This window comes from Anguilla rostrata, chromosome 12, assembly GCF_018555375.3.
Source record: "Anguilla rostrata isolate EN2019 chromosome 12, ASM1855537v3, whole genome shotgun sequence".
Taxonomy (NCBI): domain Eukaryota; kingdom Metazoa; phylum Chordata; class Actinopteri; order Anguilliformes; family Anguillidae; genus Anguilla; species Anguilla rostrata.
The window spans coordinates 17,224,458-17,439,540 of NC_057944.1; the positions used below are offsets into that span (position 1 = coordinate 17,224,458).

General features: G+C 42.2%; 3 protein-coding genes across 18 annotated transcripts; all 3 read left to right on the top strand.

Annotated features, from left to right (window-relative positions):
- The first annotated feature begins 37,385 nt into the window (after positions 1–37,385).
- LOC135236728 (muscleblind-like protein 1) lies at positions 37,386–109,449 on the top strand. Of its 16 annotated transcripts, none has more exons than XM_064303225.1 (12): positions 37,390–37,879; positions 57,507–58,382; positions 88,871–89,041; positions 90,311–90,334; positions 92,436–92,642; positions 97,283–97,522; positions 98,863–98,916; positions 100,011–100,164; positions 102,207–102,242; positions 102,919–103,010; positions 105,342–105,415; positions 105,724–109,449. In XM_064303225.1, exons 2-11 carry the CDS (start codon positions 58,209–58,211, stop codon positions 105,396–105,398), a joined length of 1,209 nt encoding a protein of 402 aa, XP_064159295.1. In that variant the 5' UTR covers positions 37,390–37,879; positions 57,507–58,208; the 3' UTR covers positions 105,399–105,415; positions 105,724–109,449. The 16 variants fall into 16 exon arrangements, with proteins under 16 accessions (XP_064159309.1, XP_064159295.1, XP_064159306.1 ...); XM_064303224.1 differs by lacking the exon at positions 37,390–37,879 and adding an exon at positions 46,723–46,950; XM_064303226.1 differs by lacking the exon at positions 37,390–37,879 and adding an exon at positions 47,182–47,334.
- Positions 109,450–134,206: 24,757 nt separating this feature from the next.
- p2ry1 (purinergic receptor P2Y1) lies at positions 134,207–137,434 on the top strand. The gene is made up of 2 exons (XM_064302551.1): positions 134,207–134,535; positions 134,789–137,434. Exons 1-2 carry the CDS (start codon positions 134,533–134,535, stop codon positions 135,875–135,877), a joined length of 1,092 nt encoding a protein of 363 aa, XP_064158621.1. The 5' UTR covers positions 134,207–134,532; the 3' UTR covers positions 135,878–137,434.
- A 19,765-nt stretch (positions 137,435–157,199) lies between these two features.
- LOC135235895 (ras-related protein Rap-2b) lies at positions 157,200–159,473 on the top strand. The gene is made up of 2 exons (XM_064301894.1): positions 157,200–158,135; positions 158,497–159,473. The coding sequence occupies exon 1, from the start codon at positions 157,534–157,536 to the stop codon at positions 158,083–158,085; it is 552 nt and encodes a 183-aa protein (XP_064157964.1). The 5' UTR covers positions 157,200–157,533; the 3' UTR covers positions 158,086–158,135; positions 158,497–159,473.
- The last annotated feature ends 55,610 nt before the right edge of the window (positions 159,474–215,083 follow it).

Genomic DNA, 215,083 nt, shown 5'->3' on the forward strand with positions numbered 1-215,083 from the left:
AGGGAGATGAGCTAATGGGCCACTTTTCGCTAAAAACATTCTGGCTTGAAGTCAGGGTTGTTCGGGAAGTCTGTCTAGAGCTGTTTCACCTCCAGACCCACTGAGATGTTCTATGTACCAGACATGTGACCAGAAGAAAAATGCATGTGTTTCTCAGAAAACACAACCCTGCATAATCCCCTTCATTCAGCGCTTGAATGAACACGAGCCCATCTGACTGCGGAGATCTTGCATAAAAGCCTCAGACACGCATGCATTCCTCATTTCTCACACCATAAGGTACGCTTTGTCTGCGGAAAGCTGGACAACCCCCAACCAGAAACTTCTGGAAATTAAAATAACATTTGAAAGGCCTTATGAAACACAATACATTGTTTTGCACTGGAGTTTTTTTCTTTTCACATCCCTCTGTAGCAGGATACCGATACTTTTCTTTTTCCACATTATAATCCTGTTTTTCAGTTTTTCATTAGATAACAAATAAGCCACATTGTAATCTCTTACATTTCTTGTAAATGTCTTAACATTCACTTGGGTCAAGTAGTCATTAGTCTTCATGCATGTGTATGTGTTCACTGTATTTACATTACAAGGAAGTATTTACAAATATCCCACCAGAACTTTTGACCGAATGTACCCGAACATCTGTGTTTTGACAGGAACAAAAAAAAAAAAAAAGACACAGTAGGTTTTTACTTCCTGGAGAAAATAGCTGGTGTTAAGAAAAATGAGAAGGTTATAAATACACTTCTATTGTTTCATATAAAACTGAGACAGTTACAAAAATAAAGACCTCCATTAAGATATCATCCTTCATTTCCTGTGTTCAGACAGCAGTGTATACAGTCCAACAGTCAAATGACATTAGTCCCAGAACAGAGATAAGAGTGTGGATATACTATATTTCAGACCAGCTGTGGTAAAAAGAAGTTTATCATTTCAGAGTATATCTGGGAGCTAATCAGCCAACTCGAAAAAGTTTTGGGAGTGATCTGAAACCTCTAGCCATAATCAACATCATGTCATTTTCTGACATTCAAGTACATTTTTTTGCAAGTATTTTCATGTTACTACACAATGACATCGTTTTAAGACTTGTGAATAACCCAGGCATGTATTCACTATGATTTAAAGCTTTGCCCTATTCTCTGGGGCTGGAAACCCATAGTGGTGGAACAAAACCGGCTTTGTGGGCACGGCTAAGTTGGCATTTATCTCACAATATTACGCTCCCAGAAGCCATCACTGAGATAATCCTCTGCAATCAGTACTAGTTCTTCTGTTAAACTGTGTCAATGTCATACATCCGCTGAAAGTCTTTGTGCACTTCATCTGCACTGCGGCTTGCATTGGATGTCACTTTTGATTATTACAATTTTGGGAGTAAAAGTAAAAAAAACATGGTTTGTGGGGAGAAGACTGCAGCCGTTTTAACTCAATGCTCAAATGTTCAAAGCCCTCAGGCCCCAGTCAGGTGCCCTAATCCCTACTACATGCTCACTGAGAATGCTTTATTCGAGGAGGATTTTATCTCCACTTCGCTGATAGCATGGGTCCCGAGATAGGCAACACCATGCTAACACAGAAGGCAACTGAAAGGAGCTTCTCAGACAATGGTTCAGAAGCTTGGATGTCACAAAATGATAAAGCAATGAAATTGCAATGGATACCATGGCTAGCCCTCCAGCCATCCTCCTTTCCTGAATACTATGAATTGAATGTACGTATGTATCCATATGATAAAGTTTGTGTATGCGTTTGTCACACGCCAGCGTGACACCCCTGGGAGGGAGATGCGGCAGTGTCGGGGAACACTGTTGGTTGCCACATGGAGAGAGAGAGAGCGCACCCACACAAACATGAAATCAGATAAACGAACACCTCTTCACCCTTCCCCCTCATGGATTCCGGGCAAAAACCATAAACTAAAACAACAAGCTAAAATAACAAAGCCAAAAGAAAGTAAAATGGTGTGAACACTTTCCCGTGCGCTGCCTGTCGCTGGCCTACCTTCCAGCTCCTCTAACATCCAAATTGAGGATTACTTTCTTTTTCTTTCTCGAACAAATCCCCAAAAATAAAATAAACCAACACAAAAAATCATAACCGCACTCTCGGTGTTAGCTCCCGGTCTCGGCCCCGAACTATGGAGAGCAGCACACCTTTAAGCACCTGGGCTGATTAGCTAATGCAACCAGGTGCGTGTGCTCTCTCCACCAGCCGGCTCAGCCGAGACCAATCCAGTTCATCGCCGGACTGAATGCCACAGCGTTATTTAAGTTAGACAGTTGTCCTGATATTTCACTCATCACATCTTGAAGGATATTGCTCAAGACATACCGATATTCTTTAAAACAGTTACCACTGGATGAGGATGTAATGCATCAGCTGTTATGTCTGAGAAAGCTGTAGAATTTCTCTACATCACAACATTGTGTTTGCGTTTCCAAGCGCTGATATCTATGTTGTGAGCAGAGGTGGAAAATCAAGGCATCAGAAATGAAGAGTCTTGCCTTGTTCTTCTTCCACCCACAAACTCAGCCAGCTGATTCACTAATTAGTTCTTCTTCCTGGCTGAGGAATTGAGCTAATTAGTAAATCCAGGTGATGGAAACAAGTCCTGGGGATGACTTTTGCTTACTGAACCTGGATTTTCCAGCTCTGTTTGTTAGACTCTGTTCACGTACAGTACAGCCAAGCCAGCACCGGAGAATGAATGTAATATAGATGTGCGATAGACAGGCAGCTCTCTTATGCAGTGCAGTGCCCCAAAAGTGAGGGCCTTAAGGACTATTTTCACCCAGACATTAGAGAAAGCCTTAACATACGTACTAGTTCTTAACGATAGCAGATAATCTTTTAAGGAAAATTCAGTGAGTCACTGCTGTCCTGTGAGACATTGGGCCCTGCACAAGGTCCCTTGCTAAGGCACAGACACACAGATACACAGCCAGGAATGTGATTCATCAAAGGACAAATAAGGTAGAATTTAAGGTTGAGAAAAGTCAGTACTGAGCAACAGAAAAGCACTTTCACACTTCCACCACAAGATCAGTGTGTCCTGTCAACACTGCCTCCTTAGCACCGTTTTTTCACACACAGTTTTATTTCTGCAATCGCCATGCAACCAACCTAGCACTTCCCAAGATCGCTGTGAGAACTCTGCAAAGTGATTAAACTCAAATTATGTAGACAGTTCCCCCACACTGACTCTGTCTCTTTGATTGTGGTTCATGCGATTTGCAGTCATTGCATGCTGTATGCATCCCAGCTCCTTCCCACTCCCAGTAAATCTATATGAGCCAGAAGATCAAGAGGTATTCCACCAGAGGTTGACATGTGTGTAATGACATCGTGAGAAATACATCATGACTTCACAATAGTGATTTCTAGCACCAAATGAAGGTCTCTGTAGAGTTGGCCACAGTGATCCTTATGGTTCCTGTTCCAGGTTACATGTATTGTTTGGGTTAATCTGTATAAATGTGGAAAGTGAGCTTGTTGGAAGAGATTACATTAGGGGACATTCATCCAGTCATTAAATACATTTTTAGGAAAATAGTAAATAAATAGCATTACATAATAACCATGAGAATTCATTCACAATTTTAGTCACACTGACCATGCAGTTTACCAGCAGATGAAGCAATGACTCTTAATTTGATTTTGGGAGTTAAACATTTTCCTACATTGAAAAAAAGAGAGACAAATGTAAGATTATTTTGCATCTGGAAGATTTTTAGAGAGATATGTGATATAGTTATAGTGATTGTCTACATCTCTGTCTATCATTATACACATTTAATATCAATATGTTATGCATAAATAGTGTATATGGCAATAGTGTTAAATGTATTTGTTTATAGCATTTTATCAGCTACTAGTGATAGACAATTAAACAAAAACAAGAAAGATTAATGATGTCATAAAATCATAATCATAAGATCTTAAGAATACTTGGTTTTGCAGTTTCCATGAAAAGTAGACAAATTGCATTTCATTCAAGTTCCACCTTCAACTTTAGTTCACTGTACAAGAGAGTGTGAAGGAAATAGGCACACAAGAAAAGCTTATTAATCCAAAGGTAGTCCATGAACCTGATTCAGCAAAGGATTTAATTTTTCAGTTTCATCTGTCCCCCCTCCCCAATTAAAACAAATAGGATTTCAAAAATGTATGAAACAGCACTTTCAAGGTAAAGTGCTTTTTAAGAGAAAAACTTGTTTGCAAGTGCAAGGTTGTGAGTTCTAGCCGACCAATTTGAACAAGGCAGTTTACTTATTTTTGCTAATACTACTCAATTAATGTGCATTTCTTCTAATAAATACCTAGTTGACTGGCTAAATAGGTATCACGTAACGTCAGCTGCATTGATACACTTGTGCGAAAATGTGGCTTGCTGTGTAACTAACAACAATCCTCAAGATACGGGTATCTGCCCAGCACATGAGTAATTGAATAGCCTATTTAATAAAAAACTTTTGAATAGGCTAGACATTGCTCAGCCCTGGCACTTATTTTGTTGCAGTAAGACTTCCACTGCGTCTTTCCACTGCATAGGCCTACTCGTAAACATACTTTTTTGTTTGCCTCTTAGTTGTAAAAGCCATTTTGAAGGTTTATCTTTTTCCCTTTAACCCAGACACACTCAGCTCCTCCAATAGACGGTTTGCTAAAGTGTTTCCGGAAGAACTGAAGAGGGTTGCTATTGCTGTTGATATAATGGCAACGTGCACTAAACTCAAGCCCGCCAATGCCACCATGCTGTAGTATTCTCACAGATCTACATTTCAGTATTTAAATATCTCGAATTTTGCATGGGAAAAAAATCTGGGCATGAAACAGGTTGTGGGGATGACTTTTAGATGTAAAGACTTAACACATTTTGGAAGTGACAGATGGCAATGATGCAATTGAGTCTGACTCAGTCTGGTGTTTGAACAAATCTTAGGACTTGACTGAAACATCAAGAGGCTTTAAATCATGCAGAAAACAGCTTTGCAGAAACAACAGTAACCGCGACCTCCTGTGCGAGTCTTTAGACTGATTTGATGCTCACCACCTTCCCTCAACAAATTTAAAGGCAGACTATGCAGGCAGACTATTTTTACTTGAAAATATTATAAAATAGCAATGCTGAGGCATATCTATCATGCACTGGCAATCTATGTCTTTACTTAGTTTCACACTTAGTTTCACCAAATTCATATACCTTTTACCTGCATTTGTCATTCTAAAATGTTTTCAGGACGTTTCTGGGTGTGGCATTCTGTTCTGTGTGGGGAGGAGTGGGTGTGGCTATAGAGCCTGTGGTTTGGGATCAGGTTCCAGAAGTGTTTGTTGCTTGTAAGCTACTGCAATGATAAATGCTAAGAAGCCTAGATACAGCGAAGCAAAAATACAAGCCGACAGGGCTCGTTCAATAACTGCACTCAACCTTGGAATTGCTTTTCCTCGGGCGCGTATATATATATATGGAATCATTCATGTTGCAAAAAATGCTGTTTTCAATACCACCTCACCTCTTCGCTTGATATTTTGATTTCTGTGCTCCAGCTTGTGTCCTCAATGGAGGTTTGGGTGGGGCTGAGGACGGATGACGAGACTCCTTTGACTACAAACAGAGTCTAGAAGGTTAAAAAAAACCTTAATTGTATGCCTTTAAATAAACCACTTCACTTTCTCATTTCCAGAGCCATGCTGCAAAGGGAAATTGAAAGGAAGTGGGAGGAGAGATGCTGCCAGCTAACCCACCGACAGGTGACAGTACTCCTCCCTATCTCAGTCCACGCTGTGTGGAAGCCCAACCTTCTGGGGGGTGCTGTTCTGAGTGAGACAAATTGAAACACTCATACATACATGCAAACGAGACATCATGCAAACAAAACAGAGTACAGCTGTAATCTGTTGATGAGAGTGTTGATCAGTGTTTTAGCCACTGTGACCTTCCACTGGCCTGCAGTTCAGGGTTGGCAGGCCAGCCCAGGTCCTGGAGCGCTGCAGGGTCTGCCGGGTTTTCTTTTTTCTCTGTGCTTAATTGATCTGTTAAAGCAGTTGATTACTCAGTTAACTCACCTCACCTGGTTTTCTTTGGCCTAATTGGTTGCATTTAAGGTGAAAACAAAAACCAGCAGACCCTGCAGGGCACCAGGACCAGGGTTGGCCACCCCTGTCCTAGCTTAAACTGCAAACAAAAATAATCTGTTTCATATTCAGGGTGGGAGAAATCAAGTTGTGTTTTTGTTCCAGGATAAACTCTTGAACAGCCTATTAATGTGAAGGTGAAAAACTTCATGTCGATAGCTATTTGTCATCAGGGCCACATGTTATCTGTTGGAAAAACATGATGTATTGACATTGGAAGTCATCATCGATGAAGACATGAACAATAACATCATTGATTAACACTTATGTTGAGCTTTATTTAACTATTATTTATTACTTATTTTTTGGAATTCCAGTGTTAAATTAATTTTGTGAGGATATATGATTGACCCAGTACAGCAGGCCTATTCATCACAGCCAGCTTTAACAGAGAAATACTCCTGGCCCTTTGATCATTGGAATGACAAATATGTATGTTCAGAATTGTGGATGTGTCCAGATCTACATCTGCAGTGTCAGAATACCTCTTGTTAGTGACAGTATTATAAATAATTGCTCTTCATATTTTAAAAAGGCATACGCTTTGTTTAAACATGTGCAATTCATCTTATGTATACAGTATTTTAATAAATAGTATGTGGAAAATTCCAGATGGTCTGTGTCCCCAGTGACACAACTATATTATGTTAATCAGTATGCATTTTACACTTCCACGCTGCCAATCTGCCACCTCCATACTCCGATGTGCTTGTCACTTGAAGAGAATGAGAAAAAAACTTTTAGTTTATTAATGAACAAATGATAACGCTACTGTGAAGCAGGTTGTTCCTACACCTCTCTTGCTCAGAATTAATCATAAAATGAAATCATTGAGGAATCATTTATAGGTTTAGTATTTTTAAATTAACATACGAAAAAAAACAAAAAACATCATCAATGAGTGAACAACATCAAATTGGATCCTAGCCGACTTGATCTATACAGTGAACTGAACAACATGTGTCATCTTCACTGAAGATCAGCAATATTATTAGCTGCAGAGTCCCAAATTAATTTTTCTTGTCTGCATGTGTTCCCACTGCTGAGGTCAATGGTCATATTCTTGGAAAGCCACATCCATCCTTTTCCATTGACTTATACATACTCTTCATTAACTCCATTGCGTTGTTTGTTTCGCAAAGCTGAAGTAGTAGTCCATTCAATTTCTTTATCATGGGTGACTTTTGCCCATATTTCTTACTGTTTAACCAGAACCAGGCTGAAAACATTGGGTAGCATTGCTTTGGAATGAATGGAGAAAAACACAAAATCACCCAAGTTGGGGTCCTTTTGTGGAAGGGTGAGGTTGTATGGAGCAACATACCTGCCACCCGAATAACATTTGTCTGTGTTTGTTAGTGAAGCGAAAGTTTGAGAACTCCATTAACTTTTCTCCTGTTTCTTGGCTTATCTCAGCATGTATCATTCCCACTGTTCAAATATATATGATGTAGTACAGCATGGTCACTAAAATTGAGAGCTAGCTCAAAGCCAGCCAACCTCGGATCCAGAATAGCTTGGTTCAGCATGATTCTGTCAGTAGATATGGGGTATTACTTTGCTGGCATGTATCACTGCACGACATAGCAAACTTATTTGCGCCAAAGCAAATCAGTGTAAGTGGGTTACCAGTGGGTGCAACTACATTTCTGCTTTTTATACATGCAAGATGCTTATAAAGCAGTCTGCTTTTCTTCTTTAATCCATCTTATGTCAGTTGTTAAAACTTATTTAATGTACTCTTTTGTTCATAGATTTTCTGCCACTGTGCTGAATGTATTTAAAAACTGAAAATCTTGACATAAATTTGTAATATAATTGCATTTACTATTCCAGGAGTGTCTAAGTTGACCTCACAAAACCTAAATTAGATTTCTTCCATTTTGGTGAAAAGGGGTGTCTCACCATACTCTGTGCTTCTGCTGTCACCTAGTGGTGAAAAGAGATGTTCCGGAATCCAGTGTGAAATTCATATTTATAAAATCCTTCCTTTTGTGAAGGTTTCAAATATGCTTTTATAAAACTCATGCTGGTTTTTAAAATAAACTATACATAGCTTAGATTAAAATAAATAAATAAATACAGACAGACAAATATGAATAATCTGAGTGAACCTTTTTAATGTACAGGTACAGCTGCTTATAATGCACTGTATAACTTTATTTATTTATTTATTTATTTAACATCTGCATACCAAAATATGATCATCAATTGTAATGTAATCACATTTGAAATGATATGCAAAGTTGAACAGAGGTTAATATTTCTGCAGATAAATGTAGTTGAGAGTTAAGGTTATTAATTTCAATACTTTACTCACAATGACAGTGCCCTGCTGAAGATTAAAACCCTAGACCTCAGATCCACAGCACTGTGTTCTTTATAAATGTGAGAAACTCTGTTTCCTAAAATTGGTGTTTAAAAAAGCAACTGCCACCATGTTTAAAATGTCTATGTGAGTGTTGTGCAGTGTTGGGTTGCAGTGAAAGTAACCCAGCATTGGCCCCTTGGTAGAGCTCACTGACTCAGAGGGTGGGAACCTGACACAGACACAGGAGGCCGCGGTGTCTCAGTTACGGTCACAGAGTTTCTGTGCATGCTAATGGCTTAGCATTGCCACACACACAGTTACTGCTGATGATTAGTGATGTTCTGCATGCACAGGTTCACACTCACACTGATACCAACTCAGGCTTCCTGGCCACTGGTTTACTACATATGCTGTATGCACATTGTTACATGCTACCAAACTCCCTCAGGGATTTATTCTCCTTTTCACCCTTACAGAAATGAAATTTACTGTGATGGATTGCAATTCACGTTACTTGTACAGTTTTACTGCAAATGCTGTATGTATATAGCTGCTGCACATAACACACCCACTACATCCACATATTTATTTTACGTGGTTATTCTTTATGCTCCATGTGCATAATGTGTTGCTGCACACAGACCTGCTGTTCATTGCACATGAAGGACAGGCCATCTTATGATGTACTGCATTTAAAAAGAACAAACCTCTCAACTGTCCTTTTTTTTTTGGGAGAAGCTGAAACTGAAGTTGAAATGTGTAACTACACCTGTCAACCAATAGATGGCAGTGTGAGACGTTGTAATTTACTGTGGCTCTTGCTTACTGTGTACCGTTTTTGTTTTTCAAGACAGAAAGCCAGTGAACCCAGAGTCAGACACAAGAGATCTGGGTCAGGGGTAACAAATCTTGATATTGTTTTTCTTCCAGAAATTCTTCTCTGTGGAAAATGAGGGAGAGAGAGATAGAGAGAGAGAAAGAGAGAGAGAGAAAGAGAGGGGGGGTGGGGGTGAGAGAAGGAGAGAGAGAGAGAGAACAGTCTTCTAGCAGAGAAATAGAGAAATGAGAGTGCACAGTCATACTTCTGACCTTTCTAGAGGTATGCTAAAGGCCCATGGTTGACTAGATTTCATGCAGGGTGGTCATCTGCTGAAAAGACATAGACATATGTGGTAACACATTCTGATCCTGAGCTGATGCCAGGGTACCCGGTCTTGCCACATTGACCCTGTCCTAGAGCACCATCTTGCCTTTTTAGTGTATGTCTGTATTGCAGTCTAATCCACTCAATCTTGCACTCATTCCCTTGTCTCTGCATGTGTAAGGTGTGGTACATGTCACGTCAGTACAAACGCTGTTGCATACAGATAGGAGGGGTGAAGAGTGTGATTCATTTGGGATGTGCAATGGCCCACCCACTGTTCCCGGAGTTTCACCTGCCGTACATGGTAAAGGGGAGTGGGCTATGTGTGGCAGATGGGACTACAGAAACAGTGGGCGGGTCTTTGGAAGCAGTGGGCGAGGCCTTGGAAATAATGGGGAACAGCAGGCTGGGATTCATTATAGCAGAGGAATTTGAAGGCAGACAAGGGATGCGCTCAGAGGTGCAAAGTCCACGGGTCGGAAAGTGAAAGTTCTGTCCTGTTTCTTCCACTAATTAACTCAGCTAGCAGATATCACAAATTAGTTCTACCTCCTGGCAGAAGAATTGTGCTAATTAGCTAATTCAGGGAATTGTAACAACATAGGGGATAACTTTTACTTTCCGAACCTGTATTTTCCAGCTCGGGATGCACTGTATATTTTCTACATGGTTAATGTATATCCTCTTAAGGCCAGGCAATTATTTTTTATTCCCAGTAATGGACACACGTTTCTGGTCTTAATCTTAAGAACCATGTATTCCACTATGTTAAAACTTACGCTGCAAGGCTCATTCAATTAAAATAAAATAATATATTTGGAAACATTTTCTTTGCCATGTGTTCTTGTCATCCAAGACACTTATAGAGACATTATGGACACATCAAAACTCCTTTTTTAATACTTATACTTTTTTTCTGCCGAGTCTCCAAAGGATATATGGCTAGGCTACATACTTTAGATACTGTATGAAGGTATAGTAGGGGCTTATAGTGGAAGTGTGGGAAAGTAATGTAATAAGTTCCACTGCCTTCTCTGTGTGAAACTCTGGGTCACAGGTGATAGTGTGGGCTACAGGACCCTGGTGATTTACTCCTGGACCTTTTGACCTGTTTAGTCTTAATTTCCACCAAAGGCACCTGGAGGTTGTCCTGTTCCTCCTGGATCTCACAGCAACCAGAATAAGGAAAGCCAATCAGAAGCCAACATGAGAGTGCTCCAGCTTGACCACCGTTTTGAAACCCAACCCTTTTCCTATTTTGGTCGGAGTGCAACCCTGTTTACAACCCAGATGTGGTGGAGAGGAACTTGCCCTCTTACATGACCAGTATCATGGGCTCATTTCAACCCCAAAAGAAGAAGTTAAAGTAACTGATACATCCTTCAGCTGCCTTTATACTGGAGAAATGAAGAAAAAAGTGTGCTTCCAAGAAGCATTTTCTACAAGATCCATGTTTCATAAAATGTCAGCATTAGTCAAACAGGTTCACAGCATAGTGTTTTTGTGTTTGCTGAGTCATTACTGCTCGCTTCACCACCTCTCATTGGCTGTGCGTAACATCAAGCATCTTAGGGGGTAGCCAATGATCAGGGTAATTGAGGGACTTCCCCTCATCTACTGAGCACATAATCCGTCCAAAGTTGTGTCCAAACTGTCTGTCCAAACTGTTTATCTTATTTACTCAAGAAATATTAGGGTAGAATTTGAGTAGATAAAATATGTAAATATGTATATATTTATAAATATATAAATATGTGGAAAATAGTCCTGTTTTATCAGTTATTAATTAACCATTGCTCTTGCTAAAGAAGGGAAATCCTGTCTAAGCAGGTGATAGAGAACTTATATAATTGCTTGTGGTGGACTGTGCTTGTAGAAGCGTCCACCACAAGCAATTCATTCCTGTTTGTGTATGTTGATATGTTGAAATGTTATAAGTCTACCTGCAGTACCTACTTGTCCATTCATGTTTTGGAATGTAATGGAATTGAAATTAGCCTGTATTATATGACATATAAATATGACAATTATAACAATCTGAGCAGCAAAATGTCTAAATTCATACAGAAAAATAAAGCCTAATCAATTAGGTTTTAAAATCATTGAAATTGTTGGCTACATCATACAGGGATTTAATTATGTCTTAAATTGCATTTAACATTTTCAGCATTTTGCAGATGCTCTTATCCAGACAGAATTACACAGCTTGCGGTCCATTTACACAGCTGGACATTTTAACTGATGTAATTCAGGCTAAGTACCTTGCAGAAGGGTACAAACAACAGTGTCCCGGCTGGGAATTGGGCCTACATCCTGAGATTAATGTCAAATGGCAATGCTGTTAACTGAGACCCAGTGTTACATGCATTATAACGTTAAATTGGAGATGCCATTTTTCTCACTGGATTGCTCATTCCATCTCAGAAAAGGTTGGCCTAAATAGATTTCTCAATTATAGCTTAAGAAGAGAAGAAATCCTGTACCTCAACCTTCCTATTAATTCACCATTTACAAACATTTGTGACAGCCGTATTGACAGTTATGTGTTCTAGTTGACCAATCCAAGAGAAGAGAAGTGTATTCCACTGGCAACTATAAAGTAGAAAAGACAGTCTATTAAAGCCTGCCAGTAGACAATTTGCTTCGCTGCATGTCAGTAGCCCGTAAATCACTGAAAGATAATTATATGATTAAGGCCACTCAGAAAGATGTTAGCCATTCTGTATGACAGGACATCCATTGGGTTAGTACTAGGGGGCTACCTTGCTCAATTCCAATGCATCTTTCCACCTAGTGGCGTACCTTTTTCCCCAAGTAGACTGTAAGTGTTCTCACATAGATTTGTTTCTCACACATAAAGAGTGCTTCCAGAATCAGGTTGGGGGGGAGGGGGGGGGGGGGGGGCGGCAAGGACAACCTGGCTTGCCGCACTGATGCGCCAGCACCCAGACAATGAGGACCAGAGGCATATCCTCCAGCAGGGAAGCCTTGCCTTGGAGTGTCATTGATGTTTCTGACTTTTGGTCCATTTGAAACCTTAACAGCATACTTAATTATTCATTAAGATAAACCAATGTAGGTGCTCAAGGCACTCTGTCTGTCACCATTTCACCACTGAGAGGTGAGGAAGGGAGATTAAGATTAGTTACCGAACTGAAAGGTGAAGGGGAGGTGGTATGAATGAAGAGCTCAGTTTCCCCTTCATGGTCCCATGACTGTGACAAGTTCTTCATACCCTTGTATGTAAGCCACAGGAGAGCTTCAGATATTACAGCCCTTTTCTCATTGGCATGGTTATAGCAGCCTGGACACTACTAAAGAAAAATCCCAAAACAGTTCAAGATAACAGATGATTTGGAGAGGGTGAGACAGAGACACAGTGAGTGCTAGACCTCTCCAGCTGGAGTGAGATGCGTTGCCTCATCGCACGGACAAGCTGACTACAAACAAGAGGGCAAGCGCCGTGCTCACGGGGTCATATTTATCTGCACTGACATCATTTTAGATGAATTCTGTTTACTCGCCACCTGTGACTCGTTATTGCTGGTGCGTACGTGAGAAAATAAGCTGAAGTCTGTGTGTTTTATTTACTCGTCTAATTCAGCTTTTCAGCTGGTCTGCTTCCACGTCTTATATGTACTCATCAAATGGCTGTTTTCTGTCTGCTCTTTTTCCAAGCCTAACAGCCTGGTCCTTTGTGAAGTTTCTGATTTGAATGCGTACAGCCCATATGAGGCCCTTCTCCAAACAAATAATAGCTGATATGAATGGGCGTGGCCTAACACCATTGTCCACACCCTTAGTGGCTGATGTGAATAGGTGTGGCCTAACACCATTGTCCACACCCTTAGTGGCTGATGTGAATGGGTGTGGCCTAACACCATTGTCCACACCCTTAGTGGCTGATGTAATGGGCGTGGCTTAACAGCCTTATCAGTATTGTCGCTGACTAATGTCATTGGGCATGGCTCGCATGTGATTGATTGCTTCGACCAAATTGCAGTTCAGCGCTTGCTATCTCAAGCCCTCCTCAGAACATTTGAAATTTAATTTAAGATTGCTTACAGTATATCTAATAATAGAAGCAAGCTGCATCCAAAGTGCGTCTACTTTGGGACTGGAAATCGGACACGTCCTCCTGGGCAAAGTGCGGCCATAATAAGTGAGAAAAACTCTTTTATTGATGACTTTGCAGTGCATGCTACTGAGTGTTACATATTTACAAATTATAAATAAAGTTTATATACTGATTGCTGGTGGGAAATGGGTCCATACCGGGGTCACAAGAGTTTTATAGTGTTTTCTGATGTTTGTTTTGTGTTGTATTTCTGAGGTTTACTTGCTTGGAGGGCTCTCAGTCCTGCTCTGCCTAATCATTCAAATTGATTGTACCGCCGAATACTTTCAAGGATGATCATTAAGTGTGCTCTTAAGAGTACTGTTCCATGCTTTGCTGTTGAAAAAGCAGCAAGTCAGTCACAAAATAATCAATCCTAAAACTACTCTTAAAACATACATAACATTTTTAAAAATTATTCTTGCAATAGAAATGCATATTATATGATATTATCCTAATTAATGGGACGCATTGATTTTATTTTCACAGACCAATTTGTGGAAAACTTATGAAGGCGGTTTGGTTAAAGTATTTCATTAATTGCACAGAATCTGCTAATTGTTAAGCATGAAAACAAAATGTGAGCTCTTTCCCAAATAATTTATATAGGTCCAATGCAGTTGCGAAATCTGAAATCACCCGTTAGCCTGTTGGGGGCATCATTGAACCTACATAGAATTATGCATTAAAGGGGTCCTTTTAACCTACATTCTGAACACTTTTACATTATTCCCTGACCCCTTCTTCAATGTGTTTCTGTAATTTTCTTCAGTCAATTCATAAATATTTTAATAAATTATTTTCTGCTACTTCACCTGGCTCTTCACTCACACAAGCCATTTTGCCTTGCTCGTTTAAATATATAATGACCTGTAGCTGCGATTGGCTCCCAATTTTGGCTCACCCCACCCACAAACAGAAGGCTTGAGGAGCGCAGCATGACGGCACCATGGAGTGTTATCACGTCTCACACGTACGGGCCGGGGTCAGATCCAGAATGTGAGGACAGAGTGGGCCTACCCAGATCCCCTCAAGATGTACCCGAATTATAATTTCATTTATTTTCTACTTTGTCTTAAGTATTTTTTAAGGTACGTAGGCAGTAGGTCAAAGTTCAACTAACGCTAGCTATAATCACAATAACAGAGCAGAGATGAGTATAGTGACTACTGTGACTACAGACTACCGTACAAGGTCTACTACCTGAGGCTAAACAAAACAATAAAGCACGGGAGCTTGTATGAGGTTGTGTGCGATGTATGTATGTGTGTCTGCATAAGTGCATGCATGTCTCTATATGTGTGTGTTTGTGTGCATGTGCTTGTATGTGTTTGTATGTTCGTTTATGCCCTAAAATGTCAAGTGATTCAGTTTGAAGTAAAATTTAAGGAATATGTTTGTCTGAGTTGAGAACAACAAAATGAATGAATTATCTAGTCTTCACACAAATGGACTGTTACTGGGGAGCTCATTAGGGCACAGTTCCAGAGAGTGGCATCTTAGCCGTGTCCCCTGATCTAGAAGAGTCTTAATTGGCCCTGCTGAGCCATTGGGGTTTCTTAAGCCGCGTTTCCACCAAAATTACCCGGAACTTTCAGTCCCAGGAACTACTTTACCAGGAACTAAAAGGTTCCTTCAGCCAATGGTTGTCTGCGTTTCCACCGGGGTCTAAAGTACCGCGAAGATTAGGCAAATTAGCCCACTGACGTTGTCGTCGGTCCATCTGTCATATGATTTCTTCTGTAACCCCATACTACCACCGACGTAGCCTACATTATTTTCTAATAACCGGGACAGCCCGGAGGGGTTTATTCCACTTATATACAACGGGTTACCAACAATGACTATATATGGTTACTTTTGTATTTAGCCTATTGGTTTTCATATATCCTCTCAAACACATTCATTAACAGCAGAAAACATGCACACGTTGTAAACAATTTGCTGTTTTATTAATTTCTCGTCGTCAATTCCATATAGGCTAATCGCAAAATGACAAGAATAGAACGAAAACTCGGACTTGCGTGAAAATGTAAATTAGTAGTGGTACAGCCGCCGTTTGCTTTCCTTCGAAGTTACTGCTAGCCGAGCAGCGAAGTGTGCCCTCCAGATGCGAGCCATGCACCATAAATTAGTCCATAGTCTTCCTGGTCTTTTCGTGGAATTGAAAAAATGGCAGTAAAATTGAGTAAAATTACGGCAGTCTGAAAAAGCTAAAGGGAAGATTACTAGAATTAACCTGTTATTTTACCCGGATAAAAAGTGCGGAAGGTGATTTCCAGTTTGCTTGTACTGTATCACCAATGTTAATTATGCAGAACTACCGCATACCTCACATAACTGAATCAAACGTTTTGAGTCAATTACAACGGGCTAACAAAGAAAATCCGGAAGAAAATATTCAGCAACCGAATTAATCCGTTTGAATGTTTTGGTAGCCTACGTAATATGCTGTCCAAGAACGAATGCCTAGCATTTTATAAAACGAATACTAAAGCAAGAAAAGAACAAAAGAGCACACGTTATAATTCCAAGACGTTGACAGGCTATAACCAAAAGTAGGCTACTGCGCCGCATAATATACAAGTTTGATTTGAAGTTATTATGAAAATAAATTGGTTTGCCGCTGAATATTTTCAAACATGGCGGGTAATGGCGGAAAATAAATACAACACAAATGCTACGAGTACTCGACCAATCAGAAATGTTCAGCGCTGCAAGCTCCACCCAAAAGGTTCCTGTACTTTCGGAAAGTACTACCCCCCGAGCAGGAACGTTTTGGGGGGTAAAACAAAGCCCCCAGAACTAAATTTAGACCCTAGTTCCTGCGGTGGAAACGCACTGAGTTCCTCAAAAGGTTCCTAGTTCCGGGGTATAGTTCCTGCGGTGGAAACGCGGCTTTATTCTACAGGAGTAAAAGCTGCATTCACCAAAGGGTAAATACTTCTGTGTGTCTGTGGGAGTGTAGCATAATGGGTTTGGGGGGTGGGGGGATGTGGGGGGGTGGTGTGGAGTATGACACAGTCCCACAAAGCACCACGGCAAAACAAAACAATCCAGAGGACCATGCTTAGACTGTCAAAGAAAAACAAAACCCTCCCTGCTGTAGGAACGCTTAGGTTGCGTAGGCACATTTGCCGGTTTTCTGACTGTCAAGCAGTTGTTTCAATGAGCCAGTTAGTCATTTAATTAATGCAACTTCAATCAATCAGTCATTTCATCACCATTAGATGATACGTAGCCTTGCATAAACATTGCCTGCCTTCCAAAGAACACAAGTATTGTAGAAATGAGTTGTGTATTATGTTACAGGTCTGATTAAAATATGCAGCACTGATGTTGTGTCCTTAAGCATCTCAGTAGATAAGTATTCATGCAATTGTTTAGGTAAAGGGTGTTTGCCAAGAATTGCATTTTTCATAAGAAATTCCAGCAGCTATGATCCTGCCTATGCCAATTAGAAAGCAGCTTTCCTCTGAGAAACGGAGAAACACTGATGCTCACTTCCTGCCTCTCAGTCACTCATTCACTCGCAGACACACACAAGTCACTGTCGGTGGAGATTGAGCGCTGACGCGGTCTGTCTGGTCCGTGACTCACCTGGCTGGGGTTGATGCACTTCCTCTGCCTCGGGCGCAGCCGAACCTGGCTGTTTAGCACTGTCCCGGTCGCTGCCGTTCATCATCGCTTTCAGACCCAGGCCAATTATTCAGCCCCGCTGCGGACTCTCTTCCGGGTTGACGAGGTACCCGAGCCGAAACGCTGACTCACCGCACGGCGACCGTGGGCCACTCGAGGTTCGCCCGCTTTCAGCGCCCTGCCACTCTGCATTTTTCATTCAAATGACATCAAAGGGATCGCAGTGGAAAGGTTTAGTCACTTTGGAGAGCCTCATGGTAATCATAAAGAAAAAGGCCAGCGGTGCATGCACTGTAATAGCCATCATCTGTCTGTATGTGTGTACCTCCTGGGCACCTAAGGTGTGGAGGACTGTCAGTGCCTTACGGAAACTCAATAGAGTACTGTCCTTATTGTAAACGATGCTACTGTAGTTTTTTTTTGATAAGGTAATGGCATACTGCTAGGACAGGGCTTCCAATTCCATGATCAATCACAGCTATTGAAACCATGCATCAAATCAAGTCAGGGTATCAGATCTTATCCAAGCAGGACTGGTGTAGGTTGCAAGCTTTCTAGCACAGCACTAAAACCTGGTCTTCAGTAAAGAACGCATTGAATCGGGTGTTTTAGTTGTGGGTTACAGCAATAGACTGTCATGCTGGTTGCTTTCATATGCTTCCATTATTCGGGCTTAAAACCGATTTTTAAACAGGTTTGTATCATTATGCTTTCGTTTGTCTCTAACATCTGCCTTCCACAGCGGGTGTTCTGTTTCATTAACCAAAGGTGCACATGTTCAATGGTGTGTTTCAACCTGTCTGTCAATCAGTTTTTAAATCAGTGAATTAATCTAATTGAATTTCTTTTTTATAGCCATTTCTACGGGACATTTTACAGAGAATAGATCTGTTAGCATCTTGATAACTGCTCTGATTGACTACAATCTTTTGATAAATGTGAACTATGTATTCCTCATGGACCATATATCTTTTTATAGCAGGCGGTGTCCTCATAGAAAAGATCATTGCAAATGGCTAATTCCCAGTGGAGTCAATTAATAGCTCATTACCCTGGGGTAATTGACATTTCAGTTTGAGTGACACGCGGTGCTCCCAGGGGATCCCCAGGACCCAGTTAGGGAGGCTCTGCTATAGGGCAGCATTGTGTTGTAAAAAGCTTAAAATATCCTCTGTGTCTCCTGGTAAATCTGTAGTATAACCCATTTACAGGGCTGGCTTTGAACTGGAGGTGAAGCAGCATGTCGAGGGGCTCAAGGTATAAAAGCACCAAGATGCCAAGATACACATTCCTTAGAGGGATCCATTCTATAGTAAGGTTGCAGATAGTTCCTGTTTTCTTTTGTCCGTTTCAACAAATGACCTTCTGGGACAAAATAAACCAAATTTATTTGTGTGGATGATGTGAACAGGTTTCTAACAAACAAATGGCGGTGGCCAGAAGCACAGAGTTTTTAATGCTCTGTTATAATTATAATTCCATTTTTTTCCCCCAGTCATGTATACCCCATTGGTTAGGGGGAGTCTACAATAGTGTGCATTGTGCCAGCCTCTGCTGTATTCCACTGGAATCCACCAGCATGGCCGCACGCACATTGCGTTAGAGGACTGCATGCTCAGTCAGCACGTGCAGACTACGCAGTACCCGATAACCTGCTGCGGATTATCACCTCACCGGCCTGCCTGCCATGGCTGGCGCTGGCACAGCTGGGATTCCATTCTCACTGCAGCATGGGTTCACTCGCAAACCAGAGGTGACAGGGAACCATGGGATCAAATCCGGCACGCCACGTTCTATCAGCAGTTCTACAAGACAGGCTCAGAGTGAGCACACTACAAATAAATGACAGTAAGCTGTAGCACGTTTCGACTAGTGCAGGAACAGGAGCAGCAATGTGTTAAAACTGAGGATGAAGGGAGTAGTGAGTCCAACTGCAGACATCTGGTTCATTCAAGAACCAGGCAGAGGCAGCTGGGCCTGGTGGCTGTTGAACTTTGCTTATTGTTCCTCTTTCTCCAAATGAGGCTGTTGTTCAAAAGGAGGAACCGGCAACCAGAAAATCTGACAGGGGAACCGGCTCTCTCCTGCATCCTCCGCTTCATTGGGCTATTCAAATCCTCACTTCCCTTGGGTTTTCACACATGACTACACACACCCGCCCAGCCACGTGCGCACGCGCATGCACATACTCCTTTGCCCTTTTTCTTTGTCTCTCCACAAACACTGCGCTGCATATTGCCTCAGTAACACACACTGTCTTTCACACAGACACAGGAACATGCATTCTCACACACCGACTGCCCCAGCATATGTCCAGAGTAATGTGGACATAATTTTTTTTCTTTTTCAAATTCTGTCAGTATAATGCAGAAGTGCATGGTCAGGGAGAAGTTTGCGTTGTTGCTGCTGTTTCATTTTTAGCTGAGATCTCCACTTCCATGACCTCAGGCATATTATATACATGCTTGGAAAGCTATGTTGTTGCCATCGGCAATATTGGTATAAAACTTACTCCTCTAGGGAGACGTGAATAAATATCTGGTTTGGCACCATCAGATGCTGTCATGGTCGGCTCCTCTTTTTTAAACGGTTGGCTGGGTTGACGTGGCATTCTTACATCTCTGCTGTGATGATTTATCTTGAATGACATTATCTTGAATTTAAAAGTAAATTTTAAGTTACTGTCCGCTCCATTTAAGAAATGAATTGCGTGTTTATATCTGTATTTTCAATGGAAAGAATTTGGGAAACAATGGAACAATGCAATTGATTTATTATACTCACAGCACCATGCCAATTTATATTTAGCACTTTTTAATTTTAGCAGGAAGATATAATGATATGGGTGCCTGTAATGAAATGATTATACAGATGAAGTTGCTTTCATCTCATGTAACTTACAATATAGGATCATCATGGGAAGATACCATAGATTACATTAAAACAACTAGACCAAGGCTATATATGGACATAATAGCTAAACAGTGGCCATCATACCATACTGTTCAGACACTACAAACTTCTGTAAAAAGGTTTCGCTTGTGATGGGTTTCTTCCATAGAACCATACAGTAGGACTGTGGTCCTCTGTATAACTGCATCCGCCACAGGTGTGGGGATTTGACCTGTCAGGATGTAGGCATAGGGTACATGCAGGACGGAGTGTGATCAGGCTGATTTTGAGTGGAATCCCAGCTAACACCACAGCGTTACTGGAATGCTTTGTCTGTGTTATACCATTGCCAATACATGGCAGCAACATTGTGAGAATGTTTGTCTTAGCTAGGATAATGTGAGTGATTCTGATAGTCTGGGTGCTGCAGGTTGCACATTCCACCACTAGGGGGGCCAGTAGGGAAACGAGGAAAGCTGGGTCTTCATGGCTTCGGCTGGAGGAGGAGGTAAATATATACAGAAAAATTGCAGGAAGATAAACATGTGATGAGCTCCATCTGTCCAATGCTTCCAGTCCTTTGTTGTGTTGGGCCTCGGCTTGTGTGCACCACAGCAGATACGCTCATATGCAGTGATTCCTGAGGGAAAACCTCTTTGTTCGATAGAAAACCCAGGACTGACCTTGTGCCTGTGCCATAGCATCACATGCATCACCCGCAGCTTGGAGAAAGGTAGCACACTGGTACGGATGCTAATAGGAAGCCTCATCCCCAGGCACAGAGAGATGTCCTGATGGGGTTTATAAAAGGAGATTATTGCAGATAGTCCACTACTCTGACCTGCTGATGTACCAGAAAAAGACACATCATTGCACAAATCTCACTGCACTGGCTTGGTCAGGATGGTGAAGCCACTCCCCCAGTACCCGAATGAATTGAGTCGGGCCTGTAATGCACCTGTAATGGACCAGAAATGGCCGGTGGCCCATGACTCCGCTATGCTCTGAGGTGGCAGCACACATATTTACGCTCGTTGCCTGGAGACTTAAACTGTCAGTCTCCTGCAGATAATATTCCAATTATATAATCAGATAATATTCCAGCCTCCTTAAAATTCCCATACTGAAACTCGCTTCATCAATAAAAAATAATATTGCGGTGGTATGTATTTAATACCGAGCTGAAGTGCCCTGTAGAAACAATTTTTTTTTTTTTTAAATCTGTATTTTCAACTCAAGGGTATTACTGTGGTGTACCATTACCTCGTAACATTGTTCGCTCTTGGATTGTTGGCTTCCTTCTACAAGGTCAGTAACTTCGTGTTTTGAGCCTTGCAGATAAGCATTGCAGTTTTTTTCTTGACTGCACCATATCAACAGTAGCTATATCTTTACATTATGTGAAAATCTGACTATGGCTTTCTAGTATTCTCAAATTCTTTCTGCTCTCTCTAAATGTTCTAAAAGCTTTTTAAACAATACTCAATCTATTACTTAAACAAAAAAATTATGAGAGCGACAATGAGGGGTGTTTTAAAAATCATTTTAATTTGATAAATATAACTTTGACAATATAATTATAATTATATTTAGGCTAACAAGTATAGAAAGCCATAGTACCTTATTGGACTTGTGTTGTTCCCATGACCTTCAGTATGTACTTATTGTACGTCGCTTTGGATAAAAGCATCTGCCAAATAAATGTAATGTAATGTGTTTAATTGAATTTTATGTAAAAAACCTAATGCAATTTTAAAAAGCTGAAAATGTGATTGGCATTGCTTTATGTAGTGGAAATGAGTAATGCCGGAGTGTAGTACCTGATTCAAGGACACATCAGCAGGAATCCCACTCAGGCTTCTACCCCTTACTACCATTAGAGGCCAGCTCTCTAACCATGGACCCACACGTATCTCGAGGATGGAGCAAACCAAGGAATAAAAGTCAAACCGTTCCCTGTGCCTCGCTCCCTCCAGACCTGCAAAAATCACTGAAATATACAAACATGCACACACTTTGATTGACACCCAAATCAGACTGCCTTAGGAGGAGAGAGGGGGGATTCGCACAGGTTTCCTCCAGACAAAAAGCCAGCCCCCGTGTCATTCTGCTCTCGAGCCCAAATTGGCTATTTTTTTTTCTTTTCGATGAGCAGGCAGGGGCTGTCATTCCGTCTTGACACGACTATCCGAAATTGTGTTTGACATCCTCCTCCTTTATTGCTTTGTAAAATGGTTGTTCTCTCTCTCTCTCTATCTTTGCTTCTTCTGGGACTTGTGGGTGTCTCATCTCTCTTTTACACTCCACTCTTTTATTGCTGTTGCAGCTGGAACTGACTGAACAGAGTCACTATTGGCAGCCTGTCTGTTTCAGCTGTTGACACGGGGCTTAGTGTTGAATCATTTCTGCAGTTTGCTTCAGCAAATAAATGATGAAAGAATGGGGGAAAAAAATTCACAACAAGACAATCAGCAGGAATTGGACTAACTGGCGGCTGCCACTTTGGCAGTAGAGAGGATTTCCCTTCAGATCATTAAAAAAAAAAACAGGGTTTAAGCAAATTTCACGTTTGAAGCACCAGCATCTGCTCTTTAGAAAAGTACAACTGCTGGGATATAGCTCATGTTGGAGATTTGGAAAGAGCAAGTCAATGATCTGTTATGGTGCTTGGAGAGATTCATTGTGCTGCTTATAATAATAATAATAATAACTAAATTATTTGAGTTACTAGTGATCAAAGATACATTTTCTCTTAAACCACTGAGCACAATGAAAGTTGTCTTCCCCATATACAAATAGTAAAAAAACGATGCAGTTGAGTAGATAGGAACCATCTGTCATAAGGAAGTATGTAACATGTCCGTGTGCGCGTGCGTGTGTGTGTGCGTGTGTGTAATTTTGGAGGGGAGGCAGGGTGTCGTAAATAGCTTTGATGAGACCCATCTGTCTTGGTGAGCTATGTGACACATTCCTCTTTAATTGCACAGTTGGATTTTACCCACTGACACTGCCGACGCAACTGAAGCAGTGGGGTAATAAGACCTGGCCAAAACGCCCTCCCAAAGTGGGGTGTGGGGGAGTGTAGAGTCGGGTCATTTTTTTCAGTTTAGAAAAACAATTTTATTTGTTGGAAGCCATGCACTACTGTTTTGTCTTTTGTCTGGAGGTCTTTGGTTTACAATGAGGGGTAATAATGCCAGAACACCACCTCACTCTGTACTCTAAGGTCAAAACAGGAAAAATGAACTGATGAATTGAGTGTGAGTAACAGCGTGTTTGAATATGTGCCACTTTTGTGGGAGGTCAGACAAGTGGCAGTCATGATGGCTAAAGGAAGGGGGAGGGTGAGGAGGAAGAGATACGCTTAACTTCCTGTCTGAAACACAAGCACTTCAGCCACCCCAGAAAAAAATGGAGGAAGCAGATGTGGGCTTTTTCCAAGGCCACAGCTGCTACAGGTTGGATTTAAATAACAAAAAACTAAAACTTTCATTTGCTTTTTTCAAGTTTTCCCACACCCAGTGTAAAAGGGTTCATCACACCCTTGGCAAAGAAATCAAAGGCTGGCAAAAGGGAAGTTTGAAGTATATTGTGTAATTTATGATTGCCATATAGTAAACATCCCATGGCTGTGTGTGTATATCAGTGAAGGAGAGAGTGAAAGACAGTGATGTGATGTACTGAAAACCATTGTGGTCAGAGTAGAGGAAGTCTCCCATCTGTCTTTCAATAAGGTTATATTTTTAATCTTAGGTGCAATACCCTGCCCACATATGTATACCTTATTTTTTGTTCCTATGGCTACCAAATTTAATTTGGGTGTGTCCTCCATCCCTCAGTTCCTCTGTTTCTTAGACCTCCAGCATTGATGGGTTAACAGTGGTCCCTGTCAGTGTGTTATTATACTGCACCATACTCTTTATGATAGCTTAAGAGCTCTCTCTCTCTCTCCCTCTCTCTCTCTCTCTCAGGCATTATTTAGGGTCTTCATCCCTTCCCATTAGATTCACCTTCTCTTCCCTCTGTTGAACTTCCTCTCCAGCTCTCCATCTTCCTGTTACTCTTTGGCCTCCTTCAGACCTGAGTTTCTGGCCAGCAAAACAGGACTAATGAATGAATAGAATTACGAAAGTAACATTTTCTTCTGCCTCCAGCTTTTCCTGATACCAACCATCTCCTTAACCTTCCACCACATCTTCTATATTGCCATTCACAATGGGATTCTTGTGTGCAAGTGCCTGATAACATAATAGAAGAGGATGAAAAAAATGCAATCTGTTGGAGCGAAATCAATGATAAAGACAGTTCTGAACTTATGATCAGAATTACCCAAGGGGCCAACAGATAAAGAATGCTATGGAATGGACCTGGTCTGGTCTGTTGATATAAAAAGAGTGATGCAAGGTGAAAGTTATCAGAACAGAAGTGTAACGCTAAATTTAAAGGATTAATGAATAAGAATATGCTCTGCTTAACAGAACAAAACAGAGCAAACAGAATAGTACAATCAGCAGGAGTGACCGTATGAATTCAGAAAAAATGAATAACAACAAATTAGGAAAGACTGCTATTTATTCTTCACATTAGTCGTTCTCCACATGCTTCCAAGAACACATTCATCTGTTTTCACTTTGGGTTGTTGCTCTAGGGGCCCTCATTCATTGTGTCATTACCCATAAGCCCTGTGGTGCGCTGCCCAGGGTTCCACTGACCACAGCGTGGTTACTGCTTTACATTCCAGCTCAGGTCACCATGACATCATTATTTTGTCAAACGGTGATCATGTTTGGTGTGTCTTCTATGGTTCTGGAAGAGTGGCACATGCCACCCTGTACCCTGTGCTGTGATTGAGCTTGATGGTTCTGGTGCAGGTGTTCTGGCACAGGATAGCAGGACGTAGGGGCTGTTTCCCTCTGCATCAACTCCCTGCCCTGTGACTACTGGTGCTGATCACTCCCACAGAGAAGTATGAGTCACCGTGGGCTGGTATGCTCACATGCAGGGCACTAATGCACCACACCACAGCACTCTGCTCCATGCCCATTTCTATTCATTCTCTAAGCCCAGTGATTCCATAATACCTTGTAGCCCTCATGAGCACTCCTCAGAACATAATGACACTCCCTACAACCCTATGACTACTCCTGAAGAACCAGTGACTCTCTCCCAAACCTTCCTTTAAACCATCATATAAACTGCCTGTGTCTCTCACATTGTTCATTATTGCAGACAATGCCTCCCAATGCTATGTGATTTAGAATCTCTCAAATGCACATTTGACATTTGGGGGGCATCATATTTTGTTTCACTGGACCAAGAGTTACACTCCTCCGATATCCCTAGTATGCAGCCACACATACCCCCTCTACAGAATTTAATCCTGGATATGAGTGTTTGCATGTGTGTTTGTTTGCATGTGTTAATGTGTGTGTGTGTGTGTGTGTGTATGCATGCCTACTGGTGAAATGTGAGAGACTGCCAACACTGTTTTTCATTAGACAGAAATGTCTCCAGTGATCCAGAAGCAATGCAAATGCAAAACATGAATAATATTCTTCTGTCTCTGTCTTCTGTAAACAACTTGATTCTTCTGTAAATAACTGTCATAAATGAAAGATTTTTTTTTTCTAATGAGTGGACTGTACTGCATTGAACTCCACTTACAGATATTGGCAGTTTTCTCCTAAATTACTACTGTTAATTGGTGGCGCTCACCAAATGGAGGACACCCAAACATATTTCATAGAGAACACCACTACACATGGCTGCCTCAGTTGTTGCTACAATGATATATTGTTTGTATCAGAAATTACAAATATGGATGGAGAGAGTAGAAAACTCTCCCTCTTCGAGATGTCTCCAAGAGGTTAATAGAGATAACATTATCAAGAACCCATGGACTCTTACAGTAAACAATATTGCACTATTCCCCTTCTTCAACACACACATTAACCCACAAAAATAATTTTGAAGAGAAGCCGAATTTTATTGTTTCACTGTTTTATTAGTGCTTATTCAATGTTGCATTAGCCCTGTCAGCTAAATGCAAGTAAATTAGTAAATACTAATATTACAGATACTCAGTTACATAAAATATGATATGGGACAGCACAATTTAGGCACACATACAACAGGGAATTGTGTCCATACTTCATGCTCTTGTTCCTGGAATATGGTCCATCTAAATTTACAGCAAAGCCCATATCTTGCCGGCAGATTTTTATACTCTGATGCCCATTGTTCTGAAAACAATAGGGTGTTATATACACATGAGTGACACAAGTCTTTAATAATATTAATAGTATTTAAACTGATTTTATTTGTACATAATCGCTTGTAATTCCCGACTAAGTGAAAGACTTGTGCAAGTACACCCCCCCCACACACACACCCACACTCGACACACTCATGTCTTGGAACATGAAAATGCATTTAAACAGAACATTGAGCCTACATAGTGCTTTGAAGCCTTGGTTAAGGAGGAAGGACAAACACTAATTTTAATCTACAGTTAAAATGGAAGAAGAGGAAAGTTCATTTATATAAACAATGGCTGCCACAAGCTGTCGCCTTCTGAACGACAACCGAGAGTGAAAATGCAGCCACTGCACTGAAGGCTTTTCGTCTAGGTTTGATACGAGCAAATGTCTGTGGGCCATAAAGTGAGTTTGGAATAGGCAGTTGTTACAGGCCGGAAAAATGATGCACACAGATGCTCTGAATTAGCTTAGTCACTATAAGTGTCTGCCTTGAACCATGAACAAAGGCTGGGACCTAAAAACTGTGCTATGGGCTATGTCATTAGCTGACTATGACATGGAGTTTGTAGAAGTGGTGTGTGACAGAGCAGGCCATTGCCTTACCACACAGAATGATTTTAAAAAACAACAACTGGAATATAGAGTATTACAAAAAGCTATTAATTAAAAAAACAAATACAAAGGGAAATCAGCATGTTTTCACAGAAGAGACCTCAACCCTGCTTTTTACAAAATGGCTTCCCTTCTGCACCTCACACACCAGCTTTTAAATCATGTCAACTGCAATCACCAGCAGGTGTGAAACTGCCTTAATCCGTCACTGATTCTGAGACTATTAGCAGTCTAAGGTAGACTGGAATTGACCGTGTTAAGGAGTGTCCAATCTTGTCTAAATTCGGCTGATGCAGGTTCAGGTTTTAGCCCAGCCCTATGACAACTGATTCAACTAACTAACTAATAGTAGTCTTCAAATAAGACCTTGATAAGTAGAATCATATGTCCTAGTGCTGAGCTAAAAAAAAAAAACCTGGACCCACACCGGCCCTCTTCAGATAAGATTGGACACCCCTGTGTTAAAAAGAATAAATGTTCTCTCATGACATTTAAAAACATTTCAAACATGAATGAAATGTTTCATGAAGCGGTCTTCATATTGAAGAGTCCTTCATCTTCACATGGTGCAAAATTATTTTAGCCCCACCAGGAGTCGAATGAGTTTAAGCCAGCTATGGTGCCCCAGCGTACCGCAGCATGGGGTGTCAGCTGTCATCAGTAAGTAAAGTGCGTTTTCTCTGATCGGTGCTAACGCTCCTGCTGTACTCCGCGGCCTGTGGTGGGGAAATGTGCAGCGGAGGAGCGCGCACGTGTCAAGCAGCAGTGCTCCTCGGGGCGGAGGAAAAAAGAAGGAATCCATGAATGATGCAGCTGTAATGTGAGCATGGTTTAAATCCCTTGGTCTCAGCTCTCCTGTGTTACTATGAAAAGGCTTCGCTGTCCTCGCAAGCGTTTTTGTTCAGCACATTTTAATTGGCCTTCAAGCTCAATACATCACTCAGCAGCATTCCCGATTGCAGCTCGCAGCCACAGCCCTATTGGCAATGTTTCCGTGCTCAGAACAGTGTGTCATAAAAGCACTTTTCTCCTTTTATTTTTGCCACTGTACTCTTCTATCATCCCACACACCAAATCCCTCTCTGCATCCACTTCATCCCCTCCACTACTTTCATGCATCCTCCCCTCCCTTACACCTCCGAACCTCTCCACCATTCCACCTCCTCCATTCTACTCCACTTATCATCATCACCTCTCGCCCTGCCACTTCTCTACTCCTTTGCTGTTCTGTCCATTACTGCTCTTAGTCCACCCTTCTGGCTACTGCTACAGCCTTGGACCACTGTCCTATGGTCTCGTTTCCACTTCTCCAACCTTTCACCCCAGTTCATTGCTGTGCGGGTGGTGTGCTCAGGTATCTCTGCCTCTGAAGTGTAAATACACTTTATGTAGCAACATTCACATGTGATATGCTTCAGTGAAATAGTGAACGGTAGATGCTGTAGACAGACTAGTGTGTCTGTGATTATGCTTGTAAACTGATAGTCACTGTGCAATAGCCTACCACAGGTCGAAGATTTGACACTGTTAGCCATTACATTCTCCTCTTCCGTTTACACTCCACTCTTGAGCTCATCAGTGCTGGTCTTACCTGGTTTCCTACCTCACAGAAAGACAGAACTTCATCACCATAGCCTATCACAAATCCTCCACTGCCCCCATCACACAGGGTGTTCCTCAAGGATGAGTACTTGGGCCCCTTCTATTCACCATCGTCATGCTTCCCCTTGGACAAATCATTCACTGACGTGGTCTCAATTTTCACTGGTGTGCTGATGATGCATTTTTATGTGAGCAGCAAGAACCTCACAGTCCTATCACCCCATTAACTCATAGCCTGCACTCATAATATAAAACATCGGATGGCTACAAATTTCCTGAAATTAAACTGTGACAAAAGTGAAATAATCTTAATTCGACCCAAAGCCATGACTTTGCCATCTTTCTTGTATCTTTGTCTTTATTATGTCGTTTCTGTTTGTAATTTTATTAAAATGATTGAAATCTTTTTGTTTTCAGCCTTCTGTTAACTAGCATTTCTTACACTTTCTTTCTAGGGGGAGGCCTCCATACAAGCCCAATTGTTTTTTTTTAACCAATCCTGCACATTGTGTCTTTTTGTTCGGTACGTTTTTGTCATCTGTATATCAAATGCATTATATTGTCTGGAACAATTAATGATGTAGCTAGGTTTATTCAATGGGCAATTAGCTTGGTGTATTGGCCTATCCTGGTTCAAGTTATTCATTAACCCTGCAAACAGCCCTGCAGTATTTGAATGCCTGTGTGTGAATACTCCACACTTTTGCAGTAACTGATTTTTAACAAATTGTAGATGGTTTACTGATGCAAATATTGCTGATGGGACTAAAGCATAGGTAGGGGGAACGCCGTGGTGTGGGGAGAGCTGGGGGGTAGGGCGGGGGGAGTCGTAATGTGATTGATGAATATGGTTCTCATTTGGCCCTAACCCCACAGTACAGTGTGAACAGGGTTCACTGACATCCAGGGACTGCTCATCGGTCTCATTGGCTTTCAAGCTCACAGGATTCAGTTCCTCATATGAGAACTTAGACTTAGGCTAATGCTAGAAGGCTACTTTTATTTTTACAATTTCAAAAAAAGCTAATTTCTGAATTACACTTCAGAAGGTCAAGTCAAATACCACTAACCAAGCAGTGCGAGAATCATAATTAGAAAATGCAGAAGAAGACAAACTTTGAGAAACTAGACAGTGTTTCACCATTTTTTAAAAAAAACATGTATACACTTCTGAGATTTTGGAAAAGAAAACGAGGGAGAAAGATTATCAAGGAAGCTGAATTTGAATTCATCATTATCCTTGTTTGATATCACAAAGCACTGTACTGAACATATTTCAATAATTATTTTTTTTTCGGACTACAACAGCTTAAAAAATTGAGCTGTTGCTTTGCTGTTTATTATTTTGGGACATACTTTGGGGACTGCATAAATTAACTTAAAGCATTCCTGAGATTCTCTGGATACCTCAGAAAGCTCTGTTTCCTCCCACGTCTTCCAGAACACTCCACCATAGAGACTTAAGTGTTTTATCGGCTGTCTGGCTGCTGTGAGTCATTACAGCTGTGTTGGCTTTGTAATTTACGCATACCTTTTTGTGTAAAGCAAGGCTGAATGCATCATATTTGTTTGGCAGAATGGGAAAATGGCCCCCTGATGCATTTCTCCTTCCCAGTAGCTCCTTCCTGGCCTTCCATGGAATGGAGTTCTCATCATAATGGTTCAGTAATTCTAAGAAACTTACCATGTGAATGAAGAGCTTATAATGGGTATCTCAAGCTCCAGTCCTGGAGGGCCATTCAGTCTGAATATTTTGGTGGTTTCTAATTGATCAGAAGTCCATTTAGGACTTGGAAACAAGGTTCAGTCTGTCAGTGACTTAAATTAAGAATTTAAGTGTTAAAGCATTAAAAACAGCACACCAAGTGGCCCTCCAGGTCCCCTGTTTGAGATTACTGGTTTATAGCATAGTATTAAGTCCTTTTCATGCTGTCGCCTCCCTGTTTCTTCAACAGAACTAAAGGGGAAGATTTCACAAGTGACCCAGCCCTGGGTTCTAGTTAAATGAAGAATAATTATCTTTTAGCACCTGCTGCCCTCAAGATAAACTGGTCCCTGGAATGTTTAATTCAATTGTTCCTGGTTCCTGTGAAGAGTGCCCGTCATGCAGTCCTATGCAGTACAGGGGAAGGTGGGGAAAGGCTCTGTTTGGGAGCCTTGAAAAGGGCAGGCCTATGAATTTAGCTTCTGGCGCTACATGAGGGAAATGCAGCAACAGGCTTGGTTTCTCCAGACTGAACTAGCCCAGGACTCTGCACTGTCAGATGGTGCAGAGTTCCTCGGGTGGTGAAAACTGGAACCTTCAGATGATCAGTGCAGAGTGCTACTACAGTGGGCTAGAGACAGAGAGACAGAGAGAGAGAGAGAGCTCCTAAGCTACCATTAGCCATTAGCCTCAGTCAAGTGCATCCCCTCTCTGCCAGCCAGGCTCAGCACCCCCTCATCATAATCTCCCATTTTACTTTTATAGGCCTTTAAACCTGTAATAGTAATGCCATGCAGTGGCTGGACAGCGTCCCAGCAAAACAGACACATCATCTGACCAGTTAGCCTGGTTTCAGTTAAAAAAACAAAGAGTAAATGAGTGAAGAATATGCTTATCCTTATGAAGAGAATAGAAATAAAGGAGAATATGAATCCTGGACATGTCTATATCACTTCTAACACAGAAAGTAGAAAAAATGTGCAAGTTTTATGTAAGACTTTGACACTTTGTGGGAGGAGTCTGATATTTCAGCTGGATTATATTGAAACCATTCCATCTACAATTTTGGTGAAGTAAGTCCTCCTTTTTAAGCACGACCTGGAATTTGAAACAAAAAGCAATTTTTTTCATGCATTCCAATTAATGGAAATGCGGTCTTGTGTGCAATGGTATTTGTGTGTGTGGGCTGTTTGTGAATTGAGGTTATATTATAGAGGACGTTTATTTCAACACCATTTAGCACTTCTAGTTGTAGTGTGGATGCATGTGGGTGGGAATGAAAACAAGTTATTGATGCTAATTTTCTAAACTCCTTCAGCCAGTATTTGTGTGATACACCAGGAGAGTGGACGTTCCGGGAAGGGGTGCTGATTTCCAGATAATGGCCAAATGATATGATGTTTTTCATGCAGCCTTCTTTATATGCATAAACGATGATTCAAAAACACAACCCGACCCATCCTGTTTTTCAACCTTTCGGTTCCCAGAGCAACTGCCAGCTACACTGAACTCCCTCGCACCCCAACGCCTATAATTGCCCATCTTTTTTTACACCTCTCCTTTTCCCTTTATCTGGTTCTCTCTCCCCCACTTCAGTCTCCCCCTCCCTCCCCCAATCTGTAAAAATCTATAGACTTCAATGTAACTGTACAGATCTGTGGATCTTATGTTGTCTTGATGGGCTGATATATGAAGTAGACATGGTGATGTAGCAGCCTTATCCATGTATTATAAAGATCAGTGGATTTGCAAACATCCTGGTTGTAAACCAGCAATGTCTATTTAACGTATATCACCACATCTCTACCCCTCACCCCCAGCCTCCCACCTTTCCTGTTCTCGGTTCCACAGTTGATGTTGAAAAGATCTAAAATTATATGCACAATAACCGAAGCAGCCATGGACCTCAGTTCCATGCCGTCAGAGGATAATCGTGTACCTGTAATTGCACAGACTGCTGTGCTTAAAATTAGCACTTCTATAGCAGCTGCCTGAAGACAGCTAGTGTACTATGGACTGGTGTTCAGCCTAGAGAACTGGACTCTCCACCTGAGGGTCACCGCAGCGGTGTGGGGGTGATATTTACAGAACCGATCTCTGAGCCTGAGGCTTATGAAAAACAGTGTTGACTGGGAGAGACAAGCCTCCTCCACTTCCTGAAAAAGTCATGACACAATGTCCTCTGCAATCCCTATACAAGTCTTCCATATTTCCGTGTTGCCACAACCACTTAGAGTGAATGCACTGTTGGAGCAGAAAAGACTGTCAAGCCTTTGATGCCGTGAGATTGCTGTTTTGAAGCAGATTGATTCTGGACTACATTGAGAGAGGGGTGCGTCATAGCTGTGAATGAATTATGCAGGAGATGATGCTGTGAATGGTCAAAATAATAACCATCTATAGGTATATATGCATCCACAGGATATGATTTGTTTTCATGCATTCATTGTGAGTTTTAAAATGAAGCTCTGCATTCTGTGAATGTATTTCTGTCCACGGGGATGAGACGTGTCCCCCTAAGGCTGACAGGTGGCTGTGGAAAAATATCTTGGGATGTGAAGCACCTTCACACATCCCCCCACCCCCCACTCCACTGCTACGCAACAGCTCCTTGCAGGACAGCTGTCCATCAAATGGTCGCCCAGGAACAGCACACAACAATTAAATAAATTCTTCTCTTTTGAGAGGAGTTTAGATGTGGACTATGGAGTCCACATGAGCAGGTCAGCAGTGCCCATTGCTTAAATTATAAATGACTAAATATCTTCTGATCTGAAAATATCTTACGGAAAATATCAATGACCAACTTTGTAGAAGGACGTGAGAGTGTGTGTGTGAGAGAGAGAGAAAGAGAGTGAGAGAGCAGTGAGAAAATGACTCCCGGACACTCAGGTAGGATATATTACTTTATGGCTTGGGTATTGTATGGAAAATCTTGCAATCTGATTGGTTAATAGCCATAGTATAATAACTGTATACCATGGCTATGACATCTATTACTTCTTTCTAGTTCTATTTAAAGTGCGAGAACTGTCTTCAGATCTATTGGCAATCGAAACTTGGAGACTGGAAATGGGGAAGCAGAATCCTCGCCATACCAAGTACGTGCCTCGTCCACCTAACAAAATGAACAGATCTATGCAACACGATACCACTGATGTTGGACAGCTTTTCAGTGGTTGCACAACCAATCGAAATCTACAAATAAACATCAATACGGCAAAAACTTGTTAGCTCACTAATGCTAGCTAGCCAAATTTGGCAGAACAAAAGAGAGTTTACTAACATTGCCTAGCACTATGTATGGAGAGTGAAGAACTGCTTTCATGTACAGTACATTGTTCTTGCAATGAAATTGTCAATTAAAGCTGTTTTAATTGGATTGTTCCTACAATATCTATATTATAATGTTCGGCAACCATTTTATAAAAGCAATAACTCACTCCAGGCCATGATATATTGTGATTACATCAAATGCCAAAACTTTTCTAAGTTGGGAAACAACTTTGAGATGGGTTCCTCTTGTATGTATGCGCAGACGGGCTTTTATTTGAAACCATTTCTGAAGTATCTGCCTTATTATTGTCGCTCACAGTCACTCATTTCACAGCACTCATTTTAAGTGTGACAGAAATGTAAAAAAAAAAATCAGGGCAATATCACATTTAATTTGTTTTGTTTTCTTGAGATCTCAAAGTATTTATGTAGTTATCTTGGCAGAAGGACGTTTCATGATCTCAAAATTATGTCGTAACCTCAGGAAAACAACATTTGTTATTTTGAGATATTGACATAAATAACTTGGGATCTCTAGAACACAAAGAAAATGAACTTGTTATCAAGTGAATAAGGAGTTGATAAAATGTATGAATGCATGGAATTTTAGGGATTTTGTCATTTTGACCTAAAACCCAACTGAATTTTAATGTTAGCTAGGTAACCTGAATGACGGGGAACCGAACATAAAACTAGATAGTTTTTATTCTAACCCGGTTGAGAGGGACTAGAAAGACACTATGTCTACACTGTGTGACAAAACAAAAGCAAGACATAGCAAGTTAAATTTAAACTGAGTTATGGTTTCGTTTTCTTAAATAATGTAACAACAAAAATAACCGAAATTGATGCTAATTGTATGATATAAAAATGAAAAGGAGCTATTTTTTTCCTGATTAGAATTATTGTCATAAAATCACTGAATTAACTATGTGAGGTTCTTGCGTAACAACGGTTTAAAAAGAACTATCAAACAAGTTTTGCTAGACAACATTGAATCAATATACCATAGATTAAGTCAATAAAAATCAATAAAGATAAAAGTAGCTATCACGAGTACCACTGAATATGTGGGGGAGAAAAACACTCTGGGGTGTCCTGTTATTGGAATGTTCTTCGGGGGTGGTAAGTGGCCTCAGCTTCACCTCGGCCGTATCAACTCCCCCATCATACATTCTTTTCCAATAACGGGACACCCCAGAGTGGTTTATTCCTTCCATGATACTTGACAAAATGATGCTAATTTTACATTAGCATAATGGCTGTTATTTTCTTTCAGATTGTAGGAAAGTAGGCTATATTTTACCTTGGGCACTCTTTGGGATAATGACGTTCAGTCATATTAGAATGTGTAGTAAGGCTCCTTCCTTACTCTTGATCACTGACCCCAGAGCAGTAGGAGCACTGTAATAGGTATGTGCAATTAGCAGCAGACCAAAATGACAATATTAATTAAAAATGGGACGAATGAGAATAACAACATGGCCTTTACAGATGAGCATGTAATCAGAGGTTATGGATACTGGGGCGAAGTGGCTGTGTGTGAGCTGGATCAATATGATTGCTGAAGAGAGGGGAAAGGATTTGATGGGATAATGTTCTTGTAACAAACTGTGTCAGTGTAGTATGCACTGTGTGTATATACTGTACATTATGTGTATTTGTATTATGCTTGTGTGTGCTTGTGTAGTTGAGTTGGGTGTGCATGTGTGTGCACAATAAAAATGCATTATTCATATGTGTAAAGACAAGGGAATATATTAGTTATTGTGACTTATTTGTTGCATGGTACTTACTCCCATGATATAACATATCCATTACAATATGTATATGAATTTTTTCCTTGTGTACTATGGGAAATATGAATAATGAAAATACAGTAATTCAATGGCTCACTCAGCAGAATGGATGGAGGCAAACGAAACAGGGGACCATTATATTGACCCTCGCCGCCACACACCGCCGGACCCATCCTCTCTATTGATAACCCTGATTAATTAAGAGCTCCCACACAGGAGATATGATGGATTACTCTAATTACATTCTGAACATGATAGTTAATGTGTGCGTGCGCTCGAGTGTGTGCAGGGGGGGCCTGTGCGTGTTCACTTGCAAACTCTTTCACAGGGCTACTGTGTTGTGTGTTTCTCTGTTACTGCTTGCTGGGCTTATTTGCCCCCTGCTCACCTGACCAGACTGAACATTGCCGCATACAGGGCCGTGATGAAGTCATTAAAATGATAAACAGCTCATCTGTATTGCCGGATGCTGCTAGCCCACACGCAGAATGTGCTGTGCTGGGGACACCCAGATGAAAGTAAGCCCTGCTTGCACATAAATGATCTGCGAAACCAGGAACTGCTAGAAACTAGAATCATTAAGCTGGCAAGTGCAGGTAAATGTTCTCAAATAGCTTATGTTAATTATACTGAAGCTCATACAGATGCATGCAAGCACACGCACGCACGCACACACACCTTGGTGAAAGAGAGCTCTTTTTTGAAGTCTGTAATTCATTTATGCTTCTTAGTTCAAATTTCTAGGTCCCTGCTTGGAGTTCCCATCTGCCTGAGCTTCAGTAGAAGGATTCTGGAGGAAGGAGTGTCATAAATGTCATTAGCACTTCAACTTGATGCGGTCGTGTTTCCAGGTGACGGCATAAAAAAGCAATAAAACAGGTGGAAGCTCAATATTACACAAACAGGCTGTAACTGGAAGGCAGCTGAAGCCATCTGAGAGGCTGGCAGAGCTCTGTGGAGGTGGGTTAATGAACTGAGCATGTTTGTTGGGAGGGCGTTGTGTGTGAACAAACACAGATGATGAAGGAGGGAGTACTGTGACAGAGAGACCAGAGACTGTAGGATGACAGAAGGGGGGGAGGGAAGGATAGGGGATATGACCAATGTGTGTGTCTGCACAGGACAATGATTGACAAGGCCGAGGCCTGCAGGAGAGCACTCGCCTTCCTGTAAGTCTGTCTCCAGGGGAAACGACATAGGTGCTGCCCTTTGTAGCTCAGGAGGAGTTTGGTTGTTTCTCAGTCTAATTATTGTATTATTTTAAATCTTTTTTTTTTTTTTTTTTTTTGCAGATCGAAGCCCTTCACTCCAAACCCACCAGCTGCCTGATTAACCATGATTAAGGGAAATGGAATCTGTTACCATGGTGATGGGCCGGTAAATAGTCAGTCGTGTCTTGCTGTGTCTATTTTCATCACATTTTTGAGAGAGATGCTGCTGTTTGTCTGCCTTGTGAATATACCATGTCTACCATATCAGATTTTGGTAAGATTTTATGATCTGTTAGTGAAACTGGTTGCAAGTGCATTGCGTGAGGTACTGTATCTTTGCCAACGTTAGTGCATCATCAACAGTGAACTGACATACTCTAGGCTGACGGGCAGATGCTTTCAGAACGATCTCTCTCTCTCTCTCTCTCTGCATATTTTGTATTTTGGGTACTTGTTGTGCACTCATCTGTTTTATCTGTTTGCAGCAGACCCCTGTGCAGAGTGGGGAAGGAAGCTACAGAGAGGTGGTAGAGAGAAACCACAGGCTGATACCAGGAACCCTGACTGGGCCTCCCGTCAGCTTGAGCAAGGTCGATGGGTGGGGCCAGATGCCGTGGCAGCGATTAGAAAGGGGTCAGGCCATGTCATGAACTGCATTAAAACCCTGTCGGCAAACAAAAATAGAAACTTGGGTCCCCCTGATTCACACTCTGTCACCCAATCATATTAAAGTCTCATCTTCTCCTCAATCTGATTGGAGAAGCGACATGCTATCTCATGTAGTCCTGTGTGAGGGGGACTTCCTCTTATCATAGCGTGAAACAACCAGCCGGTACAAAATACAGGAAGGTGAAGAAAAAGAGGCATAAGAAGGTGTTACCCTTTTCAACAGTGAAAACGCATGCAAAGAGAGAAGGGGAACCAGCTTGTTGCTATAGAAACCCCAGCAGCGGTCGTGCGGCGGGCTAATTTGGTGCTCTCTGAGACCTGCTGGGCTGTGTGGTCAGTAGGAGTCCTCCAGACAGGCCCTCAGCACAGAGGCAGTGCAGAGAGAAAAAAGTGAACGTAACTGACCTCCCAAAATGCATTGCAGCACAGCTTCATCCAGTGAAGGGAATCGCCTAGTACCTGCTCAGAGGCTTCCTGGTGCACAGTAGAGACAAACAGGTAAGGACCCAAGACTTCCACTGTTGCTGCTTATTGTGACGCACTGGTTGTGTGCATGATTATGCATGTGTGTGAGTGTGCATATGTTTGTGTGTTGATTTGTGAGTGTGTCTGAGGACTAGAGATTGAGAGAGAGAGCATATTCGATGGTTGTGGCAGGTTTTTTACAGTCTGCATTTAAAATTTTCTTTGAACATTTAAATGCCACAGTGCTCGCTGTGATCTGGTTTGGTGAGAGACTTTAACAGCTTTGTTCTCTTGGATAGTTTTGGTCTCTGGTGAAAACTGCTGTTGAAATTGTTTTTAATATAAAATACAGATGCACAAGTCATTGCAAATAATTTGTTCACATGTCGAGAAATTTTAACAGTTTGACAACAGTTTAATACAATTCACAGTACTGACTATGGTGACATTCCAGTGCAGCCTTGATTGTGTTATTACTGTGTCTTACTAGATACAAATAAACACTGTTGAAAACGGTTCATTATGGTGGCAGAATACTGTTTATACAGTTTATAAAACTTATAATAAACTGATAATCCATGACTGTTTCGATTTCCCTATGAACCAGTATCTTGCCTTTAACATTTGTGTGCAATATTATTTTTATGGTTATCATTTAAATTTTTGAGAGCTGTACTTTGAGTTTTGCATTTAGTCAAATGATGTCTGTGACCCAGAGCAGAACTGTTCTCGTGTAAGACCTGCAGTAGCTGGCAAGCAAAACTCATTTAGAGTGAAATTTTAACAATTGCATAGAAGCAGGAGAGTGAGAATGTTAAAGAGAGCTGACAAGTGTTGAGAGCCCCAAATGACTGCAGAGTTTTCCGCTTTTAGACAGAGGGGAGAACGTGACTGATTCTGCTACTGGTTGCTTTGAGCTTTGCTCTTCATGGGTGGGCTAGTATTCATCTACAGTACCCGGTCTGTCATTCACTCATGCACACACACACACACACAAACACACACGCAGGTTTTAGCAAATGTCTTACAGGTTCAACAAAATGTTGTTTGAACTAATGTCCATTAAATAAAGTTACACACAAATATTTGGCAAAATTCATCATGAAGATTGCCACAGATGAAGGAGAAAACTAAATATTTCGCTGTTTTCCTCTTCTGTACAAACTCTTGCTACATAAACTTTGTACAGAACAGCCAGACTATCTGAGCTCACCTCATGAATAATTAACGAGCACTGCTGGTGAGGTGCAGGCCCTTCTCTCAGTCATACGTGCAGTGCTATTATAAGAACCTGCGATGGAACGAGTAGGGTTCTATTAATAAGGATGAAGCATGGCTGGGATTCACCCAGTCCGGTGAGAATTCACATCCTTACTTGTGTAATTTGCAGGGTCCTGATACATATCAAACCCATGAGCAGAGCAGAGTGAAGGCCCTGAGGAAGGATGGTGAAGGTCTGCGTTTGGATGTGGGGAGGGGGGTTCAGATTGGCCAGTAGTCACATACTCTCATGTTGTCCATGTCCAAAGTGACCATACTGGCGTCTTGCAGGGGATATTCACATCTTATTTTCCTGTTTCCCTGTAAAGCATCTTTGTAAATTGGTCTGTGTAAAAACATGCTAAACAAATTTAATTGACTGTAAATTTTAAAAAAAATCTTCCACACTCACCAACCACACACACGCAATTACACATATGTGCGCGCACACACATACACACTCATCAGCTGACATGTTCACATGCTCCGTGTGTGAAAGTAACTTTCATTTATTTGAGCAGAGTCATAAACTCAGATGAGTTCCAGGGTAAAAGATTGTGAGAGAAGCACTGTGCAGCTGAAAAGGATAGGCAGAGAAAAGGTATTAAACTTGAGCCGCAGGCTTGCGATAGGCCCATTTCAGAACCATCTGTTTGGAGGTCATGTGACCAAGCTTCAGTGGAGCCTTTCCTTTATCTCTTCCTGTTTTGCATGATACTGTGACTGTTCATTTGCCTGAGGACCACACTGAAACCCTCAAAGAGCAGCACAAAGCCAGAGAGCACCTGGGAATGACTGTTCACATCTCTCACCTACATCCATCCTGTCTAAACTACCTGTCCAGAAACTCCAGTTATGATAGTTTTTTTGCTCGTTAAAGGTGAGCGTTGATGGGAGGTCAGGAAATGCAGCACCATCTGCGACAAACACAGATGCATCATATGGAAAGGGTTAATGTGTTCACAGCAGGTAGGCTAGCTGTCTGTGTCCAAACAGCATAAAGCAGGAGCAAATCTTTATTTGCTCACTTTGACTCACATACAGTTGTGTGTTTACTGCTGCAGGAGTCGCATACAGTACTCTACATATTTATCTGAGGATGAGGAGGCGTTGGCATGGAGGGGAGAATGGGTAGGTGCTGGTGTGGATGGGAGAATGGGGAGGTGTTGGTGTGGAGGAGAGAATGGGGAAAACATAACACAGACTAATCTAATCTATAAACCAAGTAGGAGAAAAGGTAGGAGAGTTATGAGTGTGTGTGCGTGCACACATGTCCTTCATCTCAGGACAAAGGAGAGGCAAATTTAACATGTAACTCATGAGCTATACACGTAACTAATGGTAGATTATATAGCAAATACCGACTATATTGAGATAGTGAGTTTGTCAGAGTTGGAGCTGGAAAGTTAGCTGGAAGAAAAGAGACCGTTTGTGTGGTTGCACTATGCAGCTATAGACGATTAACCAATCCAAGTAATTACACAAAGACTCATTCGAAATGATCAAGAAAAAAGAGACAAATGGAAACATACAGAATCACATTAAACTCTGTTAAGACTAAGCTACCTCTGTAGCTATGCGTGCAATGTTAGTCTTACTGTCCGTTTGTCCACATGGGTAGCGGCGTCCAGTGATTGCTGTGAGGCCTTTGGGAAACGTGCTTAGGGAGTTGAAAGTTGTGGATGTTTCTAGCAGAAATCCGTGTAACTGGAGTCCTTTGCTGTGTGTGGGAGGATGTTTCATTCAGCCGTCTGAAGAAGTCCCTTTTTCTGGTTGGAAAAGTGTATTTGTTCCTTGGAAAAGAAGGTTCACTCCATTATGGCAGTGTGGAATGAAGGGCCCAGGAAGTGATGTATTGTCCAGGTTCTCTGCTGGGTCGCAGGTGTCACTGGTCACTTTGTCTAGAAATGGAATACTTTGTCAGGGGTTAACTAAGAGATCCCTGGTCATCTTCGCACTCTAAACTTAAATAAGCTGCGTTGATTTAAGCAACCTCCAACTTTTAATGTGGAGTCCCGTTGGTGGCACTGCGTGGTGAGTGGTGGTGGCAAGAGAGGTGAGGTAGGAGGTAAAAGGCCAAGAGAGAGGCACCAAGAGAAAAGAACCAAGAGAGGGAGAAGACAATGGTCACTCAGTTTTAATACCTCGGTTTTAAGTTTTAAATCCTGTTATATGTTTTGGGTCACAGGATTGTTTCACTGTAACCGGATGTCAAGCTGGGGCGGTGTTGTATATGTTACCTGTGTTTCCTGTGGAATGTATGGAAATGTATTTCCGTTGTCCCAACAGTTTTTTATTGTATTTTGTGAAGCTAACAGGAGGGATTGGAGGGTGCATTGTGCGGCTTGGTGTAATCACAACAACAGTAGATGTCACTATGGCGATGGCTGTTCACTCCCTGTCTTGCAGCTAATTGATCTGAATTCCATGAAGATGTTTCCAAAGCTCTTCAAATGCTATTCCAGCTGTTGAAGTATGAAATGTAAAAGGAAAGGCATATTTCTTGCTTGCTCCTTCTTTCATTTTCTCTTTCTCTCACAATCTCTCTCTCAGTGTCATCAGACCCGCTCCCTTTTGTAACAGTTCTGTTGAGCAACTGGGTGCCTCATTGGCAATCTGTCGGGCTGTGCCAAAAACAAACGATCAGTGTCAAATTTGTGTCTGCACTGCAGGCTTGTTATTACCAGCCAGGTGCTACCACATTTTACCCAGCTTCCATGAGACAAAAGCCATTTTTTGAGAATGGTGAGAATTTACATTCACAAATACTAAGTTTAAATTAATTACAGTCTATATTAAGAAGTACTCTTACTGTGTCATGCCCCCTTCCCGATTTCCTCTGTTATTGCATATTTGTCACACTGAATAGTTTCAAGTCTTTACAAAGACAAAATTAAATATTAGACAAAGGGAACCTAAGTATACACAAAACACATTTTCTAATTATTAATACATTTATTTAATGAAAAAAGTTATCAAACACTCATATCACCCATGCGAAAAAGTAATTGCCCCCTTAAACTGAATAGTTGGTTGCACCACCTCTAGCTGCAATAACTGCAACCAAATGCTTCCTGTAATTTAATCAGTTTTTCACATCGCTGTGGAGTAATTTTAGCCCACTCTTTGTGGAATTGCTCTACTTCAGACAAATTGGTAGGTTTCTGAGCATGAACTGCTTGTTTCAGGTCCTGCCAAAGCATCTTTACCGGGTTCAAGTCAAGACCTTGAATAGGGCACTCCAAAAACCCTTTTCTTCTCTTTTCAGCCATTCAGATGTGGACTTCATGTGTTGGATTGTTAACATGCTGTATAACCTAATTGCACTTCTGCTGCAGCTCACGGACAGATTACTGGACATTCTGCTTAAGACTTTTCTGGTACAGAGCAGAATTCATAATTCCTTCAATAATGGCAAGTCATCCAGGTCCCAAGGCAGCAAAGCATCCCCAACAATCAGACTACCACCACCGTGTTCCTATAATGTTCCACTTTTGACCCCATTTGTCAATTGAACATTATCCCAAATGGCTTGGGGGTCATCCAGGTGCTTTTTCGCAAATGTGAGATGAGCATCGATGTTTCTCTTGGTTAGCAGTGGTTCCCGCCTTGCTACTTTCCAATCATCCCATTTTTGCCTAGTCTCTTTTTTTATTGTGGAGACATGAAGACTGACCGTAGGCTAGAGAGGCCTACAGTTCTTTGGATGTTCTTATGGGGTCTTTTGTGACTTCCTGGATGAGTTGTCGCTGCGCCGTTGGTGAAATTTTGGCGGGCTGACCACTCCTGGGAAGATTCACAATTTTTCCAGGTGTTCCCCATTTGAAGACAACTTTTTTTCATCTCTACTGGAATTTCCGTTGACTGTGGCATAGTGTGCTTATACTAACTTTGTGGTGACTGCTTCATTCGGATGGTAAGGTTCAATATGACTGAGATTTAGATTAAACTGGGAAGGCTACAATCAAGCCTGGCTGTGTTCAATCAGCTAAATTCAATTAGCAATTCAATTTGTTATTTGGTTGATCGAGTATCTACGGGGGCAATTACCTTTTCACATGGGTTATATGGATGTTTGATGACTTTTTTTAATTAAATAAATGAAATTCTAACGTAAAAAATGTGCTTTGTGTTTACTGAGTTGCCCTTTGTATTATATCACGTTCTGTCTAATGATCAGTGTGACAAATATGTAATAATAGAGGTAATCAGGAAGGGGACCAATACTTTTTCACGACACTGCACATGCTGTAATGATGTCGGTCTGTAGAGGAGGAAAGGTCTGTGATTTAGACAGGACAGACACCTAGGCTGGGGACGCTGCTGTGGGTGCGTGCATCTATGGGGATTTGAGTCAGCTGGTGTAAATTGGTGCTGACTTATCGCCTGGACAGACAGGAGTTTTGCATGTCTTCCACTTGGGAACAGCACTCAGTTGCTTATGGCTGTTTTCTGAAAATGATTCCAAACATCACATTTAATTATTGCAGACAGTATATTATATTGAACTGAAAATATCTAACAATTCGCAATCTAAAACAACAAATCGTTTAAGCTCCCCTAAAAGAAGTAAAACTATTGAAGGATAACAACAGTAATTTTAATTTTTTCAGTATCGTCATCATATCCTATGAAAAGACCAAAATTGATAATGCTTCTGTCCAACTCTCAATGAATTTGTCCTCCGAATAATTATTGTCTATGTAGCCAATGCCGATATACCAGAAGTCATAGAACTCCAAAAAAGTATTAAAACAAGTCGAAGAGACATATTGTTGCTTTGGTCAGCATAACTCACCACTACGAAGAACTTTGTCTTTGAACTTTTTACTGAAAAAAACTTTACAAAGTGACAATGATTGCTTTTTTGATATGTGAAAAAAAACAGAAAATAGTCCCCATTGAAAATAACAGATTGCTCCGTTTTTAAGTAAATTTGCTAAAAACTAAACTATGTTTACACTATGTTTTTTTTGTGATAATAGGTTGCATTTTCAGAAAATGAAAATATGTCCATCAGAACTGTATTTAATGACTTCAGCAAACAACTGAAATGAATGGCTTTCCTGGTTGAAAACTAAATGGTGTAGGGAATGTCAAAAAGTGCTGAGAGTTGGACAGTAACATTTTTGGTTGGTATTTTCATAGGATATGTTCACGATACTGAGAAAAATGTAATTGCCAGTGTTATCCTTAAAGGGTACGTGTGTGTGTGTGTGTGTGTGTGTTTATGCATGTGTGTGCATGCATGCTTGCGTGCATGTGTGTGAGAGTGTGTGTGTACGTATATGTGGGGGTATATAAACACTTTCACACTTGGGTGTCTGCGTGTGACTTGTTGACTTGCAGTTTTTGCTTTGTGGCCATTGATGATTTGTCAGCGCTCCCTATTGTATGAACCGGGAGTCACTGGCCAGCTCCCTCTGGGAAAGCTAAATGTGTTTGTTTGCGTCTTCGTCTTCATAGACAGCATGAAAATAGACGCGTGTCAGTGTATTGTCCTGCTGAAACATCTATTCTATATTCTGACATCTCTGACATCCTGTGGTTCACAGGGTGAACGGTGAACAAAGAAGCTTTAACACTAACCAAAGTACAAAGACTCCTGTGAATTGCAGGCACTTTAGTTTATTACTCAAAAATGAGCTTAAAAGCTTCTTTTCAAAAAGAACCACCAGGTGACGGGGAAAATATTCCTTAACATCCAGCCATCTTTGGCTCTGGTCTGCAGTGATTTAAGATCGGTTTGACATCAACGTCTAACCTTAACTTTTCTTTAGAACACCTGTAACTCAGTTCCCCTGTCTCATTTTGAGCTCATCGGTGGGAAGCAAACAGGACATCCAGACTTGTGACGTGCAGGCTTGTTTAGAGTGAGCCTTAAAATAGCCTTTAATTCTGTTCTTACACTTTGCATTGACACATTTCCTCCAGCTCCATTGTTTTCAGGGCCTGATTCATCTCTTCATTGCAAGATCTATCCAAAATGGGAGAAAAAGTGTCACTTTTCGAATGAGAAATAGGCAGTGACCCACATTTCACTGTGCTGCTCAGAGACCCACACTATACAGTGATCCAGACTACACTGTTCTGCTCAGAGACCCACACTATACAGTGATCCAGACTACATGGTACTGCTCAGAGATTCACACTATGCAGTGACCCAGACTACACTGTACTGCTCACAGACCCACACTATACAGTGATCCAGACTACATGGTACTGCTCAGAGATCCACCATGCAGTGCCAGATCACTGTTCTGCTCAGAGACCCACACTATACAGTGATCCAGACTACACTGTTCTGCTCAGAGACCCACACTATACAGTGATCCAGACTACACTGTTCTGCTCAGAGACCCACACTATACAGTGATCCAGACTACACTGTACTGCTCAGAGACCCACACTATGCAGTGACCCAGACTACATGGTACTGCTCAGAGATCCACACTATGCAGTGACCCAGACTACACTGTACTGCTCACAGACCCACACTATACAGTGACCCAGACTACACTGTTCTGCTCAGAGACCCACACTATACAGTGACCCAGACTACACTGTTCTGCTCAGAGACCCACACTATACAGTGACCCAGACTACACTGTTCTGCTCAGAGATCCACACTATGCAGTGACCCAGACTACACTGTACTGCTCACAGACCCACACTATACAGTGACCCACATTGTGGAAAGTGGAAAAGTGAGGCAGCTGTGGTCAGTGGGGGCCGTAGTCACTGTGGTAGCAACCTGAGCTTTGTGTCAAGGTGTCTTTCTGCTATTACAGCCCAAATTTCCATCTGTGGGGGACAAAATTTGCTCTCCCAGAATTCAGCATGCCTTTTTCGGTCAGGGGATAAACACCCAGTCAAGTCCAACTCCCACTGCAAAATCAGATTTTATGCCAAGGCCTTTGGCAGATTATAAATATTTATGAAAGCCAAGTCTAAACATTCACACTTGAGCCAGCGTGCAGATAATTCAAGACCGTCAGAGCCCTAAGCCCCCTTGTAGAGTCCAGCTCTCCAAATCAGCTGATGTACTAACTGATGGAGGACAGCATGGCAACAACACAGTTCAGAGGTTACTGTACACTTCAAATCAGATCAGATTGGACTGAACCAAATGGAGGAGATGGACAGGGGGAGTTTGAGATGAGATGAGACAGTGTGTGCAGGTCAGTTTTTACATGCGCACGCATGTGCACATTTTATGGGGATTCCCCTTTTCTGAATGCCCACATATCAAAAATGTGTCAGCCCACCCTGATGTGATGTGGAAATAAAATCAGCCACTAACTACATATGTATTCATTAAAATGTATTTGTTACGTGCAGGGAGAAAACTGACTACTCATATGCAATGTGGATTCCAAGGGGAATGCAAAAAGCTATTTCATTTTCCTTTTCTGTCTTTCCCTCTCTCATTCCCCTCTTTTTGCTTTTTTCTGTCTCTCTGTGTTGCTTTCCCCCCCTTCCCTCAGTAGCACACAGTTGAAAAGGCCAGTGTGTTGTAATAGAGCCAGTTCTTCCTGGTGGGGCTGGATTAGGGGTGGGGCTACGGTGAGTGAGTGGCACGAGGCGGCAGCAGAAGCACTGCTGAGAGAGAGAGAGAGGGAGAGAGAGAGAGAGGAGAGAGAGAGAGAGAGGGAGAGAGAGACCGCTGCACTGTGCAGCTGAATGAGCCCAGACAGGAGAATGCTCCGCGTGTGACGGCTGTCCAAGACGCTGCGGTCCTGAAGAATGATCCACTCAGTGCCTGGGGCTACGCCGCGGCCGTCCTCCTTCGTCTGAACGCACACACGCGCGCGCACACACACACACGCCGAACGATGTGAGAGGTAAGGCTGGGTTTTCTCTCTCCCTCTCTCCCCCTCTCTCTCTCTCTCTCCGTCTCTCTGCATGCGGCGGCTCAGCGCTGCTGCAGGAGTCCTGAGTGCGCTGGGAGCTGGAGGAGGAAGTTGGGGACTGTGCTGGCTGCGTGCGCGTGCGTTTGCGTGCGCCCTCTCTCTCCCGGGCTGCTGGGGTCCAGACTGGCCTCGCCGAGCCGTGTATCACACGCACGCGTGCGCACACACACAGACACACACACGCGGTGTAGTGCCAGAGAGAGACAGAAGGTCACGCGGCTGCAGATGCTTCGCGGAGCAGACCGAGGGACAGCGGTAGGCAGTGTCAGCTGGCCGTAGAGAGACCGCGGCGGAGAGGTAGAGACAGAGAAGCAGGTGAAGCGCTCGCACGCGGCAGCATCTTTGGCCGCCCCGGACTGGACGGGCGCACGCTCGCACGCTCTCTCCCGCGCTCCTGTCCCCCTCGCGCGGCGCGTCGGCGCGAGGATGTGGCGCTCGCTGCTCTTTCGCCGAGCGCTGCAACTTGTTTTTATTTCCCTCTCTTCCCCCCCTCCCCGTCCGGCGAGGCGAGGGTCCGAGCGAAGCGGCTGGTTTTGCGCGCGGTCCAAATATGTGCTGTGAAAGGCGAACTCCGTCGGCCGCGTGTGAATTATGCGCGACATGTTTAGCCGCGCTGCCTTGTATGGCGAGCGACGCGTTGGAGCGCGGAGGGTCCCTGCCAGGAGGGCTGCGCTGGCAGGGCGGCGTGCTCCGAGCGCAAGCTCTTCACTTTCCACAGTGCGTCACTCGCTCCCCCTAACTGGAGCAAAGTAAGTAAACGCGGGCTCCCGTCCAGGGGGGCAGGGGGGCGTCTGTTTACCAAGGCTGTGCTTGTTGCCGTGTTTACCTGAGTTAAGCCCGTTTGGGTTTTCGAAGCGCTGCGTTTCGTACGTGAGTATTTCCACGCTGAAGTGTTGCCCGTTGTCCGGGGTTTGTTTTTTCACGAGGCAGGTCGGGCTGGTGAACAAAGTTTTCTCGGGGAAAGACGGGAATGGAACGCGCGCTCCGCTGCGTTCGCCGGAGAGAGATCGGCGCGGCGGAGGAGCTGCTGTGTTCGGCAGAAACACTGAGTGATATTTTTCCCCCGCGGGTTCTGTTATTTTCCCACACAATCGCGGGAACGGCTGTTTACATTGGAGCTGCCCTCAGGAAGTGATTAAACTCCTGTGGTACTGCTCCGTGGCGGTAATCCTGAGTGACAGCGGCGCGCTGGTGTCTGTGCGCTAGTGCGCCTCTGCGTGTGCGTCACGCGCGTGGGAGGCTAACCAGCCTCCCCCGTGGACTCCACGCCCTGCCGTCCACACCCTTACACCCCTGTCTGAGTGGCTCTGTAGGGGGCAGGCCATGCTCAAAGGGTAGAGATGGGCTGGTACTGCAAGGGGTGGGGCAGGGGGTGGGGTATGTAGTAATATAGTGTCAGATTTATCAGCTGAACCAAGATACAGGTTACCAAAGAAAAATAATAATAATAATAATAATAATAATAATAATAATAATAATTATTATTATTATTATTATATAGCTGCTTTCTCACATTCAAAGCACTTTGCAGTGATGAGGAGTAAATTCGCCTCAACCACGACCAGGGTGATGCACGGCAGCCATTTTGCGCCAGAACACTCACCACACATCAGCTGAGGTCGCGAGTGAGTATTGGTAGCATACTTTAGCAGGATGGGGAAGGAAGTTAGGGAAATTTAGCGGGAGGAGTTGGGGCCAGCTGTTTCATACTGCAGTGGGTGTGTGTCCTCTACAGGCCGAGACTTCATCAGGTCCACGTCCGCTGGAAGGACTCTGAGGTCACCCACAGCAAATTCTCAAACGAAGGTGTCGGTAGCCAGCTTCCATGCCTCGGAGCTGCGCGCTGAATTGAACAGCCATCTCGCTTCAGTGTGTTTTACTTCCCCGAGCTTTGTTCATGTCAAATTTGCTCTTCAGATTGCAGAATTGTTGTGGAACGCAGATAAGTTTTTTTCAGTGAAGAAAAAAAATAGAGCAGTAACCGATTGTTACGAAGCACCCAAACACCTTTCATTAGCGCATTATTGCTAAATTACCGCTCTGTGTTCCCTTGGGAGAGCCCACCGAGCCCAGACTGCCACTCAGACGGGGCCACGCTGTAATTTGGAAGATTATGGTGTCAATAAGACAGCCAACTCTCCGCTTCCCCCTCTGTAATAATACGAAACTGCTGGTGATACTCAAACTGTAAACTCTTTCAGAGAGGCGAGACTGCAGTCATGGCTCTTAATGGCACATTTCTCTCTTTGCAGTCTCTCTCTCTCTCTCTTTCTCACTCTCTCGCTCTTTCACTCGGTTCTTCTATCCTCCCCCACGAGCAGTAGTGACAGCGTGAGTGAGTTAGCATTCCTGAGCGGGGCTCCGTTGGTGAGCTCTGGATCCAGATGGTTGAAGGCCTGGCCGGGCTGGCCGGTGACACTGCGCCGCTTCATTGCACCGAAGCCTATCGCACGACACTCTAGAATAAATGTGTGGCCACAGCTGTCTTATTTGTGCCCTGACTGAGGGCCTTGTTTCCTGTGTGACCCCCCCCCCCCCCCTCCTCCTCCCAGGGAGCACACACAAACACAAGTGCGCATGCATATGTCTCAGCTCGCCGGATCAGAACTGTCTTTGTTGAGTGAAAGCATGCTTGCATATGCTCATTCACACTTGCGCACACACACATACACACACACTCACACACACGGAAGTACACCCAGAGAGAAGCAACACTCATCCCTGAAGTCAATGGTTCCTTGTGAGTGTATGTGTGTGTGTGTGCGAGAGGGAGACAGAGAGAGAAAGAGAGAGAGAGAGAAAGAGAGAGCGCATTGTTTGCAGGGTTCCTGGTCTGATAGCTGAGAGAATTGCTATTGTGTTTTGCGTGTTGTCCCCTAAGACGTGTCACATCTGCAGTGTAGAGACTGCTGTGGAGCTCCGTGGGGTGGGTGAGGCTGCACAACATGCCCTCTATTCCCCAGTGTGCAATACAGACTGGCCTTACTGTGCTGGCTCTGCACTTGTTGCTTAGTAGCACACTGCAATAGGCCTATACTGTGAGCACTGACCGAGTCTGTGTGTGTGTGTGTGTGTGTGTGTGTGTGCTGTGTTAGTTTTTCTCATCCAACAAGCTTTGACTATACAATTGTGTAAATCTATCATGCGAATAAAGCAAATTGAATTGAATTGAATTGAACTGAGAGAGAAAAAGAGAGAGATGGGGGTTTGTGTTTGTTTGTGTGCGTGAGTGTGTGTTTAAGGGTGTGCTGTAGAAGAAATCTGTTAATTAAGTCCATTGATAATATTATTTGTGCCAGGTGAGTTTGTGTGTGTACTGCTGCTGCTGGGCATTGCAGCCCAGTGCAGGAGCATTAAGCCTAGCTAATGAGGAAGCAGCCTGTTAACACTCTCCGTGTCGCTGAGGAACCCTCTCCTTCTCAAACAGCATATATGTTCTCATCATCCAGTTCACTGAACAACCTGGAAGCTCAGTCAGGTTTGCTCCTTTTAGCATTGCTGTACAATGTGTACATTGTACATTGCAGGCAGCTTTCTGGACAGCCATACTGGGGTCCTTGCATAGTCCTTGTGACCTACTGAGCAGCAGCAGCAGTGGGTGAAGTGAGATTCCAGTGTCTGAGCCGCATTGCTCAGTCACACGACTGCACTTAACAGGCAGGACCCGTTTGCTTTCAAAGAACTACTTTCAAAAAAAATAATTGTGTAATTTCCAGTTTGTCAGTGTGGTATGCATTCTGCACCACAAGCCACAGGCAGAGACGCTCACATACAAAAGCACACACAGATACACACACACACATAAACAGACGACAAGATCTTGTGTGTATGTGTGTGTTTGTGTGTGTGTGCTAGTGTGTCGTCTGTGTGCACGGGCATGTGTGCACGCACGTGTGTATGTCATCTGTGTGTGTGTGTGTGTGTGTGCATGCATCTGTGTGTGTGTGTGTGTGAGAGAGAGACTGCGAGTTAGAAAGGGAGAGGTGGGATGCACAGTAAAAGGTGATAGTGTGCACACTTTGCAGTTGCTGGGTTAACCTTGAGGGACAACACCATACAGACATGAGTAGAGGAGGAATATTGTTGTTATTTTTTCAATACAATGGAGACTTGCTTTACTGGTGCAATAGGCTGCAACTTTTTTTTTTACACCATCAGCTACATACAGAAATACTCAATTTTATTGACCCTTGTCACAGAGCTGAATTCTATGGGACCGTTGAGGTTATGAACCTTCCTCAATTGGAACAGTGCCTGCAGGGCTTTAAAATGTGACTCTCAAGACCAGAACTGGTGCGCATGCTCTTTGACTTTAGCAACTGGCACAGGATCAAATGTGACAATGTGTCGCTTGGTTAGGATCATCGGGGGGCAAGGTGCGAGGAGGTAAAGCGGTACTAGTCTAAGGTCCATTTGTGTAAATTAAGGCTCTGTGCTTTTATGAATAATCCCCGCTCCTCCCCCTCTTTGCCCATCAGTTTTGTTTTATCCTGCCCGGTTGTCACCTGGGTTCCGTGCGGTTCCCGTGGCGATGGTGACCTTGCAGCTCGTTACAGCGCGTGCTGCGGCGTGCGATGTCGAGCCGCGCAGCATGCCGGGAGAGAGACAGCCAGCCGGCCGGGCGGCCAGTCACAGGGGCGCGGGGGAGGGGCGAGAGGAAGGGACAGCCTCACAGCGCTGTCATCGCCGGCCGTACCTTCTCCTCCCGTTCCCGCGCCTCGCCGCGCCCCTTCCTGTGAGTAAAGACACGCCCGGGCGGGCGGCTGCGGCGGGATGAAGGACGTGGATGAGAAATGGGCACCGAAACCGCGGCTGGAATGCAAACCGATCGCCACCGTGTAACTGCAGGCTTTCTGCCACTTATCTCTCCTCCCTCCTCCCTCTCCATCCTCCCTCCCTCTGCTTTACTCTCTGTTTTTATTCCTCTTCCTCTCCCTTCCCCTGTCTGCTCTCTTCCCTCTTCTGGGGCCTCTTCATTAATCTGCTCGTCCTTTCCTTTCTACTTCCCTCTTCTCCTCCCTTGCTCCGCTCTTTCTCTTCCTCTCTTTCACTCCTCCCCTCATCGCCCTCTTCCTCTCCCCCGAGTCTCCTTCCTTTTTACGGCCCCCCTCCTCCCCTCCTCTCGCGGGGTCGGCTCAGGACGTATAGAATATCGCGCGCATGGGGCGATGCGGTGTAATTCGAGTCTGCGGGCCTCCGCTTCCTCTGCCGCAGTCGTGGCGCTTTGAACCGCGCCGTTACCCAGCGCACGGCGGCCGCGGGCCTCCCGCCCCGCCACATAACTGCGGGGCGAGCTGTCAAAATTCCTCCAGCGAGAGAGCGCAGGAGAGAGAGAGCGACGGGCAGGGTGACAGATGAAGTCCCGCGCCAGAAACGCTGCTGCTGCTGCTGCTGTGTTTACTTCAGCGGGAGAGAATACACGGTTTCTCTCGCCTCAGCCGTTCCACGCGAGGGCTGTGTCTGTGAATGGACATCTGAGAGTCTGAGCATTGTCTCGGTCCTCCCCAGTACTGTTGTTTTGAGAAACTTGGCGTATTTTTTGCTCGTGTGATGTATTGAAGTGTGCGGCTGTTTCCTTTTTTAGCGTTGAGATGGGGGCGGAGAGGGGGTTGGTCTGGTTGTTTTTGTAGTCACTCCTGTTCCCACCCTCTGTCGAATGCCTGCTTCATTACTGCTCGCTCCGGTCTGTTTGTGCTCCAAAGGTCAGTTTTATGGCGTCTCGTACGAGCCTGCCCCTTCCTCCGAGCTGGAAGTCATTCAAGGTGAAAAGATGGCGTTCAGCCTGGCTTTGCCCCCCCCCACCCCCCCATGTCAGTATTGCTTTCAGATGTGCAGCCTCGCCTTCTGTGGCCGAGAGAGAGTGCTGTATAAATACATTTCCATGTGGCTCTGTCCATGTAGCCAGCTGTGTGCTGCGACTACAGAGATCGCCACATGTAAACAACATATGGAGGGTCGTGTTTCCACAGCTCACAGTCCTGTGGAATTCTGGGAAACTTGACTGTGAGAGATTTTCCACTCTTGTCCACGCATAAAGTATTAAACTGGAAAGTTTCTGTTAGACGTATAGGCTTTTTAAAATGTTATTAAATGTTTCAAAGACTGTTTTAAAGTTCATTTGTCTACATTAATTCCCCTTGTTTCAGTCTTGGTGCAGTAATTTGTTTCTTAGTTTCAGTTTTCCTTTTCTGAAGCAATGGAAAGTACCACAAATTCTGTCGTTTTATCAGAGAAAGAGGGCTGGCTAATCACTATGAATAATAGATGAATAATAATAATCAGATCAAATGTAGGCTATGCCTTTCTCACACAGTAAATAAAAAACTCAACTCAAACAGAATTAGACTTTTCACAGCAGCATTCATAACATTCATCTATATAGCTGAGCATTAACTGATGCAATTTAGATTCCAGATAAACATTGCTCCAGGGTACAACAGCACTGCCATATATGGAATTCAGACCTTTAACTTTCAGTTTGCAAGTCAAGTTCCCTAATCACAACACTACAGTGTAGACCTTTAAATGTTGTGTTTTCATACCCCTGCAATTTTCCATTTTACATATTGTAATATTAAGAGACTAATTTAATTTAGCACATTTTCTATTTTCATATTTTTTGGTTTTCTAATCACTGGCCATGTGTTTTGTTTTAGGTTTTAGTTTAGTTTGCATTTTCCCATTGTAAGAACAGGAGAAGAGTCTCCATTGGTCAGACTTAGGGCCAAAATATCATGTCAAAATATTATATTTTTCATATCATTGTTGATATGACAGTATTACCGTATTTGGATTTGCAACAAAAATTTGAACTGTAAACTGAAATATACTGTAAGATCAATCAAAATACAGTAATAGTCAATCAATTTCACAGTTTTTACTTGGATCACAAAAGCTGAATTCTTTATCATACTGTTGCAATGTGCAATACAATACAGTCGACGGTGGTATTGCAGTTAAACTTATGTGAATTCATACCGGTGTAACTAAAAATAAGGTATAGCCTGCCACTCAGCCCTAGTCGGACTTTACTGCATGCTGATGAAGTCTTGTTCATTTGTGTCAGTGGTGGGTGTAAATCCCTCCTACACAACAGTGCCGGCAGCGTGAGGGAGAGAGAGGTTGGCCTGTGTCTCAGTGTCCCTCAACAGTTTTTCATGCGTAAAAACCAGAGCAGGCTGCCAGCAAAAACAGGTTTAAGTGGGCAGATTTGCAGATTATCAAATGGACGAAGCTGGGGGGCCTGTTGCCTCAGTGACTCTCTGCCTCTGTTTACCGATGGACATCGCAAAAGATTTATGCTGACGGGTGGAGCCAGAGATCCTGAAAGGTTACAGTTTTCTCTCCTGGCCCCACGCAGAGCCGGTCTCTCCAGTCAGAGCCGGTCTCTCCTGGCCCCCTGCAGAGCCGGTCTCTCCAGTCAGAGCCGGTCTCTCCTGGCCCCCCGCAGAGACGGTCTCTCCAGGCCCTTAAAGAGTGTGCTGCTCCTGGCCTCTGGAGAGCCGGTCTCTCTCTCTTATGGCTTGTACACAGCTGGTGTCTCAGGGTTCCTGTGGGGCTGGTCTCTCTGGGCTGGCTCACGACTAGTTTCCCTGGTTCCCATACAACTGGTCTCTCTGGATTGCTTTGCAAGATTTCCACAAGTCTCCGTAGAGCTGGTCTCTCTGGATTGCTTTGCAAAGTTTCCATGAGTCTCCGTAGAGCTGATCTCTCTGCATTGGTTCACTGATCGCTCTGAGTTCTTGCAAAGCTGGTCCCTAGGCTGGTTGTTCCTGGGCCTTGCAGAGCTTGTTCCTCTAAGGCCCTGTTGAGCTGTACATTCATTGTGTCATTTCAGTGTGTATTTAACAGTGAAAATGCACGTCTGCATCTGAAAGGCATGCACAGTTCCTCAGGCATCGTTAGCATTCAGGAAAGGATTTGATGGTTTAATAATATCTCAGTGCCTACGGCTATGTGAAATGGCGCTATTTATTATTCATTTGCTGTAAGATGTTTATTGATGACTCTTTTATTTATATATTTTAAAGAGTTGTGGAATTTTCACATTCCGTCCTCTTGGGGTTCAGTCCCTGCTGGAGTGTTCTGTGATTCTGAACTGTAGATATGAGATGCTGGCTTTTGGGCTATGTGTTCTGTTTATGCACATATCCAGTTTATCGACCTCTGAGTTCAGCTCTGCTGAATGTTATGTAACCTGACTTCTATGGTCATTTACTAATCATGTATCAGGGACTGCAGGCACTATCTACGCTGAGCACAGTATATTTGTTGTGCACCTTTTTTGACCCCACCATTTGAATTCCCTTATCAGTACTCACAAGTGAGCACAAATCGTGAGTCTCATAAAATGTACACCCATTGTGTATTTGTTTTGCTACTTCTCATAAAATGGCAATTTGCACATAATATTAAAAAATCTGCTTTGCAGCTGTTAATGCTTAAAAGTTCCGAACAAGTATCAGCAAGTCAATAAGAAGAATTTTTAATGGATGTTTTCAATGGCTATTTCATCAGAGAGCTTAATGCGTTGTGTGAAAAAAAGATAGCTGTGTTGTTAAATTGACAGGGAAGGGGAGGGAGGGCCGCGATTTGGGTTAGCGGCAGGCCGGGACACGTGAGGAGGCCGAGAGGGAGCCTCGCCACGGCGTCGTCCCGCCGGAGCTGCCGCGCCTAACGGTGACGGGAGGGGCCCGTGAGGTCATCGCTGGAATCCGCCGGCCGCTCCCGCTCTGCTCCGAGCCGCTCCGATCCGGTTCGGCAGTGTTCTGGGAACACGGAACCGGGGTGCGGTGCATCGTGTCTCTGTTGCGATGGGTGAGAGGGTGTGGGACAGGTGTTTCCTCCCCTGAAGTACACCGCCCTGCGTCAAGGGTTTGGGGAGAGGAGCTGAGCCACCTGCTCTGTGCTTAGTGTGGTGTGATGGGACTGCCCGAGTCCCCCTCTGCTCGGGTTTATCATCCTGTTCGACCCAGTCGCTCCTCCCCATCAGCCGGCACAGACTGCTGCCCTTTACAAGAGAGGCTTAACATTTACCGTTGATATGCAAATTGCCTCCACTTTATTGTTTGTTCTGCATGATTGACAGGAGTACCTTTTCGTTGTGTTTAATGGAGCAATATGCTGTATCATTGCGAATTTTAAGCACAACAACATCAACATGAAGTTAAAACAGATGTATTTTGTTATAATCAGAAAACATTTGGCATTATAGCATTGATTCTATGTTTAGAACAAGGATAATCCTACCATATTAGGGCCAATCCAGTTATAAGGACATTGGCTATACATGAGTGTTCCTTCCTTCTGGCACACTTGTTAATCATGAGGAACAAGCTAAAACAGGTTCATAACGTGCGCCATTTTGAAGGTAAAACTGCCCCAAGCTCACAAGCCTCCACTGCACTTCAGCAGCACTGCGCCAGGAGAAAAGAGGTCAAAATAAAAGGGGACCAGAGCTCACATTGGCCCTGGACTCATCGGCCCTGGCTGCAACATATTGACAGTGTCTGTTGGCTCAAGTGAAAATGTGGCCTCTCTCTCTCTCTCTCGCTGGGCTGGTGTTTCAGGAGCGAGGGATGGAGAGAGTGGAGCTGGAGAGGTGTGAGTGGGAAGTACATGTGTGGGTGTCAGGAGAGCATACCATTCTCTTACACCCTGCTACATGGCAAGAGAGTGAAGGAGAAAGAAACAGAGAGATAGAGAAAGGGAGATAGGAGGGTGTACGAAAGGGAGACAAAAAGTGAGAAGAGATATAAAGTGTAGGAAATAAACTGAGAGATCCTTACACCTTGTCCTTTTCTCTTTTTATTATGTCTGTTTTCTCTCTCCCCCTCACACTCCTTCGTTCCCTGGAGAAAACTTCCTTGTATAGAAGATAGTGCTGTGTGTGTGCGTGTGAGTGTGTGTCCATGTATGCCTGTGTGTATGTTTGGGTTCATGATATGAAGGGAAAAATATGACTGGCTTGCATGTTGGGTCATCCTCATGTAGAAGTCAGTCTCTCCCTCTCTCTCTCTCTCTTGCTGCTGTTCTTGCGCACCCTCTCTCTCTCTCTGTCTATTCATTGGATAGAAATGGCCGACAGACAGGGCAACCTTGCCAAGGCCCCACCTGCTCTCACCTGGCTCTCAGCCCAGAATGCTGCTGCAGTACTGTGTGCTCTGATTGGTCCACTCCCAGCAACATATTGCTTTAGAGAGGGAAGGTGTCTGTCCAACCACCCCCCCACCCAGTCTCTCTCTTTTTAAATAAATTAACCATGGCTGGCTGGGATGTGCTTAACTGTTAGTGATAATGGTGCTTTGATTTGATTTTGTACTTGAGAGCAGAAACTGTGAGGTTGGGGTGTGTTGTATGTGCACCAGTGTGTCCATTTGTGTGTGTGTGTGCACACGTGTGCGTGCGCGCGTGTGTGTGTATGTGTGTGTATTGTTGGGGGGTAAGGCCTCTCCTTGTTGACTACTAACTGTCTCTTTCCTCTACAGGTTGGTACTAAAAGAAGTGCCTTTCCTGACGTCTGCTGCTGCTTGGATCCGCTTCTAGAACAGTCTCTGCTTCTTGCCTTGCTTGCTGCCAACGCGACTGCGAGGACGGCCTTCTCTGCTCACCTGAACCCACATCACCTCCACATCCGCCTTCGCCCCCCACCCCCACCAGCCGGACCCCCCCTCTCTGCAGCTTCAGCAGTCACAGCACTCAGAGTCTCTGTCTACCCCCCCCCCTCCCGAAACCTAGCACAGCCACACAGAGGCTTTTTCCCCTCTTTTTTGGGTGGTTGATTGTTGATTGTCGTTGTGTACAGACGCGTGTCTGCCTCCTTGTGCCACAGCTGTCCATAATGAGTTGTGCCGGCGGTCCTGTGCGACGCTTCAGTTGAGGGGAGGTAGGCCCGCTCGGCTCTCCGCGGGCGTGGGCGTAGACGCACGTATCAGCCCGCCAGGACCGCTCTGGAGATGGGCAACTGATCGCAGGCGAGTCCCAGGCCCTCCCCCCAGCCTCTCTGACGCCGTCCTCACCCTTAACTCCGCCCGACCGCACGTCGCGTCCGGACAGCGCCCCCACTTTTTGTATCGGTATATTAGCAGTATTTTTTCCCACAGTGCCGTTTCTAAGGTTCACTTTTTGGAAAGGAAAGACGAGCGGACGCCGCAGACTCACCTGGATTTCTTTCGCTCTTGATCGTTGCCATGGCAGTGAACGTCACGCCCATTCGGGACACCAAGTGGCTGACTCTGGAAGTTTGCCGGGAGTTCCAGAGGGGCACCTGCTCCAGGCCGGACAGTGAATGTAAATTTGCACACCCCGCTAAGAGTTGTCAGGTGGAGAACGGGAGGGTCATCGCCTGCTTCGACTCCCTAAAAGTGAGTAAAGCTTCTGCCCGTCAGCTGCATCCCTGGGGCCCACTGACGTCCTCAGTTGATCTCAGTTTTTATGTAGATGGCTGGCAGTAGGTCAGTCTGATGTTCTCAGTGTTTGGAAGCATGCAGCTAGCGCTCGCAATGTGTTCAGATTCACCTGGATGGCATAGAGGAGGAATCTAAGTAGAGGAGAAAAAAATATTCAATTTGAAGTCTTGGAAACATTGAACTAGGTGGATTAGGGAATGACAAAACAGAATAAGCTTTGCCATGAGAGCGCTGTGGTGCGATACGGAGGATAAACTGGTTATATTGGTATTTTGGGGTGGAAAGCGTTAAGCTTTGAGCGATTATATAAAAGCGTGTGTGTCACAGTTTCCAAAAGTCTGTTCTGCAGTGCAGTGCTTCTGCGTCCAGGAGCACTGGCACATCACTGGAGAACAGCAGGGAAAAGAAAAGGAGGAGGTCAATGAGGAAAGGGGATGTGTGTGTCTGTGTGTGTGTGTGTGCATATGTTCAGGGTATGTGTGTGTGTGTGATGGATCAGAGGGAAAGATCAGACTATGCATGACCTATTATATGAGCAATGTCCAGGCAAACACATATGTACACACACATACTGTATGTGCTTAATTTTGTGTGCTGATTTGTAATGCTAACCTTCCCTCATTACGTGAGGCGGTGGTGATGGTGCCTGGGGTGACCCCACCCCTGTCCGGCCCGGGACGGCCCGCGCAGAAACAGGGCTCTGTAATTTTCCATCTATTTTTAGCGCCGTCGTAAAGGCAAATGACCGCAGTCTCCAAAGAGGTGCTGGGAAGGCGGCGTGTCCCAAGTCCACTGTGCCATTTCGGCTCCGACACACGCACAGCCACATACGCCGAGTGCTCGGGGTTTTTTCGGGGTTTCCTGGGCTTCTGATCTGTTGATTGGCTGGTTGGCCTGGAAACCTGTGGTGCGTGCGCATGGCCGGGGATAAATATGGGTCGAGTGTGAAGTGTGTCCAGCGGGACATTTCTTCCCCGGCCAGAGAAGCCCCCCTGCCCACCGGGGGTAAGTGGGGGGGGGGGGGATTGGGGTTGGCTCCATGGCTGAGCCGTGTGTAATCGTTTCCTAAAAGGCCAGGGCTTTGCAGCAGGGATGAAGAGCGCGCTGTTATACAGACGGTCAGCTAGCCAGGCCTGGAGCCCCGGCTCCTGCAGTGCCAGAGATTTCTCCGCCGCTGTGGCAGAATGATAGATCGGCTTTTATCTGCGGATGAATTAATAATGCTGGAGGGAGGGAAAGGAGGAGGGAGAGAGGGAGGGTGGTGAACGTGGCGAGGCAGTCCGGGAAGATTTGTTGCAAATAGCAAAAAAGTGACACAGTCCTCCCTTCTAAATGAACCCTGGGTGACCAGAGAGTGCTGCCAACCGAGGGGTCTCTGTGAGGAAACGCAGAACGGTTTGATTTTCTGTCACCAATTCTTTCCACTGGTAATAAGACAGGTATCCTGAGGCCAACCAAGCTGGGGAAGGGAAACAGGAAGTGAAACAGGAAGTGATATATCTGCTGCAGGGCACAGACCCTCAATGGCCCTGTTATCTGTATTCACTTCATACATATAAAGGTTAAAATGTGAGAAGATGGAGATAGCATTGTCCTTCCAAGCTGTCTGTTCTCCTTCCAGCTGAAGTGATGAAATGTGAGATTTCAAGGTCAGCGAACCACGCTGTGTGCGACTGAGGATCCGGGTGGGGGGGGGGGTGGTTCGGGGGATGTGAGGTGGTGAGCACGCGATATTCACAGATATTCTGCATCCAGCACGGGGGGACGGGAGGGCGGTCAGAACAGCACATGCCTCCCATCATGACCGTAACCCATTAAGATGAATAGAAATGCTCTGGAGACTTTACACGTGTGAGATTAGGAGTCAGTGTGCGAGACTCGGGCTCAGTGTGTGTGTGAGGCGTGAGGAGTCTGAGACGTGATGCGGCTGGTCTCCTCGGAGCGCCCCTCCACGCTCAGGGAACCTGCGCGGGGAAGCGTGTCCCGCTTTCCCAGGGTATAATTAGCACCCCTGTCACACGCAAGGGACCATGGGAAACTCAGAGGTGCGAAAAGGGCTGAGACTCGTTGTCAGTTTCAGTGGCTTTTGTGTCAAATTCTTCATGTCATCTATGCCGGCATCTATATCTCTCAAATGTTCTGGCGTGTCAGAAGAAGAAACATAGATTCCCTTTGGAGAATAAAATATTTGAGTTTTTTCCTATTCATTTTCCCATGTTTCTGCCATTAAAAGATTGAAATTGAAAATCATTCATACAAAATACACTGAAAATAAGTCAGGGTTTGTTTATGTCAGGAAACACAAAGAAAGCTGAATAATTCTGCCATCTCACGATATATAAGGGCTGAATGCATTAGGAGGGGAGAAGAGAAGCGAGAGGTTGGATTGAGGAGAGGAGAGGGTTACTGTTTGTATTTGGTACATTTTATGAACACATGTATAGGAGAATGGGAGAGACAAGGCAGGGACAGGCCATTTCCCTGTAAAGATGATGTAGATCAAGTAGTAGATAGTGTAGATAGAGTAGGCATACTGAGGATTGAGCCAGTAGATATTCCCAGCATGGCATTAGTCTGGGTGAGGAGATAGTATTGTAGTTATGTATTCTTCAATAAATACTAATGCTTTAACACATACACGCACTTTTTTCAGATAACACTCAACACACACAGTGACTAAGTACTGTAGGAACAATGTTGTGGGCATTGCTTGTGAGGGAGGGGAAGAGTGAAGACCAGACGCGACCAAACAGGGGATCTATAAGTTACCAAAGGGGCACTCCAGTAACCACTGAGTCTCGTGAGAGACGAAATGAGAAGGGGGTGCTATACTCCTAAGGGACGTATCCCAAAAAATGAATGAACCCCTAAACGGGTAACTGAGGAAGAAGGAGTATATAAAGAAAATAAAGGAACAGGGAAAAGAAAAGAAGAAAAAATGACTTCGACCCGAAGCAGAGAAAAAGAAAATGTCTTTTCAAAAAACAAACAAAAGACGTTCTGAGGCCCACTAAAACCAGGGGGGAAACTAGTTAGTAAGGGGCAGAAAGGTTTGTGCCCCAACGGTGACACAATAACCCCTTAAAACCACCAGCCTCAGAATCTGGACATATACCGTCCTAATACCTTTTTCTCAAAAGAAAAAACAAACAAACTGAAGTCAGAATTCTTTTTAAATTTCTTTGTTCTTAAATTCCTTACACCTTGCTCAGAAATACGACAGGGAACTGGCTAGAGCAAAACACGTTACACTCAAGCACCGTTCCACTGCCTACTGACGCTTTAAATACCCAGCCACAGGTGTGGCTGGTAATCAGCGGAAGATGTGAGCAACCCACAGGTGAAACCGATCAGAGGTAACCCTGCAGGAATGCATGGAATGTTCAAGCAGGAACAATCCTCCCACAGGAACCAAAAATAACGATTAGCCGAGTGGCTAATCTGCAAGCTCGAACTAATCGTCCCCACACCCCAAAATAACGATTAGCCGAGTGGCTAATCGGAATGCTAACCACTGAGCCGGTGCAGGCACAGAAAAATGATCTACCTGCACAGAAACCGTGACATTGCTGGTGTGTGCATGTTTGGTAATTTTGTTGCTAATATCCAATTTGGAGTGTAGTCTAACAAAAATGTTTTTTATGACACCACATATTCAAGCTCTACATACTGCATTTAGACAAACAGCAGGCATTTGGAGCAGTAGAATTCAAGGTGAAGTTATACGCTTCTGATGTGTGACTTCCCCCCTGGAGAATAGCACCATTTGGCTTTACTGTCAGGTTCCTCACTATCATGCCTTTAACAGTGAAACACAGGTACAAACCTACAAATCACAGAAACACAATAACAGGGGAGTGCTGAGCTGAAACTCTTCTCTAAACCTCAGCCCCCTGTCAGCTCCTGTCCCTATCGATGTGACTCAGAGAAGATATTCCTTCTCTGGATATTTTATGGATTCTAGACATGATTCTATACATTCCCCGTGTTGGCCAGTTAATACATGCATCTGCGTATGTGTCTGTGGCAGTGTGTCAGTATTTGCACTGTAAGAGGAAGCGCGGATGATAAACTCCCATGATGCTCTCAGATATTTCCTGTGTCTCTTTCCTGTAATCTTATGTAATTTTGATCAACCGCTCTCCTTACTGGAAATAAGATAAACGAAAAGCATGCTAAAGGTTACCCAAAGTCATGGTAATGAGACAATAGGGCATCTCATCTATCAGGGGGGAAATTCTGAATGTGACGTTACTTGAGATCACTCTGTCAGTGTACTTTTAAACAAGGTAAAAGTCAAGCTTCTGCTTTAATGTCCAGCTAGGATCCAACAATAATAACATAATTAGGTATGCGATAGAAATAAAGACTGGGGTCAAATGTTACCATTAAAGGGCAGGGTACAAAGTAGCAATTTATAGGTATAGTGTGAGCTGAAATCTATGATTAAAAATCAAACGATTACAAATTAAGATTAAATGAAAGATCTGGAAATACAGGTTTTTAGAAAATTAGATTGGCGTTTGGTGGTGTTCAGGAAATTGAAAATCGTTGTAAAGTGTCACCCATTCTATATGAATATGAATTTCATATCTGTGGTTGATGACATAAGTAACACAAGAGTGACACAGGTAATCTGTAGCCTGACTAAATGCTGCCTAATATTGCATTTGTATTTAAAAGATTCATTGGAAGGCCATATCCTAGAGGTTTAAATTGCACTTGGGTCCTTCTGAAAATTCTATTAAGTCTCACAGGTTTGGTTGTTTGAAGCTTTTGCACTGAAGTCTCCCTCATTTTCAATAAGAAGCTTTTACAAGTGTGATGATAACCCCAACGTCCTCATTACTCAACCTGGGAAACGCCGGCAGAGGCCCAAATATTACATTTGTGCCTAAGTTCCTCTTTATTGGCAAGAATCAGGCAAGATTTTAAAATGAGAAATGTAGTGTAGAAAGAACAGAATTCATCTTCTCATGAAATATCTGCAAGAATTATTATGTAATATCTTTAAGACATGTCACAAAAATTTGCTTTTGGTAATGTGAATTAATGACGGAATGAAAGGTTGTTTGCGTGTGAAAAGAGACACAGAGGAAACACACAGATAAGGAGACAAAAAAAGACAGACAGTGCATTAATTCAGAGGGAGCCCCCCCTGTCTCTCTTTCTCTCTCTCTCTCTCGCTCTCTCTCTCTCTCTATTCCTATCTGTCTCTAGGACACAATCTGTACCCAGGTGAGGCTCTGCAAATCAGGGAGGAGAGGAGGAGTTTCATAACAATGAGAACCCCTCTCCCCCAGAGAACTGTAGAAAATGTTCAGTTTCTGGTTCAGCTGGCTAGCTCTTAAAAAGAACATTCAGCCATTAATTGACGTCAAAGTCTGATGGTGAGCCAGCTGGGCTGACCCTGGCCCAGCAAACTGTGTTTCCTAAAAGACAGTAAAGGAGGGGGGCGCATTTCAGACTCTCCTCAGGTACAGCTAATGTAAGCTAAATGAGATACCTTGTGTTGGGTGCATTTATAATGTGTTTCGATGAGTTCTGCCTTAAAGTGCGGTGACAGAGAGGCAGAGGGAGAGTGAATGCACATGATGAAGGAGTGTGTGGCAGTATGCTTGGATGAAGGGAGCTGCTTGAAAAAAAATAACTGGGAAGAAGAGTTTGAGTCTGTTGCCATGCACAAGGAGATGGAGCAGACCAGATGTGAAAAGTTTGGGTGGATGCTGGGAACAGGGTAGGGAGAGGGATAGTAAACGGGGAGAGAGAAAGTGAGAGAAAGCCACGATGCCATCACTGTTAAAGAGATAATAACTTAATAATGACACATTATCATCTGAACGACATTTCCTTAATTAGGGTCGGTTCGACGTGTTATAACATGCATTTCTCTGAGGACAGACAGAAGGGTTTGCTTTAGTTCCTGAGACTGGGGGCACCACAGGACAGTGCATTTAGCACAGATATTTCACTGCACTGCAATGATAGGAACAAAAGCTGTAAAATCATGGAATTATGTAATGTGTGTGCATGTGTGTGTTTGTGTGCGTGCGTGTGTGTGTGCGTGTGTGTGTGTGCACGTATATGTGTCACTGAATGAAATACTGATCAAATTAAATACTAACAATAACATGTAGCATGCCGGATGTGAATGTTCTCTAATGATTAAATCAAATATGAATTTTACGATGAGAAAACCATGTAAGCCAGCTGATGAGACAAGCTACAGATACCTGTTATACTCAAACAAGAGCTGCAAATGTATCTCATCTTAAGCAAAACTTTATGTAGTGGAAACAGGCTGAGGAGGGTGGAAATGCGCTGTCTCAAACGTACAAAACTCTGTTTTGCAGGCAGTCCCATTGGGTTCTGTAGAGGTGCTTCATGTGTTTAAAGAAATGAGTCACAGCTCCTGAAAAATAACCCAACAAAAGACCCCATTCAATCATCCTGCATGGAAAAAACCTGGTTTTACACCCCAAACTGTAATTAAATCATCAGACTCCATGTTCCTTTCTCCTAGTGAGAGATTTGTGTGTGTGTGTGTGTGCGTGTGTATGTGTGTGTCTGCGTGCTTGAATTTGTATGTGTGTGCACGTACGTGTGTGTGTGCGCGTGTGTGTGCGTGGATGTGTGGATGTGTGGGTGCATGCATGCGTGCATGTGTGTATGAGTGCAAGTGTGCATGCATGTGTATGTGCATATATATGTGTGTGTGTGTGTGTGTGTGTGTGCACGCGTACAGTAATGTTACACTCAGCCCCACAGTCATTTGACATTAATTAGCAGGAGCCACACTCCTTTATAGCACTTTGCCTTCATGAAATATTGATCTATTATAACACTGAGGGTATATGCTGTAATATTTGTGTGTGTGCGCGTGTGTGTGCATGTGTGTGTGCGTATGTGTGTGTGTGCGTGCACATGTGTGTGTGTGTGCGTGTGCACGTGTGTGTGCATGCGTACATGTGTGTGTTTCCTTCATTTTTAATAACTGAATAAAGCTCATTATTTTGCAGCTTTCAGAATGTGTTTAATGCTGAGTCACAGGGATTTATCACTGGCCTTTTCTTCACACCTTTAATAGGAATGGGGGACCTAGAGCAGGACCTAGAGCAGGACGTAACCGAAAGGTCACAGGTTCGATTCCCGGGTAGGACACTGCCGTTGTACCCTTGAGCAAGGTACTTAACCGAAATTGCTTCAGTATATATCCAGCTGTATAAATGGATACAATGTAAAAAATGCCATGTAAAAGTTGTGTAAGTCGCTCTGGATAAGAGCGTCTGCTAAATGCCTGTAATGTAATGTAATGTAGAGCTACAATATTACAATGGCCTAGCACAGTTCATCTAGCTCTCAAAGCATGCAGGATTCTATCATTTATTCAGGAACCGAGAACATATTCCCTTTATCAGCTTTAAAGTTCTACAGTGGTCTAGGGTTCTGTAACTCCTTAAGGGTTCTAAACTGTTCCCAGGAATCCTAAAATTGTTCACCATTCTGGAATATTCTGTGGACTTCCAATGCTTCTGAAGCAATAGACTCATCAGGAAGCAGTGTCCTCAGCTTTACGCCCTCATCAGTTCTCAGACATTGGTGTCTGTCCTCTTGTCCTCTATCAGTTTGCTAAAGAATAAACCCACCCCAACCCACCCCCTCCTCGCCCCCCCCTCGCTGACCCGCCCATTCTGTAGCTGTGTCTGCCCAGGTCCCTCTCTGTACACATTTCAAAGAGAATGAACAAAGAAAAACAGCCCAACGTTTAAATGGCCATGCTGTAACCGTATGCTGTGTGAAACGCTCTTTATTTAAATGAAGGCAAAATTGCAATTGCATTAATGTTTAAATCACACATAAGTGTACTGCCTTCTGCAGTACACTTATTAATGGGCTGCTGCATGGGGAGACTGTGTGTAGCAGTGTGCTAGTGTATGCTGGATCTGTTTCATGGGATGTTGCTGCAATACTGGACACAGTGTGGCTCCCAAGCCCATGTCCGTGTGAAAGAGAAAAAGAGGGAGTGAGGGTAAAGGGAATGGAAAAGAGAGAGGGAATAAAGGAGTGAAAGGGTGTCAGAAAGACCATAGACAGTGAAAAAGTGAGAAAGAAAGAGGGTGATCGAATCGGGATGGAAGGGGACGTAGGGGTTAATTAAAGAGCGGCCTGGGGAGAGATAGCAGGGAGTAGATAGGACAGAGACGGGAGTGGAGACTAAAAGGGAGGGACTGGGTGCTGACCGGGCCCCTCAGGCGATTCCCCCCATCTCTGCCCCAGCTCTGACTCAGCCCACTGTTCCAGACACAAAGCTGAAATTGAACATCCGTCAGAGGGTGAGGGGAAGTGACCAGCAGGCTACTCTAATGTGACTGATGACAGACTGACAGGTTAAGATGCAGTCCATCATGGATCCACTGCCAGTGTTTTTATTCAATGACCAGATCACTGGTGGCAGATCTACCCAGACAGAGCTCTCTCTCTTTCTCTATATCTCTCTCTTCCTCACTCACACACACACACTTGCACAGGCACACACACACACCCACACACACATACTCACACGCAACATTACACAACAATTCCACAGAAATTTTAAAAGATAGATGAATTTAAAAGTGGTGCACATATCTGTTTGAGTTACGACACACATGCACATTTTGAGACTAAATTTTGCAAATTGATTGTAAGACCATAAATATGACAAAGAGTTTGGGAGAAACAAATATGTTAACGCTACACAACAGGAAGCTAAGAAATGACCACGCAGGACATATGATAATACATATATACAACAATAGTGTGTGTGTATATATGTGTGTGTGTGTGTGTGTGTGTGTTGGTGATGGTTATGGTTATGGTACAGTGTGTGTGTGTGTGTTGGTGATGGTTATGGTACCGTGTGTGTGTGCGTTGGTGATGGTTATGGTACAGTGTTTGTGTGTGTGTGTGTTGGTGATGGTTATGGTACAGTGTGTGTGTGTGGTGATGGTTTGTTGGTGTGTGTGTGTGTTGTGTGGTTATGGTACAGTGTGTGTGTGTGGGGAGTGGTATGGTTATGTACATGTGTGTGTGTGTTTGGTGATGGTTATGGTTATGGTACAGTGTGTGTGTTGTTGGTGATGTTATGGTACAGTGTGTGTGTGTGTGTGTTGGTGTTGTGGTGGGATGTTATGGTAAGTGTGTTGTATTGGTGATGTTATGGTACAGTGTGTGTGTGTGTGTGTGTGTGGTGATGGTTATGGTTATGACATGTGTGTGTGTGTGTGTGTGGTGGTTATGTCAGTGTGTGTGTGTGTGTGTTATGGTGTGTGGTTGTGGTTGTGGTGTTGTGATGGTTAGTCAGTGTGTGTGTGTATTGGTGATGTTATGGTACAGTGTGTGTGTGTGCGTGTGTGTTGGTGATGGTTATGGTACAGTGTGTGTGTGTGTTGGTGATGGTTATGGTAGTGGTGTTGTGGTGTTGGTATGGTTATGGTACAGTGTGTGTGTGTGTTGGTGATGGTTATGGTACAGTGTGTGCGTGTGTGTTGGTGATGGTTATGGTACAGTGTGGGTGTGTGTGTGTGTGTGTTGGTGATGGTTATGGTACAGTGTGTGTGTGTATTGGTGATGGTTATGGTACAGTGTGTGTGTATATTGGTGATGGTTATGGTACAGTGTGGTGTGTGTGTGTGGTGTTGGTGATGGTTATGGTACAGTGTGTGTGTGTTGGTGATGGTTATGGTACAGTGTGTGTGTGTGCGTGGTGTGTGTGTGTGGTGATGTTATGGTACAGTGTGTGTGTATTGTGATGGTTATGGTACAGTGTGTGTGTGTTTGGTGATGGTTATGGTACAGGTGTGTGTGGTGATGGTTAGGGTACTGTGGGTGTGTGTGTGGTGTTGGTGATGGTTATGGTACAGTGTGTGTGTGTATTGGTGATGTTGGTACAGTGTGTGGTATTGGTGCAGTAGTACAGTGTGTGTGTGTGTGTGTGTGTGTGTGTTGGTGATGGTTATGGTACAGTGTGTGTGTGTATTGGTGATGGTTATGGTACAGTGTGTGTGTGTGTGTGTGTGTGTTGGTGATGGTTATGGTACAGTGTGTGTGTGTATTGGTGATGGTTATGGTACAGTGTGTGTGTGTGCGTGTGTGTGTGTGTGTTGGTGATGGTTATGGTACAGTGTGTGTGTGTTGGGATGATGTACGTGTGTGTGTGTGCGTGTGTGTGTGTGTTTGGTGATGGTTATGGTACAGTGTGTGTGTGTATTGGTGATGGTTATGGTACAGTGTGTGTGTGTGCGTGTGTGTGTGTGTGTTTGGTGATGGTTATGGTTATGGTACAGTGTGTGTGTGCGTGTGTGTGTGTGTTGGTGATGGTTATGGTACAGTGTGTGTGTGTGTGTGTTGGTGATGGTTATGGTTATGGTACAGTGTGTGTGTGTGTTGGTGATGTTTATGGTACAGTGTGTGTGTGTGCGTGTGTGTGTGTGTGTGTGTTGGTGATGGTTATGGTACAGTGTGTGTGTGCTGTGTGTGTGTGTGTTGGTGATGGTTATGGTACAGTGTTTCTTTGTTTCCCCATCCAGAGAGCAGGGCTGAATAAGGCCACAGTTTCAGCATCAGTGTCTGGACCCGCCACCCTGACCTCAGCTCTCACAGCTCGACCTGACCAATCAGATAGGCTCCACTCCAGTCTGGGCCACACCACCCTCTTAACTCACACGCACACAAACCTGTACACACACACACACCACCCTCTTAACTCACACGCACACACACACACATACACACACACACACACAAACAAACACACACACACACACACACACGCACACACACATACCCTCTTACCCTCTCTGGGAAAAGGGAATGCGAGAGGTTTTAGCCAAATTTTTTGCCCTGATTGTGACATGCATCATTTAGACGGGCTGATGTTGTCTGGATACGTTCAGACATAAAAAAAAAGAAAAAAGAATAACTGCCTGGGCTCGTCATTGTTATTTTGAGGCAGCTGCCTGATTCAAGAATCCAGAAATGCATTTTTTAACAAGAGAGAGAGAGAGAAAGAACATGGGATAAATAATTTTGGTTTAAATGGATATGAAATCAAGGCAGCCTTTATGAAAATAAATCATCTTTGTAAGATGATGACTTTATGGGATCTGTGCTTTATATGGCAAACCATTAGAACTATGCAGGGCTATTCATTAGTATGGCAGAGTCAAAGAGCTGACATGGACAGATAATGTGCATGGATCAGCTTGGATACTTGGAAGCTTAGAAGATATTTGCTCAGATGATCCAAATGTTTGGAAAGAGTTCCTGCTCAGATGATCTTATGCAATATTACCTAAGAAGGACATTGAAGATTCACTCTATCATACTGCTATACTATAACTGTAGTGTGTATGTGTGTGTACAAACTGTTAATCCATATACTTATTTACTTATTTTAATATGTAGCCTACACAGTAAGATCCATTTTCTTCTTTCATTATTTTTTAGTAGCGAGATGTGTTGTTAACATCATAATTTTTGCTGTCAAATATCATACAATTTTAACACACGTTAGAGGATGTTCATAATTTGGTGTCAGGACAATCAAAAAAAAAGGGCATGCATGGTTATAAGAAGCCTTTTACAAATTTAAAAAGTCCCCTGGCAATCACAAAAAGACCTGTGACATTTGAGAACAGACTTTCCGCCAATCATAAAAATATCTCTGTCAATCATGAAAAGGGCGCTAATGTTGAGGCGTTGTTCTGGTGCACGGATGCGACTCGCACCCCAGCATTGAATCCCAACCCTGCTGCCGCGTGGTTGGTTGCCCTGCAGGGAGACGCATAAATGGTGGTAGCCTCGTCCAGAGGTAGGGAGGGTTCAGTCAGCCGAAATCCGTGTCACGATCTCTGGTCGAGTAGGCAGCTGCATACGAAGTGTCTTCCTGTTCATCTCTGTGAAAGGCCAACGTAAAAACCCCTGCATATGAAGTGTCTTCCTGCTTATCCCCGTGAATGCTGAGCACCAAAAGCCGTGGTGATGAGACAAGGCGGGGGCATCACATGCTTCGGACGAGAGCATGTGCTTGTCTGCATTTGATTCCAGAGGTTCCAGCATTGAATGCTGATATATAAGACTGGGATTTGCAAACCAGGGAGAAAGCAGAGGGAAAAAAAACCCTAACTGTCATTAAAAGACGTCTATTATAAACAAATGTCCTTACGAATCCAAAAAAAGGCATATGACATTTGCAAAAAAAAAACCTTGCTTCAGTCACAAACTTGCCTGCACTAATCAGAAAAGGGCACTACCAGAGCATCTCTCTGCCTAAAGATGCAGACACTGCATGGTCTGAAAGCCGTCGAAATGATCGCTTATCGGTGGGGGAGGGGGGCTCAAGAACCTGTGCCTATACGCGGCGACAGAGACTTTCGGCTCCACTGTCCATCGATTAGCGAACGGTGGGTGCTGAGTGGCCAGACCTGGCTGGATGCCAGAGATGGTGAATCTGCGTTTCCATCCGAGGGTGATGGGGGGTTCTGAGGGGAGAATAGAAACCAAGACGGAGGGCCAGATAGAAGGGGGCAGGAGCCAGGTTGCTATGGAAGTGGGGCAGGGACAGAGACAGGCGCGAATAGGTCTCTGTAATGATAACAAGGTGGTTGTAATGCTCTCTAATGCATTGCTACTGAAGTTTTTATGCAGATATTTACTGTTATGCTGTTAAAGTAAAGCATGCTCAACATTGTTTTGCGAAAGCCTTAATGTGATTACATTTGTCCCATCTGCTGAGGGCGTCTGCTCCTACGGAAACTCATTTGGGCGCAGTCTGGTTTTCGCAGAGCGGGGGACAGCCCCCCCCCCGCCCCAAACCCCTCCTGATCCGCCCGTATCCCAGCGCCACACGGTGGGGCCCCTCTAATGGGCAAGCGTTCATTTACGCCGATCGATGAGCAGTCCAGACAGGGCCACAGCCCGGGGCATTCTGGGAGAGGCAGCCAACAGATAGGGAGAGCCACCGCCACGGTGTGGGTCGGGATAAAAATACTTTTATTATTTTTTTTTTTTTTCTTCAACCAGGCGCCCTGACCTCCAGCTGTCATCACATGACCGCTTCGCTCATTCTTCCCTTTCGGCGCGTTAAAGTCACTTAAAGTTACACGCACCTTTCACTTGTTCAACCCGGGACTGTGGTAGCACAGAGGAATCTCTCTTTGTATCGGTCCTCTCAATGTGCCCTTCTGTCAGCCCCGGGTCAAAGGCCAGGGGAAGTGCTCTGTGTGGGGGAGTGGAAGGGAAACTGTTGCAAAGGCGATGATGTGGACCTATAATTCATTTCAGCATCACTGCCCTCCGAACTCTATCTCTCTCACTTTGTTTCTTTTATTCCTTTAATTCCCTTTGTCATCTTTCTTGCTCTGATCTAGCGTACCATTTTGATGGAGTGAATTTAACTGATTGTGTCTGGTAAATGGGAAAATTAAAATATAGGAACGTATTAGCTGGTCACATAATGCTGCTAGCATAAGTGAGTCATCTAATAATTTTCTTTTCTCTTATTTTCTTCTTTTCTCTCCCTTTCACCCTTCCTCCTTTCTCTCAATGGCCATAGAAAACGGGCAAGATTTTATTATGAATGAAGAATTAAAGTGTCTATTTGTAATTTTTCAGTTTTGTTGGATTTAGCGACATCCTTGGTCACTGGAGGTCACACAACTTCATTTTCATGCTCCGAATTCCAGAGTTTTGTTCAAAACAAAGCTACACCCCCAAAACAAAGTGGCATGGTTTGCTTGGGAGTGTTAGCTTGGAGACTGTCAGCAATGTCATCCGACACGGTAATATTGAGCAACATATCAAACCTAATTTTAAAGACAAAGTGTCAACACATGGTTACATTTGATATGTTTTCGGCCTACTGTGAGAGACTTCAGCCAGGACTAATAAAGGAGCTACAGTTAGATACAGTAACAATGTTAAAGTACGATAAGTACGATGGTAGTACATATGCTGAGTTTCACTATTTTCTATCCACAACTCTGTAAAAGTAAGAAATGGAGGAGGCTACATTGGGCCCCTCGTCAGCTTTTGGTACGTTTACGTCGACAGACTCACGTGTTTACGGAAGCGCCAGCGTGGAATTTTTGCTTTCTAAACATCTTCAGCAGACAAGTCATGGTTAGAGGACATTTGAATGGTATGCTTTTCCTTAGGGGAATGACGGAGGTCATGGCTGCATGCAATTCACCACAGTGTAAATACATGAACAGCCCATGTATCTATGCATTTTTAGTGCAGTGCTATCTAACATTGGACATTGAATATTCACTCTGCATTCTACAGAAATATTTTTCTTTTACCTTTTACCTCATTTATATAGAAAGAGTATCAGAGCTACTACCAATCAGAGGAGCATTGTGTGTGCGTGTGTGTGCATGCCTGTGTGTGTGTGTGGTTGTGTGTTTGTGTGTGCGTGCCTGTGTGTGTGTGTGTGTTTGTCTGTGCGTCTACGTATAATTTCATGTTTGTTTTTGTGAAGGGAAATACCCATTTATTTTTTTTTGCATTTTTTTCTGCCAGAATAGGATAACAGGCAGACAGCCCTCATGACATTTTGTTGTTTGGGGTTTTGAATAGTTTGAGGATTATTTTCTTTCTGACGGCGCGATTATTTTCTCATACATAACCGGCGAGTAATTGCTTCCTCACAATTAGGGCATCGCGGGAGGCAGGGGGCGGGCACGGCGGCGGGCCGGTGTCGGCGGTTTGGCTTGTAATGAATCTTAATCCCCTGTTATCTGCTCGTGCCCAGAGGCGGCCTCTTAATGCCGCCAAACGCACGGCGAGGAGCCGGCTGGCTACAGACGCGCGCCGTCTCGCACTCGCGCAGATTACACGCGCAGACGTCGCCGCCGCTGCGGCTCGTTCCACCGCCGTTACCGCGTCAACGTCACGAGAGCGTCGTGGGAAGAGCGTTTCGGCAGAATCAAAGAATCTGGCTCTCTCTCTCTCTCTTGTCCTTGCTCATGTTCGTTTTCTTTGTTCATCTTCATCCTTTAAGGAGGGTGAAAGACGCTGTCATTAAAATTGAAATTGGTGTGAAAACTCAGGCTCCTCGGTCTTTAACCTGAATTTTTCATCTTTTCACAACCTCTGAATAAGCCTGACCCTCTTTTTTTTGCAGTATGGTGGCTTAACCCTTGTTTCGAACTGCCTCGACAAATATATCCTATGTGAAAATCCTGAGATGGACTGTGCCAGTCTTGTAGGAGCTGTCTTAGGGTACATGACTTCTCAGAGTTCAACATGATGAAAGACATGCCTCTGTGTGCGTGTGTGTTTCAGGGAACACCGATGTCTTGAGCACACTGTTGACACACAAGAGGTTTTTCTTCTGTTTTCAGCTGGAGGAGTCTGAGAGGCGTGTTGCTATGATACTCTTGCTGCAATGCCAATATTGAAATAAAGGCATGTATGTATGCACATAACATGAGTGCGCAAGCGTGTATTTATGAGTGCATGTGCTTGTGTTTGTGTGTCTGTAATGAGGACAGGTCGTACAGGTCCAGCACACTGGCATGCTGGTTCTCTGGACCTTTAACTCCCGTTTAAACATACAGAAAATGGAATCCTGGCACAGATCCTGCCTTTTTTGTGACTTCTTTTTTCCTCTAGCGTGGGGCTCTGGTAGGCTCACGGCCTTGTGCATGGATGTAGCTTTTTCCTCTCTAATCTTGTTCTTCCAATGTGCACCTATGGGCTCAGTGTCTGCTCTTAATTGAAAAGCAGTTTAGCATGTTGTTCTCTTTTTTTCGGGGGGTGTTTGTTGAGACACGGCTTGTTATTAGCGCAGGGCGTTGCTCTTGGAGGATTGCCTCTGTGCAGAACTTAGTCACTCTAAATGGAATTTCCACATTTTGAAAACCAACCAAGTCACTCCTGGAAATGAAAGAGATTAAATCTCTCACTACGCTTTCCTGGAGACCTCCATTTATTGTCTTTATTTTCTTGCTGAGGAAAGCCACAATCCTTCCTGATATGACTGACTGCACTAATTAAATTATATATATTAGGGGTATTAATCTATATCTGTAATATTTCCTTACATCCGAGGAGCACGGTATAAAGGGAGAGATATTAAAGCCATTGCCAATCAGTCAGTAAAATTACTGTTTATGTCTTAACATCAAAAATAGTGGAGAAAGAAGAGAAGGATGGTGGCCAGGGAAAATAAGTTTCCCGGCGAAAGGACAAGTGGGTGAAAGTGCAGTCCTTGCTGTCTGAGGGCCAGGGCGGTGTGGGCGGAGTTGTGCACAGAGAGCTCGCCCGGAGTGGGTGGAGCCTCTTTGTGGGTGTGGTACAGTGTGTGGCCGGCAGGAACACGCAGTGGCTAGCTGTCATGGGGCGGGGTTTTGTGGGGAGATGAGTGTTCAGGAGATGTTTTTACTCTGTAGTGTGGTGCCTGAGCATGTTGACAAGGGTGGACACTGAGAAATGTGAAGGGGGGGGGGGGGGGGCAGTCTCCCATGTGCTCTTGGCTTTATATGATGTGACCTTTAGGGGTGGAGGTGCGTATGATTCTAAAATGGATCTTGTCTCCATGATTTATCTGCACAGATGTCTTCATCCTGAGCGATTAATATATGTTTATTTTTGCATGTTATTCATGTATATAGCTGAATGGAACCTGCAACCACAGAAATCCGAGGTCAGGCTCTTATCCATAGCGACTCACTGGCTCTGATTGTCATTTGTTGTAATACTGGGAGAGTCAGGCCGGTGCTCAAATGTATGGGAGCCTCAGAACCGTAGGCGTCTATTATGAAATCATTTGCATTGTTTGGAGGTTCTTTAGCAGCAAAAAAACTGCTCCAGAGCTGAGAGCAGCCCTCAAATTTTTCATTTTAGGCTTTTGTGCTGAATTCCCCCTTTCAGCGTGACAGACGCAGGCGTCCAACCTGTCACGAGCTGAAACAAATCATGAATAACCGGATGCGAAACGGCAGGATTTTACAAAAGCTCTTCTCTGAGAATGCATGAAAAGAAATATTGCGCAAAAATGCAACAATTACAGGCAGCAGCTATTAAGCAATCGACACAGAGCAGGAAAGGTTTTCACACAAAGGAGTTGTATTCCCTTTGATATTCAAGCCTGTTTCGGTGCAATCTGCAATGAAAATTATTAAATTGGGAAGGAGGGAGGACAGGGGGCGGAGACTTCTATCTAAAAGCCATGGGGACCTTTGCATTTCTGTGTAATAACGGCTCATTTTCTGTGAAGTCAGTGGACAGGCAAGAATGAATTAAGTTTCTGAGGAGTGCGTGACATTTTGAATAATAATTCTGGGGTGCATTTCGAAGTGACGAAGTCTCTCAAAGCCAGTTATGTCTAAGGAAACCCATCTCTGTCCTGTGCTCTGGCTGTGTGTGTGTGTGTGTGTGTGCGTGCGTGCGTGCGTGTGTGTGTGTGTGGCCATTCTGCTTGTGATCAGTTAACTCCTGTGTCTCGGTTGTCTCTCAGCCCAGTTCTGAGGCTGGCTGGCACCTCTAACAAAGAGCTGTGTACAGATGGGCGGTATGAGTGTTATTCTACTCACGGCCTTCTGCTTAGCTGATTAAGTACGTTTTTTTTTTCTCTTCGTCTTAATAACTGGTTATTGTCGGCATGTAATAAGAGGAGACGGTGATGTTGAGAGCAGCGCTGTGGTACGAGTGAGAGTGAGCGGCCATATCCTTCTATTGTATGAGTCAGCATTCCTGAGCGTTTGCTCCCCCTGGATATGTGCGGAGATGCGCACGCCCCTTGTCCTCTAGGCACACTCCAATGTTGAATTCGTCAGACTGTAAATTAATTAGAGGCCTTCTCCTGCGGAATGCGCTCCCTGTCCTGACAGTGTGGCGTTTTCTGCTCCGTTGTTTAAAAGAGAAGGGTTTGTACTGAGGGGGAGAGTCTAAAATGATGATCAACTTTCTTTTTCAAAATCATGTTTCTCAATTTGTTTGCCCTTGTTATTCTTCGATTTTAAATGCCGTGTGTCCTGAGTCTTACCTGATTAAAATATAGCTAATACACAATCGTGATAGTGTTATGGGCTATATCAGAAGGTTTACACTAATGTAGTAATATCCGTTCAGATTTCCCCAAATAAAATAAATCCTTCATGTTATTACACCCATTGCTGTAGATTCCCATCATGGCATTGCTACAGTAACGTGAACTCTGTGGTCATTCAGACGCACACTGTGTGCACACTGTGTACCTTTTACGAGTTCAGAGTAGTTCTCACCAACTAAATACCTTTTCCAGCCATACTGCCTGAAATAAATCTTCAGAGATCTTTAGTAGGGTGTATCCCTGATAAGCAACTAAATTTGAAGCCCCAGGCAATGATTTGTATTGCCATAACTTTTCTCCCTCCTTTAATTTGAAGCATTCAGCCAGAGAGAAAATTAAACTGTGATGCCAACTGCCATTTTTATCATTCTCCCATGTTTGCTTCTGTGCCTCAAGTCTCCCAGCAAAAGATATGCAGCTGCTCATGGCAGGGAAAGGCATAGATTTTATCACGTGTACAGTCAAGTCAAATCAATTTGTCACATCTGTTGCCCTTTCCTTTTTGATCAATTCAACGAGAAACACCACATCATAAAGTCACCACACTAGGGAATATCTAGCTATGTTGGTAACATGCATAATGTATTCAAATACAACAGTATAATTGCACAGTTAGAAAGACACTGCATCATGCCTGTTTAGTTTGACCTGCCGAATGTCCCAAGGGTAGCATCTTGCTGTTTTGTTTGATACAGCAGAATATTTGCTTGGTGGTTTTTGTGTCCTTTGAAGGGATGCAATCCACACTTGTATGTGTGGATTTTGTACATAAGGACATAAGTGTTTATAGCTCATTTATATTTCTATTTTTTATTTTTTATTTAATTATTATTATTATTATTATTATTATTATTATTATTTATTCTGAACACAGCAGGGTGACAACACCTGATAGTTATCAATTATTTTGTATAAACGAATACATTTCCCCCCCTCATGTGAGTTTGTGCAAAAGGAAAGATTTATTTAAAAAGGATTCCATTTGCTTAAAGTCTGGACAGCTGGATTAATTGCATGTAGTTGTCTGGCTAACATAAGTTCTGTTACTTTTTAATCATTCAGTCAATCCAACTGCACTGCACTTTTCTGTCTCAGAGCTTGTCCCTGTGTATGGATGTCTAATCCAGATCATTATTCCATTATCGGGTCAGTCAAGCCTAATTAATTACGAGCTCAGATAGAACAAAAGCTAGCGTACACAGTTAGCCCTTGGGGCTAGCTCTAGCTGCGATTTGGAGAGGGCAAAGTGAGAAAAGGAACATCTGCCTTTGCTGAGAGAGGAGGTGATGGGGCGACCACACTTTTACCTTCTCTTCAGCACAGTACCGTTGAGACCGTGCAACAAGCCACACACACCCTTCAGGTTACCCCATTGGCTGTCTGCAGCGAGGTCACATGACCTGGACTGATGTGTTCAAGTGCAGAGGGCAAAGCGGGCTGTCGTTAGGCCGTTGTATATGTCAACACGCCCTTGCTCTCTGGAGTGCTGGTCAAAGGAATCTTAATTGCCTGGTATCTGTAGAGTCAGGCGGGTAATTTGGAGGCTTAGTGTAGTATGGGAGGAGTGACCAAACAGGGGCTAGGAGTTTTGAGCAGCTTGGGGATCAGTAAGAGTGGTCATTCGCTGGTCTGCTATTCATGCCCTGTCGACCTTGAGCTGCCTCCTGCGTGCATTAGTGCTTCAGGGGGAGGGTCTCGGTGTTTGCCGCAGAACGCTTGCTCAGCGCATTCTCTTGACGTCCTCCATAGGATCTCCTGGCTGGTCCCACTGCGGGAGAGCTTGTGGTGCACTGACACAGCACTGTGAGGGAGCGGCAGGGTCACTATCTGCGCTTCTCATGCGAAAATAGTGTTTCTGCCTGGCTGTGCTTCCCAGAAACCAGCGGCCGCCCCCTCTCCACTCAAGCACCATCATTAACCAAAAAAGATAATCATTTCTTTTTTTCAGTTTTGTTCCAGTGATTGAGGGTAATTGAATGTTGACTACGAGCTTTCAGTTCTCGAAGTGCCGCATAACATTTGCATCCGCCTCATGTTCAGAGCACTGTTTTCTGTTGACTTTTTGAATTACTGTAGCCTCATACAGTTAGCCTGAATTAGCCTAAGTGAACTTCAATTAATCAGAAGTATTGCAAACTTAAATTAATCAGGAGTCATTCATTTTCCTGGATGTAGCCTGATTCAGATTAAGTCTCAATCAAGTCTCAAAACCTAGATCAGCTGGGATTAGCTGGCCATAATATAACAGGTAAAATATCTGTCTGTCTCTCCACTTGGTTTCTCAATTGTCTGTCTGTCTGTCTCTTAGCATACGAGTGTTGGATGGGCTAGTCTCTGAGTTTCAGCAGCTGTTCTGTGTTCTATTCCCTACCAGTTCCTCATGGGGTGATTAATTACAAGCCAGGATCACCCACAGAGTGAGGGATCACAGTTAACCTCTCTGCCACCACTCATCCCTGTCCTGGCTGCCTAACTGGCATTCATCTCCCACCAACCCTTGTTTCAGATGGAGTTTTGCTTGTAAAACTAAATTTTCTGCTGTTCCAGTGAGGGTATATCCAAGTAAAAAATGTGAACCCTTCTTTTGACAGACCTCTCTGGATTGAGGATTGTAAATTAAAACATAGAAAATTTGAAATGTTTCAACAGTCTCACTACAGTCAGATGATTTACATGAAGCATGCGGATTCCTTTCAGATGACTTTTTGTATTTTATTTTGTATTCCTTCTGCAAAATAAGTATGGATTAGACTCACTGTTTTCATGTGTACCTTTGCCCTTGTTACTCCCATCTTCCCTATTGGCCGGACAGCAGATACAATTGCCCAATCAGTGGACTGGGATGGTTATTCACCCGACATGAAGCAAGAGCCGGCTATTGAGGCAGACAGCATGTCTGGCACTCAGACCAATGGCCCGACTATCAAAGGCATTTTCCAGCCTTTTCATCCAGCTTTCTGGAAGGCCCAGAGGCTCTGTCCGCGCACTTCTCCCCCAGTGCTGCTAGCACATGCGGCCGGGAGCGCGGCTCGGACTCGAACCTGTGCTCGTGCGGCCCGCGCTCTTTAGATCTCCAACACTGTCTCCTTTGTGGAATGTGTTCCATCGGCAGCGGCCTCGCGTCTGCACGCTAACAGGGCCCGCTCAGACGCACACCTGGGCCGACCCCGGCTGATTTACGGCCCTGCGTTCCGCCTCTGTGCTGTGGGACAGCACCATGACTGCAGTGTCAGGCCTGGTGGACTGGCACTGAATGTGAGGCCAGAGAACTGTGGCTTCCAGGCCTGAGTGAGACGCTATGGACTCAATGAGACACTATAGTATGAATCAGTGAGACACTGAAAACTCAATGAGACACTATGGACTCAATGAGATACTATAGTATGAGTCAGTGAGACACTGAAAACTCAGTGAGACACTATGGACTCAATGAGACACTATAGTATGAATCAGTGCGACACTGAAGACTCAGTGAGACACTATGGACTCACTACCGAGACATGAGACCTAGACTCATAGACACTTATGAATCAGTGAGACACTGAAGACTCAGTGAGACGCTATGGACTCAATGAGACACTATAGTATGAATCAGTGAGACACTGAAGACTCAGTGAGACACTATGGACTCAATGAGACACTATAGTATGAATCAGTGTGACACTGAAAACTCAGTGAGACACTATGGACTCAATGAGACACTATAGTATGAATCAGTGAGACACTGAAGACTCAGTGAGACACTATGGACTCAATGAGACACTATAGTATGAATCAGTGAGACACTGAAAACTCAGTGAGACACTATGGACTCAGTGAGACACTACAGACACAGTGAGACACTGAAGACTCAGTGAGACGCTATGGACTCAATGAGACACTATAGTATGAATCAGTGAGACACTGAAAACTCAGTGAGACGCTACGGACTGAATCAGTGGGACACTACAGACTCACTACACCAGTGGCTGGTCCAGAAGTGTTGAAGAGGGCCATGCACGAATGTGACACACAGAAATAAACAGTGCGACGTCTTGCACTTTTGAAGTGGAAAAACACTGAGGTGGCACGGGCTGGTCAGTCAGGGGGATTTATTGCTCACAGCGGCTATCGACAACCCCCCCCCCCCCCCCATCCCCGACCTCACGACACCGCTTTCCCTCCTGGCGTCCGTACGTATCGGTTACCCTGCGCTCTGGTGCCGGTTGCCATTTGGACGACGGGCGTCCGCGAGGGGCGCAGATCGTTACCCCTCGGCGCTCTCCCCGGGCTTCAGAAGAGCACCGCGCTCGTTTCTAACCCCGGCTTCCTGGAGCTCCGGGTCTGAGCGGGCTCCGACCTGCGAGAGCGGAGGCGGTGACATTAACGGAGGATTAATAATGCATGGGCGCGCGGGTGGACCTGGCCTGCTCCCTCTGAGGCCCCGGCGCTCCGCGGTCCAGTCACACACACCCTGCTCACTCAGCCGCAGCTCCAGCGCGGAGAGGGAGGGCTCGGCTTGTATGAGGGGTTCAGAGTATTCTCTTCAGCTTGTGGGGAACGTCATAATTATGTCATAATTTTGCAGTTTGTTGCTGTCCTTTGGGTGGCAAAAAACAATTAAACTTAAATTAAAAACTTAAACACCTAAATTAAAAATAAAAAATGCTTAAATTTATTACCAGAACTAGTGAAATCAAATGCCTGTCTGAGTGCTATAATATGGAGACTCCTTAGAATGGATTTTACAAATCCTAGATTTAACCATTGTTTCTCTGCACGGTCACAAACTGCAGGCTATGACTTGGGAGATTTACATTAGTTTTTTGTGATCAGTGATTGTAGTTATAGGGCAACAAGAGTACACAGTGCCTTTCTGTGTATGTCTCCCTTGTGTTCTTACCGTGTGTTCTTTGCAGTGAACAGGAAGTGATGTCAGTACAGTGCAGGTCAAGGGTGAAGAGGCTACTTTACTAGATTTTTGCTGGTTGCACCCTCCTTCTCCTCCATCTGTGAACACAGCTGATGGAACTTCACTCCCAATCAAATGAGCTTTCCTTTCGATAAACACAAGAGAGCGGAACCACTGCTGCATTTTGCTTTTGATTATCACTGATGCAAAAACACGTCTCTCTGTCCTCTGTCTCTCCGCCTCTTTCTTTCCCTCTTCTCTGAAAACTATTATCTCCTCTCATCTTCGGCTCAGCTTTCTAAGAGGGGAGATGCAGGTGTAGCCGCTGAACGGTCCCATGATGCATTTTCCCTCCTAACACTGAAAGATTAATCTTCCCGTGAATCGCCTAAGTGGAGATGGAAGATAAAGTGCAATTTTGCTGGATTTCATGACACGGCTGTGTGTCTCGTTAAAGTCTGACGTACGCTATCGGTGATGCAAGGAATCCAGTGGGTCTGAATGACACAGGCAAAATGGCAGCCTGGTGACAGTGACAGATAATTTAGCTTGGCCTTGGTGTGCAGGAGGGGGACAGGTGCGCTATAAGTCACTCTCTTTGACACATAAAATAATGCATCCATCTTTGCGAATGCTTTGCTCCTCGCGTCTGCAAACACTGGCTTTTTCTCACTGGTCCTTTCTCCCTTGGTGACTGTGCACCTCATATGCTTCGTTTTTCCTGACTTTTGACATCACCATCTTTTATTTTGTGTCCCACACCTTCACTCTCTGCCCTAGCAAATAGTATTATCACTATCTGTGGTTGCATGATCATCATACAAGCGGCTATGACCCAGTTTATAGGTATAAGAATATTCATTTTCTAAGACACAACTATCCTGCCAAGGCTTTGAACTTGTGACCACTTCTCCACATCTGGCTCCATTGTAGAGCAGTGGAACTGGCAGCGCCCACAAGCCCCGCCCCCCTTGGTGTCCTTCACAGACACGGCTGTGTTTGTCAGCAGAAGAGTGCTGCATTGTCAGAGCTGCACTCCGCCCTCACCGCAATGGAAGCCAAGCTAGCTTCCAGCCCCCCGGCCTCCACACCTCACCTGCCCCACACGGCATCAGTGGGGAATGGTGCTATTCCAGCTGGTGCTATGTAGAGCCAGGTGTGCCAGGTGCATGGAGAGCAAAACAAAAACACAAATCAGTGTACACATGACAAGGAAAGTGTAATCTTTCATTTTGTTTTTTCTTTTTAATTCAGCTTTTTGGATTCGCTTACATGGCCGATTAAAATGGATGAATATCACTGGCAGCTGTTCCTGTGAATATCATGAATTACTGCACAGGGGCAAGGGTGGAGAACAGGCCACTGTTACTGCACTGCATTGCTCAAAACATCCAACAGCTATATTCTGCTCAGGGGTGGTGTCTCTGTGTGAGTGGAGAAACAGAGTATTTATCATCACCTCACTAAATTTGAAAAACAGCTTTCTCCTGTTCTGTATTAGTCTGAAGTTCAAGGTTATTATTTATGTGGTGTTATCATTATTGTTGTTATTATTATGCTTTAAAATAGTCCTGAGGTTTGAGGGCCAGTGAGTATTGCGCTCCCTGGGGAAAGGAAAGAGGAGGGAGATAGAGAGATGAGGTGTCTGCATTTGGGAGAGACTGAGCTTTTGGTCTGTCTTTTCAATGCAGCTGAAGCCGCCTGCCTACAGGCCCCTGATATGACATTAACAGGAAAACATCATGTGACAGACTGTCCGCGTGTTCAGTCCAGGTTTGGAATTCCTGCTTGTTAAGTGGCGGTATGGTGCGCCCCCCCGTTAATGAGTTTGCAAGCTCGTGTGCCATTTTCACTGGGATTATCTCATTAGGGTCGTTCTCGTTAAGGGAGTTCAATGTTTATTAAGTGTATTTATAGTAATTACCGCTGGCTTTATTTGCAATGGTCTTTTGTGCCATCGTGAGCATGACTTGAGACAATTTCCAGAGGGTTACTGACGGGCGCTGGCTCGAGTCTGTCACATGACACCGTATTGTCACATGGTACGTCTCTGCGAATGCTGCAGTGGTAATTGCATTGAGGGGTTGGCCCGGGTCAGCCAGGGTGAGTGCAACGTGATCCCTCCCCCGCCCCCTCCTCCCCTCCCACCCCCACTCCTGGTGCTCCTCTCACTCATTTGCTGGGAGCAGAAGGTCAGCTTTATCTCAACTGCCTCGGATCAGCTATTGGTGCTAAAGCCTTCTGTGCTCGCCAGTGAACTTGGCCAGAACGGATGACAGAAAGCAAGACTTGATTATTTTTGGGCTGTAAGATGGGGGAACTGTTTCATTAAAGGGGTGTGTGTCCTCTGGATTAGAAGAATTTGTAGTTTGAGCTAGATAACAGTCACACACTAAAATGACAGAGCTGGAAAAACTCTGCCTGAAAATGTATACACACACTGCCCCCCCACCCCCCACGCACACACACACACACACACACACGCACGCACGCACACACACCCTACTGGTCAGAGACACACAGACTGTGAGACACACAGATTGTAAAGTAATCGAGTGTGCCTGTGTTAGTGCGTTTGTGTGTATGCGTTTCTTTAATATTGATTGGATCAAACCATCTTGTCTATTGGGTCTGTTGATGGTAAATATTGTGAGCAGAATACTAGGATGTAAACTACACTAGGTTGCCACTGGTGACAGAGCATCTTGAACACAACTTTGTGTACTGAAGTGGGTCCACGAGGTTAGTAAGACACCATCTTAACCCCGCTCTCCAAGAGTTTTACTAGCGGTTGAGTGTATTCCAGTCCGTGTGCTCGCTGGTTTCTCCTTTCCTGTTTGGAGTGGCGTTGTATTAATAGGCTGCGATCAGGGGAGCTGGTGGAAGGGGTTCTCGTAATTCATTCCCGTCTCTGTACATCTTTTTATAGCAGTCCACTGCTGTTCTGCCAGGCACCAGCAGATTCGCCAGAGCCTTTATTTCCATTTCAAATGGGAGCAAACCCGCTGCAATTGTCAGAGTAATCGTACACAGCAACTCTATTTGACAGAACATCATGTGTGCTAATATTTGAGACGTTCGATTTCAGCAGATTTAAAAAACCAATTAATGCTGTGGCTACCCTTGTTTGTTATGATCTATGACCTGAGTTGTATTTAGATGAATGATATTTGTTGCATTCTTCAGACATTTTGAATGTAAAAATAAGGGCATGCAGTCTATGCTGTTAAATTACCATCATCATCCAAATCACATCCTCACAAATGCAAGAGATCTTACAATGCACAAATATTCAATTGTGTGTTATTACAGATACACTTTCTTTAGATATGGCAAGGACTAAATAGGACTCCTGTGCATCATTATATTGCCCTGTAGTGGATATCAATTTAAAATAATAATGATAAACAAGCAGTGACTGTAACCTTTTGAATTAGGTAATATAATCTGTTTCTCAGATGCCGTTTTCCCAGTCATATGTCTTGGTGTTCTTATTTTGGAATATTTTTCTGTTGACTGGTTTCATAGTGCCCATCACTGAGGTCTGTGTCTGTGGTATAAGAGTGCACTCCAGTGGTCTGGCAGCAGTGGGAGGAGGGTGAGGGGGGCGGGGAGAGTGGTGGGGGTGTGGGGGTAGTCAAAGGCCAGGGAAATATTTGGAGAATGTTCTTTTGCCCTGAGAAAACCAACAGAGAGTATGGGACTGCACAGTACTCCCATTTTTATTTAAAAGCTGAAATATGGCTGAAAGACTTGTGTAATGAGGCCAAGGTGATTAATGACGGCAGATAAGCAGTACATACAAGCACAGCCAAAAACACACATATCATACACACACACACATCATGCACACACGCACACACACACACACACACACACACATAATACACACATATCATACACACACACACATCATGCACACACGCACACACACACACACACACACACACACACATTATGCACACACACACACACACACACACACACACATAATACACACTCATCATGCACACACAGACACACACACATCATACACAGACAAACACACACACACATACACACATCATACACACACTCTCACAAACATACCTATGATTTATATGAACACAAGCATGCATGCACACACGCACACATATGTACACACAGACACACAGACAACATACTCTTGCTCACAAACATACCCTCACATATGATTTATATGAACATACACACACACACACACACACACACAAAGGAAAAGTGTATACATAAACAGAGGATGTTTATTCTTTACTTCGAAATAGAAATTATATTAATCCTTGTGTGTACATCTAATTAAACAATGCTTGCATAGAAAGGAAAGGTAAGACCAACATGACATACTGCTCTGGGTATTAACATAATCCACAGAGAGGCATTGAAAAATATGTTTATGTGCATATCTATTGAAAGCACTCAGAGTGCATGCTGTTTCCCCTCACATATTCTAAGGAAGATATATTTCTGCAGATGCACATTACGTAAACATGAAGGCAGAGTGGTGCTTGTTCCTCTATGTGTCAGAGAATGCGGTGCTGGTCTACTGAGGGGAGCAGTGGTTTGCAGACACCTTTTCTGGGATGTCATGGGTTCCAATCAGATTTACTTACTATAAAAGCTTTCCCTAAAACCGCAAATGTGGAAGCAATGGCGACTTTTAAAAACCAACGGAAAGCATTTCTTTTTTATTATTCTTTTATGGAATCAGTGTGTCTGACTGAACTGTGCTTTCCCTGTATTTAGATGATGGTTTTTAACTGTTGTGCATCCAGGGACTTCTCGGTGCGGGGACCGCAATATAAAAATTAAAATGATTGGCTGGCTGAGGGATTGAGCTGTGAAATAGAGGTCTGCCAACAGCAGGGGAAAGCAGTGAGAGGAGGTGAATGAATGGTCCTCCGGTCCGCTCCTCCGTAAGCACCCCGCTCACACATGCCCTCGCCCGCCTCACTGACACTCGCTCCATCGCTTTAATAACCCCGTCCAAATACATCCACCGCCGCTCATCAGCCATAACAAAGAGGAGGCTGTGGAGCTGCTCAGCGAGTCCATTTGAAAGGAAATTAATACCCACGATGCAGTGCTCCGGTCCGCCTGCCACTGGCCTACGGTTTTTCTGACACCTTGCACGTGTGCTACTTAGCCTACTGCAGCCCAATACACACGCACACACTCACATACACTCGCACACTCACACGCACACGTTCACACACCATTGCTGTGACTGCTGGGATTCGGAGTTCCCCCATCCCTCTGCCGGCCCTCCTTCCCTGTCTGTTTCTGCCTCCAGTTCAGGCTCCGCTTCTTTGGGACGTACATACAACACATAAAGTAATAACACAACCTTTACCTTCACGCTCCATTGTGTTTGATAGAGGAGGGGTGTTTTCCCCTCCACAGAGAGGACAGAGAGAGAGAGTGATAAGATCAGACCCTCGGGCGGCTCTGAATGGCATGGGAAGGCTAATGTTGCGACTGGGCGGTCCTGAGTTCAGTGTCCCCGTCAGCTTTTTATTTGCTGTGCTGTAAAAGCCATACTCATCCCCGCTTGCTGTCACCGGAGTGCGGTTGTCAAGGTAACGTTTTTGCGATGTCATCCGAGAGGGAGCGTGATTCAGATCTGTAGCCGAGATCGGCACGTTGCTATGGACGCGGTGACGCCCCTCCGCTCGTCCTGCATGCGCCTTTATATTTGGGGTGGGACGCCCCTCTGTGCAGAGGAGACTGCTGATGAGGGCGCTGCGTGCGTCGCTGTCTGGACTCCCGCTTATTGGATCCACCGCCCCGTGTGAGCGGATGTGCCGTCTGCCCCCCGGGCCCCGCCGCGGCGGGCGTCCAGCTGCAGCCTGGCGGATCGAATTAGGCGGGCGGCGGCCTCCGTGAGGGGGGAACGGTGGGGGGGCGGGACCGTACTTTGTCTCACAGGCAGCTCGCCGCTCATCTTTACACAGAAGGAACCCAGCTTCTGAAGGCTGTGTGCGTCAAGCATTCTGTGTCAGGCGGTAGAAGGGAGTGGTGAATCACCAGTCTACTGAACCCATTTGTGTGTGACTGAGCTGAGTACCTGCTTTTTGAACCAGGCTTGCGCTTGGACCGTTGTCTTGTACAGGTCGTGAAATTGATCCGTGTGCACCGAGTCCAGTTATTGGATTTTACAGTTGCCCTTGCCTTTGCGATATAACAGTACTTATTAGTTTGCTGGCTTTGAACTGCGTGGACACATGACTGTTGTCACAGAACTCATGACATGTCACAAATCAACAGAGGCTGTGGGCGTCCAGTTCTGTAGAGTGTTTAAGTAACTTCTCTTTTTGCCACCTACTGTAACTTTACATTTCCAAAGAGGAACGAGCAGAGAATCCTACTCCTGTTGAACTTGACTTTGGGCTGACGCAGAGTAAGGCTCTGGCGTGGAGCTGCCAGCAGTACCTGACACAAGTCACAGGTACTAAAACATCAGATCTCTGGCAGTCTCCTTGCCATCAGTTCCAGGCAGAGGCACTCAACAGTCCCTGTGGGGACGCACCAGGAATGGAAAGTCTTTAGCAATTAGCAGCGATCGATCGGGAGAGCGGCACGGAGAGTCACGGGCGTCCGGCTAAAAACAGCTGCCCCCCGACCTTCCTCCTCGGGCGTCCTCGCCTGACCCGCCCCTGTCACCGAGCCAAGCGCTGGAGGCGCGGGGTGGGGGGGGGCAGGCGGCGGGGCGCCTCCTGGGACGGTTACACTGGCGGCTTGTGCGGTGCCGCCCCAGCGGCATTGTGGGACAGACGCAGCCATAGTGGGAGCATTGTCCTCCTGAGGAGAGAAGAGCCGTGCGCGTGGCAGCGTGTCTTTGTGCTCCCTCCCCTGCGATTACGCCGGGATCAGCCCATCAGCACGAGCTGCTCAATATTCACCGTGGGGGGCGGGGGAGACGGGTCCGTGAGACTGGCGCAGAGACGCGCGGGGAGGTGTGCGGAGGGGGAGACGATGATCGTTTTCTGTCCGGGGCGCGGCGTCGCCGACCAGGCCTTGTTACACCCCCGCAGCACGGGGCTCGGTAAACGGATAAAACCCTCTCGCCTCCCCAGCTGCTGAGACGCGGCACACCTGAGGGGAATGTGGAGACAAGCGTGTGCCTTTTTTATCTCCCTTTCACTGTCTCTCTCTTTCCCGTCTGTCTCTCCCCTGATGAAAAGTCTTTTAGCTGTGTTGAGATTCTCTTTGTAGGCTCTGTTGTAAGCTCTGTTGAGACTCTCTTTAATGTGACAGAGGTTAATGACATTTATGTGCAATTAATCTGCTTATTTGACTCATGCAGGGTCTGCATGACGTATAGACACCCTCCCAGACTGTACTTTATGCATCTTCATCAATGATAATGGGTTTTAATCTTCTCATCTTCCTCTCTCTCTCTTTCTCTCTCTATCTCTCTCTCTTCTCCTCTGTCCCCAGGGCCGCTGTTCCAGAGAGAACTGTAAGTACCTACACCCTCCTCCGCACTTGAAGACTCAGTTGGAGATAAATGGAAGGAATAACCTGATCCAGCAGAAGAACATGGCCATGCTGGCACAGCAGATGCAGCTGGCCAACGCCATGATGCCTGGGACACAACTGCAACCAGTGGTTAGTATCTGTACAGTACCCTTACCAGCCCCACCTTCCCAAACAGCAAACGCCCTAACTTTCCTGCACTCACCCAACACACTTCCCATCTTCCCACTCAACAAGGGAACACACCTCCCAGTCTGTATGTCCAGCTGAGCCATGCCTTTAATTGACCTAGAGCCCCTCAGCAATGTACGCCATGCGCCTACTGCTCAGCCTCCTTAAATGAAGTCACATGGTCCACCTCCACCACCATCTTATCCTGCAACACCAGATTTGCCAGATTTGAATATGGCGAACCTGTCCAAAGCCAATTTTCCCTAATCTGGCGACACGGACCACAGGGCTTCTGGAGATCCCCTGGGGTGACATCAGACACTAGAGGGGGCACACAGAAAGGCAAGCATAGCCTTTCTCTAATTAGCCGTTAATAACTTTTGTTTTGAAAAGATTGCGTGTTCCTCTGATCTGTCACAGAAAGGATATTGCACGGGCTCGGTACTGAGAGTGCTTCCTGTTCTCTCCTTTGAGAGGTTCTGTCTCACAAATATACATTCTCTGCAACGAATGCCAAAGAGATCCCACTTTTCTCTTAGAAGTCTTGGAGAAAACTTCACACAGTCGAGTTCAGAGTCAGCTTTTAGGCAACAACTCTCAAGGCTCTTATTAAAAAAGGAGACTTAATGTGAATATTACAGAAGAGCATTGTTTAATAAATGGCAGTCGTAAAACTACTGTACTATAAAGAAAGAGGGCCCAGTTTCATTTGAACGTAATAAAAGGAGAGCAGATTTAAATGAAGACTATAATGCATTTGCAGATTTGACTCCTGACAGGAGCTTTGTAGCAGCAACAGCTTTGTTTCAGCAACAGCAATTTCTCCTACTCTTGCTTGTTGCTCGGGTAGCCACGCTACACTGATAACAAGGCTGTGCTAATAACCATGCCCAATGAATCAATCCTGTAATCATGATCTTATCCTGTACAGTACCTTTGTATTAGAATGGCAAACGAGGGCTTTACCCTCTTTATTCAGTCAATGGCAGCAAATGACAATGCTAGCGCTCTGACCACAGCTTAAACAGCATGAGGAGGAGAGACCGTGCGCTGCTGTCCAAATGCACATCTTCAAACAAAACCACGCTGACAAGCTCCGCTCAGCAGATTAAACACCCACTAAAGATCTGTCCTTGATACATGCTAGGATGATTGCTTTTTGTCACTTAGCCCAAAGATGAGGGCATTGATTGAGTTTTTTGTTCTTCCCTTTTTTATCCGTTCTTTCAGCTGTGGGGAAGAGAGGCACTGCAGGTTGGTGTGAGGGCGTTCTCAGCTCTTATCTTGCGTCAGGGGGGCAGAGCCATTCAACCTGTCGAGGAGATGAGACGGCCGTTAAACCAGACTACTGTTGTGAAACACAGTGAAACTTCACATGATGGCAGCCCACCTGAGAAACAGTGTGAGAGAGACAGAGAGAAAAAGAAAGAGAGAGAGAGAGAGAGAGAGAGAGAGAGAAATTATCCCAAATTATGAATCATTTTAATTTTATATCAAGAGAAGAAAAATGTGCAATTCTGTTAGGGGAAGGATCAACAGCCCCAATTGCGGCACAGTTCATTTCAGCCTGTCATAACCTGAGGGACAGTGAGTGACTACCCACCCCATATACACCCCATTGTACATATTTATTGATTTACTTCTGTTGCTGTCAATGCTGTTATTGTTATATATTGTTACATTTATCATTATTATTTCAATATTATTATTATTATACATATTATATATGTATGCTTTGGCAATATACATTTGTATTTCATGCCAATAAAGCAACTTAAATTGAAAATTGAAAATTGAGAGAGAGACAGTGAGAGAGAGAAAGAGAGAGAGGAAGTGTGCACAAAGAAAAGCACCAAAGGAGGGAGAAATAGTAAGAGAACAAGTGGAGAAATAAGTTTTTTCTCTCGATCTTAAATGTGGAAACTCCTTTCAGTTTCATGCATGATGTGCTACTGAAGGTGATCTAATTAGAGCACATGACCTTCTGTGCCTCCAGTATGATCTCAGGATACTGCCACCCCCCCCCCCCCCCACACACACACACACACACACGCATCCACATTTACAGCTTTATGTATAGCAATCGTGACTCATCCCACCTTTGTCCTCAGAAAGAATCTCCAAAACCAAAAGTGTTCTGAAATGGCCAATCAGGAGTCACGTGTAGTTTTTATAGAGAGGTCTCTGCTCTCTCCCTCTCTCTCGCACTCTCTCTCTCTCTCTCTCTCTCTCTCTCATTATTAGTGTCTCACTTGGTCTCTGGTACTTTGTCCCACATTTCCATTTTAAAGGCATCACGTGTGCACCCGGCTAATTAATTGGCGAATTTGCAGTAAGCATCAGGCAGTGAGACAGCCGGCCCAGACGGATTTGAGAAGAGGAGGCTGTGACCGTAAATTACATTTCACTCCTCCCTGCTTCTCTACTGAGCCACTGTTTCCCCCGATCAGATAATAACTACAGGCTTTTATTGGAAAAGGGAGGTGCCGCTAGCCCGCTACTGCAGAAAGCAAAACCTGCCTTTGCGCTTGGAATCATCCACAGAATGGGTGGTAAAGACGAGCCCGGTCTACGCCCAAGGAAACTCCAAGCATTGAATAATTTACTGTGTTCAGACTATTCAGAAATGAGAAATAGATGAAGCACCGCACTGAAAATACATGTTTTTGAGAAACTGTGATATATGCAGTATCTGTCCCATGAATCCCACAGAATAATGTCCCTTTGTTGGCTCTCTCATGGGAATCAATGTGCTTCTCCTCGTGGTCATGATTACCTCATGGCTCCAGGAAGTACCTTACGGTGGTTTCCATGAACAGAGAACCTATGTGTGGTCATTTAAGTGTGACTGCAGACACCAAACACCAGTAAACACCCCTAAAGTTCAGGTTTTCACCCAGAACCCACCCCCAGCGGCATTCTTGGGTTGAGGTATTTGGGACAGTGGGAAGACACACAGTTACACACAGACACACACAACTGCGGTACACAGTTATACACAGACGCATATGTACGCACAACCATGTAGTCGATCACATACAGTATGTACACACTCACATCTATATTGCACACTCTTAATTACACCATGCAAATACAAACATACTCATGCATCTTGTGTTGACTTATGCATTTACACACATACAAACACACACAATACAATACACACAATGCCACAGAATAAAAAAAGGTCATGTTAAATTGTAATTTTGTGCTATTCTCATAGAAGGTGCACGGTGTACAGTAAATGTGTCTCAGGACGCTTTTGCACACAGACAACACAAATCTTTCACTTGATATCTGGATTCACGCTTCAAGTCTGCCCTCTGACCCCATCTTGTATCTGTGTCACCATCAGCCCATGTTCTCCGTCGCCCCGAGCCTCGCCACCAACGCCACCGCTGCCGCAGCGTTTAACCCTTACCTGGGCCCGGTGTCGCCCGGCCTGATGCAGGCCGAAATCCTCCCCAGCGCGCCCATGCTCATGACTGGCAACCCCAACGTCCCTGTGCCCTCCGCTGCTGCCGCCGCTGCACAGAAGCTGATGAGGACAGACCGGCTGGAGGTGAGACACCACCACAATCCCACAATGCTCTGCAGGTTACTTCCTCCAACTTCTTTCGTTTTCTCATCTGGAGTTTCCACCCAGCTGACACAATGGGGGGGGGGTAAAGCATGCACACGCACACATGCAGTACCGTATGCATGCTGACAGGCACATATAGTATGTGTAAACACAGAACACAGACCCAAACACACAAATACACAGCTATGTACACATGCATGCACAACTAAAGGAGAGATGTACGGGCTCTGTACAGCCAGTCCTCAGAGTCTGGATTCCATCATTTCCCATTCAAAGAGGAGTGTAAATGATTCTGCATGTTTAATATTGTATGCGTGTTAGGCCTCTTTGGAAAATGATGTTCAATTCATGCTTGTTGATAACACTCTTAATACTCTAATGCTCTATTTTGTGTACACTTCTTTGACAAACCTTACCCTTTCAATAAGAACTGGAACTTTGTATCATTGCTAAATGTCTTAGCACTTATACGGCTATAATTATTTTTCCATTATCATGTGAAAGAAATGGAAGAGAACCAAGCTTGTCAGACAGTCATCCTTTATTCATACTGTTCGCGGTCAAGGTAGGAGACAGGACTGCAACAGCATAAGCAGCAATGACACAGTCTCTTGTTCTGAATACCTAACCAAACCTGCAATCACACCTCTGTCTTCACAGAGGGCAGAGGTTTGTTTCCTTTGTCTGAGGGATTTGCTGAATGCGCTTTTTAAGCTAAATGCTCCACAGTTATGGTCACTCGCAGCTGAGCACCTCTGACAGATTTCCAGTCTCCAAACAGAGCTTTCATCAAAACGGCATCCGGGCCGTTGGTTTATTGGACCTAGATCATATACTGCATATGTCTGGATGCTGGTCTACAATGCAAAAACCATTTGCAGCATATTTCACAGCATTCACCGTTAGACACATTTATTCAATAAGATATTTACTAAAACTAATTAAAGATATTTACTTGCTCAACGGCACAAGAGTAACACCCACCTGGGATTTGAGTCTGTAAGCCTTAACCACTTTAATAGTCTGCGAGATAATTAGCCTTAACTGTGACCTCATGCAGTCTCCAGTGCTATCATGTTTAACATTTAGAATGAAAATTAATATGAGATGGGATAGCGGTTTCTGGGCATGTTCTTGTGCCAATAGTTATTTCATGAGTGGCAGGGCACCCTCATGCACGGTACACCTAGGGCAAGGTTCTGGGATAATTACCACGGCTGATACCGGATGATGGTTTGAAGCTCTAGCCAATGAGGTGCGGTGATGTTATTTTGCGGGGAAGGCATGTGTTCGAATGGCAAAGGCAGCAAAGATGGTGGCTGAACAACAGTCTGAGCACTGCACGTGGTTTTATGTCAGTGTGGGTGTGGTTGTTAGGGGCAGTTGTCACAATTTTGCCTGTTGAAAAGGGAGTACAACAATTTTTGAAACATATTTTTACACTATCAGTATAGTTTTATATTAATTTAAAAATTGTTATTTTAACCTTTTAGGAAAAATAGCAGATGGCAAATATTTAAATTCTGCTATACGTACAGCAACGTTACTTTAGATAAAAATGTTTCCCATCATTTTGCTAGCCAACTGTTTGTCAGGGATTACAGGGATTATTTGTATTTATATCTATTTTATTTAGTATTTATTTGTACGTTTTTCTGTACGTATTCTGTATGTATTTGTTCTGTCTAGGTGTATATAACATTTTGGTAAAATAGTAATAATTAGAATTATTACTTCTGTAATATTGTTTTCTGCCAGTGCTATCATTACTGTCAGACACCAAAAGGAATCAGAGGTAATGGATGTTCTTTAATCTTACTGCCATTTTGTGCGAATGAATAACTGCTTACAATTAAAGCTGCTCTGTGCAAATGATAGAGGTAAGACTGATTAAATCATCTCCTTCTATTTCCTAGATTCTTTACCTGCAAAATGTATGAATCGTCTTTCTCTTTATCTGATTTTAATATAAAAAAGATCTTGGTTACTATCCAAAACTGTGTAAGTGTTGGCACTGTCATGTGATAAAAATAAGGGCTTGCTTGTCCATGCAGTTAAATACCCATGACGTTTATGCAGCATACTAATGCTATTAAGCCACTGTACTAACCATTTTGATGGCTTAAGGGAATCATGAAGGTGGTATTATTGTTATGATCCTTTGCCCATATACAGGGAAGCTAAAATCCCTGGTGTGAAATCTGAGGACATTAAGCTGGGCAGTATATTAACCGACTCGATTATGTTCCTCAAGCTAGGCCTGAGTGAGCGAGAAATGCAAATTACAAGTTTTACAAGTGCATAATTCACTGTTTTTTTACGCCTACGTAAAGGAAATTTCAGTTTCTTGCCAGATTGCAGGCACTGATCATGTTAATGGGAGAGGGAAAGCTGGAACTAACAAACTTAGAATTCTGTTAATGTCGGTTAATCTTGCAAAAAGAGGCCAAGGTCAACCTGAAATTAATAAAAATAGCAAAAAGTCACAACATGGCTTATACTTCTCTCTCCTCACCCTCGCTACCTGTCACTACTTATCCCTGTCCTACAGCACGTCTGGCCATCCTTACAACTCCCCACAAAACCCATAGGCTTTATAAAACAGAGTACAGAGGAGTGAACATCTTCATAAAGCAGTGTAAAAGGCATTATGAAGCAGGATAAAAGTTGTCTTCAGTTCCAAACAGATTTATCGTGTCATATAAAACAAAAGAAGTGGTCAGATTCCAACCATTTTGACAAAAGGATAACAAGAAGGGACAGAAGCCCACTCCCCCCACCCCCACCCCCTGCACAAACATGCATTCACAAACACTCGCTTTGTCTGTGCACAAGCAAAAGCACGCGCACACACAGCAGGTGACATCACCGTTTTTTTAAATAAACAGCTGCCTAGAGAAAAACATCAGGCTTGCCGCCCCCGCCCTCGGAAATGTAAATCCATTTGAAAACCACAATGGATTACATTTCTACTGCTTGCGCTTCTGGGCACAGATCTGGTCAAGTCATATCAATCACAATGCTTTTTTAAAGCCTTCGTGCTATATTTGGGGAAAACAAGCATTTCGTTGTATTTTTTATTTCCTGTATTTCTGTTAATTTAGAATTTTAAGTAGCGCTGTGGTACTTGCGAGAAAAGGATAGGGGTGTGGATCCCCAGAAGTGTGGTTGTCAAGCGGTTGCTAAGGAAATGAAGTCATGTTATTGATGTAGATTGAAACACATGGCATGAGCTGTCCGTAAACATGGGCAACCTATCAAGGGAAGAGCTGCCCCCTTCTGGCCACATGATGTAACTCCATTTTATGATCATATATATTGGAAATCGTTCGAAACACAGCAAATAATTTGGGCTCAAAATATTTTTTCTCGCTTCATTTCCTAACAGTCAATTTACTAAACATGAACCACTAATCCCTGCCACTTGAGTATTATTAGCAACCCACACATGGTGGGATGGGATACGTGTGTCCAAATGTGGCTGTAATATAGCCAATTCAATTTGAGCAAAATGTTTGTTTTTTCAGCACCTGTGACCATGATACAAAAAGCTGCAGAATGTTTCTGGTGATTACAAATTAACGAATGCCATGGCTCCCAAAAATAGATGAGAACGGGCCATTTAGATGCTGAGGGCAGGAATGCTAATGATGTTGTAATATTCTTTGGTGTGAACTAGTTGGCATTAGTGTCCCGGATTTGCAATAGATTCAGATGGGTTCAATTTGTCACCAGACCAGCCATATGTCACTTCCAGTGTGTGCAATAGATGTATTTCTATTGTTTCTAGCTGGGTTGTGATCAGCTTTCCATTTTTATTCACTGAATTCAGGAATTAATTAAACTTCATGTATTGAAAACTATCCATAGTTTTCACTGTGTTTTAAGGAGATTTTTCACTTAACAGTGAAACGGAGTCACCATGGTGCAGGCATCAGAGGATGCTGTACCGTGCATCTTGGCTAAGACGCATTGGATTAATAACTAGCATTGGAACTTTTAGGCTCACGGAAACTGCATTTCAAACTGGCCAAACATAGCCCAGTTCAGTGTCATGTTCAGCGTGGGATCTATATATTCAAGCAAGAAAGAAGATAAATATTTTACCACAGGTGAAGAGGAACCTACTGATCATGTAGCAGTGAGCAAGCAGCAAAGACATGGACACGATGTGTAGGCTGCGGTGTCATAATGATGGAGATTGCAGCTAGTGTTCTGTCATTTTATGGATCCTTGACCACGCAGTACTAGAATGGCAATTCTGGATGGCTGCATATATAATAGATGACGTTTAATAACAGAATGTGTGAGATAATAGCTTCACATTAGCAAATGACAATGCAGGGGTATGTTCTGAATGCATTGCCCCAAAATATGAAATGTAATTCAGACAGACCATGAATTTTCCTTCCCCCAACCTCACACAAACACCAACATATTAGTTATGTATTCGACTCTATACGTAGACATAACAAGTGACTCCATTTATTATGTGAGGGATGTCTTAGCCCTCAAGCCTTTGCCCTCACATACAGTGTAACACAGTAAAATGCATGCACACTCTCTCTCTCTAACAAACTGCGCTGTGTTTTTTGGTGGCTGTGTCCTCCACCCTGCAGGTGTGTAGGGAGTACCAGCGGGGCAACTGCACCCGGGGTGAAAATGATTGTCGATTCGCTCACCCTGCCGACAGCACTATGATTGACACCAATGACAATACGGTGACGGTGTGCATGGACTACATCAAGGGCCGCTGCTCTCGGGAGAAGTGCAAGTACTTCCACCCCCCGGCCCACCTTCAGGCCAAGATCAAGGCCGCCCAGCACCAAGTCAACCAAGCTGCTGCAGCAGCTGCCATGGTAGGTTCAGCCGCATGCTGTCCAGCTCCCCCGAACCCACTCAAAGCTCTGCTGCTCTGCCCTGCGCCATGTCAATGAAAGCCCCCCAACCCCCCCATCTCACTCCAGAGATGGAAACCATTAATGATAGGAGAATAAGTCCTCATAGGGCTCTTTCCAATTGCTGATTTTATCCGTCCTTGTTTCTTCGGTCCTCGACTGACCCGGAAATCGATCAAGACCATCTTTAAGGACATTCCAACCTGTTAAATGCTCCTGGAAGGAGTTAGAAGCAAGGAGCTGCAGTAGGAGGCTCCCAAACGATGCTTGAGCAAGGAATCATGAGTGCATCCTTTGTAGAAGTATTTTTTTTTGAACAATTGACGTATAAATTATCGACCTGTTGGTAGATCCACCTCTCCTCATCTGCCACGCTTGTAATTAATGTGGCTTCAAACTGCTTGGCTGAAAGAGGACATGCCATTTGCCTGATACGCGCTTCCTTGATTCTTTCATCCTTGTGTCCTTGCCTTGCATCCTCCATTGGGTAGAGCTAATGACCTGAGGAAAAGACACAAAGAGGTAAAATAAGCACTTGGAAAGAGCCCACAGGCCCCAAAGTGAGTGGAGCCATCATGGGCTATCAATGATTCCCTGATTTTAAAATATAGATTTTCACTGTGGCAGGTTATGTCATCTGATTGGTTCATGAGTGACTAACAGCACATGGTACCTACACTCATTGTGTGGATCAGAATGGTTCATTCTCCAATGGCCTGTGACCTTCCCTACTAACAAGCGAACCTGTGGCCTTGTCTACTCTTCTACTCACTGTTGAGGAATATGTGAGAATTCAAGATGTGTTTCAGTATTCAAAATGTTATGCCATTGCTAACATTAAAAAGAAAAACAGAATCCTCTGCTCTGAATCTCAGCTCCTGCTGCTATGGGTGTTATCACTATTTTTTTTTAACTTTATGGGTCAAAATTAACATTGGCCTTTTTTTGAAATAGCTGTTGTACAAAATTGTGTACATAATAGAAGAAAGTTTGATTTCTAGTACAGTTACTGAAGACTTTACAAACGTAAACGGTGAGAAAAAGTTAATTGTCAGTATTGCATCTTTGTAAATAACTTCAGGCTTGTAGACGTATAATAACAACAGTAGTGTCTTTACTGTGCATGCTTAGTCTTGTTATTTGTTGTATATTGCATTCCGATGATTTCTTTTTTATTTGTTTTTTCTCACCTACCCAAACTGCACTGCTGCCCCCATGATGCACCTCTGCTTGCTGTTTATGTTAATGCGCTTGACCCCATTGGCCCATTGCCATCATGTGCTCGCTGCCTGCTAATTAAGACTCAGTCGGCTGTCAAATCACTGAAGCGACCCCTCGAGGCAACCTTTGACCTGGTACTATGACCTTTCACCTTTTAGCTTGGCATGTAGCTTTATTGTAGATACAAGTTTTGACTAAGGCATTATTTAAAAAATTTCTATTTTGTGTTGCTAAGATTTCACTGGTGGGGTAGTAAATTGATTGTGGCATATTCAATTTACGCATTTAACAAAAAAAAAATTTAGAATCTCTTCCATTTACACTCAAGAACATGTGCAATTTATAATAAAATTGAAATATAGATTTAATATCTCAGCAGGAAACTGCTGTTTGCAAGTGACCACAATCAGTTCATCACCTCTAGTTTATTCTAACTGAATATGCGGATAGAACGTATAGCATAGTTGTAAACTGTCTGTGTGGTGGCATTTCTATAGTCTATATGAGATGTAAAGTATTTAAATGTCTTGTATTTAAATATCTTGCATGTCTGTATTGTTTCCAGTTTTGCATGTCTAATTTGGGGTGAGGGATTTAGACTCTTATTTTATCCAAAATCCCTTTCCAGTGAATTAATTAACACGGCTTGGTCATGGAGCTAGCAGTGCAGCTTTCCTTCTTATTACCATTTCCTTTATAGCTTATTATTATTATTATGATTATTATTATGATTATTATTATTACTATTATTATTGTGGTATTTGTTGTTGTTGGTATTGTTGTTGTTTGTATTATTATTCATATTATGAAATGCTTCATAACATACAGCTCCAACATGTTATTATTGTATGTGTTAAAATAATGCTTGCTTATTTTGCTTTATTTTCAGTAATATTAATATTTCCAATATTGATATTGTTAAATTGTTTTCTGATGATGTTTTGTTATGAGGATGATGACAGTGGTGATTATTATTATTATTATTATTATTATTATTATTATTATTATTATTATTATTGTGTTGATAATTACCTTAAATCTCAGTCAAAACCATTTCCTCTTGAGGGATCAGATTAGATCACAGCTTGCTTGCTTGTTGGCAAAGATGACATGACATATAACAAGTTATATTTTTGTCTTCTAAGACATTATTTATATTTTTTATTCCACTGTCACTCTACTTTGTTTTCTCCTCTCCCCCCTCTTTCTCTCTCTGCTTGATTGACAGGGAATCCCAGCCGGAGTTCTGCCTCCGTTACCAAAGAGACCCGCGCTTGAAAAAACCAATGGTGCCACAGCCATGTTCAATGCTGGCATGTTCCAGTACCAACAAGCCCTTGCCAACATGCAGTTTCCACAGCAAGCAGCCTTTATTCCGTCAGGTAGGGCACCCCTCCAAACGCCACCCCACCTCGGGCTTCTCCTCCTTCTCTGACTGGCACCCTGTGAAAGTGGCCAAACTAAGGGCCCTCCAGTGTCACTGCCTGCTTTTCTTTCTGTGCTTTATGCACTTTACGTTGCTACAGTTACAGTTACAGCTGTGGAAAAACCTGACATCCCAGCTCCTTTTTTCTTCAATAAACACTCAGTGTGAAATGAGAGCGAGATTTCTTGTGAAAGAAGAAAAAAGAACTAGTTTATTTTCTACTTTCTTTGTAGCGCAGTCACCTCAGAGGCGTAGTTGGACAGGAAGCCTGTGAGGTGAAACTGACCTTGTTTCACCGTGAGTGTCAGCACAGGGTCAGCACAGGGTTAGCACTGCGGTAGCACAGTCGTCTCCCAGCTCTGATCTGTTCTGGAAGGCTAAAAATAGCATTGCATCCATTTTCCTGAGCTTGGCACAGCGTCCACGGTGCGGTGTTAGATTGTCCTGTATTGTGGCTGTAAAACTGAAGTTTACCCTTCACAGTTGTGTAGAAATCATTGGAGCTTTGGCTAAATTAATGCTCAAAGTATTTCTTCTGCAATCTCCCCCATGGAGTACGTGAAAAGAGCAGTTTTTATATTCAGGAACCACTTAGTTTGCACTATTTATTTTAGACCACTTTAAAGTAATGTTTTGACTGTATTAGTCAGATATTGCAGTGGCTCAAAATAAATAAATAAATGACAGGTAGTTTTTACGGGCACTGAGTTTGCTGCTTCTTACAAGCCTCACAGGAGAAAATTAATCCAAAATGAATCCAAGGCAAACGGTTACTTCGGTATAATTGCTTTCCATAAAACAGACAGTCAGTTTGAGCCAGCTGTTCCCATAGAGGTCATTCTGAGCATGTTTTGTTAAGGAGCCAGGATCAGATCAGAGGTGTGAAACTTCATGTTCTGGGCTTGTGGCATTTGGTGTTCAACATGAGCAAAGAGAAGAGGGACAGAGTGCTCAGCATAAACTTGATAAAACCAAGTTTAATATGTAATCAAATTAGAGAAGGGGACATCGAGATGCCCCATTCTTATTATAAATTCACTCCTGCTGTAACATTTACTAAGCCTTAGAAAACAAAGTCCAGTGTTCATTTTTTTTTAGGTTACTGTAGGTCACACACTGTCATTCTTACAAACGGGAAGAGATATTTGGGTGGAGACCACCCCTCTTCCATGGACAATGCCCTGCCTAGCCAACGTTACATTACTTGTTACACTTGGATCCAGTCATCCAGGTCATCAGAACCATTCCCATCAGAACCACCCATGTGATTTCTGTGCTCACCACCTCACTGCTGTGACATCTGCATCCCACATCGCACAGATATTCCACTGTGTGTACGCGCAATGTGTGTGTATGCGTGTGTGCGTGCAATTCACTTTTCTGTGTGAGCGCTGGCAGATGCCAAAAAGCCAGAGACCCACAAAGTGTGAGGTATGCTAGCATGGTGTTATTTTTAAACTACCTACCACATTGGGTCTTGAATTTATTTTGTGGTACATAATGCATATCTTTAGGTGATACAGGAGCAGTATAAGCTCACAGCAGTAATTACGTATTTTTCCCATTTGTGAAAGTTTATGAAAGTGAAATGAGAATTATATTTAATTTTGACAGTGGAACCTCATAACTTTGAACAATCCTGCCAACCTTATTTATGGAGTCCGCATTTCTATGTTTTATTATCATTATTGATATTGTTGTTAATCATTATTCATGCCTTATTTGTCTTTATTATTGTACTTACTGTATTACACATGTGCCATCACTAATGAATGTACCCACATACTGTCATAACCCTTGTGTGTATTTTGGCAAATTTGCATTTGAATTGTTCTCTACACATTTTAATTAATTGATTGTGCTTTTAATTTATATCCTGCTGTACCCATAACAACGTTCTCTTCCTTTTTTTATTCTAATGACACCTGTGATGGGTTGTTTTGATTCTTCTCCCTGTCCCTTTCCAATCCACATCCTGTTGCAATGCATGATGGGCAGGCTCAATATTGTGCATGACACCTGCAACAAGTGTTGGTAGGTGCCAGGTTTTCTTTTTAATTATTGTAAAAACCTTTTCAGTTGCTCACACTCAATCATTATCCACAGCTTAGTAGAGGCAGCATGTACTCTCAGAGAGCAAAACTAATTTCCCCCTCACTAACCACATAAATTAAATCAAGGATCTAACACTTAATTGACATTTTGTGTCCTGTCAAATCACAAGAGGACTTTTATAGGCTGTAACAGTATTCTCATATCTGTGGATTCTGATGGCTTGTGAGTCGCAGACAAAGGGTTGCTGTTCATTATATTGATTATATTGTTAAGGAGGTTTAGGATAACGCTTTAATTTTGTTGTGGTCCAGGGATATTTTTGGCAGTATATTTGCATAAATTAGAACTAAATGTTTAAAATATATGGTAGCCCAGTAATTATCTGAACATGTGAATGTTATACAAGCTTTATGAGTAAATATCCCCCTTGTTGTGCTGTGTACAAGCCCTCGTGTGGAATGTTGCTAAGCAGCGTGATTGCATGTCACTGTGCTTCTGAAGTTTATCCCTGGAATATGTCACATGGCTTCTTGCTTGTAAACCCCACTCCCCCCCTCCCCCACCTATCCCTAGTACTCCTTTTACCTGTTGTCTGCCTCTGTAGCCATAGGTTCACCCTCCTGTAAGTTTGCTTATATGATTTTCCCTCCGAAAGTTCCCATGATGCACGGTGCTACACCAGCCACTGTGTCTGCAGCAACCACATCTGCCACAAGTGTTCCCTTCGCAACTGCCACAGCCAATCAGGTTTGCTCCTTTACTGCTTTGTTTCTCTGTACAATCCTCCAGAGCAATACATTCTTCCCCCCTCTTCTTATGGGGGAGAAGGTGACCTCCTTCTTGTTGGCCTACACAGGGACAGTATTGGACGGCATTATTAGGCTGGACAAGGGCCATTACGCTACAGGCATTTAGCAGACATCCTTCTCCAGGGCTACGTATACAACTTTTTACATAGCATTTACATTTTACATTTATTGCATCCTGTAGCAGTCGTATTGTATCCTGTAGAGAGGCGGATTGGTCTCTGTTGCGCCAGCCGGTGGAGAAAGCGCACGCACCTGGGTTGCGTTAGCTAATGATTTTCATTTCGTTTTGTTTTGAGCACTAAAAAAGAAAGCAATCCTCAGCTGGGATGCTGGACCTGGCCGGGAAGGCGGGTCAGCTACAGAGCAGGGAACTGAAAAGTTGCTGCTCTGTTTTACCTTCTTTTGTCTTTGTTATTTTAGCTTGTTGTTTTAGTTTTTTTTTTTGCCCGGAACCCGTGAGGGGGAAGGGTGAAAGTGTCAGTTTATTTCATTTCGTGTTTAAATGTGTTTAAGCCTTCAGCTGAATTCGGCTTACACTGAGACCGCTCCCTCCCCGGGTTTCGGCACCAAACTGTCACTTGCCAAGCCTGACACCCCGGGGAGGGAGATGCCACAGTACCGAACAACACCGTTGTCTGTCGCATGGAGAGAGAGAGAGCGCACCCAAATAAACATGAAATAAAATAAACAGACACCTTCACCCTTCCCCCTCACGGGTTCCGGGCAGAAGCAATTAACTAAAATAACAAAGACAACAGAAATCGAAACAGAGCAGCAACTTTTCAGTTCCCTGCTCTGTAGCTGACCCACCTTCCCGGCCAGGTCCAGCCCTCCAGCATCCCTGCTGAGGATTCCTTTCTTTTTAGTACTCAAAATAAACTGAAACGAACCAAAAACCATAACTGCGCTCTTGGTGTTAGCTCCCGGTCTCGGCCCCTGTGGAGAGCAGCACAGCTTTAAGCTCCTGGGCTGATTAGCTAACGCAGCCCAGGTGCATGTGCTCTCCAATCCACCTCTCCGGCGGACCGACTGCTACACATCCATTTATACAGCTGGATTTATACTGAAGCAATGCTCCTTGCCCACTCTCTCTACCAGCACTGCAGGGCTTCGGGGTGCGTTATTATTACCAAAAATAAATACATGAATTTAAAAATCTGTGGCAGGAGTAAAGCATTTTTATTTCTACTTTCCACAAACACGCTCTGCTCCTTTCAACAAATGATTGGCTGCTTTACATTTTTAAATTTTAAATTTTAATTTAATTTTACCAGTATTGTTGTTGATTCCCTCACAGATGGCATCTGTCCCTGATCTGGTCATTGTCTAAAAGTACAAAGTCAATATTTTTGACCTGAACTGATTGATTTGTTCATCAGGGCTGTTTTTTTTTATCACTATCACTCACAATTCACTTTTTATCATTTATAAAACTTACTCATAGTATTAGAAACAAATACCCTTGAAACTTTTTTTGTTAGTTTCGTACTGTCATCATTAATTCAATGCACAACTTAAATGCATTTGGTGTGCATGAGGTTGTTTCTATTCGAGAAACAATATGTCCAGTGCAGTTTCATGCACTGCTTATTTTTTCCCAGCTTTGTAAAACTGAAATACTTTGGCAGACTATGACCACCTTGTCACCCTCTGCACCATCCTGATGGTGACTGTTCATGCTCAAGTAGGAACACTTGCAGTGCGGGCTTTAGCTCGTCGCCGGTATACAATGTGACAGGGGTCTGCAGTGTCAAGTAATAAGATGCCATAGAAAAGAAACCGAAGCCTTTTGAACCAGAGATGTCTTGTGAAATTTCTGCCACATGGATACTGTTCAGTGCAGTCATACAGAGAGGAGTCTGACCCATTCTCACACTCTCCTAAATCTGGTCCCCATGTGTATGGGCTGCATAATCTCTCTGTGGAGGTCAACAAAAAGGGAGCGGGACATGCATGGAGAGTTACTCACCCTTTCCTCCTCCCACCCCCTTTCAGCTTCTAACACTGGTTAGAGGTCTCCTGCAAGTGTCGCATAACCCAATTTCCCCAATTTAAGCTGGATTGCTTTTCATTCTAAGAAGAAATGTTCTCATGGATGCCTCAATACCTGTTTCCATGCCCTGCTATTTGTGCCACAGTGTAGAATGGAGAAAATAAACTGCAGAAAGTGTTTGGCGGGTAGTGGAGCGCGCTGCGTTTTGGATCTCTCCCCAAACATGATCCCGCAGTTGTTTTATATTAGCGCTGTTATTCTCTCTTTTGCCTCCAGATTCCGATAATATCTGCAGATCATCTGACTAGTCATAAATATGTGACACAGATGTAGGAGTTCCACCCAGAACAGTGAGTGTCTCCCCCTTCATTTGTCTGTCTGCCATTTTCTTTCTTTTTCTTCTTCCCTTTTTTCTTTTCATTTTCAGCTCTTTCCATTTCTCAATAATATTCTGCCATATTCAGCAATATATATCATATTCCTTTATGTGGACTCCAACAGACTGTCCGTTTGCTATTCTTTTTCGGGTGAACTAGAGTCCATTTTTAAGTATAAAATATTTGCACTCACTTGTGTTGTCACCATCTCTGCATTGCTATAGTTAGTCATGCGAGCTGAAGGGGTCCCTTTCATCTGTTTCTGTATTTCCCCCTTCCAGATCACGTGGGAGTGTGCAGGTGTACTGTTCACAGGAAAAGATCACCCTTCATGTATATAACATCGAGAACAATAGGATAGACAGAGAAACACGCCACCTCTCAGCTGGAGGGTCACACACACCATGCATGCGAACGCTGAGGACCGCAGGCCCGAGGATGTAACAAAAAAAAAACACGCATACCGCACACGCCTCCTCTGCGTCCTCTCCGTCTCCGACCCGCTCTCCAGCTGAGACCGGCCGTGGCGTTGCCATTACCGGCAGCCCTCCCGGCTGCGCTGAGTAGCCGAGCGACCGCACTCAGTTCTCACGCCTGTTCGTGCTCAATCAGAAAAGGTAGATAGTGGTGATGTCACGCCTAACGTACCGGTACATCTGTAGACCAAGAAATAGTTCTTTTTTTGTTTGTTTTTTTGTGTCTTTTTTTTTTTTTTTTTTTTTTTTTGGAATTTGTTTTGCTGTTATGTTTGTTTCAAATTGATATATTTCTTTCATTGTTTACAAAAATAAAAGTGCACCTTGTACTTAGATATATATATATATATATATATATATATATATATATATATATAAAAACAGAAATGCCATATTAGATGAAATCGATTGAGCATGCACAGTGTTCTGTTCGTAAGGGTTCTGTTTTTCAAAGCCAGCTCGATTGTAGGGGGAAAAGAGAGGTGAAGAGACAGATGAATGTCCTGGGTATAAAAACACAACTGTGTACCTTTTAAAGCACATCAAAGCTTTAACCACCTTGTGTAGACTCCGCATCAAGTGCCATAGACTCTACACCCAACTCTAGTGTTATCCCACAAGTGTTATTGTTTACCCAAGCACCACACACACACACACACACACACACACACATATGTATATATATATATGTATATATATATATATATATATCCTTTTCTTTCCTTATTATGCCATGTCCTTTGTTATCAGTGCCATTTTTGTGATTGTCTCAAGTGGCCAGGATTGGCCATCTCTGTGCCTGGGGCGTAGCATCCCTAGCCTCATGTAGGAGATACCCAGAGGCACTGCACATTGCTTTTTATCCATAATGAAATAAGACAGAGCATAGTTTTCTCTTCTTGGCTGTCCTGTTTTTTTTTTCTTCTTTTTTTTTCTGGTGCTCTGTTGTTTTCTAGTTTTTGTTTTTCCCTTGATGGAAGATGCGGAGCTGGCCAAAGCTTGGCTCTGATAGGATTTCAGGGACCCCCTGGGTCAGAAGTCCACAAACCCTAAAGGTGTTGAAAGATTAGCTCAGGATGCTGGAATGTTTTGTCACAGTCTCAACTGCAGAGAGAAGGAGACTCTAAACATGGGGACGAATGAAGCACTGTCAAAAGATGCATGTTAAACCAAATGAATGAGCAGAAAGAGATGTTTAAAACAGATACAGGGTGGGATATGTATTTGGGTGTATTTTTATGTTTTTTGGTGTTATTGTAGTATTGTGATTCCTTTTTAGATTAAGTGCATATGGTCTGTGACAGCCTTTAAGAGAAACGTAACATCCACAACAGAATATATATTATTATGTTGTGAGCACTACTTTTGTCACTGGGTTAAGCCAAAGTTTTCTCCTTTTGTGTTAGTGTTGTTTAGAAGACTTCTGCCTAGCAAACGTACAGTAAGCGTTGCCAAGGCAGGACCAAATTCCAGAAAGTTGAACAGAAAGGTGGAAGACAGAGAGGTTGTGCTCTTGAACCTGCCTAACATCTCAGTGCATTGTGGGTTTTTAAATTGTGGCCGTGACATGGGCGCTAGTGCAGGAATAGGTTGTTGATTTACTGATTGTATTGTATATCTATTAAAGCCTTAGATTGCATCACAGGTTTGATGTCATTCAAATGTAATTTTCAATCATTAAATAACCGAAGACATTTTATTGTAGGTCTTATGTATACAATTTATGCTTAATTACATTTAATTTGTTTCTGTGTTTTTCCCATTGCATATATATATATGAATATATATGTCTGTCTCTTACATTCTGGACATAAGGATGTTTTCATTTTATATGACTTAAAGGTTGGATACTGTTTTAATATTTAGTTAGTGGATTTTTGTCTTACTAGACTTTACTGATAACCTGTGTAGAATATTAAATATTAGAGATCATTTTGTGTTCTTCATACCATACTCATAGTTTTGAATTTAGTGTCAATTTAAGTGTTAGTATTATTATTGTAAACATATTGATTTTTATTTTTAAGTGAAATGTAATAATGTCGGTCATTTTTCCTTGTCTGTTTAAATTCTTTGAACAAAGACCTTTTATATGGATATCTTAAAATGAGGACATCATTGCTAAGGAAGATGTTGAGTTGTTGCTGTGGCAACAACACTGGCTGAGAATTGAGTAATATTTTAATGATTTATGGTTTGTATCTAGTCACAATTATAAGAAAAAAATATTAATTAAAAAAATCTAGTTCTTAGATGGTAGAGTAAAAGTTATTTTCTACTGTATCCATTTCAAATGGTAAAGTATTGTTTTAATATTTTTAAATTCCCTGGATGTCAGGCCTTGTTTTACAAAAAAGCTGCAGAATAGATTGTGGGGCTTTATAAGAGATAAAGGATATGGGGCAATTGTGGGGCCCCCAATCAGTGATTATGCTGCAGATGAGCGAGTCAGAACTTGACGGACTAAGGTTGACTTTTTGCACTTCTGTATATAGTCAAAAAGAGAGAAAACATGTATAATATTGAGATCTTATTTTGAATATAAAAAAATGTCTATAATTAAGAGGAATTTTGTTAGGTTAATTAAAAATAAACAAAAGACAGGCTGAACAAAATTGCTTGCAAAAGTGGCACGGAGTTCTCACTCTCGCTCCTTTCGGGGAAAAAGGCAAAAGGTTGCTCTGCTTTTTGTCAGCAGCTTGTAGTTTGCCAGGAAGCCTTCAGGGGGATGTCACTCTTCCCCCAGAGATGTGACCTGTCTGGCGGAGTCCGGTGCCCTCACCTGCCTTATCACAGGTGTGACGGGACCGTGCCCGAGCAGGTCCGACCATACAACAACTTCTGTTCCTTAGTTTGTCGAGGAGGATTGCATGTTCAAGGAAATAACATTAAAGCAAAGACACACGATAATTATTTAGGTAAATAAATATGTTATACAGCAAAGTGTATTTAAGGTATACAGTATAATATCAACATAATGGATAAAGATAAATAATTACAAAAACAGAGTGGTTCGCTGAAAAGAATACAAGGAAGCACTCAGTTTCACTACAAGTAATAACAGACTGGCACACACGTACATGCAGACAGTACACATACACGTATTCACACACAACACACATCATAGCTTTAGTGGTCACATCGCTATTTTTATTTGTTATTTGCACTTTTAGCAGATGAAACCGATGCCATTGATGAATGCGTTGGATGTGTGAAGATACCATTTAGGCTATCTTAGTTTTGGGGTAGCTGAGTTGATTCTAAAGAACCTGACAGGACCGGCTCTGTCTCTCGCTGGTTTATTCTGACAGTCTTACAGCTCCGCGTCGATCTCTCTTCATCTGCTCAAAGTGCACACACTTGGGGTTTAATGCCGTGTAATCTTTTTCTGCTTGTAGTTGCTTAAAAACAATGTATTCTGTCCTTTGCTGCAGTTTGTTTTCTGCTAATTTTATGCTATGTTTGATTTTTGCTGTTATGAATAAAAAACAAAATATAAAGAAAATAAAAGTGGATTTGCTCTAAGAAAAACTTGTCCTCTTCGTTTATAATGTTTGCAAACAGCATTGTTATGAGCAACAATATCAAAAGCATTTGTAACCAGTTAAATATTGGAAGAGCTACACAACCAAAAACAACATAGATATACCATCACTGATAATGTACTGATACAATATAAATGCACTGTAAATACCAATAAAAATGTTCTAGCGAACAGACAATGTGGAACAGTGATCAAATAAACATAAATGTAAAGTATAATGATGTTTAAGAGATTGATTCTGGATTAACATGAATTATTATTAAATGTACAAATAACAATGATCAACAAATGATGATCTGTATTGTAAGGTGAAATTATATTTAACTTCACTTGGAGTGTTCAGATACAAGCTATAGAATATGTACAGTATGTATATGCATGAGTGTTTCACAAATGACACAGGGAAAGGTTATGACTGATAAAACAAAAAAGAGAAAGAAACAACATTACTCACTGAGCGATGAGTCACTGTCATCTCAATGACTGAAATCCCTCCGTGACTACAGGGCTAGTTATACATTGCCCTGAGAAATGAAGATACAAAGCACTTTTACTAAGGTTGTGTAAAAGCATTTAAAGTGTTTTATGTCCCAATTTTAAAAACATCATTAATGATATATAATGTGGGAAAATAGTGTTTGAGTTTGACTTTGCCGGCTGGTAGCCTGTGTGAACAGAATTAGTGATCCATACTCAGCCAGCACATGGAAAGATTGCAGTAGGCCTGCGTGTGAAATGCTAATGTGGGTATGTATTCTGTCATCATCAGGCCTTGTACTCATGTGCCTTCTCTCTGCTTGGTAACCTGTGCTTGTCTGGTAATTTCTCTCTTTCGCAACTGGCCACGCATTCCAAATTCACTTCTTTGCAAGACTGCCCCCCCTAGTGGTTTCTAGAATTCCTCGTAATGTTTTGGCGTCGCTTCAAAATCCATGTGTTCAGACCACAGAACCGTGTGGTTCAGGCTTTACTTCTGTCAATCAGACCTTGCTCCCCAGATATACAGTGCTTAACTTCCTGATCAATCCAAATTCTGAAAATTGTACTATTTGAATATATATAAACCATTGTGCATTTTGGTATAAGGTTAGGGTTGCCAGACACACATCCATTATATAGACCTATCTCTTCACCTTGTTGTGTTTGTTGACAACAAGGTACTTTAAATGATCTGAAAATGACATTTTCACATTTTCATTTAATTTTCTGTGGATTGTGAATTGCATATGAGGTGCTAGTACTGAATTTTGTAAAGTAAAACTGGACCCACAATAAAGTGCCAATAAAACATCAACCATTGATGGAGCTGACTAGCCAAGCACCTGGAAAACAGAAAATTGTTGCAAAGCTACTGGGGTTTGGTTTATAAATGATGAGCAGGCTAGGCTGGTGTATACTGTACCATTCAGTAATTTACTGCAATGCAAGTAATGTTTAAAAATGCATATGCCTCCCGTTTATAGAAAGAAGAAAAAAATAAATTCAGTCTCTTCTGTTGCTACAATTAGCTGTAGCACATAAATTTTGTTATTTTGTTTTAAATTGCAGCCTGGTATTTGGCCTTGGCCATTGTTGGATTGATGGAGAGTTGAAGCATATCTTCCATTCAGGGGGACCTTACACACTAATCATTATTAGTTCTGTGGTTGTTCTGTAGTTCTTGTAGCAAATTACCCTGTCTCCCATAAACCATCACTTCATTCATAGCATTCAGTGAAATGCAGTCCAATAAAATAATTTTCCTTAGAAAAAACATTATGGCCTCGCTAACATGACTGCTGGTAGTCTAATTCAATTATATCATCTTCATCTGGTGCCCAAGTTAAGCAAAATGCTTGATTAATAGCAACTCACACAAACTCTGAAATGCCACAGATTCATTCTGTAGTAACATCAATGTCTGCATTCATAAATTTGCTACTCTAATTTGAAGGAAACGTGTTGAGGTAAATACTTCTCATGCATTGGTGGCATGATTGTTAGCTGTTAGCGCATTGTTCAGCCTTCAAACGTCATCAGCTTAGTAAAGAGACTATTGTAAAGATAACCTTTCTCTACTGTTAGCAAGCTTGTTGGCTCACTAGGATGTTCTGGCTAACAGAATAGAACAGTCATACATGCTTGAAAGCTGAAATGCTTAGCCTATTTGACAGAGCCACATGTTTTTTTACATTTAACAAAAAAAATCATAAATACATAAAAAAAATACAAATAATTATTATTATTACATTGCTGGGACCACTGTTGCTTTTTGAAACAACAGGGCCTGTCCTGAGAAGCAGATTCATTGGCTACCATTTAATATTTTGAGTCTGCAGTTTAACAGGAATTGATGATCGCGTTGCACAGAACTGGCACTAGATGGAGACATCTCCATTATTTCCAAGGTCATTCAATTCAAACTGGGGGAACCAGTTAAAAGCCACATGTTCAATTTTCACAGCAAAAAATAAAAATAAATACATGTATACTGCACACTGGACTTCATTCTTTAAATTCATATCCATGTAAAACATGGGAACTGTCAGCCATAACTCGTACCTTGTATTGTCCTCTGCCAATAATTTTCGAGAATATAATCCAACTATTTCCTCATAGATGGTCCACACCTGCAGTGTCCTGGAATCAAAGTTACGCTAACAAAGCAGAACAGCTTCCTGACTCTCAGTTTAATCTGTGTGAGTACCTCACAAATGAACATGAGTCAGCACACTTTCTCTTTCACCTGTTTGGCCACACACACTCACAGACTTAAGATTTAACAGATACACACACATACACACACACACACACACACGTGAGGGCACATTGCTCCTCTTGTGCACAAATGGACGGTTTCCCGATCGATTTAGATTTGGGCCAAATATGGGGTTTCTGCCAAGAGAAAGCTTCTTTATAAAGCCAAAATGCCAGGCAATTCCTGTTTTGAAATAAAATTGAATGACCTGTGCTAGAATTTTTTTAAAATAAAAATTTCTATCAGTGAAACCAAATTTAAATAGCTACTGACCATCATTAGCATGAGTCTCTCAGCAAATCTTAGTGCACATGCACATTTTGAACGCTGGTGATTATACATGATAGGCATTTGCATTTATTATTATTATTATTATTATTATTATTCTTATTCTTATTCTTATTCTTATTATTATTATTATTATTATTATTATTATTATTATTATTAATAACAGTAGTATAGAATAGTCTCATACAGTATGTCCATCAAGCATCAAGTAGTGTGTTAACCAGGCTATCACCAAAGAAAAGAAACAGAGGTTGCAGGGCTGCAAAGATATTTCTTTACCAGTTTTTATAGAGCAGAAAACCCTGCTCATTTTGCCTCCAGTGCTCACTCAGTTGGGCCTGGAAATCTTTGACTGCCTCCTCGACATTGATGCTGTATGAGGGAGTAATGATATATACAATGTTAAAATTATTTACAATAGATTGTATGAGTCATATTTAATTCTAGTTTAACCTGTCCTAAACTGATAATGATTTATTTTCCATGTACACAGTTACACGTGTAACCACGCCTATCCCTATCTACTTCATAGTAATAAATCGCTTAAAATAAGTAGGAAGAAATTGTATGGCGGACAGGCACTTACAGGCTAGAGTAACACAGACTCTCTGACTCTCCCACAACCGCTCCCTCAAACTCAGCAATTACCTGCTTCTGACTGCCTGAAAATGCTCTCGTTTTGGGAGTTTCTATCCACAAACTTTCACAATCATAGCACACTATCTCGGGATTACACATGCACAAGCGTATGCTCAGACATGGGCTGCGAGGGCCTTTAAAAGCAGTCACCTGTGGGGGGGGGCTACCAGAAACTAAAGGCTTGGCTGAGGTTCCTCCACACAGTATCCCCATCATGGTGAAATGGGATTCATTTGGACAAAAGGGAAAAGAGCCTCTCGCTGAGTCCTTCATCACCTACTTCAGAAACCGCTGGCAATCCCTGTCATAACCTGGCTGTCTACAGAGGGCTACAATAAGCTCCCAAGAATCCAGGCATGACTCAACTCACCAGCAACCCAGCCCCACCTGCACTGTGGGATTTGCCACTGCAGTATACACCTATTACCTATGAGTTCATATATACAGTGAGCTCCATAATGTATGGGACAGGCATATTTTTTCTTGATTTGGGTCTGAACTTCACAATTTGAGATTTGTAATCAAACAATCCACATGTGGTCAAAGTGCCAATTCTCAGCTTTTATTGAAGGGTATTCTAGACAGTTTGATTTTAGCATGTAGAAGTTACAGGACTTTTTATACAGAGTCCCCCCATTTCAGGGCACGATAATACATGGGTCAAATGGCTTCACATGTGTCCCTGATTAGTCAGGTGTGTTAAATTGCTTTCTTAGTGCAGATATAAGAGAGCTGTTAGTCTTGATTCTAAGCTTTTGTTTGCCGTTGTAGTCTGTTATTGGCGTTCGTCAACATGAGGGTCAGAGTTGTGCCAGTGAAAGTCAAGAAAGCCCTTCTGTGGCTGAGAAATAAGAAAAAAGAGACATAGGCCAAACCTTAGGCTTATAAAAATGAACTGTTTGGAACATCATTAAGAAGAAAGAGAGTACGGGTGAGCTCAGTAATCGTAAAGGGCCTGGTAGGCCAAGGAAAATTTTTACAGTTCATAACCCAATAATTATCACCATAAAAGAAGAAAAAAAACCCAAACACCTGATCAGAGACAGTCTTTCGGAGGCAGGTGTGAATCTATCAGTGATTACTGTCTGCAGAAGACTTCACAAACAAAACTACAGAGGCTGCACTGCAAGGTACAAACCACTAGTTAACCACAAAACAGGATGGTCAGGTCGTAGTTAAGTAATACCTAAACAAGCCTTCAGAGTTCTGGAAAAAGGTCTTGTGGACAGAAGAGACCAAGATTCACTTGTATTAGAGTGATGGCAATAGCAAAGTGTGAAAGCACCCCCTTATCTGTGAAACATGGTTGTGGGGGTGTTATGGTTTTGGCATGTATATTTTATGCATGTGTGTGTGTGTGTGTGTCTGTGTGAGTATTTACAACTGTCCTCAACATATTATGCAAGATCTGTGCAACACACCTCTGCTACCGGTGTCAGATAGTCATATTATTGTCTCAGTGATCGGAAAAAATGGTAAAGTTTGTTTTTCATTCTATGAGGTGTGTGGACAGAAAGGAAGAAAGAATGAAGAGGTGGTTGAGGGAAAAAGAAGACAAAGAGAACAGGAGGGGTAGAGTTAGTGTTGAGGTGGTGAGGGGAGAAAGAGTGAAGAAGGAAGGGTGAGAACATCAATAGAGTGACTGCACTGTGAAGGACAAATGAAGACTGACAAGGTTAAGAAGCGAGAGAGTGGTAAGCAAGCACCCTCTCAGAATTGACACATCGCTAATGAGCTTCCGACGCTACCAACAAATAACAAATATCGCCAGGCAATCTTCCCTCTTCCCGAGCCGGAGGCATTAGCCGCGGGTGGCAGCGTGAGGGGACTTAATGATCCAGCGCTGATCTAATAATGGCAGCTTCGCGTCTGCACCTCACAGCTCCCGACGCACAGCACAAGGCCCACATTAAAATTACACTCCTCGCTGCTTCTTGCATATTCATATTCAATTATGAAACTCTGGGGGGTCAGCAGTGAGAGCTGGAGCCAGAGGGCACGCATTTTACTGGAAGGAATCTGTCTTCGCCAATGAAAGACTGAGGCCAAACAGATTATCTCTACAACTTCAGAATGTATGTCCAATTACTGAATGCAAATTGTGTTAAAATAGGTTTTATATAAACAGATCAGATCCCAATAGGTAATTCTGCCTGAGGCATAAAGAAGGAAATGCAGAATCCTTGGGCTCTTTCCAATCGCTTATTTTACCTCCTTGCATTATTTCCTCGCATCCTTACCTTGCTTCCTTAGTTCCACTCAACAGAGAATGTAAGCAAAGGACGCAAGAACATTGAGGAAACATGTGTTAGGCAAACGTAACGTCCTTGTTCAGTCAAGCGCCAGTTTGAAGCCATGTCAGTTACAGAAGTGGCAGATGGAGAGGGGTGGATCCACAGGTTGATCATTAAAAAAAAATAAAGGATGCATTTGTGTTTCCTTGCTCGAGCATCATTCGGGAGCCTCCTAGCTCCTTGCTCCTGGTTCCTTCAAGGAGCATTTAACGGGTTAGAATATCCTTAAGGATGGCAGACCTCAATCAATTTCCAGGGCAGTCGAGGACCGAGGAGACAGGGATGGATAAAATAAGCAATTTGAAAGAGCCCCCTGTGATTATGTTATCAGGGTGGAAAAATACTCTGTATCCCATAATGCAGTGCTTCTTTGATCAATGCTGAATAGCTTCATACCTGTTGTTCGTTAGATCACTGCACAATAAAATGGGCCTGAAGGGTACAAGCTGAAGACTGAATTTGTATGGGCTGGGCAGGAGCACAGAGAGTGGAGGCCAATCTATTACAGTCATTCAGGCGTGAACTAACATCAAGCTGTAAATGTCAGCAAATGAGAAGTTCTATTCACTGGCAGAGAGATTTCCTCTCCGAATTTATGAATTCAGCTACAATCACATACTGTGTGTGTGTGCGTGCGCGCGCGTGTGTGTGTGCGTGTGTGTGTGCGAGAAAGGGAGATAAAGAGAAAGCAATAGAAAGGCTGCAACCCTGGGATTTTTACTGGTGCTCTTATCAAGCAAGTCATTGATTCATGTCCTCAAGGTGAGTGAAGAACATTCATCTTATGACAGGTCTTTTATCCGGCTCTTCCTGTCATTGTCTGTGCCTTCCTTGTTTCTGAATTCCCCTTCTTTCACTCCATATGTGTCTCTTTTTTCAGTCTCCTTCTCTTCCTGGGCATTTAGTCTGAGTCTCTCAGACAGACTCAGACAGCCCATTGAGGGAGGTGGGGGTGGAGTGGAGTGGTGGGGTGCTGCAGGTGTATGTGCACTGAATGCGGAGACTCACTTTTCTCTGTCGGCGCACGGAGGGAAGGCCTGATTTTCTCCTGCAAAGGAGCCGGACGCGGTGCTCCGCCTGGTTGGTTTCATTACGCTGCTCTGGGGAACGTGAGAAATATTAAACTGCAAGCAGAACTCAGTCACACTGTTTCAGGCGGACAGGCCAAGGAGGCAGCAGACACATGGAGACTTAGAAAGAACCTGTCTACCTGGACCATTATACATTTTACACTAGCCTGTACAATCTACGTATACTTCTGTCTGTGGCTGTGTCTGTGTGTACTTGAGTGATTGTGTGAGAGAACATGTACGTTTATAGTGTCCGCATTTCAAACACAGTATACGCATGTGTGTGTATGTGTGTTTGAGAAAGACTGAGTCAGTATGAGTGTATGAGTCAGTATGTATGCTTGTAGTGTTTGTATTTTAAAGACTGTGTGTGTGTATGTAGGCGTGTGTTTGCATGAGTGTGTGTGTGTGAGAGAGAGCATGCGTGAGTGTGTGTGCACATGTGTGAGTGTGTGTGCATGTGTGCATGTGTGTGCACGTGTGAATGTGTGTGCATGTGTGTGCACATGTGTGTGTGTGCATGTGTGTATGTGTGTGTGTGTGCACATGTGTAAGTGTGTGTGTGTGTGTGCATGCGTGCATGTGTGTGAGTGTGAGTGTGTTTGTGTATGTGTGCATGTGAGAGTGTGTGTGTGTGTGCATGTGAGAGTGTGTGTGTTTGAGACTGAACGTGTGAGAGGCAGTGTGTATATGGATCTTTACTTCAGTGAGCACACAGCCTGAGCTGAGAGGAGGCTGCAGTCAGAGTGCACCCCTCTGCACGGCTCATCGCTCGGGCCAAGGGAGATTAAATTTGTTTTTGTCTAATGTGATCAGCTGTAGGTTCTATCAGCAGCAGGGTCCAGACCGGCGCACTGCGGAGGGAAGCCGGAGTCAGAGCCAGAGCCAGATCGTTGCTAATCCCTTTCCAGCTCCAAATTAAATGACAGTGCGCTGCGACAAGAGTCTGGACCGGAGGGGCGGGGGGTGGGGGGTGGGGGGGGGCGGTTGGAAACAGTCAGGTGACCTGTCATAAATGTCTCTCCGTTTTCTTATCCGCTCTTCTTTACCAGCCTATATTTATACTCCAGTGACGTACGCTTTCACACAAAGGAGGAACTTGGCTGCTGCCCGGCAATGGGAGTCGTGCAGCTGTCCCAAGAAGAGCGCCCATCATGTATGGAGCGGTGGGGGCGGTCGTGGGGGGGGGGGTGTTTGGGAGGGAGGAGCAAAATGGGGTGGAACTCACATATCCATGGAAGACAAGTGCAGCTTGTTCAGAATGTGTGAAGTAAGCACTCTACTGTAGAAGAAGGAATCTGGCACCTGTCTCAGAATTATCTTCACACTTTAGAATATAGATACTCAAACCTGGCCCTATTGGCTTTCATTCTTCCCCTCCAATCAGGACTGAGTTAAATCACTGGACAATCGGTGGCAATAATCAATCCACTATCAGGTAGAAAAGAAAACCAGCAGTACTACTGACCTCAAGGGCCCGATTTAAGTATCCCTGCCACAGAGGGGGCTATGGCTGGCGACTGTGAGCACAGTGCCTTTGAGCTTAGGTATCAAAAAACCCTCATGAACCCGTATGTGTTCTGTCATAAGCTCCTAGTAGTAGAAGGGGAGCTTCAGATGATTTTTTTTGTATTCTGTGCCTTTTATCTATTTATTAATCATTAATTTTAAATACAATTATAAGATTGAATGTTTAATCTGATTTTCCACAAAAATACTCTTCACCATGGTGTCCTAAAATGATGTATGAAAATGATAAATGAAATCGAAGAAATCTTTAATCAAAACACTGTTGGGCTGCTTATTAGCAAGAGAGATTAATGATTTTGCACTTAATATACCTGTGACAGGCTACAATATAGCTAGAAAAACGATGTGCAGATCAGAGACAATTGGCCTTGTTGACTCACAACGACAACTTTGTCATTCTGTGTCACATATCTGTGACTTCACTTCTGTCCGTATTGTGTAATCCCTGATTGCCCTCTCTACCCGGTCCATCTGATCCTGCCTTGTGGAAATTGCTTTGCAGTCTGAAAAAGGGTTTCCTGAGCTCAAGGTCATAAATCTGAGCCCTTAGCGCTTTTTTAAAATTGGGAATGCTGAAAAGTGAGCTTTATAATGCCTTCCTCATCTGACAGGGCCATAAAGGGCTGATATCACGGGCCGATGTGCGGTGTGCATCTCCCGCTCCTCTAATTCATTTCCCATGGTTCCAGTGTGATTTAAAGCTGGAGAAATGCGCTGCTGAACCTCTCCTTTCAGCAGTGACACACACGCACACACACATGCACAGGCACACACATACAGACACACACGCACACACACATGCACAGGCACACACATACAGACACACGCGCGCATGCATGCACGTATACACACACGCCCATAGACGCAGACACCCACAGAAACAGGCACACACATACACACGTGCTCACAAAACTATTGGCCAGGGCTTTCCTGGAAAAATGTTTTTGTCTCTGCGAGAGTCACGTGGATAAATATATGATGAAGACACGTACATATGCACACACACAGACACACCTTGAGTGTATTTATGCACCTGTGTATGCACACATTACACATAAAGAAGATGACTGTCACTCAGGATCATAAAACTGGCCTTTCTATTTTTATAGATGGTTTATCATCCTGTTCTCTGTGCCTAGCTTTCTCTACCCATTACGGAGTGTCCCTTCTGTCTCACCCTGTTGACTATTCCTCAGGCAGTATGGACAGATTTCCTTCAAAACAACTAGGACTAAACTATAACTTTACATCTTAACTGCAAAATTGTTAACAAATATAGGTATCAAGTTATGGTCATCGACAATATTTTTTTTAAATGTCAAGTAAAATAGCTGGTGTTCAGTCTCAGGAAATAAAAAAAGGCTCCACAATAATCAACAATTTTATACATCCCCAGCACAATAAATACAACTCATAATATAACTGCACTCGGTGATACTCAAGGACAATAATGCAGGACTCCTCTCTTCAAATAAGGCTTGTAGGTCATTTGTTGTCTTTCAGCATCTCTCTAATGATCCAGAGGTTTTAGATAATGGTGTTTTAAGGTCAGTGTTTAGTGAGTGGCCTAGAGACGGATGAGCAGTTTTAATTCCTGAAAGAGGGAGGCTGTACTGAAGCAAAAACAAACGAATAGCCACTTCTTGCCCCAGCTGTGAGATATCATTGGACTGCAGTTACTTCTGTTGTGCCAGATAGATCCCTGAGCATGAGACATCGTCTCATACTGCGCTGAAATGTTTGGACGGTCCCTTTTTAGAATTCTGTATACATAAAAAGATGTCTTGAGAAAGAAATAAATTGCACTTCAAGTGTTATGCGCAAATATGGAGATAAACATGAGCTCCGCTGTGCTGATGGATAGAAGAAGGGGGGAGATGGAGGGAATGGAGTGCGCAAGAGAAAACAGAAGGGGGAGAGAGGAGGAGTGGAGTCAGAAAAGAGGAGAAGGGGCAGAAGACAGATACTGCAGAGAGTAGGGCTGGCAATGTGCAATATTCCATTCTAAAATATTTTGGTTGATAACAGTGATTATCACAATACACATGAGCTCATGCTGCATAGTAGATTAGCACTCAATGTAAGGCATAAAGGATGAAACCCAAAGAAATTTAAGGGTTTGTGATACTAATCACACAAGCTGCAACCTGAATCTCAATAAAACACCTTTTCCCCCAAAAGAAGCAACGTAATAAGACACAGCATAATAATAACCTGTCTATAGTCTGCTAGCAAAAAATGCTAACCTTGAATAAAAATGAAAGCATTACAAACTTCAATTTAATGCCAATAAGAACATCCCCAATGTGTGTTGTTTACACAGGAACTGAAAGGTATTGACCGAGAAAAGCACTAGGATGACAGAAGAGCCGAACTGTGGTTTCAAAGCAAGCTTCAGGGTTGTTCTTGCTGCATTATAAAAAGCATCAGCTATGAGCATTGAAAGGGGATCTGTGGTCTGAGGACACATGCGTCTCCTCACTACCTTAGACTGCTTCTAACAATGCTAATAAATTCATGCCTCTGCCAATGTGTCGCACACTTGGAGGCTACTCTCTCCTCATAGCTGCTGTTGCTCTCACACTGGCTCTTCTTGGTGAACGCTCTGCATTTTTATTCTTGATTATCATTATCGTTGAGAATTTTACGATGATAATGATCCATATCTCCCAGCTCTAGCAGAGAGAGATGGCAATGGGGAAATACAGTGACAGCTGAGATCACATAACAAGGGATTTAACTCAAACAGCATGATATGGTAGAGCTCAGAGACACTGATGGAAGGGTAAGATTTCATGAACCCCAAAATGGGTGCAGGTGCAGGTACATGTTCACAGCAGCTTACTGAATCTGGAAAACACAACTGTTAAAATAGCTTGAGCCGGTCAGGAACTACTAGCAGATGGCAGTTCCACCTATTTGACACAGGGTGACTTGCTCTCCTATCTGGCAGCTTGTGAGGTTCTGAAGCAACATTCCTCTGCGTAGCGTTATTCATATCCGTAATTATCGTACTGAAGACAGTGAGTGCACTGACAGGAAACAGGACCTGAGTCAGTGAGTTGAAGCCGGTATTCTCTTGACAATTACCGTCAGATAATCAGAGAGTTGGCTGTCTCTGATATCCTAATCTTACTCAAACTGTTCATAGCTGGAAATGTGAGGAAGGCTTTTAAGCATTGCTTGTATCTGTCTGAGATGCCAGAATAAAGAGACTCACACACACACACACACACACACATGGATACATACACACACATGCACATGCATGGTAAACCAGCTTCAGGCCTGTATATCATCAACCAGCCCTGGAGATAAACAGCCTTGACTACGGATCCATTAGCCCATGTGTGCAGTGAGTACCTCCGGAGAAGGCACATGTGTGTATGTTTGAGAGAGCTAGCATGTGTTAGGGGAGGCACTGTCAGTTCATTAGATTTGATAGAAGTGAGATCATGTCTTAGGGACATTGCTTGGGTTGTGTATTTATGATCATTTCTCTTTATAAAGCATGCAACCCCAAAATATTTACTGCAGTCTCCCAGGAAGAGAGAGAGTGTGTGTGTTTGTGTGGGTTTGGTTTCTGTGTGTTTGTGTGTGTGTGTGTCTGTGTGTGTCTGTCTGTTTGTGTGTGGGTTTGGTTTCTGTGTGTTTGTGTGTGGGTTTGGTTTCTGTGTGTTCGTGTGTGCGCGTTGGTGTGTGTGTTTGTGTTTGTGTTACTCTTTCCCGAACTAAGTGTAATTTCCCTGCTATTTCCTTTTCGTGTGTGATCTGCCTAGCAGTCCTCTGCCTAGCTTTGCCAGACCCAGCCAATGGCTTGGAACAGTGCTCTTTTAAAGCCCATGGGGAGCAATTTTTAATGATCCTGGCCTTTATCAGCTGTGTCTCTGACCACTAACTTCCTGGGCATGGTATAGGCAGGTCAGTGGTTCCCTTGGTTACAGTAGCTGAGCAGACTCGGGTGCTTTTGGACCTGACTGAGTTTTATGAGCTTTGGTGTTTATACCTTATTTGGCCTGGAAAATGGAAAATCACCTGAAAGTCTGATTAGACCTTCACACCTGACCGGACTTCAACCACACCAACTTCAAACAGTTTTGTTTTATTTTCAGATTCAGCACAGAGGGGAGTGACCAGAAGCAGAGAGGGGCGCACACAGTCCATGAAAATTTGTTTGTAAACATTATTCATATGCATAAACATCAGGATTACAGCAAATCAAGGCGCTTGGACCCCTCCATTTGTGGTTACTCACGCCAGTGAGAGGGGAGTGAAGACTCTACCCAGCCCGTGGGACGTGAGTGCCTCTCCCAGGTTTGAATGGCTCCCTTGCTTCAGCATTCCCAGAATCTTCAGCTTCCTTCCCGTTTGCAGTGCGGGGCTCCAGATGATAAGAAAGGCCAAACTGTCTCAGCCCTGGTGCTTTCCGCCATCTGCCCCCAGCCCCCAACCCTCGTCCTCCGCTGCCTTTCTCTGCGGATATTAATAAGACGGGCCTTGACATTGAGACTTTGTTCTCGCTGACTGCGGGACTTTTTGTCAGGGAGCCGCTGAAGCATTTCACATTATCCGCTCTGTCTTGCTGCTTAGTCATTCCTGGTTCCATTTAACTCGAGGAGGATACCTCTTTCTAATTCATCACGATTCGATTTTAACCATGTCATTTGTATAATTTCTTATTGAGTGAAATTTGTTTGAAAGCCCACCTGCTAATTCAGCAGCCGCACAAAGTACTCCATTATGCGTCCCCCCCCCCCCCCCCTTTGTGTCCAGTATAAAAATGAAGTCTTACGAAACTTAAAAAGCCTTCTGTCTAAAACATGGCGTATGTAATACAAGATGCTCATACGCTATATGTGCCTTCAACGTATTTTAACTAGAGAGGACAGATTCGGAGCTGGAATAGACTACAGCATGGTGTTTGCAGTTTTTCATGGTTTTACATGACAGGATCTGTGTGTGCCTGTCGAGAAAGTCTGTACCTGCTGGATCACGTCTTCCTACAGTAGCAGCCTATTACAACATTGGAGGGTTACCAAACATGCTCACTCAACAACAGCACACGTATTTGGGCAGGTCAGTGTGCACAACCTGCTCGCACTCAAGCCCACGTGCTTACAGGAGTGAGTGGCCTAGTGTGACATACGCATGTATAAGGGCTGTGAATGTACTGCACAAAAAAAACAGAGCAGCAGAATTGATATCTTACTTTATTTTGCATTGTTGTGCCTGTTTTTGGTGGGTGGGTGGGGGGTTGGGGTTGTGAAACCAGACATTCCTGTCCAGACCTGCACAATTCCTTTCAAAACAGGACATTCCCATACAAAATCTGCCAACCCTATCCACACCACTGCCTATACATATACATGTATACACAACACTGCTTGTTTAATGAAATAAAACAAGTTTCCTACTTATTTGAAGTTAACTATTCATCTCCCTGTGGCATCAAACGCACAGAACTTTCCTCACTATCTATAGAGAGATCGCTTGCTAGGCAGCTAACTGGTGAGAGAGAGATACTGTATGGAGAGATCGCTAGCTAGCAAGAGGACTAGAGAGGTCGCTATTTAGGTGGCTAACAAGTGAGAGAGATAGAGATATATATGGCCAGCGAGATGGCAGTAACAAATAATATTCATCAGTGTCCTCACAGAACTATAGAAATTAAAGGAGATGATATGTGGTTATATGACAAATGTCTTTGATGATGCTGTTATCTCTCTTCAATAATATGTGATTGCAGGAGACCGCTGAGAGGACACAACGGGAAGCTCCTGCCCCTCCCTCAGCCTAGTATACTTGAGCAACCCATTAACCGAGTAGCTCGCTGTGTGAACGCAGGGTAAGAGTGAGGTGTAGTGGGGGGAGGGGGGGGGGGGGGGGGGTTGTTGGAGCTTTGGTGGCTTGTGTTGCTGTAAATATGTGAGTGACTGCTCCTCTCACTTCCAACAGTCAATCCATCATTATTTATCTCACATTTCTCTTCTGATCCAATTCAGCGGCTTTGTGGGAGTGAGCCTCACCTCAAACACCTTGCACCTTGCTCCTCTGCGGAGGCCTTGCACCCCAGTCCGCCAGAGGAAAACAATTTAAACCGCAAATGCCTTTCTAAAGAGGAAGATTGTGGTTTGATTGAATGGGTCCCCGTGGATACGCAATGTGGTCTTTCTATGCCTGACACAGCAGTATGTGGCATGTAAGTGTAATGTGTGGATCACTGTAGAACACAAATCTGTCCACAATGTAATCTGCCTACTGGGAAAAAACAGCCATTAAGACTCATCTGTGCCTCCATTCAGCACTTTAAATTCTCCATTAATTTGTGCATACTGTCCGCTCTTTCTTTTTCATTTCTGAATCAGTCAAACAGACAATGAACAATGATTACTTTGATTATGGTAAGAAGTAGGCTGACAGGCCTCGGTTTGGGACTTTTTTTATACATAAATGATCAGCAGTAACTTTAGAATCCTATAAGGACTGGCAGTTTCTGTTATCCAATGTTATCTTCATCAACTTATTTGTATTCTCATCATACCCCAGCATTCCTCAAACACTCACATCCCCACCAGCTTCCAAATTCTCCTAAGAATGAAATCTCTCTTTCCTGTCCATGACCTTCAGACAATGATTTCAGCTGACTCGATCAGACCGGTCTATGTGTTATGTTGATAATCCATCACAACAGTTTACTGCAAAAACAACAAATAACAAAACAGTTCAAAGAAGAACTCTGGGAACACGCTGGATAGCAACTCTGGCCCAGTAAATAATGTAAACACAATGAGCGAAAAGCAGACAAGCTGCCGACAAGTCCAGAAAGTGGGGAAAAATCGATCCGAGCGCACCAGGAGACAGTGGCCATCGGGATGCCCATTAGGCCTCTTCCTGAACCACTCAGCACTTTCTCCCAAAGAAGCTGCGCAGAGAGCTTAATGTGAACCATTAACGCTGCAGCCTAACTACCATACCCCTCCATTACCCACAACCGCCTCAGATAGCATCGCTGCCTGGAATACATTTCTGCTTATTTATTTAACGTATTTCATCACAACACGCGCAACACCAGATCGAGTGACATCTGGGAAACTCTGACTAATATTTACTGCAGCGTTGTTCACAGTGACCACAATCTGATACAAGCACTACAAAGTGTAAGTACCTCTAGTTTCTATGTTTCGTGGAAAATGCTGATTTTATCTTAAAAAAGAAAAGGGATGCGTGGAGTGAGTTCATGGAACAAAAGAAACAGATTATATGTCCAGAGCTTTGCCTGAAATCCAAAGTGGATGCATTAGTGTTGGAAGCAGTGATGGTTTTAGTGTTTATCATATTAAAGGTGAGATGATATTGGGGTTTACTTGGCTGCAGTAAGCCCCGAGAGGGCATGAGTTATTACAGGAATAGGTGCCAGTTATTGATCCGGTTCCTCCATCATTACAGGCTAAATGGTCTGACTGGAAAACACCACATACAAGCAAAATACTGGTTGAGTGAACCGGTCAATGATAAGGGTTGAAAGGGGATGTGGAACATTAGTCCTAAGGTCTGTCCAGTAAAGAGATCTTTAAGTTTACAAAGAAAGTTAGCATTTCCAGCTCTAGCTCGGCATAGTGTCATTGTAATCCTTTGTTATAATAACAATGCCTGTGCATGGTTTGGTGTGAAGTAGTTGGCGTTGGCATATTGGAAGTTGTTTGGAAAATTTAGGGTTATTAAGAGGAAGCTCTCATGGGAAATGCATCACTTGAATAATCTAATTAGATTTCCCTGAATCTGTAACAAAATAACAAGTTGTATATCATGAAATTATATAATTTTATGATGTGATACATTATATTTTGTACTATTTGACGTCATATTTTGTTTTATAGCTCACCTTGAAAAGAGATGTCAATCCCATTGGGGGTTTTCCTGGCAAAATAAAAGCAAATAGGATTTTCAGCCACCCAGAGGACATTTAGCTGGCTCTGTGCACTTGCAGTAATCTGTCTACTATGCGTTGTGTCACTGTTGAACACTATGGATGCGGCATAAACAACTGTGGTGTTCATTGTATGTTCAGCATTAAAGAGAGAGAAGCACAGCGAACGCAACATAGGTAAGGACTACAGAAGCAAGCTTCCGGACACTATATGCTGAGTGACTTAGAACAGGCAGTTGCCAGTGGGCACAGCTAGCAGTCGTGTGATTGGTGATGTGCATGTCTGGAGGGAGTGAGAACTCCTGAAATCCCATCATAGGGTCCCATGGAGTTGGGGGGCGGGGTGGGGGGGGGGGGGGGACTGCATGCATTGCAGAGGATTGCATGCATGCTTGCATGTTTGTGTGTGCTTGTGTATGCGCTTGCATGCTTGCCCGACTCTGTGAATATGCATGCCTGCTCGTGATTGTGCTTACATATGTCCCCAAATTAACCAAGCAGCAGGAATGTGAACATGTGTCTTGATCTGTGGGAAAGAACATTTGGTTCTAATTTATCCAGGGCGTGGGTGTCGAGACACATCGAGAAAATAAAGAAGAAAGAAAATATTCGTAAAAAAAAAACCCTAGCGCACATCTGTGACAGTCCTCCAAACACACAACCACAATGTTATGTCACATAACAAGTGTAACGAGCACAGCTTTTCTTCCTTTGATCTTCCCCACAGTCTGGCCTCAAGCATAAAGACAAACCAGCTTGTGCACAAAATATGAGATTCCTGTTCTCCCAATATGAGTTTGGCCCTTCACCTTTAACCTTTGACCTTTACCCTGTGTCTTTAAAGAGTGTGGTGTGGCTCAGGGATTTTACAGCCAAATCTTCATTGTGTCTTCACGGAGTTCAAGGCCAAGGAGGTGACCGGTGACTGCATGAGGCTATCTGTACCTCTGTGCCTTGTTCAGTCGAAGTGTGCTATTGCATCTGACACTTGCACATGGGATACAGATCTGTGTGAATTACAGGAAAACAAGGCATACATCAGCAAATGGGGTGCATGACAACAGAGCTGATTCCTTCCCGTATAATTAACTGACAGGAACAAACACAGTACGGCATATTTTTATTTTTATTTATTTTTTTGTGAAGGGCTCAGGTTTGATAGTTGAGTTTTCAAAGCATCTTTCATGGAATGAGCTATTTCGATACATGTATTCATGTGTGTGCATATATTTCATACATATGTACAAGCTTAATTTCTAATTTGGCCACTTTGTGCTTCATGCCTTGTTGAAAAGTTGATGTGCATTTCCTGTGGAACATGTTTCTCCATGTAATGATTTTCCCTATACAGCTCTCTGCTCTCTGTGATTGCTGTAGTGTTTGAGAATCAGCGCTTGCATCTAACTAGGGACGTCTAAAGCCAGCTTCCTTTGAGACGAAGACACCCTGTGTCACCCTGCCTTGGATATTAAAAAGGTCTGACTCAAAAGATGAATGAACAAGATAATTGAAGTTTCGGACTGGGGCTATCATAGTCATTTTCAGCAAATATTGCACAAACCTTTTTTGTCTCCGAATGATTTATTTCTGTTTATAAATGTAACATACACTGCTGGCTGCACTGGACCCCAGTACAAGCTTTTGAAGGATACATGCTTAGTTAATTATGTTACCCTGTGTAGCTTACATTATTTGCTCAATTGATTTCCTCCAGGCATAAATCTGTCAAGGCAACACAAATGACCCTCCCTGGATTCAAATTTACACCTATTTAAAGAAGATTACGGTGTCTTGCCCACTAAACAAATAGGATCTGAGCTACTTTGTTTGTTTCTGGGAAAATTAACTGCAAGTAGGATTGGAAAAGGGTGAAACTATCATCACTTTCAGACCATGAAGACATGATAATTCCTCCCCTCTGAACCGGCGAGCCTGTGGGGATCAGTTAACAGTTTATTTGGATTTTATTACCCTGCGTTCATAGTCAGCATGAACTTTGCCCTGTATGAAAGGACTCTGGGTAATTAATGGGCTCCTTTAGTAGTGGAATGTTAAATGGAGCGTGTCCCGTGGGAAAAAAATTTGATACGCCATTAACATCCGTTGTTTTGGAAGAACGTTTCAGAATAACAAGATTATGGTGTAGGAATGAAAGGACAAACATGTGGGAACTTGTTCCTGCGTTCCTAGGAGGCGATCCAGGTTCTGGGAAGTCTTCATCCTGCAGGGTTTCAGGGGCTCGCCCTGATTGCTGAACCCCTTACCTTAACCAAACGTCCGCATTTTCTGTTCCGGAAATATATGTGCAGGTGGTGATATGAGAAGGGGCAAAATAGGTGAAATGGCAATGAGAAAGGTACTAAACACATGAGATGAGGGACTTATGAGGGGCAACAGTTGAGGAAGCATAGATGGGTAGATGGGTCTACCCATAGATGGGTCAGGTAAGAGGGGTTAGATGGGGGCGGGGCTAGGGAGTAACTGGGAGGAGTGAGAGGGGGTTAAATGAACTAGGAGAAGGTGCGCTAGTTTAGATAGACCAGCAGGGCTAGACAGGACAGATATGGGGCGTATTAAGCCAGTTATGGTGGGGGGGTTGGATAAGAGCGGTGAGAGCAGACAGTGCTGATTTATGGCAGCATCTCAAGGTGGCCCAGCGCTGCAGCGGTGATCAGTCCTTAACCTTAACCGCAGTCACTTTCCACAGAACTCCACTGGAGCTGTGCGGCCCAGCCGTGCTGCTGCCTGGCCCTCCTCCCCCTCTCTCCTTACTCATCTGCTACACCACAGCAGCGAGCAGAACCGCTGTGAGTGCTATATGGGCGCTAGGTGTCGCTATTGCCTGGGGGAGCGGCTGTCAATCAACCCCTGTGAATTATCCAACAAACATTACCAACACTGCCATTTTTTGAGTTTTCTTAATCAAATAAAATGTAATTTAATGTAATTCTAGGCACTAATTGTGGGTGTGTTGATTAAATAATTCAGGGAGGTAAATTCCTGTTGTGTCCTTGAGCAAGAAGCTTCATCTGTATGTCTGCAGTGAATGCGCAGCTGCATAAAAGACAGATCTTCAACTTGATGAACAAATATGAATGGGAAAGACCTGGGGAGGGGGGTTCAGAGATGAAGAAGAGGTGAGAGGAAGGAGAAAGAGGGAAATAGATAAAGATAAGTGGGAAAAGAGAGGAGAGAGAACAGGGGAAAAGAAAAGGGGAATGGCACACTCCAAAAGCAAATCTGTCTTGCTTTGAAGCACCAGGGGAAAGATTGACACTAGGTTGAATGATTTGATTCAGAGATTAGAAAAAATAAAAATCCTGAGGGCATCCACATCGAGCGTCTACCATACTCTGGCTGGGCTGGCCGTAATTAGATCAGCTGTCTGAGAAAAGCCTTTCTGATGGGTAATGAGACTGATGCATTGTGGGTAGTGTTATAGCTTCACTGCAATTGTTTCAACTGTCATTGTTAGGCACCCTGAAAAATACTACAATCATACATGGGACACCATAATAGACCACATTATGAGATTAATGAAAATAGAGACTTGATCCTTGGATTCTGCTCCAGACTAGCGTGTCAGAGGGGCCTGTAGAGTGAAAACTGAACAATCAGAGGACAAACAGACCTTTTCTATAAGATACAACTTCTGAAAAAAATGTACTAATCTAGTGAGCATGATTTTTACTGAAGCTAATCAGGGTATGTGCATTTCTTAATGGTATAAGGGCAGTGCACTAGAGAATCAAGCCTGTAACATGCTGTTTACAAACCAGGATCCTTATCCACTGCTTCACATTTATTAGGGAAACTGGGATCATGGACATTGTATCATGAGTGCTGAAGATGTTATACATGATGAGTAATGATTTTAAGATGTTTGGTTCCAATAGATTTTTTGGTATACTGAATACTGTTGGTTGTAGTATCTCATAACGCCTCCCCCCCCCCTCTCTCTCACACACACACACACACACATACAATGGGCTGTAGCTCAAGGTCAGCGATTGCTCTCTGATTTTTCTCTGACTATACAGTTTACAGAACAACTTGTCAAAACACGAGCAAAATGAAAATGTTTACAATAGAAATGAATACATTACTGAACAAAAATGACATACAAAATCATCATTACCCTCTTAACTTAAAACATCACGTAACGATCATAACACTACCCGAATGTTGACGATTAAGTACTCGGTTCAAATGTTACAGGGTCTCAGGGAAGCCATCTACCGGGCCAGAAATGCCCCAAAATGGACAGATTAGTTGCAAGATTCTCAAAATGTACTGTATGTGTGATATCTCAAATATGCATCAGATATCCTTCCTCCACGCAAAGTTTATTTGTCGAAAATTTAAGTAAAATTAGATCTCAAGGGAATGTTGTGTTGAAATTAACAAGGAATGTTGCAGATTGCTATTGCTGAAAAGTGCTCAAAATTGCCAGAAGTTAGGAGAACTGATTTGGAATTGTAACAGCTTGTTAAGACTTTCACAGAGCTATGAGCTACAAGTGAATTCCTGCTAATCGTCATATATACCATACAACATGCTTGTAATAGAAATTCATGGTGGAATGTTCCCTATGTATTGTTTTATGATATTAAATAAATAACAAGATACAAATTAGCTCAGACAGCCATCCTGTTTGTGACAAATTCAATTAGGCTACTGAATTAAAAACAAACATAAAGAAGTAATGCTTCTCGCATAGATGTAACAGCACTAGTACATTTGTAGCTATACAATCCAGCTATATCTATACCCGCTTATACTGGGCAGGAAACAGAAGCTGAAAATAATGCAAGAATTGGGTAGGCTGGCAGGTCGGCACTGCCTCAAAAACTTCTAACCTTGCAGAGGCATCAAGCCAGTGTTCTAGTACCATCTGAAAGGAGCAAGAGCTTGTAGTGTGACTTCCTGCAAAAGCACGTAGTGTGACTTCCTGCTTGTTGCTCTCCAGCTTGTGTGCTGAGGGGGCTCCTATTACACCCGCCAACCCCTGGCCGTCCCTCCATTAGCCATCCGAACTCCGCTTACTCAAAATAGAATGTTCTTTGAAACGGCAAAAAGTTACCCCCTTACAAATTCTCTGTAATGCGATAATTTCCTTGCAAACCTGGCCTGCTGGCCTCTTCTGCACTTTGGCAGCAGCCTAAAAGAAGACACGGGTGTCCCTGCCAATTGCGTTTCCCTAGGAAGACACCAGGATTGCAGTTTCAAGGAAGCAGTTGTTTTAGCGCCCGCCCCTGCTTCGTACCGCTGCACACAAACATAAACGCATAAGCACACATCTCTAAGCCAATCGGAATGAATGCTCGTTAATATTCTCGTGCACACTATTCACTCCCTCCCCTTCCCCTGCGGATTGAATTCCACTTCTGCAATGTCTTAGCAGATGGCCATCCATGTTTTTCATGTTCAGGGTTTAACGTGTCCTCTCTCTCTTGTGACCGACATATCCCACATACATACATTCTGTCCTTTTGCCTTCATGCATCTGGTATGTCACTGATTCAAATCTTGTACTGTAAAAAATATTATTATAATTATTAATAATTATTGTTATTAATAATAATAATAATAATAATAATATTTGTTTAAAATAGTAAACAAAATATGATCTGCCACATTATTCCATAGAGAAGCACTCAAACAAAATTAAGTGCATTTAAAAATTCTGTTCTCAAGCCCAGAGCATAGTTTCTCCTGTTCCTCATCCCTCACACATAATCCTGTCAGAATGCACCCTTTCCCATGAGTTCATTTGCACAGTAAATGTACTGATCCTGAGTCGGTACCCCTGTTCACTGAATAGGCAGTGTTCACTTCCACCGGTTTCAGCTCATACATGTGCGATTAAAGAATTATATGTGAATTTGACTGCAAAAGGGGATGTCTAAGGTGAGCAGTTGTGCTGACAGTGCCCTCCCTGTGAGTTCATAGTTCATTTGATGTACTCATTGTTGCTGCATCATTGTAACAGGGCTGCTGTGGCCTCCAAGCAACGGACCCTGCTGAGAATTTCAATTAGCTACTCCGTTCTCTCTCTTTCTCACTCTCTCTCTCCCTCCCTTCTCAATCCTTCACCTTACTCATTCTCTTTATTGTTTCCTGTCTGCTGTCCCACATTTGTTTTACCCCCCCCACACACACACACACACACACTCTCTCTCTCCCTTCTGCCAGCTGTCCTGTGTTTGCCTTTTTACGGTTCTGCTCACACAGAGCCAAATACTGAGCCAGTATCCTGAATTGAATCAGCTGATATATATTCCTTCTCAATCTCATTAATCTTAGAGCCAAACTAACCCCTGAAGAACACAACTGTCAAGTTGTTTAACATTTATGTGCAGTAGGCTTTAGCCGTGTGGCAAAGCGGTCAGGTTGACTTTATATGTTAACGCATTATTGGGAATTGAGTTTAGGCTGAACATAGATAAAACTGGCAGTGATCTTAGGAGAAGGACGTATACCTGAAATACTTCCATTTGACATTGTTTAATTATTCATTGATTAACATACACAACTGTCACTGATTGTTATGCTTAGGTTCATAAGTTCATTTTTTTCCACTTGGCACTGCAATATTTTTATCTCGTGCAACAGCTTCCTTTAAGTGACTTCCTGTTGCAAGACCCTGCTGTCCTTTACATACAGAATAGCTGACAATATCAAACTGGTGTTTGCTCCCTATAATAGACTATTCATAGTACAATATGCTATATTGTATAGTGTATTATATAGTATACCGTAATATACTATACAGCTGTACAGTTCAGCCGTTTGCAGGCATATTTGTTCAGCTTAAATAGGTACGGAGAGGCCTTTGTCTTACTGGGGCAAGTTGGAATTAGTTTGTCCAGGATGCATTGTATAAGTCCCCCTAGCCACTCACCATGCAGGTGCCTACAGGTTATTACTTGTTGCCAGTGAAAGATATGGCTCTTCCCTTTTGGCTCTCCTGTACTACAATGTGTAGTTCTATTTAAGAAACCAGTCACTTGCTTGTGGAGGGGCGGAGTGCAGAATGGTACAAGTAGCATGGCAATGAAGTGTGAGTATGACTCAACTGGTGATTCCAAAGGGGGATACAAATGGGTGGGGATTTTGCATTAAACCCATTGAGAATAAACTCATTTTGGATGCATTGTCATGTTTAGAAAGTAACCCGGAACAGAAAAAGCAGTGAATCTCTCCAGTTGGTATGCAGGATAACCTCTACGCTCACTGTGTTCCTGTGGTGGTGCAGGGAGGAACAGCAGTAAGTCTAAGCATAAATCAGTTAGAAGCACAGGACTATGTTTTTCAACACATGATGACCCAAACAGAGAAATAGGGATGAAAATCTGAAAATACTTTTTCATAAATGGTTGGATCCTGCAACTAAATCCCTAGAGATGACTGTGTGTGAAAATCCCAGCAGTTTTTGAAATACTCAGATCGGCCCGTCTGGCACCAACAACCATACCATGTTCAAAGTCACTTCACCTTTCTTCCCGATTCTGATGCTCGGTTTGAACTTCAGCAGTTCGTTTTGACCATGTCTACATGCCTAAATGCATTGAGTTGCTGCCACGTGATTGGCTGATTAGATATTTGCGTTAACGATCAGTTGAACAAGTGTAGCCTACCTAATGAAGTGGTGAGTATATATATATATATATATATATATATATATATATATATATATATATATATGTATAGAGAGAGAGAGAGAGAGCATGCATATGAAAATATCTCTATTGAAAGTCTTCACGACCAAACATTCAGGCTGCTTGTAAAATTATGGGTTATTTCTGTAAAAAGCGATGCACAAGGGCAGTTTTATTTTTGACACTTAGACAGACCACAAAATGTAAGAAGCATTGCCAACCAGTCATCAAAGATAAAAAATGTAAAAAATCTGCCGCCTTTTCAGTGGAAAATGGTATGCAATACACGTTTCTTTTTTTAATTGACTCATTGGGTAAGAGGAAGAATACAACGTGAAGTAACTGCGAAACTGTGAAAACACTGCAGGCAAATTCATGAACGGAGATTATGCTAATAATACTGAAGAACTGTATTGTCTTTCACAATATTGAAAGGGCTGTCTGTATTTAGTCTAACAATGCAGCCCAAACACAGTCCTTCCCGGGAATTCTGTTAATGATGCAAGGAGCGTGTTGATTTGCCAGAAATCTTAAATCCTTTTTTTTTTTTTTGAAATCTACTTAAAATCCGTTGCGATGTCAAGGACTTTATTGCGTCACACGTTTTGTGAGAATGGGTTTGTCAGGAAACCACGCCTGTGCCTGAAGTTTGCCCCTCCCTCTAGCCAGCGAAGTGTGCTGGAGCAGTTTGTAATTCCTCCGCTTAGCAAGTACTTGCAGCTGTCTGGTGCCTGTCTCATACCAACACTGAATAGAGCATGGGCAAAACCGTGAGAACAACCCCGCAGAGCAAACTTTGAAAAGGCGAAGCCCGGGACTGCAAGAGACGCATGCAATCAAATACCCAGCTCGCGATCGCAGGAATTTAAATTAAAAATAAAAAAAAAAACATAGATAAGGAATGTGGGACTCTAAAGCCAGTCAATGGTAAGATTGATCGCAACGTGTTTAACCGCCTAAGAAACCGAATTGGTTGATGTCGTAATGCTTGTTTTGGAGGAATAAATATGGTGATATAGAGCCTAGGCTGGCTTTTTTATGCTTCTTTGAGTGTATGCAAAAAATGAGCGAATAAACTAAGGTATACTCGATAATCTATTGCATTCAAGTGAAAATGTAGTCCAGCAATTTTAAAATATCACAATTCTCATCGTTTCTATATTTCTTCTCTTTTTAACAGTCGACACAGCTGCCCTTTGCAGACACCATGACAACAGACTTAAACTTTACTTCACTTCTGAATATTTCTGAAATACAGAACCACACCAGGGGATGTTCACTTACAAAGACTGGTTTCCAGTTTTATTACCTGCCGACTGTTTACATAATTGTGTTCATTACTGGATTAATAGGAAACAGTCTGGCGATTTGGATGTTCGTGTTTCACATGCGGCCGTGGAGCAGCATCTCCGTGTACATGTTCAACTTGGCGCTCGCCGATTTCTGCTATGTTCTCTCTCTCCCTTTTCTGATTTTTTACTATTTCAACAAAACGGACTGGATATTCGGGGATGTACTGTGCAGGCTGCAGCGCTTTATTTTCCACGTGAACCTATATGGAAGCATACTATTCCTGACTTGTATCAGCGTGCACAGGTACACGGGAGTGGTGCATCCGCTCAAATCTCTGGGCCGGCTAAAGAAAAAGAATGCTATCTACACCAGCGCGCTGGTGTGGATCGCCGTGGTGGTTGGAATCTCTCCGATCCTGTACTATTCCCGAACCGGGTTCAAGAACAATGGAACTACCTGCTATGACACCACTACAGGGGACGAACTGCAAGGGTATTTTATATACAGCATGTGCACCACGGTGTTCGGGTTCTGTATCCCTTTCATTATCATCCTTGGCTGCTATGGATTGATAGTGAAAGCACTGATATGCAATGACATGAGTAACGCACCTCTAAGGAGGAAATCTATTCACCTGGTAATAATAGTATTGGCTGTTTTCGCCGTTTCGTATTTACCTTTCCACGTAATGAAGAATCTAAATATGCGAGCCAGGCTGTACTTTCAGGGTCCGGACATGTGCGACTTTAATAACAGGGTGTACGCCACCTATCAGGTGACCCGGGGACTGGCAAGTCTCAACAGCTGCGTGGACCCCATTCTCTACTTTTTAGCTGGGGATACGTTTAGGCGAAAGCTATCCAGAGCCACTAAAAAGACCCCTAGGAAAGGGGAAGACGTCCTCCGCTCCAAAAGTGAAGAAACTGCGCTCAACAATTTACCGGAATACAGAGAAAATGGGGACAGAAGTCTCTGAATATGGGCATTTCCACCATTCAGTTTTTTTTTTCTCTTAAAAAAAAAACAAAACAAAAAAAACACGATCCTTCTGGCGGCAAAACAAGTTGAGCCGGACGCACTGTCAGGGTCACCCACCGCCGTGACCGTAACCACCATTCAGGACACTGTGGTTGTGTCTTCTGTATTTGAAAAAGAAGCATCTTCGAGACACATATTAGAAAATGCTGAAAACGTACAGCACTTCACAGGCACTCTACCTCCAAATGGAGCTCAGAAAATCAATGAAAAGGGAGACGGGAAACAGGTGATATTGTCTGTATTAATCAACGTTTTGGTGCGCAGACCTTTTTCCAGACATACAAGATGCAATGGTACTTTATTCAAAAATGTTTGAATTACTTAAAAATATGGGTGGGAAAAATGTTTTCTCAAATCTGAGTCTAGCCTAACGTCATGTATGGCCAAGCTAAATTAGTGTGTCAAGAGTGGGTGATGCACACAGATTTGACATTTCTAACTGAGCTGGTGTTGTAATATGCCTAATTCATTTCTTGTGAACACCATCCCCCTTTTCGTATATCCCACGTTACTGTATCAGATAAATTTTCATAAACTAGTTAAACGTGTTTTTCACCCCCCCCCCCCCCATGTGTCAGTTACCTGGAAGTGTTTTGCTGCAGCTAAATCTCAAGGACGTAAAGGTAATAGGTCTAGCATACTTAGGTTTAGCAAAGTTGTGTTTTCTGTTTCTCAGTATATGCAATTATTGTATGAACACAGAAGGGAAAAAGACACAAAATGAATGCTTAATTAGCATCCATTAACCTGTTAAATCATCTTAATGAGCTCTTTGTGTGATCTTGGTAATACAAACAAAGCACTAATTTTATTTGTCTCTCTGCCATAGATTGAACATTAATATGTTCTCATTTGAACGTTTGTCTGTTGATAGGCCTGACAGATATGCACCGTATGCACTGCATATGTCTTTGTTTCATTAAGGCTTTTGGTCGTTACTGGTCGAGTTTTTATTCTTTCTTTTTTTCTTTTTTTTGTTGGTAGATGCATTCCTGAATGGGATATAATTAGTGGTACATTATTAATGTTGACATTTAATTTCATAAACAAGTGCAATACAGTCTATGACTTCATTATATGTATGCCTCCTGCACTGTGTACCTGTCATTTAGCCTACTGTACATGACATATGAAGGGTCTGGGCATATTAATCCCATACAAGTATATCAGTATACATGATTTGTAAAGCTATATGGTGCTTTGGCAAGCATTTTTTTGTTTTTGTTTTAACTTGTCTTAACAATTTTTGAGATTAATATAAATGAACTGTTAAATATTGCATGTAGTCAGTGTTAAGCCATGAGAACTAAGGTAAATTAACATCCCCCACCCCCACCCCCCTTGTTTAAAGTGTTGTCTGCATGTAAGTCACAGTGCATGCCAGGAACAGAAGTGGTACGTGTTTACCACTGATCTATACATCAGCATAGATCATTGCTCTGAGCTTGTACTTTGGCCGAATGTGACTAAGTGAATAAAGTTTTATGAAAACACATGTTGATATTCGGTTGTGCTGAATAATGTTCATATGAAGGTAACAGTATTTGTTGAAACTGTTGAAAGGAAAGAAGAAAAGTATTTGAATGTGGAGAAAAGAGATTTCTTGATGTCTAGCCCCATTCACAGGGTGTTTGTCTCTGTCAAGAAACAGGTTTCTGGTATTCGATCTGAAAGGACATGGTGGTCTGTGATTATATTTCATGAGAATGAGTTAGGCTCATCATGCGGAATCCATTATGAAATTATTATGCTATCATAAAATATTTGTCATATTGGTGATTGTATAGGATTGAACTATATCTGTTCTGAAATCTTCTGCCTCCATTCATTGTAAATAATTTAAATTCCCCATGAAGTGCTATATTTCTATTCATTCCAGTGTATTTGAAAGTAATCATCCTTCACAATGGCGATGGTATCACATTGTGCTGTATGGAAATTCGCTGTTGACTAAGGCACATCTCTTTTTGCATTTTTCTCTTCATAATGGAATGAAGCACAGGGAGATGAAGGGAAATAAAGGAGGAGACTTTTTTTTTTTTTTTCAGCTGCGTTCCCAAGAAGCGCTTTGTGCATTGAACAAAGAGAGGGGGGTTATTGATGCAGGCAGCGTTGGGATTCTGGAAACGGCCGTCGCCAGGTCCGGAGATCTGGCTGGCATTGGCTCTCAGGAAACTGACTGCTTTCTCTTTCTGACTGCTTTCACTTTTTTTGTTGTTGTTGTTATAAATAGAAGCTTTTTAAAAAATGTCCTTCTTTGAAGGGGTGGCTTTGCGGTTGGCCTGCTGAGTGACACCTTTTTGACACCTTGGGGTTTTGCGCCCTAACAGGTGGCTGTTTATGTTTCTGCTGTTGATAGAGGTGGTGGCGTCATGCGGATTTTGGTGCCGAGTGAGAGAAAATTCAGATTTAATTATTATTTTTAAAGCTGTCTCCCGAAGTTGAGCGTGAGCACGCGTGTGTGCGCCTATCTGCGATTTGTGTTAACGTGTGCATTTGTTGCGTGCAGGGCCACGGCGTGTGACGTGCTGTGCAAGGCAGCATGTGTGAGATTGCGTGTGTATGTGCGTGGCAGTGTTTCGACTGTGTGTGTGTGTGTGTGACCGTGCGTGGAAGCGCATTCGTCCGTGTTTGTAAAGATCCGCTTGGCCAGAAGCGCAGCGCTCGCTTTGACAGTGGATGTGCTGAGGCTTGAAGGGGACAAAGAGCTGGCGGGAGCTTTTACCGCTGCCTCCGTTAAACCTCCGTGGTGACGGGGAGAGGGAAGCGGAGGCCACATTGCTCTTCACCCGGAGAAAAAAAAAAAGAAAGGATACGGCCACGTCCCTCTGCGGAGGAACGGCTGTGACCCGGAGGGGTCGAGACAATTACCGTCCCGACACGCACAGATAAAATACGAGCCTCTGTCCCTTCTGATTTACGGGAGGTGGCAAGGCCACGCAAAGTCCCCATGGAAACCAGCGGCGGTCATTAACAGCGAGTGGCGATTGCAGTCTCGGTCTCATTATCAGAGGTCTGCGTGAGCTCCGTGTATCCACCGCTTATGTAAAATTACCCGTCTAAACTTTACCATGGAAAGTAACAGTCAAATTTCATGCGCATGCAAACTGGGTGTGAATGTACTCTGTGTGACGTTATATGCGGCTGTGTCCCTCTTGTGGTTTAATAGTTTTGTCCCTGGAAAGTCCCAGTTTTCTCCAGAAATCAATTTATTGTGGATTATGTATTATAAGTGGTATTTAAAATGTGCATGGGGCATTGCATTTTGTAAATTGAATGTATGTACATTCAATATCTATTTGTTTGCTCCCAGTCCCATATGTTACAGGCTAAGAATTGGTGTGAACCACGCTGATATTGGAAATTTGTGTAGGAACATCACTTAACCTGCATTCAACTAGGTTACTGTTAGCCATAAACACGGCCACACGTGTGTTGGAGTGAGCTCCCCTTCAGCATTTAAAAACAATTTGAATAACCACAATCCAAGAAATAGTAACCAGATAACAGAAAAATGACTTTGTGCCCTCTTTGTCACAGTATGACTGGTAGTGTTAAGCTTTATTGAGGGGTGTTATGGAAGGTAGTCACTTCTTAATCGTGCTGGTACTTAAAATCGTAGTCCCTACGACGTAGTAATGCTAATTCCTAACCAGGAATTGCTTCTGGAATACAGGTTTAGCAATGTGTGATTCCACATCTGCCATTTCTAAGCAGATATACACAAAAGTTAGCTGTGTTTAAAGGGTCAGAAATTACTGTTGATTGTTCACTTCATGTGGAATTCTGCATTACATTTATTATTTACAATTAATTCAGTCTCGACTGAAGTTCACGTCACTCTCTCAATGTCATATTTTTTCCAGTCCTGCACCATTACCTGGCAGATCAATATAATGTGATTTGCTGTTAACAAAACAAATGGCTTTTTGATTTTATAGGGATTAAAATCATCAGTAAATAACAGAATGGAGGAGCTGGAAGAGAAGCTCCTATCAATCTTGTCAATGAATGCATAGACGGCCGTGAAGCAGGAATGGGGCCTGAAACATTCTCTGCGGTAACTAGATTTTTGACATTTCAAACTTTCACTTGAAAACTTCCTGAGCTACTGTTGAATAGAATTAATCATTACAACAGCATTAGTGACAGGATTTCTTTATCTGAACAAGGCAGCATAACAGGCTCGTAGTTTCCTCAGTGATGAATGGTCTTCGTGACCGTCCATACACATACAAGGGCAGTTGATTGGCTATGATCAAGTCACGTGCTTTCCCCTTAACTGGCAAAGAATTTGGCTTTCCAACTGTGAATGAGCTATGGGTCTGATATTTATTGAAAGTGCACTCTGTGGCAATGCTGATTGCACAGCTATGTTGAAGATCCAATTTCCCGATTGAAACATGTCATCATGTTTGTATACTCACTTACCTGTCCGGGCTCTCAACGTTGTTTGATTTCTGTCCTCGATTATTTAGTTTTTATTACCGTGCTTCATAAACCAACAAACTTTAAGGTCAACATGCATTAGCGATTGTTTTATCTGTGGAGTCTGGAGCTTGCCAAGCTTGATCCGAGGGGCATCTTGCCAAAGTGAACGGTAACAAAGTCCTGCCCCAGGCATGGAGCGTGTTCCCAAGAACTTAAATGCTGCTGTACAGGAAGTGAAAAAGGGTACCAGACTGCTAACAAACTGTCATTTATTATTTTGGTGCCCTTTTTGAGCTCTCAGTAGAGCCACATTAAAGTGACCAGGTTCATTCTTTCTTGTTCCTCAGAATGGAGACCTCTTCTCCATATCTTATTGGTGTTAAAGCTTGGAAATCTGCCTCTCTCTTCCCATGCATGGTTTTCTGACCAAGGTAAATAGTATTTAAGGGCAGTGCCACCGTTTATTGCCATGTGAAAATATACTGCTTATATTGAAAGTAATAATACTCTACCCTTCCTCCCTCTCTTAATCCTTCATCAGGTCCATCAGGTGACCACATTAAACACAATGCCCATTATCTGCTCAAACACAAGTAGTGAGAGGACAAGATTTCCAATGAGTTAAGGATAAAGATCAAATGAAGCACTTGGGCCCACAGACAGCTAGGAGAATGTTTCATGTCAACAGTGTGGCTGGCATACTTGTCAAATAAATGATCTTGTACACAGAAGGCTGCAGGGTCTGGGTACTTGTACGCTGATACTGCACTTTTGTATCTTTAGTTAGACTTTGCAGTAGCCTCAGTTTCTGTTGCCGTCCACTTTCCTGCAGCAAATATAGCAGGGCATTGATATGGTAAAATTGTCAACATTTAACCTTGGATCTTCCAGGCTGCTCACCCACGTGATGGGCCCCACGGTCTGGTGCTGAAGCCGACCGTGCCAGTGCCGGCTGTGGCCATCATCTGTGCGGGGCGATGTGCAATTAGCTCTGGCATCACTCAGGGAAAGGAGGGTTTCTGTTGGCCTGGATGACGGCGCTTCATTGTGAACCCCTGCTGGCCAATCAGGTGCCCACAAGTCTGTCCATTATGCTGCGCGGGACGTGTCTTCGTCAGAAGAGAGTGCAGACAGGCACTTCATTTCTGTGCAAGCCCAAATGGCGAACTCTTGTGTGATTAGCAAAGGATGCTTTGGAGAGAATGTGCTTGTCTGCACTCTTCCCCAAACAGTAGAGGAGCTTGCAGCAATGGGTGCTTGAGTGTGTAATCTTGTGTTTCTGCATGGCAGACCAAAACAATACAAAGGAAATTCATCAGAAATTGGGGGGGGGGGGGGTGTTAGGTTGAAATGCGGAAGCTTAGGTGACATGCCCTTTAAAGAAATTTCATAAGAACTTCTGTGGAATCTCAGGACTGGTGGAAGCCTGTTTTCCATTCTACATTTAAACCGTAAGACCTCAAGAATCATTCCAGGTGATACTGTACAAAATATAGTATAATTATGTCTTGTATAGTTCAGTGGTGAATTTATCAGTTAATTTATGGGAAAATTGTCTATAAATTGCCTGCACCCATGTCAGATAAGCATTGCTGTGTTGTCAAAGTAATCTCTCTTTGACACTTAAGAGAACATATGCAGTTCTTTACTTTATGTAAAAGATGACAATGACTGCTTTAAAACATTGCCAGTTCAATCTGGCGAAGGGAATCTGGAAATAGAATTTGGAAAACAGATTGAGGAGTGCGGTTAGATGCGGTGTGGCTCTGCATGATTGATCACACTGTGGTGGTTTGTGTGATAAGAGTTATGAGATAAAGCCCAAGTTGGAAATGAGCAGTATTTTGTAGGGGGAGCTGTGAGCCAAGATAACGCACCGCATCACCTCCGGGATTCAAACAGCTCGTATTTACTGACCCATAGCTCTACCTCTCTGTCTTCTAGTGCTTTTTATACAGACGCCATCAAAGGCAACACTGTGGGACTGAAGATGGAAATTGTTGCTCAAATAAAGATAACAGCCCCGCTGTTGCTCATGGTTGAAAAAGCATTGTGCAGTTCTAATTAATGCATTTTTAAAATATGAATAACAATCAACATATCAGATTGAAAAGCGTGTACTCGCAAAACCCAAAACTGTTGTTTATTGACACAGAGCTGGAACTGTAGTAGTTTTCTATATGTCCTGCAGTGTAGTGTGTGTAGAGAGTGTGCGCATGCATGCTCTCCAGTAACTACAAGCTGACAGGTTAGCTATGTTTTCTCACTTTGTCCTAACCGCCTGTGTCTTTCGGTCTGTGTCACTAACCCTTACACTTTATCTGCAGGCACCTGAAGCCTATTAATAATTCACCAGCACCCAAGAGTCTCTTAGTTCCATACGGAAGACAGCATTCCACATGATGGAACTGAGATAAATTTTCTGTCTCACGTTTAATGAGAATGTGCAGTGTCTCCCTCTCACACTCTCACCCCTCAATCTCACTCATCCACCTACCCACACGCGCACACACACACACACACACTGTTGCTCTTTGGTCCACATTTGGGCCTGTGCACATTCCGTTACAACAGTAAAAAAAGAACAACAATTGTTCTCTCCTGTCTTTTTTCCTTCCCTCCATCCCAGAGTTTGTCTTTAAGCAGTCACATTCTCTCACCAAGAGGGTGAGAGAATGTGTCTAGTGTCAAGTGTCCTGATTATTTGCAGGAAATTTGGCCCTGCAACACTATAGTCCTATATATTCTTCATTACTGAATGTCCTACCACTCTATCACACTCACAGACACAAGCGCCACTGCCAAGAGATAAAATCCGTCACACTTCCATTAGCTGAATGAGCCCGGGGATGAATTCTGCCAATGGATTTGCTATGTGCATATATGTGTGTATATATATATATATATATATATATATTATAGTACTGTGCAAAAGTCTTAGGCACTGTAGATTTTTAAATATAATATATAGTATATATTTGGTCTTAGATGTTTATTTTTTGTTTACTGCATTAATGTGTCAGTAGAAAAGAGCAAATTTGAGATTTCCAAACATGAATTTTCCAAAAAAAGAAATTTTACAGATACAGTTTTGCATTTTGTTAAAGTAATGTTTTAAGTAATAGACTACTTTTCAGATAAAAACTTGATCAAGGGTCTCTGGAATTACCTGGAGAGCCAGAAGCAAGCGAAACAGCCAAAATCTGCAGAAGAACTGTGGCAAGTTCTCCAAAATGCTTGGAACAACCTACCAGCCGATTTTCTTAGGTACACTGTCCGGCAGTTTTATAAGAGAATTGATGTAGTTTTAAAGACGAAGGGTGGTCACACCAAACATTGATGTTATTTCGTTTTTTAACTATTTACTGCTCTTTATATTATTTTTTCATTATTTTTGAAAGCATCTTAGCTGTACAGCATTTTTTTTACAGGTGCCTAAGACTTTTGCACAGTACTGTATGTATGTATGTATATATACATATATATGCACATGCACTGTGAGATTAACAGAACTGGGGATAAGTATGAGATCCATTTCAAACGCTCAATGTTGTGAAGTGTTTATTCTTTCCTACTGTTGCCTTCTGTCCTTGCTTTTGCCTATCCTCTCTCTCTTTCTCTTCCCCCCTCCCCCCTTCACCACCCTCCCCTTGTTTAGTTTCTATTAACCGCTCTTGCTGGGCTGCCTAATATTATTAATCCTCTGTGTCTGGAGGCTCGATTCTGGGCGGCATTCAGTTCGCCGGTGATTAACGAGCCGATCACTTTATGTTTGGTATAACACGTCGCCTTTCGCTGTCCGGAGGACATCCGTGGAGGGCTTCTGTCTCCCGTATGCCAGGCCAGGCATACACGCTTCACATTTTAATGACCTATTCATGTGTGTAATTAATGTTGCGTAAGCCGACGACGGCGATGAGGAGATCGTTCGTCGAGAAGCGAGTGGACACTCCGGCATCCTTGCTGCAGAGAAAACTTGCTAACATGACCTCCCGCCTTCTGCCCAGAGAGAAGAGTCGAAATGTGTCAAGAATAAAATTATATCATGCAGCAAGGCTTGTTTATAATTGGCTGCACTCAACACCTGTGGGTGTGCATGAGGCAACAGCATTTGTGCAGATGTTAGAGTAGAGTGAATAAAATATGCATAAAATTTCATGCTATGCACATAATAAAGAGGTTACAGGGGATTTTGAAGCCTGCGCCCCGCCTTTCATCTCTTGCCAAGGAGATCAGACAGATTTTCTTCGAAATTTGGATGAATGACACCCTCAATACTTGTCCAGTCTGTTCTGACCATTTTACTAATTGGCAAGCTAATGGGGTGTGTAGTTCTGGTGTGTTATTCATCACAGAAAACTGCCTTGATGAGGTTTTATTCCCCGAACACAATGCCAAACTGCATCTGAAACCGAAGCTCTCAAGGTCATTCCCAAACAGCTACGTACCATTCAAACTGCCAGCCAATACCAAAAAAAAAAAAAAAAGTCTAACCTTGAAAATGTTTGGCCAGCTTCCTGGCTTTACAGTCTTAAATCTGAAAATTTGAAGCAGGCCGTTTGCACCTTGTGTCCGTGACTGCCGTTTGTGGAGCGGAGGATGCTGGGAATGAAGAACAGATGGGAATCTGGCATATGGAGCACAAAGAAAATAACTCAGGTTTTCTGTAGTTCTGTAGCTATGGCATCTGTACAGTGTCAGAATGGAGGGATAAAAAATGTATAGTTGGGAGGAATAGTGATCTTGGAGACACAACAGAACTGAGCCATCAAGGGCGGGGAACGATTGGGTATCAAACGCAGATACTGTGTCATTCTTTTGGCCTGTTTGTGTAAGTATGGTAGCACTGCTTGACTTCACTTACATAAACATGCACAGTTCCTATATTTTACATTGGCATTATTTACCGAAGAATAGCTTGATGGAGATGTAAGAGACAAAACAGGAGAGGGAGAAAGGGAGAGCAAGGAGGAAGTGAGAGAGAAAAAGACGTGAGATGGCTATAGCGGAGCAAGCGTATTGCATAAAGGTCAGCATCACATCCCTTGTGTAGAAGGCAAGGAACTGTAGTTCTGTCTAGAAAGATTTGTTCGCCATGTAGGAATTAAATCTGACTCCAGTTTGTTTTTGCCCTTACGTGGAGGAGACCAAAAGACTGCAAGCGCAAAATGAACCATCCCATTGTAAAGGGCTATTCGTAGAAAAAAATGGTCTTCAAATAACTAGGCGCTCTAGTAATTTGATACAAGCCACAAATTGAATCTTATAATTCCGTATTTAGGAGGGGATTCTGAACACAGCCTATCCTCATTCCAACACAGCTCTCATGTCATGGTCACATTTTTCTGTTTCTTCGTAGTTCTTGATGTTAGTAACAAGAAATATATTTGTGCCTTGAAGGGATTTCCACCAATCTATGGCTTGTGGTTACCTCAGAAAATAAAGTGTGTTATTTATTACTTGCTTTTATCTTCTAGTTAACTTCCTTGTGATTAAGAAAGTTCTCTGTGAAATGTATAGGATAGAATGATGTTTGAGAGAAGTTTGAATCAAATTGGATAAATGTGACATTGGTGACCATCGTGACTGGTGCACCAACTGGAGTACTGCCATGGCAACAGTGTCATGGTTCAAGGAATGAGCAATTACAATGGTCACTCTTAACCTGAACAATACCTCCTAAATGGGAATCGGGTAAGGAAGCTGGGAAATGTAGTCTCAAACGTACCCAAAATCCTAACAGTAAAGTGGCAAAGGAGCCATCTCCTGTTTGTTATCTCACACAAAATAAGAATGACAAAAGCATGAGGTGCCTATTACATTACATTTAGCATTTAGCAAATGCTTTTACCAAGCAATACAGATCATACAGATCGATATTTTACTGAGAATTCGGGTTTAGTACATTGCTTAAGTGCCCAACTAAGTAACCACAGCTTGGAGGGAACTCAACCTTTTAGTTACAAGCCCAGTTCACTAAATATCATACTATGCTGCTCATAAATGGTAGAGCTCCATCAAGAGGAAAGCATCTGAGAAATGTAAATAGGCCACCAAAATCTCTTTTTTTCTCATAGTAGCAGCAGCAGCACTGATTACATTTACCCAGATGCCCCAGGGAGATCCTTGGAATGGGTTTCAGATCTGATTTCCTGGCGCAATCAGCAGGAGTACTTGTAGGTACTGGAGTGAAGATTAAGTAAAATATGCTTAATTTCTGAATCCAGCCGTTTTAACAGCTAACCCCCTATTCTCCTGACCCATGCATACTCAATTAATGATCAGGAGAGGATCCAAGGAGTACTGATTTCTTCCCTTTTATATATTATTATTGGTTCAGGCCAATCTACAATACGACACAGCTTTTTAAGGTTAAAGGGAAATTTACCCTCTCCTACTGAGAACTATGGCGATATTAAATATGAAAGATTTTTAGGGAATGACAGTTTCGGCTAACATGGAAATGTTTGTGAGCTATTATATGGAAAGACTACATCAGGAAGTAATTAAACCAAGTTACAAAGCCAGTAGTGACACTAGGTTTCCGAGTTTCCTAGGTTTATAAGTATGATAAATGTCAGCATGGGGTTGTTGACACATGCACACACACATACACGCCCACACCCACGCGCACACATTCATACCTCAAATGACCCCCCCCCCCTCTCAGTTCCTGCTGCCTGAGTCTTATCTCTAGGCCACACTGGCCTAGCCTTTTGACGTTTTCTAGGACCCAGAACAAGCTAAATGGTGAGATAGAGCTCCAGCAGTACAATGGGTTGCTTCCTGGTTCATGGTCACAATACAGATCGATTCAACCACATTTAGTTGGTTCTATACTTTTACAGCTGGTCTCTGGGGTGGTCCCATACACAGATAGCTGGTTCAACAGTTTGATACTGTGAGTGGACAGTGGTTGGTAGGGGGTTAGTTCAGCATAAAATAAGACCAGCAGGGTCAAGCTGGTCCACATGGGCTGGCTTCTGCACATAGCTTGTCTCATGGTCTCATGGGTCCCCTGTGGTGTATCCAGTGGAGATAGCGGTGGAAGTTTATACTGGTGGCCTGAATTCCCAGCTAATATTAGCCTGCCTGCTGAAGTGTGGGGGTCCAGGCATACCTGCTTTCCTAATGCAGTGTAACATAACAGGGTGGCATGTAGCCTCTACTTTGCCAGGTTCTGACAGGGGCTGTTTTTGTGAACCTTTTTGTCACATCTTTAAAGGAGTTACAACACAAGAGCATCACAGACGAACGTAGGTGGCAAGAATACGAGAGAGAGGAAGGGATTATAAAATAGGCGCATTTAAAAATGCAATTAAACTTTTTTTTTTTTTTTTAATAATCAAACTGTGTAAGCTGAATAAACAGCACCCCACCAAACATTAAAATGGAAGGACTAGCTTTATATCAATGCAATATGTAGCATAAATTTCAAGAAAATTGGAAAACCAAACTGTCAAAATCTCAAATCAAGACTGTCTGGGGCATCAAGACTGAAGGATATAAAGCCAGCCAATTATTACAATTTACTGTCATCTGAAAATCATTGCAATTAATGATTTTGTGATTTACAATAAATGATTATTGATTAGCTGTTCAATGCTGTGAATATTAATACAAATTGACGCTGGTTGTTAATGAATATCACATTTTTATTTGTTCAATTGCTTTTTGAGATGTACTCATTATTGTCACTTGTTCTTTGGTAATGGTAATGCAGACCAAAAGTTATTTTTCAGTGAACTGAAGCAGTGCACTGAGGTTCATAAAGTTATTTGATGAAGGCGGGGAATTTTGAATCACAGAAAGCCGATAGAGAAACCGTAGAAGGACATTAATTTTACTAAGGTCATTCCATGTAAAGATTAACAGTCAATATTCCCTTTTAGCCAAATCCTCTGTGATATTATCAACAAAATAAATTGTAAATGACAAATAAAGGCAATAAATCATTGCCTGTGAATTATACTGAAGTCTTCTGCCCAAATTAATTGGCTGAAGATTGAATTGAAAAAATGAAGGTTAACGGAACATAAAATCCTCAGACAACATGACTCTACTCCCAGCATTTCAACACAGCCTCACGATAACGTGAGGCAATAAACATATAACATAACAATATAGGCAATCAAAGGGCTTTTTAGCATCTAATGAAACTACCGCTTGGATCTTCCTCAGTGTGTGCAGTGGCTATGATACGCAGAACGTGACAAATGTTTTAAGTGGCTAACTGGTCCCTCCTGGAGCCAGTTTAGTGTTAGTTAATTGAGATTGCAAATCACCTTTTTATGTTTTGCAGATGTTTTACAGATACCTTTGTATCTATATCCATGTAAAAATTTAAGCTTGAGGGCTTAAAGCTGGAGCTTTTCAAGGATCTGCTAAAGATCAATGTAATAGCAGCAGTATTCTGAAGTCTCTGGAAAGCATGAGTTTCTAGAGAATGATGTATGGCATTCTGCATTATCAGATCTATCAAGTCCCACAGCACTAATAAAAGATTGGATAGAATCCCGTCTAGCCCTAGAGATTTACCTTTCGGCCTACGAGGAGGCTGTGGAATCAAATTGCTTTATTTGATTTGCTGAAAGAGATGAAAAATTCAGGGAATTTGGGAACACATTCATTTCTTCTGTTGCCAAAGTTTTTTCATACTAGTAGGGAAGGGTCAGAACATGGAATCTGAAAGGAGAGGCTTTCTTCTCTCCTCTCGCTCTCCTCTATGTCTTTGGCTAGTAGCTGTCCTTAATCTTTTCCCTTCAAAAGCCTTGTGGGCAACTGGACAAATAATTTGTGGAACAGATAAGGTAGGATAGTTACATCTGTTTGCAGATGGTATCTAGGTAAATATGATTTCATAAAGCTGTGTGAGCATGTTACCATATGTTACAAGAGGAATACAATTCTATAAATGAAAAATGTTGTTGATAAACAAATAAATAGGCATAATAATAATTTGAATCCATAAATGCATGCCTCTGGCAGCCATTAAGTGCGCATGGTTGTAGTGAGTTAGCTGCTATGATTCTATATGTTTTTATTAGCTTTTTTGTACCTTTTAACAATAGTTCTGTAACTATTGTCCAGGGGTCTTTGAAGGTGTTCCTGTGTGCCCTCCACAAACTTGGAAAAATAATTTTGATTTAATATTTGCATATCGAATAGGCTACAATTAAATGCCTGGTCAGTTACAGTAATGGCCTTTGTTAAAGGAAACAGCAGTAAGGAGAATCAGGCTCATGAGGTTAAGTCCATTGCTATAACATCTACTCCACCCTGCTCCTATACTGGCCATGCACTTGAAGAGTTAGCCCTTGCTCAATTCTCTGCTTTACTTTTCTCTGCACAACTGGATATTGTGTTCACTTATTTGTATTGTATGACAGTTGTATTTGTCTGTTTGTATTCTTGTGTTATTGTTGTAACAATTTTTATGCTGCTTTCTTGGCCAGGTCACTCTTGAAAAAGAGATTTTAATCTCAATGAGACTTTTACCTGGTTAAATAAAGGATATATATACAGTATCTCCATGCTCAGAGGGCATGCAGGGGAGACCAGAGACATTACTTTCTCTGAAAAGTTCAAATTCAAGAAAACTCGGATGATAAATTTTTGTTATGACAGGTCAAGTCATCCGAGCAACACAGTGTCCATACATGTTTTGGGGTGTGATGTGTTGATCTGTGATTCATGACTGGCTCCAAAGCGATGTTCGCTTTAGAGGTTTACAGTCACAAGCCAGAGTCTGTTCAGCTGTTCTCAAGAGGAAAAGGTTGATAAATATACCCGAAAGACTTTAGATGAGGTGAAACATTGGCTGTCTTCATTATAAACAGTCGTGCTTACCGTGTTATTTTCAAGGTCACTTGAAACATAACAACCAATGCTAGATCTTTATATAAAATGTAGCGCATTATACTCCTAAACTCCAATTTTAGCACGCTGTGTTTGTATGGCACGGTTGCATGACAGGAGCAAGCTACTTCCTTGTTGAAGGTGATACACACTGCCCACCCTTTCATGTATCACGTGTTTTGTAAGTGTCCCAATATAGTTTTTTTTTTTCTCCCGTAGAATTACGGATGAGATCAGCTCTGTGCCGTCCAGGGCTTCGAGAAGGAGCATTCTTTAGCTGTAACCCTTCACCGAATGGGCTGTGAGCAGAAACACTCCTTTGTGTGACAGGCAGAAATGAATGGTTACATCCATTGCGGATTCCACACAGACTCCACATGGGGCTCAGACACAAATGAGTGCACTCTTTGAGATCACACGTGCTCAACTGTGCTAGTGGACCGCCTGCATTGTGTGGACCTGCATTTCTGATGAATTCTGGGCCAGTGGCTATGTGCTGCTATGGGTGATGGGCATGGAAAACTTTGCCATGAAAGTGGCTGTGTCATGACTAGTAACTTCAACACAAGGTCATATATACAGCTTTGGAAAACTTAAGGAAAAATTCTTACTCAAGTCACTGAAATCATTAACTTTTAAGACTATTACATAAATCAATCAACTGTTCTTTCTGAGACACAAATGTTCGAAGTTCACAATCTCTTACTGACACAAACACCTACACACATGCACACACTAGATGTCTTTTGCACCTGTCAAAGTTTGGAATCAGAAATGATACATTTTTAGTTACCCGTAATGCTAACCTTACACAGGTAGCACTACAGCTCAAGGTACAGCAGTGATTTTGTCTGGTAGTCAGTGCCTCCTTTGACCACACAGAGGCCACAGAGTAGCGCAGGGTTAGAACCAATTGGAGAAAAGCACTGATAGCAGTTGGAAATTTGTGACTACCTGGTGCTTTGTTGGGAAAAAAGTGGTCACTTTCCACTCCTGTTTCCCACCCTGGTCCTGGGGACACTGTACACTCCCTTTCCTTCAAACAAAGCTTTTGCTTGATTAAGTTTGTACTGTTTGACTAAATACTTATCAGGATCTTGCATCACTTAACAAGTGTCAGCTGTTTGGCCTTTCTTCCAGTCATGAGTTGCTGGAAACGTGTTTCACCTAACACAACAGATCTTTCCCTCAGAATTTACGGCAGATATTAAATGTATGCTGAGTAAATTTTTATACAGTATCAATCAAACCATATGGATCAAGATGAAGAGAAAAGCTGTGAGACACTGTACCACCTCAGGATAAGGAGAAGGAAACACCATGCTGAACAGGCAGGAAACTTGTATTGATGTGATCAGTGCTGTTAAGCTCATGCTGTCTCAGTCCGAAGGTTGAATCTAGTACCACCAATGCGCAGTCCCTGGCTGTGTCTGTAGGTAGGTGCTGCGTGTGTGTGTGTGTGTGTATGACTAAGTGTGTGCGTGTGTGCGTGTGTGTGTGAGAGTGTGTGTTTGATAGAGAGTGAGTGAGAGAGAGATCTCATCATTTTCTGCACTTTCAGAAACTGTTACACTTGTACTGGCACACTGCATGGGCCCCCTGCATGTATTATTAATGATGATGAAATGTCAGAAAAGAAAAGGGTTTATTGTCAGATTCGTGAATGAGGGTCGCACTCTCTCCCTCTCGTCCGCTTCCGCCATTCAGTAATTTAACGGACGGGACAATCGGGAGGCTGTGTGTGGAACTGTGAAAACCCCTGTCCGGCTCTCTGCGGCCGATCTGCTCTCCGGCTGCGCAGCTGACAGAACAACACCAGCCTTTGTGTTCAGTGTTCAGGGGTCTCACATTCTACTGAGCACACTTTAAGCACTTTCGCTCGTCTTATTTCCCTCCCTTGTTTCCTTTCACGGGCACAGCACAATTTACAAAGCATCAATTGCTGAATACGGTCTTTATTGGAGGATTCAAACCTCTTTCCTCGAGCAATGATTGCCTGTTTCCTGACAGCATCAGATGAAATACTCCACTGTAAGTGCACCAGCAATACAAAACTGCCAAAATCATAAATCCTTAGTAACTGTCACCTGCAAATATGCAAACATTTTAATGCCATCACGCATCATCCTCCAAACCAGAGATAATTAAATATGGCCCTCGGGGCTAGTAGTACTTCTCTATAGTGGTAACCATCTAATCAGGGGCTTATTTAAACCTGATCAACTAGGTGAGTGTAAACTCTGATGAATCAGTAACATTATTAAACTATGGACCATTGGGCAGAAGAAAAAAACAGTTGTACTACTGACCTTGAGGCCCAAATTTGAGTATCCCTGCTCTAAACCTACTGTGTATATGATAGCTGGTTATATATTAAAACATGTATTACTGTAGGCTATGATTTCCGTAGCACTGTCTTTATGTTGAAGGAGCAGCATCGTAGGGGCATCTGGATATTTACTGAAACCCGCGTCCAAGCAATGTGCATTTCTCACGCGTTCAGCAGGTGGCACTAACTGGCATTGACACTGAGCTTTATAGCACATTTCCAATTTGGATGTACTTCGGGACTTGTTTGCTAGCAATGTGTCCATATTTCAAAGCCAGAAAAAGGGAGTCACCCATCCTGTTCGGATGCGCCGGGATAATGAATAGCTGACATCGAGGACCAGGATGATTGATGCTGTTTTCCACTTTTTATGCGCGGAAGCTGCTGCGAACACTCATCGGTCAAGTTGGGGAGAGACGGTGGGCTGAAGTGGCGGCGCTGAAAATTTTACTTTATTTAAATTTAGGCAACAGCACCTCACATTCATCACCTAAACTTTTATAATCAGCCCGCCCGCCTCTCCAGAAACTTCCCCTGTCGGCAAAGAAAGAATGGCATTTTACTACCCGTTTCCTGTTTCCAGCTTACAGGTGTGCATGATATTTTCAGTAGTATTCTTTTGCTTCATTATGCTGTCCCCTTGTGGTGGGTGTCAGCAATACAACCATGAAATGAATATGTTGCACCATTCTGATTCTAAAGATGGAATATGTTCGTTTTTTAAATATGACCTTTAAGACCAAAATAAATAAATAAATAAATAATAATATGGCTGTTACATTATATTTGGAAATTATGTACCCTTTTACCACACACAAGTGTGAGTCTCATGATTCTAGGACTTCTAAATAATTAAATTATCATATCCTGTCAGGGCTCTGAGACGTGTACAATATGGTGAGGAACATACGTTGTAGGCTTTAATTATTTGAACAATGACACACTTTCTTTCTTTCTTTTTTTTTTTTTTTTTGAGGGGGGGGCTGGGTCTGTACTCCAGCACATTGGATTGAAAATGAAACAATGAGTATGAGATAAATTGCAGACTGTCAACTTTAATTTGAATGATTGAAATTGTTTATTGTACAGTGCATATTATTTCAGTACATATTGTGTTTGAAAATTCCTCTTCAGAAGAAGACCTTGAATAAACTATCCTGCAGTCCCCTGAGAATGTGATAAAGGAGGTGTTTCAGGTGTTATAAACGATCTGGGGCACATGGATGGGTTCATTTCAGCATTATCAGCCCTCATTCTAGCCATAGGTGTAAAACCCACTTTATATATTCTGAATGTTCTCTCAGCAGGGATGATTGTTTTATCACTACATAACAATACATTTATGAATAGAATTTACATGGAATGACATTCTAAATAACTATTGGAATAGTAGTGCCCTCTAGTGCAAAACAGGGGAACTGTCACGTGGGGTAAGAAAACTCTTGTGTTTAGCAGTGGCATACTTTACATCAAATTTTATTGTACATTTTTATGCACATTTTTTATTTCCCAGTTAGTAAATTAGAAGAAGCAAAACAAGGTATGCATTTTTGTTGCTTAATGAACACTTTAAATGTATGACAAAAAAATAAAAAAACTAATTGGAAAGTAAAATAAACCGTGACATTTTGGTCACAGTGATTCTTAAGAAAAATTAAATGAATCTGTGGGTAACATAAGATTGGATCATTTTATTCACATGAGAATGCAAAAAAAGCATACATATATTAAGTGGAAAGTCTTCCTGGAAATTCCTTAATTTCACATAATACAACTTTTTATCGCAGTTTATTAGAGGCTTAAAATGGGCACCTTGAACGTGTTCTGCTGTTTTGTTGTCTGTAATCTCATTGCCAAACCAATTATTGCATCATATAATTAATTTCCAGATCATTTGGCTTTTTCCATTTCCCTGCATCCTGTGTACAAATGTATCAGGTCCTAGTTATTTATTTTTTTTTAAATTTTATTATTATTATTATTATTGTTATTAATTCCACTACAGGAACTCTTTGTTTTCAGAATAACAAATTAATTAAATGTGGCTAATATTAGAATTTTCAGTGGTTAGCACCAAGGCTAATGTCACCGCAGCAGTCTTTAACCCAAGGCTTCTGTAGCATGTGTGCCTGTGTGTTCATATAATCAATACTGAGGCTTAAAATCCAATATCACTGTTATTGATAAATGACTGACAGCCGAGGCACTGGGCATCGTAGAGGATGCTGGGATTCTGTGTTGTTCTCCGAAACATACGGTGCACCCTCAAACACACAGAAATGCACATTTTCCCATATTAGTGTGCAGATCATGTGTTTCCTCCTTTTTTTGTTGAAACAGTACTATAGTAATTCATTAATTGGAGAGAGAGAGAGAGAGAGAGCTCACTTTCTCCAGTGTGAGACATCCTGGGGAAGACCTGCTCCACCCTTCCCTGAAGTCTGACCACCTCAGTTCTAGTTCTAGCATGCTCCTCCAGACCAGACAGGCCAATCCACAACTGTAATCTAATGAGACAAAACATGTCCGTGGGGGTCATCAGCAATGACAAAAGACACACATTCATTAAAGCAGTTCAAGCTATACTGCAAGCCCATTAAGAGAACAGGTAGGTTCTCTATGGATGAGGTTGTATTTGTTTTTTTTAAATGTTTCTATTCTTCTTCTTCTTCTTCTTCTTATTATTATTATTATTATTACTATTATTATTATTATTGTTATTATATTTTTAATCACACTAAGAGTGACTCTGATTATTACTCATGTAGCCATACAAGTCACTGCAATGGTACTAAATGGCCAGTTGTTTAACACAGAAATCTCTCAGTTGATAGGTACTTTAACTTATCAAAGTAGACCAGCTGATATACTGTAAGTCAGTGTTAGGCACTGTGTGAGATTAGTATATTAGCCACTAGAATACCTGCATCACGTCATTTCCTGACTGGGGGAATAGTAATAAGGGGTATTAAACACAATATTAAAATTTATTTCAAATGCACTGTGTATATACAAGCATTTTTCCTGGAGTTTTTTTCTTTATTCTAATAATGTGATATAACCTGTGATATAACAAACAAAAAAAAAAAGCTCATTAGCCACAAACATATTACCATTTTTTCAAAAGTATTACGCAGTAGCAGTAACATAGTTGATTCTGCAACTGCTATTATTCATAAAGTGTTTATTATTTGTTTAATTTTATTAAAAGATAAACATATTTCATATATTTTAATATTTATAGACAGTACATGGTTGATATTTGCATTTTAAAGCAATGCAACGGAAGTGGATTGATCCCTGCATGCAATCCACCATGGAGTCACACTGGAAACCTTCCAGTCAAAACTTTCAGCTTTCTAAATATGGAAGTTCAAACTGTACTGTCAAACCCGCTTGTCAACATTTTTTTGTAATGACACTTTCTTTTTAGTGACAGCTCTGTAAGAATGAATATGATTCGTTATATTTAATTTTTTAATGCAGATACAATTTTGAACAGTATTTTCAATTGTATTCCAGTCATTATTGTGTCATGAGCATATACATGAAAGTCAAGTATTTATCATTGATAAAACTTGACTGTAAGAGAACAGAAGTACTTACTTCCTAAAAATGTTCTACTACCTATTAAAAGTTGTCTCCCATGTAGGACAAAGATAAACACTTACTGGAACCCCACATTCAAAGACACCAAACCTAAACTGTATGCAATTGGAACATATTACTGCTACGTGCTGCCTTTTACTACGTGGCTACCCATGGGCGATTATGTTATGCGTCACACAGAAAACACCTACATGTCCTTACCTGCATTGCTTATGTGAGCTATTTACAATCAATTGCTGTTCAGACAAAGATGACTCATTTTATTTATCAAGTTTTATTGCGTCATGATACTTCACCAACAGACTGATTTAGACATGAGGAATCTGAAACTAGACTTTATATTTATTCATCAAGATAATGAAATATAGGCCTAAATGTCTCAGGAATGATTGATGATGAAACAGCCTACTATGCTAAATTATTCGTTACAGTCATAAAGGTATCAGAATCATTTCTTGTTAATTATTATTGAACTAATATTGACGTTTGTCTACATCATTTAAGAGATCAGTGTTTTCAAACGAAATTAATACGAGGAAAAATATCTCCTTTGATAGTTCACTGAGACAAAACTCACTGTGAGAAGGTATTTGGTTGAATAACATTTTCTTTAACTTGTTCGAGATTCTCAGATTTATGAGAGGAAACGTCATGGCCAAATCTGTAGTGATGATATGTGAATTCGTGACAACCACTGCCCTCGTGACAGATACCTGTTTAGTGTGCTAGTACAGCAGGAAGTGTGTGAGCAACGCATGAGTCAGCTCAGTGTTCAGTGAGACTCAGCATACAACGCAGTCGCTCTGCTTCAAACGCAAACGCACGGTTTAAATAACCTATTTTATATATAAAATAGCCCACCTTACTGACGAAAATAATGTGTGCATTTGTCTTTACCCTTGTCAAGTTAATATTGTAAACAGCCGATGGTACTTCTATAAGCTCCAGAAACGAGGCGTGGCTCCTACCTGCTAATTTGCAAGGTTGAGAAATACGGGAGATTTTGTGACTGCGCCTTTAAGAAAACGGAGCCAACTTTTGCTGGTGACGTGACGACGCTGCGCGCTATGAGTGTGGGCAGGAAGAGCGTGTGAGAGCGCATTGATCACTGCTTGCACAGAGGCATTGCACAAGGATCTGTTGGGGCTCAACATGTTACATATCTAATGCGGGGGCACGGTCTAAATCAATTCCATTTTCATTCAAAACACAGATCCTGCAAGATCACCCCACAGGTTCAACGAACGGGATCGAAAACAACAGCCAGCGCCGAAGAGCTGGTTGCGGTTTGAAAACGTAGGGGGTGGCCAGCGGGTGGAAAGCGCATTTGAGAAGACGGCAGCGGGAGAGGGGCTGTTTCAGGAGCCATGAGAGAATACAAAGTAGTCGTACTTGGATCTGGCGGAGTCGGTAAATCAGCATTGACTGTTCAGTTTGTAACGGGCTCCTTTATAGAAAAATATGATCCGACAATCGAAGATTTTTACAGAAAGGAAATCGAAGTGGATTCGTCGCCCTCGGTGCTGGAAATCTTGGATACGGCGGGGACTGAGCAGTTCGCCTCCATGAGAGATCTGTATATCAAAAACGGGCAGGGCTTTATTTTGGTCTACAGCCTGGTGAACCAACAGAGCTTCCAAGATATCAAACCAATGAGGGATCAAATCATCCGAGTCAAAAGGTACGAGCGGGTGCCCATGATCTTGGTGGGAAACAAAGTGGATTTGGAGGGTGAGCGTGAAGTCTCTTCCGGGGAAGGCAAGGCTTTGGCCGATGAGTGGAATTGCCCGTTTATGGAAACTTCAGCCAAAAATAAAGGCTCGGTCGACGAACTGTTTGCAGAGATTGTCAGACAAATGAACTATGCTTCAGTGCCAAACGGGGAAGACCAGTGCTGCTCGTCGTGTGCTATTCTTTAAAAAAAAAAAAAAAAAAAAAACATTTACATTTTCTGTAAAAGTTTGCAATGGTGAGTGACTCTGATAACGTCATTAAACAAAGGAGAAAACTAAGATCGGAAACTAACAAGTTTGCTCGAAAAAACTATATAAATATATACATAGCTATATGTTCTGGTGTTGACTGTCATCAGTAGCTATTCGAAAGTGTCCTGCTGTCTTGCACACAACTTATTACAAAAAGGCAAAAAAGAGATACAAACCCAGGTGTTTACATGGCAGAATACTTGAATGTTTTAGGATTTAGGAAATTGCCAATTTAATGGACACTTTGCATTTTAAAGATTTTTTTGCCCGGTGCCTAGCTGTGAATTGAATTAATTGGACGGAAACGGACATTTTATTTCATCAGTATGTTTTTTGTTCTGGAAGTGTGTTGCAGGGATCTTGACTGAGTTGAGTTCTTCGCGTCTCCCGTCGGCCTGGAACAGTGAGAATACTCCTAGGGGACGGTCCCTCCTTGGGATCCTGGGAGTAAAGTCTCTCTTCAGGAATTCGGCGTGTTTGGAGTATCTTTGCAATACTCTCACTGTACACCGTTGATGTCTACAAAAGTGGCGAAGCTTGAACTCCAGTCTCAACGTGCACTCTTAACTGGAACTTAACCCCAACTCGGATGTTGAAAGGACTTGGCAGCAACGTTTCCTCAAGAGAAGAAAACGAGATCAAAGCAAATTTATATTTTGTAACTGATAAATGGTGGGGTAGGAAAGATCGGTGATATTTTCCCCATTGTGAATCGTACAATACGTAAAGTTCTATTTGTATTTTTAATTTAGCTGGTGACGTCAAAATAGGAGACTGCTTCAAATGACAAGTGCCACATTTTAGCGTGCGCCAGGACCTTACTGTCATGACGTGGGGCCGCAGACAGCCCCATGTCTAGTGCCTTCCAATATCAGCCGTTCTATTTAGTGCCAATCTGAGTCTCCTCAAGAATCTCATTATATGGCAATCCACAGAGTGCTTAACTGTTTCACTCTAGTTAATCTCATGGGGTAAAATCTAAACAAAAGGCCTATTGTTAACGGAATGGCGGTTTCCTTCTTTTCTGTCTTTAAGTTTGGCCTTTGAAATGTAAGTTTTATATCTGGTTAAGGTTTGACTGAATTTTAATTGAAATTCACAGGTACTGCAATCCCCCCAGATTGACACCACTAAACACTGCTCCCAGACCAGCTAAAGCAAAGGATTTAAAAATAATCTGTTCTGTTTTGTTTGTTTTTTAACAAGTTGTGATGTACCATTGAATTTCTAACCCGATTGTAATTTTAATTTCAGACCAGCCTTTTAACAGCTGTATGTCTGTTTTAAGACTTTTAATACAAAGTGCATTTTTAAAAAAAGTATTTACATGTTTTCTCTCTTCATTTGGTTTTTCTATGCATCAGTTTGTGGGGTTGTCACATGTAAATTGAATGGTTCTGTATTCCTTGATATGAGGGCCCAGGGTGTCAGCTGGGATGCCAGGAGCGGTTTTTCCAGAACCAAGCATAATCTGTAGAGGGAAAGAAAAGAGCGTATGTGTGAGCTGTAGTGAAGGTAGATGGGTTAAGCCCCTGATGTGGAGCCCATACCAACCATGAGACATGTCAACATTCCACTCTAGAATATAAATATGTCTATATGTGTGTGTGTGTGTGTGCGCGCGCGCATGCGTGAGTAAGAGCGTAGAGACGTCATCTTAAAAAGTAAATTAACACGTCTAACAGGTATTCTCAACTAGCTGCTGAATCAGTTTCCCCATCCGACTTAGTTCAGTGTCTGCATCCCCAAGGTGTGGCAATTTGCCCTCTGCTGTACATTTCTCTCGTTGTTGTCAAATGGTGCTTTTCATTGTCGAATTAGTCCGAACATAGGTCTAGCTGTTTATTCAAATCTTGGTTAAAGTAATGCGAAAACAGGCTGGAAAACTTTTAATTCTCTGTAGTGGCAAAATACTTTGTTACTGTATTGTCTCCGCATCCCAGTTTCTGGAGTTGTGTTTACACAATCCATTGCTTGAATACATTTTTATTAAATATCTTTTCCTCCTAGGCCACAGAAAGATGGCTTTAATTTATCTGTTATTAATAAACGGCTACAGGGGTTCTGAATTCTCATGGATGGGTATGGGTTGTGCTCAACGGAAGGTGCGCAGTTAATGTTTCTTTGAAGCCTACCGGCCACCATAGCGTTTAATGTGTGCAGTGATGAGAACTTTCTCTGGAATTGAGAACTGCATATGTGCAAAGCAGTTCCTGTTTTTTTCGGGTTTGAACGCAACTCTCAGTTCCTTCATTTGTTACCAAACATCACCCTAATCACAATGTTCTGACAGTTGTGCAATTGCTTCCAGTCAGTTCATCCAGAGGCTAGTGGTGTTGGGGTCAGAAAATAAATTTGACGTTGTTGCAGTGCTTCATGTTTATGATGTATATTGCTTCTCAAACCTAGCAGTCATGTTACTCTTGTTTATTGTTCTGTTTGGTGTGTTCAGAGATTTGGTCGGGTTCTACAACTCTAGTTTAATGTTCACAACTTTGTTGTTCTGGCCGATGCACAACACTTCAGTGATTATTTTAAAAGAAAACTGAAAAACTTGTATTCTTAAAATGTAACTTTCAGTTTATTCAAGATAAATGCAATTTGGAGGCTTTCAAAGATTCCTGTGGAATATCTGCAAAAGTACAGTACAATTACCAGTATATATGTATATGGGGGAGTTTAATATTATTATAGTAGAACAAAATCTTAATGGAAAAAGTAGGTCTATAGTCCTATATTTTGAATCGGAGGGAGAACAAGCAATAATAAGGTGCTTATCATCAGAATGGACAGTTGTATTGAAAGCACCTGCATATAAGGCATTGAAGGTTTACACTTGTGTGTATCTGTGTGGGGGTGTGTATACAAGTGAATATGTACTTATGGCACATGCGCACACAGGCTACATAGGCTAACATACAAGTGTGTGAAAATGTAAGGCCTCTGAGCATGGCGAATATTGATGGAGTTGGGTTTGTGAAGCTGCTGCCCCTGAACTGTGTGCAGCAGGCAAATGTGTCCTCTGGCATTTTGAAGTCCCACTTAACACAAGCCGTTCACTTGTGAAGAGCTTTTGTGGTCTTTGGTTCCGTTTAGTTTTGACCATGATCAAATGGGGACTGAGATTGTGTGGGCGTCTCACTGCTTGTACTGATGGTTTAAATTCATGTTCTAATCAAGGAACTAGCTAGATTTTCCTATCTTCATTATGTCTCTCTTTGTCTTTTATGTTCCTCTGACTCCATTTCTGTATGCCTGTTTTTTTTTTTTTTTTTGCAGACATTTCTGTCATTTTATCCTGTAGAATTACCTGTGCATTTGTTTAAGGATGGGTGTATTCTAAACCACCACATGCCTTTTTTTGTTTCTTGCCTATCTCTAGTTCTGGCTTTCATTCTTTCCTCTGACTGACTTTCCCTTCTTTAGCTGATGTGAACACATTGGCAAATCAGTGCTCAACAGAGAAGCCCTGCTTTCTTGTTTTGATTTCTGCTGATTCCGAGTTGTCAGGAATGGGTTTTCCCTCCACGCTGTTCGACAGAGGGTCTGTTGTTGTGAGCGTCGTATGTCAAGTTAGTTAAAGCGAAAGTTGACTTGTTTTTGAACGAGGAATTGTTGAGCTGTCATTAAGTAGAAAAATGTCGCCATGACGACAGTTGTGAACAGTGATGGCCCCGATGTAGGGCATGTCTGAGCCTAATGTTAAGCTGCACGTAGAGACAGTTATTCCGCTCCCTTTAAACTGCCCTTTTAAATCTCTTGCTTCCTTGTGTTTGATCTGTGAAAGGACCTAGATCTGCTGGTCTGGCCAGCGGGAGGAGAGTGAGAGTGAGCACTTGGAGGCGAGAGAGGGAGCGCTCCGCTCTGGAGAAGTTGGTGACCATGTCGGGAATACCCTAGAATTCCTGTCATTTTTGTCATGCCTCACACTGGTCTGTCTGGGCTTGTCTGATCCACAGATCTCAGCACTGAGTGGGGCTTGTCTAAACACAGTACGGGCCCCAGCCCTGCAACAAGATGGACACCTCGCAGAGCGCTGTCAGCTGTGAATTTGCTGCGTCTGCACGGCTGTCGCTAACTAGACTGATTTGAGTGGTGAACCGTTATTACTAGAACCCTAATAGGACATGGACTCTGTTCGCAGGAGCGTTCAGAATCAGAATCGTCTTTATTTGCCAAGTGTGTTTACACATGCAAGGAATTTGACTCCGGTTTAGTGGCTCTCAATGTTGTGTAGTTATGTTAATAATTTTGTATTTATGTTAATGTCAGTATTGCTTATGTGAAAAGCGCTTGTATTTTATATCGTACATATTCTGTATTCCGTTTATAGAGCTGGATAGGTTGCTGATCCGTTGAGGTAAAACAGGAAGCTTTTGTGTGGGAATGGAGCCCTTGGCCCTTTGGAGCAGAGCTCTGGCTCTAGCGTGTAGTCTATCTCTGGACCTGTATTGGGCTTGTGAGTGTGCCCCACACCAGAGGCACACTCGCTTATGCTCTGCTTACCCCGTAATGTCGGTTTAATCCAGACATGGCAGCTTCAACTCAGGTGGTGCTGTTCTGGTTGAATTGTGGTCTGAGTTATTCACAGAAATAAGTCTCAAACAAAAAAAAGGTGGAGAAACGGAGGAATTTAAAGGAAATTACTTTAACTGGACTACAATTTTGTAGATGGCACACATTCTGATGCTAATCTTTATGCAAAGATTTTTCAGGGGACCAGAAAACCCAAATTACCACGACCTTGAGCTCCTCACCTTACCATTCCCAGCTTCCCCCAATGGGCTTAACAAAAAGGCCAGTTTATACACACAGTGGCTGATTGGGCACAGGTGGCCCAAATCAAATAGGCTTTTCCCATTAACCGGCTAACAAGGAGGTGGCTCCATGCAGCAGCCTTAGGTCAGACCATGAAAACCAAATACTGACTTCGGGAGCAACGGCTTCCCATTTGATAGCCACAGCAACCCATAGCCAGGTTTTAGAGGTAATCTCAGAGTGAGCAGCGCTTATAAATAGGCCTTTGTGAAAAATAAAAATCATATTAGCTGTTTGATTTGAACTTTATTTAGAAGCAAGTCTCAAAATTAGATTACTCTTAGGGCCAGTTTCCCAGACTAGATTCAAGCCTAGTCCTAGACTAAAAGAAAGATTAAGTAAAGTGAAATTCCTTTGAAAAAGGTTTTAGTCTTAATCCATGTCTGGGGAACTAACCCTTAATGATCCCTTAATAATCTCAATTTTTTTGGAAAATACTTAAAATAAATCTTTAAGTATAGCATTTTAAATGAATGCATTTGTCTTAACTTGTTGAGAGTAATTCCCTTTCAAAGCTGTTTGCCCCCTTTTTTACATAATGAGATTAAACTTTAAGGGGAGACCTCAGGCATTTAGAGGAGGATTTTTGCTAACTGCGGCTCTTTTGAGCAAAGTTTTTGCCGGGGGAAAAAGTGGGCTAGGGTTTGCTTCCTGCTTGCTTAGCCTGGGTGAAAGCACAGAGAGGGCCTGTGTGTGCCGTGGTCAGTGCTAGATCAACAGCTCCTCGACCCACAGCGAGCACTGCCCTGCCCAGCATCTCCGAGTTCCCCAGGAGGGGCCACTGGAACCTCGCGTCACGTTCCTCCATGAGATGAGTCCAGGGAACAACAGCGTAGCTTGTGTTGGCCATCTGTTTTACTGCAGCTTTAGTGCTATCACACACACACACACACACACACACAGAGGCTCTGGGGCTTAAAGAATGCAGCCTCAGGAATGATTTGTGTTTATTTCAATTCCCAGTGCTGTGCAAACTTTCTGCTTTATTGCAGAAAAAACTGGTCTTGCCCTTGGTGGGTTTGAGAGAGGGGATAAGCGAAACAAGGTGGGACACATGAGTGACAGCATCCACCCCTGCACGCACACGCGTGTGCGAGTGCGTTTACGTGTGTCAGGGAGCAGTCTTGGGGCGAAGCAGAATGGAATGTTATAGTCCTCCAACTGTCATCTGGAGTTGTGTTGGCAGGAAGTCCCACCAGGCTGAGCAGCTAACCTGGCTGTCATGTGGTGGGGGGTTGGTCACGTGACTTCCTGGCTTCACCATGGCATTGCTGCTGCATCAAATACAGAGCCCCACCCATCTGAGTTACATGTCATGACATGTTCAAAATTCCAGATGTTTTGCTTTTTGTCCATTTAATTGAAATTGTAATTTTCCCTGCAGTGATAGATGTTTTGTAATATGTTAATAGATATTTGATGATTGTAAAATTTGAGCTTCATATAAATCAATCTCACCTCTTGTTTTGATAATGGGTGCCAGCATTTCAGTGCACTCTGTGGGTTATTTTTAGCAAGGCTGAGCAGGTTGGACATATGACTAAGAGGGGGGTAGGGGGATGAAACTAGTGGTGTTTGATTTGCAAACTGCTGGTCTAGATCCAGGCTCCATCTTTGAGGGACTGCCAACTTATCCCCAAATGTTGATCAAGCAGAAGAGATCTAAATATGGAACCATACCCTCCAAAAAAATAAAAATATAACTCCTGCTCTCCCCACCATACCTGGTGATGTCATCACCAAAATCTAAATTGCTCACAGATTAATATATGAATCTGGTAAATATATAGAGGAAAGAATCTAGAAATAATTTTGGTTTGAACTGATAAGCAATGCATGTTTCTTAATGAAGAGAAAAAGTGCAGATGTCCTTTTTTCCTTGTATAATGGTACACTTGTGACCCATGGCAAAATATATTTGTTTGTATTTGAGAGTAACTGTTCAAGAGGGAAAATTACCCTGAGATACTTAATGTGTTTGTCTGCTGCACTTGTTCAACTACACTTGTAGAACTGTGAAGAGGATGCACTTGGTTGATCTGTTTTTGTGTGAACCACTATATTTGTTCATGCCTGTGCTCCTATGCTGTTGAGAAGGCCATTGTCTTATGTGTGTTTTATGAAAGTCTTTAAGATAAAGTGCCTATTTTATGTGATTCCTGAGATCACTATTTTAAGCCATGAAGAGGAAGTAACAAAGGAAATGCAAAAAAAGAACATGTACTTCTAAGATATTTAAGATTAGCTGCTGTTTCTTGATATGAAGTATAAAGGAGCCATGTTTTCTTTGTCATGGGTCCGACAAAATATTACCTTAGACTGGGTATGTGGCGAAAAATGTATTTTCTCAAAAAAACGTCTTTTCTCCTCTACCTTTCTGTCTCCTGGCATTGCTCTGAAATGGAGAAGTAATGACAGAGGTTTTATGCATATTTCCCATTGTTTGTGCCTACAGAAATGTGATTCATCCAAAGGTTATTCAGCATTAATATGCTGAGAGAGAGAGCGAGAGAGCGAGAGAGAGCGAGAGAGAGCGAGAGAGAGAGAAACTGTGTAACTGTGTTCTCGCCACTGAAATGCTTTATAGAATGCAGGAAACAGACCTCGAGCACTCCTGCCTTCATTGCAGTGTGGTAATTGATGGTAATGCATGTTCCTTCTTGTGTATAATGACTGCCTGATAACACAGATGACCCAGCTTGATGATCCCGTCCACATGCTGTATCCTCCATTTCTCTGTATGCTTCTGATAGAAGTATAAAGTCATCAGCACCAATGTATTCATTTCACATCAATGGTGTTCAGCTTTTCACGTAGGAGCTTGGTGCCCTCGTCACCAACCCATAGCGGTGTTATTGTTGTCGCCTGCATTGTTCTGTGTGGATGAACCGATTGGCCTCGTTAAAGGCACACTGAATGTCTGAATGTCTGTGCTGCAGAACCCTGACCTTGGGGGCAAGCACAGGTACTGTACCTCGGGTATGGCATTTACATAAAAGCTTCCTGGCAGGGCGTAGTGAAATTCTGGATAATGTCTCAGTGTGAGTGTCTTTATGCGTGCTCTCTCAGCTCTTACTGATAATTTCTGGGAATAAGAAAGTGCCATCCTTTTGGCAGTTTTCATCTTAAAAATAAAATCTTCTGTATAAGACCGGCTGACCCAAGTGCTGACGTATTGACCTGCAAGACCGAACACATCCAATCAGAGCTCAGGAATTTGTGTTGGGCCTCTTGACTATTGGACCCCTCTGGGTCCAAACACTTTGCATAACCAGGGAATGAACTGTGGTGCACAGTGATCTATGGGTACTCTTCACTCAACTGAAGAAAGGGACAAAGAGCTTAACATGTAGTTTTTACTGGAAAGGACTCTGCCTCAACACTGCCCTAGAGGTGACATGTGCATCTCATGACCTCTGTTTCTTCTTGTCAGAAAGCCTCCCCTCCATCTTCCCTGCTGGTGAGCTGCCCCCTGATGTGGCAGCACCGCAAGTCCATTCCTTCCCCTCTGGAGAGAAAGTTCAAATTTGAAACCAAAATGCAGGTTTACTGACAGAACCACATTGTGTCCAGGAGCTTGTTTTGCTTCCCAGTCCAAAGCTCTGTGTTGTGTGTATTTGTGAGTTTTGCTGTTTTTCTCTGTTTTGAGTTGCTTAGATGTTCTCTGCAGTAAAAGCTGTGGTTGGGACAGAAGGTCTTTTGTTTTCAGCCATTTTGCAGGTCATGCAGGAGACCACAGTAATAATTTCCTTCAGGCCTTGTGTGTAATTCAGAATTGAGTTTAAAAACCTGGTTTATTTCCTTGATAAGAATAGGAAGAGGAAGAGCCCCTTTTTTATTTTTTTATAACTCGAGCAGTCTCCAGTCGGTTGTCAGTCTTTAACTTTGTCTTGACCTGGAAATTGCATCTGGTTTTTAAGTTTTAAACCCTCCCCCACATCTAAAAAGTTCTATCATCATGATGAACAACCAAGCAGGTTAGACTGACATTACATGTTGCGTGGGATTTTTCACCCTGCATTGGTGAGGCTTGACAATAATGCCCTGTGAAACCGTGTAAAAGGCAGCCCGCTGGCAGCCAAATGCCCCACTCTTGCACTGTGCTGTACTTCCCTGCCCTGCTCACTTCCTGTTACCAACATGACCTTGTGCCACTCAGTGCTGTGCACTGCTGTGTTCTGCACTACGCTGCCCTGTACCTCCCTGTTCACACTGTCCACACAGCCCTTTGTAGCCCTGCATGACTCCTGAGCTCCATGCTCATATATTTCCCTGTGCTCTGTGTTAACTTTCGTATACGGATGCCACTGTGCTCCTGCATTCCTTCATTCTTTGTTTCTTTCATCCCATTGCTGTGCAATCTGGACTTTTAAGCTCCCTTTCCTTGTGCTGTGTGTGGCAGTACTTTGTGCATTAATACACTGAGCTGTGCTTATTCTCAGCTCTGGGCTAGCATACCGGACAGATATGTGGTTTTGTGCTGTGCTGGGAGGTACCTGCGCTGACTCTCAGCACAGCGCTGTCCTCGCGCCGTGCCGTTGCCCTGTGTACTATCTGCTTCACCATGCTGTCTGCCATGCTGTGTTTTTTTTTTTCTGTGCTGCATGCTCTGTTTCATGTCTGTGCCGGGGCAGCTCTGCTTGGCTCTGGGAGCAGGAAGGAAGGGTGGATCCATCTGAGACTTCCTGTCTCGCTGTGAGTCAGCGTGGTGCAGTGCGCCTCTTCCATCCCCGCTCACGTTTCTGCTGCCGGGACGAGGAGAATGTGGCCCCTCCGCACAGATGCATGCAGGGGCCCCTCCTGCTTTCCTTTACAGGAGGCAGCCACTACAGGCTACTGAGGAATTTTGGAAGGGGGTGGGGGGTGGAGGGGGGCAGAGGTGAGGCCCCTCTAGAGTGAGCAGGGCGTAGGTGTCTCAGTCAGCTGTATCAAAGGCAATTAAATACAATTTGCAGAAATGCATGGGTTGTATCCAAAGAAAGCACTTTTTCACATATTTAAACTTTTTTGAACACACAAATTATTTCTGTGCAAGCTCCTCCTTAAAGGGCACCTAAACAGGACTTATGAGAAAAAATGACACTCTACAGCATATTCACAAGCCTTCATACAGGCCATTATTTCGTTCTTGGTACAAACTTGCATCATGATTCATCCAGCTAGATATTCGTGTTTACATATGATTGTAAGGAAAAATGGCCGATTGCGTTGAGAGAATGACCCAACATGCTTATTAATCTTTTTCTTCTAATGCTTTATATTTTGACGTATTACACATTTTTTATTACAAAAATTGTCAATGAAGACTGCTGTATTGGACATTTTCTCCAGGAATTAGTCTTGTTGATTCTTCTGGTTGCGTGTATTACGGGGAGGGAAGAGTCCACAAGGTGTCTGAACTGTGGAAAGGAGCATAATTGAGTCACGCACAGAGTCTGGCGGAGAGGGAGGGGGAGAAAACTTGAGGGTTTACAGTGTGTTTGATATCTTCCAGGCTTGCCGGCCTAATTTTATTAAGAGAGGCACAGGCATATCATATGACAGTAACTTCGTTGCCACAGTTTATTTACTCATCCAGTGTCAAGCAGACAGTTTTTTCAACAGGACGTTGTCTAGAAAGTGGTCATGCCTTTCCCACGCTTTACAATCGGGGCCTCTCATTGGCTAAAGCGTCTCTTCTGCCTCCAGCTCCTGCACTAGCACTCGGATACTGCGTTTCATTAAGCCTCTGTACCATATGGGTAAGTTTGACTTTACACTCCATTTGCCTACCGGCTAAAAAGTTCAGTAACAAGCCCCTTTCACCACTGAGCCAATCAGAGAGCAGAAGAGTGCGACTTAAGGATCATTTGAGTTTCCATGGGAAGAAAGCACTGCAGTGGAGAGTGCACAAACTGTGCTTTCACCATTCATTACCCAAAAATGAAGGGAAGCAAATATGACCTCCACTATAAAGCAATCAACCTAAATTTGCATGGCTCATACAGAAAAGCTCACATATAAACAAGAGCAGACTCCTACTTTAAATTATACCATTATATTAAAAATCAAACCATATTTCATTACTTGATGCTACTGTTCATTCCAAGGAATTTCTCTCTGCCCAAAAAGATTTCCACTACCACATTTCCTGCCCTGCTAGCAATATGTCTTAATTGTAGATTATGAAATACAAACTTTTACATTGATGTTGAAATATTATTTTTAATTCAGTTAAAGTTTAATGTTAAATTGCCTTCAGTAGTGTTTATTTTGTTCTCTCCATTCGGAGTATATTCAGGAGAAGACTTGATGTAGTGTATCTGGTATTTTAAAGTATTGTAATGGGTTCCCAAGATGATCTTTCCTGGCTAGTCCAGAGTCACTAGGTTGGTCTATGGACACCTTAACTCACTCATGAGCATATCCTAACACTCATGTCTACATGTATACACATACATTTCCTTGTACATGCTTCATTTTTGACTTGCTCACTTTCAACAGCCTTGATTTTTGAGGTCAGAAAATGTGTTGAACTTCTTCATAGAAAAGGAAACCCATATAACCAAACAACAAATGAATGAGTTTGTTTGTGTGTGCTTTTTTGTGTGTAAGCGCATATGTTTGTCTGTATATGTATAAGGTGTCTTGAGGATGTGTGTACAATATATAAATTGCATATAAATGAGTTTGCATGTTCTCCCCATGTCTGAGTGGGTTTCCTCCCATAGCCCAAATACACGCAGGTTAGGTTAATTGGAGAGTCTAAATTGCCCCTAGGCATGAGTGTGTGAGTGAATGGTGTGTGTGCCCTGCAATGGACTGGCGACCTGTCCTGGGTGTATTCCTGCCTCTCGCCCAATAGGGTAACAGCACTCCCTGCGACCAGGAATAAGCGGGTTAGATAATGGATGGATGGATGCATGTATTGGGTGTGTACATGGTGTTTGAATGATGTGTGAACAATGTACAGTTGCTGTATTTTTGTGCGTATGTGTATAAGGTGTGTATATGCTGCCTGTATGGAGTATACTGTAGAGAGTGTGTGTGGTGTTTGTACAGTGTCTGAGAGAGGGGCTGACAGCCCTGTAATGGCTCATACTTTGTCCCTGCTCTGTGTGAGTCTGTCAGGCTGGGATGGGAACACTACTGTGTGATCCCTGCTTCCCGAGGCCCGCCTGGGAATCAGAGAATCTGTGGATTGAGGAACAGATGGCATCCCTCCGTGTCCTTTAAAAAGGCTCTCAGTCAGGCCAGCTAGCTGCTCCCTGTGCAGTGCTCAGAAATGGAGGACAGGTTGGCCTCTGTGCTCCGGCACAAGAGCTTCTGGTGCCTCGGCCTTATCTGCAATCATTGTTTCTGTGCTGTGAGGTCACAGGCAGTGAGAATGCACACAGGCAGCAAAGGGGAGAGAGGGAGAAGGGGGTGGTCATTTGGGTGCTTGGCAGGTGTGTGTGCGCCTGGGTAGTCTGCAGTATGTATATCTGTACATGCATCACCAGTACCTCTGCATCACCAGTTTTATTGTGACACCATCGTCTGTGCAGCCAGGCTGGGACTCGTCCTATGCCCAGCAGGTAGAGAAGCACCATATGGCCCCCTGTATATTGATGGCTAAAGCAGTTCTGCCACATACAACTAATGTAATATTTTGTAAAACTGCTTTTTACTGCATGAATAGTCATATGATTCGTAAAACAGTCCTTGGTTGCTTAAAATAGTCTGTCCTGCAATTCTTGTTTTGTGTCTCTGAATAGGATGAGGTATGCATTCTTAACTGGAAAATAACTTCTGAATCCAAACACCTCTTCCGAGATATATTGCTCTGCACTGCTTCAAATGGTTATATACTGTGTAAACAACCATAAACTGCCTAAAATGCCTATAACCAGCATTATGTTGCTTAAATTGCCCCATAAAGAGCCCTATATTGCTGAAACAGCATCATATTATCCAAACAACATTGTACTGACTGGAATAGCTCTATGCTGCCTACACAAATCTCTACTGCCTAAAAAAGTCTTTGTTTTACTGTCTAAATAATCTTATACAATCTTATAAAAACACTCTTTTACTGTCAGACTAAATTAGTCCCATACGGTGGAAACTGGTATTTGAATACTGCCCAAATCATTATTATTCTTTCTAATCTGGTGTTGCCTGAAATGTCTGCATAGATATTACACTGCTTATCTCCTCCTCGACTGGCACCGTAGAGTTTTCACTGCCTGAGGTTGTTGTGAACATATTTTTCTGCTTTGGGCTTGGCGAAAGCCTGGACATACTCATTAGGACTGGCCACACAGAAACACTCCCTTATCAGAGGCATTATGGGCCACTTTCCCAGAGCTGCAAAGTTTTAAGGGGTGAGGAGGTTACTGAGACTGAGGAACAGGTGCTGTCCAGGTTTATCTTACCTATTTATCAGATATTTGATCTTCTATGCCTGTAACAGAGGTATTTCAAAGGGTCTCTACAGGTTTGAGATAATGTCCCATGTCTGCTTTGTGTCAAAATAATGCCTCGTGTTTTTCAGTTGATGGCTGATTTGAATAGAACAATCCGGAATGCATTCAAAACTTTCTTTTGACTGGAATGTGAGGCCATGTGAGTTAATGAAGGATATCAGACATCAGGAAGCCATTCCTGCTCCAGTTTGTGTTTTTTGAGAATTGTGACAGTCGCACAAAGTCAACTGGCTAACTGTGTGGGAATGGGTAGTGGAGAGCATGACTATATTTTATTCAAACACAATTAAATGTAGACTTGGGTTCTGAATGGCTTATTTCAGAGGCCCCATTCTGACCCTGATCCCGATAAGCTCCAGCTGCATCTTTCTTTAATGCTTTTCACATAAGGATTTTATTAAGTCTTTTACAGCCCCTCCCTCTCTCCTGGATGCAGTAAAGTTTGTCAGATGAACACCAGTGTTCATTAGCACTGTGTCTTGCTTCCTTTTTTTTTGTTGCTAGTTTTAAAATGCTAAATCGAAAGAGGGGGCAGTGGGACAAATAGCTGTCAACTTATCAGGTTTTCCTCGCCAGTTTACTTTTTCATATTAGAAGTGTATAATAATCTACTCTGGAGGATAAAGAGGTGAAAATGAAAATTTGAATAAGATTTTATCAGCAACACATTTCTCATCTGTAGGGCATATTTAAGAAATGCTGGACTTCTGAAAAGGCTTGGCATGTTTTATAAAGAATTCTTATAAATGAACAAAGCCCATTCTACAGATTTGAGAGTCTCAGTTTGTGAACGTGCAGCCCAGAGGATAGGATTGTGGGAGTCAAAAGGCCAACTCTTCTATTCACATTACCACAATCAGGACTCCAAGAGGTCACATGACAGGAAGGGGAAGCTACTGCAGAGAGAGGCCCACCTTTTCTGCAGTGATATCTTTTATTGGTAGTATACTGTAGGTGCAGATTTGGAGTTGGGTGTATGATTTCTCATTATCATCAGTAGACATTTATGTTACTTTATCTCTGTTTTACATACAAAGTGCTTTCACTTTCTTCTTTTGGCTACGGCAATGCGTTCTATTTCAAATTTAACAGGGGAAAGGCGAAGGACACGTAGATCCCAAAATGAGAGAACTGACACCCAAAAGTCAAACTGTGTGACAGCTCTGTCATTTAAAGATAATAATATTTAGATGGGTGTCAGGCATACAAGTCTGTTGCATGCTGGAAAGAAACTCCCAGGGTATACTGCGAAGGTAAACATTTGGGGGAGAATGTGAGAAAAGAGATATTTTCTTGAATTGGGCCATAATTACAAAAGATTTTCTATTAAGAGCTTAGATGCATTTGATCCATATGTGTAGATGTATCTGAGGGTAATCATTTATATTTATGCTAGATGTAAGACTAGACTTGTAACATATGCCTGATGTGTTGTGCAACATGAGTGTGTGTGAGCCAAGGATGTGTAAGTGTCTGGTTTACATCTCTCAAACTCTCTCTTTAATTCTCTGTCTCTCTCCCTCTATCTATCTCTCTCAATATATTTTTCTCTCTGTCTGTTGGTGATGTCTGTTGACTGTAAAATGTTTCCTGAATATTGGGAAACATTTTCTTTCTATATTGGGAAAAAGATTTTCTGTCTAACCAAAGTGCTTGTGAAATGAAGTGTGACCACAGTTTTAGGGAGCATTCTGTCAGCATCACAGGTTTTTTTTAGGTTTTCAGAATGCAGGCTTTGGGGGAGGGGGTTGTGGATAGAGAATAATAACAACTGTATTTAATGCAAAATTCCAGTTGAATGTGCTTGCAGAGTGGTTGCCGTGGAAACTCCACTGCAACAGGAATTCAGAAGCTGGTGAATTTGGGGGTTCTCAACTCTCTTCCTCTTGCTTAAACCCCTACACAATGCCAAGGACAGGCAGGAGAAATGCATTTCTGAGGCTCTAGGGCTGAGATGAAACAGATGAATCATGAAAACTTGATTGAAAACCAATATCAGTTACTTGTCCTACCCTGCTCCAGCATTTCTGCACTGCAGCCCTGGGATCTATGCCAGAAGACGTGTGCATGTGCATCTCTGACACTGTCCACAGCTCTTTGTTTGGAGGGAAAATATTCACCCCGGGAAATTGTTCAATAAATGTTTGAATGACCCATGGGAACATTTCTACTTTTCCCTTGATAGTTCTGATGCAATGTAAAGGCTATTCATTAATGAATGTAATTTATTCTCCCCAAATATGATGGTTATAAGCACTTGCAGGTGTGTAATTGAACAAAGAGGCTTCCGTGTTGATAAGGCCCTTTTATGGTCTCAGATCCAATCAGATCGGGACTATTGAGTGCTGATTGGATGTGGCTCCATTTCTTCCACTGTCATAGAGATGCATACAAAAATATCAAAATGCCCCTTATCACATCTCCTGGGCTTGGTACCATTTACGCTAGTTTTCTTTGGAAGGGTAACTGAGTGTGGAACTAACGCAGATGCCTTGGTGGCCTCATACTTCCTGTTATAGCATGCCTGGTTCCTGCTAGTTTTTGCTGCCCTGTCACTTCATGCTTCCCCTCACTGCTCGGAGTGTGACAGCTGCAGTGACACATCAGAGCTGTGTGCAAGGAGGTGCTGGCAGCAGTCAGTGAGATTAACAATAAATTACCTTTGACACAAAAAGCGACTATTGCATCGCATGAATTATAGTACTCAGCTGGTTGACAGTGTCATTAAAGGGTGTTTTACCCTGACACGGTCATACAGCTGAATTGCAGAAATGTCAGTTGTGAAATCCTGGAAAGAAATCGGATAAAAATTGGAGCGAAAATCACAGCGATCAGATGTAGCTGTAATCCACAGAGTAGAGATACAGTAGATACTAATCCTTGATCAGAGCTTTCAGGCAGAATATATTCACTTTGCTGACCAAGAATTGGCAGTGAGCAAAATTAGCACTGGCTAATATCTACAGTACATGCCTTGGCGTCATGAAATAAAAAAAAAACAGACCCTTCATTAATCATTATCCCTCATCAGAAGTATTTTTAACCAGTGAAAGCCAAAGGTGATAAGGTCATGAAAGATCCAATTACTGTAGAAGTATGAATATCCACTCATGGACCTGAGGAGGTTACCACATGAGAACACCGCTTCAGTGAGCTTTTTCAGTTTTAGGAAATCAGGGAGGCCCCTCAGCATATATTCAGGACGTTCAAATTTTTAAAATCTGTAGCAGTTTCATATTATCCAGCACATAGGGTCACAACCACAACTGATCAGTAATGGCCTGTGTATTTTGTGTCTGTGTATCTTCTGCGATCACATTTTCCTGAATCTTTTGGAGAATTATCTACAATGGAGCAGAGACTAAGTCAAGGCAGTTCACAGTCTGAAAGTCTGTGTTGCAATATCAGTATCTGGCTGTGGAGGAGGCTGTGAGGAAATGGTACAGCAAGCTTCTTCAGATAACAGGCAGCTCGATTGAAATAGACGTGTTGCCTCAGAGAAGCCTGGCACCACCTCCTTACTTCTTGTTTCTACTCTCACACAGGAAATGGTCATACCGAGATTAACGAAACAGTTTATTTGAACCTTACTATTACATGAGTCTTTTTTGACATTCTGTCAAATTGGGGAATATCACTTTATAACATACCAATCTTAAAGAGCTAAAACAGACCTATTTGTAGTTGTATTTTACAGGGATTTGATGGTCTGCTAGTACATTTTTTATACACATCATGAAATAATTCATTTTACAGTGTTCATATATGCCTAGGAGAACTAGAAAATTCACCAGAGGTGATTGTATTGTACATCACAGATCAACTGAATTCTGTCAATCAGCATTTTTAATCAAAGCAACAAATATTTGGAATGCAACACCTACCAGTATGAGAAAATGTATCAGTTTTAAGTTTTGAATCACAATTGAAATCATGGCTGAAATGAAATCAAGCATGTGAACATTAATCAACTGGAACTGTCAGATAGTAAATACTGTGTTTCTTCCTTTTGCTTTAAAAAAATTATTATTCTTTACTAATAACGATGATAGGTTTGTCTGCCTTTTAACAGTGACATTCTATGTACACTGGTTTTTTTATTTTATTTTTTATTTTTTTTACTGTTACCTGCCTAGGGACAACAGAAATTGAGCTTGATACCTAATTCTGGGACAACCAAGTGGCTGCTCAATCTCTCTATCAAATAAATAAATAAATATTCGCCAGCTGACCATAATCAAAGAAGAACAAAAACAAAAAATCTCACTAATCATCAATCTTCATCAAAAATAAACTTCAGTTAGTCACATTTCAGCAAATGCAGCTGATAAATACATAAATAGAAGGTACATACATGTATGAATGAACAAATAGAATAATAAACAATATATTTGAAATATAAACACAATGCTAATTCTGCTCAATAATGGCCAACACGTTACGGAGTATTTCATAGTTACAGAGTACAGGTGACACAATGCACACATAGAGATATGAGTAAAAATAAACAAACATATTTCTCTGATAAATTCACTGTACTAGAAAGCACTACCGTGTACATTATTCACGGAAAACCATGTCTATATATTCAAAGTATTGCTCAGGAAAAAAACTAAGGCCACTGCAAGAGTGTTTTTATTCTGTGGGGAATGCAATGTCTGGTACAAGTTCAGACAACAGAACAGCAATAAACAAAAGCAGACAGCATTTTTCACCATAATTGAATTCCCCTTGTCTCCACACACTGTTATGTGTGTGCAAATTTGTTCCATGGCTGAACAAGCGAGGACGGATATTACTTTGTTGTAATATCTCTAAGCCGCTGAGGCTAAAGGGAAACTAAGTTTCTTCCTCTTTGTGTTTTACATTCATGGCAATCAAATGACTGTGATGTGTGAAATACAGCCTTCTGTCCTATTCCCTGTTATCTTCTAACAAACATTTCCTATTACACTAAACTCTGTCAACACGGGAAAGGTTCAGTCAAATACTCACAGCTTGAGATACTTGGATATTTTTTTTTTTTTTAAAAGCTTGCTTTTTGTGATTAATAGCTGTGCTCCCTCAAAACGCACTTATATGCATGCACAAAGGCAGGCAGCTGCATACTTGCATGCACACACACACACAGTAAAACTTTGTTGCAGCCGTTGGTGCTCCCCTGATTTCTCAAATCGTGTCCTACAGAAGAATGTTACTTGGAAGGCGGCCAGAGACTCTCAAAATCAGAACAACTGGCGTGCATTCATAAGGAACGGGTACAAGTGTACACAAGTTATTGCGTCTGCAAAGCCCATTACTGCAACGATCAAACCTCCTTCACTGAATAAAAAACAATATCAGGAGATTCTGAAGCACGGCTAAATCTATGGAAAATAAGTCAGACACAGCACAGCCACCGTAATGAAAAAGAAATGCAAATGCTTTGTTGGTTCATTTAAAAAAAAAAATTAGCCCTGAATCTTAAACTGGGCTTCATGTAGTCATCTTTTGTATCCCAGCATTGGGCTTGTTCTTCTGGAAGTTTCCTGAACTGCATGATTACTCTCTGTCTGAACACATCGCTACCCATCCTGGTGTCTTGTTGTTTGGGAGGCAGTTTTGTATAAGAGTTCCGCTGCAAGAATAGAGGGGTCAGATCCTCATTAAATGTAAAGAAATCAAACGATACAGGGTTCTTTCCAATTATTCATGCTCCAATCTTCGCATTCCACATATGGTATTAAGACAGAACTTAATCAGAATCTCTGCCGTCCGCTTTTCCCACTAGAAAGAAAGATCAGAAGAAAAACTGAGGTCACTACAGCCAGAGTCCAAAGCCCCATCACGCACATGTGATGTGTGCTCCACACTGCCTGCACGTGAGCTAGCTGAGACAATGACAGTAATGAATATGATGAGTGCCTTGGAAAAAGGAAACAGTCAATGCTACTACTACTACTACTACTACTACTACTAATAATAATAATAATAATAATAATGATGATGATGATGATGATGATGATGATGACGATGATAATAAAAATAATAATAATACATTAAATGTGAAAAAGTTTAAGTCATTTTAATTTCTTTTTATACAGTACAGACCAGAAAAAAGTTTCTATTAGTATAGACAATCAGTGTTCATGGGCCAGCTGGTAACACATGACATCTTTATTATGACACTCCCTGACCCCACTGACAGGGGAGCAATGTTTAACAGATCTCTCTCTCTCTCTCTCTCTCTGTCTTTCTCTCTCATTCTCTCACTCTCTCTCATGCTCAAACTTTCTCTCTCTGTTCAAAATTCCTCAGCAAAAGATTATAGATTATTGTGTGTGTGTGTGTGTGTGTGTGTGTGCACATACTCCCATGTGTATCTGGACCTCAGCTGTACATTCCTGTAGGGCGGTCCCAGTTCAGTGCTTTGCTTTTCTTATGAGTCTGAGCAGAGTCCCTGTCTCTGTCTTCAGCTGGCCCTGATAGCGCAGCATCATACCATATGAGAGCAATGAGAGGGAGGAGGTGGGAGGTGGGAGACTCAAGATTTAGTGCACATGTGTGTTTGCAGTTCTGTTCATACCTCTGTATGTGTTTATGCCAGTATATGCATGCGTACATAGACCTTTGCTACCTACTGTACCATCTGGGTTCAAGCTCACATTGCTACACTGAGTGGGAACTTGTGTCTCATTCAGAAGTGCGGGTTTTCTCACAGTGTGGAAAGAGACGGATCCCAGCGATGCTGCGAGGGACAGTGGGGGGTGAGCACCACCGGGCACCATTGTCTCAGTCCAAATAAAGACTCCATTTTCCCCCTGACACACCAAGGGCAAAGCTTTGTTGCTCTTCCCTCCCAGTACAGTCGGGGCAATGCCCTGCTAGTCCTTTGGGCTGTGGGACATACAGTGGTTTGTTTGTCAGGACACCAACACTCTCAGCCTGAAAGAGAGAGGGAGTACTGTGGCTCGCTATACTGACTGTATCCCTGCTAGCATTAAGCGGCTTCAGCTCAGCATCATCCAAGCGCACAAATGGATTAAACCGAACGATATCCCAACAAAAACTAAATTAAATCAGACATTAGGGCACACAAAAGCACAAAGCAAACTTAAATGTTGCAGGGCTCTAAAAAGACACTAGACCATGGAAAACCACAGACCGACAGTGAATGGTATTAAGGTTGATTTTGATAAGGTATAGACTCACACACAGCCTTGCAACAGAAACAGGGTGACATAGGGAGACATAACTACATATACCAGGAAGACAGGTTGTGCTACAAGTGCCTACACGTGTGTTGAGACGGAGCTGCATGCAACAACTAAATATAAGAAATAAAGAAAAGTGACACTTAAAAAAAAGACAGAAAATGTCCTAAAAATGAAATAAACTCAAAATTCCAAGCCTCAGAGCACAAAGAAAAATGACTTCTCTTCCTCAGGGATGACCCAAACTGCACAGTAATGGTGGAGTATTGAGTTATGTCACATCCCGACAGACGCTGAGAAATGCATTCTTGGAGTGAGCAAACACCTCAGGTCTAAAACAACCTTCCATTTTAGACTGATTACTGTTATGTCTAGCCTTTTTCCCCCGTGTGCTGTCTGTTACTTTATTTGTCTTCATTTTATCCATGATTTCTTTGTAAATGGTAAATGGACTGCATTTATATAGCGCTTTTATCCAAAGCGTTTTACAATTGATGCCTCTCATTCGCCAGAGCAGTTAGGGGTTAGGTGTCTTGCTCAAGGACACTTCGACACGCCCAGGGCGGGGTTTGAACCGGCAACCCTCCGACTGCCAGACAATCGGGCTTACCTCCTGAGCTATGTCGCCCCTTTGTGATAGTTGATACAATTTTACCACTGTTAAATTATTAATTGCACCCTTAATTCTTCTGTTTTATATTCCTCTGTCAAGTGATATTGTACTACACTTTTCAGTTATGTGTGATATACAGTACTTCATAAATACAAATGCAGGTTTGTCATGCCAACAAATCAAATTAGAATTCCTCAGAAACAAAGAGAGAGAGAGAGAGAGAGAGAGAGAGAGACAGCGAGGTCTGATAAGGCCTACATGGTTGCTCTTGTGAGGCAGTCTTGCCCTCTCACTCTCCCTAATGGGACAGTACCCCTAGAGCACAATGCATAAAGGCACGGAGAGCCCCTCTGGGGGTTGCATCTGTGTGACCCTCTTCTGGCTAGGCAGCTGAGACAAGCGCTTGTTGTCTTCAGATCCCTGAGTGCAGAGGGTGTCAGGACCATGACACGGCAAGGAGGACATTTTACTCTAACAGGGCCTCCCAGAATGCCTCCCTCAAACCCAGAAAGCAGAATACCTTTAAAATCCATCTGTCCTGTCAGTGTTAGCTGTGCTCTCTGGTCCCAGCAAGTACTCGGATTTGGTGTGGTTCAAATTGTCTTTGACCTGGATTTCCATTCAAACAGACCTGAAGAATTAAGTCTGTGACAAATTGAAAAGAGCTCTTCATTCAAAGGCACGAAGGCATTCTACATTGGTAAATGGACAGAGATTCATTTCATTTGATAAAAAAGGGAAGGGGAAAATAGAATGAAAAACTAGCATTTTTCATTTCTGTCCTTGAGCCCATGGAATTAAGAGTGTGTCAATCAATGAGTCACTCTCTGAGTCTCCCGCAGTACTCTTTCATTAGGAACTGAAATAGATTTCTGCTCCCTCTCTGCTGTGTTCAGAAAGCACAGGGGGTAGAATCACAGACACTGGAGTTCCTTTGCAGAAAGAGTAGAGCAAGAGAGGCTTTCAACACCCACACCAAAAACAGCTCTTTCCACATCAGTATAAAAATCATCAGTCTAATGCTGGCTTGCAATCGTTCATGTGGTTGTGTATTTTTATCATTAGTTAGTTTGGGGGAGGGGTGTGTGTGTGTGTGTGTTGTGCATTGTGCAGAGGCAGTTGTCCTACGCTGGTACAAGCACCTGTCAACCGGTCAGCATGGACCCCCCACTCCCACCCCCCACCCCTCAGGATGAGTGAGAGGGAAAATCACCACAAGAGCAACCAAATAGGCCATATCTGGCCTCTCTCCAAGAGACCAGGCTGAAAATGTTTTGAAATTTTTTGACATAATACAAGTGTCTTGGATGACAACAACATGAAAAATATTATTTTATTTTTACTGAATGTCCCCTGTTGTCTAGGTTTCAACATGTAGTAGAATATATGGCTCTTAAGATTAAGATCAGAGACTCGTGTCCCCTACAGAGGACAAAAATTATTCTCAAAAAATCTTCTCGGCCTCTCCATCTCTTTCTCTGATTTATTCTTTTGGTGTGAGGTTTAAAATGATAATTCAGTTTGGCTGGGAGCCAGCAGAGGCAGTAGCACCACTGGCATTGCGTGGGCGTGCAAATGAATGGGGACGAACAGTGTGCCACAGCTCTGTCTGAGGGCCAGGTCTGCTATATCAGGACTAATAGCATGCTCTCTCTCTCTCTCTCATTCTTTTTATCACAAGTTTCAGAAACCAGAAAACTGTCAGCTGTGCCTTGTAATCTCCCACAGTCACACAACACAACTGCCCCTATCTGTGTGTTTGGTGGCCTCAGTGAAGTATACTGAGCAGCACAGCCAATGCAGTGCTGTGCTGCTCCCTCCTCCCCTCACTTAGTGACTGACAGCTTTCAAAGGGCCTAAGCTGTATAAGAAACTTTGCACTGGAATGAACAGAAACAGAAAATTAAGAACACAGCTGTCTTTGCATTACACATGTGGTGCACTGTTCATCTCAGTGTCGCCCTAGTAAAAAGTAAGAGCACTGTCAACCTCTGTCCCACTCCCCTAGGAATGTCCAGTGCCCTGCAGAATAAGCCATTTCCACTGTTCCTGACTCTTAAGGAGTTCAAAGTACACCCTCACTCACTGTATGTCCTTGGAATTTTTTTTTTTCGTTTGTTATGTGAAGTTATATTCTGAGATGCAATGGGAAGTGCTTGGCAAAAGCCACAAAACAGTCTTCATGGTTGATTGGATACAGAGAACCTGTGTTTACATTATATTCCTCAGATCCTCCTTGTGTTCTTGTGGCTAATAGACAAAGTGCTTTGTTTGTTGTATTTTTGCTTTCTCTGGAAATGTTTGGCTGTAGGGAGGGAGAGTTCTCAGATTTCAAGAAACATTCCAAGGCAGCAAGGCTACTGGAGTGAAAGGTTCAAGCTGATTGGCTAGCGGTTGTCTCATCAGCGGTGATGTCACAGTAAAAACAAGTTCCATTTCTCCTCCCATGCAGTCCTAAGTGTCCAGACAAATACTATGCAATTCGTGAGAAAGTAAGGTGTGTCTCTCTGACACTTGATTTATGTTCTGTGGACTAATCTCATGCAGTGCCTTTATTTGTGCACTGATAAGCCAATGGTGCCACCAAAACAAGATGATGTCATTCAATTTCTTCACTATTGTTTCTCTGTTTCCTTTGATTGGTCAGTGGTGGTTTGAAAATTTGTGATGTCACTTACCATGACAACATTATCACTCATGTTATTTTTTTACGCAAGTTTTTTTTCTTTTGCTCGAGATTCTAGGAGGTTTCAGTCATTGATCCTGTGTCTTTCTTTGTGTATTGTTTACCTATTTGGCTGCTGCTTTGTGGCTCAAAAAAGAGATTTTAAAACTTGGTATTGTATAATTCTCATCTTTCTGATTGAGGGATTTTCCACGACAAAAAGGTTCCGCATCATGACATCACGATGAAAGGAGTCATGCGTCTAATCATTAGTCACCTGCCACTGTCATCCCATTTGCAATAGCTTGACGTAACGAAACTACCCACAAAAGTTTTTAAAACGCAAAAACAATCTATTCTAGCTCCAAAGACTTCACTTTGGAAAATACCAAGTATTTTGTTTTCCAGTTTTATTAATACATCTTTTTTAATGCATACTTGCTCCATAATAGTTGGCACTATTCACTATTGCACCCTGATCTGCTTCCATGTTAACACAAACTGCAACTGATTTCACAGCATTTATGCAGTGCTTAAATGTTTAGCAATTATGTTATGCTACCTTTTCACAGGGTAAAAGCAATTAGCAGTAATAAGAAGTGATTGTTCGCAAGTGCAACTAAAGTGCTTTGTAAAAAAAATACTGATGTTTAAAAAATTCAGTTCAGGGAAAGTTTCATGAGGTTTTAATGTACTTAAATTCTGTAGATGGTCTGTAAAACATATAAAAAGCATTTAGGGCTTTGTAGTGCTCACAGAATTTTGAGAACACATTTTTAAACAATTATTTTTCCAAGGAAACTGGAATTGCCCATAATGACAAATCACAACTTGCAATGATGATGCAAGACATTTTGTGTCTGTGTTTTCTGCTGAAAGAGCAATTTATGGTTTAGTCGTCACGGTGGCAAGATTAGGCATCACTGCAGCAGCTTATGATCGTTGAGCAACCTGCCTGAGTGTGCTGACCCATGATACCTCACTCTAAATGTATTCTGGCTCACCTTTGTCTTGGTACAGTAGTCTTTCCTGATTAGCTCAGACAATTAAACCCAACACCACACATTTCAGTGAATATGGTTCTTTTACCCCCGATCCCATAAAGAATGTTAAACTTGAGTTATGATTTATGGCCAGGGTTTAAATAGAATGAGCTCCATAATGTTTGGGACAAAGACTTATTTATTTATTTATTTTGATTTGGCTCTGTACTCCAGAATATTTCATTTGTAGTCAAAAAGTTCACGCCTGGTCAAATGCACATTCTTAAGTCGTTTAAGGGCATTTTGATACCCTTTGGTTTCACCATTTAGAAATGACAGCACTTTGTCCCAAATGTTATGGAGCTGTCTGTATGTTGTAATGAAATTTTGGAAATACAGAGGATGAATAGATATTAGTATTAAGACATACTGCTGACATTTAAATTTGTTTTAATTCATTGTTTCAAATTGCTGGAATGTGCCTCTTCAGCTATTTCAACACATGTCCTTGCATATTCAGTTCTCTTCTGGGTTATTCAGCTGTTGCTCCATCAAAGGGAACCAGGGTGAAGAACTGAAATTATAGTCAGAAGTTAAAACAATTATTATTATTATTATTATTATTATTATTATTATTATTATTATTATTGTTGTTGTTGTTGTTGTTGTTGTTGTTGTTGATGTTAACAACAACAACAAATAAAAATAATACTAATAATAATATGAGAAAATCATGTTTTATATATGGTATTTGGAATGCATTATTATTACCATCGTATATATGTTGAAATGAATGCCAGTATCATTATGTGGAATCTGCAATGTGCTTTATTAAGGATGGGCCCAAACTTGTTCATCACAGAGCTCCTGTCTCACTTGAGTGCCTGACCTGAATCCTGTGCTATCCTAGTCTCATGCTGTAGAAGTAGGAAACGGATTGCATTGCCTTGGACAGGGGTAAACAGCACAAAGGGTCCAGCACACGGTTGTGCGAGGGTGAGGTTGTGTGAGAGTCAGAAAAATGAGCTGGGCATAGCAGCACTCCTCTTGGATCCTGGGTCACCAGTAATGGCAGTCAGAACGTGGGAGTATTTGACTGTGAAAGAGGGAAAGAAAAACTGCCTGAAGGTTACCTCTGGTATGACTCAGCTCTGAAGCTGTGAGGTAAATGTGTGTGTGTGTGTGCATGTCTGTATGTGTGTGGGTGTGTATGTGCGCGTGTGTATGTGTGTATGTATGTGTGTGTTCATATGTGACTGTAGTGTTGAGAAGTATGTGACCCTGTCTGATTCTCTCTGGCTGAATCATTTCAGTCCTGTGCTCCACTGCTCCACCCGCTTGCTTGCGACAGACAGGTGTGAAACCCTCATCCCCATCTCCCCCCACCCAACATGGATGAGTCATGCTGTAGCGACTCTGATTCACACACTTACTGTGACAAATTATGCATACTGGCTGGCTGCCCTGTCTCAATCCACTGTCTATCAGACTCACACACACACGCACACACACACACACTCACACATACACACCCAAACACGTACACGCACACGCACACGCACACGCACAAGCACACACATACATGCACACTTATGTATACACATACATTCAGTAGATGTCCTCATTTGTCTCTCCTGAATTGAGACTTCCACTGCAGATCTGAGACTGGATGGACTCACTCAGTTCAGCTTTCAATTGGTTTTCCATTGTCCTTCCTGCCATACAGACCCCTGACAGTGGAGCCCACTGCTGTTTTTGATGTTGGTCTACTCACAGGAGAGCTGTGGGCGGACACAACCTGTGTAACTGTATTGCTTCCACATTCATAAAAAAGGGGAGAGGGATGTGGGTGGTCAAATAGAGGTGACGTGCTCAGTAACTTTGAACCTTCATGGAGAAACCAGGAAGTGGAGACTACATCCTTTCTTCACTCTCCCCACCATTTGTTCGGTCCTCCTTCACCACCTCCACCCCCGCGCATGTCTATCCCCCCTGACCTTTCTAATCTTCTCGTCTCACATTTCCCCGTTCACCTCTGCCGATTAAGAAGTTCACTCTCTTCCCTCCCATATCCCTCTTCTGAAAAAGCTTTCCTACCTTATTCAGTTGAGACTGTGATTCAACACAGATGCTAGAGTGCCTCTCTCCTGAGAAGATCCACTGATGTAGCTAATCTCTGCCCACTGGCTCTCTGGAGGGCCCAGCACCACGCAGGAGTAGGCCGGTCGCTCTCTCAGAAGGAGCAGAAACGCGAAGACTGAAATGAACTCTGCTGCTATGTGACTCATGTGCTAATTACAGAGGTATGCTTCATGACACACCACAGGACAACTGACATTTGACAGCTCTGTATATATTTATGCTTTTTAAAATTTTTTTGCTTTGCTTTGATATTCCCCCTGTGATTGTTCTGACAGATCTGACAGATACAAATTAAGGGACAAGCTGCTGGGGATTGATAAATGAGAACAGCGATCACAAAGTGTAACCATAGTCCACCAGGAGCAAACTGTATCTGCTCTGGCTGCTCTCACTGGCTAATCTCACTATTCCATCTTAGCTCACACTTAGCATACATCTACTTATTATTTTTCCTCTAAATGTCATATTTCCTCTGGACTCTAGACATGTTGAACCTTGATTCTTCTGGCTCCATCTCGTTCATTAGTTTCCAACTGAATCCTCGGTTATCAGAAAAAGAGAACACTCAGGATGGACCTCGACTTTCATGTTTTTCATTACAGTACCAATATCTGTCATGTGACTAAAAAAATTTCACACTTTCTTTTCTGTTGCTATGGATGCAAATAAAGAATACAACACTACTATGTATAAAGATGTATAATATGCTCATACCAAAGTTGAGTAGCATGGGATTTCTGTATAATAGATTAATATTGTTTTGTTTTTTGGCTCTTGGTAAAATTTTAACAAATAGGCCTACAGGTTGTCAGCAAGCCAAGATTAATTTGCTGTAAACCTCAAAAGACCCATTTTGGCCAGCATGAGCTGTAAGAGTATCACTTTTTGATATATTCTCTGTACATGAGCTTTGAAATGTTTATCAGCCTGTACAGAACCACTGTTCTGTGCCTGACACATTGTTTTGTGGTTCTCTTACATAACAAGCAATTGGTCTAAACAAAAAAATTGATGCAATCCGACGATCTGTTGTGTTATCTTGCGTGTCATTCAGCGAAAGGTTTGTGCTGAGGAGCAGTTTCTGAAAGAATGTGCTGCATGGTTATTTCCTGGGCATTTTACCTGTCGCCTTGTGCACATATGCACTCTCACCTATTAAGCAAAGCGTCTGTCTGTGACTGTCCACCAATCAGAGTGCAGGAAGCCCTGCTGCTTCTGTTTCAACATCAGAATGTCCCCTTGGCCTGATGGCTTAGTTTCCCAACACTCTCTTTCCCTTTCTGTTCAGTGCCCTCGGGCACAGTGATTTTATCGTAGCCAATGGCTCTCTGTTGTGTGTGTCATACTTCTCTCAGGAGCAGGTTCAGTCAGATATGAAGATGTGCCCGGCTGATAAAGAGATCAGTCAACAAGGTAGAGACAAGCTTTCGCCCGGAGGCAACGCACCCACAATACCTCTGATGATGTCAGAGGATACGGACTCCGCCTGGCCCTGTTGCAACACTGCACCACTGACTGGCAGGCCCTTGAGTCCCATGCTTCCTCAAATCCACTTACCGCTTCCAAACACTGATGTGTTGCCACTCTGAAGATGAGCACCAGAATGAGAACTCACATGTCAGTGGATGGTGTAACACACTGTGTTTCTTGTCTTTTTTCACTCGGTTGGTGTTTGCCCCATAATAGACCTAAACAGAAGTGTGATTAAATTAAAACTTATCTCTTCTTCTCAGTGGTACACTATGAGTTCTCTCTGATACACCAGAGCTCATATATAACTAATTAACGTTTGGAGTGTTTTCCTCTCTCCAAAGAATGCACAGAATCTCGTTCCCCATGCCTTGAAAACCTAGAGTAACTGGACAGTTTTTTCCTTAGTAAGTTGTTACTAGCAATTCCAGCCTCTTTAAACTGGCAACTAGCTGCTTTTAGAATATAACTAATTTCTTTCAGAATAGATAGGACTATTTGATCGGTTACTTTTGATGTTTTAGCCCTTAAGTTAGGTTGCGTTTCACTATAATCTTTCATAAGCAAAACCACATTCCCATGTTGCTTTTCTCTGTCTATCACCAAATTGTTTTTTATGACAACATATTCCCTGTCATCAGCTGCACACACATGTGCACAGGGACAGCATGATCCTGGGGCACTGAACAGCATCAGCAACCATTTGCATTTATTTTCTTTGATTAACAAGTTTATCAATTATCTGAAACATCCACTGGCAGGTATCTCCAGTTTTACCCTGTGCCATACTGAACTGTAATCTTCTCCTAATCATAATTAAAGAAAATAGCTAGCTAAAACATGATAAAACATTTTTTTTAATTTAAAAAAACATTTTACTTATTTACGCAACACTTAGGGGAGGTACGGGTTTTCTGTATAAGTTTTTAAGTTGTGTAACTTTTTTTTGTTTTGTAAAAGTTATGTAAATGTCTTTACGTGTAAGTTGCTCTGGAAAAGAGGGCCTGCTAAACACCTATATTGTAATATAATGTAATGTTTTATCTGCATCTTGTACTAATCTCAAAGCCAGCAAATAAACTTTCATGCTGTCTTGTGATGTGGAGAACAGATGGATGGATCTTTGCCTCATCAATATATTTTGAATTGGGCCTGAAAGTTTTTGCTTATTTTTATTGTTCCAATAAATCTGTGCATAAGAAAATTTTGCACAATTTTTCAACGTAAACCAATGTAATGCCATAACAACATTGCCAATAATGTACTATTCCAGATGTAAATATCAGAATGATGGCAATAATAGTTGTCAAAAGCACCCCAAAACATCCACTTACAGGACTAGAAGTCAGGTTCCAAAAGAGACTTGTCATTGTGCTATTGTCAGAGACCACCAGGTGAGGTGTCTCAGACCTCTCATAACCTACCTCTGGGTACAGCTTGGACTTTTCTTGTCATATGTGAAAAAAATGACTTTGCCTTTTGCATATTGTTAAATGTAAATTAGCCAATGGATGTTTATAATAGTCTCAAAGTGCTCTTAGTGGTCCCCTTTCTAGCACAATGGGCTCATCAGATGAGGGTTCTCTCTGTGTCCCTATTGAATGTTTACATGCTTTATAGTATTATTACATTCACTGTAGTTGCGTTTTAGTTTACTGTAGATTTTATTTGTGCAAAAACTAAAATTTTAGATAAATAAATAAAAGATTGACATCTTTCCAAAATAATTTTTAGTACTCCATACTTGTGTGGCTTATATGATGTGTTTACATTTCAAATAACTTTTTATTATTTTTTGTTGTCAGTTAACACTTTAAATGTCCTGAATGAAAAGTGCTTGATAGATACATTTGTTTGTATTTGATTATATCGTTGATCATGTTTATTATTATTATTATTATTATTATTATTATTATTATTATTATAAAAGTGAGCTGGGGGAACTTTGTAGATGCTCTGTCCTTAGGAGACAGAGGCTAGAAAAGAAACATTCTAGAATAAGTGGTCTTATGTCCCCAACCCTCTCTTTCTTACACACACACATACGTACGTATGCACAAACACACAAGCACATGCAGGCACACATTGTATACACGCAGAGTACTGTGAAATATTCTCGCTGTACAGCCAAGATACAGTATGTGATTTTTAAAATTTCTGCCATGTGAATCTGTTTTGATGTAAACAATTTGTAAACACGAGGGCTCCATGTTACTCCAGACTGTAATTTAATATACCCAAAGGTCAAATTCACAAAATAAACGTGTCGGGAATTAGGTCATTTAAAGGCGCACTGTAATGGTTTAGAATGTTGAGAATGAGATCACTCTGATATGAACCAGACCCCTCAAGACTACAGGAGGAGGGTGGAGGAGATGTCTGAGATTCAGATGGTGACAATATCAGCCATTTAATTACTGTAATTCACAGATTTATTGATTGTGTGTGTGTGTGTGTGCTTGCATGTGTGGCTATGTTGCTTATGTGTGTGTGTGTGTGTGTGTGTATGCCTATGTTGCACATGTTGTATACTGCTTCATGACCCAGGGTGCTGAGTGTATGATTTCCACCAGCTGCTTTCCCCTGTTTAGTTCAGTGCCAATTTTATCTCTCACAAAACAAGCAAGCTATTCTAGAGTTTATTCTAGAGATACAAAGATCTATATTGCCTCGTTTCTGAAGTGTTGTACTGAAAGTAATATACAGCCATGCTTAGCCTCCTACACATCCTCTGTGATGAAGAATAAATGTGTGATTTATTCTGGGGGTCATATGACCTGGTCCCAGAGAAATCATGTGTCACGACTGGTTCTTGTGCAATCATGTGACATAGCCCAATTGACTGAAGTGAGCTTATGGTATTTCTCTTTCCCTTCCTGCTTTGAAAGATCTCACATTTCAACTGAAATGAAAGCAAAATGTGGAAAAAAAAAACAGACTTAAAAATAGTCCACCAATTAAAAATATGTCTGGCTTCCTCTATTGTGAGAAATAGAAACATTCAAAACAACAGCAGTGGCAAATATGTCCAATTATGAGGGTGATTATGGTGATGAATAATGGTAGCCCTAAAAGACAGTTCTCTGAATCTGTTGAGGGGCAATTACCTTGTGGGGGGTTAGAGTTCTTTGGAGTGAGTAATTCCCTGTGGAGGGGGTAATTTCCAGGTCAGTTGAATAGTGCCTGTGTAACAGAGGTGAGGGCAGTTTGATGGGCAGGGGTTGGGTTTGAGATGAAAGTGGTAAACATCTCGACCCGGTAGGAACGGGCTCGGGGTAGGGGTATCGTTCTCTGGGGAGGGTGGGATTTGGAGAGGTGGAGTGCTCCTCTGTATCCTAAAGGGTCCTGGAGTGTACTCCCAGCCCTATAATGGGATTTTTAATGGACTGCCTACAAAGCAGGATACTACACGAGAGGCTGCACACCAAACTGATACCTCCCATTGAGATGGGTTATCAGGGACTGGTTGTGCAATCTAACAGGACAGTTTGGCCTTATGGAAATGGAATATTCTGGAATATACTAAGCAATATTATTATTGAATTGGTTATCTGTTTTGCATAAATTCAGGAATATTCACACTGCACAAGTACACACATCACACTGCGCTATGCTACACACAGACAAACGTGCACTTTCTGTATGTTACACACAAAGACGCCTGCACACTCCACACTTTTGAAAGTGCATTCTTTTGTTTGGTTGTTCTTTTGGCTTGCTGAACATCCTGGATTTTAAACAGGGGTCCTTAGACCCTTGAGAGTACTGTATGGGGTCCCTGGCCTGGCTTGGTATGCAATGACTGTATACAGATTTGGAAAAAATATGTCTTTAAAAAACCTTTTCTTTAAATATAACCTTTTTAACGAATAGTGAGGGTCCACTGGATGCCTTTCAGCCTGAGTGGGGGTCCCTGAATCAGAAAAGGTTGAAAACCCCTGCTATAGACCATTATTAATGTCTGCTACTCCATCCCCACACTCAGCTTCTGAGTCTTTTAACTGCCGCAGGTAAATGCATCTGCCACTGTCCCATTACCTTAAAATACAACATATTTCTGTCTATGCTATTTTCATTCTTTTTATCACAATAGTTTCAGAAACCAGAAAGCTGTCATCCGCTTCTCGTAATTTCCCACAGTCACACAACACTGCACACCCATTTGGGGGTAATCTCGGAGGATGTGATTTTATCAGTGTTTCCTGTGTGTTTGCAGTAAGACAGGGAGGTGTGTATGTGTACGTGTGTGTGTGGGGCAGTGTGTGCACGTGTGGTTGTGTATGTGTGTGTGTGTGCGTGTGTGTGTGTGTTTTATAATGAATTTTTTTCATTTACAGTATATCACAGATCACAGCTATCACTAGGAACCTGGTTGCCCCCTCCTGTGTGGGAGTTTGCTCTGGACGGATCGCTCAGAGATTTATAGGATGTTGTTCCAAAGATCCCTTCATTAAAGGTTCCACTCACTTTTTTACTTTATTGTCTGCTGGCTCTGAGACCGACCCTGCTAACTAAGTACATGCTATAACTGGGTGTGTGTCAATTCCAACTCTAAATGCAAGGAGGGCTAAAATGATCGCTACGGACGGAATAAGCACCCCTGCAGAGTATGACTTCTGTAGTTCAATGAGAGGAGTAAAAAAGCCTGCCTGTTCAAGTCCTTCATTTTTATTGGTCACTTCAGTGGCTACTTTGCTTTTATTGTGCACAAAGCCTTCCATCAGTTTCAGAACAACAAATGCACTTTGGGTGGGTTGCCATGTCCCCCGACGATTCTAAATCCTTACATGAAAGGAGTTGCCGTTGTATATCTTACATCAGTATTTAATGTTCTGCTCATGTAAACACAGAAGGAGCCATAGTATCAGCTGGGAATATCTGGTTGCTCTACCTTCAGAGTTTTATAGATGCCATCTCAGTTGTGATAAAGACTTTTTTATTCCTTGAGAAGACAACCACCGTTTCACAAATTTGCCACACAGAGAAGGGATTTTCTGCAGTGTAACTGTTCCTCCTGCACTGCATGTATTCGGGCCTTGATAATAGAGGATGAAGCTGACTGTAGTGGGATGAAACTGGAAATACTATTGAGTATGCTTTTTATAATTATTTATGTATTCATCTGGTAAATATCTTCTATGTTGTACCAGAGTTATCTTTGCAGGGAATTTATTATTGCAGTGCCTTGACAGGAAACAATAATGCAAGCAATACATTACACAAGTTCAGTACAAAAAGCAATGTCTTGGATTCAATTAACATCATGTGACTTTCAAATGCAAGCCCTCATTTTTTTTATTTGAAGATTTGTCAGGAAAATAACATACATTTGTGTTTAATTTTGATTCAATGATAAATGCTGTGAAATAAAAAATGTCTGTGAGTTACTCTTTGATAAGCAGAATATATTGGATGGTCAGAGATGATGATTCTCACTTTAAAACTCATTCACTCTGCTTTTCAGTGGTCAGCGTACACTGTGTTCCAGGTGTAGCCATTTTGTTTCTTTCTGTGGTCTGTGTTTCTTTGTGTGTCTTTTCACATCTCTTTATTCTACTGGGCCTGTTTCTCTGTGTCTCTTTGGCTCTCTGTACCTGTTTCCTGTGTCTTCTATCATGTCTCTGTTTCTCTGTGTCCATGCTCTCAGGCCCTGTCTCTGCCTGTGCTTCTTCTTCTTGGTTTATGTTTCTGTAATGTCAGCACATTGAGAATCCACTACTGGACCCCCAGTGAGGAAGCTGTGTTCCAGGGGCTTGCAGGCTCCCTGTGATCCATAGGAAAATGTCAGGCTGTCGATCTGTATGGAGATGTGCGATGTGGACATCAAACACACCCACACTCTTTTGAACCTTGTGCTTCTATAAATAAAATATGGGTCAATCCATAAGGAATGTAAGGTGTGGACCAGCTCTGAATCACAGACGTGTCCCTAGGTATAAAGTATGATATACTTATCCATTTATGTAAGCTGGTTGAAAACATTGTGCACCTCCAATACCAGCCGAATATAGTTCCATGAACATAGATTAATTCCACTGAACCATTTATATCTATTCCTTTAGTCTTTTTCTCTCTTTGATTCATATTTCCTCCTTTATAATAGAACCCCGATTTACACTTACAGTTCACTTAAATTCTAAAGCATAGAATGGGTGACCTAGTGCTTTGGGTGTAGAAAGAATATATGCCTCATTACTGCTTTTAACTTAACACACCAATGTAAAAAAATTACAATATTATTATAAAAGGTACATATGTTTAAGGAGGAGGTTTAAAGATGATACTGATGTTTACTATATGAAAAAGTAGGTAGTGTGGGGTTATATTGTACCAGGGAGTGATTTGCACAGTTAAGCTTCACTGTCTGTCATCCTGTAGTCTGCTATCAACATGTTACGTCTATATTGTGATGACCTTTGACCTCATTGACAGAGGGGCTAATGTATCTCTCTCTCTCTCTCTCTGTCTGTCTGTCTGTCTCTCTCTCTCTCTCTCTCTAGGTCTCATTTTTTTATCACTAGTTTAAAAAACCAGAAAACTGTCAGCTGTGTCTTGTAATCTCACACAGTCCGACAACACAACTGCCCCTCTCTGTGTGTATGATGGCCTCAGTGAAGTATACTGAGCAGCACAGCCAATGCAGTGCTGTGCTGCTCCCTCCTCCCCTCACTTAGTGACTGACAGCTGTCCAAGGGTCCCCTCCAGTTGGCTATGGACTGCCAGAGCTTCAGCCCCACACCTGTGTCCTGGATGAATTTTCCCCAGTGAAAGGATTTCCTGTGAAATCAGGCTTTACCACTGAACAGAATCTCAACTGAAGATCACTGTGCACGGCTGTCAGTTCTCCATACCTAAATGGAAATATTTCACATTTATATCACTTTTGAAAACAAAATAGCAAAATGTTCCTTTTTTCACTGATATAAAGTGATAGGAATGCAATGTGTTACTATAGCAATTCATTATTTTGTTATGGAGGGAAAGAGACATTTTTCTTCATTGTTTAGACATGCAAAAACAAGATATAAAAAAACTACAAATATATATTTTTTTCACTTGCCACTAGCTTAAGCAGTTTTATGAGTTGTCAGACCGACAGAGAGAGGCTGGTGACCCCAAGAGAGGGGGTCGTCATAACACGACTGCCGATTTGAGTGGGTAATTAAGAGGCTCGTTAAGAGGATTTTCAGGAGAGTAATTAGTTGACTTGATGAGTGCGGTGGAGCGGAGGGAGGGACTGACAGCCGGCGATGGTCTCACGGTGAGGGGTCTCAGTGATCCACAGATCTCTGTTGACTGGGCTGGAGACGGACTCCAGCATGGTGAAATCTGTTAGCCATGCTAAAGAAGGCTGCTCAGCGGTACGAGACTGTCTGCCATTTTGTTTGAAGGGTATCAGTATTGTGGAGACAGGTCAAGGAGAGTCTCCAGTCTCAGGGTAGATGTAACTGCATTACCACAGTCAAGCATTGTAAGGCTGACATATTGGTGAAAGTGTTCTGATGTGTTAGACTTGGTGGTGGTTGGATAGGTTGGTGAAGGATTTTATTTTCTTTGTGAGGCTCTGTCAGCCATATTGGAGTGAAATATTTATTCAGTAAATTAAAAGAATCTGTGCGTCTGGTTTTCTTGTATCTCGGTCCTCCTCTGTCCGGTTGTTGAGGGATGTTCCGTGTCAGAAAATGGCTTCACATGCTGTGCAGTAAACAGTGAAGTGCAGTTAATGTAATGGTGTAAACATGACAGTGTTTCATTTCAACCCTGCCGCCAAAAAGGGGTGTCTCCCGTTACCACGGCTGCAGGCGACCTGTGAGTGACCTCGCTTTCTCTTCTGGAAGCGATGCACTAGGATCTTCACCCCGAAGCCATTTGTCTGAAGTGTGTCATTTCTTTTTCCTGTCGGATTACTGTACACCGGGCAACGTGGACATGCTTTTGTGTAAACAGTATCACAAAGACATATTTTTGTTCACATTCACTCCCACACACTCTTGTTCACATTTGTGTCTTATTTCTGCTAATCTTTCTCTGCACATATCTTTGACATGTGCATGTGACCATGTGTACTGTCAGAATGTTCTCAAGGGGATGGATTTTATATATTTGTCTTCCTGCAGCTAGAGTATTGTTTTTTCATCTAATTTATTGCCTTGTCCCTCTTTAATACTATAAAAAAAAATCTCATTAAAAAACATGGACCAAACATTGTTTTTGACTGCAATACAAGTAATCAAAAAAGTAATAAAAAAAAACGTAGGCACGCGCATCTCTCTAATATATGATGCGGCTGTGGGAGGTTTTCCAATTGTTACAGCAGGGCCATGAAATTCAGCCAGATGCACTCAGAATTGCCATCACACTACCCAATGTGACCCCTGCTGGTGGAGATTTGCAATTACATCACCAAAGAGAAAGCCTAACGCACAGCCACCTGTCTGCCACACTGTCTGTGCCCCTTGCCAGTGGTGCTGAAGTGTGTGATGGAATGCAAGCTGTGTGAGTGGCTTGTGTGAGCTTGTGTGCCCAGCAAGAATGACTATCCTTTTTTTATGTTAATAACTGGCCACACATGTCCCTCTGAGTAATCAGTGCTGATGTTATGACCTGACCACTGGATGCGACAGCAATATTTCACACAGACATATTTTAATTAATAACATTATTGTTATTCTTGAAAAGGTTGGGGGAAAAGCCAGTCACATGGGAATATGACATCATTGCAGAGTCTAAGATGGCACTTACAATGTGATTCACAGACCACAGGTAAAAATGGAGTGGAGAGGCCCTTTCATCAGAGAATACATAATTTGTTACTTTACACTATTTTGTATTTAGTTACAACCAGTATTTGGACTGGTATTTGGACCACTATTTTAATGTGTGTACACTGTTGTGTGTACACAAGTGTTATCTATGAACACACCTGGGATATTTGAAAAGTTAAAGCCTGATTTCCTGGTCAGTGTAATCTGGCTGACTCTGCTCTCTGGTGCCCTCTATCTGTTGCATGTGACTCTCTTTTTCTTTCAGAGTTCTGAGTTTATGAGTGTGGATTGTGCAGATCAGCTTAACTGACTGGAGAAAAACACAAAGTTTTTTATGTGTTTATATTATACTGACTCTTTCTCTGTGACCACCCTCGTACAGCTTGTGCTAAAATATCATTAGGCTGCTTTGAACGCATAGCTCCGGTGATCCGTGTGGCGCATTGGCTGCCTTCCATTAATGAAATGAACCCGAGCCGTGGTTCTGTCAGAGCTCAGGGTTTAATCTGTGCGTACGCCATGGAGCAAATCCTCTTTTGTGTATATTTCTGCTGGCAGAACCAAACAGCTCTGGCTCTTTCTCGCTGAACTGGGCCGATTTCGACACATCGGCTTCTCTGCTTCCAGGCAAATGGCTCCGTTCCTTATCGCGGGCATTCTCGCGAAGCCCCGGCGAGAGATCTGTTTACATCACAGGAGGATGTGTTAGTGCAGGCCCACATCCAGGCATCTAGATAACACACTGCGGGAGCTGAATGTTTCTCTTTTTTTTCCTCGTTCGGCTATGCGAGGGGCATTTTCTCTTCCGCCAACTTCTCAGGGATTCAATTTCTATGTATTTAACCTCTGGTGGCCTCTGCCTTCCCATCTCTTCCTTCCCATTACCTGAGAATTTGACAGATCTGACAGTGTGACTCATGCTTCCTTAATCTTAGAGAAACTTTACCTCTCTGTCACATCTCCTGAGAGTTTTGGGCAGAGAATCTTGGTAGAGTCACATTCTGATTTACTCCTTATTAATTTTTATTTTATCGGGAGGCATTCTTGCCCAGGATGGATACATAGCTCATGTTTGATATATTATTCATTTATACATTATGTTCACTAAAGCAGATCAAGTTATAGTACCTTGCTATAGCAGTGCCCTATCCAGGTACTGAACCCGTAACCCTCCAGTTAGTGGCCCAGTTCCTTTAGCCCTGGAGGTTGACTATCGTCTGGTTTTCTTCAGACAGAAGGAGAACAAATCTCCCACACAGGGATTCTTGGAGAGCAGCTATACCTGCATGTTTTACTGTGGAGTTAGAGAGCATGAGTCATACACAAGTGACTCACCACACTGCAGAGGGCCTCAGTATCAGTCTGATCTCCATTTTCCTCTGCCCCTATGTCTTAATCTGATATGGATTCAGATGGTGGTGTCGGGGTCATCCAGATATTTTGCCCGGCAGTAAACTTGAAAAAAAAAACTGCTCATTTTCTCTCTTTTAATTTGCATGAGGGTTGAGAAGTCAGAACTCTTATGTCCAGTCCTAAACACACACACCATAACAACTGTCAGGTTCTGTACATTCACTACTTCAGTGCTACTACCTGCTCAACGTTTCCAGATAAAAGTGATAACATTGCCATATTTTCCAAAAAAATGTTGAAGGCCATTGCTAACATGACACAAATTCCATTTGCAATGTGCTGTGGAGATTTTGCCTGGATGCACACTGTCCCTTATTATAAATAACAAAAAGGGTGAGTTACACTCATGTACCACATCAAGCAACCATGCTGATAGAGGTTCATTTGGCTGTCAGAGACTAACTAACATGTTATGTCATAAAAAAATACACATACACACACACACACATACGCGCACACGCACACGCACATGCACACACACACACACACACGCACATACATATATGAACACGCACACACACTGCCATGAAACAGCATTTTCCTCCTTTCTGATTGCCTTTTTATTGCATATTTGTCACACTGAACAGTTTCAAATCTTTTCAAAATATGTAACATTCAGTCTGTTTGGCCTATGGCTATTGTGGAAGTGATTGATCATCGCTGCACAGCAATATTGACCTCTGTGTCTATGGCTTTTGCACATCATGACCAGTGTTGTTTGTCTCTTTGTATGCTGTTACCCTGCAGATTAACTTGACTAATACAACTATTTTTCAAATAGCTGTGGCATTACCTCAGTTTGAAAGTTTGCAAAGGTAGAAAGCCACAGACAGATACATCATCGTAATCATTTTATAAGCTGCCCATAAGAACCCAATCACATTTCCCACCTTGTAGAATGCAGATACATACAAGTTATTTTTGTTGGCTGAACAAATACATATACATATAGAGGTAGTGTTGTCTCTGCACACCCCTGATAGCACCGGTGGCTTGGTATAAATATCATATTAGGGAATTATACTCATCAAATTCATAAAATTCATGTGTGATATAACTGATCTCTGAATAAATATTACTCCTCATTCACTAATTCTAGTATAACCTGAAAACTAAGAGGAATTCAATCCACCTGAAATTGACCCTTAATCCCTGTGGCCTTCAGATCCTTCGGACCTTCTGTATGCACTTTCCAGTTTCTGTAATAATGTACTGCTAAAACAAGAACCATTGTAAAGCAAATCTACCATCGCCTTGAGGTAGAGATAGATAAATGATAGGTTGAAGTATTTTAAAGTAGAAACCACATTGACTTTCATTTATCTCACGTGGATCTTCTATCTGTCCATTACTTTTCTATTCATAGGGGGACTCTATTGCATATACTCTACTGTATGATTATTATGGTTCGGGCATGGCTTAGGGGGTGGCTTGATATTCACATTATGTTGAAACATAGTTGCATTCAAATAATTCTAAAACAGTGAGGTCATTTGTTTCATCTAGTAATTCAGAAAGAACAAGTAAAAACTTATCAAAAACACCGTTTATTGAACATATTTCTTTTCAAAGAAATTGTCATATTTTGAACTGTTTAACCAACCTTATCTAACCATTTTCAGTAATCGAATGCTTTTTCATTTCATAAAGGTGTGCATAAAACATTATTGATCCACATTAAGCTGCTAAATCATTCTTCTAGACTAGAAGACAGATAGAGTACAACACAGCTGTGGGTGGCAACACTCCATTCTTTGACACCAAAGAAGCAAAAGTAAAAAAAAACAAGTTATCCAGTATTTCAGGTACACTACACTGAAAATTGGTCCAATTTACCCACAACATAGAAGGAGGATTAAATATTTCTGGCTGATGGGAAATGATACATTACAGCCCTAAACAATACCATCAAGCACAGACTAATTCACTTATTTGACACATTTTTGACATCTTTGACATACAGTGTGTTGATGTCCAATTTCTCATATTGTGTGATAGTGTACATTAGTGTGATATAAAAATACATTATATTATACATAGAATAGAGATGTCCTGACAGGGCCAGTGCTCCAATCCCTTGAATTAGGTGGGTAAGAGGGACCATTTTGGTCACTGAGCCATTCCTGCACAGAGCCCCTAGACAACACCCTGGGTGGCCCCATTCTCCCATTGTTATGGCGACTGATGTCACATACATTACAATGCAAGGGGGCAATACGTAACACTGCAGCCCTTAACGCAAACATTACATCACCACGGCACCCAAAGATTCCGTTTGTCATACTCAGCGTCAATGCACATTCAACCAATTCACAACTGCAACAATGGCATAAGTAATGCATAACAGACTCCTTGCGATGCTCATATTTTGCAAATTTATGAAATTAGTAAAATGAGCAATTGTAAAGCCCATGTCAGCCATTTAAAAAATCTAATTTAAATATGCCACAAAATTTTCACCCCTCATCACTATCTCTTATGAATGAATCAAAGCTGCATAGGTGAAATGTTACCTGATCCTTACAGGAAAAAATACAGCACGAACCATGCTGTGAATCTGCTCATTGTATTTGAGCCCAGTATTGTTTGTGGTCTTTTATTATCTAGGTAGCTATTACAGAGAAGCTGCATTCCTATTAATAAAATCTCAGTACTTAAATGAAATGACACCCACAGATTCACACATTAAATCTCTGGGGTTGAGCTTCTGAACTTTTCACCCCCATTGATATAGTGTAACCGTAGCTCTTAGCCAAACATGTCAGCCACGTGTATAGATGGATGAATTCCATCGATGCACATTTAGTTATAATCCCAGCATGCTTCAGCTCATCTATAACACATTGTACCCCACAACCAGGAACAATGGCTTTTAATCCATTTATAATCAACATGCTAAACCACGTCTCAATTTACCCAACATGCTGCCTAGTGACACTGATCTGTTCATAACCGCATTGTTCACACATTTTCATTTTCATCAGGTATGCACCAAATAGCCTTGATGTAAACACCCATATTTCATAACACTGAAAAGCAATACCTATAGACACATTTACACATTTGCCAAACTCGTCATGGGTTATACTGAACTGATTGTTCTGGAAGAGTGCTTTTATTGGCAGGTTTTTATTTGTTACTTATTGTGGTGCTGAGTACAATCTTCTCCTTAGTGATATTTTGTTATGAGGTGATTGTGTACTGTTCAAACCATTCCTGCAGTTTGGGTTTTATAGGGGCTTTCGTACTCTAGCCAGGCCGTTTTTTATGGTTTTGGGGAGGGATCTTACACAGAGGAGAGGTGCACGCTGCGGTCGCTTAGCAACCATAGAATTCTGTAGAATGAGGGGGTTCCTGTGTAAAACATTCAAGGGATTTATTTCCCACTGTATTCTTCGACTTCGCATGAAACTGACTGTGCTGCTCAACCACCCCCCCCCCCCTCCCCTAGCCCCCAAGTAACTGACAGAGGAACGGAGGCAGGATTTGGGACCCTCTCACTTTTTTTTACCTTGATCTCTCTTGCTCTCTCTCGCTCTCTTTATCTGAAGTTTCAACCGGCCTCAAGCAATGATTTGTGGCTTCACTTTGATCCGTCTATTCTTCCCTGGTACTCTCTCACTCTCTCTTTGTCCCTCCCTCTACTTGTTCATTTCTATGGCTCAGCTCTCTCTCTCTCTCTCTCTCTCTCTCTCCCTTTCTTCCTCTCTCTTTCTCTCTCTCATGCCCAGTTTGGCCTTGTTGGTCACTGATTTACTCCTCTGTCCCAGTGAGCTCTGCTCATTCCTATTCCACTCACACTTCTGAGCAGCGGTCTCTCGCCCCCGCTGTTGATTGTGCTAAAAATGTACCAAGGTGTTAGAAGGTTAAATTAAAGGTCATGTTAGAGTGACCCTTCCTTAGATACAACAGACACAGGTCAGGTTCGGGCTATCAGCAGTATTCCATTGGCAGTATTCTGGCATAAATACGTGGAATTGTCTTTAGTAAAATATCTAATATTTCACAGTATTCTAGTAACACTAGGCCTATTCCAGAAGTAATATTCCAAGTTCGTGTTGTTGTTGGAATATTGCAGAGGCAGTATTCTGATGAGAGGATTTTAGTGAATGGAACTTTTATTCTCGTTCTTACATTGTCTTTTATCTGACTGATCAATGACACTGGTGCACAGAGACTATGACCTCAGTGACCTCATATGGTATTAATCTCTCCTCACCTGTGCTTACCTTATCAGGACATCTGATCTTCTCTACACACTAACAAGACCTCCTGCTTGGCAGTGTCATTAATTATAAGACCACGTGAATTTTAAATTCAAATTTTAAAATTCAAATTTTAAAATTGACTTCTAGTTGCGCTCTTCATTGATTGTCTATTGATTTACTTAGTTGACCAATCCATACTTGAGCCATTCATGCAGTCAAGCTTTTTTTGCATTCTTAATCATTCAGGTTGCTTGCTGATAGGTAGAAGACTATGGATGGATATGATCCTGTTTGAAAAGACATTTCTTTCATGAATATGCTCTCAACCATTAGCTCATTATCATACACAGGTATTGTATTTTTCCAGTCCTTTTCCCTGATATGGTGTACCCATACAGTAAATGTTGTTGCACTTGTTGCTCCTCTGATATGCATTTTAATGTTGCCTTGTCAGGAAGACCTTGCACCTCCCTCTGGATAAGAGCATCTGCCGAACAGATGATAACGACGGTGGCCACATCCCATAGCGTTTATATGCAGACAGCTGAGGGAGGCTGTCAGCGTTCTCCTGTTTAAACGCTTTGTTCGGTTTGCAGAGGGCAGGTGGGGTAATATTGCTCTACCCCTGGAGTGGCAGCTTAAAGAGTGTCTCTCAAATTAGCCCTGACAAGGGTACCATTGGCGTGCCAGCATCTGCACCACTGTATGGACCACGATTGGCGGTTTTCATTTCACCGCCAATTAACAGAAGAGCTACCGCGTAATTACCAGCGGCGCAGCCCAGAGAAATTATTAAGCCATCGTTTTGGAAATCGGCCGCAGCCTTCAATCAGGACAGAATGGCGGACTTCACAGTCAAACAGATCACATTTAATACATCAAATGTTTTTAATTATGCATTTTTATTTTATTATCATCATGTTTGCTTGGCAGAGGTCCCAGTCCATTGAGACTAGAAACAGCCGAAATTATAACAGCTGAAGCATTTTGTCTGTTACTCCTTCATGTAGATTTTTGTTTCTTAAGACGTTGCTTTGGGTCTGACAGTTCTGTCCCATACCCAAAGGTCCAGTCTTCAGGGCCATGTCTGAGGTGGTCATATACTTCTTGTGTCCTTTGACATTTTATTTATTTATTTATTTATTCCCTTGATATCCAGTAAAGTCTGTCTCAATTTGTCTTGAAATAAGCCTTGCTGCAGTCCCCCTCTGTTAAGAGCAATTGTGTTTTTCCCCATTTCAGGTTTTATTTTCACATTACAAATGTTCTGTCTATGCCCATTGCTATTTATTCTTTCATCTCCTTCTCATAACTACCTGTCATTCAACGTACTGATACTCACAAGCAGTTTCACAGTATCAAGTGACGGCTGGGTAGGTATGAGGAACCGTTCAATGTTAATCCAACTCTAACAGCCTTTATATCAAAGATGGGATGAATGTACACTACCAGAGTACAATGTGCTTTATCAAAAATGATTCAACACTGAAAAAATTGTGCCGCCTGGGCCTAATATCTGTGTGCTGAAGCATATCAGCATCAATAAGAAGGATCAGTTCTGGGATAAAAATGCCAGGCCCTGCATTCTTGAGCAATGAATAAATGCATTATAAAAATGAAGGTGCGCTCTGATGGACTAGCAAACCATGAAAAGATGTGGGCGGGTGGATACAGTGATGACTAGACTAAAGGAAATAAGGAAAAAGAAAAAAAGAACCAGGCATCATTACAATGTCTGCTGTTTCTCTTTGGTGTGACACAGAGATGTAGAGGCTCAAAGCTAATTCTCAGACCAGGGTAATCAGTCTGAACCCTGATCCCTTTGAACCTGCAGCTCAACATATCGGTCTGACCTCTGAACCCTGGGCATCTGCTGCTGGGAGAATCAGTTCACTCACCCAACCCAGATGCATTTTCTAACATGAAAATAATACAAAAATGTCATATTTTGTTGTGTAATTTAATGTATGTCACTAAATACTGAACACAAGTGCATCAACAGTTAAAACCCCACACTTATACAACATGTAAAATATATTTATTTGATTTCATTTGTTAATTATTTTCAAAGATAGCAATTATCAATTAAATCAACAAATTCATTGAAAGGCAGTGCTACTTGCTGCATCAACCTTTATAAAAATGTACAACACATGACCAGATTAAAATTATTTTTTATTAAGTTGCAACAAATATGCAATGTCTAATCTAATGTCAAATCTAAAGGTTGATTACTTTAAAAACAATTAATGTTACAGACAAGTTGCAGCCACAAAAGAAATGAATGAAGAAGATATCACCTCCCAAGTTGTCCCAAGAAAACCAAGATCAAACTTCAAAACCAAAATATGACAGCAGCATCTTCAAAAAATCACAGGGTGAAAATGTAAAAATGCCAGATGAAGACATACACTGAGCACACTGCACACAGCACTGCAGTTATCATACTTCAGAAACATGCCTCAGAAATAAATGTTATCTGTAGAACTGCCACTGCATGCCATACATGATGAAGATGATAGTTCAGGAGGTGGAAGGGCACTTGCTGGGGATGAGGATGTTTATTTCCATGAAGAAAGGAATATAACCATTATTTTACAGTCATTACAAAATCTAGTTATTCTCAAACTGTGGTTGATACATTGGGATTTATGTCATTTTTGTTTGTCTCCAGCTTCAATAGCTTGTAGCTTAATCATTCAGTTCATGGCAAAAAATATATAAAAAATAGTGGTTATTTAAATAGTTGTTTATAAAGGGTTTTTGTTTGTTTTATCTTATACTTATATATGTTAATTAAGAGAAAACAGTTTTATTTAACCATTCCAGTTCTCTGAGCATATTTACATTCAGTGCTCTACTGATATTTTTATACATTATAAAGCAATGGTATGTCTTATTGACACAGCTCTATGATGTGGTTACTCCATACAATCTAATCTTGTAATGTAAAATGATATACCTGAGCTGACACATTTTTTTAGTAAGCAAAACTACTAATCCATATCATATCCTGGCCTAAGCTTGACATTTTCCCCTAAAAATGAGAGGTTGCATGAGGGGTTATCTATTGAATAAACCTGTTTAATCTGTAAAAAAACTGAAAGTAGTGAAATAACCTTTGGGTTCAATGAGTTTTAATTGCCCCAAGGATGTTTCCTTTGATGTGTGTTGAGGGGAGAGCAAGGAGAGAACAGATAACATTCCTATGGTCACATAGAGCAGGTCTGACAGATCTAATTATACTGTCTGCTTCCCAAATGTAATAATCTAACTGCTAGATATCAGACAGACCCAAAGTTTTCTTCCCTACAAAATGATTTGGCTCACAGTGCAGAATGGTTGCCATTCATTTCCCTTATCATTATTACAGTCAAATCCGCGTGTGGTACATTCTCTCCTCTGCCCCCGGAGTCCCTGTGAAAATCACCGTGCTAACGGTGAGCCGGCAACCCCACCCCCCCGATTTGTTTGTTACCTCAACGCAGTAAGTAACAAAAATGCCCTTCCTCTCCTCTCTTGGGGGGAGCACTTCATCAAAGACCCACAGAAAACACGTCGGGGCACATTGGCATTTCAAGTATAAGCAGTCCTTTTGAACACATTATGATAACTCCCTGGTGTGGTGAGCTCATATTAGACTAATACATCATATTAAATGAATGGGCTGAACACAACTGTGAGTTAATTAATGTTTTTACGTGGCTGCATCCCCAAGGGTACCGTAGTTTGTTAGAAAATTATAAATAAATGAATAAATTTGATTAAATAATACATGCCTGTTGGAGTCCTTTGGGAGCAGAGACTACTGAAGGGAGGGAGGGGGTGGGTTGCTTCATTGTGAAAGACTGCTGCATATCTTGGAACCGTAAATAAGTCCAAAGCTTTGAAGGTGCCCTAGCAGTGGGGAGGAAAGACGAAAGTTCTGACTGTGCAGATGCTTTGGGCACTTGTCACCCTTGTTTTATTACTGCCCAAGGCTTAACAACATTAATTACAATGTGCTCAATGGAATATCTGCTGTTGCATAGTATGCCAATGGCACTTGGCTTCATAATATATTTGTAACACAGTCATTGCTGTTTTGAGTTAAAGGGTTTTACTTTAACCCTTCATGTGTCAGTTGCATTTTAATAAAATTTAGTTTTGAATATTGGTGAAAATATGTTTCTTTTAAAAATTGTTAATAATACTCAGGGCTTTTATAGGTGTGATATAATGGTTTGTTTAACAGACTTCCCTGTGCCTTTTTCTTTTTTTGCCTTTGTTTTTCTGCTGGAGAAAGAAAAAGAAAAAGCCCATATCAGTGGTGCAGATCCAACAATTAATTCCTCAAAGGGTAAATCCTAGTGTCCTGGTGTGAACCTTCATGACAAGGTCTTAGAAATGATTATATATTGCAATACTATTGTAATAAGATATATACATTAACACATTATATAAAAGTGTCAAGTACTCATTTATATTTTATTGATAATGCGATATCAGTTTTGGTCCCATTGACAGTTTTTTATTTAATGTTATTAAACGGTACAAGCCTCTGGGTTTCAAAGGAACAGTTTAGATTCACTATGCAAAGATGTGTGTTCTCCATTGTGTTGTGATGTATCAAGCTAAAACAGAAACATAGGTGCAGTCATGTGCCCCATTGCACAGAAATAAAACCCTGATCATTGCTGGGGCGGTCAGAAGTACCGTGGGGCGGTGCATAATTACACACAGCGTCACACAGTTTCCACCGCTGGGGAATTCCACACCACGCCCACACCGCTGTGGCAGCCGCACAGCATGCGCAGTCCTCCGCATCTCATGCTCTATCAAACTGCAAGGTGGAAAGAGGCAGTGGCTGACTGCACACGTATTGGAGAACACAAACGCTTGACCTCTGCTCTCCCTGAGGGCGGACTTAGTAGTGATGGACTTGGCTTACATGTGTGGTTGGGTATTCAGAAGTAGAGCACTTGTTTACGAAAAGTTTATACACTTATACAATAAAAGCTTATACATCTTTAAAAAAAGCTTCACACAATGAAATAGTCTAAATCATCATCTGGAAGCTGATGCTCCTAGATACTCACTAAATGCACTCACAAATTTCACAATGGAATTCACAGTATTCGCATGTGTAATATTTCTTGTTTGGTGACATGCTAAAATAGCTTGTGTTTTTTTCAATCTTGTCATTTATTTTCATTTGTCTTGATAAAAACATTTTTTTTTCTATGCCATTGCTTACAGGTGAACCCTACACAACACATGACAATAAATGCCACAATAGTCTTTCTTTCCAATGCTATATATTTATCATAATTTAAAGCAGTTTATCTGATATTACTTATAAAAAAGGCAGAAAGAAAATGCTCCAATTTCCTATAATGTTTTCTTTGTTGAAAACACTACTGAGTTATTTGGCATTTCCGCAGAGGCAATCATTTCTGCTGCTTCCATTTTAATATTCAAACTGTCAAAAAGCTGTCAGGTGAGGTAGCCTCCAGTGTTTAATGATGCTTTTGGGGGTGGGGCTAGGGATGGGAGGGATGTTGCTGCTGAAAAAGTAAAGTATAAGGAGACTGAAGAAACTGAAAAGAAGGTCACAGCAGGGCATGTCTTTCAACAGACACACACACTTGTGTGGGGGAGCTGCGGCTAATGAGGATTCTTGGGTAATAATCCCTGGAAGTGCATGAATTGCATGGGGATTTTAAGGATCACCAAGCTAAAAAGCACTGTCAAATAGAACAGTTTTATGATAACACAAGATTGCCTTAAAGTGGTCCATTTCACAGTTGCAGATATTTATGAGGGTGGAAGTTCTCAATAGAAAAATACTGGGGTGTTTGCTCCTGCAAGCTAAGTTGGAGAAGTTGAGTCTGCTGTCTGAACCAGCAGGGACGATGATGGCTTTTATATCCCATGGGTGGGCCCATAAGAGACGAATGGATCTTCGCACCAAGGGTGCATCTCAATATGGCCCAATCGAGTGAACAGATCAACACCCACTCTGGGTCAGGCGCTACCACTTCAACACACACAGACGCAAAGATGAAAAATGTACACTTCTAAAAATAAACCTCTACTTTTTAATGCCTGCATAGACTTTTTGACCAGTTTCTATAACAACCAGGAAGGGCCACGATGTGAAGGGAAAGTGATGCAGCCATTGGTGCACTTCAGAAAGAACGGGAGGTGAAGAGAGGTGTGTAGCTATTTCAGTGCCGGGAGTACAAACAAAAGGTCCAGGGCTTGCTTTTAGCGTCAGTGACAGCTCTTCTTAAATGTCAGCTTTCGAATCACAATCACAATTAGTTGTTAAAAATAACTCGGGAAAGTTATTAATGTGCTTTTTTGTCCATGAATAATATCTGTCCGAAATCACAGCTGTCAGCATGACTGTGGTGACAGAGATGAGAGGGAGTAATAGCTTGAGTTGAAATGGGGGGGAAGGGGGGAGCAGGAGAAACACAGGACAGGTGGACATAGAAATGAATGAAGAAGACAGACCAGGTTCGGCAGTGGATCCCAACCTACATGACAAGCTGAAAAGCAGCAAGTGCAATAAATGCGAAGAAGAAAGAGGGGAACTCCCATTCCAAAGTACACAAGGTAAAAATTCTTGGGCTGAATGCATGTGGGAGGGCTGGGGGAAGGGGTGTTCGGGGGGAGGGGGGGGTGGACATTCATAGATCTGTCTCATTCTCTGAATGCAATCCATTAACCATTGGAAAGGCACATACCTATTATACCTACTGGAGATTGGATCAAATCACAGCAGTCAGAATAAGCAGCAAAACAATCCCACAATGGTTCGCAGGCTTTCTGGTGCGATGTCTCCTACTCTCACAAGCTCGTGGTAGCTATGCGCTCACTGGTTATAATACCAAGGCATGCTTAATCAAATTGGATTAGGTTTAGTCATGTTCCCATTAACTAAAGCTGTAATCCCCATTGAGGGCTATTTAGCGGAGTCTGAGCAGAGCCCATAGCCACTGTAATATAAGGAGCAGCGGCTCATCTACCTCACCAGGGTCTAGATGAGAGAATCAGAATTGGAACTGAAAGAATCTGCATTTTGTGATTAATGCATTAAGGGAAAAGGCATGCAAGGCCTACTGTATAATTTAAAAAAATACTCTATCCAAATGCACTCACCCCATAAATATGTGGCTAAAAATATATGGCAGTGTTATCATCCTCCTTTATGAGAAAGAAGCACTGGTCATTCAATTTCAGACAAAATAAATAAATAAATAAATAAATAATCAATTTGAAAAATTCCACCAAAAATTCTGTAAAGCAAAATTGCAAGTTCACCGAAATCCCCTTGATACTGTGTGCTTCCCCCTCCTGCTGTGAAAAGCAAAAAGAGCGCTCACATTCTGGGTTCATTTAAATCTAAATCCTCACTGCTGCACAAGGCACTGAAGAGAAACCCAGAGAGACCCCCTGGGACAAGTTGCCATAAAATACAAACACCGATAAAAACTAATTCCATCTGCACCATTCAAAAAAAAAAGAGATGATCAACAAAAAATGATGCGATGACCATTCACATGATGAAACCACATCAAACATATGAGATAAATGAAATAAATGAGAAACTTACCAGGCTTTAGACAGAGGTTACCCCCCTAGCAGATGACCTCATCTCAACAAAGTAAAAAACCCTAAACACAGGCACACATTCACAATGAACAGACTAGGTGGCCATAGCCTTCCACATATTAACAGTATTAAAAAGACAAAAAGTAATGAAATAATTATAGGCAACAATATTGAACACATTTTCAATAAATTTACCTTAGTCATAAAAAATATATGTAAAGATATTGTTCTATTGTGTGGACCCCATGGTCTAGCATGGATTCCAGACTGCCAATGCTGACTAGCCCAGCAGGGTAGAGGATAATTGCCTGTAGCACTGCTCAGGGAAGACAGAGGGACATTCTTGTCTCATTACACAACAGTGACCCCACCCTCCCTGGTTAGCCAGGCTTGCATAGTTTGCCTGCACAATAAATGAGGGTACTTAAATGCAAGATAGCAGAATAAAAAAAGCAGCGTTGATGTTTTCAGAAGACTGCACCAGTCTGTCCTCTACCAAAGTGACAAAGCAGGTCACAGCATGAACAAGCAGACACAATTATACACCCCAAATAAGGAGGACATTTAAGGATAGTAATTAAAAAATATAAAAAATATATATATATAAAACACACTGTATAAAATGAAAAACAGTGTTCAAATGATTTCATCTCTTAAAACTTACTTGTTGCCTACTTGTGCCTATTCCTCTTAGTTTTGACTTCTTAGGTTATTTATTTATTTATTTATTTATTTCTATTTTTTATTTATTTTTTATTGTAAAGCGCCCTGGGATGTACGCATGAAGAGCGCTATGTAAGAGCTTATTGTATTGTATTGTATTGTTCAAAATAAATATAACAATTACAATTCAGTAGTACTTTCAGAGTATATTCCTGCCCATTGCACTTCGAAAAGTTTAAGGTATACTGAATAGCTATGGAACACATAGACATCAGATAGCTTTCCTGTCTCTAGCGTCAAGATCTTCTAAAAGTATGAGAAAATATGCATGAAGAGGTTATGGCTCTGATTTATAATATCATGTCCAAAGAACCATATTTGTATGCATCTTAAAAATTAAACAGACTAAAAGTTATTTGACCAATAACTTAATCATATCAGCTTTCAGTCTGTTATGGCTGGATCAATGATCGCTTCCTTGTTAGTAAAACACTGCAGAGATGGTTCATGACTCATTTGTTTCAGGCTAGTTTTTTATTATATGGCTGGATAGACCAGTTGTTTATGTAGCTGCAATCCAGCAGAAAAAACAACAGTATTCTGAAACAGTTTTACACTGTACTATAATGGCCAACCCCTACATCTCTGCCCAGGTCAGGTTTATGTGTTTGGACTCCAGTGGTACGCTCTGTGATTAGCTCATCACAGCACACCTGACAGGGATGAGGACTCTGCTTCACACTGCTGTCGACGCGGACCCCGAGCCTGGGAGTTTGACCTCAAAAGTGGCGGATAAAGTGACTAGTGTGCTCTAACTGACAGTTGGTCTAATCAGTGCTAATTGTGCTCATGCTCTCACAGACCTTTGTGAGGCGAGTCGGAACTGGGAACAATTCAGGAAGTATCAGGAAAGCTAAGTCCACCAACCGTCAGCTTTGTTTAACTGAGAGTAACAGACAACAAGCAGTGAGGAGCTCCTCTAGCGTCGTAAGATTCTTTGTCAGATTTTTCTTTGTTTAAACAAGGCACTTAGACTAGTAAATTGCCACTTAACAACAGCCACGGGTCACCAAATTTACGCTGAATTTCATGCACTCATCCCAATCAGTTATGCCAAACATTACACAGGTGAAAATATCCTATTTTAATTCCCTCATATGAAATGCACTTCATGAGGAAGAGCTCTCTCAGTTTTTAGAGGCTATTAGCTGCTCAGCTACAGTTATTGTTTCACCTTGAGAATAATGATGAGCAAACAATTAAAAAAAAAAACGCTCCAATGCTCACACATATGCACACACACAAAGCAGCATGTATGCACATTACGCTTGGCTGTGGAACCTAGCTCAAAGTTCGTTTGTCCTGTCCCGTCTGACCGTTTCGCCTTAGATACACCCTCTTTCTGATATATGACCAGACACTGACAGTTCTGCAGGCTGATAGGCCAGACAAGACGAGGGCCAGCTTCACACGGGAGGCAATTAACTAGCTACTAGTGCATGGCCACTGCCCCTCTCTCATCCATTCACCCGTTACCAAAACTTCACCCGACTTTCTCCTTTGATTTTCCCCTCTTCTCCACTTTCCTGTATCCCTCCATCCCTCCAAACCCCACCCCCCGTCTCACCACATCTAAAGGTCCTGCCCTCTGGGGAAACCTGCAGCTATGGCAGCAGACAAGCTTCTCAAAGAGAGCATTCATTTTTGCCCATTATGACCTGTTATTAAAAAAATAAGTTTTTTTCATTTTATTGATGAATGCTTATGCTTATGATGCCTTTGTGGCCAACACTTCACAGCATGTTATGGTATGACAAAGAAGCCACAAGGTATTTTGGTAGTTCTTAAGACAGTCACATTGAGATCATATCACTTTTCATCAAATTAGATAACATTACTTTGCAACACACTCATCATACTGGGCTGTAACCCATACAGTAACCTATAGTAGGTTATGTCCAGCAAAGTTCTGTACCAAAATAGATATGTAGAAACACAGGATTAAATCCTTGATTCAAGTTTCAGCTAAATATATACATATAATTCAGATAATCTCTGTTAATACCATTCACTGCCAAACGTGACAACTCGGGTAACAATATTCAATAAGTATGCATGTCAGTTCCACTCACATTTCACATGAAATTTTAAATGAAAAAAAGGCCTCAAAGGGACAAGTTAGGGACATGTAATGAAAAACTGACAAAGCTGAACTGTGGTTTTTATGTTAATGCTTGTAAGCCAATCCGTACACCTGCTGAAAATAGTCTCCCAGACAACTCGCCCACACATTGTTTAGTGTGAAACTAACATGGAAAAAGGCAGTTGGGGGGGGGGGGGCCGATGCAGGGGAAACAACTCACCTTTTCAGAGTTATTATTGTGGTGATGACGTGTCCCTACTCAAATACTTTCGAAAAGGCTGAAAGTGTATTCCCACCTGACACTCTTGGCTGCCTGAAAATGTGACAGAGTGTGTAGGAGTGGAAATTTGTCTCTCCTTTCTGGATGTGAGCTTTTAATTTTTTTCCCCCACAAAAAAGAACAACTTTTCAGAAAGAAACTCAAAGACCAAGATTGCTCTGTCATTATGAGGACTATGTGTGTCTCGTACATTTGAAACAAAACTTTGAGGACGGCTAAAACAGCATCCCATAGCTCGGCCCTAGCTGTGCTTTTCTGCAGTTGTGATCATTTGAAGGAAAAAAGAGGAAACACAATGATTATGGGGTACAGTACAGTTTGTTGCTAATTTCTGGCCTAATAATAACACCCAATAATGGCCTAATAATGATGATATTGATAAAAATAAATAGATGTGAATGACCACACATATTTGTGCTCCATGATTTCTTTTTTTAAATAACTAAGGAAACATATCAAATCCTAGAGTTGTAATCCTATTTTTATGGCTAACACTTAAGCATGTGAGTACAGTATGGTTAATTTGAGTACAAATCTGACAGCACAGGAAATATTTGCTGTTTTTTTTAATGGTTTGGATTTAGTAGATGAAGTATGTCCTTCTAGTATTCATCTGTATGGGTGTGATTTGGTAACAATAGAGAGACAGCAGCTGCCCAGGTCCCTGGCCAGGAAAATCTGCTAAAAAGCACATCCAGGATGGGCTTCGCCTGCCCCAATCTTAATTATAAATACTATGAGAGCAAAAAGTGAAGACAGAATAACCTGCACCATAAGAATCCATCTTCAGTTCACGGTCTGACATGGTTACTTGTTTATATACGTTAACAAAGTATATTTATTCAGGAGAGGACAGCCGTCTTCAATAGAATAGCTTCATTGGACAGTTTTGTATCCTAAAAAACTGAAACATACATTGAAGACAGTAACATATTGAAGAAAAGTATATTTAAAAAAAAAAAAAAAAAAAAAAAACCTGATTGCTGCTATGCTGCCACTGAGCATTATTGACCAACTTAAACAGGGCTGTGCTGCCCCCTACTGATAAGTATTTATACTACAACTTATTATATTGGTCAATTCACCAAAACTAAACTGGTTAAATGTGTCCCTTTTCCAAACCCAAGTTGTTCTGATGTATAAAAAAAAAATTATATATATAAAGTTTTTTTAAAAAGATGACAGCTTAAATATGCAAGAAATCTAGCCAAAATAATAATACATTTCATGCTAAATATATCACTGATTTGGGCTTGTATAAAAAGCAGGCTGAGCTCTACTGCAGTTTCACACAGAAAATGTCAACCATACTTATTACATATTTTCACAGGTCTATATCCTGGTAATGCATTATCTATTAGGTTTGTAGGATCTACATTCCAAGTTCAAACCAATCTTATCTAAGAAACTGGGAATTTCCAATGTGGTGTTTATGGCCTAAAAAGGTCCTGCCTGGAATCATAGAGGAACTGTAGGCTTTATGTAAAATCTTATCATATCAATATTTGCTGCACACCAGTCAATTATAGGTGCTGCCAAATAGAGGTCATTTCCAAACTCTTAACATAACATGTAAATCAAAGCTAATGGAGCAAATAATTACATAATGGGTTGGGCTGCGTTTCTGGTCATTTGGGAGGATTTTATGTGATTCCAAGAGATTAGTCTTTTCTTTCTCTTTTTTTTTTTTTTTTTGCAGATGTTAAAGAGATTTAAAGACTGGCTGTCATTTGTTTTTCTTTTCTTTTTCTATATAAAAAAGTATCAATTGAAATGTATCAATGGAAATTGTGTGCCCATGGATTAAATTAGATTTTTAATTATGCTATTATGTACTTAAGTTTAAAAATGCCACAAAAAGGTTATGCAATGATCTTTTTTGAAGGTGCTCACACATTGCTCATTAAGAACATGTGTCTGGCGGTCTGACAGTGTTTAAAAACACTGAGTGTCACTTTTTATTATGCACAGAAAGAAGGTTGACTGACTGAAGGTTGACTGTGCTGCCATTTTATTTACACAATAAAATATCATTTTTTATATTAAACATTCTCATATTCTTATCCTTCAGTGACATTGCATGACTTAGCTTCTAGTATTGGGTTTGAGTGGAATCAAATTCAAATAAGTATCAATAAGCTGTACATGGGTGCTTTATTCCTTCAGAGCTTATCTAATGGCTGTTCAGTGCAAATAATGCAGGGATTTTCTCACTTGAATGTTTTCTGAAGCAGCAAGCTTTAATATAATCAATTTAAAAATAACAACAATCAAGTCAGTTAGTTCTAAAATATCTAAGGGAGAGCCATGTTGTATAGGTGCATCCAGAGATGCCTGGTATTTATTCCTTTTTTATTTACTTTAGTTATGAATTTGATACAACTCTTACACTAAGTCTCAATGCAAAATTGCCCAGGCATGTCAAGAGCTATTGTGTGTGTGATTGAACTCTCACCCTCTTCATTTTTGGACAGCAACAGGCTGTTAAAAATACCAGAAGCTTTCATCAATAACACAAGTAGACCGCAAGAACATTTATGCTGCAGGATCACAATTTATTTATTGTGGTTGTTGGGCCTACTTCCATATGTTATACGTATAAGATGCATGCATATAGTATACATGACTAAAATGAAGAAACATGCTATTGATTTCTGCAGGAAGAGTGGGCCCTGCAACCACTGTAAATAAATAGTTAAAGTGTTGGGACGGTACACTTCCATACATTTCTAAGGACTACTGTGTCTAAATTTTGTTTGAAGTGGGAAGGATATACTGCAATGATTAATAAATACATCAAAGGTTCGGGCTAAAGTTGTAAAGGTGTAACACACACCCACTTCTTTTAATCTCTTGGCAAGCTATTTTACAATGGTGTACCCTGTGTACATAAGTACTGAACCAGCCCTCTGGGTCGATGAGATTTAATTATTTCATATATGCGGTTTCAATTCAGACCTATTAGTATTAAACATACAAAACATAACTGATGTATAACAAGAGACTGAGTATTGCCTGTGGCAAGTTGCTCTTGCTTTCGGTGTGCAATGATCATCAGCATTGAATAAATTGACTTGTGTTAAAATATTTAAGGTATGCACTCATCAATTCCAGAATACTAGAAGAAATGCTACTCACAGGTAATCTGGTGCTTTCTCTAGCTGGAATGGGCAAAGCTTCAGTTTTGCATCAAACAAATGGAATTAATTATTATGACTCAAATATGAAAAGAATGCTCCTTGTACATGAGCAAGTGTACACTCAGGCAAACGAACACCTCTAATTGCACATATGCACAAGGCTAAAGTACTCATTACCTAACACCAGCTGACAAATTCTGTGTCCACCAGTCCCGAAAAATAATAAATAAATAAAAATTAGTAATGGTTTTTGTTTTGTTTTGTTTTGAAACAAGAATCACGTGTCTCCTTAAAAAACTCCCTTGACCCATCTGTTTTCAATCGCCTTGAATCAAATAATGATAATAATTATAACAATATTATATATATATTTCGTTATTTTATATA

Excerpts from the sequence above, each read along its gene's own strand:
- LOC135236728 (XM_064303225.1), top strand. The coding sequence starts at position 58,209 with ATGGCAGTGAACGTCACGCCCATTCGGGACACCAAGTGGCTGACTCTG. Across the intron at positions 90,335-92,435 it reads GGGGAAGAGAGGCACTGCAG|CCCATGTTCTCCGTCGCCCC; the intron begins GTTGGTGTGAGG and ends TGTCACCATCAG. Across the intron at positions 100,165-102,206 it reads AGCAGCCTTTATTCCGTCAG|GCTCAATATTGTGCATGACA; the intron begins GTAGGGCACCCC and ends CATGATGGGCAG.
- LOC135235895 (XM_064301894.1), top strand. The coding sequence starts at position 157,534 with ATGAGAGAATACAAAGTAGTCGTACTTGGATCTGGCGGAGTCGGTAAA.